Source organism: Cinclus cinclus, chromosome 6 (assembly GCF_963662255.1).
Source record: "Cinclus cinclus chromosome 6, bCinCin1.1, whole genome shotgun sequence".
Lineage (NCBI taxonomy): Eukaryota > Metazoa > Chordata > Aves > Passeriformes > Cinclidae > Cinclus > Cinclus cinclus.
Window position 1 is genome coordinate 46,483,634 of NC_085051.1, and position 248,938 is coordinate 46,732,571.

General features: G+C 39.7%; 3 protein-coding genes across 3 annotated transcripts; all 3 read right to left on the bottom strand.

The window, feature by feature from the left end:
- Positions 1 to 10,627: 10,627 nt before the first annotated feature.
- On the bottom strand, positions 10,628 to 105,255 carry CCDC88C (coiled-coil domain containing 88C). Its single transcript, XM_062494494.1, has 31 exons — positions 105,196 to 105,255; positions 104,982 to 105,082; positions 97,656 to 97,764; positions 67,393 to 67,462; positions 58,283 to 58,341; positions 56,589 to 56,672; positions 55,150 to 55,290; positions 54,274 to 54,458; positions 53,668 to 53,749; positions 53,064 to 53,222; positions 46,659 to 46,805; positions 44,839 to 44,983; positions 42,019 to 42,200; positions 38,817 to 38,954; positions 36,309 to 37,379; positions 33,982 to 34,109; positions 32,985 to 33,126; positions 32,216 to 32,404; positions 31,671 to 31,832; positions 30,248 to 30,525; positions 25,459 to 25,602; positions 23,947 to 24,133; positions 23,568 to 23,713; positions 22,478 to 22,567; positions 21,453 to 21,694; positions 17,306 to 17,488; positions 16,876 to 16,944; positions 16,039 to 16,107; positions 14,953 to 15,254; positions 13,780 to 13,995; positions 10,628 to 12,601 (listed from the first exon to the last, which is right to left on the bottom strand). Exons 1-31 carry the CDS (start codon positions 105,253 to 105,255, stop codon positions 11,588 to 11,590), a joined length of 6,294 nt encoding a protein of 2,097 aa, XP_062350478.1. The 3' UTR covers positions 10,628 to 11,587.
- A 10,028-nt stretch (positions 105,256 to 115,283) lies between these two features.
- On the bottom strand, positions 115,284 to 157,376 carry PPP4R3A (protein phosphatase 4 regulatory subunit 3A). Its single transcript, XM_062495471.1, has 15 exons — positions 156,256 to 157,376; positions 149,029 to 149,084; positions 138,871 to 138,969; positions 135,907 to 136,524; positions 127,146 to 127,223; positions 126,935 to 127,051; positions 126,348 to 126,464; positions 125,962 to 126,093; positions 125,769 to 125,871; positions 124,726 to 124,884; positions 123,359 to 123,528; positions 121,683 to 121,825; positions 119,017 to 119,207; positions 118,298 to 118,524; positions 115,284 to 116,078 (listed from the first exon to the last, which is right to left on the bottom strand). The coding sequence occupies exons 1-15, from the start codon at positions 156,395 to 156,397 to the stop codon at positions 115,965 to 115,967; spliced, it is 2,466 nt and encodes an 821-aa protein (XP_062351455.1). The 5' UTR covers positions 156,398 to 157,376; the 3' UTR covers positions 115,284 to 115,964.
- Positions 157,377 to 205,162: 47,786 nt separating this feature from the next.
- On the bottom strand, positions 205,163 to 233,271 carry TC2N (tandem C2 domains, nuclear). The gene is made up of 12 exons (XM_062494892.1): positions 233,215 to 233,271; positions 220,099 to 220,225; positions 219,199 to 219,429; positions 215,714 to 215,878; positions 213,830 to 213,921; positions 213,141 to 213,216; positions 211,883 to 211,983; positions 211,429 to 211,545; positions 210,393 to 210,584; positions 208,357 to 208,471; positions 207,683 to 207,882; positions 205,163 to 205,387 (listed from the first exon to the last, which is right to left on the bottom strand). The coding sequence occupies exons 2-12, from the start codon at positions 220,163 to 220,165 to the stop codon at positions 205,277 to 205,279; spliced, it is 1,467 nt and encodes a 488-aa protein (XP_062350876.1). The 5' UTR covers positions 220,166 to 220,225; positions 233,215 to 233,271; the 3' UTR covers positions 205,163 to 205,276.
- Positions 233,272 to 248,938: the final 15,667 nt, after the last annotated feature.

Below are 248,938 nucleotides of genomic sequence, written 5' to 3' on the forward strand. Positions count from 1 at the left end.
TCTACACAGTCAGACAGACTGAGGCATAAACAGACTGAAGGGCTTGCCCAAGGTCATTCAGGAAGGGTGTAGCAGATGAAAAATCGGACCTCCTGTTAACTCACACCACTACCCCTATTTCCACAGGAGCCAGAGCTGCACTGTGGGATATGTATTAAATTGTCTCACTCAAACTGAAGCACACTACTCTTAAAAACACAGATAAACAAAAATTACACCATGCTGGAAACAAAAGCTGTTACCAGCTCAGACTCTAAATTGGTGTGTAACTCACCTGATGTAGTACCCTGCCATGCAGCTGTAGGGACACTAGTGGCACTGCGTGGTCAGAGCAGCACCCAACCAGAGCTCCCTTCTGCTCACTGCAATGGCAACAGTGCTCTGAGGGCAGCTAGACACAGCAAGTCTGGAAACAGGAATCTTGTGCAGGGAACTCCTGCAAGATGTGTTCTCTGTTTCTAACCTGGTAGAAAGCAGAGTGACATAAACACAGAAAAAAAAAAAAAAAAGAAAAAAAATAAAACAAACCTAAACAGGGAGAAGACACAAGAACATTTAGAAATAGTCTGGGAGTACCAATGGCTAACATCAGAAACAGTATCAAAAATAACTCCTCATTCCAAACACAGGCAAAGGGTTCTTCAGGTACAACAGGCTACCAAACAGTAGAGCCCTTCCTCTGCCAGGGCCTCTGTAACATCAGAGGTCTGAAATTATCTGCAAGGTTAAGAAATGTCTCTGAGTTTCTGAGGAAGGATGCAGAAAAAAAAAAAAAAAAAGGAAATTCTTGGATATGGTCATTAAAAACTGCAACAAGCAGAGAACTGTCCTTTCCAGGCTCACTGTGCTACTTGGAGGATGTCAGAGGTCAGGAAGCACACCTGGCTGAACAGGCAAGGCACAGTCTCCTGGAAGTAAAGCCAGAGGCTGAACACCCTCTGCAATATTAAGAAATAGAAATGGGTGGTGTCAAATTCATTAGGACTACTGGGAATACTCCCTCTTCTGATTAAATTTTGTTGTTGTTGTTGTTGGTTGGTTGTGGTTTAATTTTTTTAAATGTTGTACTCATGTAATCTTTATTATTTATTTTTAAATACATATACAAGAATATATATATTAAGAAAATCACCCAGACTGGGACCTTTCAGGAAGTGAAATAAAATTTCTTTCAATAACTCTTAATCCAAAATTATGTATCCTTGGATTCTGCAGCACTTTTAGTGCAGAATTTATAAAAGATGGTATAAAGAAAATTAAGTAACTTCCTTAGAACTATTCTTCAGTAAAAAGCAACAGGCATTACAGTGGGCTATTTGCCTTCTCTGAGAGACTGTCTGGGGCAGAGATCATGTAGTACCCAGTTCTCACTGGTGGCTGCAGGGAAAGCATTCCGCCTTCTGCAAGGGTCCAGGCTGCAGATAGGGAACAAGCCCTGAGAAGATCCACAGACAATGATTACCATTTGGGTGCCAGGGAAAGCAGAGATATTGGCAGATATAACATTGTGGGCAGTATCTCTTTCCTGGTTCTCACCTTGGCTGCAGTAGTCTTGTCATGCTGATGTGAGTACATGCTCATGTGTTATACCAATGTTGGATACAGGTGGACAGATTATCCGGAACGCAGAGCCTGAACCTCGCTCATCAGACAAAATACAGGTCTATCAGAGCAGGCTAAAAGGCAGCACCTCGCCCATGCAGCTGGTAAATTACGCAAGTGGAGCAGAAAAAAAGGACTTCCACAATCCTCTCTCTCAGAAAATTGCAGAGGAAAATAAACTCCAGAAAAATCCTGGGATTTTTTATTTTTCGTCTAGACATTCTATTTTGCTTGTCTCAGCATGCAGATGCTGTAAAGCAGGTAACTAAAGTAATGGGATTTAGGGCCTTGGGCCACCTGCCCTCATCACTTCCAAGGAGGCAGAGTCATATGTTACCACCTCCATCACACACAGTCAGCCACTGCAAGTTGGCCATATTTAAAGCTCTCAAAATGAAAAGAAATAATTTTTTGTAGCCTTTTATCTCCATGAATTATACAGTAGTTATTAAAGCTGACAAACAGCTATTACTCGCTGTAATTCTAGCTTTCCGCTCACTTTGGTCAAATCATCTTAATGTGTGTGGTGATTAAGTAACAGTTTTGAATTGAATTGCTCCTGGCTTGCGTATGTCAAAACCAGAAGCAGCAAGATTCAAAAAGAATGGAGCTAAACTGGTGTTATAAATGGCACAGATGCTGTGAAAAATGCAGCAGGAAGGAGGTAATCTACACCATCTCCTTACTCATTGAGGAAAACTAGACTAGCTCCTCTAGAGCTTCAGATTCTCTTAATTTGCCATTAATAAAGATTCTGCCTCACCTCTTGCAATGTCTTCATTCCATGGCTAGGACTGTTCTTAAGAAGCTTGCACTAATATAAAAATCTTTACCTTCCATGTTTCCAATTAATTTATCTTTTTATTGCCTTTCTGTGAATGTACTTGAAAAACAGAAAAATATACATGTACATGAATGTACGTGAAAAACTATTGCTACCTTTCTCAATATTGATCATTTAAATGGCTGAGGATTAGTGCTTCCCCTCTTCAATTTTTGCAGATTAAGCAACCCCACTTTTCCAGTGTTTTTTGTAGATCATGTTTTCCAGGCCTCTGCTCACCCACATTGGTTTCATTTCCAGGCATCAGCATCCCTCCTTAAGCATATTTCAGCAGAGGCCCTTTCTGGCAGTGTCGGCATCAATTCCAAGTACCTGATCATGCTTTGCCTGTGAGGGTCAACTTTCCTATGAAATTTGATTTAAATGCTTTCAAGCACCCATTTTCATGAGGAAAAGAGGAAAACCAGTAAGTTCTCTCTTTGCAGTGACAAGCCACAGGAGACATTCCCATTTTCTATAGCTAAGTAACAAGAACTTGCTAAGTGGGCCAGCTCTTACAACTGCCTGAAGGGATGGCTGTGCAACAAAATGCTTCACTTGTTTCAGGTTTCACTGCAGCTAGGCATCTTGCTTTATCTAGCTGTTCTCCTATTTTCCTTTGCTTCTGCTCTTGTCCCCATCTGCACTGTACCATGAGTTATTTTTAACCTTTCCCACAAGTTAGAAGGGCAACAGGTTGTTCACAGGAATATGTGACCAGCAGGAAATTCTTTCTGTCCTCACTATGTTGGCGTTTTCCAAGCTACTTCAAAATTTAATTTCAAAAGCACTCAAAATGTTCTACTTTTGCCCACCTCAGCAGAGGCAGGAACCTGAAAGGGCAGCAAGAACTCAATAAACTAAACAGGGACAGCAAGCCATCCCCACAGGGTTGGGGTTTTTTGCCAGGGAACATATTCCTCTCTAATTCCTTCCTGAGGCAGGAAACGTGCTTCATTTACATTGAAAATACATTTTAACAATCTTTTGCACCTAGACTGCAAATATCCAACACAGAGACTTCATTTTGCACTCTAGGAATGGGCTTTATGTGGTGAACTTGGCAACCAAATAATACCAAATATGGTGGCTACATGTGGATTACCAGTCCTCATCTGCAGAGGATTTAGGATCTGTAGAGGATCAGCTGGCCTGTGCTAGAGTGCTCTGTGGTACAGCTGCAAGCACCCAGTTCTTCCCGTTGCCTATAAAGGCAGAAAGGCCTCACTCTTACAGAGGAGTGAAGAGTGAGGTGATACAAGCATCACACAGCTATCCAGGAGCTCTGCCCATTTCTGTTGACAACACTGAACAACACAGATGCAGACACAAAGGAAGTGGAGAATGTAGAAAATTTTGTGCCAAGACTATCAGAATGAATATAAAATTATCGGTATCGAGGGCACTGAAATTCTTGGTAGTCATTGCAGCTACTCCAGAATCTAGGCTAAAATACCTCTGCTCTTGTTATCTACAGAACAGACTGGATTAATTCTTTCCCCAGCTATGGTGCCCCTAGAGACACGGGCCTTGGTTGCAAGGACCCATGGATGATTGTGGATGTGTTGGTACACTATAAATGTATTCATGAACTTCCATTCAGCTACGGAAAAGAAGGCTGGTCATAGGTCAGTGGAGTTCATCAAGGGGGACAGCCATGCGGACTTGATCTCCTGTGCTGCTCCTCTTCCCCCTAAAAGCACAGATTTGGGAATTTTAATTTGAGAAGAACTGCAGTCATAAGGTAGTCCTTACACCAATGCCCCAGTGCAGTCAGGAAGATGGGGCCTAAATGCCCATGAACCAATACTTAAGGACAAAATAGTCCCCAATCTTATATCAAAGTATGAATGTTCATAGTTCCTCAAATAATGGTGTTTGCCATAAAACATTGCTACAGACATCATGCTAAAAACAATAGACAAGGGTCACAGAGTTCACTTTTTGCTTTCCTTCTCACATTCAGTTTTAGGTTCCCTTCTAAAGTATATTGTTCTTTTCCACATAAACCCCATTAAACATATATAACCTGAGAGTTTAACATGTGAAGGGAACATTTATTCTGATTTTAGTTACAAAAGTTCATGTGGATGAAATTTGATTCAATAAAGGCTTGTTGGTGTCTGTTTTCATTCATTTGCCAGATTACATAAGAAGAGAGCAAGCATGTGTTCATATAGGGCAGGGGGGAAATTCAGGATCTGCCAAATGGGACTCTGTTACCATTGATAGGGCTGGTTAAATAAACAAGGAAAAGGATCTGTGTTCATGGGAGCTAAATGTAGGTAATAGAACTGGGCTTCAGGAATTCCAAGTTTTTTTTCAATTAAAGATGCCAAAATAAGCAAGGAAGGAAATTCTAAAACAATGAAAATTATGTGGAAACTTGTACTGTTAAAAATACTGAAGACTAAATAGAAACAATATTGCATCAATATGCAAAAAGTGATATGGATCTCCTTAAATGCATCGCATTATGAATATTTGTAAGTGTTAGCTAGTTGCCACAGAGAATAAAGGTAATGCTCTGGGCTGAAGAACAGAAAGATGTTTAGTGCTGGCAAGGAGAAGTCACAAAGGAAGGAAAGCTGCTGGAGGTGAAATGGGCTTGACCAGACTCTAGTAGCTGGTTGCACTATCTGTGCCAAGAAGGCTCCTTCAAACACTTTATACAAAGAATTTTCTACCAACACACCATGTGGTTGTTGTTGGAAGTAGTTTTAAGAGCACACCGAAGCACTAAAAATATACTGTTCTCCATCAAACATGCATAACCCCACCTCCTTTAGGCCTCAGCTATCCAGGAGCAAGATGCCACTGTGTGGAAACGCAAGAAGAATAGCAATAGCAGAGAGATCCTCTTGCCAGTATAGGCACCAAAGCTGCATTCTGGAATGCACACAATGGCTCCCTCACTGGATGCTGTTTTAACTCTTTTGTGCTCTAACCAATCTAAAACTACTCTGTGTGGAGAAGGAACAACTGTATCAGAGAGCTGGGAGGTATGATGGAAACGGAGTTCGTAAACCGTACAGTCCTGCTTACACAATGCTGTTAATACAGCTTCCTAAAGCATTCTACCCTTTTGCATCATTTACTGAAGGACCGAAAAAGCTGTGAGTGAGCCCAAGAGACTGAGCTAATTGAAGGTTACCAACTAAATTGATACAAGGTCTATCCCATACAGTTTGTGCCTACCTGTTTTCTTCATCTGCCTTTTCACAGAATCATAGAATATACTGGATTGGAAGAGACTCATAAGGATTATTGAGTCCAGCTCCCTGCAGGACTATCTAACACTCAGTCACATGACTAAGAGCATCATCCAAATGCTCCTTGTACTTTGACAGGCTTTTATACTCCAAGCAGTTCTTGTTCACAGGATTGCAGGCGTAAAAAATGTTCCCAAGATTTTTCCTTCACTTAATTTCCTTGATTTGCATGATTTCTTCTACTTTCACTTATAAATAGCCATAAGGGTCCTACAGGGGCACTCAAACTAATTGAGGGTTTTCCACCCTGTAGAAGGCTGAGATACTGCAGCTGAACATCCCCAGCAGCTCTAAAACACACATATCTGTGGATTAGGTATTCTGTGGGCTCACAGTGCACACAACTGCAAGCCCAAGTTTTGCATAACTAGAGAAAAAAAAATTCTCTTGCAAAGGTGCAAGGAAGAAATTTTTCATGGGTTTAACAAGAATGGGATAATTTTGGTCAGAGATACTTAAAATGGCAAGGGAACATAGACTTCCAAATCCCATAACCTTCACAATACCCTGCCAAATGGTAAAACAATCACAGCAGTAGCCCTATGAAACACTCACCTCAGTTCTTCAGACATACTTTTCTACTTCTTGTAGAAAACTCCCTCTTCCCTCCAACGCAAGTCTCTAGAGATGCCTCAGCAGTTCACTGGCAAGTTGTGCTTCTCCATCTGGAATATCCTTCTCAAACTCCCATGTTCTTCCTTAGCAGTGTGTTCCCAAACACAAACTATGCTTTTCTTGCCATTAGTGCATCTTGTACTTACAGACCACTCAGTAACTGCAAAAAGTGAGGTGATCTTTGACTTGTAAATTTCAGGGTTTTTTACATGGAGAGGGCGCTCACTGTTCCAAATGTGGAATCCAAGGGCAGCCAGCACATGATGTTGGAGAGGAAGCAGGAGATTTATGCTTTTATCTGATGGTGTTTTCTTAAAGCAGAGGCTGTTTAGCTCTTCCATGAACCCTCTTATATAATAAATCAAAACCATTATGACACTATGATATTCAAATTATCTATTTCATTTCATAAGAGCCTGGTGCAATGAGTTTCATCAACAGCTTCATTTTCCCTTTCCTAAGCACTCTCTCCTTTAGCAGAGTTTCAGATCACACCATAGGATGTGACTGACTGCAGAGGGAGCTGGACTGCTTTTGTTTTCCCTCCTGCAATACAGCTTTTCACAGGCTGATATCAATGCTCAGATCTGCTGCTCTCTTTCATTCTGGTATCTAACACACACATCACCCACTTTGGCATGGTCTCACCATCAGAGCTACATAATCCTCATTTATGATAATCTTTGGATTAAAACGTTCAAATATTTTAACTAGAACTGATTAGAACATCTGTGAATGATGAGCTGACAATTTCCATGGCATTTTGTGTTATGTTTTGGACGTTTTACATTCCTAGTTTCTGTGGAATAACCACATTTTCATCATCCTGTTCTCAGAAGAAACCCAGTTTTGCTTCCCTACTATAGCATCCTAACCTGCCATAAGAGTCAATAAATAAACTGCCTCTTCCATGTTTCAGCTGAGAGAAGCATAAGTACTCTTCCACTGGGGCCCCTTACTCATCCATGTTACACTTTAATGGGATTCTTCAAAATCCTTCAAATCTGAACTAACCTCAGCTTTCTGTCACACTTCACCAACTCACATTTCTATCTTTAGGACACAGGTTAGCCTTTTAAGGACTTTCCTATTTGAGAAGCTATTGAACAACAGCCATAAATTTTCAACTATTCTCTTTGTACTTTAAAAAAAATCCTTGTAGCTGGAAAAACACCATTTAGTTTTGCAAAATTTGCCATAGCTTTTCCCAGTAACTTTAAACTCCTGTCAGTAGTCTCTTAAATCATATTTTTCACTCTTTTCCAGCTAATGCCATTCTCTCCTAGTTCATATGGCAGCCTCTAGCACCAGTCTTCAAGAAAGACCTTCATGGCCCAGTCTAATTCTCCAGTCTAGCAGCCCTTCATAGCAATTACTTAATTTGTTATTTCCAGTAACTGAATTATTTCACTCTGCATTGTTACATCAGGTTAATTCTGCCTGGCAATTTGCAAAAATATTCACAAATTTTCCACCTTGTCTTGAATATTTCCAGTGTTATCGGGATCTGATATTCCATGACTATTACAAGCAGAGAAGTAAATTTTAGGATAAGGTGGGTTTTTTTTTGTGAAATCGACAACTGATTCCACACTCCACTGTCCCCTTCATGTAAAAATGCAAAACCATAATCAAATGCTCTCTTGGCAGCTGGGTTCATGTTTAACCAGAAAACAAACAAAACAAAACCAAACAAAACAAAACAAAACCAAACAAAACAAAACAAAAAAAAACAACACAAACAAACGTGTTGGTCTTTGTAGATCAATTTAACATCCAGGCTGCAATCCTTTCACATAAACTAACAATTTCTGGGTAAATGTCTTCCATGTAAAAATTTCCCAGTGGCTGAGCTAGTGTGTCTCCAAACGTCTGGACAATCAGAAATAATTTCCGACCACATGCTGATGCAGTTTTCCTAAGCTAAGCACTAGTTATTTTTACAATGTCCTTAACACTTAGAACTTCCCTCATTACAGAAAGAAAAAAATAAATTCTATATTTTCAAATTCTTTTTTGATGGTTTTAAGTTGTGAACTCAACTAACTGAAATCAGAAAAGGCCTGCTCACTTCACAATCAGGTCCCAGGTTTGAGAACAGCAGAATATCTAATGGGAAGAAGGTTTCCGTGACACACTGTCTCTGTAAAGGACCTCAGATTTCTTGCGAAGGATGTGCTCCGTCACTGCAGAGCACGCAAGCCCTGGCAGCTACTCCCACAGCAGTCATTTATTTTACTTCAAACACACACCACCATTTGTTTCCTTGAGTCAAACAGCTTCACTGACTTCAGAGTCTGAGCGCACTGCAGGGAGCGGGTGTTGCCAAAGCCGGAGCCCTTCGGCTTTCCTGGAAAACTAGGGGCAACTTGGCTGCCTCCTCGGCATGGATCCCCTTCTTCCAAAACCCGTCCTTTAACAGAAAACTCCATCTCGAGAATTAATGAGCCTCTGAACGGCTTGAAACGTTGAATCCAGAACCATCCGCAGCACCAGTTAGCACATAATTAGCGACCTTCAGAGAGCACACCCTTCCCTCCTGTCAGGAAATATCAGCATCCTACAGGCCACGATGCAGAGCTGGGAAAGGCCAGCGTGCCGAAGCCTGGGGCTGCTCCTGGAGATCCCTTTCCCCAGTGTCCAAGAGGCAGCGGCAGCAGCTGTGGCCTCAGCCAGCTCGCTGTGCCCTTCCCAGAGCCTGCAATTTGAAGCAGCTGCTATTTCATCTTCACTTCTTGGGAGGGATCAAGAAAGGCTCGGGAGCTCTGTGCCCTCCTTTACCCTCACAGAACACCTCTCCCCACAGCTCCCACCACCTGACGCCAGCTGGTGCCTCACCGCATCTCCACCCGCACAAATCCGGGAGGATTTGCCGATCTCTGTCTCTCTTAACGCGATTGCTTTCAAACAAATTTCTCTAACACAAACGCTGTTGCGTGCCCCCGCTGGCCCTGGGAGCCTCAGGAAGCCGAAGCGCGGCAGCCCCGGCGCTGTGGGCAGGCCTCTCCCTGGCGTGAGGCCGCAGCACACGGCGGGAGCGCGGCCAGGGAAGAGCTGGCAGCAATTCCATCGCAAAATAACCGCACCTGCCACGGCAGGGCAGCAGCTACATCAAAGCTTCCCTTAACATCCCCAGAAAGGCCGGAGAGCCGCAGACAGCGCTGTGTGCTTCAACAGCTTCCATGGTATGACCTCTGAATTTAGAATTACCCCGCATCTGAATGGTACTACAAATGCGTTTAGCACTTTTAAAATTCAGACTCTCTAGAACTGAGAAGGTAAATCATTGTAAATAACCCAGAAAGTGACAACTAAGATGTGCCACTGGGCAGGCGTTTATAGCAAAAGCACATCTACAGTAACTAAAGTCACAGATCGCTTCCTCAGCAGCCCAGCCTGCACATGTCCTCCAACAGGGATCTAGAAACGAGGGAGAATCAGTCTTGAACCCTTAGTGGTCTGCCCAAGAATCCATTTTGAGATAAAATTTCTGGAAGAATTTCAGTTTACTAAGAACATTCATTATGTTCTAAAATTGTCATGTAGCGCAAATAATTTTAAATTTGTTGCAAAACTATAGTTTGCAATTAAAGTAGTAGAGAAGGCAGAAGGGGTTTTTTTTGCCATTCCATCCACGTTGAAAGATGAATAATTTCTCAACTTTCATAAGGCATCCTGGCAGTTAAGTTCAAAATACACCACACAAGATGAAAGCTTGGTCAAAACTGACAGCATATTTGCCCTTGTCTGAAGTGGTTGGAGAAGCACAAAAATCTCATGGTCCAATTATAGAGTGAACTGTAAGCCACTTATTTTGCATGCTCAACCTCCTGCAGTGTTCAGTAAGAATGTTACAATTAAAAAGACTTCTATTACACCTTCTATGTTATAAAACCAAATACAACTTCACCACATAGATATGCAAATCAGAACTAAAGCTTATGAAAAGCTGTTGCAGACAGATCTCCAACACTGTGAATCACACCCCCCCCGACAAAAAGTACAACATTAATCTATTTTATTTTAATCTTTATTATAAACAATTTTGTAGTTCTCAGAATGGGATTGCTACATATTAGATAACAAAAACAATCAAATTAATCAGTTTTATTGTTTACTAAGTCAGAACCAGCAAAAGAATTCTTTTTAAAGGATTTAGTCTATTGCAAGAAGAACAGCTTTACAAACATGGAATTAAAGATACACATTTGATCATATATACATAAGCAGCTGATGACACAGTGAAGAAACATACAAGGAACTTCTTTGCACATAAATAGATTTTTGAAAGTATATTTCTTTCACATGTGTACAAAATAATTTTGCTTTCTAGACTGAGAAAAGTTCTTGGAGACAAACAAGGATTTCTAAGAGACAAAAGCCCACACAGGATGTGGGCTGTTATGCACTCAAGGATGTAATAATACAATTTACACAGCATTCTTATACAGTACTTGAGCTTCTTATATACATACTTACAAGACACTTTTGTACATGAGATGCCACCTTTGCAATTGAAATGGCATCTCCCCTGAAAGGCTGCATTAGTTCCAGTGTTTGTATACAAGATAAAACAAGTTTCAAAAGGCAGCACACCACTCTGCAGAGTCAAGGATGCCCTGAGCTGCAACTATACTGAAGGCAGTGGGGTAATTTTGCTGGTTCTGTGTTTACACAGTCCAAGTGGGAAAGGTTGAGATGTGGCTCTTGAAGTCTATACAATACCTTTTATAAGATGTGTCTGTAGTTAGAAAAATAGATTTTACCAGATCCATGGCTAAAGTCAAGAACTTTTGCTCTTCATTTCTATGCTACTTAAGTCAAGCATTTGGTTCTGTCTTCAGGGGAGAAGTTTGGCTTTTAAATAACCTTTTCAGGATGGTTATTTACCAGTTGTGGGGCTGAGTTAAGCACACACAGGACTTGTGAAACTTTTCTTTAATGCATGCAGAAAGGGTGCACAGTGCAGCAATGACAGAGGACCCTGCTAAGCTTCTGCTGGACTGGGGAATGCTCAGAACCTCTGAGAATCAAATGTCAAGTTTGCTGTGAGATTAGGTCAGGCTTCCATTTTGTTTTAGGCACAACAGTGTAAGAAGAAGGACTGGGGTTTTGCTCCTTGATTCTCTTAATCACACTTCCAACTAGGAAACAGTACCCAGAGAATACTCAGAGCAGCCTGCAGATGATGCCTTTTAAGACCTGACAGTGTCTAGATAAATGGTAACTGGACATCAGCCATACCAAACACACATATTACAGCTACACCTGTGGGTTACACACAGCCATACTCATACCAAACTGTCTGCTGATCCCCCTGGGGGTCAGGAGACCCAGGAGTGCTGTTGGAGCTGCCTCCTCTCACCGGCTCCTCTACAGCCCCAGAGCTGCTTTCTAACAGCTTACCCTGGCACTTGGTAAGTAGGGCATCACCCTGGCCTTGCCCTGAGGACGCAATTCCCTCAGTGCTGCTGCAAACAACTCCGGCAGGGGCCACTGTGGCCACATCCTCAGTACGAGGTGCTGACTTGGGTTTGACTTTTGAGGGAGTGTGGCATGCAGATGAGTAGTGTTGCCCAGGGTTCACACGCTCTTGCTGCTGGACATTCAGACTGCCACTGGATGCAGTGGGTGAGGCAGAGAACTGATGGAAGGAGAGTGGCCTCTCATCTTTTGGTGGGACCAGGGAAAGGCGCCTCACATCAAGCTGCCGACAGCGGGAATCGACACCTTGCATGGAACCCGGTGCTTTTGCGGACTGCGGCCTCTCTCTTAAGGGTGCATGGGAGTTGGCTGGCACAGCAGCCCTGGTGCTCTGACAGACAGTGTCCCTGCCTCCACGCAGCTCTGCTCCTGACTTCTGAGGGCTCTCCTGCCTGTAAGCCTCTGGGCCAGCAGCCCTGAGGAGGTCTGCAGAGGCCAAGCTAAATGCCCTGTTCAGTGACGAACTCCTCCTGCTCACGGTTCCAGGCTGCTGAGGCTGTGCCATCTGCCGCACCCCGCTGGCAGACTGGTGCTGTGGTGCGTGAGGAAGCTTAAGGGACCCTTGGGCATTTGCCAGAGCATCAGGTTCAACTTGTCTGAGGTTTGGCTTCGTGTAATTATCAGGCTTAGACGTTCTTCCTTCTTCACCAGCCATGGCCATCTTCACAGTTGGAGCAACAAGACTAGCAGGCATCTTAGTAGCCTCCTTTCTGGACGGCTGAACCAGCAAGTTCCCAGTAGCTGAAGGCTCATTTGCTTTCCTAAAATAATCGCTGAGCAAGTCATCTCTGTTAGTGGAGGGGCCCTGGTGTGAGAAAGTACACGCGTCACGTTAATGACAACGCATTCTGTTTAAAGAATCACGTATCAATACTTGGTAATCACAAAATCTTCCTTCCCACTTAATTTAAGCCAAACACAATCATAGATTTTACACAGTGGAAACAGAAGAGACGAATGTTTAAAATGGGTATAAATATAACTCAAGGAAGAATATGTTTATCTGACAGCCTTGTTTACCAGGTTAATTGTCATAATTTTAAAATAATGTTGGTTGCAACCTGGACAGCAGCTCTTTTGCTTCCTTTCACATCAGCCACTGTCACTTTTACATCAATATCGTATTGATAACATCAGCCATTGGTATCTGCAGATCTCAATTATGTCTGTCATACTCCAGAATACAGTTCTTCTGGATAACTCTCTACTGTAACTTCAGGAATGTCAATACCTTGGGGAGATGTGCTAGCATTACGAAAAAGTTTAATTCCTCCTCCATTGATTCCCTTCACCTCTCCCACTGTATGTTAAAAGCTGCTTGTACAATACAATGAAATGTACAAAAAAATTATTGCAAAAATTGTTTGCCTACAATGAACTTCCAAATTTCAAATCAGACAATTAACCTGGCAGTAAAAGAAAATATACAATGAGTACTTCATGGGCATAGTCCATGCAATCCAAAAATGGCGATGTTTGATCAGCTGCCATTGTACTATTAGTAAAAGGCATGCTCAGAACAGTTAAGGGACATGCTGTCATTACAAACAACATGCTGAACAAGCTCAAGAAATTTACTTCTTTTCTCTAGGGAGCGTGTTTAAAGCTCAATATAGTTATTTCACTAGTGTTCCAAATATTTCTTCCAGTCAAAAAACTCGTTTTCCATAAGCAAACACCATCAATGGTAATAGTGCAGTGTGAAAATTTCCAAGCTCAACTAAGTGTTAAAGTGTTAAGGTTATTTTTAACTTTATTTAAACAGCTGTTACGCACATTAACGTTATAGAATGATGAGTCCTCTGAAAACACACATGTGTATGAACAAACGCTGCAAATACTTTATGAGCAATTAATGTAAATGATCTGCCAGCCTTTAAAGTAACAACTAGGAGTTACAGTATGCTTCTATAGGTATTAATATGCTAGCAAAAGCTGTGGTAAGTCAGGAGCTGTTGCCTTCATAACAAGAACAATGGATACCCTGGGGATATAGAATGAAGCAGATCTCCTATTTCCCCTGTCTGTTCTGTGCCTCATGCTGTCGGGATATGAAACACTGAGGACTGATTCGAGTGACTGCGAATGTTCCTGATGAATGGAAGGACATGGGAAGTAGCAAGAGGGATACAGTGAATCAGCTTCTAACAGAAATTGGTGCAATGAAATCACTTCACTCTCATTTAAACTGCGCCGATGCTGAAAAGGAATAGGTTGACAGAAAGAATGAAAATGGACATGGTCAGGTAGTTACAGACACACAAAAGTAGTAGTTTTAAACATCTCTAAAAGCTAAGAATTGTACTTAGAATAATAAGGGAGTTGGAGGTATATTTAAACATTACTGTGAAAATTCAGGGACCAGAATTTACTGATGCCATGAAAAGGCACAGCTCTGCTGATTTCAGTACTTTTACCAAGGCATTAATAAAACAGAAGTCTCTGTTCACTTACACTATCAATTAACTGTTTTTAAGACATTAACCTTTTCAACAGTGCACTGCCCCACTATTGTACAGCATGTCTGAGTACTGGAAGACAAATGCAATCTTGAAAACAAACATTTAGTTCCTGAAAAAAGCACTTCAATGAGCAACATATTCTGGCAGTCATTGAACTAACAGGGCAGTATCAGTCAAGACACAGATGTGGTGAAACTACCAAAACCTTCCTTCTGAAAAAAAAAAAAAGAAAAAAAAAAAGAAAAAAAAAAAGTCTCTCAAATGCACTGATATTGTCAGATTATGAGATGGTTTTAAAAACTGCATATATTAATTATAGATTTAGTAGCTGAAAATTACACAGAAAACTTACCAGTTTATAAATAAAAGTACCTGGAGCTGAGAACTGATGATGCAAAACCTTGACCACAATCATTTGCTAGCAAAAAGCCCCAGCAGTCCAATACACGGTACTTGCAGTGAATTATCTGACTTGCCATAGTGGATAAACCAAAATAACTAAGCAGAGTGCAATATGAGAGCTAATTTTACCTTACTTAAACTGTCTCATTTGTTTTGCAAGATTTGATAGTACTTGTGTATATGAACAAGGATCATCTTGTCTCTCTGGTTCCCCATGCCCTTATGCTCCTAAATCAGCTTTGAACAGGTTTTTTTGATTTCTGAAATGGGCTATCTAGCTCTATTTACTTACACTTTGTAGAGACAGCCTGTTGCTCTCTTCCAAGAACTCTTCCAAAGTTACCATCTCACTGCCAGGTGAGGCAGACCGCTGCCTGCCTGCATGAGACTGAGATGGATTGCTCTTCTGAGGTACATCACAGGACATCAAACCATTCCTGTGGGAGGAGGACTCATGCCTGCTGCCAGGGCTTATGAAAGCAGCAGCAGAGTGAAGGGAATATGTCTCTCGGAGCAAGACTGGTGCCTCTCTGCTTGGCACCATATCTTCACTGCTGAGGCTCTCAGTCCTACCATGGATATGGTCTAAGGAACCTGAGGAGAAGCATAAATACCATTAGTGACACTGCTCTGACAACTTCAGTAGACTTCACACTCAAGTAGAAACTTTATCATCCAGGGCCATTTCCACACAGACTGGGTGGCAATGATTTTTTTACCTTCCTTTTTTCTCCTACAGAGCTCAAAGCAATCAGAGCTTTGAAAAATCAGGACTACAAAATGTCTTAGAGCACCTTAAACAAGCAAAATACTTCACCAAAGAATAAAAATAGCACTGGAGGCCAGTAACTCTTATATTAGTAAGGTAATATCAGGCTGCCTCTTTACAACCTGTGTGTCATTGAAAGATCTCCCAGTCTTGGCTGAGTGGTCTGACAGCTAGAACCTGACAGTGGAAAAGCAGAAAGTGGATTTTTCCACACTGTCAGGTCTCTTGGCATCCTTCAGGGACGCACAATTTGCAAAAGCAAATCTCCAGAGCACACTGACTCCATACACAAGCTGTGTGTGGAGTAAGAACCACAGAGATCTCTTGTGGAGAATATTAGAGTGACCTGATATTTCCCACAATACGATGCCAGTCAGACTGAAGCAAAAGTCGACTGTCTGCCTTAAAAGCCACCCCTTGCCAGAATCAATCTGAGAAAAGCACTTCTTGCCAGCAGTTTTGATTCCCAAGACAGCCATGTCCAGATTGCATAATCACTACCATTTCAAAACAAGTCTTCAAAATTAATTGGAAGGAAAATGGCATTTTATACACAGTTTCACAGAATTTCACTTCCTGTTTGTCACAATTCAGCTGTGAAAGCTTTACCTTTCAAATTGAGAGGTGAACTACTGCTGGAAGCATTCCTACTGCTCTCTAAACTGTTTGGCCTGGACACTGAAAAACACAAATCAAGCATTGAACAAACAGATCTTAAGTTCCTCTGATTCTCTAAAAGACTTGGCTACAGTCTCCCTTCTGAAAATAGGACCTGTGAAACTAAGTCACTTTGAAAACAAGAACAACATAATACACACAGGATGCCAAAATCTGGACAGAGTAGAAAACATATTAGTTTTTCAAGTTGTTTAGGATCCATCTTGTTTATCTCATTTTTTGCACAAATAAATATGTTCCAGGTTTTTACACTAACTGTAAAGTAATGCAGATACTGAAAAAGCTCAGCATAAAGTTGCTGTCTCTTCTGCATTTTTCTTTGGAAGGAGCTGGCAGCCAGCTTGCCAATTAAGTCTTCCGCAATCTCTAAGCAGGCAGTGCTGCTGCTTCAACAACGTTCTCACTGTGCATCCACAAGTCCCACACCAAATTTTTCTTACTACTGATTCACTTCCTTAAGGAAGGAAATAAACATTCTCCAGAAAAATCAGCAATAAATCTGTGGGACATGTATTAAAAGGTCTGTTGGTGGGGGAAGGCAATTTGCCTCAATGTCAGCAGGTTTGAAAATTCATTTTAGCAAAACATCCATTAAAAGCTTCAGTAGAAAACCAGAAACAGTTAGAATCCCATTCCCAAAATGGTGCTGCATTACTAGATCTCCTTCTGTAATATTAATATAACTATAACACTCCAGGACAGGTCATGTGGATGCAACAAAAGTCTTAATGCAGATGTTTAGAGCACTCACACATGCTACAAACTTACCATGCCGCTTGCTGTTTGCAAACTCGACCTCTGGGGACTGCTCACATAGATTATCTTCTGAATTATAGCCTGTAAAAGAACATAAAACTTAAAGGCCAGTTCAACACAGAAAGGTTAATCCTTCAGGTCAGTCTCCAATTTATTCTAGCAGTGTAGAAGACTGAGGTGACCAAGAGGGTTTTATAGACCCATCTTCTAAACACTGAGCAGGGAACCACTGAAGAGCTGACAATCAAATGTGCTCTGTCAAGATGATGACATTACGAGAGTAAGTAAACTCTGCATCTCATAAATTAAACCATCAGCAGATAAAGTAGGAGTGAAAATATTAGCGCTCTGGTTTTTTACTTGAATGCTACTAGCAGCCTTTCAGGAGCTATGGAGCAGCCTGCCTGGCACTACCAGCTGGTGAATCAAATGCACCACACACCTTTTGGCCTGCTCTGGAGCCGGGAGATGGGGGTGGAAGTGTGCACGTGAATAGCTGAGGCTGAGTAAGTCCTGGCACCCATTTCCACACAGCTGGGTTTTGTTACAGAGTCTGCTGAGATTTCACCATTATCATTGCTGCCTCCATGATGGGAATTCCTTTTTTGCTTTAGGTCCATTAGCACTGGTGGAGAGAGAGGTAAATGAATAAGACTCAATGAAAAATAGCAGTAGGGGATTTATATTTATCTGCCCATACAAACATGACAAACAGGCACAAAGAAACCACACAACAGAGGCGCTAGTTTGGCAAGCTTTTCCATAAACAGTGCAGTAGTGGATAGGAAATTTCTGCCACCAGCTTGTCAATTATGTGTGCTCTCTGTAAAGTGTAGGAGTGACAAGGGCTGCTTAGTGCCGGTGGGAGGGTTGATATTATACATGCAACAATTACTGTGAAAGGAGGAAGAAAAGGAGCAAAGACATGAATCCAGAAAAGATAACTGAGGTGTGAAATTCCCATTACATTATTCCTTGTAGGTGCATTTTATAAGAACTTACTTCAGTGATAAAATAGAATAGGGAAAGAGTGACAGTAGTCATGCTCTTACTCAAAGAAAAATAATGCTGATTTGAAAATTATCTATCATGATCTGTACACTAAGCTAACTGCTTTCAGGTTTACTGCTCTGCTGTGGGTAAGAGCTCAGTCTTTACAAGATTGAAACTGCTCTTATGATGTCCTGGTGCAATGATTTTTAAGTGGAGTTCCTGGGATCTTAGCAGAACAACAAAAACTATCTTCTAGAATATTACTTAGATTAAGAATCTGAAAAATTATTTTCTACTGATGAAGCATGTTAATTAATTTCTTGTAAAGTCCATGTAATGCTTTAAGGCACACATAGAATAAAATTTAAAGAATTTACTGCAGAAACCACAATGAAATGCAAGATTCTATATTCTATATTTTTCTATGGAATACCTGATAAAGTAACAGAAAATAAATGTTGAAAATGCAGCAGAGTGCAGCAGTCAAAATAAACAACTTGCAGAGACAATGAACAGACAGTTCAAAGCACAGAACAGCTGTGAAACTGTATTAAGAAATGGACCAATGTGCTGTCATCTTAAGCAGCCCCTGGAAGCTGACTTCATTCAGGAACAATGTTTTCTCCCTCAGTCTGCATGGGCTCCCCATACCGGGCCAGCATTTACTCTCAGAACTGAAACTTAGGCCATGCCTACAGGGGCAACTACTGGCTAAAGCTTCACATGCAAATCTGTATGTCTAATTGAATTCAGAGATACACTTAACACCTTTCATGGATGCCAAAAATATTAACTGCCCTGGAGACTAACATTCTCCACAAACCCCCAGATGGGCAACAAAAACCAGGCTGTTCTGCCAGAATCCCTGGTTGTGCCACTGGGGACAGTTCTTAGAGCGAGAAGGGAAACAAGATTTTCTGGCCTTTCTGCTGAGCCCCCGGTAGCACACTGCCCATCCTGCATCCAATTCTCTAACAGGGTGGGGACTGGACCGGCACATTCACTGCAGAAGCCACCAGGTCATGACTACTAGGCAACAAGAATTCTGGGCAATGTATTAATGAAGGTTATTCCTAGTCTTAAGAGAACAAATTACATTCTTTTCCCAAAAAAATCTGTTGAAACTGAAGCAGAAGAAGCTGTTTCAGCTTCTCAATTCAAGATGAATTTTCTTAATTGGAAGTACAAAACCTTGCTAAATATCAGATTTGAATGTGAGCATCAAGACACTTGGCTGAGAATAATTTTTCCTGTAGCTTCCATTCTATATTCAAAGCTAAACTATACAAAAGCAGAAAAAGGTGCTAAAGAACCTGCCTTTTAAAATCATTTAGTAGCACAGACTATTAGAAAAATACCTGGAGTTTGAGACTGTATTTGTATTTTAGTAGAACTACCACACTGTAGAAAGCATAGCAACAGCAAATCAGTTAAACACTTTAACTGGACACAATGCAAGTACATGACTGCAAGAAAATATTGAAGCGAATAGCAACTTCACTTACTTACAACATGCACCACAGCCAATATACATACGCAAACTGTATGCCATGAAGTCCCCTAAAGTGTGCTGCATTGAAGAAATGATCCACAGTGTGCAATAGTGATTCATCTTCTACAGGAAAACTTAAGTCCATGTTCACTAATCTTTGCTTGTATTTAGAGTATTGTATAGACATGCTGAGTGTTTCTATCAATGTGCATGTTCCTTAATGGCATGTGGGGTCTTGTGTTTTTTTGTTTGTTTGTTTTTGGGTTTTTTTGTTGTTTTTGTTTTTTTTTTTTAATATTTGTCAGAAATAAATGAAGTTAAATGCTACAGAGAAGGTGTTAGAAAACTCCCAGTTCCGGGAAAGAAAGAGTTTCATTAGGAGAGGATGGGATGTCGGAAGAAGACCAGAACCGGAGCCGATTAGAGAAAGACTGATGATTCGATGGAGACTTAGGAGACTTTTCTTTATCCTTGCTTTTGCTTCTCAAAAAGGCAATCTTTTTGCGCTGTGCAGCTAAATTGTTATCACACAGGTATCCCAAAAAGAAGAAGAAAAAAAAAGTAAAAAAATAAAGCCTTATAAATAAACCTTAAAATGTCTTAACGCAGATTAAAGACTACACAACCAGTAAAAACAGAAAAGGCTAAACAATGACTAACACCTATAATGGAGGACTGATGAATGCATATGTAAACATAGCTAATTGACTCACATTAAGGAATAGATTAACACATACACAATATTTAAGCAAGTCCACCAAGAAATTACTGCTATATCATTCAAAACATTTTTGCTTTATAATATAAAATTAAATTGCTGTGCATGTTACTCAGTGATAACACACTCAAATTTCCTAGATGTCTCCTAAGCTTTAGTACTGGTGAGCCTCATCTCCACATAAGTGTGTTTCACATAAGATCAAAATGAATGAAGCCCTAGAGACTTTCTGTTGTCTCTGGCACTCTACAAGGGTCTTGTTCTGTGGCAACCCAAGCCCAACTTCCCATGCTGAACTTAGGATGCATGTTAAACACCTGGAATCATATGGATGATCTTATTCCACAAAACATGTGTTTTTACTTTAAGCGAATAAATGACCTCAAAGAATTACAACACATAAAGGATTTTACCCAATCAAAACAAAACCTTCTGACAGACAGGTACTTGCAGTGGTTTATAACAAGAGTTCTTTTCTCAGCTGCTCTCCTTCTGTTTCCCACCCCCCACAGTTGGAAGACAGAAATTATTATTCAAGTATAAATTTCAAAATTGTTTCTTGGAAAGTACTCCTGGAGTAAAACAATCTATATATAGAAGCTGACAGAAATTATCCCAATAAACAGAGCATGGGACATAGATATTACCTTTAATAAGGATGAAGAATATTTATTTTGAGGAACTTTCCTTTGAATTTCCCATGATTAGGAACATCTGATTTAGTGTATAAACTAACTTAACAGAAAATCATTCCATCTCCCTTACATATGCCTTAGTGTTAGAAGATTAATAATTTCATCATTTCACATGAAAAAAATTCCTACTTTAATTCTAAATCAAAACATGGTATTGTCCTCCAGAATCACCAGATTATGATAAATTGGTTATTTACAATAAATGGGTTATTTGTTCTGCATGTGCACCACCTGCTGGCAGTGGCTGTCAGCCAGCTCATACCCCTCCAAGAGCCTGAACCACACACTATCCCATGATCCAGCTTTAAACTGCTTTGCTGCAAAACCCCAGTAAATGAAGTATTAGAACCAACTTATTCAGTAACATGCAGTACATCTGAGCAAACAGAAGCTGAAGGAAGAAGTAGTAGGTAAGAGGAAGAAAGCAAACTAAAATAAAACCAAACCCATTATCTTCTACAGTTTACTCAAATATATAGTTTAGGATTTTATGCATACTAAAACTTTTTATTGTACTAAAAAAAACCCAAACCCAACACCAACCAAACAAAAAGAACCCACCAAAACAAACAAAAAAACAAGCAAACAAACAAAGGACAGAAATATAATGTGATTGGGCATTACCATATCCTATACATTAAGTCTTTTTAAAAAAATTTCAGCTCATGAATTTGTGCTGGGCATTCCTTACCTTTGTTTGAAGAACTCCCAGGGTTCTCCCTCTCTTCCCCAGGGTCTGACCCTTGAGAGGTATTATCCTGAGCCTCGTGTTGATGTTTCAATTTCTGGGAGGCAGATGGAGAGTTTATCATCTCTGGGGATTCAGAATGCCATGTGGAGCTTTCTGCTGCTGGTTTCAACCGCTCCCTCGGAGTCTCCTTCTTTGGCTTGATGAATTTGACTAAGGCTCTGGCTCCAATCCAGGGGTTTTTCCTGATAAAGCAGGTTTTGTGCACGGAATTCAGAAAATGCTACAAGAAATACTCCCCAAAGAAGTTTACAGCTGTGCTAAAGTCATCAAGCCATCCTACATTCTTATTTGTTTACTGTCATGAATTGGTTTAAAAAATGCCCCATGAATTTCACAGCACTTGAGATCCATTTCTCTACTAAAGAGAAAATTACTTCTACAAAAGTATTTCTTCAGCATCAGAAATGTGAGAAAGACAACTGTTCCCTTGCTAGAAATCTAAACTACACATATGGACCACATAAGACATTCCTACAGTGTGAAAAACTCCACTACAGGAACAGACTGAGGAGTAAAGAAATGAGAGCTGCTCGAAGCCTCTTTGCTAAGGTTATCAGTCAGAACAATGTATGGTAGAATTAACCTGGCTGTTTTTTGTTGCTCTGAATATAATTTTTAAGTCCCTTCTCTCTGACAGAATGGTTATTATCCCTTGCTTTGAAAGAGCAGCTCTGAAAGCTCTTAGTGCTCTTTAGTCACCATACTGGGAGCAAAGTGGTTCTTTCCCAATTAATTTTTGGAGTTTCAGATACTTGTATTAATACAGAGGGTCCCACATAAGGCCCTGTGCTCTTCATTAACACAACCTGCTGCTTCAAGGAATATCTTGCAGAGTGAGAGGGAAGAGAGAAGTAGAGATGACACCACCTTTACTTCAGATGAAGTTTCTGTTACTCCCAGTTATGGAAAGCCTTTTCTTGCCCACACTGATCTGTACAGCAGAATTGAATCCATGTGGAACTTACTTTTTTGGAGCAGGATCATAGAACTTGTACTGATCCATTATCTTATCTTCAAGTTTTTCCTTGTTTCTCCTTAAGGCATTCAATTCATCACTGTAAGGGGGGAAAGCATATTCTGAGTCATCTCTATGAAATTATAAGCATAATCAAAAAACTGAAGACCAAAAGCCACCAAGAGGAGAAAGAGACTGAAATATCTTCCTATCCTGAACCTTCATGATTTACAGTCTGTTTGGAGAGAGCAAATGCAAAAGCCAACCAACCATGCTGATGGGTGACTTTTGTGCAATAAAGCATGAAAGGTGAAAGAACAACAGTAGATGGTAGTGCAAGATTACTAACTAATATCTCAGGCAGAGTTTGGTGAGTGTTAAGACAAACTATATTTTTTACTGATTATTTTGTTAACCTAGACAGTGGAAGTTGGCAAATCTTATTTTCATTCAAGTAGTAAGGCAAATATACCTCCATCATAGAACAGACAGCAGGATAAACAGATCAGAGAACATCTGAACTGTATTCAGCCTATTTCAGTAAACAATTTCTAACACTTCAACCCTATAAGCCAGTACTGGTATAAAACTCAACTCAGTAACTCCCACATCGTCCTGATGTGTTTAAACTAAAATTCTTGGGATTAAGAACATTTTTCTTCCTTCTTTCATACCTATAAGAGAAATTCACTGCAGTGAAAGCAGGATTCTTTGTAAACGCACAGTATCTTTAAACAGGGTATCTCACACTTCAGCGTGTCAACCTGTGCATGAAGGACACAGCAATGTATGTAGATGTCCCTATCCTTAAAAACTACATCAAAGCTTGAAATGCAAAGGAAAAAAATCAAGAGGAGTACAAAATTTTCTGTTCTTCAGGAACCTAAATATAAAATTACTCTCATAGGACTAAATTTTTGTTGCAACTTAGCTGTTTTCCAAAATCTTAAAACCCTTTCCCAGTCTCCTCTTCTTTGAGAAGTACTACTGAGTTTAGCATTCCATCATTTCACTTCCTGCTCTTCTGATAGATAATTTGTATTCTGCATTTGTCTAGATTACTTTTTTAGGTTTCAAATTCAAATCTCTTTTTTTCTTACATGTACTGTTTCTGTTCTTCATGATATTGCTCCTTGTTCTCCATGTTCTGCTCCAATAACATCTGATTCTGCTGGCTCAGCATCTGAACCTGACTCAGGAGATGATGGTTTTCTTCTTCCAGATTTCCCTTTAGACGGGACAGGAGCTATTGAACAAGACAAATTAATTTCTCCTCTGCTTCTGGTTCCCTGGAGTGCACCATAATCAAGATAACACAGTAGCATGGCAACCTAAGATATAAATCTATATAGTTCAAGCTGTATGGGGCTGTTGTTACATAGCTTGACCTTCTATATACAGCATGTCAAAAGCTTCACACAATGAATGGCACCTCTCTAACCCAAAAGAAGCAGTACCTGGGTATCTACAGCTACTTACCTCACAGTGGTTTTCCAGCTTGGTCAGAGATATCTCCATGGACCGGTGCTGTTCTTTCAGCTCATCATAGCGAGCTTGCCAACGATTCAACTCCAGCTGAGAGTTGTTCAAAGAAGTTTTCAGCTCTTTAGTGTGTGAATGCAGCCCTTCATACTCTGCCTTTAGCTGGTTGTGCAAGAAATTCACCCTAAAAACAAAGAAGACAGCAGGCCTCTGAAGGACACTTTACAGAAATAACCTCACATTCAAAGACCACACCATCAGTTTGCAGCTCTCACTAAATCAAGCATAGTTCCAAAGAGTAACTCCTAAGCATTTTTATTCTAAGCATTTAATAAAATGTTATTAAGAAGTAGTGTTAACATTATAAAAAGTTTCCAATCTGCAAAAGAACTGAAATGAAAACACATGGAAAATAAAATTGCTATTTCTTCAATATGTAAGAAACACACCACAAATTTCTGAGGCGCAATGTATTTAAGAGCATTTGGCTATAAAGGCAGCTCTATTTGGCACAAATAAAGAAAACTCACTTTTTTTTTTTATCCTGAGGCATGAAATATGAGCATTTAAGTGTCCTGAAGTGTGAAACACTGTAGTGTGGTAATAAGATACTGTAGCATTCTTTTACACTTTTATGTAATTCTAAAAATGTCTACAAATTATGAAGTCATAACATTAAATAACTAAATAAACAGATTAAGTTCTATACCTACTAACAGACCAGCCTGGCTCTCGGCCACCCCTGCAATCAACATTATGCAGTATTTTTGTCCCTGAGAAAATGAATTAGGAAAAGCAAACTTGAAAAAACCTCTGGAGAGCTCTTCACTCTTCTAAAGTACACTTGTACAACTGTAGCTCATCTTAAAATGTTATTTTAAAATATGATTCAACCTGACATTGCTTCAGCTTGATGTGGTCTGGGCCCTTATTTGCACCAAACAGATTCTCAAAACACCTTTGTAGTATGAACAAGGCTATAGGAAGGTTTTTGGGTGTGGCTCTCAAAAAGCCGTAAGTGAACAGCTACCCACTGATCAAGAGTTTCTAAGAATGTTTTTAATGACAAGAATGGCAGTTTTCTCTGGACCACAGAAAATAAACTCCTAGAGCTAAAATCATATTGTATAAAAACCTTAAACCAGTGCTCCTCAAGGGGAAAAACCACAGTATAATTTGGTGTGTAGGGCATTTGTAGCTCTGCCTAAAGGCAAGTGCTTGGAAACAATTCATTGCAGAAAATGCTTGTGAACTGAACCAACTAGATGTGAAAGTTTATTTTGCATGAGCAATGGTCCCAGGTCTGAAGCACCAAATAACAGTGTCAGTTGACGGTACTCATGAAGCTGACAATCTTTAACTAAAATTACCAAATTAACAATACCAAAATAGAGCAAAAAGAACAGACATGTTATATGAAGGTACTTCAGAGCTAAAGCAACACATCCATGTTTTGCGTAATTGACTTTTAATTGAGATATATATAACAATTTAGCAAAGGAACCATACCTCTCCAGTTCCTCCCTCAGCTTCTGATTTTCCCCAGTGGTTATTGCATTTGATCTTTTCTCTTGTTGCAAAACTTCTCTCTCAGTTTTTAAAACTAATTCCAACTCTTCCAATTCAGCTTTGTGTTTCGTTAAACTGTTGTATCTGCAAAAGGAGGAATAGCATTCGCTCAGCTTTAATTTAAACATTTTTCTTCCTCTGGGTTAATATTTTAATACATAATACCACAATGATCAGAAAGCATCTTCTTTTCCAGCTTTATTTATTTCATCCACATTTATGTTGATGAACTTCTACCAAAGCTGAAGAATTCAACACTATACATGAAAATTCAGGTTAGTATACAAATCAGCAGAAAAGACTTCAGGGGAAAAAAAAGAAAAAGAAAAGTATTTTTTTAAGGAAATTGAAACACAATTGCCAGACTCTTAACCTCAATTTCAGATTCTGGTCATTTAGCAAAAGCGTGAGATTCTGCAAAATGAATGGAAACTGCACCACTAAACCAAAATCCCAGTCACAAATAATTGACAGTGGCAAGAGTCAAGAACCTGACTAGAATGCAACTCCCAAAAAGCAACAGGAAAGCAGTGCAATGAGCAAGAGTTTGTTAGGTAACCACCTAATGCATATTAGGTTATATGCAGAGGTAATAGCATCCTACATATCTCCTGCATATTGCAGATGGATGATGAGGTATCAGTGAGTTGACAGCAAAACACGTTCAAGCAGAGCTTGATTCACCTGCTTGAGCTGCTCTATTGTTCAGTAGTGAAAACATCAAGAGCAAAACCAGTGTTCACATCCAGACTTCCAGTATTAATTGGTTTATACAACCTGTGCATAAACCATTCAGGGCAGGAAGATGGGGGGAGAGAAAAGGCTGATGCCATCAACTGTGTCTTTATTTTTGATCTCTGCAATGCTTAAGTAACTGAGATGTGGAACAACTCCCCTGATATTTAGCACAGGCATGGATTCAGCAGGTTCAGCCTCCCTGAGTTTCTACACCACTTGCATTCAGGAAATGCTGAGAAGAACAAGGTGGACTGAAATCACAAGGCAGCAAGGTGTTACCAGAGCTTGCTGTTTTTTCCCCGCTCTGATGGCTTCTGTCAGAATCTGTGCCCATACACACCAGCAGAGGCCACGGGGGCCACTGGTGCAGTCTATGTCCAAAGTCATCAGTACACTTTTTGGTCACTGTAATAAAAGGGTATTGCCCGAAACTGTCAGACACATCTGTGTCAATAATGGAGAAATATTCTTCCAAGTAATTTTAGAACAGAATCTAGGTGGAAGATGCAGCATTGCTTAAAAAGCTAAAGAGAACAAGCATCATCTTTCTGCAACTCTCATGCCAGCAGAGATGAATGGCAAGCACAGTTATTCTGCAGTCATGAAAACTTCAAAACAAAACCAAAACCAGCAGACAGCACCAAATACACTGACTCCTGCCAACTTGTTTTTCTTTCAGGCTACCATTCCATTCATCCCAGAGTCAAATTACAGCCTGTCCCAAATTCTAGTCCATTGAAGGGGCACACAGGAAAGTACCTGTCTCCCAGACAAAAGCTGCTTTATGCTACTCATTCCCAGAAACAGCAGTAGAGTTTAATTAACCTTATTTACTTGTTTTCTTGCTCCATTCAGCTCTGGGACATTTCAAATTCAATGTGTACAATAAATGGAAGAACCTGAAAGCAGAGGAAGGTTTCACATCCAGCTCCAAGGAGCATTTGGACAGACTGTGTGCCAATGCAGAATCTGAGAAGACAAACTCCAGTCAGTCCCTTGGCAGAGATTACCATGGCTGTCTCTGCAGAAACTGTGCTGTAAATTCTTTTGCTGCCTCTGTATGATAGGGCCACTCTTCATTTTTCTCCAAGCCCTCTATGTTTTAAAGAAGCCTCCTCAAGGAAAAGTAGAATACTGGTCCAGTGTTACCAGCCAGGCCTAGCACCACAGGCTGCCACATTGAGCCTGAGGTAGACCACAGCAGCTCTCCTAGCTGTTATGTGAAAGGAAAGAAAGGGGAGACTGTCTGTAAAAATGGAAATGATTGTTCATGTTGGGAGCCCTAATGAAATCCTCAGGCAAAATCTTCTTGTAGTGGAGATTCAGCCTGGAGTCTACAAATTGAGCACAATTTGTGCAACCTGACAAGCTCTACCACTAGGGACCAGGTTACTCTTCCTGTAGACTATTCAACACTCATATTCATTTCACTTTTTAAAGCATCAGGCTCTTGGACAGAAGGGTTTTAAAAAGATTTTCTTGTACACGCATATAGAATCCATTTTGGCTCTGACACAATCCATTCCTAGGAGTGAACAAATGTAGTCCTCTTTACTCCTTTTGGCTTTTATTCTTTCTTTTGAGAAGAAATACTTTTTGAGGAGAAATACTATGGGTAGGTATTTGTGGCTGAGACAACTTTGAAAATGCTCAGCTATGACAAAAAGTGTGGTAAAAGGAACCCAGAAAAAATAATTAACAGGCAGCACTGGTAACATAATAATACAACTCCCTGCAATACGTAACCCTACAAAGCAGGGATTCTTTTTCCAGTGTCAAAGAAATGCCACAAATAAATGCTCAGGGTTCTGTTAATCAACTGTAGCTATGAGGTTATTACTTTCCCTTAGTAACATGCAATATGCAAAGCAATTTTAAAAATGCAGGAGAAGCCAGCCTCTCTGTGTTCACTGAGATGGTCAGCCAGATATCACAAAGTCAAAAAATTGCTATTAATGGCCAATGACCCTAACATACTAACTCTCTTCTTCTTGCTAAGCCAAACCCACACATCTGTGGTTTCCTGGGCTATGACAGGCCATTTCACTGCAGTTACACACAACCCATTATTATATCCCCACTGCAGTGTTAATACTGTGCAGACTGAACCAAAAGAGGTTTAATGAAGTTTGCTCAGGTGCAGAAAATATTCTGTGGTTAGAACGCAGCAGAGTGAACAACACAAACCTTTAGGACCTTGGCTGTACATGTTGTTGGACTTGCACAAGCTAACTAAAGTTGCTGTAGATTAGACAAGCTGCAGTCATAGGTTTGTGTGGAAGTGTAATCCTGCCTTAAGCAACAGAACTATGATTACAGTGCTGTTACCAGCTGAGGAAAAACAATCACCTTGGAGTTGTGACATGTAAAACCCATCGACTAAAAACCACACAAGAAAACATCTTGGTTGCACTGAGCTGCTCTGGCAAAAACATAGCAGGTGGTGCATTTCAGCCGAATTTGAAAGTGAAATATTCCATCTTAGTTAAATACCTCAGTTAAAAAAAGGAGGTGTAAGAAAACTTTTCTTATGCTACTCTTTCTCCCTTCTGTTCCCTCAGCAGAACATGATGGAGGGAGAACAAAACTAAAACAGGAGAACATGCACTAAAAAAGTAGCTTGTGGCTTTTTTCTTGACAGCCAAATGGAGTCCTTGGACAAATCACCTTGATAAGCATCTTTTAAGACTGATCTGCTGAGGACAATACTGCACATTTAAAACTGCCAAACTCAATCTGTTTTGAATATAGAGAAGGCCACCATCTGCTCCCCTGCAACACCTCTCACTAGGAGTCACACCTCAGAAAGAGAGTCCAAACTGTTAATGATTACAGTGATGTGAGCACTTACCTCTATAGATAACCTGTTCTTTGAAAAACACTTTTTCCTTAGGCTAGTGCTGCTTAGTGTTTGGTACTCATCAAGCAAAGAAAGAACACAGCAAACTGCCTTAACACACTGCAGTGTAGTAATCTCAAGCAAAGCCTGAATCAATGAGAACCATTAATCAGTCTGTGAATGACTTGGTAAGCAGGAACAGTGTCTGTGTAATCACTTACAGCTCATTTAGTAGACAGCCCGAGCAGCTGTCCTGTCACACCGCCCCAGTGGATATTTTAATCACAATAGTTTACTTCTGTACTTTATAAAAATCTACCACACATTGTATTTGCCAGCTCCTCAGTCTTTGGGAAAGAAAAGCACCAGTTTTCAGTCAACCATCAAGGATCACCACTGAGTTGTTCTGAATCCAACTCATGATCTTGCACAGAAATAAAACCTAAATACAAGTGCTGAGGAAAATCACTGAAAACTGTAAGTTTGAGAGGTAGGCAGAGCAGCATTTTTGTAGTAGTACATTATATATATTGCTCAATCGAAGCACAATTGTCAGAAAATGACAGTGATTAGAGACTAAACAATCAACAGTTTACTGATTGCCTAATTGAACTGAAGGGCCTGAAGCCAAAGCTTTAGATTATGAGAACTACAAGAAAATGAATAATACATCATTATCTCATAAGTCAATATAGCTTCCTTCAGAGAGCCTCCTTTGACATGACACAGATGCCACGAGGTTCAGTTATTGAAATTTCTCAAGATACACACTACTCACATATAGGTGACCTGCAGACTTTATGGTTAGAAGAGAGACTCCACACAGTAGAACTGGAGAATGTTTTTAAAGCTGTATGTTGTTATAGCACAAATCCTTAAATGTAGTAGAAGCATTTAAGCTACTTCTGACAAAGCATCCCCGAGATCCAAGCCCATGTTTGCTAAATATCAGTCACTTCTGTTCTGTACCTTTAGATATAAAACCTAGAATTTTGCAAATATTTTCATCTAATGTCCTAATGACAAGAATGACTAGGCAATTTTTCAGGGCAACAACTCTAAGTTCTGTTTGTATTTGGAGACAACATTTAAGGCTAAAACTGTAACATAGGCATGTTGTTGCTACACTGCACCCCTGAGCAATGAGCGTACCTCTCACGCAGACCTTTGTGCTCCAGATCCAGGGTTTTGTGTAATGTTTTCAGGCAGCTGTGCTGATTTATTAGCCTTTCATACTCTGCAGATTGCCGTTCATGCAGTGAGGCAAGGTGTTCATGGTCCTGAAGCAATGACTCATATTCAGCTTTCAGCTGCTCCTTCTGTTTCAGTAGATTTTCATTCTCATTCTCTTTGGCTGTCTGCTGATTTTGGAGCAAAGCATTCTGGGCTGTCAATGAAGCACTCTGGGAGCTGAGAGTTGAATTTTCTACCTAAAGTTTCAAAATAAAAAGTAAGTATTACTGATTCACATCTACTGGTACATACAACAAACATTTTGTAGCACCTTACATCCATAGAGAGTTAGGCAAGAATGCCTACACTGTCTTGCCAACTTAAGACATCTATGTATAATTTGGCATCATTTTGGTATTACTGCTGGTAGCATGCACCACATAAAGCTATGCTACCAGTAGTATGAAAATTATCACGATAACCTCCCAACTGAAAAAAACACTGTTTTGCCACCAGCTCTTGAGCCTGAAGACCAAGATGATCTGGAATACTCACAAGTCAACTGCAGCTCTGACAATCATGATCAGAGTCAAAAATTACCCCATATTTGTGCACAAGTAATGAAACTCAGGTTCACTCAAACTCAAAAATATTAACTGCACCACTGTGTATGTGGATGATACTCCTAACACTGTATATGTGAGCAGTACTCCTAACAAGTCTGTTTTCAGTAGAGAGATGGTGCACTGATTTTATATGTTGCTAATACAAGTCAATTACAGATGGGAAATAATTAACAAGAACAAAAGAAAATCGATTTTGAATATGTAAGAAGAACAGCTTGAAAAGTGACAGCCACGCAAGAAGGAGAGAGATGATCCAATATTGTTCTTCGAAACTGGTCTCTTTCTCAAAGTATTTTTTTAAGTCAAGTAATTTTTAAGAGTATTTTTTCCACTGGCAACTTTGACATTTTGTCTGAAAGCCTAAAAACTGTGATTAGAACTCATTGCTACAATGTCTATGGGGAATTGACTTGTGTCTTCTTTCCATTTCCGCCGAGCTCTTTCACATTAACACAAAAAAGCAGAGCAAAGCACTTTTTACTTCAGAAGTGTAGCTTTGGAAATAACACATCTGGATTTTGCTATATTAATTTTAATTAGTTTTCTCTAAATAACCACCTTCCTGCTTAAGGTAGCTACTAAATGTTAGCTACAGACCCAATTTCCCTTCTAGCCTGGAGAAATTCAGATCTCAAACTAAACTCCACCTCCTGGGCATCATCTTCCCATCATTACATCAGCCTACCAAACAAACATTTCATTATTAGCTGTCATCATCTCCACACTACTGTAATCAAATCCAACCTCCTGGAACAGGAGCACAAGGATGTCCTGACCTGGAGTTTGGCTGTCTGTGTCTGCAGGGCAGTGTTATGTTCCTGAAGGAAGACATTTTGCTTTTGTAGTGTCAGGATCTGATTGTTGAAGGAGACATTCTGTGTTTCCAAATGCTTCAGCTGGTCCTTAAGCAGCTGGTTCTCAGTATGCAGGGCTGCATTCTGAAAGGGAAATGGCATTGAAGGGGTGACAGGAAGAAAAGAAACAGCTGACTTGATCATCTGGAGTCCTATCAAAGATCGAGAAACAGTAAGTGATGATCACTCTGCAACAAAGGCATAAAAAAACCTCTTTGCAGCATTAAATGAAGGTAGGACAGATGTCACACACAGGATTAATCCCTGCAAAGATGGGACAAGACGGACATAAGACACATGAAGCACTTAAGCCCATGCAGTCCTAAGAGACACCCAAGGAATCTGGTAGACTTGAGTGCTCCAGAAAACCTACCAGATTCCTTTCAGCTCAAAAATCCAGTTTCCACCAACCCACTCAAGAACACAAGAGAAGTCTGTGAGCTAAGAAGAAATAGTAGAAGGCTTACATTCCTTTCCAGTTCAATGGCCCTATCCTTCAGTTTCAGCAGCTCTGTGGTAGCATCTTGGTGCCCCGTTTCCAGTTTCTCATTCCTTTGCTGCTTGGGAATGAGCTTCTCTGCTGAATTCCTCAGTGACTTCTGAGCATACTGCCCATCCTGCTGAGTCTGCTGAAGTGCATCAAAGTTCTTCTTGACCTAGATAGTCAACAAGAAACAAGCTTCAACACTGAGAGAACTGGAATAATGCATTAATAATGATGGTATATGTCACTCTTCTCTTGCACTGTACAGACTTTCAAAGATTCAACTACTAGTACCCCACTTCACAGACAGGGAAGCTAAGACACAGGTGGAAGATTCTACATCTCTTGGCCTCCAGTCAGGTGCCTTTAAACTCAAGCTCACTGTCACCTAACAATCAGGCTGTTCTTAGGTGAGATGTTTCAACTGCAGTCTTCCTCAGCCTAAGTTTCCACTAAACAAGGTAGAAAAACATAGAAACTGAAAACAAGGCAGAAAAACATGGGAAAACAGATATACAAAGAGAACACCCCCCCCCGTCATGTGCACCTAGCACAATTTTTATTAATTTTGTGTCTTTACATGGAAAGGCACAAAAAAAAAGGCAACTGAGTGAAAAAAGGTTCTTGGGAAGGATGTGCATAGGGAGAAGAACCAGTCTGTTCTTAGAAAAAAAAAATCAAACCTCAAACCAAAAAATCCTTGAATGTGCAGAAATGCAATGTGAAAAATTAAAATCCACTTAAGCTCTTACCATATTTAGATCATTCTGTAGTTGCTGGTTCAAGTTCAGAAAGTCTTTCACTTGAGCTTCCAGCATTGCAATCTTTTCTTCTTTCACAGTTAGAGTAGATTTTAGTGCTGATTCAGTTTTGCTTTCCAGAACCTTGTATTTTCTGAAAAGTAAGGTAATAGCTTTCCAATATCTGCCACTAGGATATGAGCCACCTTAACCCGTTCCCAATCTCACTACATGTTAAATTATACATGCTTGCTTCTTCAGGAAAATGATTTCCTCTACTGCTGCAGATTGCTACTGATAGATTATAGCTGGGGAATTCACTTACGGAAAATCCAATCAGTTGTAATAGAACCAGAATGGTTCTACAGAATTATCAAAGAGTTACATAACCTGAAAGAAAATAAGTTTCTCTCTTTTTCCCATAATTACACTACAGAAAACTCTTCTTATGGCTTCTTTGTACATTCTTGACAAGGAGGAAGATCTTTCTACAAGATGGGTAGGTTTCTCTAAGTAAGTCTTACCAAGAAACCAATACACACACAGGTTGCTGGGATTTTCTGTGTTCATTACTGTAGGACTTACAGAGGAATTCCTTGCCGTCAGCTATTTCTTTGGCAACATCTATGTTTATATTAACAAGTATCTGGATCACCAATTATGTGAAGTAATAACAGACACTGTTTAATAGACACTATTCTCCCTTGTTAAAGAGAACACAAATTGAAATACACACTGAAATAGCTACCCACTACACTGCTGGGGAGTACAGAGGAACTGTAGTAACACTGCTAGCATGGAGAGAGAAAGTGGCATTTCTTCCTTCCACCCAAGAAAATGTTTTGCAAAACTTAAAGAGTATGCTGCCAAGCTTGCCTTAGAAAAATGTGGTTTATGTCCAAAACTGTTAAGGGTAATGGCAAGGAGGCAAATGAGAACCAAGAAGGAAGGCAAAGGGCTTCAGTTAGGCTGAATCAAATGAATTACTCGAAAAGCTCAGTTTCCTTACGTGTCATCATTGCCATTATCATCCTCCAGCAGCAGCTCTTTGTTCAATCCCATCTTCTCCAGTTCCTGGCTCAGTTTGTCCAGCTCACTAGACAACTTCTGACTCTTCAGCTTCTCCAAGACCAAATCCTGAAACAGCATTAACATGATTAATTGCTATGCAAAGGGTGGTTGTAATTATCCAGCACTACACACTTTTTTAAAGAGCACTGAAAAATTAATTGGATAATTAATTTTCCTAGTTTCAAATAGGCCAACTAAAATTCTTCTTCAATGACAGCTGACTGCAGAATTAAACTTACTGGTTTTATTTACATGTCACTTGAATAAACCTGCAGAATGCTTCTTTTGGCCTTTGTCTCACTAACTGTACTGAACGACTTCTGCCAACACTGGCTTTGTGCCTGCCTGCAGAAGGAGGGAATGTGCAGGCCAGGAGACACCACCCCATCTCTGTGCCACACAGGGGACACCAGCAGAGGGAGTTCCCACCTCTCAGCTAGGACAAAAAGCCCTGCCAGCAGTGGCACACACACGGAGGAGCAACAGGGCTTCAGTATGGAAGTCTCCTGAGGTGTTATGGCTATGATGTTATTACCAAGGATCTTGGTAACAGGGTCAATAGTGAGTAACATTCTGAGTTTCTGACATACAGTAAATTACTGGCCTAGATTTCAGAAGTGTAACTACATTGTAGCATAAGAAACAGGACAGCTCTGGACACGAGAGCTTGGTCACTTATTCTGATACCTACTGATGCAGCCTGGTTAAATTCAGGTTTCTTTGGGAAGAAACTAAAGCAGAACCCAGTGAGGAATATACCAGAAGGTATATTGGAACAATGCTTTGCTGCTGTGCCAGTCAAGTGGTCTGTGTGGAAATGGCCTGGGGAGACATAGTGCCAGCTTGCATTTCTAAAAAGGACAAATTATTTTTGGTGCACAGCTAAGTGTGAAGATCCCTACCACTTAAAATTCTCTGAAATACGAATGCACCATAGAGATCTACATTGCTTGTATTTCTGCTAAAAGTCTTCTTAAACAACACATGAAGAAAGAACAAAAAAGCTACTGAAAAACTTAGCATAAAAAAGAAAATTATCCTGAATATCAAACAGAAGCAAGAATAAAATTTTATAAAAATACTTTGTTAAACTGCAGGTATTCAATAGTCCTCTGACATCATGAATTTAGCCATGAATTCATTCGCAGAGCAAGGTAAAATAACATATGATTAAGGTCAGTGTCAGTTCAGTGCTCTGTAAAGAGGTCCCTTCAAAATCCATGAACTTCTTGTGCAGGATCTATAGAAAGTAACTAAGGAAAAGAAGATGGGTTACTGTATGGTCTCTGCACTACTGGAAATCTGCAAAAGTCTGAGAATGGCAAGATTATAAAGGTACTCTCTTAGAAATTATATTATTTTATTAATTTTTAAGGAAAGTTGGATAGAAACATAACTTGGGACTGTGTCAAGGTATTTCTGACAGTTTATCTCCTCCTCAAAATTACACTAATGCTTCAAAAATTGAAATAAAACTAAATATTGAAGTAAGTGACTGCTTACTGTATTAATCTTGCTAAACCTATCTATTTCACTGAGCTACTATAGCACAACCCTTTTTCCTTTTAATGCTCCTGCACAGGAAATCCTATTTCTGGCAGGACAACAGCAGCCGAGACAGGCAATGAGAACAAGTTGCAATAATCTGAATCTGCTCATAGGCCACTTATAAGAGTGTCAGCTTCTAGCACACACAGCTTAGATTGCCAGTGTCCTAATGCTTGGCAAAGGGAGAGATCACTGCTGCTCAGCATGCTCTCACTCAGCAGGGAAGTATTTGGGGGAAGATGCTGCAAGGTAGCTGAAAAGCAAAATCTTGGTGCAGCTGGTTTAGATTGGTCATTTGGGATGGTTTAGTCTCTTTCAGAACATGGATGTCAATGTGGCCTCAGCAAGTGCTAGAAATTTCTAGACCTGAGAGTCAATCTTCCCTTTTGGAATTCTCAAGTTAGCAAACAATTTTGTGATCATAGTTAGAGAAGGTATCAAAGTCTTTGGTTAACAGGCACCACACAGCCGTTTTAAAATTTTATTCTGCATGAAAAAAAGACATTATTTTGAGACTTTGTATTGTGGACACAAAGTGGAATACTGCACAACTGCACCAAGTGCAGTTCTTGGCATGTTCCACTTTCCAAGGCAACACTTGCCAGTGACTGTTGTTAAGGCTGTGAAGATCTCCTGTGGAAAAGATATATCCCTTTAGTACTTCAATGAGCTGGGAAAAAAAAGCAGCATACACCCCAGTAGAATTGTTTTGCTTACCTCTCTCAGTGTAGCTAGTGTTCTCTTATCAATTGTAACTTGCTTTAGGAGGTCTTTATTGTCCTTTTCAAACTCTTTCAGTTTACTAGATGAATCTCTGAATCGAGCAATTTCCTTCTCTAGTGTCTTGTTTTCCTTCTCAGCAACTGCCAGCTTGACTGTACTGTCATCCAAAATAGCATCTTTCAGCTCCACTTGCTGCCAAAGCCGTTTCGTTTCTTTCTCTAGCATTTTTTTGTCTTTTTCTAGCTGAGACACTGCTTGTTCTAGGGCTTTGTTTTCCTTTTCTAACCTCTCTAGCCGTTTGGCAGAAACCTTTAGCTCTTCAAGGTTCCTCTGGAGGACCTGATTTTCACTCTCCATTCCTTGAACTTCTTTTTCTAATTCCTGGATCTTTTTACTGCTGTTGTCCACAATTTGCTGAAGTCTCTGGTTTTCAGAATTGATACTCTGATAACTTAGCTCCAGTCTCTCTGATTTCTTGTTCATTGCTTTTAACATTTCCACATTCTTTCTTAAGTCCTCTTTCTCCCTCTCCAAATCTTTATTTTCTGCTTCTATTTGTGCCATTTTTGTGCTGGTAAATCTCATGGTCTCTACCACTCTTCTAAGCTCCAGATTTTCTTCATCCAATTGCTTGTTGTCCCTTTCCAGGTCACCAAGCCGGATGGAAATATTTTGTAATGTGTCCAATGATTTTCTTAGTTTCCTGTTTTCCACTTCCAGATCGCCATTCTCTTGCTCAAGAACTTCCACTTTTTCTGTCACTATTTTCATCACTGCTGCCTTTTTTGTGAGCTGTTCATTCTCCCTCTCCAGCCGGTGGAGCTCTTTTTCCATTTCTTCCACTCTTTCCACTTTTTCTCTAACCTGATCAAAATCCTTTTGCAATTGTTTCTTCTCAAATTCCAGCTTGCTCAGTTTGCTACTTGTCTCGGTTACCGTTTCATGAAGGATTCTGTTCTCTTTTTCAATATCTTTCACTCTTGCCTCACTACTCACTTGTGATCTTTGTCTCAAGGATAAGACAACTTGATTAAGGTGATCATTTTCTTGTTTAAGGTCCTTTATCTACATAAACAGTTGTGCAAATGTTATTCATCTACCCTACAAATGTGGTACAAATTAGTCCTAAAGCAGAGAGATGATTGTTAACAAAACCATATCCATTTAATCCAAGACAAATTTCTCAGCGAACTGACTATAACCAAGAACCCAAATTATTGAAAAAATTGTTTCCTCTGGTAACTCATGATTTTAATAAATTAAAAACTGTGCTACATTCCTGCTACCATCCAAGAAGGCTGGGGTGGAAGGAGAAAGCAGACAGAGGACCTTCAGAGAATACCTTGGGGAAGATGCTTTGTTACTAATCATTCTTAATAGAGGGTATCTTTCTGTCTAGGTTTACCTTCATCTTTGGGATCTGAAGACTGAAATTATCTTTGGTAAGGTGCCAGGAACCTCAGAATACTTGAAAATGTAGAGCAGTTACAGATGTCATTAAAGACCCACTTCTGTAAGGACAGTACACTTATCCCACTGGTCAAATTTCAACTGATGTAATTGTAATTTAGACTGCAATTTGCATTTCATTCCTACACTAGACAACATCCACAGAAATCAAAAGGGCCTAGACCTGACAAAATCAAAACCTGTTTTTTTTTTAACATTTGGGAATATTTCTAGTTTTACTTTCTGCCCTACCTTCAAACCATCTATTAATTCCTGCCACAAAGACTCTGTGTTTGTTCTAACTAAAATGTAAGACTTTGTTGGTAAAGAGCAGTTTCCCAGGGAGAAGTCTGGGTAAAAATCCTTCAAGATGAAAAGAACTACACAAATAAGACGTTTTGCTTTTTAACTTTCACCTCACAAAAACTTAAGAGTAAATTTTAATACAGGTTGAGAATATTCAGACCAGTCTCTAATGATCTGTGTCTGTATTCTTTTCATTTGTTAAATTAGTACAAATGACACCTGCACAAACTTGTAATAAGAGTTTTCAGGCATTGCACATGCACACTGCACAGTGGTAAAAGCTGAAGGGCAATTAACATGTCAATCCAGAAGACATAAGTACTTCCTCAGCATCTCCTTTAAACAGAGCAAAAAAGGCTGGGTGGCTAAAGAAGTTCAACCAAACCGGTCATGACACACAGGTGGTGGAAGACCAATCTTCAGCAACAAAGTGGGGATTTATTTGCACATCCTAAAACCAGTTGGTATTCCACTCAGTAAGATCCAAGGGCTTTTTTCCCTCAAGGGGAAATGTCTGTTAATATAGTAGCCTGAAGATTCCCTTATGGTAACAAGAGCAGGAATCAGCAAAACATACTGGGCTTTTACACTTGAAGAAGCTTTTAACCTCGATTTGAACAAGTTCAACCTGCACTTAATAGCTCTCAAATTGCTTTATCTCCCTGAGAGAACCAGATGCTCTAAATGGCATCCCTGAATTACCATTACTGAGCACACGTTGCTATATTACATTTGAGAAGTTCTCACCTGTCTGTCTTTGTCGGCTTTTAGAGTCTCCATGACAACTTGTAGCTGCTCTTTATCTTTTATCAGCTCCTCACTCAAGGTTTCCAAATCTTGATTGCTTTGCTTCTCTTTTTCAATTTGATTTTGCAACTTCTCAATCTGTGTGAAGAGAACACACCAAAGCACATCAACCACAGCTCGACACAAGGACTATGTGCACTTTTTAAGTAATTTTGAAGACCAGAGAGAAATGAGACAGGGACTATGGCTGAAAGACAAAATCCCTCCCTCCTGCAGTTACCAGTCTCAGAGGAGGAAATGGACTGTCTTGCTCTTCTCACAGTGCTAAGAATCTTCTGCATACCTTTAAAGATCAGAGCATATAAGGAAGGCACAGCAGTAAGAAATGCTTAGTTCACCTGCCTGCTGAATGCCCTGTTGTGCTCCTGTCAATAGTGATTAAGTTTCTGGTGCTTCCCTTCCTGAAGGACTTGCCTCCTCCTGCCCTCTCCATCACTGATGGTCTTACTCTACCAGTGAGTGCAGAGTTATTGAGACACTTCAGTGAGCAACAGCACTATAAGACCAAAACATCAACCTAAAACAGGAACAGAGGAAAAACACTAAAGCACTGGAGTGACCAAGTTTACACTCCTACTCCCTGTCTTCTGTTGGCCCTCTTTTCCCCAGCAGGTGACAATACTGTATTCGAAAGATTTATGAATAAGGCTCCAGTCCTACAACAAAGTTTTCTTACTTATTCATTTTGAAAGCTGTACTTGTAATGCATGAAGAACAGAAAAGCAGTAGCTCTTCAGTACGTAGAGCCAAGAGGTTCTGGGAACTATACTCCCCAAGTCAGGAAATAATTCCTTTTTAAGCTTACAAAGTACTGTGAGCACCTACAGCTCTACACAAGTATCAGCTCATTTTTGTTTTGCTATTATCAACTCTGCCAACTGTGAAAATGTCAATGAGAGGGGTATTAAACCTAATTCTTACAAGTGGGAAATAGCTGGAGGCTGGGCTCTGCCTGTGTCAACATGCCCCTCATTACAGGAAGTGTTTAAACAAGCAGGGTCTGCCCAGATTGGAGATAAGGAGGGCTCAGCAGTCAGAAATGTAGCCATGTGGAGGTTCACTGGTGTCAAAGGAGCTGTTCAGAGAAAGCTGCAACAAACTCAGTAGTTCAAAAACAGCTGATCTTATCTGCACTTCCCAGAAAACTGGAGGCAAGTAAGACACTACTGTTCACAGATCTTTTCAGTAAGTCAGAAAGGCACAGACAACAGACAGGTACTTGGACAGCTAGTACTTGAGTGCACCTAGAAGGAGGGTTTTCTACTACTACCTCCCCTGAAAACCTTGAAAGAAAGGGAAAAAAATGTACATAACTTTTCCTTTATAGCATCTCCTCTTTTACTTCCTGAATAATCTTGTTTCAGCTACATGATCCCACCAACTAGATCAGCAGATAAACAAGCATATTCAAACAACAATTTTTGAAAGTCTCAGTGGATGAAATCTCAGCTCAGCTAAACGGCTTTAGGGAGACAAGATTTTACTACAGATATCTCAGGAAAGTTACCAAAACAACCCCAAAGACATAAAACATTTGAGAAAAATACTTCTTTATCTCTTGTTCTCTGACTTACACAGGCTTGACTTTAACAATCCTCCAGAGCTCATGCACTCTCCCCTGCCCACTGTAATAATAATTTTGCAACAAATCAGAGACTTTGCCTATTGTTTCCCCTGGCACACCTTGCTGTATTCAAATTGAAGGGAATCACAACTGTTGGCACCAATACAGTGCTGTAACAGGTGGTGCCCTCAGGAATCTGCCTGGGGCAAAGCCAGAGGGTGACCAGTTGTTCAAGTGACTTAAATTGCTGTACACCCCAGGTATCTGCTGAGTGCTTCCTATGCCTCCATCTCCAATTTTAGGCATGTAAATTAGAGCAGGATTGAATTGCTTATACACAACAGGTCATAAATAGAAGTGTGAAAGGGAAGAGTAGAGTGAACTTAATCTTTGCAGTTTTCCTTGTTCACAAAAGAAAGAAAAGAAGCAGAACTGATATCAACTTAGCAAATTAATCTCTCCAGAAGATGGAATGATTCAGTGCTGGATGCTGTTCTCCCTGGCAGAGAAATGGGCTTGTTACAATCTAGGAATCCATAAGCAGCATTTCATATCTAGGTGCTTTCTCCCCCTGACCTTTAAGGGATTCAGCTAGCTCACAGGCAAGCCAAACAGAACTGAAATCATTGCATCAATGTCTCACACACACAGGTTACAGCAGTAATGGGAAAAGGAGAAATGGGCCTTATATTCTTCATAATTTATGAACGGTAGGAATGTGTAAAAATCCAACATGAAAATGTTTTATACTTTAGAGTAGGAAGCATCTTTCTTCCCCAGCAGCACTTGGCTCAATTCATCAGAACTGAGGATTCAAGTAACTAGTCAGACAAAAATAAAGCTTAGGTAGTTGAAGGTGAACTGAGCAGTGTGTTTCACAAGGCCAAGCAGTAAGCTGGCATTTGAGCTAAATGTAATCACAGTTAACAACAGAGTGCAACACACACATATGTGTAAGTAAATTTCCAAAGTGATGACCTACATGTTTGTCACAAAGATTGAAAGAACTGAGATGTTTGCACAGAGAGAGAGACACTAGAGAATTTGTAACAGCCAAGAGGACAAGAAAAAGCAGGTCCAGGACTCTGGACAGCAAGAAAGATATTTAGCATCCAAAATCACCACTGCAATTTTGCCGAATTGTAAATTTCTGAATTCACCTGTGTAATTTATTTGAGTTACATGTAAAAATTATTGAACTTTCAAAAACCAGAAACAGTTCAATGTGACTATGGCTTCCTATTCCAGTAATGACTGTTGTGAGACAACAGAAAGGGACACAATCAACAGTACAATCTGATAGGGACAAACAGGAACTGAGAACCAGCTTTAATTTAACAGGAACAGTCACTTTTTCTTACAGTGATGCACATAAACAGGCAGTGAAGCAGAAGGCATTAAATAAAATTATTAGAATTTAATTGCATTAGAATGCAATTAAGTAGATGGGACCAAAATCGTGGACAGTCTTACGGGGATCATGGGTGAACTCCCTGAAAACTCTCACCATTCAGGAGTGCTGCACAGCCCTGTGTTTGAAAAAACTACGAGCTCTGTTGGTTCCTGTGAGCAAATTACCTTTTTGCTAAGCTGCTGATTTTCCTTTTCCAGTTCCACAAACTTTAGGCTGCTCTCTCTGGAGGTCAAGGAGGCATCTCTCAGCTCTTGGATTGTGTTCTGCAAGCTCTGATTATCCTTCTCTAGCTTCAGTATTCGACTTGAAGCACATTCATTCAACTCAAACACAAAGGACTTTCTGGCTGTTGAACACAAGAAGCAGAAGGTGGCACTAATCAATTCACAAAAGTCTCCTGAGGTACGCAAGATCCACTTGGGTGAAGATTATTGCTGTTGGTCTTACAGTTTCAACTTGACTGCTAAGTAAATACTTGGTTAAAAACAGAACCTGTTTTCACAGATAACCATTAATACCTTTAATAAATAGAGCACTATCTCAACAGTCAGCCATCTCAAAAGTTGCTTACTTTCTTAACTCTTCTTAAATTTGCTTTAGTCATGTTGGGAGCATGTCTAATGTTAGTAACAAAATATACTTTGATATCATCTCATTCTTTCATCGCAGGAAATAAATTGAGGCAGAAAGTAAAACCCTGCTACTGAAAACTCAGGTATTCAACCACATTTAGTCATAGAAACAATTCTTACTAAAGAGAATTCCAGTGCTTATCTTTACAACCTTTTCATCAAGAACATGCTGAATCACAGAGAATAATTTACTGCTGGGTACACAGGCACAGGACACCAATCAGAATGCTGATCTGAGAAGTGTCTGAAGTTGAAATCTCAGAACTGAAAAATGTATTCAAGTTTTACAACAGAGATGCTATTTTACTCAATGCTTGTAGATCAAGTCTCACTACCTCTCAGCCTCAAAATCCATCACCTGAGCCTCACTGCTCTGTTAATTTCTCCACCCAGCATTTGAAAAATTACAAGAGCTTCTTGTTCACATGAAATAATTGCCACCCATCATCTCAAAACCACATTTTGTATTAAATTACTTTAACACTGTCTTTAAATCTAAGAAAATTAATAACTCCTTCTAAATAAGCACTACAGTACACTGAGTACTTTAAGCTGGCAACTTTCTGAGATGGGTAAAATCTTGTTTGTCTATTCCATGAAGCATCACCTGGACAGCTTTGGTCAGCTGAAGATTCAAATAGTTAACATTAACTAAATACTCCAGCTGAGTTCTGTTCTTAAGTCAAGTCCACATAAATTACTTTTTCCTGTGCTTATTTTTAAAATTATTTTTAATAAAATACACTGAACTAGCTAGTAAAATCTTCTATCTGCCACTCTTGCAGACTCAACTTGATATCTAGGAACAGGAGATTTTCCAAAAGAATTTTGCAGTCTGACCCTGTTTGTACAAACAAGCTGCATTCAGAACAGCAACATGGATTGAAATAAAACTTCTTAAAGAGAATTACTGTAAAATCATAACAGCACTTCCACGAAATAGAAGTCCAGAGTTAAATGTTCTTTCGAAAAACAAAAAATAAATTTCAGCTTCCTTCACCATTACATTTTCCTACTGAATACAAGTTTATGGATGTTCTCAGTTCCTCATTCTTTTCTTTGGTTAATCAGAGTTTCTGAAGCTTCAGTGCTAAAATGCTAAACATCAGTGCAGAGATAAATCACTCAAGCAAATTTTGAAAGTTATGTTTGATAGAAATTAGTGAAGAAAAGTTAACAAAATAAAACTAGCATTCTTCCTTCTATTACATCAATAGTGAAAGCAAATCAGCAAGGGAACAAAACTTGTTATTTTAAACAGGCCACAAAATTTAGGTATTTTTACATTTTCCTGAAATACTCTTGATCAAAATTTCTAAGTTTTGACAGAACTGTGTTTTTGCCTCACTAGCACAATGAGCAATAGCCTTGATTACAAAGAAGGAGTAATAGAGTGACATTCATTTCTTAGGCTAACACAACCTGCTTTGCAAGATTATTATTTAGAAGTAACAATTAACTAGCCATTAATCTTATGGAAGAGAACTCAAATCCTAGACAGCAAGATTTCAGACTTAAGTGTCAGCCACACAGCTGTTTTACAAAACAAAGCTATTCTAGACAGTTTCACTGAAAACATCTGCTTACTCTAATTTATTCCTTTGTCCTCAAGTTCAGCAGTTCCTGGTACACAAAGCCAAACATTCAAGTCTTAGCAAAATAAAGTGAATACTCAATAAAAGCTGCATGTTGAATTAGAGGAAATAGCTTATATTTCCCAAGTTCCACTTAGAATTGTTATTTAGGCTGGTATGATAGACAGAATAAATGTAAAACACAGAAACCAATGCTAAAGCCTGTCCAGTGAAGAACAAATTAGTTATGTTTGTGACAGTTATGGAAATCAAACCAACCACTCAAAGAAAAAAAAAAAATCGGCCAGTTTTTTTAGCTGTACACATTTTTCAGTATCTAGTAAAAATAAATGACTTCAGCATACATTACTTCCTGGGACTTAAAGACCAGTTAATTGTGTGTAATAACGGTACTAAAGAACACTAAAGATCACAGACTCGACCCAACCATTCAGTTAGAAATATTCAGTGTGACATTTCTGCTGTGTCATTTACAAAGCTTTCTTTTTTTTTTTTTAATTTTTATTAAGGTGCGATACTTAAATGTCACTGTCTCAGTGATGAACAAAACAAAAGAAAAACATTCTGATGCTTTCAAAAGAAAGTGAAAGGAAGATGAATACATTTTAGAAGTTAAAAAAAAATCAAGGACAAAGTCAAGTGGCTGAGTGAGGGAAGTTTTTCAATCTTGGATTCAACTTCTGTTCCCATCTCAGTCAGCCAATCTGTTTATTCTGAAACAGACCACAAACACCACAGCTACCCAGCTGGTACTCACTATCTGCAAGATCAGTGCTTTTAGACAGTTGTTCCAGTTCCCAGCCTAGGTGTGCAGATTCATTCATGCTCTGTTTCTGTGCAATCTCCAAGACCATGTTCTCCTCCAGCAGCTCTTCAATTCTCTTCTTGTCTGTGTCCCGGTCCTGTGAAAGACACGCATGAATGAAAGCGTGTTCACCTCATCCCTGAGATTCTAGGCTGAGGTGCTACAAGCACAGTGTATGTTGAGGGTAGAACAATCTCCTCAAACATTGTGATTTCATAATGAAATGGGTCCTCAGCTTTAAATGTTTGCTGTGGGCTACCTATATAAGGCACAGAAAGCAAAGCCCAACTGGCCCCGTTTAGCACCAGCTCTGGTCCATGATACACTTGGAGAGAGGGGGATGGCAAGGACAGTACAAGCCAGGACTAGTATGGCAGACTAGATTCAAAATGTCTCCACAGCTAAGCTCTTCAAAAACATGTAGCATCATGCTCTAACACACTGGAAATTCTTCAGCTAGAACCTTGAATTCTGCAGAACTTCAATTTATCACATCGTATGGACACAGTAATATGGATCAGCAAGTAACACCTGCCTCATAATTTGAATTCTAACTCCTGAAAAAAGATCTGGAGAATGAATCTATTGTTGCTTCTTATGACTATTTTGGACATTTGCTTTTGTGGGAACTGAAATGCTGCCTCAGTGGTTCTCAAGCTGTCAGAAATCATAACCAAAAATTCATTAAGTCATCCAGAAAAGCATGCAAAATCTCCAGCAACTTCGGAAAAGCTGAGCAGCACACAACCTTTATAATATCCTGAATCATAATATCATAAAATGGTTAGGGATAGAAGGGACACTAATGATTATGCAGTTCTTGCCATGGGAAGGGACACTTCCCACTAGACCACATTGCTCAAAGCCCTGTCCAACATGGCCTTGGAATACTTCTAGGGATGGGGCATCTACAGCTTCTCTGGGAAACCTCTTTCCATGCCTCACCACCCCCACAGTAAAGAATTTCTTCTTCCTACTATCTAATCTAAACCTACTCTCTCTTAGTTTGTAGTCATTCCCCCTTATCCTATCATCACACGCCCTTGTAAAATGTCTCCCTCTATCTTTCTTTTAGGCTCCCTCCAGGTACTGCAAGGTACTCCATATTTTTATTTCAGACAGAACCTGCTGAAAACCCTGTATAGATAAACCCACAATAATTCAAATCATGGCGGAATAATAAGAGGAGGACAGTAAATTAAAATACAAGAGATAAAACAGTATTTAGTATTTCTAGTGGGTTTTTTAAGTCCATTGTTGCATTTTGTTTGCAGACAGTAGCCTCCCAATTACTACCTTTCCTTATTCATGAAGCAATAAACCATATCTCTGATTTACACAGAGAAATTTTTGAATGTTGTGATATTTACAGTGGTAATGGATTCTTAAAGACAAATAGCTAGGGATTTTGTTTCAAGTAAGAAAGACTATTTACTAGAGTAGATTTTATTTCCTACATTTAAGAGACTACTTCAACAGATTTTAGTATCTCCATTAACAAAACGTATGAAAGCAGTCTGTATTTTAAAATTGTGATATACCTTCTGTGGAAAATAAAACTCAGTCTCATACAAAGTAGCACTGGCAGCATCTGCACTGTTAACATTACACTATTTCAAGAATTCATGTACAGAAAGTTCAATCTAAAAACCTTTTCAAAAGCACTATTGATTTACTTGCCTGTCTCCACCAGTTTTTGTGACCTGTTTTCATAACATAATGATAAAAATGAAAGTCAAAAAAATTAGCATAACAAAAAAGAAAGTGCATACCAGCTCTACATCATGAAGTTTGGATTTCAACTGCAAATTTTCCTTCTCTAATTCATGCAGCTTATCACCACGAGCTCTTGCCACTGTTAGCTGTTCCTCCAGCATGGCCTTTGTTTCAATTAATACAATGTTGTCCTCTCTTAATTCCTAGGGGGAAAAAAAGTAACAGTGTTAATTTCTTACTGACTTTTCATAGACCAAGTTACTTTCATAAAGTGACCTTGCAAAAAACAAGAAGGAAATATGACTCGTTTGCTTCAAAGGAAGACTTTTACCTAATATTTTAATGAGAGATGTTTTACTTACATAATGACTAAGAGGTAATAAATCTAATATTTCTTCAAGTTTATTTCCTGAATTATACAATCCATGGAGTTTCTTTTGCTTTATTACGAGGCTAGATCAAGATAAGCACATGGAAGAGCAACTGCTCTACTCCAATCCCACTGTCACAATACCAATTCCTTTGCCAATTCATCGTAGTTTCTTATTTTCCCAGCTTGAAAATAGATTATTTACTTTCAAGGAATGGAGAACAGAATCCATCAATACATTCAAGATCCACACTGCTGTTTCAGTACACTCATGTGCAAATGTCTGTTTAATAAAATTTCTCTCTCTCTCTCGTGAACAGAATCTTAATTCATATGAACAGTAGAAGTTGTTTTACATTTAACACTCCCTGCTACTTCCCCAGTAAACACATGAGCATAAACTGCACAAGCCATGTTGTTTACTCATTAGAGCTTTTGGATCTGGTTTTACTGAGTAGAAGTTTAATCTATTACTTTGCTGTAGCCACAGCATTAGAAGCAAGTTAATTATACTGCACTGCTATGGTTCCTTACAAATAACAGATGAAATTCTGCATTCAAGTATCTTATTCTGGAAACATGAAATATCCAATACATGAAATCTGGCCATGAAATGCTGGTCATGTTTTAAACACATTTATCAAATATGTCTCATTTTAAGCTGTAATAACTCACTGCTAGCTTTTACTTTTGTTGATCCTCAGATAAGCCTTGAGTACAAGACAAATGTTCTATGGCAGGAATGCATCAGCATTTCAAAGATTAAATAGATACAGTAAGGAATTTTCCCCAGATGAGTTACAATTGGGCAAGAAGCAGATTGATTCTCTACAGAAACTTTGTCATTCTCCGATTTCCTCCCTTCTCTCCCCATCCATTCTGCTGTTCCAATGAAATATGCAAAACAAGAAAATGTGCAAACAGGACAAAATGTTTGACAAGTTTATTCCTGGATAACTGACTTCAAATGTGATGTCTCTGCTGACACAGTACTCATGTCTGGTCTCTCAGACCACAGACAGCCAAACCAAGTAGATTCCTGAAAGATCACCAGGCATGAGAAATCACTTTCACAGCTTAATCAGCACATACATTCTCATTTTTTGGGGTGGAATCAGCCTTAAGAAGCCTTATATGGCTCACTTATTTAAAAAGCAAACAAAAATAAAAGAATAAAAGAAAAGATAGATGCAAAGAATGAGTTAAGAGTGTCTAATGATCTGCCTTTTGATACTACAGGGGGCCATCATTTAAAAGCCTTTCATAGTCAGAGCTGTTTGTTGCAGCTTGACTGTATATGGCATAATATGGAAAGTCTACGTTACAGAGTACCATACTGGCCTTGATCTCTCAGTGGGTCAGCTACCAACTTGCAAATCATGAGACAAAAAAATTTCCCTACTATAATAACACTAAAAGGACAAGTATGTCAGTGTTTGTGAAGAGGTTCATCTTCAATTAAAATGTCTGAGTATGCAAGTAACTAAAATAACAATAATACTGAAACACTAAGGTTACAGAATCTGCATTTTGGGCCAAGTCTGAGCTAACAGGGTAACTTCAGGGTGGGCAAAGTTAAAAGGCTGACACTAAACAGATGACAGACTGGAAGAAGTGTGTGGCACAAAAACTGCTGGGTGTTACGGAAGCTGCCAGAATATCTGTAATGAAACAGCAATGTGCCAAGAGTTTACTTTGCTAGATCACCACACTCAATCTGGACCACAGCCCTAAGAACTAAAGTGGTGTCTGACCTCAAAGACATGACCTCATAACTATCCTTAAAACTGCCTACCAAGCAAGAACTGGTTATTTTAGTGTCTCACCAAGAGTCAAACTATGTGCCAAGTATATACACAAATGCAGGCTCTGGTACAAACCATACACCAGTGGGAACTGCAGTATATGGAAAACTGAAGCACCTTCCATTGAGCACCTAGGATGGGCAGTTATGCCAGTTCAAAGTAGTTCTGATGAAATATTAAATTAATAACCAGGTGGAAGTGCCTGCTGTGACGAGGTAGACATTGCTCACTCTCAGATCACCATGATCTGAGGTTGTCTTAATATCGAGAAGTTCATACAATTTAAATAATTAGTCCATGGGAGCTTTGCAAAGTTACATCTCAAGGCCTGGGAAGCAAAGCTGTCCTAACTGAAACACGTCAGCACTAACATCTCCCAGAAGTTGCAGAAATAAAATAGCTGACCAAAAAAATCTATCTGGCTACAAATCACACTTCTTAGACAGCAGGTGGTGGTCATAGGGACGTGCTGCTTCCACTGGATTTAAAGTTCATTTTTAGTTGAATTAACAAATTCACCAACGTTATTTTAGACCTATAAGTTTATTTTTAAATCAGCAGCAAAACCAGTTGGCTGTGTATTTTTTTTGTTTTGTTTAATACACCGAGTATAATTCAGCTTTTGCAGTTTCTAAAATGACTTATGTATTGTGGTTTGATGCCCTATCGACTATAACTCAAAATAGCTTTAAGAATGTGCACTGTGCATTCAGATGGTTACAATTAACTCTGGGGATAAGTGGCTGCACAATCAGGGTGTGTTGCCACTAGGAAACTTTTTCAGTAGCTAAAGTAGCAATGAGATTGTTTAAATTTGAAGGGAGAATTTGCACCTGCATCTGGACCCAGTTCAAACCCTTGCCTTCTGGCAGTTCAGAAGCTGTTGCTACTGAGCCATAACACAGTTAATATCTTGTGATAATCAAACACTGAACACTCATATGGCAACATATAAGCTTTTGCCTTTTTTTTTTTAATTGATAGAGATTGCTCCCGTCATCCTGAATAGGAATTTTATTATGGTTGGTGAGAAGGTGGGAAACTGGGCAAAGCATACTCCTTGGCCTTAGAAAATAATCTCATCCCACGAAAGAGCAAAAGGTTCAGTGGAGACAAATCCTGGAAGGGAGCTTCACACTGCAGAAAAGCACCTCTGTGAAGGAAGCCCTGCACTGAGCAGCTCCTTCACATTCACAGTTGTGACCTCATTAAGCCACATCTGCAGGAAGGCTCCAGAGGACATTCATGTTCCCTGAACAATGGTTCAACTAAAATGTCACTCCTGAACAAATCGTAAAGACGTACAGAGAAGGGAAGCACCACACAAGCCCTAAATGTGTTACAGTGAGATACAGATTTGAACCTTTTGCACTCCTCCTACAGTACCAGGAAGGAAAAGATTTTAAGGGTTCATTTAATAGCTTTCTGCATGGATGCACAACATTAAATCCTCTTCTCCTCACCTACCAATCTGGCAGTGCTTATTAACAACCCTGTTGAGACTCTATGAGCCTTAAGGTACCGCATTACCACAGAAAAGTGGCTGATGCTGAACACACCGACGTTTTCACTGTGTGCTGTGGATGATTTTTCAGGTCTTAAAGATTAGAGTTGAGCAAGCCATTGGCAACCAGTAAATACCATGAAATTAATAATCACTGTACTGTCTAGAGGTAAAAATCTCTACCTGTTACACCCCTGAACAAATCCAAGCAGAGACTATATTGACCCCAGACATTAATTCTTTCAGGGGGGCAGAGGACTTGAGTCAGATTTGACAGAAAACTGAAGTCCCATGGAAAGCTGGATACTAGCTAATATGCACAGCCTTCGTGCTACTCTATGACCATAAAAAACACAGAATAGAGCCCTGTGGAATCCCCTGAATGCACCAGCCTTGAGACCAATGAAGTTTGCTTACTGCTCAGTGATGTCAGTCCATGGCTGAGTCAAAACTTGATCAGTGATGGGAGAGGGAGTGGTGAGAATGTGAAACTTGCTGTTCTATTCTAAACCACACAGCATCCTGCAGACAGCTGTGCAATCCTGTTGGCCGTTAGAAAAGCTCAGCTCCTACAACAGTACAGTAGTAATTTGGAGCTATGGCTCCAAATTAGACATGTGCCAGATCAGATCATATTCCTGGTTCCACTACTGTATTTGTGCTGGTTTTGGCTGGGTAGGCCAAATGGCTAGTATGGGGCTGTGTTTTGGATGTGGCTGAACACAGTGTTGATAATACAGAGATGTTTTTGTTATTGCTGAGTAGGGCTCACACAGATCCAAGGCCTTTTCCACTTTCTGTGCTGCCATGCTGGTGAGGAAGTTGGAAGTGCATGGGAAAGTGGGAGAAGACACAGCCAGGACAGGTAACCCAAACTGACTGAAGGGATATCCCAGACCATGCGGCATCATGCTCAGTATATTAAGCAGGAAGAAGAATATGGATGGGGAGGACATTTGGAGTGATGGTGTTTCAGTTTCCAAGTTACCATTACACATGATGGGGCTCTGCTCTCCTGGAGATGGCTGAACACCTGCCTGTCCATGGGAAGCAGTGTATTAATTCCACGGTGTGCTTTGCTTGTGCTTGTAGCTTTTGCTTTCCCTATTAAACTGTCTTTATCTCAACCCATGAGTTTTCCAGCTTTCACCCTTCCAATTCACTCTCTAATCTCACTGGTGGGGACTGAGTGAGTGGCTGTGAGAGGCTTGGCTGCTGGCTGGGGCTAAACCATGACAGTATTGCAGGGAGGTATCCCTGGAGAGCCAGCACTCATCTCTGTCATTCCACAATTCCACCAAAAACTGACAGGGTGGAAGAGAGAGCAAGGAGAGCTAGAAGAAGTTTGAAACTAATGTGAAAGTCTCTTAACTGAACACTATGTTAAGCAAGATTAGCAGTGCAGAACATGCAGACAGCAGTGCAGGAAACTGCTGGCTCTGGGACAATCAAGAAGGCTCCTCCCTTGATCTCAGATGAAGGGGACACAAAAACTCCTCTGAGCTCCAGGTAAACTATCTGAGCAGGAGGTAAAGCTAAGCACCTTCAGTGAACAGTCAGAAGGGAAATGCCAGGATGGCTCACTGATAGCCAGTGTGCCAGGGTAGAGCATGACTAATTTGCCAGCTTGAGGGAAGAAAACAGAGAGAGGCAGAGCCTCATACTTCCTAAAGCAAACTGGGAATTACCAAGAGGCAAGACAGGCTTTTTGTAGTCTATTACTACATTTAATAACCATCCATTTTAGTGAACCTATTCATAAGAAGCTGCAGCTAGCTCCCCCCTTAGGTTAAAGAACGGGGAAAAAAATCACCTACAAAGTAGAGTTTATAGAGCAGAAAAAAGTAAGGTCTGTGCTCTCAGCCTAAGGCCTGGCAACATCACTCTTCTACCTCAGACTTGGGATTTTATCTAATTATAGTGAGGCTTTCAGTTACCAAACCTCCATTTGTTCAGCAGTCTGGATATTTATTTAACTTCAGCTGAATGTTACATAGGTAGATTATTGGGAGTTTTGGTGTGAATTCCTCAAAGAACTGAAAGAACAAAAAGTAAGAGGAGTCCTACCTAAATTTAACATCAGCCATGCTGAGCCAGTGAGTTTGGCCAGACAATCTCTAAGGTCTTTTGCAACATAATTCAATTAATAATTCCAGGATGGGCACAGCTGCAGGTGACTAAGCTGAGTAACTGATATTATAACTGGAACAAAGCCACACACTTCTCATTGACACTAGGGAGGATCCAAAATTTTTCTCCTTTTTACTGTAAGTAACAGTTGCAAATGGGGTGGTGAGAATTTGTTATCTGAGGTCATCCTTAAAAATGCCATTTTAACAACAGTTCCATCTGCTACAAAGCCCTAAGGAAGAACACACAAACATTCACTTAATGTATAGATGGCATTTAAAATGCTGGTCCAAGGAACAACTCTGCAACAGAGGGAATTTACCTGAAGCTACACTAAAGATCTGGACTCTAGAAAAAACATCTAAACAGGACAGACCAGAGAAGGTCTGTCCTATTTAGCCACATAACGCCAAAGTAAGCAGAGTTCTTTAAAACTAATGGGCATTTATTTTGTGTGCACCAAGTACTTCCTCTACTGAAAGAAGTTTTAATGATACTCAGTCAATAGCTATGATGTATGTTATGAAACTTCTACTTGCTTTGATGTTTCTGCTATGGTCAGCTCAATGACAAATGACACATGAACTAGTAACACAACAAAAGCCAAACATTAAGGATTACTCAGCAAATCTTTCTCCTAATTTTCACTTGCCTCCATACGAGCTTTGTAAAACTCCACATCGTGAAGTTTCTCTTTGCACCGCACCAGCTCCATCTCGAGTCTCTCCACGCGGTTTGCCTTCTCTCTCAGGGAGTCGAGCTCATCTCTGTACGCTCGGGCAGAGCGAGCATCTGTGGCAAGGTGCATATTCTGTGAGGGATAAGCAGGGAGAAAAATCTAAATTAATACTTTTAAGCATGTACTTCAAACTTTTTTCTTTTCTATTTACTTACTATGATTGTAAGCATAGGCAAATAGTATTCCCCTGGTTAAGGAGTAAGTAGCCAGTAAACTCTCTACAAGACAGAGAGGTTCTTCAGCCTATTGGACCTCTGACATTACTAATGCCTGATGCTGCACAAGCTTCAGGCACTACTAGGATGTTTGCAAGCTAAACAGATGAGACTGCTCTCAACAGTTAAATAGCAAACATAGCACTGCTATGCCACAACCATAATCTTTAAACAGCTTGCTGGATTAAGTTGATTTCTTCATTATAAAACAGGCATAGGAATAATTTTAGCCTCACACCGACACAGGATTTTTTTTTTTTTTAAACAGGGAAGATTATCACAGTAAAACAAGCCCATCTCACCTCTTGCTTTATTTTTTGCAGCTCTAGGGTGAGCTGTTCAACTTCATGTTTAGAATCTGCAAGCTGCTCAGACTTCTCTTCCCTGAAAAGGATTAGAAAAATCATAGTGATTTTTTTTCTTTCCTGAAACAATATTGATTATATGGACACTGCCAGGAATCTGTAAAGGAAGAGAAAAATCTCCCAGCATGTTCTTTGTTATGACAGCTTCATCATTTTCTCATGATATCATACATGTATCATGGATCTGAGTTTGCAACTCTATTTTTATACTAAATTCTTATGTTTAAATCTCATTGGTGCACCTGCTATCATAAATAGCTTCCAATTTAAGTTAAAAAGCAGAGCTAGCAGTTGGTATTTTGAAGGGGGGAAGAGAAAGAGATGAGACACAAAAAGAAGAATAAATGTAGAGTGATGGCTAATTCAAAGAAAGAAGAAAAGATGGAACACACTACTAGCTTCCTACTACTCTGATTTGGAAGGTGTGATTCTGAGAGCTCCTATGGAAGCCAGCATACTGGAGCCAACAGGCTCCTGCACTTTCAGAATGTACAACACTTAATATGCAAGTCTCTCTAGAAGCACAAAACAACGGCAACTTACAGCTCCTGACGGATTCTTCTCAATTTAGCCTTTGTGTCTGCCAGCTCAACTGCAAGGTGCTGCTTTTCTTCATTAGAAAGAGGGTTGGCAGGGTTTGGTGATGAATCTGGACTTGGTACTTTCAGAGGGCTTGGTGGTTGCTGAGACTGCAGATAATCTCTCTCTTGAGTGAGATCTACAATGACCTGGAAATATAAAATACTATGTAATGCCAATAGATGAATAGTGTATTTATACATTGTTTTAAAAATACCTAAAGATAATTTTTAGATTTAGGAAATTATTAGTCTGGCACCATAGAGAATTCAAGTGACAGCCAGCAGTGAAGGTTACACAGAAGAGGAAAGGAATCTCCACTATGCTCCAACCACTAAAACATTCCTCCTCCAGTGTTCAAAGTTAGTCTATTTTCCTTGAAGAATTCATAAAAACCTGTAACAACTAACAGTTTTAACTAACACAATCACAGTCAAAAGCATGACAGGAGATTAAAAGGCCAAAGAAGGGCAGAAGGCTTCTCCAGAGATCTGAAGGGAAAGCAATTGATAAATCAAAAAAGCTAGAGAAGACAATGGAGCCCAGGAGGGTAGATGCCAACAGAGATACCAGCAAGCTCTGCCTGAACGACTGGACAGACATGCAGAGACATCTGGTCTCCACTTCACGGAGAGACTGCTCAACTCCTCTTCACCACATCTTAGTGCTTACACAAGAATCAGTGGAAAAGTCAAAAATATTTCTAGAAATTTTCAGAGGTGTAGTAGAAAGGTGCAAAAGAAGTAGAAACCTAGTGCACAAACAAGAAACAAGAGATGGAATGGAGCCCACATCTGCTGCTTCTCATGAGCTCTATATGGGAGAGATATGTCCTCATACTTCTGTACATTCATCTCTCTCATCAATGAGCCTCCTGAGGTGGAAAACCATATTCCTGGAGAGAGACTCTAGTTCTTCTGGGGCCATATCTGGGAGCTCCAGCCACTGCAAGTCAAAGACATTCTCCTGATTGTGAGTCACCTAGGAACAAGAACAAAAAAGTATGTCTTGCCACTGGTTGAGTTGAAAATATGTTCACCATATATGCAGCATCCCCCATTTCTTCTATTCTTAAATTAAACAACATATCAATTTCACCAAACCCAGGCTGCAAATAATAAACGCAACTGCTTAACTGCAACATTACCCAGAAATTTTTGGTATTTACATTTTTTATAATTATTAAGTCAGATTTTTTAAAGTGGTCAGATAAATATTATGATCAACAGCATGCACACTTGCAATATTAGAAGTGTGCAGCTGTCTCACTGACCCTGAGGTGATTCCCACAGAGAAGGGACTAATCACACACTGAACATTACTGAGAAGAATCTCTGATTTCAATGAATTCACAATTTGCAGCTGATATAGCTGGGAGGAGCTGTATCAGCTGCAGAAATACCTCTGGTTGCTGCTAGCAGTGTATCTTTCAACTATTACCATACCTAAATTGATTTACTCTGAATCATTTAGCAGAAACATCAGGCAGGTCTCTCAAGCTCAGTTAATGGCTGCTCATCACGATTTTTTTTCTTTGCTAAAAATGAACTATTTTTTAAGTGTTAAGAAAAAAGTTCTTGTCTCAAGACTTCTCCTATTTGTTCCTCAAATTTGAGTGTACCAGGCCTTCTACACCTGCATGCACTAACACCTGGACACAGCCAGCACCCACTCCCAGTGAGGGGCACTTCCACTTGGCTCTCCAAAATAAGAGACTTGCTGTATTCTTCGGTAAGCCGATCCATATTCTTGTCTTATTCTGAAACCATAGAAATCCAAGAATGCTTGTCATTGGATCAAACACCTTTTTAAACAGAGCATATGTCCAATTTCAGCTTTTCAAGACAATCTAGCTCAGAGGTCACTGACTGAAGCAAGTCACTGGGAAGGCTGTCTCACCTATCACAGGGCTTTGGGACTAAGTGCTTACACCACTGGTGCAAGGGGCTCTGCAGCTTCTAAGACACACATGGATTTTGTCAATATTGCACGTGGATCCTTACAACAATTCCTTCTGCACAACCTGTAAGTAGCAAGCAAGGCATTTACCACTGCATCTCTTCAAAAGACCACTGAGCCAAGTAAATGATGCCAGCACCTAACATCATCATCATATAATCTGAGTGTAGTAACATAGTCAATTTTCTTTTTTGTGAAGTTCATGAGTCCATTATGAAATTCTAAGCACTAATATTTTATAATTAATTAATTTAAAAAATCCTGTTAAGTCAATGAAGGGAGAGATACAACATCAAAATAGACAATACTATGAATCCTACCTCCTGAATGTGTGACACAATGGCAGCTTGGGTTTCAATATCCAGCTGTTTTATTCTGTCAATAAACTCTTCTTTCCTTTCACACTGTTAAAAGAAAGCACACCCTGAAACAATACTACATACCCTCAAACTTACTGCTCCATTTTTCATTTAAATTATAAAAAAACCCCCACAAACTCAACCTACACTGCTAATAAAAAACTGTTCAAGATCTACACTTTGTCACACTAGACGGTATAACACTTCACTGCTCCATATGGAACATGAACCAAATCATGCATTAAATTATTTAAACTTTTTAGTCAGTAAAATCAAGGGTAAGTTATACGGCTGGTTTTGCTCTTAGATAGCAAGTTCAACATGCAATGTGTTCAAGAGGTGGAGAAACAGCCAGAGGAAATCATCATGGCTTCATTAATGGAGCTGCACAAATGCAAACCACCTTCATTTACACGGCATCATTTAACCTGTCTGCTTTGATGTTTGCATTCTGTTTGGTTTTGGCAATGAAAAGAGATGCATCACTTTAGATACTATTCACATCAACACCCAATCTTGTTTGTTGGGACTAAATAAATATACACTTTAGATAAAAAACGGGAAACATTCTAGATAAAAATGAGTGACATTTCAGACAAACAGATTTCAGTAAATCTTTTACTTAAGGCTTTAGAAGAGGCAGACATCTGCTATCAGTATATCTGATTGTGCACTAAGAACATTATTGCCTTCTTGTAACAACACTACACTGTGAAGAATTTAAGCAGTATTTAAAAGGTTTTTTTAAACTCATTTACAGTGTCCTTCTGGGGCCTGGCTCTGAGTCTCAACCATTTACTGGCTTGGGAAGAACCTCAGACCAGCAAATGAGGACTGAGGGTGCACAGCAGCCAAAACAATTCTTCGTGCTGTAACACAACACTAGCATAATTCAGAGCTGCAATAGGTAGACATCTTTACCCTGACATAATTGAGCTGACATAGCTGAGCAGGGTAAGTGTCCTAAGGCATGACAAAAACACAAGCAGACCTACAAACAAGGTCAATTATCAGCAAAGGCCCTCCTGCAACGAGGCCATTGTTTACAGCCTCAGAGGTTTGGTGGGCAGAACACTGATTGCTTTATCTGGGAGCTGCTGTGCATTTCTCCAGAGTTTCCCATATACATTGTCTCTCTATTTATTTAAACAAAGGTCACACAAAGATCTCTGCACTAATATACAAAGTATCTATCAATCTGGTATTTTCGACACATAATATTAAATAAAGATACTGCGCAAATAAAATCATGATTCATTAAACAAATGTTTAGACTTGTTAAACTGTTTATTTGGCATTAACATGTATTGTTCTGCTTTGTATTTTAAAACAGTAAGAAAATAAACCAATGAGACAATCTTGATATCAAGAACACTGTTCAAAATTTACATGTTACCGAAGTTAAAAAGTACACATCCTATGTCTGATTAAGCACTGGCAACAAATTGGGACTACTGCTATCACACAAAGTGCTTTCTCTCCCCTGCATTTCTTTCCTTCACCTCTTATGTTTCACACAATTTAGCTCACAAGCTGTCTTGAGTTCAAGATTTGTTCATACAGCACTGATATTCGGGTTGATATTCTCATTCCAGGAAAAAACAAACAAACAAACAAAAAAAACCCAATAAATCTTGTTTTCTATGAATGATCACCTGCACAGCACATCCCAGAACCAACAACAGCAGCTTCTTGATTTCATCCATACTTTTACCTAGAGAGGAAAAAAGATCATCAGTACATATGTATAATAGGTAAGTACTTGCAAGTGATCCTCTCCAAAATATGTGCCTAAATAGAGAAGCAATACCTTTGAACAGGTGCCTGTGCAATATCTATATTTTCTATGTAACAGTGCAGTTCTTATGGATTAGTTTACAATCCCAAATGCAGCAAGACATTTTTCCTTTGATGTGTTATCCTCATCTCATCTATAATTTTCTAAGGCTTTGCTGATCAATATATCCAAAAAAAAAGTCCTTTAAACATTTCCATGAGTATGACCAATGCTTGTCTCTTGTGCTGTGATTAACAAAGGTGCAAAAAAATCCCAAGAAATCACTAACAGTTCTCCCTCCTCCAAAAAACCACATCAAAATAAAACAAAAACACCATGGGCAGAAGTAAAGGAGAGCTATTTACAAAGAACTTGCCCAAAATTATTATTCTGTAAAACACTTGCCACTCAGACTTCCCAAAGCTGAGCACCATTCTGTGCATATAAATCCTCTCTGAGAGATAGATGTTTCAGCAAATAAATTCTGCCCATTCTGCATCGAAGCCTGTTCACAGTTTGAAGCATAAACCCCATGTGGGAAGAGGGCAGAGAATGAGGGATGTGTAAGGGATACTGAGGAGCTGACCATATGCTGGAAGCCTTGGGGAGAGGAGACACAGCCCCTGCCCTGCTGCAGGCAATCCTGCTGTGACCAGCAGCCCTGTCAGCCACTTCCTAGGGCTAGGAGAGGGAAAGCCTTCAGGTCCTCAAGGGGACTGGAACACCTTAGAACCAGCTTGTTTCAACAAAATTAATGTGGATTGTTGCATGGTAAAGGAAATTATACATCTCAAAGTTAGACAAAGGGCAAGGCAAAGAGGGCAAAAGGAAGGCAAGGAGCTTCAAAGAGAAAAATAAAACATCTTTACAGAGCTAGGTTCAAGAAAAGCCTGTCCTCATCCACACCGGGGGAAGATGAGGAAAGAGAAACAAAGAAACAAAACAGGCCACACATAGCTTTCTCTCATCCCTACACAAGTGCATTGTTCCTGAGTGCGCAACTGTGGGACTAAAGCTTTCATCGTATACCCTGATTTACTTGGGTGTTCAGTTGCTCCTATCACTAAATAGATACTAGTTTCTGAGTGCAACTGAGCACCAACACCATGGCCTTGTGAGGTTGTCTTGGCAGAAAGCCAGAGGCATGTGCAGGACCCAAGGCCAGGGAAGGGGAGTTCATCTGACTCCTCAGTTAAGCTGCCGCAGCCCCACAGCTGCACAAAGGCACTGACCCAAATTACCACAGGGGTTCCTGCCACTCCCACAACCATGGCCACACGCAAGCAGCTTAGGAAGGAACTTGTTTCCTGATTTCCAGGCACACAAACATCCTAAAACAGTCTTTAAACACACCTACAAAATTTTCAGCAACTTTTAGGTACGTTCATCTTTATAACAACTCAAGAATGCTCTACAAAAATCATCAGTAGACTGTATGAATGAATGCTACAATTCTCAATATCCAGGTCCTGCATTATTAACCATTAAGATTTTGCAAGCAGGAATTCTTCTCTTCAACAGGAACAGCCACCTTTAAAACATGCTAGCTACACTTTACCCTGTAAATACAAGCTTATTTCCCTGCACAGTATTTAAAAACTGGTTTTGAAAGACATACAATCATTCTTACTCTTGTCCCAGTATGCAGCAGCACACAAGGCTTCCTCTTTCCTCAAAGTTACAATTTAATACACAAATTCCATTTCAGTCTTTGGAAGTCTGATTTTTCTGTATGACTCTCAATAACACAATCATAAGCACAGACAATGATACAAAATCCTTCACCAACAGCAAAAAAAATAAATCTGTTACTTCACGAACAGTTCCTCTGAGGGCACTACTGGGACACCATTTGTTTGGCCAGAAGGTATTTTTTCAAGAAACTGAGTTCGCATTAGTTCCAGCACTGGGTTTCGTTCCACATCAGTTTCAAAGCAATACAGACCAGGTACTAAATGCAGAGCATGCCTGCGGACAGAAGAGCAAGTCATTAAGTTATGGAGAACAAGTGGCTTGAGTGTGTTTCTTTCATTGACCTAAGCTTACTCAGGCAGAACATTTCCGTGGAGAGACTGAAGGAGCCAGGCTGCTTGCTCTGGATCAGAGCAGACATGAGACCTAACCCTTGTATGCTCTGGGCACTTTCATCTGTCAACCATAAATTCCAATCTGTGCACCATGGCATCCCACCTATCCTTGAGGTGAGCACAGTGGCTGGAAATCACTCATTTTAGAAAACACCAGGGCTACTTCCCAACTGGGACAGCATCTATACCACCCTAAAGATATGCAAGCTACTTAAAGCCATTCAAACCACACCCTACATCTCTGCACCAAGGTTCTGCTATTTTCTCAGTGAAGTAACAGATGGGCATTGGTGTGCCTGCATGACCCTGTGAGGTGAAACACCTTTGGCTATTACAGTAAAGTAACTTACCAAGGTCAGCCCTGGTCTCCCAACAAGGACTCACCTTGCCTGGAAATAGCCCTTTGAGTGAGAGCTTACCCCACTCCAGTCCTCCTGTGAGGAAGCAGAGGCAGACCATGGCAAGCCATGGCAGGGATGGACAAGCTAGAGTTTATAGAAAGGAGATAAAAGACTTGAGATAAAAATGAATTACTTAGTTTCTTAATGTTTTACATTTGGCAGTCTGCTCTCTCCCCTGGTGGCTTACAGTGAAAATTTAGCTGTCAGGATTTTTCCAAAGTTTCCTTTTCAATAAATTTTTCTATGCTTGCAGACATGCCACATCATGTAATGTGAGACTGTACTACCCACTAGAAACATTTCTAAGGCTTAAAGATCCACTGAGCAGATATACCAGCCACACAAGTGTTTCAGAAGATCATGTGTGAATAAAGAGTTCCATTCCTTGGGCTTTCATTCAGAAGTTGTTTCCCATGGGGAGGAGACAGTTTGTTGACATAAAGGCACTCCCAGATCACTCATTCTCAAGCTAGGTTTGAGTAACATTTTAAAGCCTTGTAGAATAACACGGGAGATTTTAAAAAAATAGGACACGAGTATGAAAACTGTCTCTACCAATCTAAAGCGCTTTAGAGAGAGTTTTCAATTAAACCTCAAAACAAGCCAGGAAGGGATTAATTACCCCCTCCTCTTTCATCTAACCCACAGGAGAGCTGAGCTACTGCACACTTCAGTGGAATGTCCAAGGTGACAAAGTGAATCAGAAGCACTTCTGGACTATTACAGAGCACCACAGTTAAGTTCTACACTCCAGACAGTGCCTCTGTCCTTCAACGCATGCCAAAGGAAAGCAAGTGACCTTCATCCCCAATTCAATTATGACTTCTAAACAGTTCTCACATTTTTCAAAAAGCTTGATTTGCACCCATTTATAAGATGGCAAAGTTCCTTGTGCAATCTCAGAAGCAGGAATGTGCTGGCTCCCCTATGCTGGCTCACTGGGATGACACAAGTCCTTCCCAGACAGCTGGGAAGAAAGTCTACTAAGTCTACTCATGCTTATTAGCTGATCTTATCAAGACACTGTCCTCCTAAGACCTAGGATGCAAACACTTAGGTCTGGGGTAGCTCCTTGCAGAGAGGTACCCACAAGAAAAACGGCCAAGAGTCAAAATATCACTTAAACAGGAATATTCTAATTAAGAAATAAACACTTTTCTTTTACTCCTTTTCTTAAAATTCCAGGGCAGTTGCACTCAGACCCTGTGTTTGTATTGCAAGGGAGACAGCCAGCCACCTGGAGCATTTGCTGAAAGCCCATCTGCTCCCAGCCATGAGAGAGGACCAGCAGGTTTCCTGGAAAATAAAGGAAGGGAAAGCCCAAACACCACTTGTGTATCCTGGGAGCCTCCCTGTGCCAGAGCCAGAAGATCCCTCTGCTCTCATGGGGCTGGAGGCTGGGAAACAGATGGCAGGACTCAGGGAGAAGGCGGGCAGAGGGATTAAGAGATGCAACAACAAAGAAAGGAGGATCAAGGTACAGAGAGAACACAATGGAAAAAAAAAAAAAAAGAGGGGGGATGGGGAAATAACTGAGGAAATGGGAACAAGAGGGTCCAAGTAAGTGCTATTTTGGGCATGTGCTGACTGTTTCTCCATATTTCTACTCTGATGTTACTCCATCCAGTGCAGAAGATGGAGTGCCACACGCAGCAGCTGGAGGGGGCGCAGAGAACGTGGGGAGGGTGAAACACACAAGTGCTGTTTTTCCCAACCCCAGCAACATCCTCAGTGAGAAAAGTCTGAATGCTAAATTTACACTATTGAGGCAATGTTTTGTTATTAACTTTACATTTTATGAACTGTTGTGCCTCTGGAGGACTGTGAAACAAAATGAGGAAGGAAACCATACATGAAACATACCCAAGTGACAGTAGGCTTTTACAATTATAATGAAAACTGATTTCTATAGGCACTTGTTAACAGGGACTTCGGGGTCTCTCATTCACAAACTTAACATGTAATTTCAAAAGTGTATATAAATAGCCAAGTTTTTTGAAGGGACAGAAATGAGCCTATTTTAGGCAAGTAAAACCTCATTTCCAACATTGATGTAAAATAAGTTAAAATCTCTCCCCCTCATGATTATGACTGTTCCAAAAGATTAACTGCCATAAGTTTCCAAGTACACTCACTGCCTGTGTAAAACTAAGAATGTCTAGAAATGGAGAAACTTAAAAATGCATCTAAATAGATGCTCACAGCCATTACTGTGTACTGATATTCCCCGTGTGACCACATGAATAAGTAGTCACTTATAAGGCATACTAAAACCAGACATAATATTAAAAAGTGATTACAGCATTGTCGCAGATGATAAATAGGCTGATGATTATCTTATTGGACACAGGGGGATTTGTGGTGCAGTAATGAATTGAAAAAGCTGCTCAGTAAGAAAAAGAATTGCAAAAAGACAGAAATGAAGAGGAAATTCAATGGTAGTAGCCATCTAACACACAGTACAGTGAAGAATATAAATCCTCTGACATCAGCTGCATCCTTCTGCAAGTCAATTCCTTTAATTAAACTTTCAAGTTTTTAAAAATCCTTTAATTAAAAAGTTTCAAGGTTATTTTTAGCACCTTATATTCTAGGAAACAGTCAAGCCTTCCTCTTCTAACAAATATTTCTGCTATTTTTATGCTCATGGACAAATGAAATAGGTAAATTTGCCATGGCCTGGAACCAAATTATTTAGAGGACATGAAAGCAAGTAAAGCTCATAAACCCAGCAGATGTGTGCCTTGTCCTGTGCAAAAGTCTAAGTGCTACCACATTTTTTGTGATGGCAGCTCTGTTTTTCCAATAATCTCATGTTCAAAGCAAAGCTGCAGAAGCCCTCAGTGGTCCCAGCTGGTGAGTGGCAAATGGAACCTAAATAGCAAGAACAGCAGTCACAGCCTCAGTGCTCAGTTTTTAAATTAATGCCTGTAACACCCCTTTTGCCTGTGTTTTAGGAGGCAAAAGTAAAATCTCTGAAAAGCGTGCAGTGCAAAAACTCACACGGGCTTGTTACAAGAAATAAGTTATTGAAATTGTATACAGGGAATTGGATCTAACAGCTCTCTGGTCTTGGATCTGTGGAGACAGAGTCATTAAGAGCCTTCCCAGCTCAACAGTACAAAGCAATACTGGATTTGTTCCAGAATGTGACCGTGGGATTGATTCTTCTTCCTCTGATCAAGAAGGACCTTTCAGTGAGATAACTTAGCTACAGGATAGAGAAGGCAAAACTGGGGTTTCATCACTGCCTCACTAAGATGGAGAGAGAATATATTTTGCTTATTTTTCCCCCTCCCAAGTGCTCCTGCCTTCCTCTGACTCCTCTCTCCAGGACAGTAACAAAGACATCATCACCTGCTCATCACTCACACTGTTCATCACAGCCTATTCCTTCATTAAGCTTTTTGTATTGGCTTTACTACCTTCACCTCAGCAATCTCAGTCCTGTTCCCTCTTTTTGAGCTTCCCATTAGCTCTCAGCCAGTTCTTCCTGAAAGAAGTTCTAGTTCTCCAATTCTCTAACCATTTCTCCTGGACATCTTACCAGTGAATGCCTACCCAATGGTAATATTAATATGAGCTTTTCAGACACTCTCCTTAAATACATTCTTTAAAGCAAATACATCTGGAGTCTTCCTTTGCTCACCACCTTCTTCTGTCATGTCTAAGCTGGGACTGTTTCTCATAAATCATTATATAATATGGCTAAATGAGAAATTAGGGATTTTTTGCACACATGCCACATTAATTTTAGTTGTTACAATCCAGAAGTTACATTTTTGCATTTTTTTATCCTTTCTTTTCATGTTCTGTCCAAATAATGCCAGTAGTAAGTCAAAAACCATCACATTTTGAAAGATCTCAAAGAGAAGAAAGTTTTCTGTTTGTAATTAAAGGGTCCAGAAGACAGGAACACCAGTGTTCCTGTATGACCAGTGTCTTTCCTACAAGAGACACGGGTACTTTCTTCAAAGAGAGATCTAAGGTGCTGACAAAAACCAGCAGGCCAACGATAGCAAATTATAGTTGGATAGAGGACAGCTTTCAAATGTGTGCTTTCCCAGGAACCAAAACTGTATTTACCACATCATGAGTCTCCTGCCAGCTGTCGCTCTGGAATGGCTGTGACAAGAAACCAGCCAGCCTTTCCCACTGACACTTAGCCAGCAGAGATACTGCCTTGCTGGCCCAGATGCCCCCATTCAGAAGCACACTCCAAGCCAGGCAGCCCATTGCCCATATGACCAACGAGAACAGCTCTTGTCTTCTGACTTTCTTCCTTGCCCATAACAGTAGCTTGTACAGCCCAATTAAGACTTGCAAGCTTTATTCTGCTTGCTTAAAGAAGTGGATTCCTTACTCTCAGTTCGATTTTAACACAGAATTGCCAAGACTGTGAGTTTCAGTGATCCAATATCAGCTCGTATTCTTTTCTGACAAATGCTTTTTTTGTACATACGCACTCTACAGCTGCTAAGAGCAGCAAAACAGGATCTTCTGCCAAGAGTCCCGCCATTTGTTTGTTCTGAGGAGAGATGCTGATTACCATGTCATTCCCCATCACTGCTGACAGGGCTCATTTAGTTTACCTTCTTTGGTAAAAACAAATACAATGCCCTTGGCATTAGCACTGGGCTCGGGCAGAGATAGAACGGGCACGCAAAGAGGGGAAAAAAGTAAGAAACACAGCAACAAAACTTTCCATTTCAGAAATGTGTTCCAAAGAAGTCAACTCAATTTTCAGGCTGAGCAGCTTTCCTTTTGTCTCACCAAAAGCACTGGACTCTGGACATGATCTTACAGGCTTTCACCTTACTTCTGATGTGGTATGTGCAACAGATATCACTGTCGAAATAACATGGTAGGACAAATGTATTTCTTTTTGCCCGTTCTCTTCCTCGCTTTTTCATATACGTATTTTTCTCTTCATCCTCATTTATATTTCTTCCCACATTTCATTTACAACAGTTCCTTCACACCTTATGGCAATTCTGCAAGACTCTGGTGTGTACATACAGCAAGAAGTAAACTCATACAGGCACACAGAACACCTGGAGGACATCACATCCTTATCCTATGGCAGACTATATCCTGGGTCACTTGCAGTAAGGGGTGAAGAGACACAACTTTTAAACAAAAAATCAGCTGCTGTTCTGGCTTTGGCCAGAACTCACTCACCACACACATATATGTGCATCACATGCAAATACACATGTAAATTTATATGTACAGGTATATAATTACCTCAGTGTTATATTCTAGATACATAAAGTTGTGAGATTCAGAGATGCTCAAATATTTGCACTTTGCCTACAAATACATGTGGTTTATTAAAAATCACGTTTGTATTATGGCCTGTTTAGGAGACCAGTTGCCAGAGTCCCTTAGGAGCAACTCTCAGCCCAAAACCTTAAATCCAGCTGGTGGCCAGACACAAGTGGGGTGCCCCAGTGCCCAGTATTGAGGCCACCCTTAGTTAATGTAATTATCAATGATCTAGATAAGGGCATCAAGGGCACCTTCAGTTTGCAGGTGACACTGAATTGGGTGGGAATGTTGATCTGCTGGAGGGCAAGAAGGCTCTGCTGAGGGATCCGGACAGACTGGATCCATGGGCTGAGGACAATGGTATGAGGTTCAAAGCAGTAAAGGTCCTGCCCTTGGATCAACAACAATCCCAGGCATTGCTACAGGCTGGGGGCTGAGTGGCTGGAAAGTGGCACTGTGGAAAAGGACCTGGGGGTGCCATTTGACAGCAGCTGAACATGAGCCAGCCGTGCCCAGGTGGCCAAGAAGGCCAGTGGCATCCTGGACTGTGTCAGCAACAGTGCAGCCAGCAGGAGCAGGGCAGGGATTGTCCCCCTGTACTTGTATAGCACCTTGGCCCTGGTGAGGTCACACCTTAAATGCTGTGTTCAGTTCTGGGCCCCTCACTACAAGAAAGACATTGAGGGGCTGGAGCATGTCCAGAGAAGGGCAAGAAAGCTGGAGAAGGGTCTGGAACACAAGTCTGACAAGGAGATGCTGAGGGCACTGACAATGTTTAGCCTGGAGAAAAGGAAGCTCTGGGGGACTTTATTGCTCTCTACAACTACCTGAAAGGATGTTGTAGTGAGGTAGTGGTTGGTCTCTTCTCCCAAGTAACAAGCAATAGGTCAAGAGGAAATGGCTTTAAGTTGCACCAGGGGAGGCTTAAGAATACTCTCATGGATGAAGGAACAATTTCTTCACTGAAGTGTGGTCAAGGATTGGAACAGGATGCCCAGGGAAGTGGTTGAGTCACCATCCCTGGAATTATTTGAAAGATATAGATGTGGTGCTTGGGACATAGTTTAGTGTTAAGGACTCTTTTGAAGTGTTTTCCAACCTAAATTAGAACGGAATTACAGAATCATTTAAGAAAACAAACAAACAAAAAAAAAAGAAACCCCCCCACTAAAAATACTTTTATATAGTATTACAGAGGAGACAAATGAAGAACCCAATGAGCTACTCACCAGAAAGAGGATCTTTGCCAATCATTAAAACATTTGGTAAATTCATTACAATCAGTTGCTGAAGGACCTCCTAGACAAAACAGAACAACAGACGAAGTTCAGTGTGAAGGAATCCAAATCAATACCACCACAAAGAACACAAAGCTCCATCAGTTACAAATCTTTTAACATACTGGCAGGTTAGAGGTCACAAGAGGAAACCCCACTTGGGAAAGAAATCACTATTTGAAGATAGCATCAGGTTGCACAGCTAACATACACTAATCGCTTCTTTTAACACTGGCTAATATGGAATTTAAAGGGTCCCTTGGCACTAATCAGGATAAATGCATGGCCATGCCAGGCACAGCAATCATTCATGCCTTTACTACAGGCATGACCTGTATTCATCGGAGGTGCAACATACAGCTGCTGCCATGTTTCAGAGCATATAAATGAATCTAGTTCAAAGGTACCTAAGCCACTCGTTGAAGTTTGAGTAACTCAAATAATTCGTCAAATTATTTCACGGGTCTGAAAATTTAAGGATGGGCTGGGGAAGTGGTGTGGGGAAAATCACTTGATCAGACATCTGGTACTGCTCAGAGAAACTGGATATAAATTTCTAGATCTATTTGCATTGTTTTTAATCAAGAGTAAAACAGAATTACGTTATGTTCATTACATACTTAAGGGGTAATTTTATTTTGGGGAAGATGACAGAAAGGAGGGGTATCAGGTTCAACATCTGAATGCCAGCTGTCTGAATGGCTTAAGGGGGAAGAAAGGCTACAAGCCCTGGAGCAGGCACAATACTAAAGTTGTTCAAATAAATACACTGCAAAGGGATTTCTGTACAGTAATACAATCAGCCATGCATGCCAGAAACAAAAAGCAGAGCAGTACAGTTGTTAGCTTTGACTTGCAGTTACCAGCATTCCCACTTGTGATGATCTGGATAAGACATTTTGCAGGCAGGTTTTTATTTCACATAAATAGCCTGAGAGGAAAATGGCTGTATGACTGAAACACTACTGAGATTCAGGAAACTAAAGTTCACAGATACAACTCTACCAAATGTTTGGCAGGTGCCTTTTTTCCGGCTTGTCTCCACTTCCCAGACTACCCCTAGGCCAGTGGAAGGACACATACATTGATACTCACAAAGCATTCAAACTAGGGGAAAAAGCATCACAGCCCAGCAGAGAAACACATTTCCTGAAACAATCACCCATTCACCCAAACACTTCCCCCCTTCCTAGCTACCCATTGTTATTTCTCTGCTTTCAAAGTTATACCACAGGAAGAAAATTAAACTTGATTGAAGAAGGAAATAATTCAGAGAGCCTGTAGCCTTTGATAAGCAGAGTGCATATTCTAAAAAAAAAAAAAAAAAAAAAAAAAAAAAAAAAAAAAAAAAAGTTTTGAACACATTTAATTTTTTTCTTCTGATCCATACCAAAACACACTTCTTGGCAGTTCCAATTTCAAATAAAGTGTCATAGCTAACAGGAATTTTGGTGCTATTAAGGAAAAAGATTCTACAGTCCTTTATGTGAAGCTTGGCTAATGCAGACCAAGTATTCACTGACTCATTAGCCAAATGCATTTTGTATTTTGAGCAGGTGAGACACATGAAACAAAGTTTGTTTGCATCAGTTACTGAAATAGGTGCAAAATCTATTGGATGTAAGAGCACATGGCTGGACTGCAATTTGTTCTATGGCAATACAGCATGGCACTGAGGCTCTAAACAAACAAACAAAAAAAAAAATCAGACTTTGCATATACTGAAGTATTGAGCTTTAACCAGGAATTTCCATAGCAAAAAAAGAGGAGAAAGAATTCTGCTTCCAGTCACCCTGCCGGAGCAGCACTGAGGCAAGAATGCCTATGGAATCTGTGCTATCTTTGTGTAACCATCAGATCGCTAGCTATTTAACTGGCAGACATTACTGCTAACCTTTATGCTGTTAACATTCCCATGAACTCCTCCTGCAAAATTATTTGAGTGTACCACCCAACACAATCATGGCTGAACTCCCTCATAATTGTCTGACCTCAGCATCTTCTGGCAAGAATCTGACAGTCACTGAATAGATGCTGAAATGGCCCCAGCCTGGAAGAGTAATTTGTTAATTCAGATTGAAAGATTCCAATTGTTCCAAGAGGTGACACTCTGACCCGTTTATTTTTGAAGTAAAATATTTAAACAGATAATTATCTGTATTATTCTAAAAGCCTTTGCCTTCAGGTTAGTGCTTGTGATGATAACAGCTGAGTGTTACTGTTACAGTGCAGCTCACCAGCAGATCCACACACTTAAGCAAGGTCAATGCCACTGCTCTCCTTTTTCAAGCTCAGGAAAGCAAGTCAGAAACAGAGTTACTTCAGTTTAATAAACTATCATCTGTGAACCAGTGTACCAGTAAAACATCCATTCTCACAGCTACAAGCATGAAATAAAACGATGAATTTAGCTCAGATTTTGTCCAGACTGAAAGCCCAGTAATTAGTGAAGCTCAGCTGATACTCAGTGACTGACTGCCATGTGTCAGACTGATTGCTCAAAATCTCACATGGGGAAATAGAACTAACATCCTCCTCACCCAAGAGCAAATCAGAAATTCTTCAACTTCTTTCATTGATCAGTCTTTTCTTGTTTTCTTTCTCGGAAGCAGCAGTAACACAGATTATTACACAATAAAAACACAAGTAAAATGCTGTGCCTCAGCCTGGCCTCTCAGCTCCCCTCACATCTCATCATTCTTCCCTGAAGACCCCATGAAGTCAAACTTGGGCTTTGGGCAGGGAACTGGGCTGTTTCCAACCTGCCAACTGGCACTGAGAATCAAAGGGCCCCATGGACCCAACCATCTCCCAGGGTACAGCTGCTATGGGCATTGGGCTAACCTGGACACACTGCTGAAACCTGGACAAAAAAAGGAAATGGTAGATAAAATGACCCATTTCCCCACAGGGGCAGCAGGTTGTATTAACGCATTACATATAAAGGATGCTGTTATGCTTGAAATCAAACACAGCTGTGAGACTCCAGAGCAGAGGCAGAGATGGTGTGTGTGTGTGTCCCTCTGCCTGAGGCAACCAGCATGGCTAGGGGCAACACATCCAGGCAGGAGCTGCTGGAAAGGGAAACAGGGTTTTCAAACATAAATAGCCCACGGCAACCCAGAGTACCCTGGAGAGCAACTGTACAAGCAAAAAGTCTAACTCCTCCAGTGAGAAGCCTTTTATTCATTTTTACAGCACAACTAAAGCATAGTTAAAACAGTAAAGGTTACAACAACAACACATGGTAACAATTTCCCAGATTATTAAAACCATTAGAAAGTGAGTTGCCAGATTTACAGCTCAACCAACTCATAAGCTAGCTACTGCAAGTCAGCAACCACCTCCCTCAGACTACAGTTTGTCTTTTTTATTTTTTTGTTGCTAATGAGATTTCAATGAAAAAATAATGTTGGTATCAGAAATGCTATTTAGGGAATCAAAACAAATCCCTGTCGGGCCTCAGTGAAGTGCCTGTAGGTTTCTGAAATGCTCCTTGCCTAAAGATCAGGGTATTTCACCCTTGAGGAGGTTTGTCCAGTGTCTTTTGACAGCAGCGATGGTTGCAAGAACGGATACTTCTAGGTAGTACATTCAACAACCATGATCACAAAATACAAGGATCAGCAGCCAAGTCTCACACTCCTCGAGCCAGACACTCAAACTCAGCAGATGAAGCCCACAGAGATTTGTATTGACAGGGAGGGCTTCTCGAGTGAAGGTCACACTGGGTGTTCAGACCTCAGCTGCTGTGGTGCTCACACACACACGGAGCCTGAAGCTGGCTGGGACAACCGTGGCACCCCAGCAACAAGTGGGATACTGCCTAAGCCAGGGTGAGTTTTTCTGAAAGCACCTAGGCACTCCAGCACTTGTATACCAAGAAACATCAGTGAGTTACCTAGAAATCATAAGGTAAACCATAAATATAAATGCTCTGTTTCTCTCAGCAGCCTTCTGGTGTCTAAGCTCCCACTGTGAACTTGCTTGACATTTGCAAGCTCTTTGCAATCACTTTTTAAAAAAGAAGCTTAAGACAAAATAAAGCCAAAATTCCCCTACATTGATTCTAACAGTCGAAGGCCTTAGGAAAAATCAAGACACATAGAAGATTAAGGATGAAATTCTAAGCACCAAATTAAGCATTTAGGCTTACTGAATGCATGAATACCCACGCTCATTCCCTCCATCTGAAAGTTTCTAATCATTCCTGGAGTGCTGAGGCATGTTCTATGTGCTCTTTTTATCCCTCTAACATCACACAGACTGGATGTTTGCTCTTTGCCTTAGATCCTCAGAAGAGATGCAGCAGAAGCCCTCCCTCTCAAGTCACCATGGTCAGTCACATATCAACACTCTCTCTAACAGGGTAGGTGGCCTCTTGTAATTTTGTAGGAACAAAGTTTCCTTGGTCCATAATATACTTCAATATGTATTTGCTTCTATAGAAATACATGTGCAACAGCATGGAATAAAATGGTCTTAAGGTATTACTCTTGGATGCACTTTTTTAGTCCCAATTTAAGTGTGCCAACAGCCCTTGCAAAGAATGAATAGCTAGAAAAGGAGCAGGTAAAACTGTCCTTTCCATGGCTGAGAGACCCAGCAAACGAGCTTTATACAAAAACCTTCCCCTGCATTACCATACAGCACAGCATTAATGTAGAGTAACTACTAGCTTCTCATGCAGAATTAAATTAACCTCTGCCTGAATCCTAAACAAGAAGTACTAAATAAATTATGTAAGGAGAGAGACAGTCTAACAGTCATTGTAATTCAATGCTCAAGCCAAGCAATTCCATTTAAGTATAGTGCTTAGCTATAAAATGCAAATTGCCCAGCTGACTAGAAGCCAAATGGTGCTTTCCTACTTAAAATGCCCACAAGGAAAAAACATCATCAGCTTTATTTATACCAGCAAAAGCAAACAGTACCCAGCCAGGGAATTTGGCCTACATTTTAGCTGCAACACAGGCCAACAGAGCAGGAAAGCTCAGCAGAGTGCTATCTGTGCAGCACAGCCAACACCTTACTCTGATAACCTCAGTATGGATCTGATCTCACAAACATCCTTGGAGTGGGAAACATTTGGTGAAACACTGGATCCTTAGAGAAGGTCTCAGCAGGAGTCAGTGGCCATCTGCACAAGCCCAAAGCCTCCTAGCAGCAGGATGGGGTGGCAGCTTTGCCCCTACACTTTTTTTAAGGGCCCTTTGGATGCTGCCACAAAGACAGACTGGGAGCTGCATTTCCCAGGTAAAGTTCACTCCAAGGCCAAGGGACAATCAAACACAAGCTTTTCTGGAATCAGAATTCTAAGGAAGAGCAAATGCTCTAATGAAGAAGTTTTAAAATAAAACACATATTAAACAGCAAATTGAGACACAAGGGTTGCTTTTGTAAGTACGCTTTTTTCAAAGTTTCCAATTTGCATTAAAATAATAATGAAAAGTTATGTTGCGGCCTACAAAGAGGTTATATTTTAAACAAAAAATATATTTGTCTTCCAATAGATATAAATTTTGTAAAGGTTGGGGGCAGTTGCTGTAATTATCTGAGGAGTTATTAATGCATCAGAGGAATCATAGCAAGATTCTGTGAACTGCATGGCAGGGTCTCACAGAAGATTAGACAAGATGAAACAAGTTGTTGCACAGGAATGACAAAGTGAAACAAATGTTTTATTGACCCGTTTTCCATGTACATCTTACCATGCAAGCATGCCTGATGACACCATGTATGTGACTCAGTACTGCTTCCCTGCCAACACATTATATACACGACAAAATTTGACTAAGAACTTTGCTCATCTCTGCAACAATTGTACTCATTATGTGATGGACTAGAGGATTAGCTGTCTTTAAACGGATTTTTTTATAACCTTCTGAAAACCAGCAAATTACAAAGCACATTTCTAAAGACCCTTCAAGTGGAAACCCAAAAGCTACTAAAATAACTGTGGCCTCATCTGCTGAAAATAATCAGTTCTGACAATCGTAGACTGGAATCTCAGTGGGAGAGGATGTGAAGGAATCATATCTACTCTTAACTGTGCTCAGTCTGTGCAGGGTGCAGACAACCATCTATCTAAATGACAAAACTCTACTCAGTGTGTAAATACACCATGTAAGATCAGATTTTATTTTTAAAAATTACACTTATGGGATTTGGATAGCATATAATTGACTATCATATAAAACCTCTCAAAAAAAAAACCTAGAAAGATGCAGGCATAACCATCCACCCAATTCACTGTTATGGCTCAGGTTTTATTAGAGTCGTGCAGAGGTCCCATCCAGGAGCAAAATCCCATCCACTGGAGCTATACAGTGAGACATCCCTGGAACAAAGAACTTATTATATATACACCCAAGCATCAGTAAGCTAACAAGCAAAATAAAACAAAAAAATAGTAACAAACAATGGAGCAGGGAAATTAAAATAAGATTCTGTGGCTATAATATGATCCATTGTATACATTTTCACTGCTTTATGAACTGGTTAAATCAACTCATCCAGGCTGGAGAGAACTAAATCACTCCAAATATCAGAGGCGTGGGAAGCAAAACAAGTCCTGATAAGCACATTTTGCTTTAAGATGAAACTGTTCACAATGCACATTGTTCACATCACAAAAAATAAGTATCTATGTGTATTTAAATAAAGGTACTCTTCATACATGTAAAAAGCATTTTAGGACAATTAGCTTTACTTCTAGTCCAGTGGAATAAATAATGAAGAAGCTGACACACATCAGTTCCACGGGAATTTTATTTTTTAATCAAACTAAATACAAAAGTGTACATTTACTTCTGAACAATGAAACGTATAGCAGCGGGTTTTTTTTATCCTAGTTGCACTAACTCCAGGCTGAATCACCTATAGTTAATAAAACACACAGCTCTATGGTTGTGCCTAGTGGCAATATTGATTTGACCCAGAGAGGAGAAAATCCAATTGTGGAGCACTGTGTTTTTCTGCTTTTATTGCCAGCAGCACCTTTGACTAATTTACCTACTTTTGCTGCAAATAAAAAGCCTATTTGATTTATCCTCAACTTCTCTTTTCAAATCATGTGCAAGTGACTACCCATGTCTGTAATAGTGTCCTGACAAATTACTCTTGACTTCTATTTTAATTCATCTCAGATTTGTCCCGCGGTGGTTTATGCAGTAACCGGGAATACGAAATGTGCTGTGTTAAAGGCTTGTCACTTGACATTACAGATCTAACCAGCTAAAATGCAATCCATCTGTTGAACACACTTCCAGCTAATCTATAGTGGCCTCTAAGGACCGTAATAATTCACCTTAACACACACAAAAAAAAAACACCACAGGCACCACTGAATTCTCTGAAACTCGGCACCAAGCACACTCACTTGTTTTAAAAGTCAGGCAGTTTTTCCCCATACACTGGGCATAATCTATTGGAATAATAAACAAATTTCACATCAAACACTAAAACTGAGCAACTATATTTAAACTTAACACTGAAGCCTGATACCAAAACACATTAGCCATGCAGAGCTCCAAGGTACAAACTCTGCTCCACTGCCCTTGATCACTGGAGTGAAAACAATCATATTAAAACACAGCTTGTTATCAAGGAACAAACACCAACACAACAAAAGCTTCTCTAAGGAAGATTATGTGCAAGGATCTTTTTTTTTTGCTATTTCTCCTATTACAAGCATTTCTAAAACTTGGGAGGCTTATGTGTTTACATGAAGCACACAGTAAACACCTAACTGAGCACACAATACCACTCCATGTAAGGCACTGAGTTTCTTAACCCAATTGCTATACTGCCATGAAGAAAACCAAAATTAATTAACCCACGGCAAGTACATGGCAAGTTGTGAGGCTTACTTAGAGAGGTTCAGAACTACAGATCTGTATTGCAACTTCAACACTGCAGTAGGGGTCTAAGCTCTGAAAAAATGCCAAGACTCTGAAGAAGCAGGTGACCACTAGACTGACAATTGTAACACAATTCTTGAAAAAGCAGCAGCCAAAAGTAGAGGGAAAAAGGAGTTAAAGATGGGAAGATGTAGGAATACCAGTTACACATTATAGCAATACTACTTTCCCAAAGATTAATAATGAGCAGGAGCTAAGTAGCACAATGTATACTTTTTGCATTTTTGACAGTATCAAGTAATTTATACATAATATATAAAAGAACAAATGTTGCTTGAAAAAATAATGTGTTCTCTTGGGGAGAACTCTAAAACAAACTATTAATCCTGTGAGGGCACAGGGGCACATGTAACAGAAATAATTTTGAGGTTTCTGCAGTACAAATATTGAAAAACCAAATCAAAGCTGAAGTTTAAATAAGAAAACAAATCTGTCAAACTTGAAAAGGAAACAGTAAAGCAGAGAGGAGACAAAAAAAGGAATCATTTCATGATTTCTAGTATGAAAAATATTTTAGTAGCAACAGAAGGCCTAACAGATGCAAATGACTTTAATGTGAATATATGAGTCAAGTTTCATCAATGACAAAGGGTAACAGAAGTAAAACAAACATCCAAGTTGACTGTTACCAGTCTGATACTCTTATACCCTGTTGGAAGCAGGAACTCTTGAAAAACTTACGATCTACCTCTCAGTCCCCAAAAAGAACAAGCTCCTTTACCCTGCCACTCTTACCAATGCTGAGTAACATCCTACTGTCTCAACCATCTTGACTGCCATGGGGTCAGCCCACAGAGAAAATTATTTTTCATTAGCAAAAGGTGCCAGGCTTTGCCTTCACTACGTCCAAACATCCTCAGAGCTGCTCAAATATAAGGTAGTTAAAGGCTCAGAAACAAGCACAAACATGCTCAGTCTTTCCAGGGTAATACTCCCTGAACAAACAAGACTTAATTCACAGTAAACCATTTTCAGAAACCCAATTGGGTAGCCCTGGAGAAACACAGAAAATGACACCTAGAAACTGAGAAACTGTAAATACATGGACATTATTCAAGCAGTGATGACCAACAGGAATTTCATGTGATAAATATTTAGGTTATTTAGGTAACTTTGAAACACATGAAAATATTTGTCTCTAACTCAGGAAGAATAGTATTTCCAGAACAATTTTTTTCTCCCAGTAAAGAAAAGGGTTGTGACAGTGCTTGAGGAATACCTGTTAGAAAAGCGAGCAACTGTTGTGTCAGCACTCATCCTACTTTTTCTATCTAACATGTTTATAAATGTGAGGGGGGAAAAAATTAAGTTTAATTTAAACTGACCAACTGCAAAAAGTTAATCTAAAGATTTTTAACCATGAGTTTCCAACAAGCTTGAAACTCGTGTTTGGGCTGCTTACACACAACCTAGTATTGGACAGAAAATTAATGTTTCAGGAAGCATGCACACAGTCACTATGCCATCAGCTTATTATCTAACTGCAGCAGAGAACAGAGCTGGGCAAGAGAGGTCCTTGAGGCATTTACAGACTACCATGCAAAAAAATCCATGTTGGATTTACAGAAGAGGAAAATTTTCAGCTGGCCTGAAAAAGAGTACAGGGAACAGGCTGTTCCACCCTACAAAGATGCCTGATCCAGCATTATGGTGCTAGGGGACAAATGAGGTGATTGGGGAAGTAGAGGGAACAGAAGCTTTACTGGTATGGTCCACAGGTTAAAACAAAACTAAAAGAATCCATACTTGCTGAACATTTGGTTATGTAAGGTGCTTACTGCTACAACCACCTGATACTCTCTTGTAGGTAAACTCCCATTACCAACCAGGGGCACTAAAAACTTAAATACAAATAATGCAGAGAGTCCTTGCAGTTCAGGCATGCCCCCCCCCCCCTCCAAATTCTCCCAAAAAAACTTCTAAACGGGTATCATTGCAGGTTAATGTTAGGAGCTTTCCAACTACTCTGAAGCAGAATTTATATCCAACATCATTACTTCAGTGTATCACTGCATTATCACTATCATCTAATTTACCCAATATGAACAAGTTCAACAAACACCTACACATTCCTCTCCAGGTGCTTTGCCACTGTAGCAACAGTTTCAAAGTTTTTCTTAAGGGAGAACCTTCAAACTCAGATCAGATGGTTCTCCCATGCACAAACATACAGCAGTGTTTCTCTTTAGAGCTAGCAGAATGCCCCAGGCAAAGAACACGCAGGGAATTTTCAAGACCATCAACACTTCTTGCACTGTACAGGTAGAGGAGCTGCAATAAATTTGATTTTCTCAAGGTAACCCAAGCACCCTTGGGAAAGAAAACACTCCCAGCATTTACTGTGATAATCATCAGTTTTACCATTAGCACTGCAGCATTAGTTGCAGTTACAAAAAAAAAAAGAAAAAAAAAAGAGACAGAAAAAGAAAGACGACCATAGAATCTGGCAGTGAATAAAATGAAGAGGGCGGAAAAGGAAGCCACGTCCTCAAAATAGCCTCTGGGATCTCATCGTTCCCTTTCTGGATTTTCTATGTGCATTTGTTTTCAAAGGCAAATAACCTTTCCATCTGGAGAGCTGCTGCATCCCCCTCGGAGGGGGGTACAGGTACCTATGGAGAGGAGACACAGCTATTAGCAGCTGACACTCGGCTATTCAGAGTTTACTGCCAGTAATTTGCACCTCGGCAAAGCAGGTCAGACACAACCCAGAGGCAATCACCAGGTCAAGCTGCCAAGAACAGCCTCCCTGATTTGCCCAACTTGTTGCCACCGGGTACGTGACAGAAGAGCCTCGGCCTCAGTCCCACCCCACAGAGACCTCTCACTGGCATCTCATCCCTTTGTAAGCTGCCAGCCTGCAGCTTCCAGGACAGAAGGCGATGGAGCTTCACGATGCTGAGTGCTCAGCACCCACCCAAACAGCAAGCGGGTCCAGGAGGGGACCAGGGCAGCCCCAGGACATCCTCCATCCCAGGACACTGGGGGACTTCCCCTCTCCTGTGCCATCCCCATCTCATCTAAGTTCACTTGTTGACCCTGCCTTCTGGGCCTCCCACAGTAACAGAAATACTGTCCTCCAACGAGAAATGGATATACATATACCTATCTACACATACCGAGTTTTGTGTCTATGTGTTTCTGCTATTTCTCCAGGATTATTAAAACCACTCAAACCTGTAAGACAAAATCCTTCTGGAAGCCCCATCTGATTTGCTATAAGCAAGACTGTCCCCCACATTCAATCATTTGGAGTCCTCACAGTTCAGCAGCAAGAGCACCAGGAGTCTTACCCCACACCACACAGCAACAAGGTGGCTTCCTAAACACACAACACTGAAATGTTTGCTAAAGTGATGGGGAAAAAAACCTGCGACATGTTGTATACTTGTTAAATTTTAACATTAATCTTTCAGGGTCAGGTCAGTTATCCAATTTACCTTGAGTCTGAGAATTTACATAAAAAAATAGTTGCTATAACACTTCCTTTAAAAAAAATGAACACACACATTTAGAACACATAGGAAAAATTATAACACAAAGTGCTGTGGTAAACCTAGATTTTACATCTGCAATTATAAAATTCTTCCTTCTGATGAATTCACCCTCTACACATACAAACCCCACTCACCTCCTATATTCTATTTCACAGATGTGCAAGAGAAAGCCATTAAAAATCAATGCTGAAAAGCCATGAAGCCACACTGAGTCCAGAATTCAAAGAGCAGTTAACATCACAGGATAACAAAGATCTCCTTACTGCACAGCAGGGGAAATATTTCACAAAGAGTTATGACCAAAAATAGATAAAAAAGTCCCACCAGCAGCCACAATTTCACCTATACAGAGAACAGGAAATAGCCGATATCCTTGTGTGGCAGCTGCTTTGCAAAATTTACTTATCAATGGTAATCCAGGCCATGCATTCACACAAATATGCATACTTGCACATGCAACCACTGTCGAGAAGAACTTTCAGTCTTGCCAGCTCTTAACAGTGCTTCTTTAAGTATCTCAAAGGACTGATTAACCCCGCTTAATACGATCTGTGTAATCTACTGTGAATCTTGCAGGTAACTCATAACTGTTAACATTAATTAACTCAGCAGGGCTTTACCCTTCTTGCTGCCCCAGCAGCCTCATAGCACAGATCTCAATTTAAGTATTCTTTCACTACAGCCCTAGCAGCCGGCTTCCACAGAGTTAAGCAGCAATTGTGAGCTTCTGATACAGAAAACTCAGTTCAGTAATGATTCTGTTTTACGATAAGACTTTTCCCCTCATTTTATCCTTCTGTTCATCAGTAATGATCAGTAGTCACAGCACACACTGAATGCATACAACACCCTGGAAATACCCACGATAAGAGAAAAAATGTGAAGGATACTGCTGCATCCTAGAAAATCCACTCTTTATGCAATCTGTGAGAGAAACAGACATAAGCTGTGTCACTATTTTATTAATAACATTTGGGATAAATTAACTACTAACACTACTATGCCAGTTTTCAGGCTCCTGACCACCGACTTTTTTTATGTCAACAAAATACAGTTTCCTTCTAAACTGTGATGTTTAGTGTTTTCCTGAGAGAGGATGTCAATATATCGTATGTTCAGACAATAGCCTCATTTATAGCTGAAAGAAAAAGCAACTTTTAAGACCTTGTATTTACTGAGGAAAACCTTAAAAAATGGTCACAAAAGACTCAAAGTCAGCAAGGGCCCCAAACACAGGGAGCTGCCTTGGCTATAGGTAGAAAAAGAAGAACTATGCATACTACCAACCCTCTTCTTTATTACTAGTGCCACTTTTTCAATCATACTACTTAATTTTCAGGGTCCTTGAAGGGCACACAAAGGTGGCAGGCATGTATGGTTCTCAGCAATTTCCAAGTTGCCTCACACATGGCTCATATCCCTTACCTCCATCAGCAGAGCTCAGGTTTATTATTTAAGCAACATAATGGAGGGAAATCTAATATGAAGTATCAAGTGACTTTGAGCTCCCTATCAACCAGATCACAAAACAACAGCAGCACAACATTACCAGCTGGAAGCACAGGAGGGGAGGGTAAATCCCCAGAAAACTTGCTCCAGGCAAGAGAAACTCAAGCTTCAGGCTGCAAAGAACAGCAACACCTCCCATCCAGCACATCTGGGCTGTGTTGCTCTGTAGAAACAAAGATTATTAGAATCTTATTTCAGAAGATACGGGTTATACAACAGTTTATACTATTGCTGCATCTACCAAGCACCAGACCTAAGCCTAAGAGCCCTCAAAGCATGCTGAACCTCCTTGGTGGTCTGGAAGAAGTCTGATTCCTAGAAGCAGCTTCCAATGAAATTTCAAGGAACACTACAATCAGAAAAATGTAGCACAAGCAATATTTTATCTACAGTGTTTATACCCTTCACCTCAGTAAAGTACAAAACATTGGCAAGGAGTTCCACTATAAAATATGAAAAGGAGCCAGGCAAGCTCCTCTGGAAACCCTGGAATGACAATGGTGTTAAATACTGGAGTAAGGACTATCTTTTTCTGGTTTAGTAGCAGCTCTTCACATAACTTATTAAAATGGCTCTGCATCATTGTTTAAACATACTTTGGAGGAGGCATCAAATTACTCTGACAAACCTGTTTGTCTCAGAGTATCATGCATTAGTTCAGTGATGAATGGCTGATCAGAAACTGGAGCCCTATGGGAACTGGCACAGTGACCCACAAGAAGAATGTTACTGTAAAAAAAAAAGTGTGCTCTTCAAAGCTAGAGCAATTTGAAGTCTGCATTTTGAAGCTGGGCATCCAAACTAATGGTCTTACTTCACAGTTCTTAGAAAACATGCAGCTTCCACAAATTATAAAGGGAGAAAGGCTTACCACCTGGAGGAAGCAATAAGAAATCCAGCAGTTATAACACAGTACCTTAACACAAGCCTAGGTACTCAGGAAACTCAGTTGTAGTACCCAAATACACTGTTCTTCTCAATCTCGGCATAATGAAAAGTTTGTATTTCCACAACAATAAGCTACACAGTAAAGACAGGGTGCTAAAATAATGCATTTTAGTTTGAATCTCCAAACAATGCTATTTCTTTCGATAGTAGAAAAATGCTGAATATCTGCTAAGTTGAACATGAACACACAGTAGTAAAGACCAGATTTTCCCCAAACTAAATTTGTATTCACTGATATTACTTTCTAAGCAGCAACACATAAACAGGCACAAGTGAAAATAAAAAGAGTATTTGCTGCATTTCAGACTAATAGATACATGATTCCTTGTGAATTTTGAGTGGAAGTCATTCTCACGAGGTAGAGGCAACAGGCCCTTTGAAACTGGCTCAGCACAATGCAGGCAGGAACTAAGCAAACTTCTTCAAACAGCTCTGCCAACACCATTCAGCTCCAAGCTGCAAAACTCCTGCTGTTTCAAACTTAGGGCCTCCTGTGAGCAGACTGCTGATTACACCAGGTTGTATGGCAGGTTTTTGATATGTGTTCAGGCCAGAAGAATAAGAATGAAACCTGCCCTAGTCATGTTAAATACAAGATTTCACACCAGACTGAAAGAAAAAGACACTTTGCCATCTATTCATTCCCTTGCCCTCCATTAAAGGGAAAATTCACCGTAGCACACTGCACACATGCCCTGCTCGGAGTGCACAACTCATGCAAGCATTACCAGACACACTGCTATCACAAAAGATAAGTGGGAGACAGTGCCATGCCAACATCTTATCTCCAAACAGAGGAGATATGCACAGTCAATAAAGCCAGAGTGCTGAAATGCAGGGCGGCAGCACATTTAATGGGGTTCTTTATCCCCAGTTATGCTTGTACATTACAGAACATTTATAGACAAGGAAAGCAAATTATAACAATTCCACAGGCATCTTTCATACTGATTTTTGTGAGACCAGTCCAGAGAAATCAAACTTTTACAAGTTTTTGTGAAATTTTGCCAGGAGAGACCCTTGGGTCACCCCAGGCAAGGAAAGAGCAAAAGCTACCATAGCAAGCAGCAGCCAGGTCATTGCACACCTCGCTGCACACACCCCCCTCAGCACGTGCCTGCTGCCATGGGAAAGCCATGGGGAAGCAGCAAGGGAAGTGGAGGACGCAGGAACTGCAGAAAGCTCTCTCCTGGTTCCCATTAATACTTGTTTTTTATTTATGAATTTGAGCAGAGAGGCCTTTTCTGCCTAATCAAGTGCAACCCCCTTGTTGCCTTGTAGCATCACAGCTGTGGACCTCCTAATTGCATCTTTAGTATGCAAAAAGTAAGAAATGCTCGTGAAAAGATGACAGGAGAGGCTTTGCTGGTTGGTCATAAACATGGACACAAGGGTTTCCCCCCAGGGAATGGCCAGTACAGAAATCAGATGTTCAGAATATATTTCTGGCCATATGGTTCAAAGTGATGAATAATATGCTTTGGAAAAGAAGGATGACAAAAATAATACAGCACTGGAGAAAAGCATCAAATTAAACAAATAACAGGTGGTGACTAAAAGTGCATTTTTAATGAGCACCTCTTTATGAATGCCCACAATGCAAAGTGCTTTCCACTGCCTTGTAACACACCACTCCTCATTATGGATTAAAAATATTTCAGTTATACAGAGTCAGATGTGTAAGTTGTTGCTCTTTGGATCTCTCATATAATTTATTTTTGTGAGATTTAGCAGCCAAGCAACATGAACTTTAAATTCTGAACTCTTAATACTCACAAATTATTTAATTAACACTAACTTTTTTCACTAGGCAATTTTTTATTAAATGTTTATGTGTGTTTTAATAAACTTTGATGTGTTTCCACATCTGCCTCATCAAGTGTTCTGCTTCTCACATGTATATAATTGAGCAAGACAGCAGTTCAGTGGTTAATACACAAGACAGTGTTTGAATTCCCGAGTCCAGACAGACATGAAACACAGATCCACAGCAGTTCTTCAAAGTGAATTATTGCATTCCCAAGCTCTTCCCAAACCAGTCTGTGTAAAATCCAGTGGCCAAGAATGAGACACTAGTCCATACCAGGAAGTACTACTATACCATGGGGTATATTAAAACATCATAAGAACCAGGTTACTTATCCAACTGAGAGCAAGCTAGAGAAATCATTACAGAGACCAGTCAGCCAAGAAAGCAAGACAAGTTTAAATGGCCTATTTCTGCAATGGAGGAAGTCTCAGAAAGAACGCCAGGCAGTTAGCTAATATAGTCAGGAAATGAGAGTTTGTGGTATAAGAGCTACAGTATAATGAAGTATGTTGAGCTAAATCTGTAGCTTGTTTTGTCTTACCAGAAGACCAATGTTATCTCAAGGATTGTGGCAGCAGTTTAAGCAGTTACTCAAGCCTGAATCTCCTCACATGAAGGAAGGTCAGTGTTACAGAACATGAAAATAAATGTGTTCCTTCTCTCAAATGCAGCTGTCTTGTTCATCTCAAAGATGACATATTCTTCATGTATCAGTCACCACTTTAAAGCCCTGATTCATACAGAGAGACTTAGGAACACATGGCAGGTTACTATTTCAGCAGGTTGCTTATTTCTGCAATGCATAATACTCCTTGTAATTCTTAATTGCTTTACTCCTCAAGGGCATACAGCCTATGTCTTGGGAACTGGAACAGACTTGCTCTGAATATCAAAGAAAAATTAATGACTTGTCATTAAAAAGGTGAGAGGCATTAGTAAAACTCTACTCTCTTCTAGCTGGTTCCTTGGAAGGACAATAATTTTTTTAATTATTATTTTTCCATTTTAATAGTTGTTTTGATGATATGCTAAAAAAATAAAAAAAGTTTGTCCCCACTCTGCAAACAGGAATTATTTTAGGCTCCTGCATATTTAATATTGTATCACATTACTCAGTATGGTTGTTCTGTTAAGCCAAACTTCGATGTCTTCCCAGGAAACCAGTACACTTCATTCATAATTTCTCTGATACAACAGCAGTGTGTGCCAAATATGTGGAACTCAAAAGGGCCTTTATCACACAGAGAGAATCATGATTAAACAAACTGGGAGTGTTTAAACTAACAATGCAAAAACCCCCCTTCTCTCGCAGTAAGTGCAGTGAGCTGATCTCAATTAACATTAAAAGCCAAATTTTGCCTTTTTACAAACACACAGCTTCCCTAAGGCCTTATTTGCATCACAGATTACAAAAATTTAAAAATCCTTTCCTAATTTAAGATTAGGAGTTGTCCAGAACCCTTCTAGGAGACTTCTTGTAACACCAACCAAAAAGCTCTACACTTCCATCATGACACTTGAATGCTTCTTCACATACACAGGGAGAAATTAAATTACATACCTTATGCCAGCCAGCTAGATACCAACAGGACAGATCATTTTGAGATTAATAAACTCTGAGGCTCATGAGCCTTATTTTTTTAATCCTTTCTTCAAGCAGCTGCCCACGGCTGCAATTCTTAACCATCATACTTGGGGAAGGAAGACCTATTCAATGAGAACTTCCTTTTGAACTGCACGATTGCAAAGTTGCAGTCTCTTGAGGCAGGTGGGTGTCAGCACTCCAAGGGAATACATACAAACTGAGCTCCCTATACCTCACCAGGGGTCTCTGCTTCCAGGCATGGTCCCTACTCCCTGAGGTCTTGTGCCCTACCCCACATGAGCCCAGCTGGAAAGACTGTGCCCACCACAGTGACAACACACCCAACAGACAGAAAACCAGTCCTTAGAACCTGAAACTCATCTGACAAAGGCTTGTGCTGCAAGGTCTAGGAATTTGTGAAGCTGCACATTTCACTTTGTTCAGATTCATGCTTTAAGCAAGTTCAAAGTCACCCTCAATAGCAGCAGATCTACCTGGCAATAAAGCAAAGAGTTCAAAGTTCAAATCCAGTAAACAGGATTGTATCTCAGACTTTCCTCTTCTCCAAGATAAATCTATCAACATCTAGAGTGCAGATATTCTGGGGTCTTTTCCGCTGACCACTGTTCCACTTAACTTATTTCATGTTCTTAACTTATCTCACCTGAGTTACACAGATGTACTTTAACACCATTTCTTGTTTTGTGAAACTATCTCTTTTCTTCCAAGTGGCCTTGAAACCTTTCATTTGGGGCAAGTAAACTTCCATCTGATGGCTAAGAAGGTAGGAAAGGGGCAAGTTATTAAAAAAATTAAGAAACTCTAGTCCTAGTTGAAAGTGGAGTAGGACAAAAATGAATGCAAAATTACTACAGTGCATTAAAATAGTTTAAAAACCCATCCTATGTATTAATACATAGATTTTGTTGCTGTAGAATCAAACAGATGTTTAAAATATTAAACAAATGTTACATTAAAGACCTCAAACATATCTGAACTGACCAGCATGAAATACTAAGTAGTACATTTTTGCAGTTTAATCTCTTTCTTTACACTCAAGCACCCTTCACTGTAACTCTTGGACTAACTTGACAGTACCAGAATTCTCCATTTCTGGAGAGAAGGGAGTTCAAGGTGTGTATCTCCAAACTTGTACGCTTGTCCCTTTTACAATTTGTTGGTAGCTGCTTAGGCAGGACCCATTCCTTATGTGAGCAAAGCAAAGACAATGGCTGCACACGCCCCAACAAAAGAACTCTGTGGCAGTCAAACACTCCCCATCACAGGCACCAGAGAGGATAAATGGGGAATCAACTGCAAGGTCACAGCATACGCCAGCAGAATGCATTTACTCTTTCTTAAGAAAAGAAGGGAAAAAAAACCAACCACCACTCCAAAAACTACACACACGAATGCAATGAAACCCACAGCTCAGAAAATTAGCCTTTGTTATAAATATGTTGGGGGAGGGGGGAGAGCTTATGCGCATGTGAGAGATTTTATTAAAATGGCTTTGTTTTGGGGTTGAAAAACAAAGACTGAGTATTTCCCAGCATCTGCTTATGCAGATGTATCTTTTAGCACCTCTTCAACAGTTACACAAACTACTCAAATTGCATCACTATATATTAAAAACAAAAACAAACAAATACTCCACACTGAACACAAACCCCACACACAGAACAGAAAACCCCCACAACTATAATGACTTAAATCTAGTGTTGACCTGATAACCTCCTTTGGCACACTGGTCAGACAGCTGCCTTAAAATCCCAGATTCACTGATTCAAAATTATCACACAAAATTATAGAAAAGCTTATTTAAAACAGATGTGCTGAAGGCCAGTCTGCTTCTCACCTCCTTTGCATATTAAATATAGTTAGTGGAAGCTGCTGAAGTATTTTACTTGAGTTACTGCTTAAGTTTTAAACTGGGAATTATATGTTACCTATTACAGAAAAAAAAAAAACAGCTAATCAGGAACCTGTTTGTGTTTTAAGCACCATTCAAAGGCATTTAACCAACTAAAAATAAATCACTCTTCACCATTAACTTTCGTAACTTACGAAACACTTGGGGGAATTAAGATTAATGCAACCTGAAGGGAAAGACTTGCACGAGTATCAGTAAGATCAAAGTGGCATGTGGGTTTGGGGCTTTTTAATGTATTTGGTTTCTAAGATTATTCCTTTATAGCCTCAAGAGTTACTGGTATTAACTCTGTATTGACTTAGCTGTAAGTATATTTCTACTTGTTTAAGAGCCTACTGAAAAGAAGCCTTAAATGAGTTGTCCTTTACAAATGGTTGACAGTGTAAGCCTGACTCCAAAGTCTGTGCACTAGAAGAGCACAGCAGTTTACTGGGTTATAAAAGCAACTGCTTTTTACTCTCTCATGCCAACTCAGCTCTCTCATCAGAGTGCATCTCTCTTACAACAGGTTTGGCACAGCACTCAAAGCCTCCAAAATTAGGGGTCCTGCTAAGCTCAAGACTGAGAAAGCAAGCTGATGTATCTTCTGCAGATACTCAAGTGGCTCCCATAAACACTGCAAAACCTCTAAGCACTGATAAAGTGTGGTACATACCTTGACACTGGTAAAAGCTGCAATATGCTAGCAATATGTCAAGAAGAACAAAAACAACTCATGATCTGGCAGACAGTTCTGGTGTCACAATATCCAAGGGTATCAGAGCAAAACTGTTTGAATTCCCTGCTATGCAAGATGCTCAGCACCTCTAGCCCATCAAGCCCATGTCACTTAAAATCAGGTCCTATGCCATACAAAGAGAGGACAACTGCAAGTTAACTGAAATACTCTAGGAAACAAAAGACCAAACTGCAGCTGCATCTAAGGGAAGACAAGTCTTCAAGCAACAATAAATTATTTGAAATCTGAATCCCTCAACTGCACAGAATTTGGACCTAGCAACTTATAAAAAGAGAATGGGCTAAGTGAAAAAAGGGGGATGAAAATCACCTCTCCAAGATTTTGGCTCAGACTACAAAGGAAATGCCCACTGGAAGAAATGTGAGACAGCTCAACCAAGTTTGAGAATTAGAGCACTCTAGTTTAGTTTCTTCTGCATGACTGGAAGCTGGGAGCTAGATTAAGTGCCAGAGCACTGAAGTGTAAGCAAGGCTTCTAATAATGGCAGCTTTTGTGGTCCTCTACTACAGAATCATTCCTTCTGCATGTAAAACTGTAAAGATACATCCACATGCTGTTCAGATAAGTATTTGACACAAATTCTGAAAACAAAGAGAAAGCTTGCAATACTGACACACAGCTTTTGCATATCCAGGAAAACACAGAACACACAGACTAAGGCTTTTCTGGTTTGGTTGTCCGGGGTTTTCTTTCGCTTTTGAAAATGTCACCATTGAAGAAGTGACCTTGAGACACTTATTACCTTAAAGGGGCAACTTGTTGTAGTTGAATTATTGTTTTGCTTTGAAGTAACTACATAGTCTTGAGAGACTCCAACTAAATACAACAGATTACTAGTCAAATTAGAAGGGGGTTAGCTGTAGGGATTTTCTGGTTTGGACTGCAGTTTTTGTTGATTTTTTTGTTCTTGTTGGGTTTTGGTTGGTTGGTTTTGCTTGGAGTTTATAATTTCTGATTTTTATTTAATGCTTGTTTTTTTTTGTTTGTTTTTTTTTTTTTGGGGGGGGTGGTTTAAGTAATGTTTATTCTACATTTAGAGTAACTACTTCTTGGGAGAAGCCGCTTCTTCAGAAACTTTATCCTGACAAATGAGCATTTTAACAGACTTAGTAGTTCTGTCTACAGTATCAAAAAAATGTGAAAGAAATTCACCTCTTTCCAGTTTCTACCAGTTAATGCACTCATGCCTACCTTGGGACCCCAGTCATTTAGGTTTATTGTAACACAGCTGATCCAAAATGAACCAGGCATTAAACTCAGCACCAATCTCCCCTCCTATAACACACACTGCACATCTAACAGGTCTTTCTGTGATACAAATTTAATGTTCCACTCACTTGCAAATACTTTTCCAGTGGATATATTACAGATAGGAGCACCATTAAAAAAAGAAAAAAAAAACCCAAGACACCCAAAACCTCTAAGGGTCCACAGGAAACTTATCTTCTTTTGCTTCTTAAACATAAAGCAAACAACTTAGATGTTTTTGAAGTCAGTTCTTTAATGCAGGATAAATAAAGCAAGTCTTTTAAAGAAAGAGCATCACCTACTGTAGTTTAAAAATATTAATAACCCACTAAACAAATATCTTCCTGCCTGTGAAAATGATTAAACTGAATTCATGCAATACTTTTCCTTAGTGACAAGACAAGCCTTTCCTACCAGGTCCAAAGGAGCAGATGTCTATCACTGTTATTTTCATCACCTAACACACACAAAATTATGCCATTCTAAGTCTAAAAAACAAACATCTAGAAACTTTTAATAATGTTAATTATGAACGAGAACACACAGTGGCAGCTCCACAGAGGCCATTTCTGTCTGCTGAGCAGATTTTTATTTATGCACTTTTACTGGCCATATGATGGCCTAGCAGAATTTAAACACTTAACTCTCCTTCAACTCCATCTCTTAATCATAATGGAAAACAGAGGCACAAGCTCACACAGCTTATTCTAACAGCCCATCTAAACAGCTATTTCAATAAGTCATTCTGCTTATTCAAAGTACAATGTGCACACACTTTAATTTGCTGCTTTATTTGCTCTTTAGACCTTTTTCATTTTATAAATCTTTCTCTTAAAAACCAATAAGTGTGCATGCATGAGGAAGTGATAGCATTTCAATTTCTGTGCATTCATGAGCAGGTACCTTCCTTAATTTCCATTGGTGTAAAGTCCATACAACATGTAAAGTAGGAAATAAATCCTTTCCTGTGAGTTGGCTTCAGCAAAGAAATTAGCACACTAAAACCCCTCCTGTCCCCAGGTTTGTGACTTTCTCAGCAGGGTAAAATCCCATCATCCTTAACCAGGGCAGGTGTCTCCACAACTTTCATGCCCATTTCTTTACCCAAGAGCACTCACGTCTGCCAAAAGTACTGGAGGTCAACAAACTCAAGCACACCTTTACAACACAAACCACAAAAGTTTTCAGAAGCAAATAAAACTCTGCATTAGATCCAAGATCTCCTACACAATTCTGAAACTTGATGCTCCTTCAAAAGGATAGTGAAGCACTGCTCTAAAAGACATGTCAAATACTTGTTTCAAATGAAAATGCACTGTGGGAGAATCGCTGTCAGGTCTAATAAGCCATTAAAAAGAGCAGTGTAAAAAAAGGTGAAAGTTCATTAAAGAGCTTTGTATCAAAAGCTGAACTAGGATGCTGTTGAGCAGAAAGCAAAGGCCAGCTGAGCTACAGGCACAAAGAGACACCTCTGCTTGCTCCACACCACAGGGCCACAGATCACTACCTGGAGCAAGCCTGGACACCAAATCTTGATGTGGAGTCAGAGTTGTGTGAGATCAAGACTATGGATCAAACCCTGCACGTTACAATATAGAATGTGACAATAACACCAATCAAAGTGACACTGGATTAAATAACACTTTTTCAGGCACAACTGCCAATAAAATAAGAATATAAATCACTTTCCTTTATTACCTGCCATTAAAAAGCACAAGCTTTTTTGCTTTAGGAACTGGTATGCAATTAGGGGACTGTTGGCAATCATACTTTATACATTTGTGGAACTAATCTCCTCTCTTTAAAGACTTAATGAAAAGTACTAAATGACATGGAACTTATTAAAGACACAGGCAATAAAGCCATCTTTAGCTTTCATTTTTTATTATCTTTTAGCAAAAAAATAACCTCAAAGTTATTTTCAGCTGTAAGTGGCATGCAGGCTGTTTTCTAACCCACCCAAAATTGGTAGACTCTTCAAAACTTAATTCACCCCTTTGCAAAATTTCAGCTGACAAAAATAGAACATTTGCCCAAAACTGAGCCAGCAGGACTGAACATGGCTGTCTGAATAACAACTTATATCTCAAACCTAATACCCAAATATACATATGTAGTAGAGGACTGAAATACTCTGTGGCTTTAGCATTGGTAATAACAGCAACAGTCAAGGAGATTAACATCAGGTCTTGGCTTTTGTTAAGGAAAGTCACACACACTCTCACATTACTCTCTTTAAAACCATATAAAGGTCGCTAAGGACACCGTGGATTCTTCTGCAGTTCAGACATCCCAAGAATTGCTCTCAGTTAACATGTCAGAGGTTAAGTAAATGATGTTATGTGGGAACCAAACAGCTATTCCATACTGTAAAAATTTACAGGTCACCCCCATCTGCCACTGTATTTTATTTAGGACACTGCTCCTCTCTTTCCTTGGCTCAGTTTCTTTATTTATCTGCACAATATATTTGCACCCCTCTAGCCTATTAAGCAAAACAAAGACAAGACTGCAGACATATGTCAGACTACTCCAACCTTTCTCATATTCTAGCCCCAGGAAAAAAGTTTTTAAAAATCAACCCTTTCTCTTGCATCTGTTTGAGGTCACTATTTCATTGTGTATTAAACACACATAGAGCCACAAGAGAAAAAAAAACCAAAACACAAACATGTCTCTAAAATTACTCCTCCCTTAAACTTCCAGATTGAATTCAATCTATCAGCCAATGTACATCCTAGAATCACAGCCAGTAAACTCAATCAGGTGTCCAACAGCATGCTACTAAGTCACTGGGAGTGGTACCTCTCACCAGCCTGGGAACACTTTGAAAACTGACCTCTGCAGAAACTTATTTCAACTCTGAAGCAGAAATGTTTATTCAGTTCTTCTGGAAATGATCAAGACAATTTTCACTAACAAAGCATCAGACAGTCTGGCTGCTAGTGATGAGTCACCTGGCTGTCTCTTTCCCATTGAAATTCCTGATAACAGGACCTATACAAAATTACCATGATTTTTTATTCTTGTGTTTGTTCCACTGCAGGAGCATTTTCAGCTGAAGAATTAAATCGAAGACTTAACATCACTGGTTCAGCATTTCCCAGAATGGCTGCACCAAGATCAGTCATATTCTTGCCCTGCACCCTGCACTACAGTAAGCAAATGTCTTCACAATTCACTGTGGACAATACCAGTCTTACATGCAACCTTCATGTCACATGATCATGCTCCTGCAGAAGAGAAAACCTAATTCAAAATATTTTTTTCCACTGTAGAACCAAGAAAGCTTCATTAAACTAAGTACTGCATAAATACATATAGACAGTCTGTGCCTGTAGCAAGTTTATACTAACTAGAAGCCAAATGAAGAACAGAAGTGGAAGCAAATACACATCTAATAAGGCTCTACTCCAGGTTGTGCCAGTAGCAGAATCTCAAGTCCTGAAAGGCCCACTGCCTTACTGAAACACAGACCATCCCTACAACAGCACCTTACAAATAACTGTCACAGGAGTTTATTTATTGTAGACTTGTGAAAAACAGGCTTCATGGCTGTTCACTTGTGTTGCTTTGTGCAGCTGTAACTTCAGGCCACAAGAATGTGCACACTACCTCTGGTAGGTGCAACAGTACAATTGCCAATGCAGAAAACTTTGGAGACTCTGAATACAGCCCACTCAACTGTAGAGAACAGGGAGAAAACTGCACTTAAGAGTGCATGAGATCAGCAAAGCATTTGAATTAAAAGGACTTTCTGTTGAAGCTTTGAATACCTCGTTTGTGAGAAAGCTGACACTCTCAGTTAATAATTTGGGAATTTAAAACTCAAGATGAAGAAAGGTTGTCCCTAAGCCAATCTGTTCCTAGGGAACAGGAATCAAAAGCAAGTGGTCACTCAGGTACAGTATAGCTTAACCCATCAAATTGACAAAGGTAGCAAAAGGAAGCTCAGTTTTACCTTATTTCAGTAGGCCACTGGGGGTACAAACTTTCTCCCTAAGAAGAGAAAAATACTTTTTTGACTTCAGGGTGCATGCATTTATGTGCATTTCTAGCATTTTGCTGTTTACTTTGCTAAGGACTAGATTACTAGAAATAGCCTGCCTAGTAGGGAAAGAAGCCAGCTCACACAAGACAACACTGCTACTTCCAGAGCTTTATTTATAGCTTTATAGAGTACAGTTGCCAGTCCCTAAGCTGTGCCCAAATCTGGAGCTCCAAGTTTGAATTCCTCTTTGCAGTTCAGTTAAGTGAACTAAACCTAACTCAGTGCTTCAACTACAGAAGTGGGAGTTGCTTACTGATTTGGAAGCTACTGGCATTGCAAGACCTTTGCTGATCCACAGGGAAAAACAGCATTTGTCTCAGCCTAAAACAAACCTATCTCTATTCCAGAGGTTATAAACAGCCTCAGAAACTCACAGGCAGCTAACATCCTTTAACATACCTGATAAAAACTCTGCTGCTTGTACTTGCTTTACACAAGTGTAGAGTAGCAAAGTAGAAGGAGGACACAAGTCTGAAGAAATATGCCTTAAAAGTAAGACATCCTTGCCTTCCATGATCTCTGGGCCCAGCTAAGTGATTAAGATGGGGACAACAGGACATGTGGCACTATAGTCTCTAAATGTTCAGTGAATTGCTTCCCCTTCACCTACCCACCTCACTTTAATGAGAACATTAAGGGTTTTATGAGTTTCTTACTGAAGTTGCCCATGCCACACAGTCACAACTCTTTCTAGCATCATGTCTCAGTACAACTTTTATTTTTAATTAAGATATATTTGCAACCTTTTAGAAACACAAGGTAATCTGCAAGGTATTTAACAACTACAACTGCAGGAAATAGAGGCAACAAAAATACAGCCATGACCACACTGTAGCATTTCTTCCAACAGCATTTCTCATCCACATACTCCAGATGTGACCATAATACCCACCCAGGCATAGCCAAGGGATGATCACATTTTCTTCTGTCAGCATCGTTTTCCATGTAAATGCAAGGAATTTTTGCTTGAGAGTGCAATATTGTTGGAGTGATTACTGACATTTTTGAAGGTTAGGAAACTAGTTGTTTTCAAAATAGACTCTTTTTAAAACTCCCTTTTATTAACTGGTATGAAAGTGATTTTTAGTTCCTTAGAAAAAACACTAAACCCAAAGATTGAGCAGCGGAAGCACAGTAAAATCAGCTCAAGCTTCCCCTGCCAGCCTGCCTTAGGCTTCTTCCAAAACTCTACAGGTAGGAGCATATTATCCCATCGTTGTAGTTACCAGGTGCTGCTCTTACATGCAATCTTCAAGTAGCAGTACCTACAGGATTTATGTATTCTCCACACCACAGCAAAGGGAAAGGTTAATACCCTTCAGATTTTCTAGCAATCTTGCATCTTCTTTCAGTTTAAAGACAGACAAGCATTGGAATTCAGTCAGAGCAAGAACAGTCACATGATGAGCAAAGAAATTCACACTATGAGCAAAGAAAACTTTCTGCTGTGTTCAGCCTTTTCCAAGATATGGCACCAATTCCAGAAGTTTTATGATCAGCCATTTCTCTAGTGAACCAGTAGTATAACCATTATTAAATGCAATTAATTATATTATCTTGAATGCTCATAAAATACCACATCAAGATGAGTCATATGCTCAGTTTCAAAAGAGGGGCCCTCTCAAGTCAGTAAAACCTGCAAAGGTACAACTGTTGAGAGAATGGGCAATGCCAAGACATTTCATGGTACCACTTGTAACAATTATTACCTAGCCAACAAATAAATTAAAACTACCAAAGTCAGCAGCAAACAGTGTTGTCCTCTGTTTTAAGAGGCTTGACACTGTTTTTCTTAGTAGCTACCAGCAGTCAAGTCTTATGCAGTCAAAAGTTGCAAGATGGCAACTCTTCAGAAAATAGTGAATGAAAAATTCAGTAGAGGTTCTCCAAATAGAAAAAAGGCCTCTTCACTGCACTTACCCCTCCCATATTATGTCTGGTAAAGCACAAACAGGGAATAATCTTTAAAGCCCAAATCAAACCCAAATTCCATCAATAACCTGGCTTGCTCATACTTATCTCCTGCAGAAACCCTCAGCTTATGAGATAAGGAAAGCACCAACACTGTAATACTTGGAATTGTGCTTCTGGATCAGACCTGTTGTTTTCTGAAGTAGCATTGTCTATATTAATGAGAATTTTGCTTTAATGAAGAGATCAGCTATACAGATATACGAGAAATCTGATATTAGATACAGGCAGACCAGACAATTACATGATCTGAAATGTCAAGTACCTTCTGGATAACAGCATTAATTTTAGTAGGCACTTACATCACCTTCCTCAGATACTGTCTACAGTACCATGAATTTATGTCACACTCTTGATTGCCCCTGCCCAGTACAGAGAAAGGCAAGTATGCTTTCATACCTACCAACGTCCTTCAAAAAAAGAATGAGGAAAATGCAGCTTCATTCTAGATGATCTGGTCTACCAAATTCAGCATTATGCTGTAAACTTGATTTTGGCCCATTAAGCAAAGAGGAATGCAAAACATCAAGGCCAATATAGTGTTTTTAGGACCTTTTGTTTCTCTTGAGCAAGCAGAAAATTTATGTTCCTATTGTTTGTCAGGAATTTTCCCCTCACAGTCTGCAAACATGTTTTCAGTCAGTAAGACACTATCCTCACTTTAACTTAAGTTAATGTACTTATACTCCTTCATTAAACAATGCCCAAAACTTCAGCCTATTTAAAAAATTTCTAACATCGAGGAGAGAGGTAGCCTAACAATATTTAATTATTAAGAATATTTAATATATTAAAGCATCTATTTTGTTGCATGTTAAAAAACACCGTAGTAAAACCTACTTAAATCTCACACTAAATGACAAGAAAACCTCCAAACATCTAACAGAGACATGAGTACAGATGCAACATTATACTCCACATCAATCTCACACAGAGCTCAGTTACAGCATAGATGGCCTCAACTACCCCCAGACTATGGAGTTGAAGGCTGCACATACCACATGAAAGGGAATCTCAGATTAGCATCAAGACCTTGTATTTGCCCTGAAGATATGATGGTGTCAAGGAAAAATAAGTTTCTTATATAATGTTATTACCACAAAAAAAAGTTATTTTAAACTCTGTTGTAATTACCTTTTCAGGACCAAATGCAAAGACTGATGAGCTCTCGAGACTGCTTTATTTACATACAGCATATATAGTCCTCAGGCAGCAAGTTTCACAGTATTTAATTTCTGGGCTACAATAGGAACATCTTTGCTACAGCTGCTACTGCAAGCCTTAGCTGCTGTTTCCCATTGAAAATTCTGTGTCTTAACCTATTTTAGTTGTTGCTAGCTTTATTGGATTAGCTCAACAGCTAGGTCAACAAGCAACATAACACATGACTCTGAATCACTTTTTTCCTGACTCTGATCTTGCTCCAAGTACTTTTAAAAGAGGTCAGTATCAGCTTCAAGAAAGAAGAAAAAAATATATAAAAAAAATTTTAAAAAAGCTAATTAATGGAAGTTTCAACATGTGAAGGACCAGACTCTCAGACAGTACATCTTGTGGTTGCAAGGAAAAGGAACAGTCGGACTAGTCTCTCTTGTAGACTCCATATACATTTCAACTACTTACTGAGTTACAGAAACAAACAGCAACAAGACAAAACAAAAAACCAGCCCACTAAACCCAAAACTTCAGCCTCTGGTTATGACCAAATGGAATTTCCCCTTAGAAATCACAAGCCTCAGGAATGACATCACATTGCATTCAGCATCTCCAGATCTTCACAACAGAAACAGATCAGTTATCTTCAGAAATACACTATACCCTCCCCTATATCATCTCAAACCTGAGTTACTTTGTTCTCCTAGCAGGCTGCTGGAACTTGCACAGATGAGTCACACAGCCCATCTGACTTTGTCATTTTCACGAGTGCCTCTGTTTCAAGCTTCCCTAAGCAAGTCCAGGAGCAGAGACGTGGCAATCACATGGAAGAGCAGTAGGCAAGCTTTGGAAGAGAATGGCATGGAAAGGCATTGCTCCTCTTCTGCATTTTGAAGACAAAACAAATACACAGTCTCTTCTCTATATACAGAAAAGATGAAGTGTCCAGGGCAAACACACTGACATTAACTCCTACAATTTAGCTGGCTTGTTCATTATGTTGAGACAGAAGCATTTTAACAATCCTAAGTGGTTTCAGCCTGGTTTATATACTGCACAGCCTTCAAATCTGGCAAAAGATGTGTAGAAGGAAACAGCAGAACAGTTACCTCCTCATTAAGAAGTCCAAGTACACACAACAGTGTGCAACAGAAATTCTATTTAGAGAAACTGAGTTCATGCTATGGCTCTCCAGCAGCAGCAGCCAACATGCTCGTAACTGCAAAAGGCTCAGCAGTCATCACCCTGGTTTTAGGGGAGCACTGTTACAGTAGAGGAAAACTGACAGTTCAAGAATGACACCCAACAAGTGCAATATGAGACTCCAGTCATTCCTGCACTTCTCTCCTAGAGGAGTTCTGAACAAACAACTTTGAACACCAAAGTACAGAGTTTAAGAAGTCTACCTTCAAGCTAAGCAGAGATTTGTTTTTCCCATCAATTTAAGGTTTATATTCTAGTGTTAAGAACATTTATTCTTCAAGATTTTATTTTCCAGTAGCCCCTTTTAAGAAAAGGTTTCCTGTTTTTAAAAAGCCTTGTACCTAGAAACACTACTTCCATTACAGCAAACCCCTTCACATACACAACCCTACCACGAAATAGCCCTTTTAGTACATGCAAGTCCAAATGCAATGAGAGTCTTTGAGGACAGCAACGTAGCAGCCTCTGGCCATGAGGAATAGATGGAGAAGATAACCATACTGTCATTTTCTGAAAGTACTTTTACACAAACACAGTTTCCTCTCCATTTCCTGTAGCAAGCTGCTTTGAGCCCCCAGCCCTTGCACTAGCTAAAACAGTACAGCAATCACCATAGATAAATGAGCAGAGAGCAGAAATCTCACCTGATAATAAGTCTTAATGTTTCTGATCAAGATGGTCAGGTTTTGAACCCGAAGATAGGTATCATTATTTACATGCTTGTTGACACGTTGGTTGGTTGGTCGAGGATCTCTATTAAAAAGGAATAAAATAAAATATTACTAATTAAACTAGTGTTAAGACTTAACACCTCAATAACACATTTAAGTTAATAAATTTAATATACTGACAACTATACAGGGCACATATGCATTAATTCATTATAGAATAAGCTCATTATCTCTGCACATACATTTAAGTTGGAAATATTTCCTGCATGTCACAAAATACCCTACTGTAACCCAGAGAGCACTTCAGGTCAGCTTCCCTTCTTACTCACATTTCCCTGAAAAAAGAGCCTATCTAGTTTGTGCAAGCTAGATCAAAGCAGTCTCTTATAATACGGGGTATTCCTTATTCAAATAAAGGTAAGCCTAGGAAAGACTATCATGCCTTCCTTGGCTTTGGAGTTTTATGACAAGAAGAGGGTATTAATACTTGATCAATGATCACTATAAAAGCTGTAAAGACCAGATGTATTATAAACAGAAGGGGAAAAAAGAATACTGCACTTATTACTCCCATATCATCTAACTAGATGTCTCACATACATGCTACATTTTTGTTTGATTTTTAAAAACTAATCAAAATTGTACCTGAAGTAATTTTATTTCTAAATTAAAAGATAAGATACAAAAAAAAGTTGCAAATAATTTCATACAAATGTACACCTTTGGATCATCTCCATATACTCTAATATGTCGAAAAAAATGAACCCAAAAATCTTTATCTGCCAATAGCACAGATCAAAGTTTTGTGTTTGCCCTCTAATACTGACTCTTATCAGCAGACTCCTTCCTACACAATCCAAACACCTGCCTCCCACAACTCTGCTCCGGCTGTTAATTAAGCCATTCACAGCTCTTCCAGGGCCAATTATTGAACGGAGGCGTTGACAAGAAAATAAAAGAGGAACTGATCCAATATTTGTTTTTAAAATATATCTGCCAATGTTTATATAAGTATGTCAAAGAGTTTTTACTTTTTTTTTAATGCACAACCATTCCAGAGCACCTACTGAGTGAAAGCAGTGCTATGGGAATAAGCATGAAAAACTTCGTAGACAGTCCAGAGATGAGAGAAAACTGCCTTGACAGGAAGTAACATCAGACACAGTATTTTTGTACATGGATTTCAGCAGATGAATAATACTGGCATAAACTAGCAAGACACTACACTGCCCTTCCAGTAGCAAAGGATTTTTGTATATGGATTTATACCACAATAAATTATGAAAGAAATAACAAAGAGAGGCAACAGCAACAAGCTTTTCAAGTAAAATCTGTAAGTAAGCATTCCATATTGCTGCTGCTCAGATACAGAAGTGCAGAAGCCATACTTGTCACAGTTTGACAGGCTGGGTCCTCAGTGAGGGAGAAGCATAAATGACACCTGGTCTAGAGGTCAGACATCACCCTGCCTTCATTACTGAGCAGACACTGAACCTCAAAGGAAGCTGGACACAGCTTTTTTAGGCAAGGCCATGACAACAAAGTGGGAAGCTAAAAGGGAAGAAACATTCAATAAAGAGAAGCTGGACAAACAGAAGGGTCAGCTCACAGCTCTCATTTCCATGTGAAAGCTCACGCAAGCAGAACGCTGCCACACCACTGGCCACTGTCTGGCAGTGCTCCCAAGTTTGTGGCCAGGAATTGACATCTTGGACTGGCTAGCAGTCACTGCTCCACAATCCTTCCCAGAACTGCACAAAATGGGGCAAAAACCCACAAAACACACTGAGCAGCCACAGGAAAGCAGAGGCTATTTCTTCAACAGCTGCAGCAATGGAATTGCAGGACTTGGATGAAGTTTTCAAAGGTACATAATACACAGAACAACTACTTCCTAGACACGATCTGCTCATTTTTTGCACAGTGGAGATTGTGTTACAGGAACATAAGCACAAGTAGGACCAGGCCCTCAGGAGCAATTCCAGAGCTTTTATCCTATCACCTTCGTTAAGGGTAATTGATTGCTCCAAGAGCCCTTAATGCCACTGACCTCAGGGTCCTTATCCTCCAGCCAAGCTGCAGCAGAGCATAGCTCTGGCACTCCTGCCACTTCTCCATCACAAAAAAGTTAAAAGCTTTTCTGAAAATAGAATGTAGCTCAAAAACATGTTTTCTGAACATGTTGTATAACCAGCTTCACACAGCACCCCAGCTTACTTCAGAGGACCTCTGCACAAGATGTGGAAGCACAGCACAGCCTACACTTCAGACTGCCACAGTGCTTATTGCCTTCACAGGAAAATGGAACAACTCCTTCTCAACAAACAAGATCCCATTTCTTCTTTCTGTGCTTAAAGACAACCCTACCCTAAAGAAGGTAAAGCTGTTGGTACCACATTTTGTACATTACAGAACCTGCCTGTATTGTGAAACTTGTTCATCAAGAATTTTACAGAAAGAAACTCTAAGGATCACACTGAAAATTAAAGAGATGTTTTTCTTTTTGCAACACCAACCAAGTAACCCAAGCAAATTCACGTCTGGATGTATTTGAAAAAAAATCCCTGAACACCACCTCAGATGCCTTTTCAGTCCTTTGATGTTTGGTCTTTTCCTTACACAAATATAATGAAAACTACATTTTTTTAAAAAACCACCTACTTCAAAGATCAAAAAAATTATTTAGGTAAGACTGAGAGGGTATGTCTGAGATATGACTTAGGGAAATACTCCACAAACCAGTAAAAACCCACCCAAGCCAAATGAACAGAAAGTCTCAAACCTCACTATATAACCAAACATTTTAAAGAAGCCATATACTTTTTATATGCTCATGAGTCTTCTAGGAACAGAGAAGAAAGGAAGGGTCAAAAGACAGAGACCAAGTGACAAGTTCAGCAGGCGTGGGGGCATCAACACAACTGCATGATGATGCAATTCCTTAAGTCACCGATCCATAAAAATAACTACCAAAAAATACCATTTAAATTTTAAAATTCAAAATGACAATCCCATTCTTACAATTTCTGACAAGCCTTGATAAGCAAGGGGAAAGCCCTCAAGTCAGGCCCAAGGGTTATGAGATGCCAGAGGGAACTGACTGGCCCAGCATCCTGCAGCACTTTACTCTGCAGGCAAGGCACTAACCAAATATACACCACACACTGGGGCTGGTCTAACTCTCCTACCACCCAACTTCTTCCTCTAGCAAGCGAGACCACGCCACTAAGTCTGGCAAGTTGCTAAATTGCCTAGAAAATGATGGAAAAATGCACCTCTAGGTAACATTTTAAAAATTTAAATTAAGCAGATGCACATCTCTAACACATCTTCTGGCATTTGTGCCATTTGCTACAAACCACGTGGAGCGGGCACTCACAACGTGGCTGTTCCTGTCACATGGTCTAAATTCAAGACAACAGATAAGGGCACCACAGACCACAACAGCTATTGAAATGGAAAAACCTATTATTATGCATTGTTACAACAGGATTTTAACACAAATAGCATTATCAGCAGTATTCCTAACACACATTTGTGTTTGCTAAATGTTTTGATATAAAAGCAGTCTATCTTCAACTAAAAGAACTGGAACAAGCCAACGTGAAAATAATTCTGTGCCGGCATAAATCTCCACATCATTTCTTACAGGAAGTTTTATTTGGGAAGTTGAATGGGGCAAATATTTGCTTATGCTTGTAGGTATTATGCCACAGCTGCAACTGTAACACTGAAGGCAGTCATTGCAGTGCTAATTTCATATCAGGAAGTGACATACAGCCATCTGAAAAAAAGATATTTAAAGTATGTCTACAGAGAACCTCATTAACCTGGTACACATAAATCCATCAACAACACAAGCCTGAAATACTGCAGTTCCACTTTGAAGATTAAGAAATATTTTTGTATGCAGAGCATTCAGCCAGTACTTCAAGTCTGCAAAAATCAACGTTGTCCCTAATGCATGATCAGGCTGGGATATACACTTGAGCAGGACACAGGCAAAGGAAACCATTCATTTACCACAGAATTATTTGAAAAGTCTTCTGTCTTGTTCTAAAATACAAGTGGGGAAACCAAACACTGCTGTCTGACTCTTGCTAAATTTCACTCATTTAACAGCTCGGTGCTCCTGAGAACCAAACAACACCCAGCTTTCTTAAGAACTGTCTCGTTTTAGAGATAACCTGTAAAGCAAAGGGATCACCAGCAAAGCCCAACAGCTGGTGTCCTACCAACTACAGTCTGCCTAAACCCGGGCCAGGTTCCCCTCCTCTGCCCCTGTGCTACATTTGGCAAGCCTGAGCAAACCACATTTTATTCAGGGCTGGCATTCCCAGGGGCAGTTCATTTCTGAAGAGGAAGAAGTTAAGGCACAGGCCTATTTTCACCTCCTGTCACAGACCCAGCAGGGACCTGGCAGGCTGGAAAAGCAGTAGATGTCTGCTGTCACATATCTCTGGTGACACAGCTGCCTTGCTGAGATGAACCCACCACCTAAAAAATGTTCACAGCACAACACAAAGCAGCTGGGATCTTCTCCACCCAAAGCTGCCAGACAGCATTTTGGGAAATCACAAAGAAACACAGAGATCAGGGGCTGACAGAACTCCTACAGCCCACCCATGACTCAAGAGCTAAAGCCTTACTTTCATTCAGCAATCTCCACTCAACAGGTATATCTGGATTTCTTCACAGATCCACCTGTCTTTTTGTCCTGAATTAAACTTAAAATCTGCTTTGATGAAGGGTAGAAATGTTGTATTTTTAGTAATGAATTTCCCAATAATCTGGCTTTCTAAATCTTCACTGAAAGAAACAACTTGATTTGCACCAAAGTACTGCATCACACCTGGTGTTTAGATGCAAGCTCACATATCCCTGTTATTTCTGTTCCAGTAATTCAGCAAGCAGGATAAAAGAAGTTCAAAGTCAAATAACACACAAGTGATGAGGCACAACTGTCCACATCAGGAACCCAGCTCTTTCACCCTGCAACCCCTACTCACATGTGTAGATGCCTGCATCTGTGCTTTCAAGCAATCAACACTATCATGGCATGGCAAACCCAATTCCAAATTTATCAAAGGTCTATCATTAATAGGCATTCAGCAGGGAAGAAAGCTCCAGCCAACCACTTAAAGCCATCTTCAGGAACCAGGACTTAAAAAAACTGATGAGCAAGAATTTTTAAAACCACATTTCTTTATTCTGAAAGCTTTGTGGGGCAGAAACATGCCTCGAAAGGCTTGCCAGACTTACATGTAAGCAGCAACTGCATTGCAATTTCTAAAGTTAAAACCAGGGAAAAGTAAAGGTCAGCACCTCTCCTGAGAGCCTTGCTAGGTCAGGATACACAAAATTATAATTCTTCCTACATTAAACAATCTTGGGCTCTCAGTACGAAGGCTTTGGTTTCAAGTTCTTTAGTCACCATTAGAGGCACTTCTAAAGCTGCCTTAAAAGGGGGGAGGAAAGGCCTGGTTGTGAATAACGGGACAGTCTTCTACTCCATAGTGTTCATGCCCCCAACACTTCACTTTCTGAGACGCCACTGGCAGAGATGTTTCTTGGAAAAAAGACACAAACAAAGAAAAACTAAAGCCCCACCAACTTAGTTACCTGACTGCTTAAAACTAGTAAACATGCCAGGGCACCTCTCACAATCACAAGAGATCAGAGATCACAAAATGCCAACTAGTGTCACTGCACTCAGACACACTGTATGCTTATCTTCCTCGTTTCCAAGAGCTCTAATAATTCTCTCCTTGCTCTCATTGCTCAGTTGCTCCCTCAACTTTAACACAGACATAGTTAGATGGTAGACATAGTACAATGGCCAATTACAAATATTTACGTTTGCATACACCACCTAATAAAACTCTCCTAATAATGCCACAGTAATTCAAGAGCTACATAAACTCATTACTAAGTATGACTTGGTTAATTTTTCATTTTTTGAAATAAGACAACTCTTGCAGATATAATTATATAAACGCATTAGATAACAGCACTGTTTAACTAAATCTCCAGCCAACTCAGCTGCTGCTCCTTGATAGTTAAATTGGTCATCTCTGTGCCAAACACAATGGTCATAAATCAAAATTTAATTTCCCACACCTCAGAAAGCTACAAGCATGGATCTAGACATTCATACTTGAGACTCTAATTTGCAGAAAACAATATTTTTGAAGTGTAATTATTGCTTTAAAAATGCTGGAAAATATGTCTTCTCTTTACAAGAGGTATTCCCTGCTAATATTTTACACCATTAGTTGGTTATCTCCACATGCTGGCTGATCTGGGTTCTGTTCTGAATCATGGATTTTCACCAGCTTCACTATTTAAGTGCCAGTTCACAATTTTCACTCCTGGCAAGAACAAATCAAAATAAAATTTTATTCCCTTCTCACATGGAACAGCCAAGTGCCAGAAGATAACAAAACTTGACAATCTGAGTGGGTGAGGCATTGACTGCCATACTTAATGCTATTTCTCAACGTTTTAGAGGACTCTAGTATGAATTCTTCGTTTAAATGCTTAAACTTACACTGCAAATCACTGGTCGAGCTTCAATTGATTTCAATCACCTAAGAGAGTGCACTGCCAAAACTGAGTGACTTCCAAACCCTCCTCCCCTGAAAGCCAAACACCTGTCCCTACAAATGCTCTCAAATATAGTTCAGAATATTTAAAATAAGACACAGAGAAAACAGGCTCTGCATGCAGCATAGTAGATCAGCAACAGGAAAGGATGTGGTTAAAAACACAGCACAAGTCCTAAAAACTATTTACTTCGATGTTAGAGTATTTTCAGTACTCCATATTTTAATCAATTGCTAAGTTCTCTCAACATATGACTTGACAGTGCCGCCAGAAACAGGCAGCACTAAAACGTTTTCTAAATTATGTATTTAGTATCAAATTTTACACAAGAGCAAACAAAGTTCAGATGAAACCCTCCCAACTAAAGCTTTATACGATACAGTACTTTCATTTCCTTCTTTGTACTGCCACACACCTTCCACTGCAGCATTAACTAAGATAACCGGGAGCAAAAAAGAAAAAAAAAAAGAAAAAAAAAAAAAAAGAAGAAAAATGAAAAACACACCGATTAGAAAAATTAGTTAAAGAATTATGGAACTGGAATAGGTCGGAGCTTTTTTACCCCACTGTTTTTTGTTACTTGCGAAGAGCAACCAAATTGAAAATCGCTCCGGCCCCAGGCCGCCCTCCCCGCCTGAGGAAAGCTCCGGGCCAGGGCCGCCTCCGGGTCTGCCGCCCCCCGACCCCACTCACATCTGCAGCATGATTTTGTTCAGGACCACGCCATCCACCAGGTCCATGTAGACGCCGAGGTTGTCCTGGTCCCCGCTCCCCAGGTCCCCGAAGGTTTTCACCTGCCGGAGGAAAGACAGCAGGGTTGGGGGATGGCGGGAGGACTCGGCCACCCCGGCAGGACAGCGCTGCTCCGCCGGCTGCGCCCGCGCTCCCCGCGCCCCGCTCCGCTCACCCAGGTCACTAAGGGGCTCTGCAGGAAGAGCTCCAGGAGCTCGGAGACGGTCACGTCCATGTCGCCGGAGCTCGGGCGGCGGCGGAAGGCTGCGGGAGCGGGGCCGGCTCACTCGGGAGACAAAGGCGCGGAGCCCATGGCCCGCCGCCCCGCTGCCCGCCGGGCGCTGCCTACAGGGCAAACAATGCGCGGCTCATCGCTCCCCCGCCCCGCGGGCACACTCGCCGCGGTCCCTCCTCCCGACGGCAACAGGCCGGTCTTCCCCCGCCGAGCTCGCTCCGCGGCTGCAGTAGAGGCTCCCCAGGCAAGAGCTAGCCACACCGGGAGAGAGGGGAGTGGGCTCAGCCGCCACGGGCAATGCCCGGGGGTCGGGAGCCAAAGCGCGGAGCTCCCGCGGGACAGCTCCGGACGGCCGCTCCGCTCCGCTCCAGCCGCCCCGGTACCTGTGGCGGGGCGCGCCCGAGCCCCGGCAATTAGACGCGGGCGGCGGCGGCGGCGTGACGGGCAGCGGTCGCGGCCAATGGGAGGGACGGAGGGGTCGGGCGCCGGCCAATGGGCGGCGGCCGCGGGGGCGGACCGCGGTGTGGGGCCGGGGCAGCGCCCGCACGCGGCGGTGAGAGTGGCCCCGCACGGCCGCCTCCTTCCCGCTGGAACCGCGGGGATGCGCGGCCTCGCCGGGAAACTCGCCCGCGGGGCCGCGCCGGGAGCGGCTGTACCTGCCGGGAGCCTCCCGGCGCCGCGCCCTCCTCCGCTGGGAACGGCGCCAGCGCCGAGCGGGAGGGCGCGGGTCCGAAGTTTACGCTTTAAAAAGGACGAAAATCCCCACGAAGTACTTCTCAGGGGCGCTTCCGGACGTGCCGCGTAAGCCCCTTAGCGCAGCTCCAAGAACGAAGAGGGGAGACTCGGAGCGAGGCGAGCGGCACAGCCTGCTGCGCTCCCGCTCGGAACGGAGCAGGTGCCCGTGGAGGGATGCCGATCCCGGGAGCAGCCCGTCCCTCTGCCGCCGCCCCACCGGGGTGCCGGCTGCTTTCCGGCGGGACAGAACCCCGTCTTTACTTAGGAAAATAAATAACGCCAGGTCATCTGGACGATTGCCGCTTTGTTTATCCCAGGCTCAGAACTTGAAGAGAAATAATTTAGTCATGGAGCTGAACAGTGTCATGATGTCACTTAATGGGGCTTGGTTGTGTCAGGATTTCTGTTTGACAGTTTGCTTTACTTTTCACAGACAAAATCGTTTATCTCTGGTATTTATCAGTTTCTACATGAGCCACTTAGCGCATTCTGCCTGATTCTTGTTCGATCATACTGAACTCACAAAATAGATCTTGGATCTTGCACAGTCCGACAAGACATCTGAAATTCTGGTTATTAATAACCACCTACCTTCGTTATGTATTTTTGGTAAGGGAGTGGGCACACGTGTGTTTGTGCATCGACTGAGGGAGAGACATCTGTTGTTGTGCCTGAGGGACCAGAGCAGTTTGCAAGCAAACTATTACTAAATGATAGACCCTGGTGTTCATTGTAGAGGCCTGTTTGTCCCTCTAAAGATCGGGTTTCATGATCTGCTTAATGCAGATCCTTATTTTAGGCAGCCCGGTAGACACGGACGGGCTCATGTGAATTGCAACTTGATTACCAGCTGGTTTTGCTCCGTTTCTTTACTTTTCTATGTTAATCATGTAGTCTAGTCGTTTTGGGACCTGAAAAGAAGGAAGCTTTGCAAGCAAAGGATGGACATATAGGTGTGCTTTTGAGTATAACAGCCAGGGAGAGAAAAAAAAATGGTTAATAGTTTCTCAGTACTTCAGAGAGATGGACTGCCATACTTTCATTCCTCAAAGTCTTATGATTTCCTGTTTTGTGGAAAGATTTCATTAAATAAATTTTCAAAGCAGTTAGTGCAGTGCTTACAACAGATGTGTTAATCAATAGAATCAAAGGAAAACAACTTAGTGTTTGAAAACTGTATAGACCTATTCACAGAGGACAAAATACAGATGCAACAATGCTTTCCCACTTTACACAACTTGGACGCAACTCGTGTGTAGGACAGACTCCCGAAAAGAAGCAACGGCTGCACAGTCCGGTCCAGGTAGTGCCAGTAGTGAAACAATTGAAAGGGAGGGCGCATCATGGAGCACAGTTACAAAAAACAAATTTCTTATCCAAGAAACGTTCCTGGGGATGCTGTTAGCTGCCAATTGCTCACGCGTTATTCAAGGGGACTGCCTGTGTTACAGGAAATACTTGGCCTCAGGCAGGGTGGAGGCGGGTGCCAGAGGTGCAGCCGCAGCAGGAGGACGGGCATGGGGTCGGGCATGGGGATTCCGCCGCCTCGGCCACGGCGGGCGGGGGCCGAGCGCCCTCTGGCGGCGACACGCTCTGGTCGGATGCCGAAAGCGAAGCAGCAGTGGGGAACAACAGTTGGCTTGCTTTGAAATGCGCCGAGAGCAGTGACCTAGTCTGGAAAGTACTGACGAACTGCTTCGACACGCATGGGGCGAAGGGGATGCGGTGTTGCGGAGCGCTGCAGGCCGCGGGGACGCACGCTGGGAAATGCTGAGCCGCTGCGAGTCTCCCCCGAGCCGCACGCTGCGGGCGGCAACAAGCCCAGGCTTGCCCGGAGCTCCGCCGAGAACAGCCCTGGACGCGGGGCTGCGGAGGGCAGGCTGCCCGCCTTGGGCAAAATACATACCATGGCTACGAGCCCCCCCAAATAAGTGTGGAGGGGTATCCCCTCGGTAATTCTGTGTCATACCCGTCAGCCCCAGCTGGGTGTGTGCTTCCTCCACGTCCTCTCCAAACCGTGCCTTAGCATTTATAGTGAGAGCACTTTTATTCCCCTACCTTGTGTTCCACCAAAGTTATCTTGTAAAACTTCACCTACCTACTACAGGCCACGTTCTCATTTCTGATGATACCTGAAGCTGCCGCCTTCCCAGAGTTGATTAAATATAACAAATACCAACGAATATATCCAAGAAAGTTCAGATCCAGGCACGTAAAAGCAACTGCATATTGAAAACATGCTTCTTATAGTGAAGCAATGATGAAAATTTGTAGTATTTAAGTTTAATGGGATTTGCAATAATTTTGTTTTGATACCATCTCACATGGTCAGCTTTTCACTGAGAACATAATTATCAAAGAATTAAAAAGCACCAAAACTGTGATTTAAGACAGGTACATAGGTACAAGCTACTAAAGACAACAGTGTGTTTAATGCCTCCATTATCATCATGTCTATTACTAAAGCAGCTTTCACAGCCACAAAGCACTCGGTTTTCAAAAACACAGACTACAGAAGGAACTTTCTAAGCTCAAATATTTCCAAATGTTCCTTTAGGCTGACTGTAAATGGCATGATTCACCCCCCTCAGACTGTCCCCTAGCAACGAGTACAACCATCAACAAAGCTCCACGATTCATCTGCTGTCTGAAGTGTAAGTTGCTGAGGGATGGGAATAACAGAATTCATGGGGTTACAATACAAGAGTTAAACTCATGGTAATCAGGAAAGAGCTTTTTCTCCTCCTTTGCTTGGGACTGTAGTTAAGCAGCTTTCTTGTAAATATGATTTGACTGTTCATCAACCAACTACTCAAGGGAGCAAGTTTGCTTTAAGTAGACTCTGGAGCTGTAAACAATGGGTGCAAGGAGATAAAGAAGGTGGTCAAAAGATAGCTTTGGTCCTCACAATACTGGATTCTGAAATTTTCAATATAGTTCATTTTGTTTAGACAAAGGTGGTAAAGAAATTTGCATTAGAGTAAAAAGAAACACACCTGTATGTGCTACTAAAACACAAACAGAACCCCGGCCTAACCCCAAAAGTATTTGTTAATGTGCCTTGGAGCAATCTGAATGCAGGGGCAAGGGGGGATGCCAGTGATTTATAGTCTGTAGCTGGTATCTGAAACATTCAGAAAGAAAGTCCTAGAAAAAAAAAAATCTTTGGCACATGTTTGTTCAGTGCTGAAATTTAAGGCAGCTGCTTAGGCTCCTGGAGAGACTAACATAATACAGAATCTAAAATACAAGGAGAGAATGTTTGGACATAATAAATATCTCATAAACCTCTGAGTCCATAGAAAATAAATAGAGAGTCAAATACACAAGGCAAACAATAAAGCAAAAGATATGGGGAGAAGTGGCACCAGCAGTTTATGGCTCTTTGTATGAACTTGAAAGCAAGGAAGGAGTACTCAACATCCCAGGCAAACACAAAATGGTGGCATAAGCTCCTTTACTTGAACCCTTCTGAGAGGCAATGAGTGTCACAGCAGTGGAGGAATGATCTTGGGCCTGCAAGAAGAGAGAAGAAATTAGTTTTAGTTAGATTCATAAACTAAAGAGGTGCTAGAAGCAAAGGCTGGTCCTGGTGATCTAATGCAGTGAGCTCAGGAGACACAGCAGGGTGAAAATTTCATGTCCAGCAACATCCTCTGAAGCAGCAGCAGCAAGGGGAAGGTGTCTTACAGGTTTTAGAGGCACAATAGGTCCTGGTCTGTTGAGGTGATTACTGAAGAGTAATGGTGTAAAGGCTTGGGCACCTTACTCAAAACCTTGTGTACTCATCAGGACAGGGAACATAACCCTGGCAGAAGATTGCCATGTATGTTTCTCAGTTTCTTTCTCTTTGTCAGGAGGTAAAAGAAGAACTACATCAGCAGCACTAACTGGGAATCATGAGACAAGAAAAAGAACTTGTAGGACCACACTAGGAACTGTTGACTGCTTTAAAGGAAAAACAGGGAAGTATAGAAAGCAAAGAATGAACTAAAATGTATTAAATAGAACATATTCTATATTTTATTAATATAAAAAGATACTTTAATGAATTCCTGTCAATCATAACTAGAAAATGTGATTTTGAAGGTCCAGCTTCACTTCAGAGAATTTTAGGTTTTCAGACTGCTGTTTGGACACTTTAGTTATACAAGAGTGTATCAATATCTACACTGATGACACTGGGGGTGAGGTAAAAATAATAGGCAAGCACAGCGAAAAGTTTTTTAAACAGCTTAGGGAAATACTTTGGCTGGCTAGGGTTGAAGAAAAGTGTAAATTCACGTGGAAGGAAAACACTCCAGGGAGAAGTTAACAAAGCCTCAGCAGAGAGGTAGTGACAGCAGGACAGGGAGCACCACCTCTGATACCTAACAAAGGCAAAGCCATTTCTTGGAACAGCAAACAACATGGCAATGAGGAAGTTTGTGTCCCTGCTACCTGTTCAAATAGCACCCCAAATTCATTTCTGTGCGCACAAGTCACAGATGTGGGAGGGAGAATTTAAGGAATTAATGAAAGACTCTGGTTTTGAGGGGTTGTGACAGAAGGCACAAAACTAAGGTTGTCCAGTGATAGATATAGCTGTTTTAAAAGAATATGGGAAAAATTGGTGGTGAGTACGTTGTGTATCATGTGTACTGACTTAACGTGCAGAAATACAGAAGGTGTTTTTAATTCTAGCTGAATTATATAAAAATTTAATGTTATTTAGAGAAGGTCAGTGTGGACAGAAACTGACTAAATCACGAGGACTTGACTTACTCCCTTAGAAGTGAGACTTTTTAAATGCTTTAGAGAATTGTTATTTGCATTATAACACTGGTATTTCACAGATGCTAGAGTGACTGAAGACTCACTGCAGAGCACACAAGGATTCTCCTGTGGTAACAATACTGTTCAAACCCTATTTTTAAACTTGGGTATTCACATCTCCCACCTGTCTTTATACTCTGATGACCTGAGGGCAGATTATCAGCTAGCATAAATCAGTTCTGCCACTGTTTGATGTAGCAGCACCTGAGGTATCCAAAAAGCACAGAGAGAATCTGACACACTGTAGTGATACAACCTCTCTTCCTGACCTACATCAGCCCCTAGCCATATTTTGCTATGTATATACAAAGGCCAGTAGGATGCTGCAAGCTGCCAGACACAAGAGAAAAGCTAGCCTTGTCTAAAAACTTGGAAGCATGATGTATGGGCTCTGGGATGCACATACTTCTGAAGGAATGCTAACTCACACTGGTACACACGGCCAGGGAATGCTGCTGAGCCCTCTCAGGTGGGCAGGCCACCTACAGTATCTTTGTGCACATAATTTACATTTGCTTAAAGTATCAGTGCTATTCAGCCCAAATCATCCCCCATCTGTATTACAGATGTATATTTTGTAAGCACAGTTCTAACCTGTACCAGATAATTCCCAGATCTCAACCTAAATAGCTAACAATTGTTCCTATGGAGCCCTTTTAGAGCCCTGAGACAAACAGATACTGTACATCCCTGGGACATGCTACAGTGCACAGCAAGGCCACTTGGTATAGATCTAAGGCCACAAGGTATAGATCTAAAGTCATTGTAAATCAGTGGCTATTTTGATCATTTGCCACTAGCATTCTGCTTTTTAAATATTACCTACTGGTTTATATATTATTTTTACATCCCTCATAAATACAATTGGCATACAGAAGATGGCATCTTCCCTCTCCCTTTTTTAGTTGCCTTTTTTTTTTCCCCAGCAGTCTACAGGGTTTAATTTCACCTTTCAATTCTTCTATTAATTTACATTAAACCCCCACAAGATTCATACTCCAGTGATTGTGGTGCAACTAGAGCAATATCAAATCAAATCTACAAGCTCATCAGGTAGCCAGGCACTGATGAAAACCATAGGAGAGAACCACAGAATATCGTGAGCTGGAAGGGACCCACAAGAGTTGAGTCCAGCTACTGGCTCTGTACAAGACAATCCCAAATACAGTAAGTTATGTCTCCCTCACATTAAGACATTAAATTATGGCTCTGATTGAAGGTGGGCATTACAGGCCCTTCCACAGGAGGTTTTCATGTATCTGCAGCATGCCCACATGCCCTGCCTCCTTTCTGAACTGAACTATGAGGTGTATATTCCTTAATTTCTCCTGGACTCCAAAAAGAGAAAAGTGGTGAATATTCACATGGACAACTTCTCTAGAAAAACTTCAGTTGAGCCAACTTCTTTTCTTTGAATGTTTGCCCTATGTTATACATACATTGTGGGTGACCCATCTCATCTCCTGATCTCCTGCTTTCACAATTTACCTGGAATGGGAGTTGATGTCCTCAAGGCAGGGGAACTGCAGTGCTGCTCTGGTATCCACAGCACTGCTCCAGGATGCCTCTGCAGCTGTAAAACAGTTGAGAGGGATAAGGCTGAACTTCTGCAGCACTCTACAGATGCCAGGAAACATCATTGAGCAAGGCAACCAACTTCATTGTGCTGGGCTGAAAACGCAGCTGTTTGTCTAATAGTGCCACAGCAGCAACTTGAGAACAGAGCCTCATCAATTCTCCAATTAAACATCTCTGCAGGGATGTAAAAACAAAGGCAAATCCGATCTGAATAGTTCCATCCTTAGTACACTAAAAGGATGGGGCCTACTTGGCACTCAATTCCATGAGAACATGATGCCTCACCTGGGTGGGCTATGAGAGATGAATGAATGAATAGCCTGATCCTTGTTGCTAAGCAGACACAATCTAGAGACAACTCACTGTTTTCACTGTTTCAATACAATAGGTTTTAGAGCCTTCCACCTTCATGATACAGGAGGTCTCTTCTTCGGTGATGTGCACTGGTAACTTGAATACAGCCATACTCTGCATACATTAGAAAAAAATCCAGAAATCTTCCAGATCACCTGGAATTACTTTCATTGATGTGTGAGTTCCTTAAGGGACCAGGGAGTTCATACACATTCTGTCTGGTATTCCCAGTAAGTCTAGGCTCAAAGCTTGGAATCTTGTCCAAGGAATGAGCATCAAGTCTTTCAGCCACTGAAGGAAGAGGAGCCTGTATGGATTATTCAAACACCCTGGCTCTTGTCTGTAAATACAAAAGGGTCAGCTCTGTAAACCATACTTCAAGGCACAGTTAAAATGCAATGAAGATGACTGAGCCATGCTTAGTACAATATACACACAGCTCTCTTGGGATGAGGACAAATGGTTTTAAAAAATCAACCCAATGAAAGGTCTAGAACAGTTTCCTAACAGGACTTTTTTCCACCCATAAACTCAAATCCACTCTTAAAAAAAATAAAATACATCACTTCTCGCAATCCCAGAATTTTTTTTCCCCCTAAAATACATTTCAAGATTTCCATGAATACAAAAGTGAATGTCACTGGGCAAGAGTATACCCACCATTCATCTACTTCCAGCTTTCATGAACATATTATCTCAGTGCAGACATGTCCTGTCAGGCTACAAGCATTAGATAACTGGGAAGACAACTAATCATCTAACCACAAGTTAGGCAGCATTAAAAGACATGCAGCCTAATGTTTTGCCAGTCTTTTAGAGCTTCGTAAAAATATAAAAACTTCAAAAAGTTCCTGCTTTCATTATTATTTTGACCAAGCCCGTAACTTCAGCATAATACTTCTTCCGTTAGAAGTACCACTTCAAATACCAAGATTCCCACAAGTATTATGAAAGTATCTGCAAGTCTGGAAGACTGCAGCATCAAACATCACAAGATCCAAGCACTTGATTGCTAAAGAAACAGAAAACACTTTAACAAAAGTGCTCTTTTGACCAACTCAGAAGAATGGTTTCCTGAGATAGAGCCTGGAAGATTTACAGATGACTGTATGAATGGATTTTGAGAGCTTTATGCTGAAGGAAAGTTTGACAGCCTGAGCTGGATTTAGGTTCTGGCTAATTAAGAAAACCTGCAAAACTGCAGATTTCCTTGTCACAATGTCTGCTCTGACACCAAAGTTGTAAGAATCAAGTTTCAGACAGTTTGTTGAAACAGCATGGGAACCCAGCCTGCAGCAGCAGACCTAATTCTGTAGTGACCCCACATGCCCAACTTCTGTAAACTTACTGCTGAGAATTACCCTACCACAGACATTTCAAGTACATTGTAAAAACTCAGCCTTAGAAAGTAATTGCAAATGAACTCTTTGAGGAAAAGATGGTTAATAATTTCTCCCTAATGCAAACTCTTACTTAAATCCAAACTGGTTGGTATGTACCCACAAAGCCCAAGGACTGAAGCTTTGCCTTTTGTGTTTGCCACAGAACCTGCCACGCCACCCACAATGCTCAGAAACAAAGTGCTCATCTACCTCAGGTGTGTTCACCTGTGATCCTCATTTCTCTTATTGCCATCTGCACTGATACATTTACAACCATTAACCATCATGATTGTTGCAATACTGGTGCTTTGAATGGCAAAAGGAAATCAGCTCTCGAAAACAGACCTAACAAATGTTCTCTCATTTGCAAAGGAACTGAATAAACACCCCTTCATAAGAAGCACTCCTGTGCAAAGACATCTTCTGTAAGGAAGCAAGATATAATGCCTCATTTCAAATTAGTATTATTTAGACTTTTGGGAAAAAGGGAAAGAAGGCAGTCATTGATTTACACCAAGTTAATTGCCGATTTTCAACTGAGTACCAGAATAAATTTCAAAAGATGGTGTCCCTATAAAGAGTTTATTCTACAACCACCTTTTATTTACTAAAACTGGTATTCCAAAGGGAATCAGAGATTTTTTTTAAAATACCACTAACGCTGTTTTCTTTCAGCTTTAATTATTTCTTTTTTATTTTTCTAAGTCAAATGAGTCAGTATATTGGCATTCCTAATTCACCCATCTTGCCTTTTTATGAGTTGGTTACCAACACCGTTCTGCATTATAAAATTTCAGTCTCTTTGGAATACTAATTTCCTACCTATAGGTTTATTTGTTTATTTCATCATATTTCCCTGATTTTTCTCTTAACAGGTGCTGCTGTAAAATTTAATATAAAATATTTAGTCACAAAATAGTATTGCTTGTATGCACATTGTTGCAAGATTTTTTTTCTCCAATAAAAACTATACCATCTTCCATAAAATCCTCAACATATTAAGAACTGTGATGCAGAACAAAATTACACAGTGTGAAACAGGTACCAGCACAACAGTGAGATTATATTACATCAAAAAATTTTAATGGTCCCAAATATATACTCAACAACTAAGCATACACTCAGGGGGGCAAAAAAAAATTATGACACAAAAGTGACCACATCTAGAATTCCACTCAATCTTTAATCAAGAAGGGACAAACAAATCCCCCACCTCAAAAAAAAAAAAATAATTCTGCAGTTTAAAGGGCAAAGGGATTAGATTTAAAAAAAAAAGAGGAAACTTTATATTCGGCCCTCCCCCGCAGAGGTTTTTAAAACCTGTTGTAGCTTGAGTAAAACGTTCAGAATGTACTATTTCAAAGGCAGGTCTCTTTTATACAAAGAAACTGCTGGCATTCTTAACTAGTGAAGAATTATGGCAAAACCCGCCTTTTCTTCAGAAGTCTCATACATGGTCCAAGAAAGCATATTCTGATTGTAGCAACTGACCAGCCAATCCAGAGTTCCACTAACAAAACTCCTGCCCTGTTGGCTTTTTTTTCTTTTCTTTTTCTTTTCTTCTTTTTTTTTTGTTTTGTTTTTGTTTTGTTTTCCATTTCCTTCCCTGAGAAAAGGGCAACATGTGGTCCAAGCTGGAGAGCTCAAAGGCGTCTTTCCTCTAAATGAAGTATTTCTCCTTCTTCTGCTCCTTTGAATTGGCACTTGATTGGCAGAAATCCATTTGTATAGGTTGATCTGTGTCATACACAGTAATTTCACAGAAGATTGCTGCTTTGCTGTGGGTTTGTTATGTTTTTGGAAAAAAATCCTTCCCCAACTGGTAATGTTCTTCAGCAGTTGCCATTATGATGACTCAAGCTTTGCTTTCTTTGACAAAGGTAAAGTTTCCTCTTTATCTTCATCTTCATCATCCTCTTCATCATCATCAGGATAATCTACAAGCCCAACAAGGCCTCCCTACAAAGACAAACCCAATTATTAAGAGAATGCCTGTACATTGGTAATTCACGATTGCATTGTAACATGATGTTTGCATAGAATATTGCCGTAAGCACATTGGTTCAGAAGGTTTTGAACAAAATGATGCAGAATAAAAATAGATCCTTCACTATGAATGAAAATGACATGATCTGAGAAATGTTTAAGTTATTAAATCCAAAATGGGGTTCTGCCTATCCAATTGGAAATATTTCTAGCTGAAATTTAAGTAAAGAAAAAAATCTACATGATTTTGCCAAGTGTCACTGCAGCTCTGTGTGTAAAGACATAATTTATTTTTACTGAGCACAGCTGACTGCACTGAGCAATCTGGAAGCACTTAAAAGCAAGCAGAATACCCTTTAATTGAATTTTTAAATTATGATACTTTTAGAACACAGTTTATCTTCACAAAAGCTAAACTGTGTAGCAATGAAAAATTTTTTGAATAATATAATAGAATTATGTGTACATGTTACAAAGTTTAAATAACTTGTCAGCTGAAAATGAAATTGTATCTAGTAATAATTTAAAACTTCTGTATTGCAAACACCCACGAATTTAAGATCAGGCAGCCCTGGACCCTTGAAGCAGCAGCATGACCTTCTGAAACTTCCCCTAACTATACTATCTTGCAATTTCTGAAGCTTAACCAGTATTTGACCACAACAACAGTTGTAGTCAAATACTTTACTCAAAGTCCTATTACTTATTCAAGTGCCTAATAATGGATACCCAAACCAGAACATTTCAGTCAACTGTATATCAAAATACTACCTGAAAAACAATTACACATATTCTGTACAGTCACACACACGTAACTCTGAGTATACTACACCTAAAGCAACAATATCAGATAATTAACCAACGCAATTTCAACATTGTTTCTAGTTTGTGACTGTGGCATGTTTTACTCTGAAAGAAGGTAAGACACCTTCTGCCTGAATCCAGGAGTGTTTCTCAGTGCATTGCATATTCCCCTTTGTAACCTGAACATTTTTGTTTCATCACCACTACTTGAATTTGTGGAGTCAATACTGTATCCAATATGTTCCATATGTAAAGAATCCATTTCAGATTCAAGGAATTACACTGTCTGGGAGAGAAAAGTCTCTAATAGACTGAATGGATTTGCAAGCCAATTCCATCCCTTTTAAAAAGCATTTGACTAACTCTTGGGTTATGCAAGGAGTTTCCTCCACAGAGGGATTTAGATGAAGTGTCCTTAGGTTCTTCCATCAGCCAAACTCTTCTGATCTAGGTGTTTTCAAGAGAATGCAAACCAAATACAAACCCTTCAGCCATGCTGAGTAGAAAAAAACCCAAACCCTAAACCCCCATTTAACTTCACTAGAGGTTGGGTGAACAGGCAGTACGGTAGCATTACAAAAAAAGGATGAATCAGTGTTATTCCAAGACTATCTGACAACTGACATACATACCTCACCTTTCAGAAATGGAAACACTTGTTATGAAAATAAATTCTCATTATCTGAACTGCACTGTATCAACATTACCTTATCAGCCCCTGTGCTGGGCAAATAGCAGTCATTCTACTTTCCTGACTCAGTTCAAACATTTTTATTCAAAAGTCTGATAAAATCCAACAGTGTCCTAAAATGTATTTGAAGATGACAGTTGTGAATATTCATTCCAAGTTACAATATTCTTTTCAAGTGGCCTTCTTTTTCTACTCCAGAATGTTCCAAATCAAAACTGTAAGTTAGTTAAAAGGTAAAAATGTCATACTCTGGTACTAAAAATTGTTCTGGCTTACAGCAATCACTATCCAATGATATTTACTTCTTCTATATAGGTCAGTCATAGAATTCTGGACAATATTAAAATGGTGATAGTAGAAATCCTCAATGCATGTGGCAGGGCCTTGTGGTATCTACCACAATTTGGCTATGTTTCCAAAATTTTTTTTTTACTTGTATTTCATTGTAAATACCACTGCTAAGAGCACCTATTGGCATGCTTCCTATTTGACCTGTCTGGGCATTAAAAGAGCTTTTATTTCTTTCACATACAGCAGATCTCATTAAAATGCTGAAGGCCAGGCAAGAAGTACACACCAAACAGACAAATTAAGCATTAGTGCTTAACTTGTCAGGTCTCACACAAAGTTCAGAGAGATACAAAAGCAAATTTCTACTCCATAACAATGAAGTAAATCTACAACCATTCAAAATTACCTTAGTTGTAATAGCTGCCATCTGAGATGTGCTTTTAGAAACTGATCCAGGTGAGCCAGGGGACCCTGGAGACCCAGGGGACCCAGGAGAACCAGGCAGATTACTTGCAGATGACTGGCTGGTAAGGTTAGATTTTGTACCACTGGAAAAAGAAAGCTTGAAACTTGGGCTCTGACGACCTGAAAGGTTAGTTTTCAGAAGAACTTCCTTTTCTTCACTTTCTTTCACTAGAAAGGGAAAAAAAAGGCAAAACCAAAGCAGCATTATTGAGTAAAACATTTAATTACAAATAATTTCACTGTTTGGGAAAAGACTTAACACTGTATGTATAACTCAGTTAAGTGAGTCATCACAGACTTTTTTTCCATACTACCAGTGGTTGTCACTGGCCAGGAATGAACATTTTTGTTCCACCAACGGTATCATCTGAACATTTATGTAGAAAAATTTGAGCTATAAATATTATATATATTCAATACATACCATTGAATTATAAATCAAATAAAGCACAGAAAAACTTGACTATCAGCTAAGATTTTAATTCAAATGCTTTAAGAAATCTACAACATATTTTGTATCATTCTGCTTTTAAATAGAACAAAACTTTTTAAAAGTGCAGTCTACCAAATTGAAGTTGCAACTTCAAAATAAATACATGCAAATCCTTCAATGCAGTAGGACTATATAATACACCTTATGGCATTAATCTCATCACTTACGTTTTTTTCTTTCCATGAATTTACTGATAGGGTCCATAATATCCTCATCATTTTTAGGCTTGTCAGAAGGGGGCACCACAGCCTCTCCATCTTCCATATCATCCTCATCAGTATTAAACCACATTTCCTCCTCATCCTCCAGGGTTCTTGCATCCCTTCTGTACCTGTGGTTTCTCAAAATGGAGCGCATGCTGCAGAATAGTAAGTTTTAAAAGCTTAGATTCAAGAATCAATTTACACTGCAGAGCAACAAAAACACCAGCAAATCATTCCCTAATGTGAATCTTTGCATTTTCAATGCAAATATAATTTAAAACTTTTCTGTATAAAGTAAAACTCTGCTAACAGCACATTCAGACTACTTGATCAGTACAAAATTCTGTAGCATATGAACAGCACTATTAAAAGTAATTTTAATAAATCTCACTAAAGTGTTGCATTCAGGCCTGGCTTACCAGTTTGCACTGGTAAATAAAAAGTTGTAAAACAAAGAGTTTAGAAATATAGACTTATTCTCTGAAAATACTCTGGAACCTGTTAGTATTCAGGGTCCAACAAGTTTAAAAAAAATAATAATCTAATTTAAATATGACTCCAGTTTTAAGCAGATACATTGAAGAGGAAGCTCTCTCACTGCCACATCCACCTGTTACAACTTTTGGTCAGTATTTCCCATTTTTCAGAGCTTTGGATATTAACTTCTACCTCTCTCTCCCTATCTGACCTATTATCAATGTTGGTTTCTCTCAGCTCCACCTTCCTTTTCTCTTTTCCCACAGAAGCAGTACTATGGTCTTGGAGCAGAGGGACAGGGATGTGGTCCTTGAAGAATGGGCAGGAGAAGTAGAAGAGACATTGAAAACATTTTCATTGTTAGATCTAGATTTTAACAGTCAATTTCCAACAGCAGCATGAAACTACTGATGAAGCACTTCACAATTTCCTGTATGAAATGTCATGTTTTTCAAAAAGTGTCTGTTACTGGGATCAGAATGTTAATAATACAACCTAGACATCTGTATTACTGAGTGTAGGAAAAAGCCAGAAAGGAAAAATTAGAACACTACAAGCTAGTGAGTAAAAATGCTAAATGTACTTTTAATAATAAATCTAGTTATAAGTAAGTTGCTTGCCAGCATTATCATACATCTGTACATACTGCATTATTTTACATTTTATTTAAACTTAAATTCTCCTAACAGCACAAAACTATTACTTAAATGGAACTCCAATGGATACTTTTGTGACCTGTGTCAACAACATGCTGGGCTCCTTCCTTACCAAACTATTCTTTGCTAAAATATGTAAATAGAGTCTTGTTATTTGTGTGTTTTATTATTTCTGGGTTTTCACTTTAAAAATTACATGCACTATGACAGGACTTGTGCAGCCACTATATAAAATGCAGGAAGAAGGTGGAGCTACAGACCTCCTGAAGCTCTATTTTCTATTGGATAAACTCATGCAACACAACCACTTAGCTCAATTTAAGCCAAGACAAAAACTACAACTTTACTTGCTGTACTGGATAGAAATTACTGAAGAAAGCAGCCGGGTGTTCTTTCCCACATATGCATTAATGTAAGTAAGAATCACAGCCTTGGATTTCACAGCTGTTTAAGTGATATGCTTAGCTGATATAAGTCAAAATGATAACATCTCACTTTTAACACCTTAGTACTCAAAACTGCAGATCCTGCATATGCTCTTGAAAGTACTTCAATGTTTTAAAAAGTGCTTCGATGTTTTCAAATAAATCTACACTGGTAGTCTCATTCTAATTGTACAACTCTCAAAATGTAAGTATTAAGAAATCACGTGGAAGGAAATAAAAGTCTGAAATGTCAAGATATAACAAGAACGAATTTTAATATGTTTTCAAACTAATATAAGACAGCAAAACAAGAACAGATCTTGCTAACAATTCTAAAGAGCGATTCATCTACTCACACAAGCAGTCATTTTGTTTTAATGAAACTAGTAACGAAAAGTAAATGGAGCAAAAAGACCTGAACTTCCTATTTTTATACATCTCAACCTTTTAACCCTGGGCAACTGTGTACTAAGGAAGGGAACTTTTGCTCTGGAAAACAGAAGGAGCGATTCAAGCTTTGCATCAGATTGCTTTTTACTCCATAAGCAAATCTAGCAGGGACAAAAAAAAAAACATTCTCTGAAAACTTCTTCGTATGTTCTGTTCCTCAGGCATTTTGATAAATTTTGAAAAAGCCTATCTAAATATCTACTCCCACAACTAAAATAAAAGGAAATATGATGCGCAAATTTTTGAAGGAAAAATCCACAGAATGGTAATTTGCAACTGACAGTCTTTCAAATCAGCAGTGGAAATCTGTTATTTAAACAAATCAGCTTGGTAGAGAATACTTAGTTGGGTTCCAGCCTCATGATAGTACTGCACTTAAGACATGATTAATTAGCACTATGACTGGGAGTCCAGCACCTACTGTTTGCTGAAAGTTGAACAAAAGTCTGTAGCAACGTATTTGAAAATTACGCTTTTAGTCCAAGTAAATTCAGCAAGGCTTGAGATGCAAGCAGGGGGTCTAAATTATCTGTATTTCCCAGCATAAGAGAACAACCTACCAATAGTCTGATAAGAAAATTCAAGCATCAATATGCCATTAAGAGCATTTAGTGCATTTTACCTGTCAAGTTTTGGATTATCTTGTCTTTCCCTTTGTTGTTCAAATCGTAGTTTCAGTCCTTTGAATGTCTGCACATAATCTACATCTTCCAGTGCCTTCCAGTAATTTTCAATTACATGAGCTGTTAACGATTTTATATCTTCCTACAGGAAGAAACAAACATAAAGTGACTTATTTTTATTCAAATTAGCTTATTTAATACAATACAAAAGTATCTGAAATGAGAAGGGTATAGCAAGCACTGTATTAACTAACTTATGCAAAAATGAGTATCATGCCTATAAATCTAATTAAAAATATAGAGCGTCAAGTATTTGATTAGCAAAACAGCATCAATTTTCTAGCAGTATCTCCTTCAAAACATTACAGAATGTAAAGCCTGATAAAAACTATACCAAACCCAATTCTAAAATGTCTTTCCACTGTAACTGAGAGATATTTTTATACTGATAGAGAGCATGGCATGTAGTCCTTTAGGAATAAGCTGCTCCAGCAGGGCCTCCCTGTGGGGTCACAAGTCCTGTCAGTGTACCTGCTCCAGTGTGGTCTCCCTCTCCATAGGGCCACAGGTCCTGCCAGGAGCCTGCCCCAGCACAGGCTTCCCAAGATGTCAGAGCCTTCTTCTTCAGGCATCCACCTTCTGTGGCCTGGGGTCCTCCACGGGATGCAGGTGGATCTCTGCTCCACCACGGACCTCCAGTGGGGTACAGGGGGACAGCTGCCTCACCATGGACATCACCATGGGCTGCAGGGGAATCTCTGCTCCAACCTGAGCCAGTGGCACACTCATCTCAGAGCCAGCTGGCATTGGCTCTATTGAACACAGGGGAAGCTTCCAGCAGCTTCTACAGAAACCACCCCTTTAGTCACTGCCCACCACCGCCACTGCAAACCCAAACACCACTGTACACAAGTCATGACCACCTATACAGATGAACTTTTTTCATAGCTTCAAAAACCAGTTTTTAATCAACTCTTCCATGATGATTGATCAGGTAATTTTATTCTTGAATTATCTTGAGTCCCAACTCAAAGAAGAAAGAGGTGATCAACATGACAAAGATTCCAAGAGGTGACAGTGCGTGGTGACTTACTCCTCCACAAATGTCTGCACCCTAGCTTGGCCCCATTTACCACATTTACAGTCTGTACAGCATCTTGTCAGAATCTGGATGCAAACAACAGCAAGGAAACAGTACTGTACAGACAGCCAAACTGGCATGAATATTTAAGAGATTCCCCATGCGAGGAACTTGGTAGCACTCCATTAAAATAACCAAAAGAGATTGGTATCTCTTTTGTATAATTCCATATTGCATTGAATTGACATTACAGAGCACAGCTAGATTTGATGAGGTTGTAGCAGTAGTTTCTAATTACATTCCTGTCATAACAAGACCATCCAATCTGCATGACAAAATTTGATTAGTGCTGCCTTTGCAAATCTGGGTACTGTGAGTACAGTATCAAGTGAATTTTATCTTCAAGTAATGGTACTGCTTGAATATAAGAAAGAACATGTACAAATATGTAACAGTGATATAAAACAAGGTTCATATAAATACAGTATCATAGGGTCCCATGATGACAGCATAATTTAGAACAAAAGCAAAAAGAATCTTGAATTACAAGACTAAACAATACAGTAATTATCTTCAGCATATAATAGCACTCACCACTCTGATAAATTCGAACATCTCTATTATGGCAGAGTTCATCAGATTATAACGGGAACCATTATTTAGAAATGCTTTGACCACGGGTTCAAACAAAAAACTTTTCATTATGTAACGGTTGTAGAATTCATCCTTTAGCCCAATTATCTTTCTCTTGAAACGAAGGGCACCTGAAACACATGTGTTGTCAAAGAAATTTTTAAATTTGAAAGAAAAATTGCAGAAATTACTCGGCATTAGTTAGGGTAATTTACAGCCTCAGTTCATATACAGTAATACATTCAGTTGTTCTCTGTTTCTCAATAGTCTTGACTATACTGTTGAAGATAGAAGACCTGTGCTATCATAAAGGAATCCTCCATCATAACTATAAAATCAAAACACCTCTGTTCACACCAAATAATTCATACAGCATTGTTTAATTATAATACTACTAATATAAAAATCTATTTTAATTGTTTAAAATGACTTATGGCAAAGGTAAAACATTTTCTCAATAAAAGAACTCAGAAATTTGCTTATCGTCCCTATTATTCAAATGTTTGATTAGATTTAATTAGTTCTATCTGATTAGAATATAAATGATCTCATTTTAAAACTGGTAAATGACATTTTATTCACACATATAGTAAGGCAAAGAAAGGTGCGATTTACAACCAGTTTAAAGCTCTTTCTTAAACTCCAAAGTGTACACAAGTGAGAGAATGTCCATGCATAAAGATGAAGTACAGTATCACATGGCAGCACATTTTGCTTAGCAACCATGTGTACACGTTTTTTGGTTACAAAATGTAAAGGGTACTTATTGTATGGTACTGCTCAGTCAATTTAAGGCTTTGGTTTTTTAACTCTATGTGCACAATAGAATTACAGAGAAAATCTCTTATTTGCCTCCAGAATTAAGTCTGCTTTGACACTACCGAGCTGAGCAGGATCAAGAAACCACCACAGTCTGAAGAGCAGAACACTGAACCTCTGTGCAGCTTAATTAGAGCTGTGACTACCTGACTGCATTAAGTACCTCCAATAATTTCTACTGAAAAAAAAAAAAAATCAACAAAACTTACAATGTTCTCTTAGTATATTCAATACTGACATACCAGCTCTTCAATTCCCCTCTCCACTGAGATGAAGCAAAAAACCCTTCTTTTTCGAGGATAAAAATATATCAATAAATGCAAAATTATTTACTAATAGTAGCTGATATATCTATAATCTACTATGAGTAACATGGACTATAATGGTAGAATTTCTGTATTCAGTCAAAAATTGTCATGATCTATGAACAGTATTTTTCCAGCAGAGTGAAGATATGTATCAGTTCACATTCACAAAATTCTAATTTATTCTTTAGCTTTAAAACTTACACAATGCCAAGAAAGCATGCTTTGAGGCCATGAGAACGAGCACCCTTCGCAAGATATCTTTGTTAATAATGTAGTTTTTTATGTGATAGGTATGATGTTCTACACAAAAAGTTAGCAATTCCAGTATTAGTGCCAAGAGTTGGGCTGTCTGAAAATCATCTGTAATAAAACAAAACCAAAATAATTAAACATATCTGGAATACTGCCTTCAGAAGCTAACTTCAAATATCCAACTGCACTCTAGTAAACATTTCCAAGTTTTTTTTTATTTTCACACAGACATTGCAGGATATGTTTAGTCTTTAAAACAGAAATTGAACGAATTTGTTAAGGATTGAGTATTTTCTATGAATACAGATATGGCAGGAAACTCTCTTAAAATACAGAGCCAATTACATTTTTCTTAAATTGGTGTTTGAAAGTTCAGAGTACAGAACTTAACCCTAACACAAACAGTCAGGCGTATTTAACCAAATCACATTATGATGTCCACACATCTGGATCATAAACTATTGCCCCATATGCAGTGTCTTGACTAAATCGGCACAAAAAATGTGATCTACAATGCTTTTTAACTAAAGTACTATGCAAGAAATATCTTTTAACACTTGCAGTAAAAACTGTTGCTAGTAGCCAGCACGAACAATTACTTCATCACTGATTTCTGCTTTCTTAGTCTGATGTAGGAACAATACTCTCAAATTCAGCACACCTTCCCAGGGGAAATGTTGCAACATTTCTAGTAATCCCTGACCTTAAGAAACCATTTAGACCTGTTTAGAAGTCTAAACTGCCCCATGAATTCCTAAAAATTATAAAAGCCAAATCTGCGGCAAATGTTCACTTCTTAATTCAGGTCTCTCTACAGAGTTTTGTGCTTATGCATTATTCAAATGACTAAACATTGAATCAATATTTTACTTTGAACAATGTTTTATAATCTCAGACTCAAATTTTTTAGATGGAAAATGTCCTTTCACAATTATTCTAAACATTGACATTCAACAGCCTTCATGTGCCCAAAATCTATAGAGTGTCATTACCTTTGCTAGGCTTGTCCTCTGTAGTATTGGCCAATAAAGGGGCTGTCAGAACATGCATACAATGTTTGTAGAAGAAACCCAAGAACTCTGTCTTTTCTGTTTTCTAAGGAATGAAAAAAATATATGTAACATATATCATCAAATACCCTAAAAAAAAAAGAAAAAAAAATTTCATTTGAACATATTTACTTACATTGGCAGTGGCAAGCATATTTTCTGGATCAACTAAAGTACGGAGCAAACCCATGAGTAGCACTGCTCCTCCAAGTTCTGGATCTGTGTCACAAATCATGTGCTCTATAATGAGGTTAATAAGTAATATATCCTAAGAGGAGGGAAAAAAGAAATCAATTCAAATGCTACTCCCTTGCACCAAATCTGAAATTATACAATGCAACAAATATCTGAACAGGTGAACTCATCTCACCAAACAGAACTAATTAAAACAGAGCAGCTCCATGTCCTGTCACCAAATTATAAATTACTTCTTTGAAACTAGGGCTCATGTCATTCATAGTCGTAAGTATACACCAGTAATTTCAAAAACAATACACCCATTTCTGAGGACTCTCTACTTACATCATCATTCTGCTGCGCTTCCTGCATCACAAATTCTCGTACCATGGATGGGTTGTATTCAACCAAATATGAGAATATGTCAGTGGCTGCACTTCGTACTTGTGCATCATCCATACCCTGAGAAAGTCAAATAAAATCATTTTGTTTTCTTGAAAGGAACCAGAAAACATACAGTTTTAATTCCTTCTCACAAATCACTTGTAACTATTGCTAAAACCAGATAACAAAACTAAGTCAACTCTCACTTCTCTGTAAATTTCGTGACAGTTGGACAAAATCAATTTTATGGTTTCCTTGCCCTTTGATCAATTTCCCTATTTTCTTACTTATTTGGATACCAAAAGGCAAGCAAAGCTAGGAAAGCAAATAGAAAAACAAAATCTGTAGAGTGCCAGGGCATTTACCAATGTCATATTGTAAAAGCTTTTAAAGTTCTACAAAAATATTTTGAACATTCTGAATCTTAAGCTAGGACAAGCCAAACTATGCAAACAAAAAAGAAAACCATTTGCTGAAGTTACTTTTTAGAAAAAGCCTCTCTGAAGATAAACAAAATTTTTATGATAGATAGAATTGAAATGACTTACCAATATGACTTCTAGTGCAGGCAGTATGCCCATATTTGACAAAGTTTTGAAAAATGCATCTCTGTTTTGAGGTTGCAGTATTTGTGAGAATGCACAAAACTCTTTCAGAAAATTTACCTGAAAACCAGGAATATACTAGTTTAGTAATTTAAAAAATATATATTTACGTGTCACTTTGTGGCAACTGTCACATATTTTCCAGATTTCTTACCAGTTCCTGTCTTTTCTCCTCATCTGTGGCTTCATCTGTTAGTTGTGCAAACAAGTCTGTCAGAAATTTTTCATCTTCCTACAAAAGCAAAACAATACCATTTGTTTATTTGACAATATCAAAAGGCATCCCAGTATAATATAAAGTTCTTCTAGACCAGGCTTCCTGGAATGAAGAGAACATATGTTTATATACTGTAGTTAATCACACAAGTATCAATTTTCTAATTAAATTTTCAAGGAAATGAATATGGATGTTGAGCTTGAATCATGTTCAGAATCACTCCATCCCCCAACAAATCACTCTCAATTACGTCTTTTGTTGCCTTTCCTTCCAGTTGTCCTTTTTCTACTTTCTACTGCAACTCTCATTGTTTTGTATTTGACTTCTTCAACTTCCTTCCCCCTTGTGACATGCCAGTCCCCCTAAATCACACTACCCTTGGACAGCTGTTTACATACATTTATAAACAACACCTCCCACACAGCCCTACACACACGCATGCATACATGTGTATCTTTGGAGTGTTATTAGACCTCTGAAGCAGAACAAAAGCAAGGACACAATGAAGGGAAAGCTGCCTAACAGCAGGAACGAGGTGAGATTCCTTCCCCCTCAATGCTGTGAAACGAGTGAATTCTAGAGACCAAGTCAAAACAACTGTTCCTATTACATACAGAATTTATTGGAATTCTGGCTGACAGCAATCAAAACCCACTCCATTATTTTCACACAGCTATACCTTAGCAAAACTACTAACAGCTGCAAACACATTACAAATGTGTATTTAGATTGAAAGCAGCAGCAATATTTAGCTTTCCATAACCTTTGCACTCCTAACAACTAGGAGATTATTAAGACAGAAGTAAGCCTTCTCCCATCCTTTCCCCAGGATTATGCAGTAGTAAGGCAGCACCTGCTTGAGGAAGGCTCCTATAGATCAGGTACCAATATATTTTTTCAGAAAGCTGCCACTGTTGTTTCCTGTGAAGTCAATAACACATGGATGTACAACATCCCTCCATCCCAAAACCAAAGTGCCAGAAACCCAAGATGCTTTGCTCATGTTTGCAATGAAAAAGTACTTCAGATACACACACAAAAACCTTCTTATGTTGTGAATTACCTCAGTACCCCATCCAGGCTCACCACGCAGCCTTGCTGAGAAAGTGACTACCTCAGTTCTGACAGCACACCATGCTAAGGCTGCTACAACAATGCCACAACACAAGCAGCATCTCCACATGGCACTGCACAACACTGATAAATGCAGAACACGTTGGTATGAGCTACTATATCTCACTGCACTTTAAAGTAAACCTCATATTTAGAATATGCCACGTTTTCTCATCTGATGCTGAACTGTGCTCTTAACCTGACCTAACAGACAATGAAAAAGAGTGATTTCTGGGCACAAGTTTAGGTGCTGTTTCTGTGACTGCTTCAAAATCAAAACAAAAGGAGATAGGAGCGACCACATTTGAAGTATACCAAAATTCACTCTGGAGAATCAAGCACAGATGTAAATTTTGACTTCCAGATATTGACAGTCAAATATGTTCAAAACAACTATTAAGGTGTTTGATTTCAAGAAACGTACCTTAAGCTTTGATAGGAGAATACAAGGATGTTTGACTACCTGCTATCCAGCTGTTATATGGTTTTTTAAGTTTTCTGTTCTAGTATTTAACTCATTAGACATTACAGGTAATGCAAGTAACCCACAGTAGACATACTGACATATTTTGTCCCTGAAATTAAAAATAAAATAAAAAACAAACGAAACAAAACCACCATAAAACCCAGTTCTTCTGAATAATATGTAGGTTCTTTTAAATGATTAGCAGTGCATTAAAAGAAGGCCACATAGTTTTCTTTCATTTATCTTTTCGCTATTTTGATCAAGATGTAGAACTAATCTTACTTATGAAAACTATTGAAAAGATGCATGCTTATCCCCAGCTGGAAAGCATAACCCCTATTTCCATTCTCACTGCGAAAGCAACGTTTCACCTCTTCCATGATATCTGAGAGTAAGGGCAAGTCAACTATTTTAAAGTGATCACTGTGAAAAAATAGTGGAAACTGCAGCAGCAGATAATCATGTCTCTTAAATATGTAAGAGCCATAAGCAGTGTACCTCTGGGGAAAAAGGTACACTCTATTGCCCAAAGCATCAAACTGGGAGTTTATGTTGTGGAAGGAGAAGAGACCCTGTACTGCTGGTGACAGATATGTGGGTTTCATTTATGACCCACTTCAGTGTCCCAGAGACAGTCAGCTGGGAAAGCTGCACATCTGGCACCCCATGGCAGAGCAGCACAGGCAGGAGCTGGCTGGGCAGGAAGGCGTGGGCAGGACCCCAGCTCAGCTCTCGACCAGATCCTGCCACATCCCTGACCTGAGCAAGATGTGGTTGTCAGCAGCAGAGAGCAACCCACTCGCCCTGGTATTGGGCTTGCAAACATATGAGACCTGTAGAGGGGACTTTAAATTGTCACGTGATTAAGACTTCAATGCTGGCACTTAATGTTTCAGGAAGAATTTGCAGAAGTTCAGTACATAACTATTTCCCAGCATTCCAAATATAGACTACAATACAGTATTTTACAATTCTGCATTAAATACAATATTGAAACATTCTCCATGTCATGTCATCTCCCAAAACCCATTAAATACCTTGCACTTTTAAATTAACAAGATTACCTAGGCTCTCTAATGAAATCTCTAGGCTCCAGAACAACCATGACCTATTTAAAATCAGACAAATTAAGATGGATCTGAGTGATTGAAACATCCCACCCTTCCATGGATAATATGCAGTAAATGGCACTTATTCCAAGAAAATAAAACCAACTTATTACTAACTTCACACTTATGGCTTAGCCCTGAAAAGCATCATTTATCTCATTCCAGATGCTTAATGAAAAGCAGACAGGTTGCTGTTCATGAGAAAAGACCCAATCCTCTCACATGTATAGAAAAACTGTCATTGCTAAGAACATTCTAAATACAATATTCTCTCTCTCAGGCTATAAAATTACTGACAGGGGTAATATATCTAAAGAAACATCCCTGAATAATACTGCCATGACCTGTGGAAATGCAGAGTCTGAGACCAGAGTTCACATATTTTAGAAGTCACAAAGCATGAACACAAAATGACAGAATTACACAAATTTAAATGCTTTCTTTTTTTCCAACTTGTAAAAATCCCTCGAAGGATGTCTGTGAACACAGTGCAAATGCATAATTCTCTGCATTATGTGGTCTTTTCATGCAGGCAAGTATCAAAACACATTTAGCTGTACCTTAGAAGCTGTGAAGATGACAACTGTTTTCCAAGAAAACCAAACTGCAAACAAAAGTTTGTAATGTAATTGCGAATTCTAGGTACTTTCCCCAGGTATAGAAATTATTAGAAATGCAATACTTAAACTGTGTGTATACCAGACACTAAGTATACTCATTTATGTTTTACAAGATCTAAGTAGATGCTTCCATATTTAATACATTTCAAAGCTCATGAAGACAAAAACAAGCCAGGCCAACTACTCACTCAGTCGTTTATGACTTTAAAAACAAGAAAACCCAAGAAAACCCCACTCACAAAAAGGAACATTATTTACATTTGTGATTCATCTTCCAAAGTAGCCATCCCCCTCCTCCTGCAAGGCACTTAAAAAAGGATTTTTCAAAACCAGGCCTCTCTTAGATGTAATTAACATTCAGTTATCAGGTATTTTTTGTGTCTGTGATATCACAGATAAATGACATAAAATGTACTTTTCTCAAAAAAAAAAAAAATCTACGAAACTCAACACCACCTAAACTGGAGAGAGCACACATTCCATCCTATATTTTACCTCCATATTAATTTTGGGCAGAAACAGTATTTTGGCTCATAAAGTGAAATTTTCATAAAATATTCCTAGCAAACATAATTACTGCTTCAAACACACATTCCTCTCCGCTACCACACGAAAGATTTCTTAGTTTAAAATCTCTTTTATATCAGACTGCCTTTCCACACATACCTTCACCATGTACTACTTCCACTTGACTCAACATGCTGGAAAAGTAGTGAGATCCACCAAATCATTTTTGTAATTTCTGAACACATGGAAAATAATTTTCCACAATGAAGAAGTCAATCCCAAAAATCATGAGCATGCACCACTTGCAAATCATTTCCCCCAGAAAGTGGCATCCTTTTACACTTCACTGCAAGGTGAAATTAGCCTAAAGTGAATCTCCAGTTATTCCCGAGCCAACTACTCTAAGAAAGCAGACTGGATTTGGGCAAAACTACCAGTATGCACTAACACAAACCTTCCTCTAAAACAACTACAGATAATTACATTTGCATCCACAGGACTCTGTTAAGAATAAGCAACTATTTGTAAAACCACTTGCAAAATTAAAACTTGCCTATCATTACACATAAATACAGTAAAACATACAGATGTACCTAAATACCTGTAATTTTTTAGCTCTTGACAAGGGATATAGGGACTCTCAGCAATATGACTTCTGTATCTAAAAATTCACATTTATCAGTGCCATCTGATCACTGCTCTACCAGGCACAAAAAACTATTTTAACATATGTCCCATTTTCCCCTTCTACTCTCCATTTTCCCAAAAATTAAAGATCGTGAAGTCTAAATGCACATACCTAAAAGTAATCCTAACAATATTCTTTGTTCTGGAATATAAAGACATTGCATGATCTTGCTGGCAAAAAGAACACACCAATGAGAAAAGAGGGAGAGAACAGAAGGAAATAGTGTTTGCTCACTCTATGGCGCAGTTTTGCAAGTTTGGTTTTTTAATGAACTAGTTAAAAACACAAAGGGAAAGAACTGGTGGCCTCCAGTGTGCACATTAGAATATATTTTTGTAAATTGCAAAAGAGCGTCATATAAAGCAAGAAACACCACTTACCTGTCCCACCCCCACTCTCAAAACTTGGCCAACTCCGTGTTTCAGCAAGGTTTCTTGGTGGCTATGACATCTCAAGACTAGAACAGGCTGGACCCCAAGCAGTAAGACAATATTAGGAGGGGCTGAAATTGCAAAAAAATGTTATATACCTCTTTCATATCTTACACACTGTGAATGACAAAATCTGCAACTGAGCAGATTTTCACAGCAGTTAATTCTGCAGGTTGGGAATACTGTTTTCATGGCTTTATTATTCATCATGCCTCAACAGTACCTGGTTTAGTGAGATGCTAACATACTCGCTTAAAATTACCTAATAAAATTAAACCACAAACAAACTAACCTCCAGTCCTCAGAAAAACCCATCAATGTAAGCACATTTTTATAATGCTTATGAGAAAGCTAACCCTCATGAAGAAGGAGGGAAGAACATGGTTTATAACCCTAATGCCAAAGATTACCTATTTTCTAGTTTTGGTTTTAGCATAGAAGGGCAACAGTTACTTTACCTACGAAAGAAAGCAAAATTATCAAAGCATGTATCTTCCATGACTACAGAATTGATTTTTTTTAAACACATGCGAAGTCTCTCTAATAAAGCCAGAACTCTGAAGAATCAGCATATTCTCATCTACAATATTAATTGTAACTGAAAAACTGACTTGAAACGTCAGTGATCTTCAATGACTGTAAATGGCCTATCTTGACAGTAAATGCCTTAAATAAAACACAGTGGTAGTTTTTAGTAAAGTCACTCATCTTGTCAAAAAGCATAAGACACAATCTGTAAGGTCTTGTACAAACTCCTAGTCATTTCTCTGAAACTACAGTCTGGCTGTGTTAATTGAGATGAGAGTACTGGAAGGTGCCACTCTGGTTAATACACAGACTGACATGGAAAGGCCTCATTACAGCTTACTTTTTTTTCCCATGATGTTAGAGTAAGAATTTTTCTTTTCCTTTCCTTCACAGCGAGGGAGAGAGAGAAAAGAACAGAATACCCAACAACTCTGTTGTAAACACAAGAGTTGCAGGATGTCATGGGATATCAGCTACTCAGGGACATTATGCCAAGTGAAACTTCCCAAAAAGAGATATCTTATGTCACATCCTCAATGGCCCAAGAGAGACAACCTAAAGTCAACAGCAGAGGCATTAACAGCCTTTATTATGCATCTACTAAGAACTTGAGACTCATCAAGGCTTCCAATAAACTACCATGAGGCAATCCCAGTGTCTTTTCAATTAATAATGACTTCTAAAATAAACCACTTCTTAAGTACACATGTAAGGTTAGCAAGCACCAGGAACTACACAGAACTATACATCCTTCATGAAGTAACACCCCTCCATGCACACAAAGTACTGTAATACCAGCTACAGGAATGCATGCATGGTTAAACCACACATTAATGGAAGAAAGCCCTTAGGAATTATTTATACAAGTGAAATCAACAAAACCAGTCTCTAAACTCAGTTCTCAGAGAATTATTTATTCTGTGTAAAGAAATGGGAAGGAATAGTATCATATATATTATACACAGACTGTAGGAATGGGGAGGGAAATGAAACCAGGGTGCAGAGATTACAGAAAAATGCAACCTGGCCTATTGCTCTATGAATAATGAATAAATAAATGACAGGTAAGTAGGCTGACACCTTGAGTTAGAGCTATACTGCAAGAACTTGGAAAATCAATCAATCAGTCAAGCCTTTTAAACTCTTAGAAATGCAATGGACACATAATTTGTGAGTCTTTCTTAATTTCCTCAAAAACAAAAAACTGATCAACAATGTTAAACTATTTCTGACAGATTCTTATTTATAAACTCAGGGAGTTTTTCCTCCTTACTACAAAGCTGTACTGTGAAAGTACTAGGAAATGCAGTGTAGCACAGGGCGTATTATCTTTCTTGTGTACTCTCATTCCGGGCTCCTCAAAGCTTTTCTGGAAAGCATTTGAACAATTCCAAATGTTTACTGAACTTTGGGATGCAATGTTAATTCTTCTGGCTCCAACGTACATGAAATATACTTCATTCTCAACCTTAGAGAACAGTAGTGAAGACAATGTTCAAAAATCTGCTGTCACACAACAAATCAAAATCAGATCTGAGTCTTTTTCAAATGTAAACTGCAACTAACAAGTCTGGCAACAACACAAACCCTTGATATTCTACCTTAAACGTGCCCTACATCTATTAACCTAACACAAGTTGTAAGAGATAGAAAAAAGGAAACTCATCAGTCTCTAGTCCTCAATAAAGTTATCTCGGGTCATCTGGCAAACACACCCTTAATAATTTTGCAGGATCAGGCCCTCTTTTTCCTTTTCTGCCCAGTTTCTTCTTTGAAGCTAAAGATCCTTCTCAGAATCAGCCACTGTCCCCAAGACTCCTGAAAAATTCTTCCCCTCTTCCTCCTCAAGTCAAAATGTATACTCTTCAGAAATTTGCTTTTAGCAGCCCTTGCCAAGAAGGCAAGATATTTTTTGAGACAACAGACATAATGGATGCTCCAGTTGAGACCCTTTAACTGAATCTTTTTCACCATTCTCTCAAAGTCAGACTTGTAAACCTCTTCAAATTGGCAGCTCCAAAATGATTAAGGCCTTCTGACTTTTCCAGATAAGCAACTGTGACTTGATCAAGGACATACACACAGACATGAACAGTTTGGTTCACCTGGGTATAAGATGGGGCCTAGCACTCCTGAAGATGCCTGAGGTGTTTCACTTGACAGATTAAAGCTCCAAGAGAGTGGATTAAGTAATACCTGTACTCTGATAACTGAGTGTGATGGAGGAAAAATTATGAGGCCTTATTGTGACAATTAGTTGCTCTAGGAGCTCGCAAAAGGAATTTTCACTCCACTTTGCTATAGATTTTCCATGAATTTATACAGGGTACATCCTGAGAGTCAAACTGAAGATAAATATGATTAAAGTAATTAGTAACATCTAACACTTGGACCATTTCTACAGATCAGACAGCCCCTACAGAGACAGTGACAATTTATTAAACTCTGGGAGAAATAAGAAAACGATAATTAACTTCTACAAACCCAAATACACGTGCTGTAACACTTTCCTGAGTTAGCTGGAAGCTCCCCTTACAGAGATGTGCCACCAACTTCTAACACCATTACAAAAGTCCATGGGTTGGTGCAGAACACCTAAAACATTGGTAAGCTATGTAAAGCATCAAATAATCTCTTTACATTTGCAGTAAGACATATTTAATGAAAAATTGGTAATTCCAAGCACTGGTATTTAGGGATTTACTCAGAAAAACTAAGAAAAATTCAAGCATCCAAAATGGTCTTGGTTTTTAAGCTGTGCTTTCCAAACAGCTAATTTAATTTACTACAAAATTAGCAACAACTACATTATGGTAGCAGGTTATATTGTGAAATTTACACAAAGTGATTTTTTTTTCATGGTAAAATGACAGAAGATATCCCTAAGTCTAGTGACTAAAAATTTCCAAAATACAAAACAGCAACCCTCAAAACTCCTACTAAAATCAAAGATTCCAAGTGCAAACAGTACTATTCATTCCAAAGAACCTCTCTGAATATTCTCCATGTTTGCTCTATTTAAATCAGTTACAGAGAATCTAGTCCAAACCCAGAAATTAAAGAACATGTATCTGACAACTCAATACTCAAATCCATGCCTTTTCTGTCACACTCCACAATCACTTACAGAATCACAGAACTGAAGGTTCCACTGAAGCATCTCAATCTTTCCAGGAATAATCATCCAACTTTCTTGCCCACACACAAATAAGAGACTATGAATTTTTGAAACTTACCTGTAACATCCCAACTATTTCCACTTTGTTAAAAAAGATGAAAGAATGAAGTGTTGATAGCATATTTTCCTCAAAAACTGAGGGAGTGGGTAGGACCATATCTTGAATATATTGTACTCTGTATGTCTGATGTATTTTTTGCTTCAGCTCTGGATCAGATATAGGTATCACCTCTTTAAATTTTGCTGTCTTAGTCAGAAATTCCCTGTGTTTCCGTGACTGTGATAAAGACGGATCATATTCTAGGCATCCAATTACATCCATTATACATTCCTCGGAAAACATGACTTCAAAAAGTGCAGTTCTGTTCAAAAGGAAAATTCCCTTAATAATTTCGTATAAGTGGTGTAGTCCTTCAATGTTCTCCAAGTCTTCGCACACATGAAAAATTTCTAAGAGCTTCTTAATATAACCCTCATTTTCCAGTGCTAGTGCGAGTTTTTCACGACGCAACGGTGAAGGCAGTGAAGATGCCACAAGTTCTGCGATTTCTTCTAGTCGGCTGAGTTCACAGGATGGCAATTCTAGACCTGGTGATGACATATCATCAAAGCGTTCCTCCTCAGATTCATCAACAAGATCCTGAGTAATATCAACAGAAGGGTCTTTGCCTTGAACCTGCAAAACAAGATGTGGCAAAAAGCGGGGTTTAATTTCACTGTTACTTGAATGCTTTAAAATATATAATTTAAGTATCACGAATTTTCTTTGTACGGGCAAAATAGAAATGTAAATCTAGTCTGACATTTGGTTTGGGAAATAAGAGATAATGAGCAGATTTCTTCAGGTAGAAAGTTTTATAGAACTGTTTCTACATTACACATTCATTTATTTTCTAAAAATGGGAGGAAGAATAAGGAAAAAAAACCTACATTTTCTGAGTACCTCAAATAAAAACAGAAATTTGCAATTATTAATACGGACAGCAACTTCTTAATAGACCACTTAACTAAGCTGTTTCCAGTCTTTATTCTGTGCAGACAGATTTTCAAATGCAAATCTGTATTACATTATTCTAGTGATAGCTTTAAACATTTATCTATAGGCTATTAACTGCTCTTGATGTTTTTCAAAACTTCCACAACCTCAAACAGAGAAGAGAGGACAGTCTTGCTAATTTATCTGTTATTTTCAGCTCTGGAGAGCTGCAAGTCAAAATCTGTTACTGTGCACTTCCTAAATACTCAATGGAGACACAGAATCTTCTCTTAAGAACAAAAAAGCTCAAACCAACACCGACAAAAGAACAGTGGAACACTGACTGCCAGAAAAATAATGCACAGGACTTGCAAAGATCTCTCCAGAGATATGAGGAAACTGTGGAAAGTATGGATTAGCAAAAAAATGCACAGACGCTTGGGGACCAAAGTGTATCAGCTTTAATTACATCTTAATTTTAGCATCTGCTTGGAGTCTGATGTGTCAAATTCAGAGAAGCACTGCTGTACAGAACAGTAGAAGGTGATGTTGTTTTTAATCTAGAAAATCGGCAAAAAAACCCACGGGAGAAATAATGCTTCAATTGTAACAGCATGCTTATAGTCAGAATGCTGCTAAACCCCATATTCTGTTCTGCATATACAGCAGCAACCAATTTCTCTATAAATGGTATCAAAGCTTTCCTTTTAGAAGTTTTAATGACTGAGGAAGCTTAAGATCTATAAAGTACGCCAGACACAATAGCATGGCCTCAAAACAGGATGTAAAGACACTGCTTTCCTACAAAAATACTAGATCTTTACATGAGGGTGAGGAAACCGGGCTTCTTATCTGGGTGTTTCCTACAAATAAACTTCCCCTTTCCCCACTTTGTTTCTGTCCCCAGCTTTAGGGCCATTGACTGCTTGGAAATGTTTCTATACTTATTTACCTAAGTGGTAAACTGCTGAAAAAACTCATTCTGAAAAAAAGGAATAATCTATACACATGTAATTGTGAAACCAGATTTCTTTTGCTTTGTTTCTGAAATCACTAAGAACAAACTTCAAAACACTGCGTAGGGAGAGCGAGATGTTTGTTAAGAACAGAAAGAGAGTGAAGAGAGAGATTTATAGTAATATAAAGAAATCCCACATAATGTAGCACAGAATTAAGGGAAGATGTAATGCTTGGAAGGGAAGAAAAAACCCAAACAAGAACTGAGAAAGTGAACTAACATCAGTGAATATATTTGGGTCAATAGTTAATACCCAAACGAATATTATTCACAAACAACATTGATTCAGTGACCTAGTTCAGTGATCCGATTGTAGTGGTAAAACACATGTTAAAATAGATACATGCTACATATACACTGTTTGATTTCTTAAAACATTGTGTTTAAGGTGATTATACAATGATGGAGCTATCTCCTACTATCAGATCAATCTTCCATAGCCCAGAAAATTTTACATGGAAAAAAGTTCTGAGAGAAACTCAATATTCCCCTCACCAGAAACAGAAAAATGAGAAATGCCGAAAGACAAATGTAAATAAAATATGGCATTATTATATACACCATATATAAAATGATATATTGCAGTATAGTCTCTAAGAAATACAATATAAAACTAAGTGCTCACATACATTCTTCTTTCTACAATAAAACTCTATAGGTAATCTTTCCATTTATGGCTACCATGAAAAAAGTTAATGATGACATTAATTATTGGGTAACTTTTTAAGCACTCATTTTCAGCTACACTTTCTTGGGTGAAAATAGAGTTAAAAAGTTATGTTGAGTAGAAAGCCCTGAAAATGCTCTAAAAAAGTACCCAAAACTTAGATTATGTTTGTATTAAATTTCTGGAGGAAGAAGAAAGTTTTCAAATTTAAAAATGCAAAATTTGGGAGAGCTGACTAAAACGATAGTTTGTACTTTCTATCTGCTATTGCTCAAATTCATGGCTCAGAACAGACTATAAGTTCTGAACACGAACATTTAGATTAATTAGATTGTCTGAATCTTACATTTATCAAACTTACCTGACATATTTTTTCCCATATTTCATCACAACCTGCTTTTTCTTGAAAGCTAAGTGCCAAATCATAATTTTCAGCTTCAGACCACACAATCAAGGTATCCTTTAAAGAGAGGAAGAGTATTTTCAGGCAATGTGTTTCAGATTTTATTAAGTAGCATTTAAAGAGTAAAATTTAAAAATAAAAACAGCCTGACACCTAATTATGACATGACAGTATTACAATACAAACACAATCATCACACTTCATAAAATTTGTATGTTTATATGATTAAAAACATTCCTGCATAAATCAGAAAAAAGAACTTCCATAAAGATATCAGAAGTTTTTTCTTACTTTACATAACCACAATATTGTAAATCTCAAAAAAATTGACCTAGAAAATGCACTTCCACCTCAGTGCATTCTCTAATAAAATACAGTAACAAAAGTAATAGTTTTGTGAGGGTTTATGTTAGGGGATTTTTTTAATGTTTCAGTTGGACCATATGAAACTGTACTTTTTCTGTAGGGTCAAGTATTTTTTCATTTTGTAGGCCCCAGAAGACATTCTGCTAATGCACAGAACAGCTGTTTAAAAGCTAGTCCCAAGACAGCTACAAACTTTAAAGAAGAGAAACAGCACAGTTCACTGCCTGGGACTACACGCACCCACTGCACTGAACCACATGACAGTTTTAACTTACCCAAACTACAATTCTGGAAGGAAGTTTTGCCCTAGACTTCCAGAAATTACTTGAAAACATGCTTAGTTATGTTCACTTGCCAGACACTGAAGCTCTCATCTACTTACTAGGACAGCTCAAGAGTTTATCAGAGTCCTCATATTGCATGCAAAACCAATATATGAAAGTGGAGGCTGATGCTGTAAACAGCAATGTCACACACTGACAAGGTATTTGATGAAGTAGTTTACAGAGTCTACTAAACAACTCTTAGAATAACTAAATAGAAAAATCAAACTAAATTAATAACAGAAAAAAGTAAAATGAGCATTGTTTACATGTACTGAATCAAGTTTTATTGTTAGCCTTTTGTCTTCCTGTAACAGCTGAAATATAGCCACAGTAAATACACATAGCCCCATGAAATTGCATTATTTCAGCCAAGTGCTAAACCATGCATTCACTCACTAGGACAAGAAAATTCTTCTTATATATAAAATGCAGAATTTCTACTTCATTAAGTACAGATTTTGCTTAGAGTGATATTAAAACAAATACTGACAATAAAAAGAAACCTTACATTTACATTTTGATATGCACTCACTAGAAAATACCTAAACTAAACTATAATCTAAACAGCACAATCAGCCAGCTCCAACGGGATTGTCAAGCAATACAATATAATCAATTTGCCATTACCAGAGCAGCAATACTGCTTCAGAGGCACTAATGGCTTTACCTTGTAAATGGCAAATAGTTTACCTTTTCCTTTTCCAAAGGGTTGAGGAAGAGGTGGTACACAGAAGAAAGGGATTTAGGAAGACCACCTCCAAAATACAAAAGGAAGAAAAAAAGTCATAATTAATAGCTTATTCTCTACAAGACGGTCACGGAGCAAATTCTCTGGTAATAACAGATTGACAGCACCTGGTACTGCTGACTCCAACAGAGCAAAAAAAAAAATCAGTTTACAAAAATATGAAAAGTGAAGGTCCCAAAAAAAGAGTTTACTATCTTTTAAAAACAGTATGTACCTTACTGCATATTAAGTACAGGTATCACGTTCCAATTCTAATACATCTATGTCTCCAACTGTATTTCTACTGCAGTAATTTTCAAGGCCACTCTCTCCTTAGCTTCACACTGAGTAGAGCTTATTTAATTAAAAAAAAAAAAAAAAACAAACAACCCTAACACCAAATTTTAAGTAGACCCTAGCAGAACTTGCAATATTCCCATCTAATTACATTTCCATCCAGGTGAAAAGTGGTTAGATTTCTAAGCAAGCCATTTCTAAAAGACCAAAAAGTATTTTCTTCTTGATAAAGAACACAACTAACAAATGGTGAAACTACTAAAAGAACACCAGTAAGGGCAGTGGTATTCACATTAACTGCTTAAGTTTAATAAACAAAAGCTCTAAGTCTCTGAATAAAATCCAGCAACAGATCAAGACAGAACACGGAAGGCAGAGAAAAATGAAAGACAAACCTGCTTTTGAAAACTACAGTCACAGATGTAGAGAAGTGTATCTGGCCATAGCATGGCAATTTTCCCCATTAACAAGGTCATTTACTACTAAATGAAGAAGCTCACACTCCCATACAGTCTGATTTTTTTTTAGTTATTTCTTCTTTGGGAAACAAAACAAAAAACTGCTCAAAGAAATAATCTGAGCAGCACAACAATCATCTTCCAGTTTGTTTCATCAGTATTAGAAAAGTGTTTTCCAAATGCCAATACTAAAATTTGAAATTATTAGTATCTGTCGTCTTATCACACAAGGTTTTGTATATTATGGTTCCTCAACAGAAATCTACCGATTGCTACGCCCTGGATCTTTAGTAACTGTATTTGTTTGTAGAACCTTTCTTGCATCAAAGGGCTTTTAAAAAGAGAACATGAAACAAAAAACATTCCACTCTGTTGCACAATACACAGTTTTGTCTAAATTCACTGTTAAATGCAGATAGTTGTGACTGCAATTTCATTTTGTTAATGCTACAAAGCTTATAATCATCAAAAAAGAACAGTTCAACACTTACACATGTATGAAGAAATGACTGAAGGAAATTTTACATCGAGTTAAAGATAGAAGAATACATCAACAATGGTCTACTTCCTGCTTATCTTATTGAAAGAAATCTTTCTGTACATGATCTGACATTTCCTCAGTGTAAACTGAGTCCACTAACAACTCTGGATCTCTCAGCCGTGGAACTGGAGTATCTGTTGCTTCCAAATATCAAACATTACTTCTTGAAACTCCAGAAAGCAACTTGAATTTCTTAAGAATGCCTTCTCCATTCAAAGAGAAAGCAGAAGTAAGGATAAATATGCTTAGTAATAGTGGCTACTGGTTGGAGAGGTAAGAAGATAAGTCTTGCACATCACATCTTGATGAGCATAAAATCCTCAATTTTATTTGCTTCATAGTAGCAGTTCTGGCTCAGCTGGATCAAAGACATGTCCTTTGTTGTCGCATTTCATATGAAATATTAGCATCTACACACAGAGAACTCAATGGGATAATTAAAACATCTAAAAATTGCACTGCTCTAGTTCTTTGTAAACAAAATGTGCAGCAGCAGTATTAAATCATAGCTACACTGCGTTAACTGTCAGAAATAAAACCTGAACAAAGGTTTTATTATTGAAGGACCTTCTACCGAGTTCTCTGTGAGAACCTCAGCACTCCAGCTCCTCATACTTTCAAGATGCATCACAGTTCTTGGCAAGACCTTTTTTAAAATAGGATGATAATCAGGAGCTATTTATGTAGAGTTCATGATCTTATTCATAGATTGAAAAATCATTTGCTGCTTTGCAAAAAAATATTTTGACAGTAGTGCCAGTTGGATGTGTCATCACTGTCTTAGCCCCTACAAAATTTGCTGTCTCCTTAGGACCATTTATATGAATTTGTTTTCTGTTACAATATGACGGCACATATAAAATGAGGAATTTTAAAATGTAACCAAAATTTCTGAGTATGGCCTCATTTCAGGAGGCCTATGTACTTAACATTCCCATAAGGAGGTATCAATCATATGTATGGCTGGAGGATAACTGCACACTCTAGTCCTTATAAGGGCACAGCCCGAGGCAACAATTCACAATACAATCAGTGATTCCTGTGCTGCATCAAGCCCACATGAAACAAGCTCTGCTTAGTTAGGGGTTCTCCAGAGGCACTACTGTGTGCTACAGTTTTATTTGAGACATCATGCCTCAGAAGCTAACCTGCAATAATTTAACCCAGGAAACTGTGGCAATTGCACTAAAGAAGGTTAGGGGTTTAGTAAGGACCTTATGACTTCGCTTTTTTGTTGCCAAAAGGCTTGTGTCACCTCGAGTAAAAAGTTTTGGATATATACTATAAGTCTGAACTTCTTCCCACAGCACTCACTACAAGTCAACCTTTATTAGACATTAAGTCAGTTTTATTTAACTATTAGAAAGTTGATTAGTAGGTGTCTTGTACAGCACTCACACAAAACTCCAAAGCAAGCTCTGGGATTTCATCATGAAGAATTTCAGAGCAACTAATACTCAGGATTTGATTCTTCTATGATTAAGTTAACAAAAACTGTTACTGTTTGACAATGGACTCTCATTACTGTTCATGTCCAGGGACAAGTCTTCTCTGTAGCTCCAAGACATTATTTTGGCAGCTCTATACGATTTAATTTACACTCAAGAAGTAGTGATGCCCTAAATTAGGTATTTCATAAACTCTTGCTTCCAGCCTTAAAAAGCAAGTTAATCTCTTCCTATTAACCCTCACATGGTTCAAGCTTATGACACTTTCCTGGCCCACACAAGGTTCAACAGTCTCAGCTGTTTTTTCCCCTCTTTGACTGCCTGATTGCTAGTTCCTTATCCAATTCCTTAGACTGTTAGCATTCACAGACACCTTCCTGGACATGCCAGCCCACCTTTCAATATCTTGCTATCTAAATATTTACTATCAAAAGTACAGCTTCATAATTTCAGGTTTCTGAACCTGAAAATGAAATAAACTACGTGCACCCAGACTTTTTAAGTTAAATACAGAGTCAGTGTTAGTTGTGGCAGAATCAAGCTAAAAAAACTGACCCAAGTAATGTAATATAAAGTTTCAATCCTGCATTTGGTTTCATGCACTTGTCCACCTAGAACGTGGTTATCTGGATGTGCTAACAATTATTAAAAAAAATTATTAACATGTCAAAGGCATACTGAGATTCTATTCTACTAGCCTGTAAAAGCTCAACAGACATGGACAACTTTTCAGTTAGTGATTTCATAGCTGCATTCCCATGAATCACATGGAATAAAACCAGTTTATTAGTTCTGAGCAGAAACTTGACTTACTGGCCATACTCAGTGTCCTGGAGTGACTTTATGATGCTGAATTGTATCCCCATTTGTCTGTTTAGCCCAGAAATCAGTTTTGCCCCCTTAAAGCAAGATCTTAAGAGTGAAGGGGGGAGAAGAATTGGTACAATGTCTGAGGTATCTGAATACAAAACAGAGATAAGAACTTCAGCTTTTTTCTCACGGACTGTGTTGTTTGCAGCACAGACAGTGGGAGAGAGCTCTCCTTTGGTTTTTTTAGTCAGTTTTTAGCTAGCTGAGGCAGAGAAGTTCCCTGGATTGGGGTTTTTCTTTTTCTTGGAACTGTTCAAACTGCTCTGGACTGAAAACCCAGAAAAACACCTGAAGCTCACACCTGCGGCCCACCAGGGCACAGGATGTAGCTGTTTCCAGCACAGAAGGGACTGATAAGAGACAGAGCGTCGAGCTACACCCCACAATAGGGACCTTCTGAATTTGCCATCTCTTCAGAACAGCGAGAGGTTTTCTTGTTTTATATTATTCATTTTTCATGCTTGTAAATATTTTGCTTGTTAAACAAACAGGTTTTTTCCACCTTCCTCCAAGGAAATATTTTCCCAAACCAGTTGGGAGAGCAGCCACTTGAATCTGCTTTCTAGAGGGACCCCTCTAGAACTTTCCTCCCAAATTTGTCCCTAAACCAGGACACTCAGCAACAGCAGAAAAATCAGAATACACAGGAAAACAGACCTGAAGGGAAAGACATGCATGCTAATTTAAAACATATAAACTGGGACACCTCAAACCCAAGAGCAGCCTGCCCTTCCCCTTGTTTATTCCATCACCCCACAAAGCCACACACTCTTCCTTACTATCTTAGCTACCACATGCACAAATTTTATTGAAACAGTTTCACTGTTAGCTTGACTGTCATGACAGCAAGCGTATGAAGTTCATTTTCTCTGAGCATTCAGTCAGTGCCCTTTTGGATATTTTCAAAACTTTTTTTTTTTATTAACAAGTCTGCTCTCTATTACTCAGGGATGGCCACCTTCAAGTTACATAGTTAGTAGACAGTACTTTGGATGAATTTTAGCTTTTTATTCTTGTGAGAAACTGAAAAAGAGACTGCAAAAGCAAATACACCTCTAGGGCAGAGGCAAGTCTCTGTAGCTGAAAGCTGTAAATAACTGAAGTCTTCCTTGTATCAGGCACAGAAAGGGATGCAATACATACTTCATCACTGTGTTACAGGATGCACCTAAAAAAGCTGAGGATACAAGTATTTACTCTTCTATTTTTAAAGCATTGCCAAAGTATACTGAAAAGCTATACCCCAGTCCCCACCTGTACCAGGTTTCTCCCTAAATAAGTGCTGTGTGTATAGAGGGCTTTTTAATCATTTAGAGCTGCATAGGAAGAGGTGTTGTCCTATTATATTAGTGGAATTACTCGTTTTCTGAAAAAGGATCACTTGTTTAAGAGCAGCATCTTTGTCATTAACACTCTGAAATTTCAATGCCTTAAACCCCCCCAACCCACAATTAAAATATATTCTACCTTTACTGGAATATTAAGAGAACAACCAACAACAGAAGAGAAAAGCTAAGTATTATGCATGTGACACAGCAATGCTCTGTATAATTAAATTCCACTTACTATACAAAACTTGCTTTTAAGGAGAATGTTACTATTTACTCAGTAATTAAATCCAGTAATATTCCATAGCAAAGTTATAGGACCACTATTGTAGCATTTGAAAATAACGCCAACAAAACTTAACACAGAGCTGTAAACAAGGATACAAATCAGGTGTTCATGTGACTGTACTGTGCAAATTTTGCTTTTGCTGAAGAAGTTTCTCCCTACAAATAGCTCTTTAACATAAGAAACATTAAGTCCTTTTTCTGAACCACAGGATATTAGTTTCTCAAGTTGTTTTCTTTCTAGCTTTTTTTCCTCATATGGCTTCCTTTCTTCTAGTTCTAGTATAAATAGCGATGAGTTTGCCAGGAAGTGCACAGTTCAGAGTATCAATGAACTTCCACTGGTAGCAATTCTATGTTGCAGAATCGCATACACAGACCTATCCTTTTTGAACATGGCAGAAAACAGCTCTGCATTGTCACAGACTAATTTATTTGACTACTGAAAAGGTAGTCAAAAGACTGTCTATGAATTTCATGTTTTAATTAATTATTTCAGACTTCCAGATGGCAAAGACGTCTGGGAAGACTGGGAACTAGACTGTGCAAACAAATACCTCAGGTTGACCTATGAAAAATGAGTCCCTGAGCAGGACTCAAGACCTCCCAAGTAATTTTTCTCTTCAAAGGCAAAAAGTTCTATTTACCACCACAAAGAGCCATCACTGCTTTCAACACTAAACACCAAGAAATATAAAGCAGACAGTTGGGACAAAATCATCCTACAAGCTCAGCTTCAGAGACGCAGTTTTTGTTAGGGTGTCTTTTGTTTGTTTGTTTTTCTGGTGGTTTAGTTTGTTTTCTTGGCTTCAGTTTCCAAGGGACCAGAAGCAGCAAGGCAAACTTGTCCTCAGGTCTTCACACCAGTATTTTGATAATTATCTAAGCTATGCAGTTATGAAAACACACATATGTAAACCATGAGCCTGCATAATTTGTGGTATCAACAATTAATGAGACCACCTACTTCACACTATTACTAACAGATCAGCATAGGCAGAAGGTTCTTTCACCAGTGGAAGACTCCACTGTTTATCACAAAGGTTTCTATAGGCTTCCTTTGTTGAAGGATCCAAAGCAACTGGCATAGCAAGGTTCCCCAAAAGCTTAGTACGCATCATCTCTCCTCGTTTCTAACCACAGATTGTTTCAGTCACTCCAATAAAAGACTGCTTCTTACAAGCCTCATGTCAGCCTAGACGAAAGTCAGAACTCATCCATTTATTCCACTAGATATTCAAAGTGCCCACAGGCTGCTTGCTGTGTTACAGTAGAAACGGATGTGTTGCTATGTACCCCTTAAAATACCATGGAGGGTCACCCTTACAACAAAATTCTGAGAAAAAAGCCAGGTAAGATCATAATGCTACACAGCTACTTTGAAGTTTTAAGTCTTAGATTTCTGGGAGATATTTTTTCTTGACATTTTCTAAGTGCAACTAACAACAGCAGGCAAACTCAAAAGCAAGTCTTCCATCTCGGGCTGCAATTTCACTAGTAGTGAGGTGACCTAAGTGGCCTTCTGCAGTCAAAAAGAAAGATCTCACTCACTCTTCCATCTCAGTTCCACAAATGCATCTTGTTTAAGGTGGTTTGAAAGTTCTGCCAGCGCAGATAGTTACCAGTTTTTGAAGAAGGATTTAAAGTACCAAGTTGATTTTCTTGTGGTTTAGTGAGCTTGAGACATTCAGAGTCCTAGGAACAGAGCTAGGAAAAAAACCTACTCTTTCTTTCAACTGCTAAGTTTCAAACTTAGATCATGTAGTATGAGGTTTAAATTTGGAACTTGCCCTTTACTAAGGGAAAGTATAAGTAGGCCTCACATGAAAAAAAACAGGCCACAGAGAATATTTAATACACACATCAACAAACATTTGTTATTTATAAGGCTCAGAGTGGAGCCCCATATTCCATCTATATCAGAAACTGGTTTGCTTAAATAATATGAACAATCCACCTGGAAATACAAATTTCTGCAGTACTTGAAACCTTTAAAAACAGCACTCTTCCTTCCTCCAGCACAGAGAATGTACAGTGCTGTTCTAATGGGACAGATTCATGTTAATTATTTTTATTTCTCTAACCACGATGACAGTATGATTTAGGCAGCACTAGATTACAATTTATGTCTGACCCTGAGTAGGAAATGCTGTTAGACTGACTGGCAAGTGTGGTGGTTTGCACCAATCTTGCAATTTTATGCCTACTTGAAGTAGGTTTCATGTCTGATGTGGTATAAAACCTATTGATACAAAAGTTACCCCTCAGTGAGTTATTAACCAATTTAAGCCAGCAGAACAAGTTTACACCAGATCACACTTTATGCCATAGGGCTGTAAAATATTCAGTGTCACTTCAAGAGTTTTAAAGCTCAAGTTACGGTATCATAAAACCATGACCTGGAGCTAGTCAAAACTACAGCTAAAACTTAGTCTGCTTAGCATTTTTGCCGGTCTTGTCCTTACTCCCTGGAATTTATTCTCCAGACCCACACTGCCCTTATCAGTTGTTCAGTATGGGCTGCTTATACAGTATATTATGAATATAACAAGAAACAGATACAGGTTAAATTTTTCAAGGAAGAGCATTTTTAGCCCATATTGGCTCTCCCAGTTCAGTTCAAAATACAATCCTATCAACAGCTGGAGTGACACCATTACTGGGACTGCCTGTGAACAGAACAACATTGGGTCCATGCCACGTATTAAAGCTGAAAGACTGAAGAGTTTTTTAATTCATTAACTGTACCGGAGAAGATTTTAACAAATCTGTGTTTTGTTGCCTGTTTGGTCAGCTCAATCTGTTTCAGCATTTTTAAACATACAAGGGCAATTCCCAGCATCCATGAAACAAGCACAGCAAATAAATACAAGACCTACAGCATTCATTCACCTGTCACCCATCTCAGGGGCATTCTTTAGGGGCTCACAATGTATGGCTTAAATATTGAAGCAACATGCAAACTAACAGTGAGAAGCTGCTTTTATGCACACAGAATGCTTTGGAGCAGTAGTAACCCATACCCACCTTTTTAGTAAAGGACAAACAAAGGTTAACATGTAAATAGCTTTAAAGCCTTCTAGTCTTTCCTTGAAAAAAGAAATTAAAGTTACAGCATTTGAAATATAAAGAAGAAAAAAGCCAGATGATACTAAGATTCAGATACTATAAGCCTCAGGGATCTCAGCTACTTTGTGGTTTTCTCAATTATGTTTTGCATGTTTCTTCCAAAGTAATGTCTGGTGCAAAACAGAGCATAATTTATCTGTACAACTTCACCAAAAATGCAGAGAAATAACACATGATCACGTAATGCACAAAAATGGTGCAAACTACTTTGCCTATTTTTGGCACAAGAACATAAAACATAATTTGCAATAGAGGCAAAAAATTACTATATTGCTACACTGTTAGTTGTATACTGTTAAAGATTCTGCCTTTAGAGGTAAGGAAAAGTAAAGTATGTTTACCTGTTGCTTCTGGTATGCAGTGTTCGGGTTAATTTTGGACTCCAAAAGAAGAGAGCCTAGAAAAAAAAAGTTCCACTTATTTATATGTGCGCTAAAATTTTAATCTCCACATGAATTTTCTGATCACTCTTTCCTTGAGCAACAACGAGTCTCTTATCTCCCACCCTTAAGCTTCAAACTGAATTTTAAACCTTTCTTATTCTGAGTAACTACTTTTCCACAGAAAAAAATTTAGACACGATACACACTGCAAGTCAGCACATCAAAAGCATCACAACTGCATTCCAAAGGCTACCTATGGCTGTTCTGTGTCAAAACTCTAATCACGTGGCATTTGTTCTTAAAGATTAGCTAAAACACTTATTTTCCTGGGAAGTATATCTAGAAACTAATGCTTAGAGCAGTAGCCACTGTGACTGCTAATACCAGAAAACTTCACACAATAAGCTCAGGAACAATGCTTTCACAGCAGGTTTTACTGATGTAAGACACAGAACAGCAATTCCAGTCTCATGCCTGCATCTTCTTTCTCCTCCTTTTGCATGTTAACAATCTGAAGGATCGGTCTCTGCAAAAGCAACTTTTAAGACTGATTTTATTCTTGGACTGATCACTTCCTTCAACCACATTGCTACGCAGCAGCACTAACACCAGTGCATGATTTAAATTTACATACCTGCAGAGCTTCACTCAGCTTACACAAAGAAATAGTGATAAACTAACTTGCATTGTCAATCATATAATTAAAACATACAGCTGCAAGCACACCCTTAAAGTGGCATTTTCTCCATTTACTTACCTGGTTAAATCTAGGCTTTAAGAAAAGTCTGAACTTTCTTTAAAAAAGTTTAATCACTATAGTTCTAAGGCAAATGTATTACTAAAATATGGGCTGCTCTCCATGTTCATCCCCTAGCCTGGACTGCTCTGACCCAGGTGCAGCAGCTTGCACCTCATGAGCTTCACAAGGGCCCACTTCTCAGCCTTGTGCAGGTCCATGTGGATGGGATCCTACCCCTCAGGCATGTTAACCACACCACTGCAGCTTGGTGTCACCTGGAAAACTGCTGAGAGTGCACTTGATCCTTCTGTCTGACACTGATGAAGATGTCAGATTGGGTGATGAGAGGGAGGAGACTGAAGAACCAGATCACAGAACTTCACTTGCTATAAGAGTGGCATATCACTGAAAAACTACATAAATATCAGAATATTCTGTTGTCTGATAAGAAAGGCTATTACTTGACAAATTTAGAAGCTTTACCAATGATTTTTATATCCATTAACTTACTATGCATGTGATCATCAGACAATTAAGTATTTTTTCCAAATTCATTTACCTGTGAAGGCTGCTTGTTCCTAATTTCTAAGTCTGTTGTTCTACAAGACACAGCCTTCACTAATGAAGTTAGCTTGAGAAGCGATTGACCTCTCTCAACTGCTCTTGGAGAAAAAGTTATTTACAAAACTCAGTACAATTCAACAACAAAACTGAAATAAATACCCAAGGAAAAACAAGACACACAGAAAAAGCTCTCTTGCCTCTCTTGCCCCAAATATACTACTCAGGGTTTTTTTGAGTTTTTTTCAGTTTTCTGACACACACCAGCTCTATTATCAAAGCAGCTTATTTGCTAAAAGTGTAACTGCATAACTGAAGAAAAAAATAACCACAAAACATAGATCAGGACAGAGAAGGAAAACATCTAAGATGAGGTTTACAGATGAATCCAATACATTGCTCATACTTTGGCCATAGTCTCGGCTTTGAATTTAGAGTTTGCCTACGAACATCTAAAACCAGCATTTCCTTTTCATTACAATCATGAGACACACAGAGTCAGTCGTGCTTTCAAATTCCCAGCTTCTAGTACCCGGAATTTTAGAATATTATTTGCAGTATTGAATTGGCTGAAAAACTTCTAGAAAGTCTTTACTGTCTAGAAATATTTAATATCAGAAAGTATGAACTAGAATCTTTTAAGGATCAGAAGTAATTATTTCAACATCATATTTTAATGGCTGAACACAGACCTACAGACATACAAATCCCAACATTAGAAGAATATAATGCATAACTTGAATGCCATGTTTGACAAAATACTATTTTAAAAAATTGAAAACAATTGAATGCAGACACTTCATCTTCCAAGCTAGAAGCAGACAACAGAGAAAAGTTTCTTTATAAGACTTGTCATAAAAGAGGATTTATTCTCTACTAAACCTGATGCTTGCAGGAAAGAAAGTTTTTTAAGTGAACTGCTTCTCACTACCACATGAGTCAACTTACTCCTCACCATTTTGGACAATAACTAGAAAAATATTGATCTGGAGACAGAAACACCCTGAAAGGTAAATTGTGCTCTATAACTAATAACTGCCCCAAATCCATTCTTCTGGAGAACAGAATGCTCCATTTGTGCAGTAAGCTCCCCAAAAAGGGTTCAACAAGTCAAAGATCAGTGACAAATCTACTAGTTATTTCAGTGAGTTTATTTAACACACTAAATTTTCCAGTATCAGGCCCGTTCCTGGTATGGGGCAATGTTAAGTCTTTGTTACTTGAATGTGGAAACCACGCAGCAGTAACAGATGCCTGAAACACAGATATACTCTTCAGAAAAAAGATTACAGAAATATAACACATCACAAATAAACTTCCACTCAAAGACATTATCACTTGTTTGAGATGCTTCTGTCATAAGCTTTACTTTCTATGTAGGTATTTTTCCACTGGTACCATCCTAGAAGATGTTAAGATTCAGTCTAGTCTATCTTCATAAAAATACACCAACAAAATGTCATCTTCATTGACCCAATGACTCTATTCAAAGTCAGGTAAGAGCTGGAAACTCTCCTTAATGCAAGCTGTATTTTTAGTTAATGCTCCAAAATTATGCAGAGCTTGTAATTTTTTAAATTACAGCCTTGAATGAATTTGTAAAGGCAACCGCAAAACACTGGAGTCAAAAAAAAATATCTGAAACCACCTATAAAGAAAACTGACTTGCAGAACTCTGTTACCTGCCACTGTAATGCAGTACAGCACAGCTGGGGGTTTTGTTAGTAGAAATCACCATTCTGTGCTGCAGAATTAATGTGTGTATAGGGAAAGACTTGCCCAAAAGAGATTACATACAGATAGATATTCAATGCTCTTTTAATTTATATTTAGAGACATCAAGTATCTCAATTCAACAGTCTTACACAGCAAATTTGCAGCTTTATTTACAAACATGCAAATGGAAGAGTTAATCTGGAACATTGCTGCTCTCACACCGAACTGTTACATGGAGTCTTCCTCAAAAGCAGAAAAAGAAGTGCTGCCCATTACCCCTTACCAGTATAAACATGTTTACGTTTAAATGACAGTTTCAATTCAAGAGCTGTTTCTTGCAAGATGTACAGAGAAATTAAAATTCTGCAATCAATTCTGCTGCAACTGAATCACAGAAACTAATCCTCTGAAACTCAAACAGCTCAAACTGAGGCCCAAGAAAGTGTTCTACAATTCCAAGAGAATACTCCCGAGTTTAAGACACTTCTGGAGGGTCAAACCCAAATATTAAGGAAAGGGGAAAACTAGGAGAAAAGAAACAAAAAAGCCCCAAGTCATCTTCTCCCGTGCTTTTTTTTCATTTTGATCTAGGATAAATACTGTACTGCTTGCCTAAAAACAAGCCAATAAATTCAGTCCCCTGAGTCTGAACAAAGTAAAAAACTGAAAGCCAAGTTTTGTCTACACCTGATAGTTATACAGGTTTACTGATACCTGCACTACAGAAACAGCAAGGATAGGTGCTTGCCCTGTGGCTTACCCTGTGCCCATACAGACTTCAGAAACAGCAAACTTCAACCGAATGAAAATTACAAGAGTTCCTAAAAGAGAGCTCACACATATGGCCTGTAATGGAAGGGTTAACTTTCACTTGTCAAAAAGTTTAGATACAGGACCAGTAAGTTTTAATTAAAGGTTTAAGCTTTCATATTAACACAAATTATTTTGAACAGAAACATTCACTTTAGAGGTCACTTCAGTCATCTGGGCTCAGAACAAAAAGGTGATCTGAAACCACACAGTAAGCCCCCAAAAGCACAGATATTTCAATTAGGTAGGCCACAGTAGCCTAAAATACCATGTCAGAAATTGGTAAGAAATCAAAGGGTTCTGACTGCACACAGAAACTCACACAGTAGGTGATAATTCATAAGAAAATATTTCACTCTTGCTCAGCTGCAATTCAAGTACAATACATTACAACTAGGAATCACACAGAGAAACTTCTTGGGGTTTTAAATAAAAAGTGGATAGCTATTAAAGTGCAAAAAAAATTACAATTTCATGCTTCAAAGCATAATATACCTGATATGAAAGCAGTTTATGGTATTTCTGTTCTAAAATTGATTATTTCAAATTGTCTGCAATGACTCTTAACAGTTTAGTGCCTGGCAACATTAGACATGCAGCTAGCAACACAACTCACTCAGCCACTCTAAATTATTTTCTTTTATGATGGTGGTAAACACCACAAGCACAAGTTAAAAAACACTCCTACAGATAAAAAAACCTCATTTACTCAGTTCTTATTCCTCCAACTCCAAATGGTAGCTTATGTTGGATGTGGCATACCGATTGCACTTCCCTTATCTGAACACCCTGACTGTGCCATAAAATCTGAACGACTTGTAAAGCAGCCTATTACACCAAGTCACAGCTGCAAAATCCAAAGACTGAACCATGTGCCAGCCTATACGGTCAGCCAAAGAAACCACTGCTAATTCTACTGCTGATTTGTGCACAGCCAAACTGGCCCTTTAACAGGAGTGGGAATTTCCCACACAGATAAGGAACTACCGCTCACATCCTCACGACCTCCCCTACTCAGGAAGTGGAGCCTTCACCTTCAGGCAGATCCCGAGGTTTTCTGACAGCATCCTGGAGTAAGTCAGTAAGAATATGCCAGTGTGCACAGGATGAATCTCCACTCAAAGGCTAGGAAAAGATGATTTAGAAATGCAGGAAGGAAGAAGTTTTATTGTCAAAAGAGAAGGAGCTGGCAAAGAAGGACAATACAAGAATGCAATGGAAACATGGAAGCAAATGGTGTATAGGTCAGTTCCTACTACTTGTACGTCTTTGCTAACTAGGTGAAAGCTAAAAAATCACAGTCAACTATTTCATTTAGTTAAAAAAACATGCAAAGGAACACAAATTGAACAGTATATAAAACACAGCTATAGCATTACCTTTTTCCAAATCATTTGCTCACATGTAAAAATTACTGTTTGCCTTCAAAATTAGCCCACAAACAATACAGTGGGAGTAAACAAAATATAAATCAAATTTTATTAGGTGTTTACACAAGCAAGTTAGAAAAACTAGCCTATTAATAGAGTGCACACTTACCCGGGACTGATACTACCTACTATATTAAGAACTTTAACTCCATGCATTATTCAATACTTTGAAGTACAAAGTATGCAGTTTGAGAGAGGTCTAAAGTGTAGATACTATCAAATAAACATCTGTGTATTAGGTGCAATTAATAAGTTTGAGACAGTTCTGCTTTGATTAGATTATCTTAGCTAAGCAACATAAAGCAATGACTTAATTTTAGTTTTTATACCAAATTGTATCTTCCTTCTTACAGATGTTCATTTATAAGTGAGATGGCAACAACAGTCCAACTCAGGTTCTAAGAAGTCTGAAGCACACATACCCCAGTGAAAGTTAATAAATGGATTTCAGTTCAAATGTTTTTTAAAAAACCCAGATTTTAAACATGAAAGTTACATGTTTAAAGGTATAGTTTTTTAATGTATAAGAAACATACCCATTTTTAAACACGACTCAAAAAGCCATGTAGGCAGCCAGGACAGTATCTATGACAAAACATACTGTAATAATTAAACTAAAAATTTAGTGATAATTTTTTTAATTCCCTTCTCCTGCTGAAATTCCAAATCTCTTTCCATTTTGAATGTTTTCTCTTGCACTACGAAGCTGCTCAAGGTTTAGGTGCATCTTCCTCACTGTAAAATAAATAAAAATCAGGTCTCAGTTTAACCTTTTAAAGTATAATCAAGAAACTGCATATCTCCCTGGGGGCTTCTCAGGAGCTAAATTACCAAAATCCAGTTTAGATGACTGATTCCTCCATATCAGTTTATGATCCTTGCTGTAGAGATTAAATATTATACAGTTTATCAGAACTTTCTCAAAAAGTAAGGATTCAAGATTCTCAAGTTGCTTCCCATTCTACTTCCTACAATAAAAAAGCTTAATAAAATAAAATTACAAGTCATAAGCTGCAACCAGATCTGCAAGTCACTAAATACAGTAGCTATACGTCTAATGAAGTAGTAAGTAATGCACTGACAGACTTTAAAAGGAAAATGGTACAAGCCTGATACTGTGAAGTTCACATTTGAAAATCTCTTATCACAGCAGTCATGAACTCACTTAACCAACAGTCAAGACTAGGCCAAACATGTAGCTACAGGGCTAGATATTACTACTTAACATATACTACTGACATATGTTGCCAGAAAATATGAAAGAAGTTGATAAGATCAACTTTTTATTTATTCAGGTTTTCTGATCATCATTTATTTTCAAGAAGACCTAGGTCTGCTAAAGGACTGAGAACTCCATTCCATTAAAAAAAAAAAAAAAAAAAAAGAAAAAGGCATCTCTGAAAATGCTGTTCTGTCCACTGTAGTGTCTTTACTACTATAACTGTACTTTGAAAACTGTTGATAGCTGTTACCATGTCTTACATAATTCTAAAAGCTACGAAAGAAAAGAGCAGGTAGAAACAGAAAGGTGTGAGCCATCCAATGATCTTCTAAAAACAAATACTAAAAACCAAAATCTAAGTTTTGAACAACTTTCATGAGGGGATCACTTCCAGAAACATCCAGTGATCAGTTTTGAAACAAGACCAGTAGACATCCAAACCCATACAAGACTTACAACGAGACCCAAATGCATTTTTCATGCAACACTGTGTATTCAATAAGTGCCTACTATGCTTGCACTTGATGGCAATCTTCTGTTTCTTTCACTTGGCCTAGCACGAATGAACCCTGGTTAGTGCCTACTTGCTTTTAGGAATACGATTTGAATTATGCAGCAAAACATTAAGGCAACAGACACAAAGCTTGACGCAGTTCCTTTTCTGGGTAGGAGGAGGAAAGACTGTACCTTCAGCCGTACACACTTACCATCACTCTCGGCCCTGACTAGCAGGGACATGCCCTTGAGCCTCTCCACGTAGCAAGAGGACACATGCCCTGTGCCTCGATCATCCCACTGGCGGTCCTCATTTAGCGTGTACACCTTCACCCTCCGCCGGGTGTCCGTCATCCTGCCGCCTGCCACACCGCAGCCACCACTCTGGCTTGCAATCGCTGGAGGAGCAAAAGGCTGGTCGGGGGGCAGGCCCCCCTCAGGGGAGGGGAGCGGGAAAGAAGGGAGCAGCCCCACACGAGCACGCCAAGCAAGCTCTTCTTACTCCTCTTCAGTGCCCCAACGGGATCCTCATTATCGACGGTAACAGAGATTAGTGGGGAAGAGGGGGAAACAAGAGGTGAAGATGTGCTCCTTCAGGTAAAGTCAGACGCTGCACACAATGCGAGTAAGCCTAGGCAAGGAGAGCCGCAGAGGTGAGAGGCTCTTTGCGGGGCGAAGGGCAGGCAGGAGAGGCGGTGAAGAAGGGATCCCGGAGGAGAAGGAGATCCACGGTAAAGGAAGCAGCGGCGGACTGCAGCCGGCCCAGCGTGACAGGAGCAGGCGTTCCTGGAAGCCAGAGCCCCGCCGAGGAAAACACGGGGGAGGCTGGTGAGGCCGGGGGGAGTCAGAGGGAGGAAAGCAGGCGGGAGAGGGGCTGCTCGCCCCGGCCTGTAGCCCGGCTCTATTGTGCAGCAGCTGCCCAGGCCCGAAGCCCCTCGCTCGCCGTCCGTCAGCGCGGGGCTCCTAGGAGCCGCCCTCCTTCCCGCCCGGGCTGCCCGGGGCCTGCGGACACTGCTCGTCCGCGGGACGGGGTGAACGACCAGCCGAGCTCAGCGCCCCGTCTTCCCCATGGGCTCCGGTCGCAGGCGGAGGCTTCACTCCCAGGCTGACTCCGCCGCCATGTTCTTCTTCTTCCTCCTCCTCCTCCTCCTCCTGGTGCTGCGGCGGCTCAGTCCCGGCTCCCCAGCACGCCTTCCGACGTGGCTGTGCTTCCAGGCGTTCGGCGACCCGGCTGGCAGAAAAACTCTGTACCCGGCGGAGGGAGGGGGGCGATTGGCAGCGGCTGGTGTGGCCCGGCTCCCTCCGGCCCCGGCTCCGCCTCAGTCACTGCGCGGCCGCCATCTTGGTTTCACCTCTCACTGGAGGCACGGGGTCTCCCAGCCAGCGGCAGCACGGGCCGCCCGCCGACATTTAAAGGGCCAGCGGCCCCCGCGCGGGGGCTGCGCGTGCGGGGCCTGGGCCAGGGGCCGGTGGACCCCGGCTTTGTGGTTTTCTATTTATTTTTTCCTCCTGTCACACCTTGCCGATTGATCCCAAAGTTAAACAGCTTTTGGCTGAATATCTGTTGGATCTCCGCAGTCATAGATGGGATCCAATAATTCCAATAACAAGCAGAAGCTGTCGAGGCTCTGCTTCTGCCACTGCTGCCAACATCTGAGTATGTGTTTGACAGATTTCCCTAAAATATGTGAGAATACTGCTGTGTATGGGACCCACCAGCACCGCTGCTGGAGAGTCCATTTCACGGTACATTGTAAATACACAGAGTACACGGGAGTTCACTGCAATAGATACACTGTTATTTTGTGCTTTTGGACAAGTCCGCTCATACTCGTTTATCGAACTGAGTTGTGTTGAGGGTGGTTTGAGCCAAAACCACTAATTTGCAGCTTTCACTAGAATTAATTATGTATCACAAGGAAGCCTCTAGTCAAGTCCTGTTTCCCTTTGTCCATCTTCTATTTTGTTTGCCCTGTGAGACAGTGTTTGGTTGGAGGATTGATATGCAGTTTCCTGAACAAGCTCCCCGGGGAAGGGTCACTGCACCAGTCTGACAGAGTTCAAGAGGTGTCTGGACAACACTCTCAGGCACATTCTGTGACTCCTGCGGTGTCCTGCGCAGGGCCAGGAGTTGGATTTGATGATTCTGATGGGTCCCTTCCGAATCAGAATATTCTGTGATTCCTGATGTGCCCAGACAAGGCCATTTGGCCTTTTCTCTGAGGCCCAAGGTTTGGTTAAGAATACAAGAGCCTTGGAGAGTGTTGTTTGGGTGCCCATGACATAGCTGAAAGTGCGTTGTGCTTGTTCTCAGCATGGTGTTCTTGGCTAAAGCAGCAACAGGTTTGGAGAGATTCCTTTGTCTGGGAACTGTGATTGTGGGCCTGGCTGAAGGGAAGCACCACACAGCACATGCACAGAACAGTGCTCATGCACAGAACGATGCTCGTGCACAGAGAGATGCTCGTGCACAGAACGATGCTCGTGCACAGAACAATGCTCATGCACAGAGAGATGCTTGTGCACAGAGAGATGCTCGTGCACAGAACGATGCTCGTGCACAGAGAGATGCTTGTGCACAGAACGATGCTCGTGCACAGAACGATGCTCATGCACAGAGAGATGCTTGTGCACAGAACGATGCTCGTGCAGAGAGATGCTCGTGCACAGAGAGATGCTCATTCCCAGAGAGATGCTCGTGCACAGAATGATGATCGCTGCCTTCACTTGGTGGCCTGGGCAGCTGTCGAGGGGACAATCCTGGACAGGTTTTTGCTGTGCCAAAATTTCTCTCAGGCCAGGCTGGAGATGGATTTTTCTGACTTCAGAAAAGATTGATGTCATTTAGAGAAAACTTTGTAGGACTGTTACATTCATATACCATTTACAAATTGTACCCTCTGGTGGCCATCAGATTAAGTAGAGGCCGCACTGCTCTCTGCAGGTGTTTTTTTGCATGTTTTTTGGTGTTTTTGTTTGTTGTTGTTTTTGTTTGTTTTTGTTGGGTTTGGTTTTTTGTTTGTTTTGGTTTTGTTGTTTTTTGTGTGTGTGAATTGAAAACCAGAACTTAATCAGATTTCAGCTTGCATAGTTTGCTTTATGAAAATTTTGTGCTCAGCTTCTTTTAATGGGCTTTGTGTTATTTTTATACCAGTCTGAACAATGCTCAGTCCAGCAATAGTGCCTACTTGTCAGGTTTTAACTCAATTCTCATTATATTTGCCAAAGGGGTTTTGTTTCTTCAAACATTTCTACTCCAGTCATTCCAGATAAAAAGACTGGGCATTGAGAGCAACTTCCCATGCTGGAAAGTAGCTGGGAAAGAAATAAATATTCTGTTTATTTTTCTTGGAGTAATGAGTTAGAAATTCTCTCTATTTCTACCAGTTTGAACGTTTGTGTCCAGAAAGAAATATCTTCAGGCATCAGGAGAGGCTGTTATTAACTGAGTTGAAAGGTTTAGGCCCCTTTAGTTCCTGTAAAAATAAAGGACCTAGCCCTGACAGAAACTTTTGCCCACCAGGAATTGAGCAACAAATGATGAGATGAAGTGTTGAATACAGTTTTAAACTTTCATATTCTTAGGCAAGTAACTACCCATAGATCAATGCAATAGGAATAAGCCTAAACTGGGTTTACTGTAGAGAGGTACTTTCTTGCATAGCAGTCAACACTAAAGAGCAAGGTAACTTTTTCTTTCAGTGTCTAATAATCATTTTGGGAAAGAAAATTGCATTGTTATTGTGAAGAACTTCAGGCCACACATATAAATTTGGTCATATGTACTAAGGCATTATTAGAGCTCCTAAAACTCCTAGCTAAGTATTTTCTGAACAACAACATAAAAAAGTTAGGAAAACTAACAGCTTCAGACTTTATTATGGTGAAGATTATTGCTAGAATGAAAGTCTGTACTTGCCTGAGTATTTTGATATGGCTATACTCAGTATGTGCAAACAAGGTTACAATCCATACTACACACACACAGACACTCACTGCGTCTTCTTGCTCCCAAGGCATGTATTCTGACTTGTACCCCAAAAAGCTGTGGAAAATGAATGAGTGAAAAGAAAAAGATTAAATAGAAAAATTATCATAACTGGGGGAGGCTATAAAGAAGATGTCTATAAAGGAGTCAGAATATTGTGATCAAGAAAAAAGGGAGATCCAGAAAAACTATGTTTCTAGTCTAGAGGTGAAGAAAACACAGCAATTTGAAATAAATACATACAGTAGACAAAAAGCAAACCTAGCAATCATTTCAAGTTATGAAGCACAGAAAAAATGGATAAGGATGTCAAGAAATTTGCATGTTTGGTAGTTTCAGGAACAGCTCATGTTTCCTAGATCTTAACCCTATTATAGGCCTATTATATCAAGATTTAAAAAATGTTGATATTGATACTGAAAAAAGAGAGTTGTTTAATAAATAAATTTGTTTTCTACTTGAAAGAATGTGTGATGTGTTTGTATCATATGATGATGACTGAGTGCTTTCCTGGTCATTATTTAGAAGGTTATTAAACAACTTTTCTTAAGAGAAAAACATATTCAAGTATGCAGGTCCTAAAAAACTTGAATCTAAAAGTCCCAAAGAGGTTTACATGTGTGATCTCAGGAAGCGTGAAACCTTATTCACTTTTAATAAAGCTTAAATTATTGCAGAAATTCTGTAAGACATGAAGACTGGCTATAGGTATTCAAATTGGACAAGTGAGTACCCAGATAATAGTAGAGTGATTTATCTTGCATCAGTCACAGACAATAAATGCTCACACAGAATGCAATAAAGAATTACAAGATGGGCCTATAGCAGTAGCAGCTGATGTGGCTTTAGGAAGAAAAATGTTTAATTTATTGTTAAATTACGAAGTTGCTTATAAGTGTAATGGTGCAGATACAGTATACATGGATAGTTCTCAGGTATTTTTCTGGGAAGTTATAGTTGTATTCTGTGAAGAAAGCTCACATTGCATGGGTCAGATTTGAGGTGACTGGCATAGCTCAAAAGGACTTACTGATCTGTGGAGATGATCCTAGATGACTGTGAGAAATCAAGAGTAGGATTGGTGCTACTTAGGATTTCTTGTAATGTTTAGAAAGTCAATGTAAAACCTCTGTGCATAAAAGCTGTGTATGACTCAGAGAGCCTGGAAGAATGGCAAGAAATGGATAAGGACATAAGGGTCAGAAACAGACGGGTTCACTTACTGAAGGTGCTGATGTAGAAAGAAGCTGGGACAGCTGAGAAGGTTACTGGCAGCTGCTTCTGGCTTATTCCAGCTTTACAAATGTCTGTCAGCTCATCAGTACTTCCCGATAATCACTGCATTTTTAAGGCAAGAAGTGACACTTAAAATGTTGAGCTGTAAACAGTGTTTAAGACCTGATGGATGAGCAGCTCAAGCAGTCAGGTTGTGGCCTGGCTGTGCTCTGACCTACACCTCCTAAAATGTGACCCTTCAGATACAGCCAAATACAGGGTCACACCTATGGGAATAAATAGTAAGGCAGCTCTGAAAGAAGCAAGGCTGCATAGTAAACAAGCAACCAAGACAAACTTCTGCTACTGCCCCGTGTCTGTAAGATCCTATCATGTGCCTTTTGGACATATTATAAACTAGCACACTGTGGAAGAATGTAATATCAGGAATAAAAGTAGCTTTAATGCCCCATTCTATAATTCTGGTGTCCTCATGGTTAACAAGTTTCAAGAAATTGAAACGGGTTAGAAAGGACTGCTTTGAAGAGCTTTACTTTTTTGCAGATCCATTTGTTGCGCTCTAAAATCTCAGACTCCTGCAGAATGCATTTTTGCAGCCATATCCTCTGAATCATGTCTCAGATTCTGCTGCTTAACTTTCACATCCTGCCACAGACCCCTGAGAAGCAGTAGCCCTGTTCTTGTACATGAACCACAGCTATGAACCTGTGAAGGTCAGCAGTTAAGATTCTGTGACTCCTTCTCCTACATAATGTGCATATGAATCCCTTCAACAGAAATGTCATCTCTTTCCTTTCCAAGCCCATTATTGTCTTAATTTTCACAGTACTGAAAAGACCCTTGTCTTCCAAGTGGAGCTTCCTTTTAAGAGTTCTCTGCAACTCCACATTCATGCAAAGTCTGTATTTGTTTTGAATTCCTGTATGTCTCTCTGGAAATCTAAATATGTAGGCCTCATTCTTCAATCATCAGATTGAAGAATTTCAAAGCACTGCTGATGCAAAGAACATACCTGGGTCACTTATTCATGCAGCAGTGAAAATTCCCCTCCTGGGAGGGGAACTCCAAGACATCTGAATTGTGCTGGCTGTCCCTAAACAGTACATATTTCTACTTTTACATGTATTATTTTGCCTGTTGACCATGTTTGTAAAGGTTTAGTAGGAATTATTGAGTCCTTTTCCCCCGTTTTTACGGCAGACTTCCTAACTTTTGCTCCCAGGGTTTTGTTTTTTTAAAATAAGGTTTCCAGTACTTCATCCATAACTCAGACTACAACAGGTTTCTCTTAGACCCATACATTTTACATTTCTTTTGAGAAAGCAATGGACAGAGGGGCAGGAAGTATGAGATCCACATCATAACTTTGTTTCCAGGAAGCTTTGAAAGTCCATCAGAAACCCATAAGGGTAAAAACTACCTCAATTTTTCTATTATATCTCTACCTAATCACCTAAAAAATACTATCTTCTGCAATACTCTCATTCAAATAAATTCCTCATTACCTTAAGCACATGCTGAGGTGAGTGTGGGAACTGTTGAAGGTGTTTCCAGTTTGTGTAAATAAGAACTACATAGGTGGATTTAGAGTAAAAACGGAGAAAGGCCAAAAAGGATGGAGAAGGGACATTGTCAGAGCCAGAACATGACAGCAGCACATGGACACAGGTAGGTGGACACTCATCCTTGCACACACAGAGTCTCAGCAGGTTGGTACTTCAATTGGAGCAGTCATCTGGGATGACTGGACTAGACCTGTGTAAATTTAGGATCAGGCTCCTGGACAAAAGTTAGTGAAAGTGACAATGTATCTGTATGTAATGAAGTGTAATAAATGTAAAATATGTCAGAAATCTGAAAAAATATCCTGAAAAAAGGAGGCATGTAAGATTTTTGAAGAAAATAATTTTAGAATAAGCCATTACACTGACAACAATTCAAATATAAGTTTGCTTTTCTCCAGGTTTAAAATACGCGAGTCACTTCAGTGTTTGTGACAATGATGGTCGTAGAGATGCAAATAATTCAAGACTTGCAGAGAACAGGAATGATTGTGGTGAAAGTTGCAAGTGATATAAACAGATTGGGAGCACATCCAGCTACTTGAGAGATTACTTTAATAATTATCTTAGCTGGTTCTAGTGTCTTTCATTTTGTATATGAAGCCAACAAAGCAGAGATGAGAATCTGAGGCTCTGTGGATGAGCTCTGCAGTAACAGAGGCCAAGCATTAGGGAGGAAAATGTGCACTGTCCTCACTTTGCTCCCCTTCTCTAGCTAAAAGCAAAGCTAAATAGACCAAATGCAAAACTGGAAGTTTTGCTATTATTGTTACCTAGAAAAACAACCTAAATTGTAATGGAATGGGCTTGCCTCGGTAGTAACATAGAAATTCCTCTGATTCTACATTCTCAACCTAGCCTCCTCTTTTTCCATTTATGTTACCTCTCTTCTCGTTGACACTAGAGATAGGATTTGGGCTCACACCCGAGACAGGATTTGGCAAACATCTGTAACATCTAGAAAAGCATGAAGAAAGTCAGCAAGGGTCAGTTGTTTAATGTCCCCTCCAACATGAGAACCAAGGAGCAAGAAGTCCAGCAAGTCAGTGGTATGGTCAAAACAAGAACGATTGTTCTTTTTTCATAGCTCATTGAAAAAAGTGATGGAATGCTCTGCTGCAAGGAAACATTGATGCTGAAGTCAAACCCAGTAGTCCAATATACTAACGTACTACGAGGGTCTCTTGCAGAGTGTGGGAGGCCTCAAAGCAGAGCTCTCAAGTCAGACACTTCTGTGACTAATGGGCAAAGGCATTAGAGGCATGTGGGGATTATCAGCGGATGTGCAGGAAGAAGAAGGTTGGGACTGGTGTGTGTGCCAGGAAGGTCTGCAGCACTGAGGTGCAAAGGGGGCCTGGCAGTTTTCATGCCCCAGGGTGCTGAAGTGTGGGGTGACTGCAGTGACACGGTCTGCTGTGCACTGGCTGGTGCAAGACAGTGGGGCTAAATCCACAGGGAGAATGAGTATAAATAAATACAACTAAGACCACACTTGGACATTACTACCAAAGACAGAGTAAGTGCATACCATTTCATTAATCATCACTGCAGCTTGTCACTATACAGAAATTGTTACTATATTATATTATTAGAATTATAGATATTAAATATTCACTAACATTTGTCTAAACTAATTAACATGCAGGATTTATTTGTGATGTTTATGGCTTTCATTAGTGACAGAACCTGAGAAAATAATAATGAGAGAATGTATAATCTAGAAGAATATATCACAGTTCTATGTGTTTATTTGCATTTAATACTGACTGAAAGTGTATGGTGAGAATTCTTTAAATTTTCTCAAATCTTCTGCATAAAAAATCTTGTAAACATCTGTTCTCTGGTAGGGAAATGTTTGAGGTTCCCTGATGTCAAGACATTCTCTACAATTTCAGATATGTGGTATAATATAGCCACTCAATTTAATGCACTTGTATGAGGACAACAGAATTGCCTGCTGGCATTTGTTGAGGTCCCCTGAAAGAGCCACCCTAGGGTCCTGATTACCTAAAGATCTTACAGTGCTTTGCAGCCATGGGAGTATTCTGAGGCAACCAGAGATAAAGGGAAACAAGACTAAGTCCAGTCAGTAAAGCTCAAACCTTGATCCCTTCCTGCTTTTCTCTGTGCTTCTCACTTCTTGTAATCCCAAATCATTTGGATTATGATTTATACTTTCCTGTTACCTTTTATATATGAGATGGACCAGCTCTAAATCCCTTCCCTGACCTTCTCACTGAGGAAACCATGGATCCAATCAAGCTCATCTCCCTCCTTTACTCATATAGCTGCTCTCTTTATATTGCTTCTGTGTTCTTCCCAATTCCTTGCAGCACACTCAAATGAGTTGTGCTTAGGTTATGTTCTCACCTTTCATCCTGCTCATAGCTATCACTAGTTTGAAATCTCTGCTGTACTGTGTTCCCTACTATAGGACTGATCTTTGTGCTTGCAAGGTCCTGCACAACTTGGTTCCCTCTCAAGTCAAATACATTTTCAGAGTTTTTTTCCTATCCTTCTCTTTCCTGTTCTATACTTGCCTTGAAAGCCTTCCCCTATCAAATGGCATCTATCAGCCTCTGATTTTTCCCATGTGTGGTGCTTTTCTTCTTCACATTGCAAATATTGTTCTTAATTTTCACAGGAAGTGAGTTTTTGGGAATTCCAACACACAACCTCGTCATTTAGTTCAGTATAGCCTCTTTGTAGACATGAGAAGTGACAAAGGGGAAAGAAGATCCCCTTTGCAATACTGCAAAATAATTGTATGGAGAATCCATTGTAGCCACAACCTGTGATGAAGGCATGGACATGGGAAAAATAACAATATGGGGGAAAATCAGAAATATGAGTTTTATAGGAGATACATGTTTTGTAAATCAATTGCATTTTAAGCACAGGACATGTTACACAATTTTACAGAAGTTTAAACTCAAATTCATGTATTCCACAAAATGAAAAAAAACTTGTTAGCAAAACAAGACTTCAACCGTTTAAGAGGAGATGTTTTTGGAATGACAATTAAATGGCACTTTTCTAATAGTAGTACACTGAATGGTATCAGAATTGGGAACTGTGCTGTTTCTTGCCTCCAGCTATCTCAGTTCAGATCTTTCTTAGCTGAGAACTTAGAGATCCTGTGGGATTTCTTTCCCCCTCCAAAACACTGTACTGAAAATAACCCCCTAGGAGGTCATAGGGTTACATGGAAAATAGCAGTTTAATTTATTCATCCTCAGTAGCAAAAGGCATATTTTAGCATATATTAAAAATAGACTCCTTTATGCACTTTTTCAGTCTAGTGTCTGATTTTGCTGTTGATTTATTTCTGGACAGTGCATTCTCCTTAAAGAAATTAATAGGCTGTTGTTGAAAATATTGTCAGATAAACATGCACGTAAGTATAGACAGGCTCATGGTTATTTTGCAAAAATGAATATGCAAGGTAGGAAGTTCTTGTCTTCCTACATCAATTCCTGGGCGCCACCTAATTGTGTCTTAGCTTTCTTAACAGCAGTTCTTTGAGGGGAGGAAAGCCATTTTCATCTTTTGTATCTTTCTGTAGCCATGGTTCAGCAGTCAGTGGAACTGGAGGAATGCAATTAATTGATTTCCTACATATGCTGACACTGTTCTGTGTTATAATATATACTACCATGTCCCAGATACACAAGGTTTCTGGGATAATCACAGTTGTTATAGATTAACCTTTGTTGTTAAAATAAATTAGTAACTTCCAAAGCAAAGATAGCCATTTAAAAGAATGCAGTAAATATCATGTTTGCACTAACAGATATATCTGCATTGCAAAATTTGTTCCTGCCTACTAATCTAGTGCAAAGGTATAAAGGGACTTGTTTGAATTTGTCTTGGAACCACTCATTTCAAAACTGTCTTTCTCCTTCAGTAATGCTCCTACAGTAATGATCAAAAGACCATTTAATTGATTCCTCTGTCTTTAAAGAGTTCATAGTTCTACATTTAATGTAATAAAAACCTGATTTTGTTAATTTTCAATGTATGGGGCAAGGCCATACTTTTACCAGAGTACTTGGGAGGAGCAGTTGCCAATTATGAATTGGTAAAACTGGTAACAGAAATGACGTGGACAAGTATGGTACAAGCAGATCACAGCCACATGATAGGCGCTGATGTTATTTATGTGCTTGCATATTTTTAGCTATTGGCAATGCCTGTCACAGTAGAGAGGGGTGGTAGATACAAATGGAAAGAATACTTTGAAAAGGATGTTATTTTTATACTGAGCTTCTCATATTGCTCAACTGATGTTGCCTCAACATGACTCTGAACACAGAGAAAATGTGTCAGTCACAAGTAAGACCTGCCACACTGTGGTCAGATCAAAGATCCATCTGTTTTAGAATTCTTTACAACTAAGTGATGCTTTCAAAAAAGTGTTTCCTTTTGTTTATTTCAAATTACTATACAGCTTTTGTGCTTCTGAGAAAAAAATTAATCACCATAATTATACAACTGGTTTTATGTTCCCTCCACCTTTAATCATCTTTTTTCCATGAAGAAATGTGCTATTCAGTTTCCTTTGAATAGAACCTATTCATTATTTCTGATCCCTATTGCTTAACTTGTCTGTATCTTACCATGTGCTCCTACATTGGTCTTGGAGATCAATAACCAGAAGTGCATGTATTTGAGATTCAAGGTTGATACAACAGCATCATGATGTTTTCCTGGTTTGTTCTCTATTCTTTTAATAAGGAAATAATTGTAATGTTCAGTTTTGTCTTTTCTTGCCACAGGATATGATGTTGCCTATTCAAATAATTCCCAAATCCCTTCCATGAGTAGTTACAGCTAAGAGCTCTCTGTTTTGTATTTTTCTTTCAAGTGCCTGTGTTTGAATTTGATAAGGATACATTGCATGAGAGGTTTTAGTGTCTAGTTGCTCAGCATTGGTTAAAATTTTATTCAGCTTGCTGTCTGCTTTAGTTGTGGCTTTGATGCACAACTAGTTGTCTTTGCAAACTTCCCTGCTTCAGTACACACCTTTATGCTATCATTTGTGAATAGCTTGTACAGCAGGATCTGGACAGTTGTAGATCCAGTGGAACCCCATTTTCTTTGCTACTTGTAGAAAATCATAATTCTTTTGGATCTCCCATCCATGGATTGCTTGTACATTGATTATCTTTTCCACAAGAAATTAATTTCTTCAAAAGTTCTTAGTGAAGTGCCTTTCTCAAATAAGCATTTTACAAAACCAAATACATAAAAAGCACTAGCTAAACCTCATGATTACTACATTTGCTATGCAAATTCCTTCCTCAAACACCATATTGATTGTTCCTTCATATTTTAATTTACTCAAATTTCTACTTGTTCTATTTTACAATAAATTCACTTAGTTTGCCACCCACAAAAGTCAGACCTTGGGTATTGTTGTACCTCAGATAAACCCTGAGATTAGTAGTTTTTGAAAACTGGTGACACGTCTGTCATCTTCTGTTCTCCTGGTTGACTGAAACATTGGGTTAAACACCACAGTTTTCAAGTGAGGAATTTCATGTTTAAAATTCTAGAATGACCTTTCCATACCCTGGCAGTCTTTTACTATTTCTTTAGCTGGTTCATTTGACAACTTTTCCTTATGATGAATCAGCATAAGAGAGTTCTCAGATTATTTTTCAGTTCTTAAAAATGTCCCACTACCCATCTAAGATTTCCCTTCTGTATCAAAGTCATTCAATTCCATCAGAAGGCACTCTTACAAAGGTTTATCTCACACAATGCCTATAGTTTGATTTCCTTCAATCCTTCTGAATTACATCTCATGAGATATTTGTAATTAAATGCACGTCTATGGAACCTAAGAGAAAGACAAGAAACTGAGAACATTTGGAGAACGATATGAACAAATGTAAGAAATAACAATAAAGCAATAAATTTAACCAAAACTAAAAGAGCGATATTACCTGAAGTTTCATAAAGAGTAACATTTTTGGAGCAGTTTTCATTATGTAGAGGAATGTTTTGTTGACATGTATTGATATACTATCCAAGGACTGAGAAAGGATGACCAGGGAATTTCAGTAAAATTTTATATAACTATATTTTACACTATGTAAAATATATAATTACTTTTTTTTACTCAGTCTAAATGTAAGTCTCAAAACTTTTCAGAATAAAATTTGTATTTGAACAACCAATCAGAATAAAAAAAACATGGAAGCAAAGCTATTGATCAGAATTAATTTTTTCTCCCTTAATGGCTTGTAATTGATGCATTTTGTAAATGTAATGACTTTGCTGCAAACAGAGAATTCCAGTGTGTAGCTATCCATTTAATCCCAGTCCTCTTTTGCATTCACTTCCAGCAGTGATTGATTGCCAACAACAAGGTTTATTAAACACACATGAAGCACTAGATAAGCTGTGAACTTGAGCAAGAAAACAAAGATATGTATTTAGTACTCTGTAGTTTAGGCAAATCCCAAGGAAACAAAAAAATAATTCAAACTTTAGAACTCATTTCTATTCAAAGCTATGTGAATGGGATATGGGAAATTTATTAATCATAACTGTGCCTACTCCCTCCATGACACCAGTTGCTGCTTCTTTACCAGTTTGGCTGACTGGCTAACTAGTCCTTTATTGTACTAGGAATATAACTATAGCCATGGAAATTAAAGTAAATACGGAAAGGTTTGGTTTTTTTTTTTTTTTGTCTATACCCATTCCATCTCCACTTATTTTGTGATTTAAAATCTGTACAAAACGTAGATTTGAAAGTTTCTTTTCTGACTTCAACTGCTCTGAGCTTTCCAGCCCTTGGGTTTAATTCTTTCTTAGAAGGCAGCTCCCTCCCTCTTTTTGTTGTTTCTTTTACAGACACACACCCATCCACCCCCACACCACAAACATTTCTTTTTAAGTTTAACCATGTTAATGCATGAAAGAAAATACATGCAAGTGTAAAGGAAATTCTCACAGCTGGTTTTCTTTGCTTTGATCTCAGTGAGGATTTGGGTACTAAAAATAGGATTTATCTGAGTTTCAAGAACAAAAAGCTGAGTCTGGAGTCAGTTTGCCTTTCTGTTTGGCTTCAAATTCTCAGTGTTCCCAGTAACACAGAATAGTTGAAGTTGGTAGGGACTTCTGGGGACTGCCTAGTCTAAAACCCCTGCACAAAATAGAATCCACTAGAACGGGCTGCTCTGGATCTTGTCCAGTTAGGTTTTCAATATCTCCAAGGATGAAGAGTCCCCAGGTGGTATTTAAGTGTCTCCACAGTAAAATAGCTTTTTCTTATGTTTAAATGGACTTTCCTGTGCTTCCTTTTGTGACCATTGCCTTTGCCATTTTGTTTTTTCAACCCTTGTCTGAACATTACCAAACCTGCCGTGGCCTATGCAAGTAACCTCCCAGCTCCCACATAAGTTAATATGGATCCAAATGTAAGTGGAGTGGCACATCAGCTTCCTAAGATCTGTTTTGTTGGCACATGGAGTTAGGTAAAGGGAATCCCAGGTGCCCCTCTTCAGTTCCAAAATATGTGTGTAGCTATTTTAGTTTTCCAAAACCAGCTGTTTCTTGGTGTGCTGGCTGTTGGCAGTACAACTGTATTAGTCAGAGCACTCACCCAGAAAGTTCAAGCCCTGTGTTCAGCTTCCTCCACAGCCTGAGTCCAAACCCTTTCCTAGTGCAGAAATACTTGCTCTTAGGCACTTTAACAGATAAATGAAGACTGTGAAATGAAGAAATACAGTATGTGTGAGGAAGCATGGTGGTTCAGCCACTAACACTGCAGCAGGAAGAGTGTCCTAACTTCCTGGCTGATGGCTGGAACTGGTTTGGATTTCCTGTTCAAGTGACTGATAACAGTAGTCTCAAGACCAGAGACCAGAGTTCAATGATTAGGCTGCAGAGTTATTGTGCAGTGAGAGAGAATTCAGAATGAAGGGCTCATACTCAGAGGATGGACTCATCAGGTAGCTATGGGAGGGAAACAATTTCAGCCAGAATCCCAGCCACAGCAAACAATGCAAGACCATCAGTACATTTGTAGAGTAGACAAGCATCAGTGGCAGCAGCACAGTTGCTTGTTTTTCCTTTAAGAGGCAGAAAAATCAGAGAGGTATTACTGAAACTAATAACTGGGCCTGAAACGAATAAACTATCAAGACTTTAGCATTCTTGAAAGGCATGCATACTATATATGCATCTTTATAGGCCACCTATTCCCATCATGATCAGCTATAAATCCTGGTGTTACTCTGATCATCAGCAGAGTGCTTGTTCAGCACAGGATAAAGGACTGCTGTGTCAAGAACTCCTTCCTGCCTGCCCCGATGGGTTAAGTGTACCTCCACGTCACATCAGATGCACGAGACAGGATTTTGTCTCCTATGAGAGCTGGGATTTTCAAAGGTGTTCTTTGGGACCTAAGAGCATAAATTTTGCAAATTTCATAAAGGGACCTGCATTCATAAATATTGTAATCTTCAGGAAATATGTCTTTGAAGTTTTTTTTTTCCTTCCTGATTTAGAATGTTACGTTCTAGTATTTAGACACTAGTTTCCTTAGTGATTTAGACACTGCTAATACCATGTGCTTGTCTTTTCAACAAATGGTCAGTCAGGATAAACTCCAACTTTAACTAGTGAGACCTATTACTGCAAAATTACCCTTCTCAATTCTGGGTGAGAGATGTTAATCTTAGTAATTAAGACAATCTCATCCTAAACAATTTAGTGTGCAAACTTTTACCAATAGAAATAATTTTCTTTACAATACATACCCCACCAAAATTCACTTTTTTTTCCACACAATTAAAATAATTATCAAGTCATACACATTTTTTTCTTAGAGTAAGATTCTATTTATGTACTGATCTCTGTTACTTATTCACTTTGCTTCTATTCCATTAATTTGACCTATTCAATGATCTGCTAAGCACCAGCTATTTAGGAAGTTGTGTAGATGAGTGAGGGGCAGTAACTGTGTCCAAGTGGAATAGGAACTGTTGCCTTGCTGGAAAGAGTTGTGTACAACAAGGCTCTTTTAAACCTCATCAGGACTATGAGTTGACAGAAGATAAGAATGTTACAAATTTACTAGACTTGTACCATTGGTAGGTAAGAAAAATCACCTTTCAGTAAGAGCAATATAAAAAGCGTCAGCTTCTTTCTGGAAGAGACAAAATCTGAGGGGCCTCTGCCTCAAACCACATCATGGGGAAAAGTAGAGTACAAGCCATGCCCAAAGAGTAGAAATTGGCTGAAAGGGAATGCCTCAGGGAAGGTGAAGTAGAAGGAATAAGCAAAAGCTCAGAGAAAAAGGAGCAATTAGCCAAGAATTAGCAGAATAAACACTATGGAAAATGAGATATTGAAGTGACTTGCTAGCTCATAAAATATTTTGAGGTGCTAATAATCACCTTGTAGTTGACAGCATCTTAATATACTATAGAATCATGGAGTTGTCAAGGTTGGAAGAAACCTTTAAGATCATGAAGTTCAGTTGTAAACCCAGCACTATCACTGTAACCCCTAAACCACTAAACCATATCACCCAGCACCAGATCCAGATGTCTCTATAGCGACTACTAATTACTATAGTGGTTTCTGAAATGATTATATAACAATGTTCAAAGCATATCACACAAGAAAAAAAAAACAACAGTTTAGGGCCTATTTGTTTACAGGCAGCTATAACCACATTTATATGCATGCTTGAAATAAATGGGAAATATTTATGCATTTAACTCCAAATTGTTATAAATTTAAAAGCTTGGGTTACAAGCTCAGCAGAAATGTGAGGCAGGAGCTGCTGTTCAGAGAGCAATAGCTTCTGACTTCCCTTGCTGTTCACAAGACCAGGCTGCTTGTAGCATCCTGGGCTGCGTGGTGACATGATTCAGCAGGGACTTCTCTAAGTCTATTACCATTGCTCTAGGAAGGCAAAGCCATGCATGACATCCTCTGACTCAGTAGGGGTTTTGGCAGTTCAGCTGTGCAACTAACCCACACACCCCTGCAGTGGGAGAGAGGTCAAAGAAGGGCAAACCTCACTGAGATCAGGCAATAATGTTATATAAAGGAAGCTGAACTTACTTTGGTATCAGGAAAACTGGACGGTAACCTAGGTTTTAGTTACAGACAGTTGTATCAGTGAATCATCAGGTTCCAAAACTATTAACAAAGAGCAATGTCTTTGTAAGCCAGCCAGACCCACACTGGGGGATGGGGGTGGTGGGGCAGTGCATAGGTAGCTTGGCACAACATAAAGCATAAAATTGGACAAATGATACGTTTTGAAGAGAGCAACAGGCTTGAGTTGGCTTTCATCTATTTATTCTTTCCAGATGGCTGGGGGTGCCCAGTGTCATTACAGTGAGCATACAGGGACCAGCAATGAGACTCAAACACACTACAACAGAGATTTAACTACAACTGAATATTGCAGCTCCTATATCATTCTTGTGCTGGGATTTCAACTGATTTTTGTAAAACTCCACTAAATTGAACTGTCATATAATACCAACTATACCAAATAAGTAAATTTGATATTAAACACTCCTCCTGTGGAATATCTAAAAGCAGCCAGTCACAGAGTATTGGGCTCTGACAAGTTACCAAGAAGTAAATTTTGCAAGTATAATGCGTAAGATCTTTTGAGTCCTGCTGATGTCTGAACTGAGGAGAAGCTGTGATCTGGGAGCTGCTACTAATTGTTAGAGATGTAAAATACTTTGCATCTGCTAAAGGCAATGACTTTTAGCTAGTATGTCCTCTGAAACTTGCATTCCACATGAAGCTTCCAAAGTGTTGGGCCTATTTTGAATAGGAAACAGTAGTATTGCAATACAGGACCACAATTCACAGCCTGAAATAAGAGAGAAGATATATTAATGCACCCTTTACTGTAACAAATTAATGAGTCATGTTCAAATGCATCTGCATCTTACTGGGATTAGAAATGCCAGCGTCCTCCTTTATAAAGTCCTTTACAATAGTTAACATTTGTATATGCAGGGACATCTCTCCTCAGATTCAATGGGAAACTTCTCCAGAACATTTACAATCACAGAGGATAATTAATGTGAACAATGTCTCAGTGAGAAGTCTGTGACTACCAGAGCTGCTCCAGCTGGCCAATAATGACAAGTATAATTTTCTTATTGTTTTGGATAATTCCCTAAGTAAAAAGGCCGTGTCTTTTATCTTATTTGTTTTAAATTTAGAAGAAAAAAAATTCAGCAGTCAAAGCAAACAGGAAAATACCAGATGTGGACGCCAGGTGACCTGCACATACATATGAAACAATATTTGAGAGTAGGTTCTCATAATGCTACCAGCTGGTGGGACAAGCTTATATTCTGTCATTGTCTTTTTCAGCAGACAGGCAGAGGACACACAAAGAGCAATTACTCACCTTCTTTCTAGTAAATAGAGTTCATACAGCCTTGTCCATTTATATTCTATAGCTATTGCTACGATTATTGGCAGGAGGTCCTGAGCTGTTCAGTAAGTGAAACAGCTGTATCAAATTCAACCTAAGAAGCCACACTACAATTGTTTCTAGTCTGTCTCTATGCATAGACATAGCCAGGATATCTGCATGCACACACATACAGAATCTCTCTTTCTTATGGGAGTACTCATAAAAAGGAACAGAAGTTGTTTTTTCTTTGCTAAAATGCATGGTAAAGTGCCTTGTGATTTCTGAGAGAGCAGTTTTAGAGAACACATTCATGCAAGGGGGTACATACATCAGCTGAAATTGCCTGGTCCTTAAATAGGTCCATAAAGACAGCAAAGAATATAAAAAAAAATTCTATACAATGACATCTGAAATGTACAGAGAAACCATGTCTACATAGATTTGTGGTTTGGGGAAGACAAAAGATGTGGGAATTTGTTACTTTTAAATGGCAACATTTCTTTAAAAATTACCCAGGCTTTTAGAATGTTACAAAGAAGGTTAGGTTATGGTGCACACATGAACATTATGGAGGACAGAGTATGTTGGAGAAGTAGTGTTAAAACACCATTTTTTTTACTCTGATTTATTACTGACTGCAGTAAATGCTGCTAAGCAAAGTTTCCTTTAAAATGCAGCATGGGATTGAATGCCCTATCTCCTCTCAATGTTTATTCCTACTTGCACCTACATCTAAAAATTTGGACTAGATCAGAAAAACCTAACACAGATAAAGATAGAATACATCAGTTTAACAGTAAACACATTTGAAGAATCACTTCACACAGGGCCATGATTGCAAATTCAAGGAACCCTTGTGGAAGAGAAATACTTATCTAATAAATGAGAAGATAGGTAGAAACCATAGAGTATCAAACTATTGAAAATATGCAGCTGAGAAGAGTTCAAATGATTTCCTAGAAAGGGGTAGCTAAGGATACAAATCTCTCAGGATTGACTGACATCTTTTACAATGTCTATCAAACTGATTTTGGCAGCAGATACAATAGGTTATGAAAAGTGGTGGTAACCTAAGAGATTCTCAGGTAGTTTTGGTACTAATAATCAGCTATACTCACTGAGGCTATATAACTTTCTGTTTCTTGTTGTGTGAGTCCAAAAACTTCTGATAAAATATTAACAATACCAACAACAGTGACAACATAATGCATCTTTAGGACTGCCAACAGAACTATTTTGTTTAGGCTGAGTTGCATAAATACACAAAAACTAAGACACTGTCGGTTACATATGGCATCTATCTGTTCTTGAGCTCACCCAGGAAAGGAGCTCCTGATTGTTCCAGAGTTCTGCATGAATCGTGTAGGTGGCTAAGTGTCCTGGTTCCAGCCAGAACATGGTTAATTTTTGCAGTAGTCAGGCAGGAGCATAGTCTAGGACACAGAGGTTATTCTAGAATGCCTCATGTCATTCTCTGGCTGTGGAACAAGTCTTTTATTGTTAATACTGCTGCTGTTACTGGTAGTTTTAACTCATTGCTATTCACACTAATTTTTCTCTCAACTTGTGATCTTTGCCTTTTGTGCCCCCAATTCCCTCTTCAGCCCTCCACAGGGAGGAAGAGAAGGGGGAACGAGTGAATGGCAGCCTGGTTTGGAGAGTCTTAGGGGAAGCACTAAATTGGGGAGCACCATTCCTAAACCAGAACACTAAGCAATCTATGAATCTTTGTAACTAGAAGTAGTCTGATGACATTGATATCATCAATACTGAGCTAAAGGCAGACCCAACAGTTTGTGCTAGATAGGCTGTGCCCTTGCTTTCAGAACTTGTTTACTTCAAAGCAGAGGTGTGTTGGTGAATCAGAATACTACTGGTGGATCTGCTTTTGAAAAGCTGAAAATGTATTGATAAAGAATGTCATTGATAAAAATTGATAAAGAATGTCATATTTGACCATACTTCCACAATCAAATTGTGAATTTTCACATTTGTTAGAACATTCATTATTTGCTTATAACTTCTATAACACCATATCAAAAAAGTAAAAATAGAAGTTCTGAAGTATTTGGCCAACACCCTCTGGCTGTTTGAAAGTATTAAATACTATCACATTTAGTATCCTCATCTTACCAACATTGTATCACTTACCCTATATAGGGGTTATGAATTTTTGAGCTCCTGATACTGCCTTTGATTCTGTTTGAACCATGCTCAAAAAATATTTACTGCTCAGTGATATATCATGGGCACAATACATGGTCAAATAATTTGTTTGCTCCCTAGAAGGTAAAAAAATTATTTATTCTCAATTTCCACTATTATATATAAATTTATTGTTATACAACATAATTCAATCAAAAAAGCTCTTTCCAATTGAAAATAATGAAAATTCTTAGTTTTATAAAAGAGGTTGTTTCTTCAACTTGTAATGGACATAGTGTCCATAAAATAGACATCCTTTTCAAAGTTTCCTTTATTTGATCTCAAGTGGTAGAATCTATAATACCAGAAGTATTTATTTTTTATAGCAAAGGACTAGTTGTACTGTGGGACTGCTGTAAAAAAAAAAAAAAATCTCTAAACAGCATCCAAGGTATTCTTCTGGAACATTTTCTTACTGATCATTTAAATTGTTAGCAAAAATGAGTAGTAGATGGTACAAAAGGATTGTATTACTAAATGATGGCTGGTACTATGTAAATTGATTCAGCAGGTATAATATTTTGATGCCATTGTCAGCAGAACACTAATGGTCAGGAAAAAAGCATGCAAAGATGATTTACCTATGCCAGTACAGGTAGCAGCATCGCATCTCATGGAAGGGAGGTGACTTGTAGAGTACCCCAGTCCTTGCATTCTGCATGTTTGTTTTCAAATGATTCAAAACTTAATTGGAAAGGGATGAAAAATAAGGTGCTGAACATCACTAATGATTCTAAGCACAGTACAGACTCTGAGTATGCAGAGGGATGTCATGGCACAATAAGACTGATTTAGAGCAGGTGAAATTCCATGTGGATAAGTAAGAGGTGCAAGTCAGAAATACAATTTTTCATATACAGCACTGTCTGCCTATGCAGCAACACTGAGCTCCGGTCCACGGTTGAGGTGAACACTCAAAGCCCTCTGCATCAAGCAAGGGTAACCTAGCCACACAGGCTGGATGAAAAAGCCTATCCAAGCACACTCTGTATTTAGAGCCCCTCTTCAGTTCCCTCCAAACTAAGGCCAAATCATTCTCTTTGTGGTAAAATGGGGATACTAAAGGATTCATAATTGTCTCTTACCTGAATTTTACTCTGACTGCACCATTGTTGTCACACAGTCCAGCTTATACATTTAAAATGTACATACAGCTGTATATATACAATAAGGACATTTTTGATTCAATTCCTTGGAGAAATCAAACCTTCTTGAAGTTGTGTACAATGACGAGAGCAAACTGTTCCTTGCAGATTCAAAGGATATTTTACAACACTTATTTGATTTTTTTTTTTGACAGCTGACCTCCACCGATTTCAAAACCTTTAGCTTCTTTATTTCCAGCCTATCAGATTTTTGACTTACTCAAAAGAGTCAGATGCAAAGCTCCCAAATGGTCACAGTACATACTGACACTTGCTGTTAGTCTCAGACCTGACAAACATTTCCAAACATACAAAACAAATACAGGCAACAAATTAGAAATAATCAATCACATGAAGAGAAGAAAAAGTTGTGCTGCTTAAGATGAGACACAGTAGAATTGAGGTTCAGTTCTTCAATCATATCTCTTGCTTCGGCATGCACCTAAAAAAACCACTTTCAGAGCAAAATGGCAAGGGGAAGAAAAAAATCTCTTCAGAGCAAATAGAGATGTTAACAAAATAGAATATTCTTTTTCTAAGACACTTGAAAAGATACCATGTACATTATCCTGCAGTGGTCATTGGAGTGAATACTTACATGCAATAAATTCAAGAAGGTTCTACAAGAATAAAGGTCTTTGTATCTGTATACTTATCTATACACTGGAAAACATATGGCTCGACTCAAAGCAAGGGAAAAATAATGGTGAAATTCCCATTGATTTCAATCTTTTATATACAATTGCCTTCTTCCTAAAGCATCAGTACAGCATATATACATAAATTTCACTGAGGGAGATGAACTTGATAGGTTTCTTTGTTTAGTAGAGGAGAAGTGAGCCAAATGGATTATGATTCTCACAGAACTATCATCACACAGAAATAATGACATATTTTAGTCTCCTTCACAGCAAAATACAGTATCAAAACATTCAATTAAAATCAGCTCTTGGATTGGTGCATCAGTGCTCTGGCACAGAAAGTAGCTTCTAGAGTTCTCTCCCTAGACAGGCTATTTTTTGTCAAGTAAAGAGATTAATTAAAATACAGCTGAACTAAATCTATACTTTCCTGATATCACCTATATAAGCCAATGTTACATTTAGCACACTACAACAAATGGAAAGGGAGAAAGGACAGTCTCTCTGTCGAGATTCAATCCATACAGTGACAATACGAGTTATTTAATTACAGCCATCTGCATTCTGCAGCAGATGATCAAGGAATATAGTGCATATGACTGACAAGCTTGCTATGTCCTTGGATGATCTCTCAGCAAGTAGTGGGGGCATGACTGCTCATCCTTAGCACAGTCACAGACCACATCTTCCTTGTTTGTGTGTGGGTATCACTGCAATACTTTGTCTGGAGCCTGCTGCTATTCAACTATGTGAAGGATTGTGCTTTGATTATGCCAATGACAACCAATTAAGCACATTTACTACTGCTTTCTACAAATCTTGTCTCTTTATCAAGTATTCTAACCTGGAACTTCCTTCAGAGCTTCCTAATAGGAAGAATTAATGTTTCTGTAGAGAATATGTTTATGGTAAAAGAGTATTAAAGTGTGTGTGAAGACTGGCTAATGCAGGAGCTTTTTTGTCTAGCTGTCTTGCCAAACTCCACAGCAAAAGTAGGTTTAGATTCTGCACCTGCCTTAGGGAAGAAAAAGCTTCCCTTATTGCTCATGAAGGTGATTGAATGATTGTACACATTTGCTTTTACAGATTTTTCCATCTTCAAGATTTAATAATTGAAAACAATTGCCTCCCTCACTAGATAGCCCACCTCTTAAATAAATAGCACTCTGAATTATTACATATACCTAGAGGCAGAGCCACTGCAGAGACTGCATTTTTAGTTAATATTTTCTGACCTGTCTACTTCATCAAGTGTAAAAGTGCCATTTATTTTCATAATTCTGTAAACTGCTGTGCATAGACTAAACTGACTGAACAGAGAACCTCATTTATAAAGAAATTTCCCCCTGTTGATTTGAGATTTCTTTGTAACAATAACTGATTTACAGGCAGCTTCTTAAGTAGTCTCTACGAAAGCCTAAAATGAAGGATTTTCACAGTAAAGATCAATTTCTGCTGATGGTACTGATGATGAATAACTACTATTTTAGAAAGTTTCACAATTTAAATGAGACCACTCATAGAAACAGTACAAGCCCAGCAAAACAATGAGTCCAGTAATTGAAAATTTGTGAAATTAATAATTTTGAGCTTTGTTCCTCTGTAAGTTCCTCTGAAACTTTGCCAAAACAGTTATAACAGATTTGGACCACTTACATCTTTACTTCACTACATAAGGGGGTAGAAAAAGACAAAAGGTTAAGTTACACCAAAATTCAAAATTAGTTTCTTTGTATACATAATTTCCATAAACAGAGAGAAATGACTATGCAAAAAAAGCATTCCATGTGGAAAAAAACTGGGGTTTGGAAACAAAGACATTGGAAATGTTAATGTGGGGTTCCAGTTTGTGGCCTCCTATATTGCAAACAGCAACCATGAACTTGTGCTGAAGAAAAAGAACACATTAAGCATCAATAGGTAGTCGTGTAATGGCACTGCAGCTATTATACAGCCTACCAAGAAAGAGTAGACTATAAGCTAGGAATGAATTTAAAGTCAGGTGTGGTACTTGCCTTCTCATGTGTTGGAGAAGGAAAGCTGGAAATAAAAAAAGCTTCTTTCTCTCAAGACCTGAGTAAAGTTGTTCGCCGTGAGCCACGCGGGAAAGGCTCCTCATCCCTCGCAGCTGCACCTGGATGCTGCAGCACGTCTGTACACTAGGCGGCGCTGCACAGCGAAACGACCATCATCCGAAAAACAAAAAGAAATCAGCACTGAATTAACCTCTTTGACATAGAAATAAATTTATAAATCATGAAAGTTAACTTTCAGGCAAATCAAATGGTTAGTTGTATTTGAGTGTAGCTAGATCACTTAAAAGCTTCTCAAGGCAAAAAAAAGATGGAATCTGGTCAGCACTCTGAAAGACCTCCAAGGAAATAGCACATGAATTACTGTCCTAGTCAGAAAACTGAAATGTCTGAACATAAACAGTAGCAGCACCACCACCCGCCACTGGAGAGCTAATTATTCTGATTATACAGGAGATGAAAGCTTTGTTCATTCTGTATTAAATCTCTTTTGAATTCTTACAAGAATATTCACTGGTAATATCCCAGTCAAATTCAAGTAGCTGCAACTAAACTCCAGGGTTACAATTCAAAGTTGTTTGGCCTACCCTAAAATGTACATTCATTCTTTTCTGGGCAACACCTGTTCAGTACATCCATTTGTCTGGAAGTTTGAGCTTCTAGCTTCCCACGCCATACTAGTTCCTATTCTGCAAGTCACCTCTTTGAAATAAACAGCTGTCACCTGCCACTATTCACCTCACCTTCAATTAGCTATCATCAAGCTTCTTAGCACTGAACTTCAAAATACAGTATCAGGAATGAAGCCTTAATTAAACGTGTAATTTCTCTCATAAGGGTGTCTAATTTGAGAGACATTCAAAGATGCCTAGCAGACAAAAAGAATAAATGATAGGCAGGGTATCTACATAGTCCCACAAGACCTGTGGCAACACAGAAGATTAGTGAAACAAGTGTGTCAGCATTGTCATTAAAACTAATTCATAACTGATGCAAATCATATATGTACTGGGAAAAACCAGGCATCTGGTTTCATTTTAAAATGGAAGATGCAAGAATGGGTGTTGCTCATGATTTCTTTTTTGGGAACAAGCCCTGCAGAGTTAGCAGCTTTTACTGATGTATTTCTCATTTTCATATTATTCTCCTCATTTATACTATATAAATAATACATGTTTTACCTTGAGAAGTCTTCTGCTATTCTTCATATACATCATTACCTTCAGTGTAAAGTTAAGATTTGAAAGTTATATGTTTCATGCAAAAAGAAAAATTTGTGAGTGAAGAACATTGAGGATCAAATTGAGAGTGACAAATATGTATTTTCAAGGTGGAAATTGAAGTTTCATAACCAAAATCAGAGTGCAAGACTGATAACTGCTGAGCTTGCTACTGGTACAGAAAAGAAACTGATGTAGTCAGTGCCATGGCAGGTTGAATTCATGCTCAAAATACACCCAAAGACTTCTGACTACAGAATGGCTGCATCTGGTCCAACACCCTTGTTCAAGCAAGGATTATTGAGTTTATTGCCCAGGACAATGCTGGGATGCCAAGTCAAACAGCAAGTGCATATTTCTAGTTATATTTTTCATAGAAAAATTGTGTGACAAGCATATGACTGAAAAAAAATATGTATCTTGAGATCAACTCAATACCAGTCACATTTAAATAATTCTATTCAGTTCAATGAATCACATGTTTCAGTTCAAAAATTTTGTAAATTGCATACCACAAACTGGTTGTATGATAACTTCTCTCAACAGACTAAACAGATATTGAATAATACTGTTACTTCAATAAAAAAATGGGCATATAAAAGAAAATCCACTATTCTGTGCCTAAGTAAATCTACTTTTTAAATTATGTGGTCATCACCAAAATCAAAACAGTAGTCTGCCTCTCAAATGTACATTAAGGTAACTAACACAGAAGAAAATACATTACACTTAAGATTCGCTACTGCTAATGCCTCCCTGATACCCAGATCCCCCTGAGAGGAAAGGCTATTGACTCTCTCTTTTCACCCCTTGGATTAGCAGTCTTGCCTCAATGGTTTGAGTCACTAGAGAGCAGAAATTCACCTGCATTTCACCTCTAACCGTGCGAAGACCACCAGCAGCAGTTAAAAAATGCTAGAGCTGCCTATTGCCAATCTCTCTTCCTGGAGAGTTAACACATCTCAGTTCACCTTGGAAACAGTAAAATGTGTGCTCACAGCCAGCTGCATGGAGGGGTCAGCAGCATCTGAAGCAGCCCTCACACATCTGCTTGCAATCATCTGCTCCTACTGTTAATTGGTATGAGGTATGTTATTCCCTCTGAAGGGGAATGCCTTATGGCAGATTTTGTATATTCCAGGCCAGCTGTAGAAAAGAACAAAAGCTAAAGAATATAACTAACACCCCCATTGCTGTTATGTCGAGATGGACTGGCATCATCACCAATCCTTTATTAAAGACTTTTCACACCTTCTCTCAATAAGCTTCTCTCGGGCAACTCCACACAGCACTGACTCCTTCTCTCCTCTGCACAACTGACTAACCCCAAGCTGTCCCTTACCCAGCCACCTAACCCTGTCTGTCCCTTGTACAACCTCACATCCCTTACCTCCTCACAGCACTGCCGGCAAACCCTGAAGCTCAAGCTCCAACTGTAACTACAACTTACTCTGATAAGCTGACCCACTCTTTTATAACATCCTCATTGGGCAGGCAAGGCTGTTTCCACTCCTCAGTAATCAGTACACCTGTAATTCATTGGAAAAGATTGCCTCCTGCACTGTCCTTACAAGCTATTCTTCAAACTATCTTCCCACACAACCCTATTTTTTAAAGATGTAATTTCTTTTAGAAGTGTGCATATTTATCATTCTATAGACAGTGAGTAAAAATCACAGCATCAGCCAGCTCTGAATGCTTAGCATTTTCTCCTTCTTACAGAACAAGGAGCCAAGTGTGGACAAGCGGGTTACTGTACCACAAACAGCTGTGCAGCAATACACTGCTGACATGCCTGCAGTTCAACCAGCTGGCCAAACACAAACCCACAGGAAAGCCTTATTCACAGATGATGACCTCCCAAGTTGCAAGGAAAGAGCTTCAAATACAGGGTAAAAAAACCCAGGAAATAAGTGGTCATCTCTTGCAAATACCCTGGAACAAAGTCCAAAATGAGGAAGTTCAGCAGGTGGAAGCAGAAACTGAAGGAATAAAACCAGTAGTAACACTACTGCCCTGCATAGGTAGTATATGCCCTGTACATATGAATGTATACATGCACATATATAGAAAAATATATGTTTATAAAGCATCAGAAAAGCCCCTTAAGTCAACAAGACTGCAAAAGACGCAACAGTAAGTCTTCTACAGTTCTTACAACATAAACATTTGAACAACTTAACATCTCAATATTACAATACTCAGCTCGTATAGTTAACAGTAATTGCAAGTAACACTTGCAAATATGTTAAAGTATTTTTAAAGCATCAGCAAGCTGAGTTCCAATGTGCCCGAGAACCAGACATGCTTAGTGTGATGATGAAAATGACATACTCTAGTGAAAACTATTGTCCCTAATTCACCAAAAATGTCTCTGACATAGCCAGGAAAAAAGAATTTTGATCTCAGAATTTCAATTTCTGATATCAAACTGATGCAAAGCACAATGGTAGTCTGTAAAAAGGTTTTTATGTATTACAGAGCCTGTTGGCTCACTCTCTCAAAAATAAGATCATGTTGTTGTTATGATACTGGTTTATTATCAGTGGACAGCATTGCTTGCCATAGTGTTGCAAAAGCAATGATAAGCCAGTAAAACATGACAATTAAAATAAGCAGTGGAAAGTTGTACTTAGTGAGGAAAATTGCCACTTAAAAACAGCAGAAAAGAATATTTGAAAAAATATAAATAAACTTTTATATTAAAGAAAATTCTAATTCACATGAAAGAAATCACTAGTCATTATAAGAGTAATCATCTAAGTTAAGTTCTCACCAGAAGGTTAATCATGAAAAAACCCAGCAGTCACTGGGAAGTATAAAGAAGTTCATAGCGCAGTCCATATTGCCAAACCAATTTCTTAGTCTCAAGGAAGCTGAGAGAGCTTTCCAAATACTTACTGTAAATACACTCCTTCCCTATCACAGATATCTAAAGGTCAGTGGTGTCCCCAGATCTAATCTCCATAAGTTTCCATAAAACAGTTCTGGCTCAGTTCTTATTTTCTAAATTTCTTGCTATTACTGGTTGCTCTCTTTGCATTCCTGAGGCCTGAACTACTTAGCAGCAGCCTAAATGAAGCTTCAGAATAATATATGCTTCTCCCCCAAACCTAATCTAAAGGATCTGATGCTGGAAGAAAAAAAGGGTTTGTATAAATTGATATTTGTGATAATGAGTCCTTATATTGCTGCAGGTTTTTAAGAAGTGCAGATTTGTTTACTGTGAAATGGGTCATGGCCAGCAAGCACATTTCATAGACTCAAATGCAAACCTGTAATTGGTAATTCTCACTGTTCTGTGCTTCTTTAGGACCAGTGGTCTAACAGTGAAAGGTTGATCACTCATGGGCAATCCATCAGCATCCAGCCCCCCACCTTATTTGTTAAACATGGATGACATCCAGAAAATTTAAGACATCTGTGTTTTAAGAAGGATTTGGCTTTCTTTCTACATACTTTTTCATCACACTTGACCCCGCAGTAAAACTCTAACAGCAAAGCTCATTTTGCAAACATGGAACTCAGGATGTACAGGATCACTGTAGACTCAGCCAAATGAGAAAACAAAGGTTAAGGAGATACATTTCTCTTCAAATATACTTAGCTCCAGAATTAGCAGAGGCAACAGGGGAAGTGCTTGGCTTAGTGCATCCATTTAAAAAGGAATTTTTTAAAAAGTTCATTCTAGTGCTAATAAGTGTTTCTCAGCTAAAGCTGGAATCATTGTTAAATGAGAGAAAGAAAAGTTTCAGAATGTCCTAGGTGAACTTCATCAGCCCAGTTATGTTCCAATCCTTCTATAATTCTGTGTTAAAATGGAAAGAATTTTTTTTTTTTTTGCAGTGAAGTCTTTGAAATTTATAAACCTTCAAATTGTTTGTAGGGAGCATTAAGAACTGGCAGATTACTGCCATTCATCTCTTATCTTAGATTCTAAGTTCTCTGGGAGAGGTATTGCCTCTTTATTATGTGTCTTTAGCTGAAACTTGGCAGAACAGAGGCCTGCTCCCTGCCTGGCCCTCATCTGTGACCACTGGGTCAGTCAAGGGAAAATTTGCCATTGGCTTCAGTGGGCAATAAATGAGACTCCTCAGTAATACGAACTCAACAGGTTCTAAGCCTTTATTTCAAAAACAAAAATTATTGAATGTGTCTCTCTCATCAAACTGGATGCTAGAAAGATGGAAAAGCCAACCCAGAAACCATCTGTTTCGCACATGTGTATTTGAATTATTGGAAGCACAGGGCCATCAGTCTTCCTTTTCAAGTAGCATGGAAACTCATTTTTTTCAGCAAATGAAATGGCATAACTAAGCCATATTTTTAAACTGTACTTTTCTTGAACATATAAATTAAAATTAATACCATCCTGACTGTACATTTTATGACCTTAAATGGAGAGAATTCCTTTTCAAGAAGATCAGGAATTCATTCTGCGAAGTAGCATTAGAAATGGGATGGAAGGCAAAAGACTGGCTTAAAAGCCTTCCTGGACAATGGGGTAAATAATTTGAACTAGCCTAATATAGCCTCTCTGTGTATCTTCTTTAGATAAGAGAAGGTGGGCTGGTAAAGAGAAGTATTTCCCAATCAATGTTTGTTCTGAGCTAAGTCAGAACAGTGATTAAATCTGGGTGTTTCCAGCTCATCAGACAAATGCATTGATGGCTCCTTACCAAAGACTCTGTAGACACCATAAATCCAGTTCTGTGAATTACAAATCAAAAGAGACTCCTTATTCTTATCTTCTACAAGGAGGGAAGCAGCAGGTTCTCTCACCTGACTCAAGGCAGCAACATGCGCTGAAATTACCAAACCAATTTGAGAAGGCCTAATTGCTTTTGAATCATCTGTGTGAGGATATAGGGCCACTTACCTGTAGGAATTGTTTGTTGTTTTTTTTTTTTTTGGTCGACAACTCTCTAATAGCCGTTGTTTCTACTTTCAACCGTGGCAGTCCCTAGAGTGGTGTTGGAAGCACGCAAAGAGCCATTCCCCATTCAAGACTGGAGTTACTAAGCACTTGCTAAGCCCACAGAGCCCAGTGCTCCTCAGCACCAACCAGTGCGAGGTGGCCCACGGCCCCTGAAGGAGCAGAGATGACGTGTGGTGTTCAGTGTTTCTTGTGGGCCCCGCCTGGTCCCGCCGCCTCAGATCAGCCCCAGCCGCTCCTGGCTTCCAATGCGGCTCTGGTCCCGTATTCAGTTTAACAGATAAGAACGGTGTTAGAATGAATTAAACTCATCACTCTTAGTGTCTATTTTTTTTTCCGCCCCCCTGAGAAAAAAGAACAGCCGAGGAGGTTGGGAACAACCTGTGAGCTGGCTGCGGAGTGTGTCAGTGGGCGAGCCTGGATGGAGCCGGAGCTGAGGAAGTCGGCGGGGGTTGGTTGGGTGTGTTTGTACTTTTGTACTTTGAACTAACCACAACACGGCGGGGTAACTAAATCTGCCCTCAAACCTGTCGATTTACCCGAGGCCCGACACACTGTTTTCCGACAGTTCTCCACAGCAGCCACTGCGTGGCAGGAGAGATCAAGAGGAAGGTTTATTTTCTGCGGCGGGCGGCCCGGGAGGAGCGCAGAGCGCGGCCTGCGGCGGGGGGCCGGGCGCCATCTTGTCTCCCGGCGGGCGGCGTGTGGGAGCCCAGGGCCGGGCACGGGCAGCGGCACGGGCGGGGAGAGAGCCACTGCTTGCTGGGGGCTAACATTAGCGGGGCCAGAGGTCCCGGGAGTAGGCAGCTCGTCGGGGACGGGCACAGGTACACGCTGGCGCTGCCGAGGGCGGTGGCCGCGGCCTCGCTGCCCGGCCCTCACAGAGCGGGGTGCCGGGGGAATCGGGCCCGGGGCAGCTCCGCGGTGGCAGCAGCGGGACGCGGCTGCGGGCCCGGGCGAAGCTGGTTCTGAGCAGGAGCTGCCGGGATGTGCGGGACACAGCTGAATATAAAATCAATCCTCTCAACAGAGGATAATAAATAAAACTCCAGGGAGTTCCTTTTTTGGCACAGGGTGGAAAATTAAATGGTTTTCCCCTTCTTACAGTCCAGCAGACTAGGGAGTTGTATTCGTAGCAAATAATAGATTTCCTGAAAAACATGCTTGCAGAACATAGTATTTATTGATAAAGCCATTTACCACTTAATAAGAAATGTTTTCTGGATACCCTTTTCCATAGAAAAGGACTGTGCATGTTGTTGCTGCAAAACGGACAAAACTATAGTTATGACGTTACATTTCCATTTAAAAGTTGATTTTTCAGGTGATGCATAAAAATAAATAAAAATAAAGTCCTTTGTTTTGGGTTGACTAAAATGTTTTCCATTCTACCCAAACCAGAATTATTTTCCATTTGTTTAGTTTGGCCACTGAAGTGAGAAGCTAGTATGTCCTTACCCACACACAACAGCAGGAAAGACATCTGAAGGACAGACAGGGTTTTAATTAGCTGCACTTCAGTATTTAAGATTGACGCAGAAAGGAATTACAGCCACAGTATGTAGGTCCTGGCCAGGCGTTTAAGTGAAAAATGCTATTTCTTTTTCATGTTAATTTCGAATTAGATACTGAAAGCTTCAGGAGTGAGTCAGTACCTCTTTTAATTAATCACACACATATAGAGGAAAGATGGCACTGGTTCGGTGTGCTTGTGGGCAACAGATGTAAACATAGAGTTGGGTAATACAAAATAAAAGAGAAATGTGATTGCTTATGATGTAGTGTGTGTAACAAACTACAGTCTCAGTCATTTGCTTAAGTATTGACATACTGAAAGACAAAACCATACCAAAACAACCCAAACCTACATCACTTAAAAGAAGTCATTGTGCCAAAACATACTTGAGGCAATACCAGACTGTGTTTAGACAACGGTGTTGAACATTACCATGGGAACAATTGATGTTGAAATCCAAGACTACAAAAAGCACAAGCACAAAAACACACATACGGATTTACAAAAGTTCAAAGAAACATGATCCAAATTTTAAGCAAATGGTTTTTCATATAAACCCATGAAAATAAAAAAAAAAGAGGAATGCAAATGCAATTATTCACTCCTTATTTACTCGTATGGGAAATGTTTAGGAATTATGTAATGGATCTGTGCCTTGTATCTTGTTTGGAGAGGATATATGTCTTGCAAACCATTGCAACATTTCAATGGTCAAAATGTTTGTCTCCCATTTCTCCTGGCAGTCTTTCCAGGGCTATGATATTAGTTCTGAAAGGCAACATGCAGATAGCCTGGATTTTATAAAACATGTAGAATATGTCCATGGATGTGGGCATTAATCTCTATGGGGCTGTTTGCTAAGAACTTTGACTGAGCTGGCCTGCATAAGACTCTTAAGTCCCTCAGTTCTTAAGTTCTACAAGAAACACCTTTTCACAGGTTAAACACGTTTGCAACTAAACACGTGAGAAAGTTTAATGTTGCTCAACTGAAGACATTGTTGCTGAAAGAATTACTCTGACCAGACTGATCTTACTTCTTGGATGCCTCATTCTCTGGCTAAACTTGGAGGGCTTTGGGTGTACATGGAATGAGGAAGCAAAATTCATGTCAGAAATTGCCAAGTGGAACAAACAGAAGATCTAGAATAAGGAAAAAAAAACCTAAAAGTGATTCAGATTTACTGAATTCACTGTGAGCTATTTATTCATGTGATCTTTATACATGGGCCTCTTAAATTGGAAGTCTTTTGAGGCTGGTTTTCATTGTGCAGTTCAAAGTGAAAAGCAGAGAAGCACTTAATAAACAGGCAATTGGTCTGTACCCAATTTCTGCTCAGTTACAGGCTGATTTTGAATCTGTAGAATTTGACAGTGAATCTAGATTTCTCCAGGTACCCTGCCTTCCCAAGCCACTGTGGCAGTTCATCAGCATCATACCAGCTTGGTATGCTATTTGCTTGTCAAGAAGTTGATGGAGAAACTGTTCATTCCACCATATCTGGATGTCCAAATATCTCCACTACTAGCTGGTAAAGCTTTGATTTGGGGATATAGAAGAAAAAGTCTTTCAGTACTCTTATGATCCTATGCCAAAAAATGTGCAAGAATGACAATTACATGGGGAATTGTTTCTTTCCCAAGAGGCTGGAACACCCCCCAATGTAATTTCTATATTATATTATATTATATTATATTATATTATATTATATTATATTACATTAATATCTAATCCTGATACCTTCAGGATCAGCATTTGTATTGTGACCTCATTGACCTGAGGGTGTTACAAAATGTATCTTAGTGTTATTATATTGATTGTATACTTATTATATGTTGTATCATATTATGCTATATTATCTTATATTTGTTGTATTTATTGTAGTATACTTATTGTATTTATTATGTATTTATTTTGTTATCTTAGTATTATTTTATTTATTTAAGTTATAAGATTGATGAAAAGCTTGATTAGGTTTTGCCTCTTTCATTTGCCAAATGATCCAGGACTTGCTATCTTGTGGCATTGGTTTACATCCAATGCCAGAGGTGGGCTGATGGTTTCTTAAATGGCTGATGGTTAGACTTAGAATCCTGTACCATTTGGACAAGGGGTGCTTGGTTTTCTAGTCCCATTATCTCCTCCCTTGCCTCTCTTTCATCTTCAGAATGTGTCTTTGCCAGCTACTCTGTGTGAGCAGAACCTGGAGATTTCTGGCTCCAGGCACTACTAGTGGCCCCTTTGTATGTTTTTCTGATGAGTGCAAGTTTGCATTTTAAACAGGATGGTTGACTTAGTCATAAACCTCCCGCGTCAGCGTGTTGATAATCCTTTTCCATGTTTACAGGCCATGGCAGTACATCACCAAACAGATTCCAAGCCCTGTGATGTGCTCAGTCTTCATACCACTCTATATATGACTTACCTGAGCACTCTCCTGGGAGCATTTATTTGCAGCCTGGTCTATAAGAAAAAGCACCACACAGAGACCTGCACTAGTCTTGTTATTTTGAAGATACATGTGGTTTGTATCATCTGGGAGTTGTGTAGATACATCAACAATTACCACAGAGAAATAGTCTCACTACAGTGACTTATTTCACTGCCTAGGCAAAAGGCACTGGTGGTTCAAGTGGAAACTATGTATTCTGGTGATGTCAAAAAGAAGAAAGACTAAAAGAAAGTCACAAGGAACCTCATAAAACTCAAGAATCTCTGTCACCTGTGCACCTCATCTGACCTCCAAGCAAAATGTTTCACACAGGCAGGCCGATGTCTTAATCTGGGCCAATAGGTTTCCAGGAACCTTGCAGCACCCAGTGAAGGAGCTGGTGATCCCACTACATTTGCACTGTGAAATGTAAATTGCACTATTCAGAACTTTTGTTGTGCCACATTACAAGAGCAGCAAACCCAGAGCCATTGAAGTAGAGTTAAGATTCCATTTGTCTCTTAAGTGCAAAGGATCTTGAGGTTAGTATCTGTTAAGTATCCAAACACCAGCATGTACATGTAAAATAAATGAAAAACTAAAATTGTTGGAGAGATGGGCAAGAACCATAATTGCTTTTCCTATATACAGTACTCAGTGCCCAAATATATAGCAAAAGTTAATATTTTAGAAAGCAATTAAGCATTGACTAGGCATGGGAAATCTTCCTCAAATAGATGTCCTGTTACGAATTACAGCCTTTATCAGCCTACTGATGATACAGTTTATTGTAAGTCTGCTCTTTCAAAGTGAAACCATATGTTCAATGGGAAAGAGTGGAAGACTAATGTAAGATAAGTCTGTTTATTAAGCTTTGCTGATGGATATTTTGTGGATGAACTTTCTTTACAATATAGTTTAGGGTAATATAAATTCTAATTGGTATATGCAAACAAATGTGCAGACACTGGGTATAACATGATTTAAGCTAGCTGTCAGATGACAGTTCTGGAAGATAGTGGGGTCAGTACTACCAGTGTCAGACTCCAACCTTGCATAGTTCCCATGTTCCAGTGTATGAATAATACTAGTTTCAAAGGAGCAAGGAGAAAGATAAGTTGATAGTAATTTTTATTCCATTGCTCTTGGAAATTTTATCTTGCAGGAAAAGGTGTAGAGTCTTGGATTACAAAAGGAAGCCACATTTCCAGCTATTCCCTAAGAGTTCCAAAAGCTAGAGTCTAGAAAATGTCACCCTGCTGGTTCCTTGGAGCTGTACCCAAGGTTTCAGGTTTGGCTTGTGACTGTGTCTGTCAGTCTCCTGTTGTGTTGGTTGCCTGCAGTGCTTCCTTGGAGTTGCAGTCTCCTTACAGAGAGCAATTCCTAATGGATGACAATGAGTCGTTTGAACTACAGCTCCCATAGGAAGATATGGGAGTATTTCCACAGTGAAGCTTTTCAGTTTTTGCCTAAGAGACTATTTCTGAGTATTTAATTAGTTAATTTAAAAGAAAACAAGATTTTCCCCAGAAATCAGTATTTTTGTATAAAAATGTGCATTTAATAAAGATCTGATTTTCTGCAAAAGCTGTTTCAACCAATGCTGGGAATTAGTTCCTGACAAAACTACTTGAAAATGGATTTCATAATGTAGAGTAAAATCCAGACAATTTTTTCCAGATGATTTTAGAGTGATATTGTTATTACTCTTAAGCTAAAAATGATAAACCAAGAAAACTTGTAATTAAAGTTAATGAAAAAGTAGCGCATTAAAGATATTAAAAATACATAATTTGAGCATGAAAATTACTTTAATCTCTGCTTTCTCGTGCTTTAACTTGACAGTTATGAACAAAAAGGTTTATTTGGTTTGATTTACTCCAGAGCATCTTAAAGCAGCCAGAGCACACTGAATAATCCGAGTCTTCAGAAATACTTGGTATTGCCACAGTAGCACAAGTGTCTAGCAAAGCTCAGTTCTATTGCTCATGTGTCAGCTGCCTGCTACGTTTTGGTTTTCTCTGTTCTTCTTGGGGCCTTAATCTTCACACTGCTATCTTGTGGTCCTTCTGCCAGTCTCTTCTACAATTCCTTCTGCAGATTCCTCTGTAGATACACACAAACCAGATGCATGAACTCACATAGAGAAGCCCACATCATCTTCCTACTACCCCACAGTCATTTGGGCATGGCTTGTTCTTAAGTCTTCTGCTTCTTTCTTATTCCATCTTTGTGGAATTTACCTGAGGCAATGAATAGTCTATCAAGAAAATAAATAAAATTAATGATGATTCTATCATTTCTTATTAATGGACTTATTCTCCTTAGGAAAAGAGCAGCATTAGAAATTACTTTTCAAAAGTAGCTCCATTAGTTTCTAAGGTCTAGTACCTTACTTTGAGACCTAAATTTTTTTTACAAAAAATTAGCTGTGGAGCTAAATAATAATAGCATTTTTTTTTGTCTGTTCCACAAGAAAACATCTTATGAAGAGAACATGACAATAAGTACTCAATTAAGGCACTTAATTCTGTTCCATTTTTCATGTAGAGCTTCACATACAAATCCTGGAACCATTTATGGCCATTGTTTTTTTTATTTGAATTAATACTCATTCCAAGGAAGAAGGTCTAAGTAATTAGAAAATAAACTAGTTCATCTGCATAGTCATTTTCATCTGTAAAAATACCTACTCATGATTTCTGCTGTAACATAACCTACGCATTTTAAAAGCTTTCTGTGCTCAGAGGAAAACTCACAAAATCAGCTGAGCAGAGATTGTATCACAGGTGCTATAAGAGCACCTAGCAACGCTGCATAACAAATGGTGATGGGAAATTGAAAACCACATTAAACAGCTTTGGAAATTAATTTGATGCTTGCTAAGGCCAAGTGTGGTTATCATAGTTGGCCTTTGTCCAGAGCACACATTTATAATAGTTGGGTATTTGGTATCAGCTAAAATTTATGAACAAGAACAAAGCTTAAGTAGAAACTGAAGACAGAAAGGACATTTGGGATTTTATAGCAGAATTCTTGCTGAAATCGATTTAAAAAAATTCTATTCTGCTCTGTATTTCTGAGAGTATCCGGGGTTATTCATGAGGCAGGTACTTGAATGATGTCACAGCTAATGCTTAGCATCATTTTCTCATAGACCAAATCCTTTCACACCCTTTTTAAACAAAAAGTTGGCATTAGACCACACGATACTACAAAAGGAGTGAAGACTCTATGCCATTCACACAGTGGCACGTTGCCAACGGGAAGTGCTGTAGAAAAAAAAGAAATGGTTTCAATGTATAACTGAAGTGTAATAAAATATAATCAGAAAATCAACATAAGACATGGTAGGCCCCGTCCTGTTATACTTCAACTTGTTTGGGAATCAGCAAAGCTGCTCGTGCGTCAAACTCTTAACAAATATGACTGGATGCAGAAGGGCTTTGAAAGTCAGGATGTGCTTAATCAATTTCACCAGGATTATGATACAGACTATACTATAAATGTGGATAGGTTGGGACTGATATGCAAATAAATTAATTATAAAATCTCCGGTGGTGCTGTTCAGGTTTCCAACTATGCATTAAAGATATGTAAACAAGAGCTACCTTCTTAAACTTTTCCCTATGCATGTGAGCCATTAATACAGAATGTGGGAGTTTTAAAATTACCTTTTACTTCTTAGCAAGTCAAAACAAATTCAAGTTCACCAAGTTAAGGCAAATTCAGCTTAAAACCAAGAACAGACTGTATTATCTTCCTGCCAGTGTTCTGTTCCACATTATTAGTATAGATATTCTCCCTGACAAAATCCTTGCCATCCCGTTAGACAAAACATCAGATTCCAGCTTCTAAGTGAAAAAGAAACTGATGGAACTGTGGGATGACACTTAAAAAGATAAAAAAACCCTCAAAATGTAAGCATTTTTACTGATTTCAGTACAGTCCCATTTGTTTTGGGAGAGGAAACTGGAACAAATTCCACCCTGCTTGTAATACCACCATGATGTTACTGCAGGCATCTTCAACTTGTTTCATTGAAAGTCACTGTTAATAACTACTCTGATGAAAGTGGGCTTGGGCAGTGAAAGTCACTAGAAGAGCTTCCAAAATGAGATCAGAAAACACTTGCTAAGCTTTTTCAATAGTCCTTTATAAACTCCTATTTCTGACTGGTGCCCTGACCAGCAAGTACCCCGTGCATACTTGACACAGCCCTTGCAATGAAAGATGCCCAGGGAAGGCATGATGGGGCCCCTGACTGAGGAAGTCAATGAACCTTTGTTTTAGTTTTTGTTCATACCTGATGTAATGGAAAGCTTTTACAGAGTAATGTTTGTGGGACAGAACAGACAGTAGGGAATTAGTGGATTAAACAAAAGTGGAGAAGCTGTGTTTGCTGAAAGCTGTGCTTTATAGTAATACTAACATTACATTTACCATGTGGACCATTAGTCTATCAGAAATAAATATCTACCCAATGGGTGAATTGTGCAAGGTTATTTCCTCATCAGTGCTGAGGTGAGTACATCACACTCCCTTTGCAAAATTAACTTTTAGTCAGTCTTATTTCTGAATGCTGCCAAACTTTAATGAAAGGATTAAAAAGTCAGTCAAAAAGAGATATAATTTTGATGTCACTAAAACTTCCCATATATAATTTTGATATCACTAAAACTTCCCATATATAATTTTTGAACTGCTGGTAAGAACTGTTTTTTAAAAGACTCCTCTGCAGGACAGCAGACTAAAGAAGTAAAGAAAACCACCTCATTCATCTTCAGTAATAATCAAACTTTTAAGATACTCAGGTTGTCTCTGAGAGCATTATTTTTGCTTCAGTATTTTATAGAGATGATAAAATATTGCTGGGCCATTTAAAAAATCAAAGCAGATGTTTTCTAGCTGAAACTGCTTTGTAATTTGTGATGACATGAGTATGCAGTTCATTCCTGCAACATGGATAACTGTCTTTTCCACAAACATTTGCATATGAAAATATTAGAATTTTATCTTGATGCTTTCTCTTTTCTATCTTCAATCACCCAGTACCTTACTCCTTACTCAGAGGTCAGATTTTCTTGTTCCTGATATCATAATTTCCTTTAAATGCTCTCTGTTTTGTTCTGTATCTGTCTTGAAAGATGAACATGGTGAGTACATCTCAACACTATTCTGCCGCTGGGACTTTCCCAGTAGAAAGTGAAGCAATGCATAACTCTGTCATCTGTGTGAAACTCTTAACTATGGTCTCAGGATGGTACTTCCCCCCCTTTTTTTTTCCCCCCTCAACATTAATATACTGCCAGTTCAAGAATCTTCATTCTGAATCACAAAATATCAGTTTCACCCTCTGAAAATGTGTGCTGTGCCTACAACCTCCAGAAATTGCTGTGCTATAGTTTTGTCCTTACCGTTTCCTTCCTGTAAATTACAACAGCAGGCTAATTTACTACAGCTGTCAGGAGATGTTTCACTCTTTTAAGGGTGTATGTAATTTGAGAGTTGCAATCAGCTTGGATAAACACAAATTAAGCAATTAACCTCAGCACACTGGAATATTAGCCCACGATTGCACACTCAAAATTGAATGGACTATAAAGAATCACTGCGATCATATCATACCTCAATGGTCGTGTGGTGCCAAAACGTTCCTTTCTTTCTGTCTGATAATTGGCTGAATCTGTAGTGTCTCCATACAAATGTGATACTGAGCTATATTCCTTTTGCACTTCAGATTGTTTTGCACCTTCTGACTACACTTACCAAAAAGGCTTGCTGTCAAAATGTTAAATAGTCTTTTCCTGTGGAAAAATTCAGCATAGGCTTGTGAGGACTATATGTGTGGGAGCAAATGACTGCCAGGTTGAGAGCTGTAGAGAAAGATTTTAACTTCAATGGGGGAGATCATAGAAATTCTCTCTCCCTAAGCAAAATGTGCTCTTTGGTGGTGTGGCATTTGAAGAAAGTTAGATTTTTTTTTTGGCTGGTTTACTTCTATTCACAGTAACAAACTCACTCAACAGCAGGACCATCTCCTGTTAGGCTGCTGCCTAAACCATTTATCCCCCAGTCTATGGTCTCTGTGTGTGTGTGTGTGTGTGTGTGTGTGTGTGTGTGTGTGATGCCAAGTAACTGACAGGTCCCAGAACTCCAGAATATCAGGATTTTTTTCTTTGCCATCTCTACCTCTGACACCAAGGCAGTTGTATGCCAGTTTCCAACAGAAACACAGTCCTGTTAGTTTCTTAGCTTTCACTCTGTGACCCTGTCTAATAGCAGTCAGTATCTTGTGTGCTTTCATGAGAACTCCGTGTTTTACCTGTCACAACATGGTCCCCTGACCTTTCCACATCAAAGAATTCCTTTGGTGTAGAAGTGTCACTGCTTCATCTCTGCCTACGGTACTGGCATGAGCAATCTCGTGGGTGGCTGTCCAGTCTACTGCAGGTTTTGCACTTTCATCCAAATGCTGAACTTTGTCTTAGGTTGTGCCATTTGCTGCAGCCTGGAGAAGAAGCGTGGGTTTTTCTCCTATAACCTCTTCATTAGTGTTATCTGCCTTTCTTCTGCCTTTGTTCTTTAATCTTCTTCTAATATTTTAGTTCACCTATGTGATCATAGCCTTAGTAAACCTATAAGAGCTTCTGTGAGCTGGATACCTCTGCTTTGCGAATTCCAGTGGTATTATCACAAATGTATTTTATGGTTTGCAGTGTTAGTTTCTTATCTCAGTTTCAGGATGTGTTCTGGTCTCCTCTTTGGGCCTCAATGAACTACTCCAAATTCAAAGATTATAACATACTGCACCCTGTCTTTTTAAAAATGTGAATTTAATAATTTTCCTTTTTTCATGTAATGCAGTCCCATGTATTTCTGTAAGACAGTTTCATACATGGTTTCAGTCAATCTCATTAATTAGAAAAAAGATCTCTGTTAAGAAGTGAAAAAAGCCTCACCACCATGATGCCAGGTGTGCTCTCGGGAGACCAGACTCAAATGCCAAGCTCCTCCCTTTCCTGTTTCTCTAGGCATGCTTTGAAATTACTGCAATCTTTAAGTGTTGCAGATTCAGAACATTTCAGATTCTTGTTAGTGTAATATTTTTTAATGTCCCCAATTCTCTAATTTTTATCATTAGAACTAAGATTTGCTGCATAGTTCTAGTTACCTGTAAGACTGAGCACAGTGGAACTTAGACCCTAGGGTGAGGATTGCTGGGCTAATGGTTTAGCAGATTCATTCTCAAGTATGTTTGTTGGCTCCCTGTAAAAGACTGAGTCACAGAAATGAGAAGTCTGTACACAAGCACTTCATGGAACATTTCTGGTCTTTCCTATTGTTTTGTAACAGCTGCAGACACCTTCTGAGAGCAGATACCCTTGGAGTGAAAGCACTGCATTATTTTGCAGGCTGTTGAACAGCCTCAAACAGTACTTCCAGGGATAATCAGCTAGAGTCTTATTTGCACTTGTTGGAATTACAAGTTAGTAGTCAGTTCTGCATCCCTCATGACCTCCCCTTCCTGGAGATGCTTTGCCACCCTTGTTTCCAACAACCTATATAATTTTGATTTCGCATACTGCATACTGATAAACAGGCAATGTAATGTAAAAATAAACCAAAATTCAGATTTTAGATCTAATTCATTAAAAGTTATTAAATATTCTATACAGACAGCCAGATAGTTACTGAATGAATACTGCATGAGAGAAATTCAGTCCCACTCAGAGGTAATACGGCAAATTTATTTGCATTGCTCAAAGTCAGAAATGCAGGTGTTCAAATGAAGAAAAAGCAAACATCTGAAAAATTATTGCTAGTTTAACTCTCTGAGTTATTTAGTAACATAGATATGGATATATAATATTTTAATGAATAAGCAAACTATTTGCTGTTACTATATTCTAATTAATAAGCACTGCATTTTATGTAATTATTGATTTAAGTCTCTTCTGTAAGGCAAGAAGGGATTGTCTTTGTTGCATCACATGAAGAAACAGATTTGGTGCCAGTGTCAAAGAATTAGTTTGTTGTTTTTGTGGGGGTGTTTTGTTCAGTATCTTAATATTTTCTGTTAAAGTGGCTTCCCACTTGTTGCTCAGAAAACTTCGGAGAACTATTCAAGCAGCTTATGAGTGTTGATAAGTAAATATTCTTCCCTTCCACCTTCTTCCCTGTCATATCAAGGAATCCTGTTTATTAAGATGGACACAAATGCACAAGGCTTGTTGATCATGAAGCCGTATTTCAATCAGGAACCACTAAAACTGACAACATTAATCATGGATCTCTAGACTAACTCTGCATCAGTCCAGATTATAGGTGTGGGTTCTTTTTTCCCATTTTCATGTGAGCTGCTGAAAATGCATTTCCAGCCCTGAACACTTCTGAGACCTTGATACACCCAACTGAAGCTTTCCAAGAGATGAACGACAGCTGTCACAATCTCCTTACTTTTTCAGTGGAAGCTTGTAGTTTCTGTGGCTTGCATGTCCAGACCCCCAGATAAGATGAGCTGGCTTGAATACACGCACAGTCCAGTTTACATTGCACCACCTGAGGATCTACACCCAAATACTGGATTCATGGCTTGTCCTGCCAAAATTCCTATTGAAGTGTTGATGTAGTTGGCATGGCTCAATATGATAGTACTAGTGCTTTGATCTGTTCATACAGAGGGACATGTTTCGAGAAAATGTCCATGCTTTAAGTAATGTATCTTTAGAGAGACTGCTTGAGCTGCCTTGAGAACAAGCATTGCTGAAATCAGGATCAGCAGTGATCTGAAAAACTTCTCTGGCCCGAGGCAGAACAGAAGAAGACTAAGCTAAGCCCCAGGATCCTGAAGCAGCAGAGCTTGCTTTCGCTCATTTCTCTTCCGAGGTCCACAATAATTTTTGAGCCCATTAGTTATTACAGCCAAATTTGACTGATGGCAGAGATGTCACAGATAATTCTGTCTTCAAAGGATTTAAGAAAACCCAAGAACATTCAGGTAGAAAAAGGAGAGCCAGTTCCCAGTTTCCCAGGTGAAAGAATAACTGCCATAGGCTCACCTCTTATTAGAAATGAGAAAATCCATCAGAGACAGAAACTCTGTAAATGTGATGTGCAGCAAAAAGATGGCAGAAGTCTACCCTGATTTGCACATCAAAGTCAATCAGCCATGAGGGACGAATCCATAGGAAATCAGGCATAATTACATCTAGAGCTCAAAGGTCAGTGAACACAGCAGAATGAAGCTTTATATAAATAGCAAGGATGAATCCAGTCTCATGCCAGGAAGTATTGATAGAACCTAAGCAAATACCTAAATGCGTAAGCATCTATCTTTAGTTATGTCAAATAAAAGCTTTGTCAATAGTTACAAGCATGTTGCATTGCTTTGAAAAAGCAGTGTTTTTTTCAAAAGAAAAGCACTACTTTTATTTTACCTCCTTCACTACTTCCCTTTCAACAATTCCCAACCCAGCTTGCCCTTACTGCAGGAAAAGAGACAGCTAAGCATATATAGTTGCACCTTCATGTTGAAAGGACTAATGATACCAATGCAGGGAAAAGCCAACCCTGTTCTGGAGTGTACATCCCCTTTTCTTCTGCTATGTTTCACAAAGGAAGAATCCACACCCCTCCTATGACAAGTGACAAAGCTTGGCTATATTAAAACTAAGAAGTTCATTCACATTACTTTTTTTTCAAAGTCCTCCAAGATCTTTTAGTTAGTTTTCTGCTTCACAGAAATACATGAACCATATAATTCCTCCTATGGAAAGCTTTCTCTAGCTTCTCCATAGCTCCAGAAAGTTTTTCAAGATAAGGGGAAAAAATACAATATACATCTGACAAGGGATTCCAGCCCCAGGCTAATGAGGGTTTCCCAGTTCATACATGAAGGGGGTACAGGCTTCCCTCCACCTGGAGGTGCAGCTTTTTATGACTCTTCCTTGAGCCTTCCTCTCTCTCAAAGCACTGCAGTGGCAGTCAAATAACACTACTGTCCTCAAAGGTTGGAAGCACAAACAGTTTGCTCCTTCTCATCACACAAAATTATTTTCTAAGGTAATTTTTGGAGGAAGGAAAAGGCAAATGAAGGTACCCAGGCACACATAAAAAATCACAACTAATTTGCCCCATTGTTGTATTCAATGGAATTAGACAATACAGACATTTGGGTAGCACCAAAAGAACCATAACATTGAAGCTGTGAACAAAGGTAGCTAAGACATAGAGCATCAGACAGAAGCCAAACCCTAAGGTGAAAGGCTTCTGCCTGTAGCTAGTTCTTTAAACAGCAAGTTACACGTGTATAATGCTGGTTCCAGTACTAGGTAAAGAAGGGGGAAACATTACTAGAAATGCAGAAACTTAATTGCAAAGAGCAGACTTGTTTAAAGATTTGTTTATGCTGAGGGAGAAGAGCAGCCTACAGTCCAGTCAAAGGAAGGAAAAAACTGTATGCTTGAATATGGGAAAAGAATAAGCACAGAGGGTTTATTTTAAAGAGTCTGAAATCTGTGGGAAGGCTTGCATTACATTAAGATATGCAGATCCACTTTCATGAAATTCAGTTTCTACAGAAACATCAGTGTGAAGAGATTTTAATCTATTTTAAAAACAGATAAAAAAAACCCTGTGTGCAATCTTTTGCTAGATAAGTCATATTATCACTAAATCAGGTTTGAAGACTGGTTGCTTCTGCTGAACACAGTGGGAGTTCTGCCATGGACTGAGAGACAATGGCCTGTTCCTCAGTGCAAGCTAGACAAAAGAATGTACATGTGCTGGAGCAGTGTTTGTGAAACATGGTGCTGATTTTAGTGATGGCTTTTTCCATGTACCAAGCATGAGATCATGTACAGGGCTGTATTTACATGGTGATGTAATTTTGCAGCAGAAGCTGGAAAAATAAGGAGGGTATATCTTGTCCAGGGTGATAAATGCCAAGCTTTCCACAACTGTGCAGCCATGTCATATATATGTTGGCAGGATGAAAATAAGATGTGGGACAACCCTGCCCCAAACTTCTAGATAAGCTTGTGTTTTGGCTGCAAAATCAACTCATAGCTCTAAAGGGAACTTTCATCAGTAAACAATTTTTGAGTCAAACAGCATATGTACTTAATTGAATGCTTACAAAATCACCTTTTGTTTTTACACAGATGTTCTGCCAACAAAAGGAAAAACTAGAGATGCCTAATGGATTTAACAGCATGGCTCTATCTATGTTGTGATCACATAAGATCAAATACAATTATTTTCCAAGCAACATTGCATGATAATGTGGTTTACAAATTGTTAAACCCACTCATCTTCTGTGGTAGAATCTCACATTTTTTTCCTTAAAGAGAATGCCATGGTGTGTCCCTGAGACATAAAAAATTGAAAAATAAATTTGTTGACCTTGTTTACATACAGAATGCTTTTAGTCACAAATAAATAAAACAGGATTGTTTGATTAACCAGTGAAATTATACATACACTTTTTGGAAAATCTGATATCTATCAAAGTTTAGTCTATGGTTGGTTTCTAACTATGCAGGCTCAGATCTCTGTATGGATAACATTTATTATAAGATCATAACTGTTCTTCTCATTCATCCACATCCATTTGGGAGCTGAGCAAAATAAAACTGGTGCAGGTCTGAAACTCTGCTGTTCTCATGAGAATTGTTTTAAGTTAGGAAACTGGGTGAGTCACTAACAAAAGCAAGAGCAAATCCAACTATAAACCACGTGTGCCTTTTGTCTACAAATAAAGTGAACTGACAAAATAGCTTTTAACAGTATTTTCAGTGACAGTAAACTTAAACATACCAATCAAAATAGTGGCTGAGGATGCTTTACAGGGACAACATACAGCTGTGACCATTAGAAGAGTGTCCCAGGACACCGCTTTTTCCTTCTTCTTGCATGTCAACTGTTAACTCACAGAATTCTTACATGAATGCACACTATTGCAGAACACATCAAAGCCTGGGAATGAGCACAGGATGAAGCAGTGCCTCAGAGCAGTTCTTCAGAGTGCTGCAGTACCTGCGTGCATCTTGCACAGAGAAACCTTATGGATCTCCTCCATGTGTCAGCAGTTAACTCTCCTGCAGACAGCACTACATGAAACAGTGTTTGTTTTCTCAGAGAAAAAAGTAGGAATTGAACCTCACATTGAGATGCTGCTAAACATTAGTATAAATAATTGGGGAAAAAAAAGGGAATACTTGCTGTTCACAGTTTTTATTATAAACATATAGATTAAATATTAACATAGGGGGAAAAAAAGAGAGAGAGAGAGAGAGAGAGAGACTAGTTAGGTCTTTAGAAGGGTAAGTGTCCTAAAACAGCCCCAGAAATAATTTTATACAGCATCCACTGAGTTGGCAAATTCTGTAGAACCACTGCTGTGGTAATTGAAGTCTACAAAACACTGGGATATTCCCTGTCCTCTCTTTTAAACAGTACAGCATTCTGCATCAGGAAACAGTTAGTTTGCACTTTTGTTTATTGCCACAATGAGTAAAATACTCAGCCACAATGAATAAAAAAAATAAAAATCCATGTACTCAAATAAAGATACTCCAAAAATACCAGTTCAGCCCACTTCCTTTTTCCATTTTACCCGGCAGGCCAGGCTCCTCCCAACTGTTTTAACTGGCTGAAAATTATCAGTGTCAGTCAAGATCCTCTGGGGCTAATGGAAGCTTTGCAAAGAGTTAGAGCTAGAACTAACATTTGTTCTCCAAGTAACATGCAAAACCTTTTTTCAGTTCTTTTAGAATGACTGGTCAAAAAGCAGAACCTCTACAAGTCTGTGAAAAGCCTTCTGTTTTCAAAATATTAAATTCCAACAACAATCTGGATGGTTGAAGTTTCAAAATTTCAATTATCAACCAGTGGAAAAAAAAAAAATCTAAGTGATTCCATTTTTTCCTGCCACTCAAAGAAAAAAAACTTGAAATAAAGATGCTCTGAGCTGTATGCTTGAATAGGATGTGCTTTCCTGTTCCAGCATTTTTTCTGCTCCTTATGTTCCTTTGCCTTCCAGCAGTGAGTGCTCTCACTGCCACTCTAGTTCCTGCAGATGGTGGAATCAGATCCAATTTATGAAGAAAAGTAGATTTATTCAGCATGTATACAAACATACATATTTGTACAGCCCAGACAGCCAACAGTAAATATGTAAGCAGTGGAGTTAATGAGATATGTATGTATTTTTTAATCAGGTAGTTGAAGTAGTGCAAAGAGGTCTGTGCTTTTAGATTAATACATTATCAATTATATACTTGGTATTTTCCCCCCCTTAAAATTAACTTTGAAAAAACACCTGAAAATATGGGAACTAACAGAAAATATAATCTTAAGATTTTGCTGGAAAAATACAGTTTGCAATTAAAAATATGGTAATTTCTTCTTACTAGAAACAAGTAATAAAAACATACTCCCACACATTATTTTTTAGCATCCTAGACATGTAACAAATACTTCTGTAGTAGCAGCCCATCCTTTAAACAAAGTCTGAATCCCTTACAATGCTCCATTTTCATTAACATCAAAAAGCACATAAGTCAGTAAATCTTTGCTTACTCCTTTGTACATGTTAGCCTGGGTTTTGGCAATGTAAGCAAATGCTAGAGCATGTTGACTAGATAGAAAGTGGTTTACATATAATTATTCTATATAAGAAAGCAATCTGAAAATACTGGCTCTGATCCTAGGCAGGGTCATTGCCTCTTTGTACTATTCCATTGATTCCAGACAGAATTAGCCAAACAGAACAAGTCTGGAGGGCCCCTCTTGTAAAAATCACTAAGTCAGAGGAATTTTTATCTTTTCATATCTCTGTTTTGAGAAAAGGATGGGGGCAAGCTCAAGCTACAGCCTTCTGAACAACGCTTCATCCAAAATGGAGATTAGAAAAGCCCGTGGGTACTGCCTTATTGTATATTTCCTTTTATGCTTTCTCCTGCTGCCACAGCTTCCCTGTGGAAACTGGGGGGTGCGGACAGGGAGCTGGCTTCACTTGCAGGTGCAGAGAGCTTCAAACCCTGGGAGATACCTAGCTAGGAGGAAGGACATCCTTTGACAGAGTGGCGAGAGAATAGAAGGAAGAGTTTTCTCATGGGAACTAACATGTTAACCAGTTTGTTACAAACAAGGTGTTCTTGGTTTCGATAGATGGTTGGCTAATGGCCAGCTACATATATGGTTCTGTTCCTTATCCTCGTTATTGATTGCAGCCTGTACCCTCCAGCCCATCTATATACCTCTGTGCTTTCTGCGTTTTGAGGTCTTTGGAGGTTTCCCCTTTTACCATGTGGTTTCTATGTTTGTTATTTTAACATTAAAAGTTCTTTGTTTCAAGGCAACTCCATTGTTCACATCTCTCTATATTTATGCTGCGGACTTCCCAGCTGCCCCAGTTCTGTGCTCAGGCACATGTTATTCTGATCAAATGGTGTCAACAACCCCAGAGGCTCACAGTTACCCAGAATTAAGCCACCGACATGACCCATAATCTGGAGTTTGGAGTCTGCCAAAGAACACTGCAGATGGGCACAATGTCAGCGGCTAGTGAAACAGAGTTGATTCAAGCTGCTTCTCTCCCAGACTGAATTTCTGTGCTTTTATGAAGTCCAAAAGGGGGCAAACATCTTTTTTGCAAGGTGGATTTTGTGAAATCAAATGAGCACTTCTTCCAGTTCCTAAGTCCTCTTTTTAATAGTATTTAGCCAGTATTTCTCTTGATGAAACTGAAATTTCCCTGTTTCCATAGAGGCATGATGCAATGGAGAACTTCTGTAGAACTTGCATAGACAATATCTTTCTTCAAAGTCATACTATTTTAGACAGCATAATAATTTCTGTAGAAAAATTATTTCTGAATTTCATCTCCAGTCTTCAAGATGGACCAATGCTGTACCATTTAACAACAACTTTTTCAGGGTTTGCAATGGTTTCTTTCCACTGCTCTACTGCTTCACTGTGGCTGCTGTCAGAACTTAACCAGATCTGCATAAAGGGAAAAAAAAAAATGAGTTTACCTGATATAACAAAATTCAGCATTTATTAGTTCCAAATAAATACCATGAAACTGTAGAACAAGAGACAACATATAGTCTGTGACCAAAGCATAACAGCAACAAATACAGTTCTGCTAGTCCTAACATTTTGGCTTTCAGCTGGGAACACAAGGAGTCTATGTTTAAATTTAGCCTCTAAAATAGTTTATAGAGAACTATTACTAATAGAGAACCCACTACATAATAATGTTTCTGTACTCAATATGATGTTTTGAGTGAAGCATTCCTTGCTGTATTCAAATGCACATGCTGGGGTCAGGGGCTCCCCAGGCCAGCGGTGGCTCTGTGTGTTAGGACTCAGTTGGCTCCAAGCCACGCAGCATCCGGCACGAGCTGTCCAGCATTTTCATGAGCATTTAAAATTGCACACTCCCAAAGCCAGGGCCAAACCTGCATTCCACAGAGGTTACTAACATGCCCATACCACACATAGTCACGTAGTAAGAGTCCATTTCTTCTCAGTATTCAGTTAGTGGATAGTGGCCATTAAATGAGGAAATGAAGTACAAGTAGGAAATTTTCCCCCTTAACATTATCACCAGTCTCCATTGCCAAAAGAATTCTGCTTATATAAGTAGGTAACATTATTTACAGGACTCTATTTCCTCAAGTCTTCCAAGAATGAGTCCTTTTAAGACTTCTCAGAAACCTTGACCATGAAGTACATTTAGCCTATACTGCTGGGGTATGAGTCCTCAAGAAGTGAGAATAATGTCTTCCAGAATACCACAGACAGCTGATGTTTCATCCACAGAGAGTCAATGTACATCTTACTCATGATTAAAGACATGCCTGTAAAAGCAGCCTAATCTAAGTATTGTCTGCTTAGAACAGCATCCAATTAAACACCATTCTCTGAAGAATAAAGTTAATAGATGCAGCTATATATTCATTTTTTTCCAGCTATCCAGCCAATTTCTCAAAGTACATTTTTCCCTGAGCCATATTTTATGTCTTCATGTGTTATGTAGCAATGTCTACCTTCATGAGCTGAAACCATATCTCTTCCAAATAACCTCTGAGGAGCACAAGCTTTCCTCCCATAAAAATAAGATCCACAATTAATTGTAACTCATCAGATTGAGATTACTTCACATATTGCTAGACAACTGCAAAATCATGCTTAGTTATTTTCCCCCCAAGGCAGTACAGCCAAGAACAATTTTTTCCTTTTCCTATTTCAAAGCTAAATCCACCAACAGGAAGATGGGACATGGGCAACATGAGGTTACAAAACATGGAGGAACTTCACATAACTCTTGCTGCACATCATTTCCATGTCTTATAGTACATGAGCATCTCCTGTAGCTGCGTGTCTTCAGCAGGCACAAAACAAATCACCACAATAGGACAGTATAATTTTTTTGTACCGGAGGACAGCACTGTCCTCCATCTGACTTGGGACATTACAGCTGGGGGTCTCAAAATCAAGTCTACATTATTAATTTATGCATTTACTAAAATTCTGTTACTGCACCTAACTGGGTCAGGAAAGACATTAAAAACATCCATGGCTCACGATACCAAGAAGAAGAGACAGAAAGGACAGGATGATGGTGAAGTAGAACAAGAAGGGGAAGAGGATGGAGAGAATAATGAAACCAGACCACTAAGTATTATGGTGGTTAAATAAATATGATCACACAAATGCTTTCAAAGAGATGCTACTGAAGTTGTGTCTGTTAACTAAAAAGCAAGCTAAAAATATTTTGTGTCTGGACATTTATATTAATACTTGATCATACAAAGACTATTGTACTGATTTCAGCATTGTTTTACCCAGGAAAGGAGTCTCGTTGCAGTTGTTGATACTTCCTTTTACACACCTCTGTTGTGAGTGTATTGTTAAGGTAAGCCAACACCCCCTTGCTGTACAGGACATGGTAGGTTATGGAGCTCCTGTGGGTGCTATGTTTTTCTTTAGAAAGCTAAAGGCTACCAGGAGATCCTATATTTCTTGGAAGGAATCTGTCACATAAATACTCCACACAAAACTGACTTTAAGATTTCTTTTTGAAAGAAAAGTCAAGTATCAACTCCCATTCTCATGCTGGTCCATGTTTATGACTCCAGTACCATTTTTGCTTGGATTACATACAGAAGAGTTTAGTAGAACACTATTTTTCATATGTCACCTCATTTAAAGTATTTTAAAATTCATACCAAGAAACCTGTGGAACTGGATTTTAAGTAAAGGATGTCAGGCTATTTAGTAGAAACCAACCTGTCCTAGGAAGTGTTTTCTTCTCACTGAGCTTTTGCTGTAGAGCTTGATGAGGAAGCTAATTCCTTGTTCTGCTTGGCTAACTGGAAAAACCATCATTTCTCCCCACTTCACTTGGCCATTAGTGGACTTCAGAAGATGAGTCTTCTTTTTATAGATGATCCCTTCTGTACTGAACATTCCAACTTTCACAAAGAAATCTAACAAAAAAGGGAAGGGAAAAGGCATAGCACACAAAGGGTTACTCACAACACACCCAAAAAGCAACCAACAAGATCCATATGTATGCTTCAAATTGCTTCAATTTCTCAGAAGTCTGGCCAAAAGAACTCTACAATAGCTTTCCTGACTAGTCACACAAACAGAGTATGTTCAGTAATATTGGACTGATTAACACAGTATCCAAACAGCAAGTGCAGGCTAATGCTCTTGTATGTCAGGATTAATACTGGGATAAAAATCTTCCAAAATACATAAACACATATCTTCAAACCAAACAAAATGTAATCAAATAAGACATCTGGGGAAACAAGCCTTGGCAATGGAAATCTACCACACAATACGTTAGTCTGAGGCTTGCAAAGAATGTTATGGATTGCCAACCCATTTGAGCAGCAGTTTACCTGTTACAAATGCTTTCAGACAGGAGGCATGAAACAGCTAATGTAACTTACGTGAAGACAGTGGTGTAGATGAAACAGGAAGGTTTTGTGCTTCAAGAATCTGTAACTGTATCCTCCTGTTTATTGCTTGAAAACAAGTTCCTATTTGAAGTTCTGCACGGCACACCTACAAGCAGAAGAATGTTGTCATAACCTCTGGATTAAATTACTTATAAACTCAGGAAACACAGGAATTTTGTCATATGTTGGGCTCCCACATTTCTATCTGGGATTTCCTGGGCAGAAATATAAGCATGTGCTGTATACAGAGCCTGCAGAGGCACAGTAAGTGTGCAACTTGCACTTGTCGTAGCTGAAGTATACGTGCTCCACTGATGAGATGCTTATGTGTGCTGCACATATGGCCCTCGTAGGCTGCAGCCAGGGACACTGGCCAAATCACCTGGTCCTCAGTTCTTACCTGGTACACATTTTGCAGTGGTAAGAGCAGACACATACAGGGGAAACCAAACGAGCCATTGCAACTTCACTAAGTCTGGGTGTGGAAATGAGAGGGCAGGTAAGCTCCACTCACACAAAAAGCTTCGGAGTTCCTCTTCTACACTTCTGAATTTTGCAGTATGGAGATAAAAGCAACGTTTTCCATGGATACAAGGCCCTGTCACTTAATGTCATGAGTGTTTAGGGTGACTGCATGCTGCGTAGTTTCCTGTGTTATGAAAGTACTCGTGTTTTTACGTGCCTACACACATACACCACTGCCACACACACAGTGTATATATCAAGATCTCCAGTCTGATTCTTGGGGGGATTTTTAGAATTTTTGGCAGTGGCAAAGTTGTACTGAATCATCCTTTTTGCTCTCCTGTCACACTCTAATGTCCTCAGAACACTGCAAGAGCAGCAGGAAAAGGCCAATGGAGACCCACCTTCCCTGACAGACTTCATTTAAATGGACTCTGCTAGTCTTTGTTTCCTCTGAGTTTTAATGCACTTCAGTGAACCAAAATGCACAAAGCAAAAGAGCAACAGGTTAGATAAAGAAAATTCAGGCGCCAGTTCATCAAAGAGACCTGAATTCTCTTTGTAGTTCAGCCACAAAATTTCTGTGTAAGCCTGAGAGGAAGCCACTAAGTCAACTCTGCGCTTTGGCTTTCTATTGGTAGAGAGGGTAGGGTTTGCTGCCTCACAGGGTACCACGGGGATGAATCCCCAGAGTGTCTGGAGGGCTCTTCAATGTAATGGTAATGAAAGCCAACAGAGACTGAGAAACTATGAGACGATTCAGAAATTTATGTTGAGATGAAATGCTTTCTAAATCAGCTTCCTCTGTCACTTAGCTTACTGCTTTTGAAGCAATATGGCTATTCACATTAGAATGAAAAAATGTCAACTGTAACTTATGTTAGAAAACAAGGGTATCATTCATCTTACTCAGACACACTTAAATAAAATTTACTTCTGAATTACTAATTCAAGTTTAATTTGTTGAAAATACAAATGTCTAGACACAATCTATAAAAGAAACAAACAAAGTGAGGGTAAGGGGAAAGGAAATCCCACTGGGAAAACCACCTGCTTCTTATTACACTAATGGAAATAAACTGTCTGAATTATTACTTCACAGCATACAATCTGAACTTTAAATATATGGCTGTCTCTACTGTTTCAGACCACTGAAGATCTCAGCACTTTCCTTCCATAACAAAAGCAGATTCCATTTGCTCTGAGGTCCTGCTGTGAGTCCTAAGGATCTTCTGATGCTTTTTGGTCAGAAAAGACAATTACCCGGTGTTCTTTGCTGAACATTTCCCCAGAATGTCCCTCCTTCAAGCTGTGAGCCATGGTGTGGAAGAGCTTTTCCTAGAAACCTCTGCAGTTTATGACCACAACAGCTATGTGCAGAGTTCAAAAGTCTGCATTTTTTCCCCATCAAAATGCCTTTCTCCAAGGAAGTAGAGTAAAGGGGAAAAAAAAAAGAAAAAAAAGGAACCCCTCTAGTTTTTACTACTGAATTATTTTACTTTCATTTCCAGCAACCCTTTCTAGCTGAGATAAGAACATACTTTCACAGTATTGGCACTTACAGGTGCTTTGGAAGGAGGAGATATATCCAGCCAATGATTTGACTCCTGTGAGCTCAGCTCCCGCAGTGCCAAAGAACATTCTCCAATAGTTTTTTTCCTGGGAGTCTGTGTCTGGATTTTAAATACCAATTTGACAGCCTGCAGGCTTTGCAGTTTAATAGCAAAAACAAAAGTTTCCATAAATTCAATGTCCTAGAAAGAAAAACAGATGGGTAACATCATCATTTTAAGAGAATCCCACTGAGCCCAAATCCTAGAAACCAAGGCATCCTGGTTGTACAGCCACTGCTCCTGACTACCACTTTAAACTGCCATGGAAAAGTGTGCTTTTATACTGCAAAATCCACACACTCACCCCCACGTTGTCAGACCCTGGCAGGGCTGAAATTCTGGATTATTTTTCACTACCATAACAAGCCATGGCCACCTCTTCTGGAGCTTTACAACAGCACACACACATTGTCATAGCAGATTGTCTAGCTTTTTGCTACAGTCTCTCCAGCTAATCTTATTTTCTTTCACCTTTGGCTCACATTATGGGAGATTTACCTCGCTTTACCTTCCACCTCCTTAATATTCCTTTACTGACACTATCAGGAATCTTGTCCCAGGTGACCAATTTTGACTATTTTCTGTAGAGACAAATTGTTTCCTGCCAGATGAGAGGCAGTACCTCAGCTGCCTTCCCTGGGATGAGTGTGCACCTACAGGTATGCCCAGTCCTCCTCTTGTCCCCCACCACGGAGGTGCCATGGCCAGCAGCTCATGGTTCAGTCTGCTATGAGCATATCTGTCCTGCCAGCTTGTGAGAGACAGAAGGCAAGAGCACAGTGCAAGACAGGATATACAGGGAAGAAGTGGAATAAGGCTTTTAATAGGATTTTGAGAAGTTGGGGGAAGTAAAACACCTGGGCAGTTACCACAGCAAATATGGCACAGGAGTGGATGTTTGGTCTATTTAAAAAATTCATTTACATGTCACATTCATTTTTTGTGGAGAAAAATATTTCTCAATATTTTTCATGCCTCTACTTACATTGCAGCCCTCCTTGGCAGAAGATTTGAAATGCACTGGCTTGGGCAGTGTGAGAATTCCCTTAACACAGATACGAGGATTTTCCCCACAGCTGGAAGGCCAGCTCAGGTCTTTGCACTGCAATAGTGAAAACAGACAGTTTAGACAATGCAAGACTTACAATTTGATGCAGTTACAAGGTTTCTGTCTACTCAGAGTTCCATTGCCTGAAAATTATTCACAGTTCCTGGAAGTATATAAAACAACCAGCATAACAGCATCACATTTGCTGACAAAAATGCCTCAGGAAGCTACCTGTGATTTAACAAATAATTTAATTTTTTTCCTAAAAGTATTCACTGAAGTAACAGAGAGACAAATTTTATGACAACTGCCACTAAGTACAGCAGAATAGTCATTGGTTATTAAATAGTCATTATTTAAATAAACAACCAACTTATTTGTATTTGCTTACATGTAGAACTGTGATCCAAATCTGTTCTACAGAAGAAACATAACACAACTTCACATTCAGTCTTCCAAAGTCTCGCTCATCACCTGATAATGTAATAGTATCTATGGAAGAAAGGCAATTCATATTTTTAGAAGTAATGCAGTATCTTAGAAGTTCACCCCAGAAATAAGGGTACTCATTAGTAGGTGGACTGCTTATCTTTGTAAACTTCAGTCAAAATAAGTTTGAAATATTTTAACAGCTACATTTCAAGGACAAAGTATCCACCAAGTCCAGTAACCTGACCTTCTGCATGGCTAAAAGCCTTCACATTTCATGGAACAGAATTATGTAATCATAGAATATCCTGAGTTGGAAGGGACCTGCAAGGACCACAGAAGTCCAACTTCTGGCCCTGCACAGGAGGCCACACCAAGAATCACACCATGTGCCTGGGTTATCTTTACTGCATTTAATAACTTGTGCTACACTCAAGCACCTTTTAGAAAGAAAAAACCATGTTCCTGAGACGCCCAGAACACATTTATATCCTATCACTTCCCTTAATCTCTTTCACTGTTAAGTTTATGAATTTCACTTTCATCTTTCTCAAATTTCAATTCCAATCTAGTAAACATTTTAATATTATGCTTCTCCAAGCCAGAAGAGCCATTTAATATCCAGCATTTCTCTGTCATGACTGGAATAAGGTCATTATCTCGGTCTTCTTTTGGAAGGAGACTGGGTCAAACTTTGACTCACAGCAGGGTGACTTGATTAATTTTTCAGGGTTTATTTTGCTATATCTCCATTTCTTCAGCATTCTTTCATAAATAGGGATACCAGGTTTACATGCAATATTCTTGTTTAATTACCAGTGCAATATGGGCATTGGATTTCAGGCACTTCACACAGAAAAATACTGATACATGAAAAAAGGACTACACCTGGGACCTAGTGCTGCATTCTACCCTAACATGGTGACTGTTAGCTCACTTTTAAATTTCTTAGTTCACTTGGGTAGTAAATTCAAGCATGAATTTCTCAAAAGCATGAGAGCTTCTCAAAGTCTCATTTGCTCAATCTCCAGACAACAGGACAGTGCAAGTCCAAAACCCTTAATTTCAAATTGCCAAGTCATCTCCAACTGACCTGCTAGTCAGGCTCATCTCAAAAAAACCCCAAACCAAGCAAAAAATCAACAGCAGAGTAGAAACAGCTTGATATTTCATGTGCAGAGGGAAGTATTTCATTACAAGTTAAACAGAAAAAACATTACCCAGACTCCTGTTACTGCCTTGTGAATCCTTCCTGGAAGAGGTACTGCTAGGTACACTGGAAACTGAATCATATCTCTAGGGACAGAAAAAAAGGAAGCAGAGCAGCAGAGATTATACCATCAGACAAGATATAACGAACACAAAACACTCAATTTCAAGTAATTGCCTCATTCCTTACTAGTTTCTTGATCCAGCAGCATGCAATTACTGTTTTGATACACTGAGCTAATAGAGGACCCATTTGACCAGCAAAGATTATTTGGTTTTGCCCATGAATATATATATACACATACACAACTTCATTACATATGAAATATATAATTGACATGATTATTATAGAAGAAATAAATAAACTCAGTGGTTTTTGTCAATGGAAACTTCCAGTGTTCCACTTCTCAGCTGATGGGAGAAACCACAAGACGATGAACCATGACAGGTTGTCTGTCCTGTTGAACAGCCTACTTGGGTTTCTCAACAGCCCTGCTGGGCCAGAACAGCCAATGTCAGAGGAGACACCAGGAAAAAGCCTCTTGAAATTGGTCAAGATGTTGAAATTCTCCCTCTGGCCCTCCCAGCGTGCACTGCAATGCCCTGCAATGATGTTTACTTTGGAGGCATCATGCAGCAGGAACAGATGCAGTGCGTAAGGTGAGTTTTCAGTATAACCTTGGTTACAAGGGGAGCTCACCTTCATGAATCGGTGGGGTGGGCTCCTGAGATCGAACATCGAGCGACTTACATCAGGGGGTCCAGGCAAAGCACTGGGTCTTAAATCACTAACTAGTAAGACAATGAGAACAATAAAAATCACGTTAGCATCATTGCTAGGGAAAAAACCCAAATAAGAATAACTTCCACAAACTGCTGGATATTATCTGCTCAGTCCTATAGATTACAAATGACCAAAATTGTTGCGACAGTATGATCAGCTGTTTCTAGTAACATTTTTCAGGAACACGGGGATGGGGCAAGGGTGAAGAGATGGTGTCTTTTTCAAAAAAACTAAATTTGTAATTTAAAAAAATTAAATTTTTATACAGAAAAGGTGACTGTAAAATACAGAAAAGCAGAAATATTTTAATCATAAAAATGTGTTGTTTACCAATAATAAGTAGAATTTCAGAAAAAACATGAATGAATTTACTTTTCAGTTTGTTTGTGTGGAGTATTTTTTTTAAAGATGAAGAGAAGGGGCTTCACACTAAAATTAAAGAATTTAATGTTGTGCCTTCTAAATGAACACATTCTGTAGTTCTAAACCCACACACATGAGAAATATTATAACTCACTGTGACAAACTTGGCTTAGAGTTTTGCTTTAATAGTCTATAGATGCACATGAAGTTCTAAGTTCTGAAACAGCTGTCAAAAAACTCTGGAGGAAAAAGGCATTTTAGAACTGTACTCTAGGCACACTAGAATTACTTTTCTTGTCTTTAAACTTACTAAGACAAAACGAGTCATGTGTTCACTTCTCTTGAATAAAAATGGAAAAAGAGACGATGAACTGAAGGGAAGATGCTCAAGACAGTTTAATAAAATCCATTTGGCTCCCACCACAGGTGCTTACAAAGCCTGGTAAAACCATATGTGTTAAAGGCTGTTAAAATTGTACGTGTGGTTTGTTCTCTTAAAAAAATACATGGAATAGTCTTTTCATGTAGTCTCTATGGTGATTCGGTATTATTTTAAAACAGGACACAGACATTTTCCCCCAGCTGAAAATAAGAATGCTAGACCATTCTAAATAAAACATCTTTAAAAATGTGAGTTATTGCCAGCTGCCAATTTCATGGAGAGCATCTGCCTTTCCTGGAGTGTTTGAGTTTTCTGAATGCATTTGCCTCAGCAATCACAAGTAACAACTAATAATTTACTTCAGTGTGAACAGCATCCATTATAGGAAACTAACACAAATGAATAGTACAGAAGAAAATTTTTACCTAGGTAGCCAAACATTTTCTATCTAAACTTTTATACTGAAAACATTCCATCACATTTTAATCTAATCTCACAGCCCTCCGTCATTCACACACTGAAAAGTAGGGACATTGCTGTAACTTCAAAAGCAAACTACAAAAAAGTCAGGATATAGCATCATGCCCCATTTTGCACCCATTCTTATCATCTGCTCCTGAACGTGTTTTTGGTGCTTGTTCCTCTCCCCACATATGTACTCCTCAGGCACTCCTCCTATTCAATACTCAACATACTGCCTGGCTTCCTTTTTCCATCTCCCTCACTTCTCCTACTGGTAGTTGAAATCTCCAGTACTGCATCCTGGTCTGGATCAGAGGCAGCTATGGTATCTCACTTTGCCAATTTCTCTACCTTTGTGTGATGCACGCAAGCATCGTTAAGCCCCTAAAAGACAAAAAGTAACATTGAAGCTGAAAATTGGATCTGCAGAGCCAGCTCTGCTTATTCACGAGCCAAGGAGTGTCCATAGCACAACAACCAGCTTGGGAACTGCTATAACCAAACAGTCTGTAGACTAATGGCTTTTATTCCTCTTACATATAAACCCTGAAAAAGGGAGGAAGACAGAGAAGCAAGAGTGTGGTCCTTCTCACCTGATCCATATAATTTCCTGCTATCTGATTTTGCTTGGAAGCGCCTGATGAGATCTGGCGAAACGCGATGCTCCAGATAGAAGGGGTTGTACACATCATAGCAGGGCCACTGGTACACACTGTGCAGTTCTGCCTTCCGGCCACCAAACGAGGCTCTGGCTGACTCTGTGGAGCACAAGTAAACATCAAATGCAAGAGTTCCAGACATAACACATGCTGCCTGGCTACATAAGGCAGGCAGAATGCCTTCAGGGCAAAGGACAAAGTATTTCAATATTATCTACTTTGGGTAAAGGGGGGGGTGGGGGGGGGTAAAGAAAAAGAAAACACACATTCACATTCTGTCAGGTTTCCACAGTGTGTGAGCAAACACTGGAAGTAAATTGGCTGTAAAAAACTATGCATACCCTCTCTTGGGGTTTTGTAGTAAATGCCTAATTAGTTAAATACAGAACGCTGTTAAAGACAGACAGCAAGACAGAAGTTAACAGGAAAAGTAGCACTCTGTGTACAGAAAACCTCAAAATTATTTCATTACCTACCTCCAGCATATTCTTGCTGAACTAATGAACCCTCAGACTTCCAGGAAGATCTTGTACTGAAAGATAATGCAGCTTGTGACTGCAGTCTCCTTATCTACTCTCCATGGCAAGTCTTTCCATAGTAAAATCACTGATCCAAAATTACTTGAATTGTTGACTGAGGCATAAGTAGACATATCAGAGACTTCTTGAATCCCAGCCCTTTACTCAGCCCATGATAATTTCAGAAAAAACATGTATGCCTTGGTCAGCAAAACAGTGAAGAACACTGCTGTAGTGTTCTTTACTGGCTGGACTGAAAAGAAGCCATATGTAACAGCACATTAGAGAGTAGGGTGATCTAGGTTCTGCCAAACTCTGACATTTGCTTCCTTCACTTCACTTCCCTGGACTTCAACCTACCTCTTAAAAAGTTCTTTACCCCGCAATAAAGTGCCTTCAGTTCTGCAAGTGTCTTGCACCATAAGAGGCAAACTACCACTGCTCAAAAGTGCTCTCCTGAATGTGTCAGTAAAGTAAAAAACTAAAACACTGAGATGAAACATGGGAGGTGATACAGCAAGAACTTAACCACAATGGGCTTGAGCACAACGTAAACCAGGATGAACGCTAAAAGTGAGGCCACAAAGAATTGCTACACAGCAGATGATGGAAAATCCAGTGTTCCAGACCAGGAGCACACTTTTTCCTGCTAGCTTACTTCTGTGAGCACTGAAGAGAAAGGCTGCCAGAACTAAATTGCTTTCAGAAGGGTTGCCAAAAGCTAACACTGAGCATGTCTTGTTTCACTAAAGGAAAATGGCCAGACATGCACAGAAAATGGTGAGGAACTGAGAGCAGGACTTGGACTTCTACAGATATTTAACAGTGGTCTAAGAAAAAAGTACTCTGAATATATTTTTTGAGTATGCTGGTGCTTTGGATAATGCAAAAATATAATGACAGCACACTTCACTCTATTTAGTAAATCTCCCTAAAAAGTAAACACTGCATTTTTAAACACAACTGATGTGGCTTAAAGCTGTACTTAAAAAAATAATATTTATATATGGAAAGAAAAATGAAAGCTGCCTACTTGACATAAGAGTCGCTTTTCAAATATTTGTTCAAAAATTTAAAATATTTGCTCAAGAGACTCAATCATGAAGGGTCAGGTCATCCTGCCAAAAGATCTAACAGCTTATAGCCCAAAGGGACACTCTACACCAGGCCCCTCAGAAATTATCAGGAAGCAGAATTCTCAATGTAGACAAGTCCCTGACTGTTAAGATTGTGTAAGAACAGCATGAAAAAGGAAAACATTAATCTAAAGGCTGTTAGACACATCTTTCTTCTCTCTGGAGAACATCCATGCCTCAGAGTCCTTGATGAACTTCTCTGTACAGTGTCTTGAGGACAAGACTAAGCAAGGCAGAGCCTAAACCTAGACCCAGTAAGGAAAGGGGTTATCAGGAGCTTGTCCTGCTTTTCCATAGCATATCCAACTATGGGCTTAAAAGAACAAGCTACTGAAACAGCAGGCAAGTGGGGAGATGGGACTCAGAGATGGGGAGGCCTCACATGTTCTACCTCCTGCTCTTCAATTGCCTGTTAATGGCTGCTGACATGCCAAATAAAGCCCACTAGAAGATGTGGCACAGAATGACCAGTGTGTACTGAACAGCTCTGCTAGGCTGCTTAGCTTGGCTGTGGTGCCAGTGGTACATGCAGCAGTGGGTGGGGAAGAAGTTTGGTAATAGCCCTGCAGGAGCAGGAAAGAAGCAACAGCAAAGATCCAGAGAAGAAGAGGGAAGGGTGGGAATAAACCCCCACAAACACAAAAAAGTTAGGTAGTACTGCATTAGTTGTTATGCAACATATGGTTGACTTCTTTCATTTATTAGACTTTTCACCTTCAGAAAGGTGATAAAGTCAATGGGACTAAGAACACACTACCAGCTTATCACGTCCTTGAGGCAAAGCAATCCTAGTGAAAACAACTGTTCAGATATGTCTGTGCCAAAATTTTCCCTTTTTCTATGCATCTCCTGGCAGGACTAAGAGCCTAACAGCAGCATGTGCTCTGTAACTCATGTTAGTGGGACAGGATCCTACTCTTTTAAAATGCCACTGTGTCTAAATTGCACGTACCTCATTTTGGCAGTTTGAGTATAGGAATAACAGAGGGTGAAGTACAAGATTGTTGTGAAGCAGAAAAGAAATTGTATCACATGAAACCTCATAACAGAGGATGTGTCCGTCCCCCCCCGGCCACCCAAAAAACAGCAAAAAGAGCAGGAAATAGGAGGGACAAAAAAATTCTGCCAGATAGTGGCACATGCCATCTATTGGCAAAATTTGAAAAGGGAGATGTGTTAGTATGTTAAAACATACCAGAATATTCACCATGAAAGAAGAACACCCTCCTCTTTTCACTTGAGTGATATGGATACTGAGGATATGTTAGGTCTTTCCTTGTCTCGAATAAATTCAATAAATTCTTCCTAAAGATTCCATTTCCTTTAAGTGTCTTCCATTACTTTTGAGAATGAGCACTGGTGTGCAATCATCCCACTCAGTTTTATTCATACAATGACACAGAGATTCATAGTGGGATGATATGCTTCCCAAAACTTCTCTGGGTGTCCAGACACCCAGAAAAGAAACAAGATCCTCAGGTTCCCCAGGGCAGTGGTCACAGCACCAGCTTGAGAGAGTTTAAGAAGTGTTTGGACAATGCGCTTGGGCACATGGTGTGACTCATGGGGTGTCCTGTACAGGACCAGGAGATGGACTTTATGATCCTTGTGTGTCCCTTCCAACTCAGCGTAATCTATGATTATTTGAAATAAGACCAGGCTTCTAGCAAAGTTCTGCAAACATGCTTTCAGCAGGAATACTTGACAACGTTCAAGGCGCAACAGAAGCTAAACAACCATTTTGGCAATACTGTCTGTATTTTACCTTTAATCCCTCCAGCATGTGAGGTTCCAGGAAGGTTCTTTGGCTGTACATAAGCCAGTTTGAATGGAGGGACCACAAATGGTACCTCCTGACCATCCAGGGGCAGTTTGGAAAGCAAATAATCCTCAGAACAGCCAACTTGACGCTTTACTGACACAGAAGACAATGGAGGCTGCTCCACAATAGTTGGCTTGCTTGCAGCTACTGCTTCAGATTCCTGCACCATGGAAACTGCTAAAAATAAAGAGCAAGACAGACAGTACACATGTGCATTAATTTTTGAACAATGCTAAGAAGAGATCTCTTTTATTTAATAGTATCTCTGCTTGATACATTACAGCTGCTAGTATTCAGTTTTACAGCATTCAGGATTAGCACCAGGAAAAGATATTCATCCTCCTGACACTTGTACTGATCCAAACTCTTTGTTGCTCAAGCTTCTATATTTATAGCTACCTTCTCCTTAAGTGAATTTTCACAAGAGCTACACTTCTATCAGAGAAGAGTTCTTCAAACAAATAAGACACCAAGGAAAATCCTAACAGAGTTAAAAATATCCACAGAGTAAAAAGAAAAAAAAAAAAGAAAAAGGAAAACACATTCAGGTTCTGAGAGTCTGAAAGATAAGGGCCTTTACACAACCTTGGGTAAAAAAGCTGGCTTTTTTGGACAGTATTCTAGACTGCAAAGAGCAGACTTCAGACAAGTGTTATTTCTCAGTTCCAATTCATAATACTAACAAGCATGTGTTCAATCTCCAAGTAGAGGTATGGAAAGAATTTCAGATGTTGTAAGAGAAATCAAATTTATCAGGAGTAACACGATCATTTTATTAATGGGAAATCTCATCACTAACGAAACAGCAAAATTTTATTAAACCCCCATTATGTCAGAACTCACGATCGTTTTTTTCCTTGTCCATGCAGAAACACAATTTACAGCAGGTTTTTATACATTCTGTTGCCATTGTTTTCAGTGTTATAATTTAGAGGGGACCTCAGTCAGTGATCCAGTGCAGCTATCAAACCTGAAAAACACAATTAAACAAACTATAGTAGATGTGAGGGAAATCAGAATGCAATATAATCAGCTATTTAATATGCAGTTGCATTTTTGTGCACAGTCCCAGGATCAATCAGAAAGTTTCTTCAGTCATAAAAGGATCAGAGACAACAGATTTCTCTCACTGGGAAAAATCACTTTTATATAAAAGCACAAGCAAAGAGAAAATTATGACATATGGCATTCAAATACTTTCAGTGATCCACTCAGACAGGTCCCTGTCTTTTGGGAACACTAACATTCTCCTCATTTGTGTGTGCCACTGGGCTTTGGAGTTTATTCAGCTTTACAGCTGTTTTGACATGGTATTGTCAAGTAATTTGCAAGATGTGTTTTTAATTCTGTTTCCCTTGTTCATGTTTCTCCTATCCTCTTTCAATCCACTACTATTTTCACATACATCTATACATGTTTACATTTTTCACTCGACATACTCCATACTTTTAACTTGAAAACAGGCTTTATGAATGAGGCCAAAATTGCCTTCTTTAAGAAACTACTGCTTTCTCATAATTGTACACACATGAAACTGAAGACCTGGATTATTATATAATTGTTTGCTGTGCACACAGAAATAAAGCACACTGACTTTCAGCAAAATAAGAGGCATGTAATCTACAAAAGAATGAGAACAAGTCTCTAACAGCTGGTTAACATTATAAGAACTTTATGACAATGCTAACTGGCCTCATTTAAATGTTTTTATTCATATCCTTATGTTCTTTTTTCAGAGACACACAGACAGCTGCACTGCCTTCTGTCCAAAACTTTAGCTATCTAAGTCTAGTCCTTTTACATCCACCTGAAGTAACCAAGGTTCTTAGGAGAACCTACCCAAGACACAATTCTAACACAATGATTAGAAGACCCCAAACAGAACATGAAGGTTCTGTTGAAGGGACGGGGGAGGCAACAAGTAAGATAGAGGGGGAAAGCACAGAGAGCATGTGGTTTTACCAAAAAATGAAAAATGGACATGTTTGCTTTGTTATTTCTATTGCAATACATTTCTGAAAGCATCTGTGCACGAACACAGAAACCATTCCCACTGCAGCTTGAACAGTGCCATAATTTTCTTTGTATAGTCAAAGACAACTAGAGAATCCCACCAAGTCTATGGAAATAACTGTAATATTCCCCAAATTTTTCTTGCATTAAAAGTCCCTCAAATTCAGTAGAAGTCAAGTGGAGATACTAAGCTGCAGATACTTCCTCTAACTCAAATTCCATTACTTTGCACAGAATCCCTCTTTCAGTATTTCCCTTCATCTTAAAATTACCCATGAGTGTGAGTACAGCATGAGATCTGCATCAAAAATCTTCAGAGGCAATACCACCAGCTCCTGCTCTGCATCTCTACAGAAGCATGACAGTAGGTATGAGAATTTCTCATTAAATTCTCCATGGTTCTAATGATCAGATTTTCAGTGCTGCTCCTCCCTTGGAGGCATACTCTTGATAGCTAAGGCTGCTAATTTACTTTGGGTTCCCTTGCAGTGATTTTCCTTCCCAGCTGTTATCAGCACACAGCTGGAGTTAATATGCTTCACTCTTGTTCACCATGTTTAAACTGGACTGAAACAGCTGTTCTGTTTGCTCTAAGATTTGCAACAATGGTATCTAAACCTCAGTGGCAGTTTGCACAGGCAAAACAGACTTTTATCTCAAAATGTCCAGATTAAATTTATTTGCTACTGCTGGTGAAGAAACCAAAATGTTAGTACTGCCCTACTTTCCAGCTACATAAAGTAGAAAAAATAATTTTTCTGCATCAGAGAAAATTCAGTTCATGGTAGGGAATGGAACAATTGATGTGAGCAAATAAACAAATGGAGATCATCTGTTAAAAGCAGCTGCCTTTCCTTCACAGGGGTGAGTGCCTTACCTGAAAGAAAGGACTTGATAGGGGTATTGAGGATTTAACAATCATAATGCAGTTCTATACCTCCTGCTCTATCATTAAAAAAGACTGTGTTTTTCACAGTAATGCCAAGTCAGCTGTGATAGTCTTTAACCATTATCTTTTTTCCCAATTTATCAATATGCAGATATTCATACATTTTTCTTCTATCCAAAGACAAATATAAAGCAATTCATTACTGCCTACTGTAAAGAAGAGTTATGATTACAGATTGCTTTTTAGCAATAGGCAAGACAATATGAATAGAGAATGCCAAAGTATATAGACACACATCTTAGAGCCTCCATTTCAGTTTTAGCTTAATTATAGGAGTTTGAGAAGAAAGTTCCATGAGTAAGAGACTAGAACACTGTTTACACTACTTTAAGCTTAAAGATGTAATCTTTCAGTGAAAAACCTTGCACTAGGGTCCCTAGTTAATGTATTTCCTTATATCTGTATTTTTCAAGCTGCCTACAGTTACTTATACAACTTTCACTGCATGCAAAAGTTTTCTCTTAACCATGTGGGAGATAAAGAAATTTAGCACGTTCTGTTGTATATTTTAGTAACTGAAAATAAGCAAAAACATTGTAGAAGACTAAGCAAGTATTTAATGATCTTGACAGAAGCTGACATTTCTATCAAAGGTTACGCTTATCCCACATGCCAGATCCTTTTGCTGGTGTTGGCTACCCATAAATCCTCAGTATATAATTAAGCAGTTGTTAAAAGGTGAGCACATGAATTTATCTGGAAATATATTTATGAAATAAATCAGAGCCGTAACGACATTTGGTAGGTGCACCACCAAATCCCAAAGAAGTACTGACTTCCCAGCAATGCCATCCATTTTAACAAGAAGTTAAGACTTCTTAACACTAGCTCAACTTTTTGGGGTCAGTTTTTGTTAGGCAGTGTGCACATAACAAGGACATCCTCCATTTTTGAGATTCTAGACTGAAAAAATGATTGGGGAAAAGAGAGTTGCCCTCATTTTCAGACAAATAGACAGAGAGAAATCAGTTTGCAGAACAGGAAGCTGAACCCAGATCTTGTCACTCTGCTGCCAAATACTCTCTTTCTTGGTCTTTTTCACCAAATTCAGAAATCCATTTCATTTCTGTCTTCCCAGTATCAAGTCAAAGTAAGATAAGCAAATGTTACTCAGCAAGAGTACTTCCACACTAAAGCAAAAGGAGAGCCAAGCTTATTAGAACATCCTTGAAATGGCAGTTTAAAACCTAACCACACACATACACTGAACCTAGAGAATTATAATAACTATTATTTTAATGGGTTTAGATGGAACACATAAATTATCTTAATGATTTCCAGACTCCTCTGATAGAAATTTTGACTGAGCTAAAATCAGACAAACAGAGTATCAAAGGCTTTAGTTCAAAATGCCTCCAGAGCAATTACGAGACAGAGATGTTTGGAGAAGAAAGTAAATATTTTCAACAACTCATTAAATAAAAAGAACATGATAGAAAACTCATGATCACAATATTAAATATTAAAAGCTGAAAAGAAATGAAAAGAAATGCCAGGTCTTTACTGCCTTAGGAGGAGAGGGTGTTGCAACAAGACTGCAGGCTGCCAATGAATTTTACTGCATTTAGTCACAGCTCTGATCCATAGAAGTTAAACAGGTAACACATTTATAACTACACAATAGAAGCAAAGGTGAAATAGCTGTTCTCAAACAGGGAAAGCTGGCTAAACCAGTGGTTTCAAACATTTTGAGATTTATTACCAGTCATAAATGTATACAATGCATTCTTAGATCTGCATTTTAGAAACATACCACAGCAAAATACTAGTAGCAGTAAGTTCTCACACAGCAGGATGTGTAAAACAAAAGATCCGGAAATGGGGATTATCAGTTGTCATAAAGCATTTGGGACAGATCTCCTGATGACATAAGCGTCTACAAACCCATGAGCCCCAGCGCAGCCAGGACACTTTGCAACATATGAGGATCTGCCCTCTGGAGAAAGTGAGCTCAAGCTTGCTAGTTCACACCTCAGCCAAACACCCAGTCTATAATGCCTCTTATGCTACCTGTTTATGCTCCCCTATGACTTTCTGCCTTTCACATCCAGAAGATGCAGTCAGTCCCAGTCATAAAAATGCTTCAGAAAGCATAACAGCACCAGCTCAAGGTCTCCAGATGTTTAACAGAAGCACAGCACAGCAAAAGCTGCTTCTGATGCAGGTCAGATGGATTATCTTTTGATGATGCAGATGCTGCTAAAGGCTTAACTTCCACAGCCAGCTGTTTTGTGGTTTTGCTTCTGGGGGAGAGTGTCTGGGAGCTGTGCACCCCTCTCAGCACAGCTCTTCAGCTGAAGAGGGGTGGCTGATGGCCACCACGACGTCTCAAAACCAGCCAACACCAGTAAAACAGCCTGAATGGTTTTGAGACATTTGCCTCCTGGTACTTTACTACAGCAGCAAGGAGAGCACATGTACCCACACACACTTAGCAAAGACATAAAGCCCACAGTTACAAAAAAAAACAACAACTGTTTTTCAGGGGACTGTAGGCAGGTCTGAGTTGTACTGCCCACACAGGAGAGACAGGTATTTCAAGTGGGTTTCAGCATGTGAAAAGAGAGGACACAGCTTTCATTCCTATTCATTATAAATTTTTGTAGTAGCAGGTTGTCTGCAAGGATAAAAAAAAAGAAACAAAAAATGTTATGCCAACACTCGCCTACCAGGTGCATGACAAGAAGCTCCTTTCCATACCTTTTTCTGGAAGAACCCCTCAACAGTGATATCTGCAGTAACTAGTGTGTACATACACCCTCCTTCTCTGCTTGTAGCCACAACTCTTGGAAGAGCACGAAAGCTCTGGAAATTTGCATGCAGAGATTATTCTGCTTCTTCTGCCTTCCAAGGAAATTAGGATATTATAAGGCTTTCTCTTTTTCTGTGACTGGAAAAAAAAGGGATTTCACCCTGAAAGCAGTGGATCACAAAGAAGATGCTGAAACAACACAATGGAAAAAGAGAAGTTATGAAAAGGCTTTTGAAGGAAACAACCAGAAAGAGATTCTTGTGAGAGACATCTTACAAACAGTCCAAGAGAAACATAAGGAAGAGATACAAAACTCTCTCATCCAGCAAATGAAAACAAGAATGCAATTGCATATTTAAAATTGAAGAGAAGACCTTGCATCATTAACCTGGTTTAGCTGATGGAGATTTTATGACAGACTATTGCACAGCCTGCCTTGGGGGAAGAGGCTCCCAGTACTGTTTAAGCAGTTACACAGTGGAATCAGGTAACAGAAATAGATGGTAAAGTCACACTCGGTGATGCAAACAAACCACCAACTGCCTGGGCTCAGGAAGCACCTTCCCACGCTGGTAAATGATGACAGAGCAGCCCATCAGGGGAAGTTTTACACACAGACACAGATCACAAAAACAGGAAACTGAGTGGAACGGATCATGGGTCTGAACTGTCACAGTTCTGTGCTGCAACCTCCTCTCATTCACCTACAGTTTGCTAAAGCAGAATTTTTCTTTTGAAGACCAGAAGGCCCATTATGAGACCTTGTCCCTCTCCCCTCAGCTTCTGACACCACTGAATTTCAACAAGTTATGCCTGCACTACACTCAAGAGCTTTAGCAGAAATATGTGTTTTTATTTCAGAAAATATTACAATAACTATTTTCTTTCACTACTAATATTTTAACTCTATCTCCAGGAACTAGCCACCTCAGACTCAACAATATTACAAGATAATCTAAGATGAGAAAATATTTAATTTAATAACACTTCTAAGGACAAGATTGCTATTGTTCTCACGGCACTATATTGATGTTCCAAACCTTTTCCAGTCCACTACTGGCTCTGCATCCTTCTGAGTGTATTTTGAGCAAGTGATGAAGACGAGGAAGGTGGGAGGTTGCAGACATCATCTCCCTTTGTGACTGCCATAGCATTCAGGTAAGATATTAGTTGGGCTCTCCTACAGGTAACAGTTGCAGGCAAAGTTTAAAACTCTTGGAATCAGCAGGAGGGCTTAATATATTACTGCTATCAGTCACGATGTGACAACTGTACAAAAATATTATTTAACTTCAGCAACCTTCATTTGAGGGTAAGAAAAACACCTCAGATGTCAGTCCTTAGCTTAGGTGTGGTCATAGCAGTAAAAGCAGAACTCAGTGTGAGCCCAAGAGCTTCCTTGCACATTCTCCTGCCTATGAAGTCTAGCTCTGACTGTGCCAGGGCAGAAACTTCTCCTGGAGCAACCGCATCTTCCCACATGCACTTTTGGGAGAACATGCCGTGTTTCACTCCAGCTTTGTCTTCTCCTTCCAGCTTCTCTGCCCAGACAAAGATGATCTAATGTATGTCTCTCTTCATGCAGGCCCTGAGCTGAACCCTAAAGATCACTTGTGCAATCTAGCTGTGGTCTCATTCAGCTCAGCAGCTGCTTCTTCCCAGGGCTCCAGCCTGGAGGAGGCCAAATGGCTTTCAGCACATCTGCACACGCAGCCCAGGCACAGAGCACCAGAGTACATCACAAAGAAGAACTAATTGCTCCTGCCTACTTCCCCAAAGAAAAATAAAGCTGAGCAGGTGTGTGTGCTTGAGCTATTGTGCTACAGGAACAACTGCTTCTGCTTTTCAGGCACCCCTTGGAGAAGGGGAACAAACCCTGGCATGAGTACAGGATCCAAAGTTGTCCTTCTGACAGGAGCCCCAGGGACACCCTGCCTCTGGTTTAGCACTACAGCCTTGCACCTGCAGCCCTTAAATGAAGACTTAATCCAATCCTACCCCAGGATGCAAAATATTAATAATATAATTTACAAGGGCCAAAAGAAAAAATTCCATAAATCTGAACCAGTTTTTCTTGTGTGAGGTTTATATTTGAATCAAGAAGGAAACATTATAAATCTATCCCACGATAAAGCTTAAAATTTGGGATTTTAATATGCTGAATCCCCTATGCTCAGGGCTGTAAAAGTTGATATAGTGTTTCTTCCTAGTGTTGCATTAGGCAAGCAACCAATTCATCCAATTACTGATCTGACAACACTGTTCCTGTGAACTGAAGATAAATTCACTGACTTGGACAAGAATGTACAATATTGTATGTATTGGGGCAGTAAACACAAGAGAATAAATTCATTATGTTGGACTGTAGACCTTTCTGGATTCAGATGGAAAACGGCAAAGCAAGAGTTGAAGTCAGGACACCAGAAAAAGCTGAAGAGACTAAAATATCTGTAAAAAGAACTTGGCTTTTGATGAGAACATGGAAAAAATTCAACATAAGATAAGTCCTTTGCTCTAAGCAGATTAGGAACAAATCACAACAATCACCAATTGTTACTTTATAATCTAACTTAAAACTTAAGACTTTCTTTAATGTATTCTGTGTCAGGTTTTAATCCAAATTTTTTCTCTTTCTGCCGTTAATGCCAAGAAGTCATGAAAATAGAACTGTCAGCAGTCCTTCTATAGCTCTGATACCAAAGAAAACTGGAAACATCTGGATTCATTTTTTAACAGGACAGCCAAGAAGAAGGTATTTTAGGCAAGAGCATCTGCCTGTGGAGTTCCCTAACATGGCTAAACATGTCTAGTTTTGAAAAGATGGCCCTTGGAAACCAACTCAATGCAACACTGAAAAAGAGCATTTAAATGACATTCAGGACTTCTCAGGCTCTGCCGTGACCACAGAACCATACAGAAAACACATGGATACACATATAACATCCAGACAGCTAATGCAAATAGCTCTTCTGTATATTTGGAGTGGCTGAGGGGTGGGGAGGGCAGGGCGGGTGGTGAAGAAGAGAAAAGTAAACCCAAGCAGTTTTGCATGGAAAAATAATTTTAATTACCATTATAACAAGAGTGAAGGTGGACAATTTCTTTACATACACATGGGCACACACATCTACTGCTTTGTTTCATGTGAAGCAGTTTTTTAATATTTATTTTACACATAATTATTGTCCTGTTTCATGATGAAAACAAAAAGCCCATCCATTATGGAGTTCCCAATGGGTGAGGATGCCCTGTTCAGCAGTTCTGCTCCATGCTGTCACTGTAGAACCAGCTACACAGCAGTGTGAGGAAGCAAACATGTAGGTTGTATAGATGAGAGCTAAAATACTATGTTTGAGAAAGGAAAGGTGACTCAAGTACATTTCATATATGAAAACAGGTTAAATGAATGAATCAAGAACAGGAAATGGGAACTGATCTTAAACAATTCAAATCCAAACCAGATTGGGGGTATGGCTCTGCAGGGCATGTGAATTGAGCTCCGGAAGCTGCCTAAACACACATTGAAATAAAAGTCCAGAAGGATACTGTCCTTATAAAGTACAACTATTTATTACTTTTTGCATTAAATCCACCCAGACCAGGAACCCAGAACACTTTAACAGCCCCAGCAGTGCCTCTCAGAGAGCTGTACTGGCTGGAGTTGTTGGCAGCTGCCCAGCCAGATGAGTGGTAACCAAGCATTGCGTAACAGAGGCATTTTCCAAGGAGTTTGCACAGACACAGGGAGAAGCAGCAGAAATCAAAACTGTCTCAGTTTAATGGCAGTATCTAAGATCCCAATCATTATTGGCCAAATGCTGCTACAACTCTTGGACATGGTGGCAGGGCTCTGTCCCTTTTGAGTGAGAAGACAGAGGTCCTGAGAGCAGAAGCTGGCAGCATGAAGCTACCATTCCCTGTTTTACCTTAGGATAGAATTGCTTAAGAGCACAGTGAACAACAGCTACACCATAAATGTATGGTTTTGGAGGGGTTTTTTTAAACCTATTGAGTTTAATTCAACACTTCCTAAGAGATTTTGGACCCATGATTTCACACACTGGTGAACTAGATCTGGAAGCATATGTACCACTGAATGGAATGAAAGCCAGAGTAATTTAGGCAGATGTTCTGTGTTTTATTAAGGCTTCATGGAAGAAATTATTTTGCAACTCTGGTCACTGCTGAGAAGACAGAGAACCTGAATGGGAAAGTCAGAGAAAGTTCCCAATCTAGAGGCCAACAACTCCCTTTTGCAAAAGTAAATAATGGAGGAAAACAAACAAACAAACAAACAACATAAAACCAAAACAAACACAGAATTAAAAATTTTAGAATTTTCCCCATTCCAAAATTAAACTCACCTTGAGAACATTTTGTTGTCACTTAGGAGTGCTAAACAACAGAATTTCTTTCAGAAACAGAAGATACAGCTTGCTTTTGTATCAGTTCATCACTAACAACAAAGGCACTACTCAAGTGCATTTTGAACCTTATCCTGACTAACCCTCCTCTCTGCATGGCAGGTGCTTTCCTTATTGGAAAACGTACAAACACAGCACACTGACTGCAGGCCTGAGCTTTATAAAGACCATTCTGCCACAGCCTCACATTTCTCTGCCCTCTCGAGCCCCTGTCAAGTCTTGATCAAGGGCTGGGCCATATCTGGCCCCATGAAAAACCTGACCCAGCTTCAACAAGCAGGGTGGGCAAAGCCACATCCAAACCCCTCTGCCCAGAGGCATGAGAGCTCTGTGGGAGAGAGGGGCTGCGTTCCTGCAGGGAGAAGGGTACCCCCACAGTTCTGATGAAGAGGTTGTCCCACAAAAGCCAGGCAAGCCATAGGCTCCCCATGCTTCAGCCAGAGCTGGGGCACTGCATGTGTGCATTCCTGCACCCCCAGCACACTCTGCAGGTGAGGTCACAGCACCGTGCCCAGAGCCAGGCACCCCTGTCCAGGCTGCAGCACCCTTCACCAGCGAAAATCCTATTCCCAAGTTCCAAAGCATAGGTGCTAAATTAACAGAGTGCTATAGGGGTTGCAAAGTCATTGGGACATGGTCCTTCTAGACTGCTTTTTTTGTATTTCAAAGCCGGTCTAATTGTCAAAGGAGCATCTTCAGAACTCACTCTTCAAGTTATTGCAGTGACAACAAGGACCCCCCAGCATCAACACCCTTCATCCCTAATTATCTCTTCTCCAGTTTAAGTCTGGCTATTAGATCACTGAAAAACAAAGATTCAAACAAAATCATCAGGGCACAATTTACAGAAAAGATAAGCACCAGATTGACGACAATATTTTTTGGCAGTGAATCAGTGCAAACTTCAGCTGCAATGACAGGCAAACAAATATACAAAGCTTAAGAAAAGTATCCTCACTAATTCGACACATTTGATGTATTAAGATAATTTAAAAATATAATGGTACACAAAGAAGATCAAGCAAACCCAGATCCTGAACCTCTTCAACATGAGGCTTCTCAGTTTAGATGTGAAGATCCAACCCAGCTGCAAAGTGTTGTCAGCCTAACTTCTCTCTGCATAGGCAATCATTCTGATGGAGCCTGAGCAGCATGACTAACTAGAACAACAGCATGGCTTAACTCAAACAGAGACTGTTCTACTTCAAGTCAGAGCTTGCTCTGCCTTTCACTTTAAAGAGATGAGATCTTAAGTTCTCTGCTAACAGAGATTGGGTGTTGTCCTACTTAGATTAGAGAGAATATTTACCCGATTTAAGGTATCTGGGGAGATAGCAATTCAGAGTAAACAAAGCCACTCTTTTATAAAATTAAACAAGAGTCCAAAGAGGGAAGCATTAGGTCAGGATATGCATCACATAAAATTCACTAAATGAAGTAAATAGCATCCTAATCAAGCAAAGGAGTTCAATAAATGTTTCACCAAAGTAGAAGTGTACTTCTGGTATAAGCTACAGCAGATGAAGACAGGAGGCAGAGCTACCCAAAGCCTGGCTTCCCAGTTGAGTCTGTCCCCATAAGGGACCTGGGCAGGTCCTCGGGCTCTGCCCACCACACTTGGGGGCTGCATCTGCCTGTCCTGAACTTGTTTAAAGGGTTGGCTGCTACTGGGGGGAGGCTGTTCAGCTCTGCCTTGCCAACAGCCATTCCTGCAGGACCCAGCAAACATGCAGCTGCACAGTGAGTTGGCCCAGCTCACTGATTAGATACAAAATTAAATGACCAAATCAAACAACTTTTTTTTTTCTTAAAAAAAAATAGTTTTCCAACTCTCCCTGTGGTTGACTGTACAAGGTGGGGTCAGAATGCAGTGGGGAAAACGGGGGGCCAGAGCATTACTGCCCATTTCACAGCCAAGCCAGAGCCCTGGGGAGTGCATTTAGAGTAACTTAGAACTGAAACTAAACCACCCACGAATAGGATGAACGGAGGCTGAGTGAAAAGCAAAGCAGCTGATACTAAACAAGTGACAGAACAAACAAGGAAAACAATTAAGCCTGAGGTTTAGGACAAAGAAAAAGAGACCAGTGCCTAAACTTTTCCAACATTGTAAATTAATAGCCTACGCACACATGACTGACTGAACAACCCTGCCCACAATCATTCTTTCCACAGCATAAGAAGAAAAGAGGAATTAATCACCCAGGGATCCATCATCTAAATTAAATGCAGAGGAGGGGAGTGGAATTCACGTGACATCTGTGAAGTCCAATGTACCCTCTTGGTACAACATTTTTAGTAGGTGTCATTTTTGTAAGTATTGGCAAGAATTAAGGGACACTTCAGTAATAAATGTATTCTCTTGAAATTAAGTATTGCTTAACCACATGCATTCTGTAAATATATATTTTAATATTTAGCATACAGTTGGAAAAAGAACAAAAAAATTAAACTTCCCCATTCCTGGATTCATGTCCTAGCCACCGAGTTGTAAGATCACAGCTCACCTAATGAATATTTCTGTACTGAAAGCAAGGTGAAACAATTTCATAAGTAAGAAGCCAGAGACCACCAAGCCAGAACAACACAAAGGTTTATGGGTCTAGAACTCTCTTGAGAAACACAAAGATGCAAACCCAGAACTTGATTCTTCACATGCGTCTAACAGCTATAGACAAAACCTAGAAAGAACAGGAATGGGGGGGGAAGGCATGGCAATGTATTCCCTTGCATGATTTTTAAGTAGTAATGGTTTTTATGTAATGTAAAGTCACTTGGACTCTCCAAGAAGAACTTATTAAGGTACACCTCGCTTCTGGATGCCTGGACAGCTTGGACACCCAGCTAATCAACACTAAAAACTAAAGGCACATAAAGTAGAAAACATCAATGGATTCAGCATGTATCACTGAGAAAAACCTGAGCCTTCACAGATCAGAGTCTGAGGGTTAGAACTGCAAGGGTCCAGCTCCAAGGAGTGGGAGCTCACAGGTTCTTTTAGATGGGAGGCACTTGACAGCTGTGGCCCCATGGACATCCCAAGATCTCGTTATTTTCCTGCACAATCACAGCAGACTGACTGGAAGTGTGCATTGAAGGAACAGTCAGGATATTGACCGTTCTTATCTAGAGAAGTCAAATCCACATCAAAAGAGAGTTACAAGACTAGCTTAATTAAAGGTGGTATTTATTTCAGATTGCTGTTTAACTGCCAGAGCGATCCCAAACACCCAGGAATCCAGCTTCATGGCATGCAATCAACAACTGTGAACAGGACAGCTTGGAACAGCTTACAATTATACCTGCTGCTTTAGCAGTGCTCTTGGATACAGCAGAACATAACTTCAGTAAATACGTATTTTCTGATGCTAATTTCATCCCATACAGAGGGAAACTGTCTAGCTATGTTCACAACTCCCTTTGGAGTTTTGTGGCTAAACCTCATCTCTAATTAACCGAAGCACTCCTAGAGAAGACGATCTAATTAGCTATTGCTGGCCTGCGACAACACTTACCTGTTAATTCACACAGAACATCTGAATTTCAGAAGGCCATTTTCATACAGCAATACCACGTTGAAACGGTTCTAAGCGCGACTGAACCTCGGACCTAATTTACACGAAGACTCAACTCCCCAGCGCTTCTAAACAGTGACTATTTTCCTAGCTGCCGACACCTCGCGAAGCCGATGGACACCCGGCCGCGCACGGCGGGGCCGCCCCTGCTCCCCGCGGCGCTCCCGCACCTGCCCCGCACCTGCCCCGCACCGCCCGCGGCCCCGGACGGGGATCCTGCCCTGGCCCCGGCTCCCGGCCCGGTACCTGCTGGGAGGGCACGGCCGGCCCCTCTGCCCGCCGGAGCTGCCTCGGGACGGGACGGGACGGGACGGGACGGAGCCGCTGCCGCCGCTCTCCCTCCCCGCTCTCATCGCTCTCCCCGCCCGCCCGCCAGGTGCGCTCCCGCTGCGCTTACTCACCGATCGCTATCGCGGGGGGGGAGCTTCCCCGGCGGCTCGGCACTCTCCCTCCTCACCAGAGACACTCGCTGGGGCAAGATTACCTCCAAATGGCTGCCCGTAACTCTTCTTTGGCGCTTGCTCGACCGTGACACCTGCCAAGTCGGCGCCGGAGGTGCCCCTCGCTTTGCTAAAAGCATAACCAGGCTTCTGTTTTAGAGAGAAAAAGCGATTTTCCCCATATTTTACAGTATTCTTAGAAAACGGCATGTCCAGTTGGAATAGGGATCCGTGTCAAGTTAGGCTTTACAGGGAGACGTGAGAAAGCCCCTGCCACTAGAGTGCATAGTTTGCAGGGTAATTTAGGAATAGCACACAGTTGATCGGTTCAGAAGAATTTTTAGCTGGAAATTCTGGTTTGGGAATTTCCTTGCAGAGAGGAAAATAACTCATGGTGGTTTCGCCTTTATTCTAGCTTTTGGTAACTGGTAGTGCTAAAATATCCCAAGAGGCAAACGTGAGGGGGGGCTGGATTAGTAGGGAAAAGTGTGTATTTCCCCCAAAAACTGCTGTTTACACTCTGAGAGCATTAAAATTTCCAGTCATTGAAGTTTCACACAGTTGCCCTAATAGCTCTTGATTTGCAGTCTTCAGTGGATTCCCCATCCACCAAGGCTGTATTTTTTATGTTACAATATTTTTAATTTTAAATTTAATAGCACCACAGATCTGCTGCTAAGAATTTCATGCCTGTCATCATGCAGTGTAGCATTGCTACTTCAAGCTCCAGAGCCACCATAAGGGGAGAGAGACCCTCTGCCAAAAGCAGAGACTTAAAATTTTTGAGCTAACAAAACATCTCTGTTCATCTCTGCACAGAGCCAGTTGCAAGTACTGGGTATCACATAGAAGAGAGGCTCTGATTCCTGCTAATGGAACTCATGAGATTATGCATGGTCAATGTTTTAAAGAAGTACCAGTGACCTGGTATGCTTCCAGAATTATCTGAGTCCTACTGAGGTGCACATTAATCACACATTTCAAGGCATCTCACTGGATTAATTTACATGACCGAACAGCTTTATTTTCACTGTCCACAGAAGTGTGTTGTTTAACTACTGACAAGGCCCCTGTATGTAGATATTGCTGCTATCAAGTTACCTCGACATTGTCATGCTCAAGGGCTTTTCTGGCTCTTAATGACTTCCAGTGTTGCCTGAATGGCTCTCCAGCTGCAGGAGTTGCAATGCAGTAGCAGCCATCCCTTGGGACCACAGGTTGCCTCTCTGATGAAAGAAAAGACATTAAAAACTGTATTTTGAACAAGGGAGTCAAAGGAAGAAAACCAGTTTGCAATATGACCTTCCTTCTTCATCGAGGCAAGACCGTGCCCTATAATTTGAGGGGGCCTAGTAACACATCCCTGTGGCTCTTTTGATGGTTTGGGACTGATGGTTTAGTATTCTTTCAACTGCTTGAAAACTGGGAAGTTTGTTTCAATAAGCACAAAATTCATCTGTACATGGTAAGGGATGTGAACAACCTGATCTTGTGTGGATGGGGAGAGCATTACTGTTGTGTGATGTTTTTGGCTGGGATGGGAGACAAACCTCCCCCCTTCCTTAAAAGAGTTTTGTTCTAAACAAATCTAGTCTGAAGATCAGCAGTGAAACCAATTTACCTCTTTTCTTGTCAGCTACAAATATGATCTTCCTTCCCTGCCAGCCTCCTGACAGCACCCAGAGTGCTCCATGCTCTGCTCTATCCTTCTGTAACTAAACCTCAATTGAGAAAGCTGGTGATGCTCCCCTGCCTCACTGACTCCTGCTGTTGCCCCCTTCTCTCCTCTGGTGACCATTCCAGACTGTCATTGCAAACACTCATCCTCACTGATTCCTGCTTCTCTGCAGCTGTTCTTGCTCCTTAGGCTGCCTACACTCCAGGCACCCCCAGTACTCAGACCAAGCTAATAAACTGGGCTGCTTTTGGCTGGCTCTGCCAAACCACAGCACTCTCAACTCCAGAAATGCAGGGCTGAAATACTTGAGCAGACCCACGCAGGGCCAATAGAGGAGAATTTATTAGTCTGGGCTGTGCTTCACCTCTCATATTCCCCAGCGAGGCCTGTCTCATCTGTTTTGAACCTTTGCAGCACAGATTTTTTCACTTGTTGCTGAGACTGTTTATGCTATTGGATTACAACTTCCCGGTATTTTTCTTGTTGAAAGAGAAGTAGCCAGAAGACTAGAGAAAGTAGCTACAAGCAGGAGTCTATATTATCATCTCTGGGCCTCAAACATTTAGGAACTGGACCTGAAATAATAAAACCCCCATGTATAAATACTGACACGAATCGTGGGTAATTATTTACATCTGCAAACACTTTCAAACAGATTAAGACTCTTTTTCTTCATTCTGTGCAAATGGTCCAGTGAACAAAGTTTTCAGCAGGAATGCTGATGGAGGCTGCATCTTTGTATAAATCGGGACTGAATTCTCCCTTGTGATCCTTTGCAGCAGAAACCTGATCCCACCACCTGTGCACATGTACTGAATGAAAACTTCCATGTTAAAAATCAAGAGGTTAAAAATCAAGACGTTGAATCGATGTTTGCACAAAGCACACTGGAGTCTTTTAAATGCAGAAGTGGAAAACATAATTGCTTAGAAAGTTCTTGCCTAGTTTATGAAGAATTACATGAAATTAAGCAGCTGATGATTCCAAATAACTTTCCCAGCTCTCTCCCAGCTGAGAATCCTTCAGAGCAAGCATTTAACACTACTACTTATGAAATATTTTCGTTTCACAAACTAACATAAGGTGATGATGATTTACTTATGATCAGAGTTAAATTCCAGTATAGATTGCAATAGCCAAGTGATGAGCTCAGCCATCAGGACCTAAAAGCAGGGCGTTATCAGGACAAGTCCAGCACAGAGCCTACAGTGTCTCATAGCCAAACTCTGTGTGTAACCACTAAATTAAGTTTTCTGAGGAAGAGAGTTTTTGAGAGAAGAAAAGGATTTCACAACTTAGATTTCAGTGAAATAGCAGACTACTTTTCATCTGAAGTCTCTAAGCAGTTAATACACCTTTGTTACAAACAACTTCTGCAGCCAGAGGATTTTACTACCATTAAAGTTTTTGCAGCAGTAATCTTTGTCAGTCCCTTGAGGGTTTTTTGGGGAGAAACATGAAACTGTTTCCTCATCCTCTTTGTCCTTCTCTCAGCTGGAGCCTGTTTTTTTTTCCATTCCCATCGTAACCTTTGGGTTTTAGCTGACACCTTCCCTCCTCTGCCACAGATGCTGGGTGGGGTCCACACACTTCATTATAGAAAGCTACTATAATTCAGTCCATGACTATTATTTTTTTATTTTCTCCTTTTATCAAATGTGTGTTCAACATCACACTTTCTTGACGTTACCCGTTTTAATTCTGTCTACCATCTGAGACTGCAGCCAGTTGCCTCCTCCTACAGAGATGCAGAAGGACAGCTTTATTCCACAATGTCCAGTACCATGTGAAAATGTTGCTACAATGCCTAGACAAGCAATTACATGGAGATACTCTGCTGTTCAAATTAGACACTCTCTTTATCTCATTCAAGTTTGTTGTACTGTGAATTTGAAAACAGATTTTCTGGCTTGTTGTGTCTTGCCTTATGCTGTAAGGCAGATTTTCTTTGCACACACAGATCATTAAGACATTCTGATAATAAATTCAAGGAGGGCTCATTCTTCATGCACCAGAACACTTTGGTCCTGTCACTCCACAGCCAGTCCCAAATCTGTGTGAGCTGCTGCAGTTGCTTCTGCACTACACACTGGCCTCTAACACTGCCAGTGGCTGCCAGCCCCAGACTGTCCAAAGGCAAGGAAAGGTTCCAGGGTGGATAATCACTGAGGTATAAGGGTGCTGCTCTGGACAGCCCATCAGTTCCAGCCCAGAGTGATGAACAGGAGTAACTGTGGGTGCAGGAGCAAATGGTTCTGTTTCCTCCTCAGGAGTCATTTGTTGTTGCTGCTAGTGTCTAGGAATCCAAGATGATGAATCCAATAAACCCAGGAGGCATTATAAACCTTTATGTGTAGTTGAAAAAAGGATGCAACTGAGACAAGGCATGCCCCTCGCCCACTGCATAATAACATCCTTTTATTATATCATATCCTTTCATACCATATACTTTTCTTACCTGACTTCATTAAGAGCCAGCTGCTCTTAATCTGGCACAGATTTGGGAGAACACTGTCACATCTACTGAAGAAAGATAAGACAAAATGTTATCAACCTATTAACACCTTCAGATATTTTCTAGAGGTCTTATACCTGGAAGATTGTGGGTAGGTGATTCTAGCCTAGCTTTAACATGAGCTTGCTACATCAAAAATCAGTTGGCATATCAAATGTGTCGTTTAGATCCCAACAATTCCAGTAGTTTTGTCTTTAATATGATGCTTTAAGACAAGTTATATATACAGTTTGCAGTTTAAAAATTGCATTTTTCAGGGTTCAGGATAAAAGAGAAAATTAGAACCTTATCTGCTGCTGATTTCAGGAAAGTTATGAAAGATGAGTTATCTTAAAAGTTCCTGTCTACCTTTCAGTGCAGTAGTTGGACTTGGTTCAATAACAGGGTTTCAAATTGTTCCCAAACCTTCATTGTTAGGGGAAAAATACCCCTACAACAAAACAGGAAAGACCTGTTTCAGGAAAGGCTGTTGTATCACTGAAAAATGGCCCATGGAACACCTGACTCTGAAATATGCTTATTTATTATAAATAATTTCCATGGCGTCACATTAACAAACATTAAAGGTCACGAACTCCTGTATTTGAAGAAAATGTGTTTGACATCTGGGTTCTGGCAGAAGTTCCTCCTCTGGGATAGATTGTTTGTGCAGGGCTTTATTGAAGAATAATATTAAGAATGAATTACGAAATATTAGTGTAACCTAGTAAGAGATTATTGTATTTTACAAGCCGGAGACATAATAGATCTTACAGAACTATTTCAGTTCATCTGATGTAAAAGCACATCAAGGAATGCTAGCTGTGGCCAGTTAGCTGTGAAAATCTGTGGGACTTAAAAGCTGCAGTTAGAAATGGACTGAAGGGAGAACTCCAAATGTAGGCAATGGCTTAAACGTACATCTGTGTTTTTATACACCCCTGCTCTACGGAGGGAGTGAGGAGGGAATTGGCAGGCAGCCTCTAGTTGGGAAGCTGAGGGCTGAGTGGGAAGCCAGGCCACCCGTGTGCACCCCCAGGTAGTGAGCTGGGCAGTATCCCCAGCCCAAGGCATCAGACACCTTCCTGGGGCTGGGACTGGGACTGGGACTGGGACTGGGACTGGGGCTGGGACTGGGGCTGGGGCTGGGACTGGGACTGGGGCTGGGGCTGGGACTGGGGCTGGGGCTGGGGCTGGGACTGGGACTGGGACTGGGACTGGGGCTGGGACTGGGACTGGGGCTGGGACTGGGACTGGGACTGGGACTGGGACTGGGACTGGGACTGGGGCTGGGGCTGGGGCTGGGACTGGGGCTGGGGCTGGGGCTGGGACTGGGACTGGGGCTGGGGCTGGGGCTGGGGCTGGGACTGGGACTGGGACTGGGACTGGGGCTGGGACTGGGACTGGGACTGGGACTGGGACTGGGGCTGGGGCTGGGGCTGGGGCTGGGACTGGGGCTGGGGCTGGGGCTGGGACTGGGACTGGGGCTGGGGCTGGGGCTGGGGCTGGGACTGGGACTGGGACTGGGACTGGGACTGGGACTGGGGCTGGGACTGGCACTGGGACTGGGACTGGGGCTGGGACTGGGACTGGGACTGGGGCTGGGACTGGGACTGGGGCTGGGACTGGGGGGACATCAGGGCTGTGGGCAGCTGAGACTGTCCCTCCTACACTTTATCCTCTCACCCTTCTCTTCCCCATGCCAGTGAAAACCTCATGGGCACAGCTCTTTCCCTACCTGGGAGCACTCCCTGGGCTCTTTGTGAAGCCCAGTCTCCCACTAGGGGATCCCACTAGGCTGGGATCATGCCACCTCATGGGGTATGGGATGTCTCCCCAAACACTGTTAGAGTCCCACTTGCCTGCAATACTGCCCAGAAACGCCTCTTTCAATGTGGAAGAGGGGATAGGAAGCAGCTCACCCTGTCCTCCCAGCCTGCTCAGGCAAAGGGCAAACACCTGTCTGGGCCCTTTCCTGCCCTCTCTCTTTTTGGGACCTCAGGGCCAGGTGCTGCTGTCCTGCCCTGTATTTTCACACTATCATCTCTCTAGAGTCTGCTCAGAGCCTCAGGGCTGGCCTGTCTCCCAAAAGCAGACACAGGCCTGCCCGAGGATGAGCAGATGTTCCTGTCCCTGGGAAGAAGAGGCCAGCCAGGTGTCACCCATGCACAGAGCAAGGGCAGCACACAAAAGATCCTTTCTGAAAGGGAAGGAGTCAAGAAAAAGGTCCAAAAGCACAAAAATAATTTACTGTTTCCAGTTGTAAAAAACTATTTTTTTGTCTTCTATTTTCAGGTGAAAGGAAACCTCATTTACCTTGCTGGAAAGGGGTGATGACAAAAAGCCATTACAGAAATCACTGCAGTTTAAAACCTCCTGGCCCCACTGAAGTGAGGGAGCTGGGAAGAAAATCCATACAGGCCATGGCTGGTTGCTCACAAAAGCTGGAATGCTGCTCTTCCATCAAAAATTGCTTGGTTCAAAAGGAGAACACACACTGACCTTCAAACGTCAGCTTTGGGCACATCCCTCTGGGAAAGGCAAGCTACTTAAAGCTATTTAAGAAATTACATACCTAGAAGCAGAAGTTAGCAGTCTGCTCTACCCTAATTTCAACACTTTAACTTGGCTGCAGGTTGTTTTGCGCTGCTTCCAGCAAACACACCAGAAAACAGCACTCTTAAGGTGCAGGAAATAAAGGAAAACCAACCTGCTGCCCATGTTCCCAGCCTTCCCTGTGCAGGACTGGCAGCAGCACTGGCTGCTCCTCAGCCTTGCACCCAGAACCACTGGGAGGTAAATGTGCTACAGCCACAACCCTTGTTGATATCACTAGGGATTGTAGGGCAGGAGTAGGTGCACTCTTCACCACAGAGCTGAGGATTTGCATGTTTAACCTTTGTTTGGTTACATACAAAAATATTCAGAGAGGAGAGAGCATACAGCCCTTGAGAGACTGCTGTGCCAAACAGACTGAAATGGGTTACAACTTGGTACAACTCAGTCATCTGAGTGGATGGGTACAGGTGTCACAAGCCAGTGTTTTACCAGGAAGTTTAGCAGCTGAAAACTGCAGGTTATTTGTTCTTTGCTGTATTTTCTTGAGAGATTATTTTCAAGAATCCTGAGTCAGCTCCAATAACTGTAGGTACAAATATTTGTTTGTGGGACACAGTATCTTTGCTGTGCTATTTACCTGCACCCCCCAAGCCCAAAAATTTATATATATATATATATGTGTGTATATATATATATATATATATATATATATATGATTAAGACTGGCTTTCCATGGTGAGCAAATATCCACTTGCCTCAAGTATTTTCAGTTGTCACTATTGCTTTAATTCAGCTCTATAAAAACTAGATTGTATGATAGTAAGGAATTAAAGGGAGAAGGGTTAATTATTTCACTACAGCTCAAGGATTTAACTTCACATTAAAACCACGTGTATTTGTATCCAAGTGCCATAATGAAAAGTGTGGTAGAAGATAGAAGGTGTAATCATACAAGCAAGCAAGGATTTATTAAATTAGTTCTTCAAGATCTTAGAAAACGTAACCAAACACACCTCAGCCAAAGCTGTGGCTGTTCCTTTGCTTAAACTGACATGGCGATCCCTTGAGTGACAAGAATTTTCATTAGCAGGCAGATGGAGGACGTGTTTCAATACTGGATTTTAGGGGGCCTTGATGATGATTTTGGAATGCTATGGTGACTGAACTGCGCCAGAGTGCAGGAAAGGAAGAATAAAATAGGCTAGAGAGAGTAAAAACAGAAGTGCACAAGTGCTGTTAAAGATCAGCAACCAGCTGCCATTCAGAACAGTCCTTACAAACAGCGGCACAGACTATAAACATCATTGTGAAAGAGCTGAGATCACACTTGCTGTCCTAATGAGTTACTGGCGTGAGAAGGTGCTCACCTGTATGAGACAGGGAATTGCTGTCTGACTTCCTGGAAAAAACACGTAGGCTCATTTTTTCCATCACTGATTTGGTTATGTGCAGGCTGACACCGAGGGCAGTTTAACAACGTTCAGCAGTACATGCAGGCCTAAGGAAGAACTGGTGCCACCAAAAACAGAGAGGGAGGAGAAAGCAGGAGTTCTGGTACACAGAATATAGCCCATGGGACTTCTCAAGGAAATACAATTCATAGCTTACCCTTAAGGAAGTGCAGCAGGAGGTTAAATCCCTGCAGGGTGTCAGTTTTATGGCCCAGCAAAACCCCATCTCTCCAGCAGTGCAATGTCCTTTACCAGCTGGCTGGATAGCACTGACAGAAGATTTAAGTACAATCTACTTAAGTTTTGCCCACATTTGTGAGTCAGCTTTGGAGAGACCATTTCCTTATCCACAGAGCTTGGCTGGGAGAACACTATCTGAACAGATTGGCCTTGCATAGTGAAAAGAGCAATAAAGGGGAGGGGATCACACTATTCAGTCCCATGTGCAACCCCATTTCAGACAGACATGGCAGCATGTGTAATAACAACCTCAAAAGTAAATTCTAAATAACTAGAGAAAGAAGGATAAAGTGACTCAGGTGTGGAAACCCCATACTGGGCTACTTCAGCGGTATGTCAACAGCAAAGTCAGAGCATCTGTGTTTTGTGAAGAGTCCATTCTCTACCACATTCAGTGGAAAACCAGCCCCTTGGTACCTTCACTCATCAGGCCACTTCAACCAGGGCGCCCCAGAGTGGACTGCAGAACTGGAAGTCTTTGATCAAGGGTCACACCTTCTTTCTCATTTTCTTTGAGTAGTTCTGGAGAGTTGTTTTCTTCTCTTGAAGAGAAATTCTGCAGCTCAGCATTCCTGCACTTGGCCTCTCCTCTTTCAGTTTGCATGTGCACTCATTTCAGTGTAATTTTTCCTGAGTATGTGATTCAGAATTAATGTGTTTGCAGTGTAGTGAAGGGAAATGACGTGTCCTTGTGTCCTCCTGGTACTGGAAATGAGCAGTGGCACTTCCTTTGAGTACATATCAGCTTTCTGAGTGCCTTGTAAATCATCACAAGCCCAGGGAATGGCGTATTACCTACCTCACTTTGCAGCAAATTATTTAAGTGATAAGAATGTGAGAGAGCAACAGTGTGACATAAGTTCCTTCACTTTGCACAAAGCAAACCAGAGCCGGTTTTGGCTGTCCTTGCAAATTGCTGAAATAAGAACATTCCACCTGCAGAACACAAACCCACCAGCAAAATGAAACCTCATTAGGCATGGGTCATTGAGTATCATGGGGGTGGAAAAGCCTTTGTTGTACTGAAGTCATAAGGTACGTACTGCAGGTGGGATGAGAACTAGCCACTGGTTAATGATTTATATATGAGGAAACCAGTTCAGTCTAAATTATCTTATGTTAACACTACTTGTTATGGAGACAAGTTTATCCTGCCAGCTGGAAGCCAACTTCTGGCCACAGCTTCATGGTCACTGTACAAACCCCTGCCTTCACTGGCTCCAAAGACCCAGGAGAAGGCTCTCAAAGGACCCCAGGAGAGGGCTATGGCACCATGTCAGGCAGGGAGGAGAGCTCCTCTCCTGGGATTCTCTGGGAACACTTCCAAGGCACACAGCCTGTACATCCTCCTGTTCACCCTCCAAATATGCTGGATAAAGCCTGTCCTGTGCTTGAGGGGGAGCTGGGCAAGGGAGCCATCCCCACCCTCAGGAGCAGTGACCTACTCCATCCTTCAGTGAAACTGCAGGGGAAACAAATGCCTCAGATACATCAAGTTCCTAGTACAGATCAAGTAGTATTACACAAAACATTGATTTGAGCCTTATCACACAAAAAAACCATCAGAAAATGAAGGTAAAATACACATATGTACCTCCAAGAATGGGCAACCATACAACATAAAAACTGTGAAAGAAAATTAGCCTCTGGAAAATAAATTGTATTTTGTTTTGAAGTTTTCTCTACTACTGCCTGTATTTTATTAGTGTTTATGGCCAGTATCACTGATCCTCATTCACCTTGCTTTCCAAATAGGTTACATAATTCTTTCATGCATATTTGGAGTGATCTTGTAAAAAACCCACTAAATCAGTTAATGATCAAAATAAGGTAGAATTCAATTATAATATTTGTTAGCAACATATTTACTAAAAAGAAAATACCTTTAAAATAGTCCCTTTTGGTGTATTCAATGCAAATTGTTCACGAGCTGTAGAACAATGCAAGACTTAAAAGCTCATTTTCTGCGAGAAATGAACTAATGGTTATAGGCTAAAGGGACAGGATGAGGGTCACTGAAACTATCCTTTTAAAAGTACAGTACAAAATTATTCTTCAAAAAAAAAAAAAAGGAGACCTAACAAGTTTATTAATCCAGACAGGCTGCAAGTAAGAGTTTGGGAAATTACTGTTTCAGCAGCAACACTAAGGAGCATCCTATGAGCTGGGCAGTGTGTCCTCCTCCTTCCATCTGTACTGGCTGCAGGATAAACTCTTGGTATAAGGTGGTGTTAAATGTGCTATACCTAAAATTGTACTTAGAGGTTTCTGGTATCCAGTGCATCTCATTGGTGACAGATTGGCCAGGGCATTATTTTTTTGACAATTGATTCTGCATTCAAAATCATGAATGATGCCACGTCGTTTCCCCCCACTACACCACTCCCCCCCCCCCCCCCCCCCCGTGCCCCCTACCCCCTTTAAAGTGAAGTATTAGTATTTCCCAAGCTGAGCTAAAATGCATTGTACAGCAAGAGAGATCTGTCTCAGAGATCCTGAACACCGAGGGCATTCTTTAGGAATTTTACATTATCTTGATGTGTCTCCCCCTTGCCTCTGGCCATGCCTGCCTCTTTTTTGGCTCGACCATCAAACAGCCATTGTGTCTGTGTCGTGATAAGGATCAACTGTGCTTAATCCTGCTGTGGGAGACAAGGATGTTAGAGGTCAAGGAGTGACTTCTTCCTTTTACAGATGTTGTCTGGGATGTTTTAATTTCAGAGCTATTTATAGGCTACATGGGCTACATCTTTCTTAGGGGATAAAATCCTTTTCAATATTTTTTTGTTTCTGGTTGAATATTTTTGTCCATGTTAATGACATAATAACCAAAGCACTGAAGGTTAACTAATCAGGAAGCTTTTTTTATTAACTTTCTGGTTCAATTGTAATTGTATCCCTCTGTAATTCTCTTGCATCCATGGGTATGACTACACTGCTGTGAACCAACTGCTGTCACTTTACACCATTGTTGCACCAAATCAGACTGGGGAATTCCAAGAGAGCACAACCCTGAGGAAAGGCAGACGGATACACTAAAGCTTCCTGCATGTAGTATATGTGTGGTAGGTAACAGCTCCGTCCTTTTAATTTTGGTAATCTTAAATTTTCCATTTATATGGATGTATAAATGCATTGAGAAATTTTATAGACATTATGATGTAAATCTCCACTTGATATGATTCACAAGTCAGTGAAATGATGTCTCTTTCATCTCTATGAGCTTTGTTTCTTCCTCATTGGCCTGGTGTGTAGGCTTGGGTTAGCAGGTGCCTCTGGTCACTGTAGGAACCCAGGGAACTCTGTCCAGCAGCTGCTGTTGTTTTGGAAGCAGTCAGTTTTTCTGTCCCCCTGCATCAGATGTCAGAGTACAAAGGAATATTTTAAAATTATGAATTATATTCCAGTATTCTTGGGGATACTGATTTTAATAACAAATCTATGTAATCTTGGCAGGCCTTCTTACTTTTTGTTTGCAATTGACATAATCTACAAAGCAAGTTTACTGACCAAAATGTTTCTGAAAAACAGGAATTTCTCATGAAGACTGGGGAACTCTAGTCCTGGATTTTTGAATTGTGTTTGCATTTTGTGTACACAGCCAAGAATCACCATGCTTTGAAGATTTTTGTTGAAAACTAACCTTTGTAGCTATGGTTTCACATGTTAGTTGGAGAACACGTACAGAAATTTGCTGATGAAGAATCTCCAGACTAAGGTCCCAGTCTGGACAAACACATGCATGAAACACTGCAGAATCTCAAGGAAGTCAACATCATCCCTCATAAGTTAAAGAGAGGAACAATTGTGATGAATGATGTGACTATGCAGAGGCTTGGGTGTAGCTTCATGTTTTAACAAAACAATCTAGTGCCTGGGCTGGCCTTTGAAGAGCAGGAGTGAGGAATCGTTCATGGAAACACATCAATGAATGTCTTGAATTACTAGAAGAAATTTTGAAATGTTAAAGGTTATCTCAGGAAATCTCAAAGAACCCAAAGATAGTGCCCACAAAGAGATGCTGCAATCATACTGTTGTTTATTTACAAGGAAGAAGCTTTCATCTCTACTCTAAAAATAATACATACCTGCTTACATTTATACACTGGCATTGAGATTTGAGACTTAAAATAACACTGGGCTACATCCAGATCTGAGGTGAGGTGTTTAGTGATCACTGACTTAGCATAGTGATGATCATATTGAACTCTCTCTGACCTAGGCTACGTACTCTGCAAATTGGAGAAACCTCATCCAAGGTTCATAAAACCTAAGGGTGTATTACATAAGCATGTCCTTATCAGACTTCTTAAAAAGCCTTGAGACTATCAAGCCAACACAATTACAGATGCCATTTACAGAGAAAACTGGGACATAGAAGAGCATCTTTCACCTTCAATACTGAGGAGTTGTGGGGTTTAAAAAAATCCTCTTCATGAAGCCAGACTCTACCAACAGGCAGGGCAATCCCTTCGGCCATTCACAGCTAACACTTCGCTGTAAGAGTGCTTAGAACCTGGTAGTGCCTGCATCTCCAGTGAAATGCATGAAAAGCTTGCACAGGTGGTGGATGCAGAAGAACATGATGGTGAAATAATGGATCTGCCCTGGATATGAGAAGAGCAGTTGAGGTCAGTCAGCCCCTAGAAAAGACAAATAGCCTACAACTGATCTCTAAAAAGCAAGTGTTAAGTAGTGCCAGAGAAGAAGGGGAGTTCACTCAGCATGTGCTTGCAGTGCATGACCATAATGAGATCATTTGTCCAGGACAAACCACAAAGGGAAAATGAGTGACCTCTGGGATATGGGAAAGGGAACTGAATATTTCAGGAGCTCTTGACTGCTGTAACGTTTCCTATAGATCCCTTCGTTACTCAGATACATTCCTCAATTCTTACATTGAGGTTACTGCATCATTATTTACTTCCTGGTGTAAAAGTTTTACCCAAACTCTCCCTCATGTGGCTTCACCAGTATTAGTTGAGTTGCCCAGAGGGATCAGTCTGCAAACCACTAGAGGAATCTCAGAAGTTTGAGCTAAGAATGGGAATAGGTGAGGTTTCCACAGCTGATGTGCACAGTTAAAATCTTCAGTTACACTCTGCACTGAAACAGGTGAGGAAAGGGGCAGATAGCAGTCAGCTCTCACTGACATCCCCACACAAATACCTCTGGACCATTACACTCTCTGTGGCACTGGCCCTTCAGTACATGTCACTTGCTGGGACAGGCTTTCTGCAGAATCTCCAAAACTCTAATTATGGCCATCATCCCCAGTTTTCATGCATGGCACATGCTTTTGGGTTGAGCTATTCAAAATTGGTTCAAAGACTTAAAACAACATCATGTAACAGGTGTAAATAATTTGTCTGGGCTTGTGTCAGATGAGGGAACAGAATTTGCTTGTGCCATGTTCTCTTACAGCTCTTTGACTTCCAAATGCAGAGCCAACTACCACTTCTGTAGCTTCTGTAAATTCTCTTGTATGCAGATATGTGTGCAGTGTTTTACATATACACAGGGAAGATTCCAAGGACCTTGTTATCTTTTCATTGAAAAGCATTCATCATGCAGATTAACATGGTTTTGTCCATCTGGGTTAGAGATTTATTTTGACAATAATGCCTGTCAGGAATGAATAACATTAGGGCATACTTTTATTTTTGTTAACATCTTTATGTTATGACATTTTCAATCTCTAATACAGCTACATGCTGTGGAAGATATTCAGTAGCATATTCTGTGAATAAGCCAGCCTGGAGAACTTGCATGACCACAAATTGTACTGATTGTATTGTTCTGCCAACTCTAGACAGAGAAAAATTATTATGCAAGTTCTGCTGATGCTGATAAGATGTCTAAGAGAGAATAAAAGTTGGCTCTTCTGAAGGCTAAGTAAAAAAAAAGGTAAATATGAATACAGGCTCCCTGCTGAAGAGAGCTTGTATGAATTACACTCAGTGATGGTGGGTGACCAGGTTCTCAAAATAAGTTATTTTTAGCAAAGTTACTGTAGTCAGAGAAAATCACCAGTTGAAAAGCAATTCTATGGGATCCAGGAAACTCTTGGGTGAAATAACATTTTGTTGTTTGTGTCAAAAAAGTAAATTCCCTAAAAATATCTCAAAGTCATATAAGCCAGATGTTAGGACCCATTCTACTCCCTGTGGCACCTAACCCAACCAGCATGAATCAATTTGTTAATTTATCAGAATATAAATATTCTTCTCCTTTCCAATCATTGTGATCTGTACCAAAGATTACTGTCATATCTGCTTTCTTTTACCTTTATTCCAGTTACTGCACTGGCAATAGGTGCTGTACAAACACATAGTGGAGGGTAGTTTTTCTGCTGAGGACCTATGTTCAAACAGATATGACAGCTGACAGGCAGGAGAGCCAAAGAGCTGTCCCTTCCCTGCTTGGCAAGGGAGCAGCTCTGCCAGCCTGAGCAAGCAGAGCTAGAGGGAAGCCACACACACCCAGACCAGGGTCTGTGCCCCCCGTTGGTGCTGGTCAGAGTACTGAACAATAACCATATGGCAAAACCCTTCATGTTAGTGGGTTAGAATAAAGAGCAGACCTGGAATTCTCTCTGCTTTTGGCCTCAAATTTCTGTCTGTCCTGGCCTCAAAGAAGAGCATGAATATATGCAGCAGTTGCGAGTTTACATTTTTAACTTTCATGCTGTAAAAAACCTGACATGCATAGTCCTCTTTTTATTTGGTGAGAATTGCTGTAATATTCCAGTCTGCAATGGTCTATTGAAAACAGACCCCTGACTAGGAAACGGAGAGTTTAGATGTTATAAACTGCTAGTAATTTATTATTTTGAGATTGGCATATATTTTGGCAAAGTTTAAGTTGGCTGGAGTGATAGTGAGTGATGAAAGATGTTATGGCGGTTGAGAAGTGGCTGAATTCCTTTGTTTCCAGACTTTCCACTTTTTTTTTTAAGGCGCAGAATGTTTATATAGAAAGTGTAATATTGTTTTATGAGTATTTGCTGGACCCTGCTATAACCAAGCACTCAAGCTTTACTCTTTTAACAAAGTGTCTTGTTATGGAATTCCTCTGGGTTTTGATGTTTCTAAATTAGGGTTAAATC

Excerpts from the sequence above, each read along its gene's own strand:
- PPP4R3A (XM_062495471.1), bottom strand. The coding sequence starts at position 156,397 with ATGACGGACACCCGGCGGAGGGTGAAGGTGTACACGCTAAATGAGGAC. Across the intron at positions 127,052-127,145 it reads AGGAGAAAAGACAGGAACTG|GTAAATTTTCTGAAAGAGTT; the intron begins GTAAGAAATCTG and ends CCTGGTTTTCAG. Across the intron at positions 126,465-126,934 it reads CTGCACTAGAAGTCATATTG|GGTATGGATGATGCACAAGT; the intron begins GTAAGTCATTTC and ends TGACTTTCTCAG.
- TC2N (XM_062494892.1), bottom strand. The coding sequence starts at position 220,165 with ATGGCAACAGAATGTATAAAAACCTGCTGTAAATTGTGTTTCTGCATG. Across the intron at positions 215,879-219,198 it reads ACATGCTGGAGGGATTAAAG|AGTCAGCCAGAGCCTCGTTT; the intron begins GTAAAATACAGA and ends TGTGCTCCACAG. Across the intron at positions 213,922-215,713 it reads CAGGAAATTATATGGATCAG|TTAGTGATTTAAGACCCAGT; the intron begins GTGAGAAGGACC and ends TTGTCTTACTAG.
- CCDC88C (XM_062494494.1), bottom strand. The coding sequence starts at position 105,255 with ATGGACGTGACCGTCTCCGAGCTCCTGGAGCTCTTCCTGCAGAGCCCC. Across the intron at positions 13,996-14,952 it reads ACAGGCTGTCTCTACAAAGT|CATCGGCGCAGTTTAAATGA; the intron begins GTAAGTAAATAG and ends ATTCCTTTTCAG. Across the intron at positions 12,602-13,779 it reads CTTCATTCTATATCCCCAGG|GGCCCCTCCACTAACAGAGA; the intron begins GTATCCATTGTT and ends TTCTCACACCAG.